At 38.2% G+C, this 288,358-nt stretch overlaps 3 protein-coding genes across 9 annotated transcripts; 1 reads left to right on the top strand and 2 right to left on the bottom strand.

Moving 5' to 3' along the window:
• Nucleotides 1-763: 763 nt before the first annotated feature.
• On the bottom strand, nucleotides 764-69,257 carry RARS2 (arginyl-tRNA synthetase 2, mitochondrial). 4 transcript variants are annotated; one of them, XM_024551694.4, is made up of 21 exons: nucleotides 69,152-69,257; nucleotides 62,599-62,672; nucleotides 58,213-58,312; nucleotides 56,802-56,885; nucleotides 47,751-47,848; nucleotides 42,614-42,669; nucleotides 40,755-40,838; nucleotides 37,291-37,367; nucleotides 18,191-18,349; nucleotides 17,061-17,167; nucleotides 14,345-14,440; nucleotides 10,943-11,003; nucleotides 9,585-9,661; nucleotides 8,960-9,084; nucleotides 8,349-8,416; nucleotides 8,154-8,263; nucleotides 6,738-6,833; nucleotides 5,106-5,180; nucleotides 3,501-3,564; nucleotides 2,949-3,020; nucleotides 764-2,453 (listed from the first exon to the last, which is right to left on the bottom strand). In XM_024551694.4, the coding sequence occupies exons 1-21, from the start codon at nucleotides 69,185-69,187 to the stop codon at nucleotides 2,436-2,438; spliced, it is 1,737 nt and encodes a 578-aa protein (XP_024407462.2). In that variant the 5' UTR covers nucleotides 69,188-69,257; the 3' UTR covers nucleotides 764-2,435. The 4 variants fall into 4 exon arrangements, with proteins under 4 accessions (XP_024407462.2, XP_053769505.1, XP_045044486.2 ...); XM_053913530.2 differs by lacking the exon at nucleotides 69,152-69,257 and adding an exon at nucleotides 65,377-66,288; XM_045188551.3 differs by lacking the exon at nucleotides 5,106-5,180.
• Nucleotides 69,258-69,319: 62 nt separating this feature from the next.
• Nucleotides 69,320-132,461, top strand: ORC3 (origin recognition complex subunit 3). 4 transcript variants are annotated; one of them, XM_045188548.3, is made up of 20 exons: nucleotides 69,320-69,418; nucleotides 72,529-72,583; nucleotides 75,312-75,409; nucleotides 76,261-76,405; nucleotides 78,742-78,846; nucleotides 81,698-81,843; nucleotides 83,234-83,364; nucleotides 85,076-85,235; nucleotides 86,641-86,754; nucleotides 90,312-90,445; nucleotides 90,925-90,988; nucleotides 101,053-101,169; nucleotides 102,033-102,112; nucleotides 118,740-118,873; nucleotides 121,834-121,913; nucleotides 122,837-122,937; nucleotides 127,088-127,229; nucleotides 127,955-128,071; nucleotides 128,949-129,028; nucleotides 129,568-132,461. In XM_045188548.3, the coding sequence occupies exons 1-20, from the start codon at nucleotides 69,395-69,397 to the stop codon at nucleotides 129,671-129,673; spliced, it is 2,133 nt and encodes a 710-aa protein (XP_045044483.1). In that variant the 5' UTR covers nucleotides 69,320-69,394; the 3' UTR covers nucleotides 129,674-132,461. The 4 variants fall into 4 exon arrangements, with proteins under 4 accessions (XP_045044483.1, XP_024407467.1, XP_045044484.1 ...); XM_024551699.4 differs by having other exon boundaries at nucleotides 69,321-69,418; nucleotides 83,231-83,364; XM_045188549.3 differs by lacking the exon at nucleotides 101,053-101,169 and having other exon boundaries at nucleotides 69,321-69,418; nucleotides 83,231-83,364.
• A 1,039-nt stretch (nucleotides 132,462-133,500) lies between these two features.
• Nucleotides 133,501-156,404, bottom strand: AKIRIN2 (akirin 2). The gene is made up of 5 exons (XM_024551702.3): nucleotides 155,610-156,404; nucleotides 137,893-138,036; nucleotides 135,509-135,658; nucleotides 134,300-134,371; nucleotides 133,501-133,850 (listed from the first exon to the last, which is right to left on the bottom strand). The coding sequence occupies exons 1-5, from the start codon at nucleotides 155,842-155,844 to the stop codon at nucleotides 133,840-133,842; spliced, it is 612 nt and encodes a 203-aa protein (XP_024407470.1). The 5' UTR covers nucleotides 155,845-156,404; the 3' UTR covers nucleotides 133,501-133,839.
• Between the last annotated feature and the right edge of the window lie 131,954 nt (nucleotides 156,405-288,358).

The following is a 288,358-nucleotide window of genomic DNA, read 5'->3' on the forward strand; positions in this document are numbered from 1 at the left end:
GATTCAACTACGTAGGGAGCTACTACACTGACCTGAGGAAGAGAACTCTTCCTCAAAGAAATGGAAAGGGATATTGGACATGAAAATCATGTCCCAACTGTACAGTTTATTCCATGGCTGGTTTGTGCTAAGTAAATCTTAACGATACTTTAAGTAGAAAAAATTAGCGCCTGGAAGCTAGCACACTTAAAATTGAAAGTGATGAGCCTTTTAGGACTAAGAAGGTATACCATACTTGCTAACATTCAACTAGAGAAGCTTGGTTCATGCAAATTTTCTTCTCTGTTTGTAAAGATAGATTGTTGGTATTCAGAAGACTTCTAGTAGCAACACTGAAAATAAATTACAGCAGACCTGAATGGAAATGCTGGCAGATGAGGACAGCCATACCAATGAAACAGATCACACACTACTTATATTAACCTACACAAGTCACACAAAATGTACTTTACCAATATGCAGACAGACACACGAAGGAATTGGTTTGGGAAATTCCATTTCAAAGTATGGTTTAATTAATTTTTACAAAAAGATCCTAATACAATACCGAACAAGTAATTTCTTTTTAAAAAAAATATATTTATTGATTATGCTATTACAGTTGTCCCATTCCCCCCCCACTCCATCCTGCCCACCCCCCTCCCTCCCACATTCCCCCCCTATAGTTCATGTCCATGGGTCATACTTATAAGTTCTTTGGCTTCTACATTTCCTACACTATTTTTACCCTCCCCCTGTCTATTTTCCACCTATCATCTATGCTACTTATTCTCTGTACCTTTACCCCCCTTTCCCCCTCCCACTCCCTTATTGACAACCCTCATGTTCTAGTTGTTTGCCTAGTTTGCTCTCGTTTTTGTTTTAGGTGTGGCCGTTAATAACTGTGAGTTTGCTGTCATTTTTACTGTTCCTATTTTTGATCTTCTTTTTCTTAGGTAACTCCCTTTAACATTTCATATAATAAGGGCTTGGTGATGATGAGCTTCTTTAACTTGACCTTATCTGAGAAGCACTTTATCTTCCCTTCCATTCTAAATGATAGCTTTGCTGGATACAGTAATCTTGGATGTAGGTCCTTGCGTTTAATCTTGGGTAATGTCATTATGATGTGCCTTGGTGTGTTCCTCCTTGGGTCCAGCTTCTTTGGGACTCTCTGAGCTTCCTGGACTTCCGGGAAGTCTATTTCCTTTGCCAGATCGGGGAAGTTCTCCATTATTTGTTCAAATAAGTTTTCAATTTTTCTTCCTCTTCTCCTTCTGGCACCCCTATAATTCGGATGTTGGAACGTTTCAAGGTGTCCTGGAGGTTCCTAAGCCTCTCCTCATTTTTCCAAGTTCTTGTTTCTTCATTCTTTTCTGGTTGGATGTTTCTTTCTTCCTTCTGGTCCACACCATTGATTTGAGTCCCAGTTTCCTTCTCATCACTATTGGTTCCCTGTACATTTTCCTTTGTTTCTCTTAGCATAGGCTTCATTTTTTCATCTGTTTTTCGAACAGATTCAACCAAGTCTGTGAGCATATTGATAACCAGTGCTTTGAACTGTGCATCTGATAGGTTAGCTATCTCTTCCTCGCTTAGTTGTATTTATTCTGGAGCTTTGAAGTGTTCTGTTATTTGGGCCATTTTTTTTTGTTTGTTTGTTTGTCTTGGCGCATGTTACTTTAAGGGGCGGAGCCTTAGGTGTTCACTGGGGCAGGGTAATGCTGGTGGCTGCGCTGTGACGCTGTACGTGGGGGAGAGGCCGAGTGGGAGCAATGGCGCCCGCCTCACTCTCCTCCGGCTTTCAATCTTTCACTCCGCTACCCACAATTAAACTGGGCCACTCTGGTGCTGGTTCCCAAGTAAGTGGGCCTGTGCACACTCTAGGCCCCTGTGGGTCTCTCCAACCACCTCTCCTGTGAGTCTCTCCTGCTGCTGCCCCAACCCCCACGGGCGTTTTCAATCAGAGGTTTGAGGCTTTATTTCCCCGAGCTAGAGCCCTGGGTTGCGCGGTCTGCTTCGCTGCCCGCCGTTCGTCCAGTTTATCTGTGGGCGAATGTGGTCTGTGGGCGAATGTGGTGCCGCAGGCTGCTACCCGCCACTCTGCCTGCCCCACTCTCCGCCACTCTGAGTCCGGCCCTCTGGGTTTATCTGTGCAAATGTGGGGCCGCAGGGTCTGCTAGTGCTGGGACTGCCTGCGCCATTTGTCCCACACTCTGCCAGTCTCAGTCCCGCCACAGCCACGGGAGTCCTCTCCACCCCGGTGCCCGTCTCCGCCCCTCCTACCAGTCTGGATGAATGTTTATCTTCTATTTCCTTGGTGTCGGTCCCCCTTGCTGTTCAATTCTCTGTCAGTTCTGGTTGTGCGAGGAGGCGCAGTGTGTCTACCTACGCCGCCATCTTGGTTCCTCCCCCGAACAAGTAATTTCTTGTTCAAATATATTCAGTTCCCAAGCTCACATAATAAGAGTTACCTGTATATATCAAAGAAAAGACAAGCACAAGATCTGTTCTCTGGGAGTTGTCACTTGTGTTGGCAAAAAGACTTAATATTGGTCTTCCTAAATGTTTTCAGAATTAGCTGTACTTAGAAGAAATTTTGAGATATTTTTCAGCATTAAATAATCTCAGTTACAAGAATAATTTCTGAAAGAATGACACTGTAAGAAACCTCAAAGTAGAGTTTAAACTCTGATCCTTTATTCCCATTAGACCACAATGAATTTAAAAGATTTAACTGCATTTTATAAACGTCTATTTAGTACGTATTGACCATGATGGAACTCAGATGATTTTTTTTTAAGGACCAAGATTTAATAAGTTGATAAATCACTTATAGACTTAATACATAGATTCTGATACAGAATAGCTTAAAATTCTCTTCTAATCAGCAAGGCATATAAGAATAGATAACTAGAATTAGTTAGTAGTTAAAAAGTCATTTTAATTAGAAATTACATCCTACATACAGGTGTTATTCCAAGAAGCTTCATTCCATTGGCTAGGACAGAACGGACAGCCCTGAAAAGATGAAGTCTGGCCTGCAAAATAAATGAAAGAATGATTAAATGTTCAAGTCAATGACTGGCTAACCACAAAGTGAAAATAAGAATGTTTTTAAGAGTCAATCTAACTTCTAATTTAAAGTAGAAATAATATCTCAGAGTGCCTTAGCACTTGCTATAGGCAAGGGAATACAAATTCCTAGAATCCCTCGTGTGTAATACTGGTAGCCAAGGGTTGGGGTGTGAGAGTGACAGTATCATCATTTGTACAGCTTCAGATAAGGGGAAACTCATCGCTGTAATACCTGATGTAGACAAATGTGCTTCATAGTTTGGTACGTTGGAAAGTACATAAACATTGATTATTACAACCCAAGTCTTACAATTATTACCTTAGACTATTAAGTAATTACTGTAGTTGAAAAATAGTATGCTGTTTTAGAAACACTTGCAAGACTGACTCAATAATATTAATCTGAGGATGTTATTACAAACAACACAGTCAATGTAACATACCCCAGCGACTTCAGGAGGACTCCCTTTTATTTGTAGTGTTTTGTGTGCCGCAGCTGCAAGATGGCTGAAATGAGAAGAGGAAAGTCTCGATTAGGACCTGCAACCATTTCCTGTTGTAACATATAAGCCTGATAGCTAATCTTACTCTCTCAATTTAAAGATTTAAAAAAAAAAAAAATCAAAGCCTAGATAGAGCCATTAAAATGTACTAAAAGTTAGAAAGTTGAGACCAGAATTCACATTAAACTCAAGTTTTAGATTTTGGCCCTGGTTCTGCTAATACCAACCAGGTGGCAAGTTCTAAAGATTATGATTTCATTGTTAGTTTTACAAGTATATGAGACCTTTCTAATAATGAGTTTTCTCCTCATTTAGGCTTCCTTTAAGATGGCCTGGCTTTCCTTCTCTGTATGGTAAGGTGAGGTAGAGACTAGTTATCAGTCCACTCTGTACACATACCGGCCAGTCATATATATTTTTTTAATTTATTGATTTTGGGGGGAGGAGACATCGATTTGTTGTTCCACATATTTATGCCATTCATTGGTTGATTCTTGTGTGTGCCCTGACCAGGGATCAGGATGACACTCTAACCAACTGAGCTACCCAGCTACTCATCTTTATTTTTTCCATGGACTCTTTTTTTCTTAAATCTCAGCCACTCATCTTTAAAGCATTTTTTCTATTTAGGTATAGCAGAAAGTATGACAATCTTCCAGAGAAATGATGCTTATGACATCTGTTTCAGGTACTAAGTGACATTTAATAAGACTTTCTGGCTCCTTCATGTCTATATATCTAAGTGGAATTTAAAGGAAAAAAATTACTTAAATCTGGGGAAGACAAGGTAAAAAGCATAATCAAGAGAACAGTCCCAATAAATCTCTGATTTCAGTAAATCTTGCATAAAAGCAAATATTTCTTAAATAGCTGTTTCTACAGAAGATAGAATCAACTTCTACACAAAATTTCTAAAATAACACCATGAAATTTCTATCAAAGTGTCACTGACTCACTTCCCAATTCATTTCTACCCTCTAGCTGACCAATTTTTCTGTGCCTCTGCTTAAAATCTTTTCGTGGACCCTGCTGCCCTGAAAAGAGGAAATGCCTTAGTATATGGCAAAGAGACATGTAAATGCTGCATTTCTGATCCCTCTCAAGGTTATGATTATAGTTCTTTTCATGTATCATGTTCTTGCTCAACTTTGGGCTTCTTCCTCCTCCTCTGCCACCTTGCTTCTCCTGATTAATATCTACTCCTTTCCTCCAAAGAGCCCTCTCTGGTCCCTCAACGTTGGGCTTAGTGCTTTAACATTTTTTCTTAGATCCACTCTATCCTAAGACATAGGCACTGCTCTGTAACCACCTATAAGGCTGTTTCCTGTTCACTTGACTGTACCTTCTATCACTGAGCAAATAAATGAATGAACATTAATTGCTAATTTGCAATGATGAAGCAAGAATTCCTGTAACTTAAAGCACATAATTTTTTTAGGCCTAAGGGTTTGTTTATAGGAAAACTTCCGATGAAAGAAAGGTCCTTTGTCAGATCAGGTCTTAGATGTCTTTTAACATCTGAGAATAGCAGGATTATAAAAGTACCTTAGAGTTAGGAGGTAACTGACAATGTGCCTGGGTTGAAGGTCCTGAGATGATCTGTAAAGCACTTCATCAAACCTGGAAAAAAAAGATGGCAGGAGCAGCCATCAGGGGAAGATTGCACATACTACCCTAAGCTAAGCTGTTAAGACAAAAACCTAGGATGTGAGGTTGACTTGGCATCACTAGGGTTAGAGGGTATCTGAAAAAAAGACCTTGGGTACAGTTGACAGTAAAGGCACATTTTTCTTTCTCACAAGTTTGTTGATGGCAGGTACTTTCTCAATCACCTTTTTATCCCTTAGGCTTAGCCCAGAGCAAGAACTTGAATCAGGGCTGTTTAACTGAATGTAAAAAGCCGCTTAGTGACGTTTAGGAACATAAGCTAGAAACTAGCAAACAGTCTACCCTCAATGCCAAGAAAATAAGCTGGCTTATTTTCCTCAAAAAATTAGTCAAAGTGAGTAAACTAAATCCTTCTGATCCCAGGAAAGAACAACTGACCATTGTGTGGCAGAGAAAACTGCCTTGTTAACCAGCCACATCCCTTCCAGAGACTGATCTCTGTCTTAAGTCTGACTTCCCCAGCAACGTGAGAGAGAGCTCAAAGGAGAGGTCTACCCAGTATGAGGGCCTCAGACAGATGTATATTTGAAACTGTGAATTGAAACCAAGAGGCAAATGAAAGACTTATGGTTTCAAGGAAGCTGCGCAAAGGCAGGGATTTTCTTTCACTTATCACAGAGGGTGAGAGGATGATCTTTAAAAAAACTGAAGAGTTATTCTTTCACCAGGGTTCACATTCTCATACCATGACCTAGAGGATGGTAGGCACCTGGGCTAGTTCAGTGGTAATAGTTTTAAGATCTAACAATTGACCATGAGCATGCCCTCTGTGCTCAAAGGGCAGACAGTCATTTGGTCTCCTTTAGAAAAATGCTGATGAGAGGCAGGTAGGAGCTAGCTACTGGTCTGTTCATTCCAGTGGTCAGCAAACCACCAATAGTCGTTTTGTCACTGTACCCCACAAGCCAGGCCCTCTACTCAGCTCTGCAAGTTAGATCCTTTGTGTTTCCCCTAACAAAGCTATATCAACCTACCCGTTCCCTTTGTAGCTATAGGTTGCTTAATGTTTAAACTGTGGGGCTTAGCAAGACTATGACAGTTCATGGATTAATTTGTGCCATACTGGTGAAACAATATTCAATAGATAACATCTAAGTTCAATATTTCTGCTGCTTCAGAGAAGGGAATGGCCACAAGACAATAAACAACAAGCTTACATTGCAGAGAATGAGGGAAACTCAATACCACCCCTGACACATGTGGCCCTCTGAGAGCATCTTAGAGCCTATGGTACTCCTTGAGACCTTATCAAGAGACCAAAGACCACAAGAATTTACCCTAACTCCCCTTCTTACTTCCCTTCTCTAGCTTAAAATTCCTTAAGCTAGTCCAGCTGTAAGTTGAATTGAAGGCACTATTTGGTCTCCCACCTTCTTGGTTGGCTTCTCAATCAGTGAGCTCCAAATGCCACTTTAAGTTTTGGCCTTTTGAAATAGCAGGCACAGGAACTCAGGTTCAGTAACAATTTCACTAAGCAGAAGCTGACTCAATAATACTAGAAAACCATACCTGAGAAGATGCTGGAGAATTGAAACAGACTGTGGCTCTTGTAAACAAACAGTATTGAAGTCATCTAGGTAACCACACCCAAAGATCTCTTCCAAACTGTTATAAAAATAACAAAGGATTAAACAAGTCATCCAAGGACACATAACTGCAAGTAATGAACACAATGTCATAGTACAGTCTTGCTCCCCTTAACACACAGTCATGCTACATCACGCTGGTCAACCATGGACCATGTATAGGATGATGCTCCCATAGATTATAATGGAGCTGAAAAATTCTTATAATTCCTATAACCTGGTGATGTTGTAGCTGTCAACATTACAGTACAACACTACACTAATACCATGTGTTAAAACTGCTTACAGTATTGAGTACACTAACATGCTGTACAGCCTAGGTGCTGTAGGAAAACAATTGTCACCCCAAAATATGTCTATTTGCATAAGGATTACTAAGGCTGGTTAATTTTAAGAGACCGCAGATATGGGAGAAGCTCTGAAAATCAAGTAGAAGTTACCCTTTGTAAAAGACATTTGTAAGAGAAATCTCCATTTGTCAGGGTGTCTCCCTGCTGTACCAGGAAGATGGAGATGACATCATTTATAGAAATTCTTTATCAAAGCAGAAGACCAGGACTTCAATCCACATGACCACCTCACCCTTCTTTACCAGTGCTTTTCCTGGCAACCTGCCATAACTGACTCTTCCCACCTGGACATCTTTTGTCTTCAGCTGTAGGTGGTATTTAAGGTGGTGGCTTCAGGCATTTTGGCAAGTAACTCAGTTTTTCTGGGTTTCTTCCATGTATACAGGAAGTACATGTGTTATTAAACTTTTGTTCTTCTTTTGCTAATCTGTCTTTTAGTACAGGAATATCTCAGTCACGAACTCATAAGGAAGGGTACAGGGAAAATTACTTTTGGTCCCCTAAAGAGCAATAGGCTGTATACTATATAGCCTAGGTATGTAGTAGGCTATACCATCTAGGTTTGTTAAGTGCACTCTATGATGTTTATATACACAACCACAAAATCACCTAACAACACATTTCTCAGAATATATCCCTGTCCCTAAGTGCAGGATGACCACAGTCCTGGTATTTGAAGCTAATGTTGTTCAACCTGATGTTTCCTAAATCTATTTCTTTATCTGAAAACAGAGTATATTCTTTGGTAGAATTATTGTTAGTAAAGTAATGTGCATAAAAGCATTTTCTACATAGGTTCTGAATAAGTATTTTAAAAACTCCACCAAAACCCAACATAAGAGGTAGTCAGTGCACTGTACTTCTATTAATTTTGAATTTGAGATATCACAGAAGTCCAGAAAACAGGGCCTTTGGCCTTAGGATCACAACAGCCACACCCAAACCTGGGAAGGGCAGTGGTCCAGTGTTTCCCTGCAGCTTCTTCTCACCTGTGGAGGCGGGCGTGTGTGTACTGTAGGAAGACACCTGTGTCCCCACGGCTCTGGAAAACACGATCCCAGCTGAACTGATAATCAGATAAGAGTAAACCTCTGAAGTCCTAAAATGACAAAGTAAACCTTCAATGCTGGGATTTGTTCTACTACCAGACTAAATGGGTCTCAGAGGAAGCAGTCTTAACACACCTGAATAATAAGTGCTGCTAGCCCGACCTTCTCTGCAGTCTCCTGTGGGTTCTCGAGCTCTTTTGTAGCTGAAACAGAAAAAGGTGGCTGTCTTTAACTTGCAGGAAACTATACAGAGTCAGGGACTGAAGTGGAGATAAAATCTGCCAAAAATGGATGCTGGCAATCTCAAGGACAGACATGTTCACAGTAGGCTAATTTACCTTTGAAAATGACAATTCCCTTGCCTTTCATTAAAAGAAGAAATACAGGAATTTAATTTTCTAATATATTTTCCAAGGGTGAAGGTTAAACAAAGCCATAGGACTTGTAACTTGTTTCTAATTATATAACACAGGAACTTCACAGAACTACTCCCTATGACGGAATGATAATCTGAAGCTGTCCATTCAGAAAAGCGGCCCAGGGTAATATCAATTCAGACTATTGAACTGAACAATACTTGAGCAGCAAGTCTGAAAATTCTGGCACCTCTAATCAGTGCAAGCTATTTTTGACAAGGTTAATGAATGTTTAATAGAGAAATGGTCATAATAACACTGCACAAAAGCCCAGCAAAATATAAAAGTGGCACACAAATTATGACTATAACAACAAAAAAGTGAATTCACTCTTAACAGAAGCCATGTTCTGTAACATCCTTAATCGAATCTCATTTAAGACATCTTCCAAAAAAGTAACATTGCCTCTTCGAGTCTTCATTCCCTGTACTACCCCAAAGGGCACATGTTGGCACCTGAAATAGAGTGGGCATTTAGTTAATGGAAAACTGAAAAAGAGCTAGTGATCAAAGTATAGAATAATACCATTTCAGAGAGTAGTCTGAACTTCACCTCTCCTAGTGGGATTTTTAAAAATTAATAGATAAAACATGATGTAGTTTGCCGTGTGCCACAGAAGATGGTAAACACACAGCATCATTTTATAGAGGTAATCATGAGCATGTGATTAAATTCCCAGTTGCCTTTTGAAAAAAAGGATATGGGGGTTAAGAATTTTGACCCCCATAAAGCCACTAAGAGCAGACATCTAATAAAAATGTTTATTAAATGTTTTAAGCTATGCATTAATAAAGGCAGGACATAAATTAGTACAAAAAAGCAAATCTGCTTTTCCACACTAACATCTTGAAACAAAGAAATTTCAGTAAAAAGTCTTTAACAACTTGGTACATTTTGGGACTTGGCTGACCTAACAATGATGCTGAGGCAGGTAATTAAGCACCACAGACATTACCTTTTTGCCCAGTCGTATCCCATGATCTGTAGCATTTGGAATACTTGCTGAAAATGCCTTTTTTGCCCTTTATCTGCCTTTGGGGAACAAAAGTATTTAAAATAAAAGAACAGTGATAAGTTAATCTACAGAAGTGGGATGGACATGAATCAAATTCAAATATTTGTGTTCTGACAGACTACAGCTATTGCCAATTGCTATGTTCTAAATAAGCACACACAGAGGATGCCACTAGAAGGTCTGAGTGCACTAGAAGAGAAAGAAGGAAGAGCTGTTGTACCCCATCGTAAGGAGGACATTCTAACTTCTGAGTATTCTATTTAAATTTCCTCTCTCAGCTGTTATGACCTTTATCTCAAAGAAGAACAATGCTAACCTCTAAAAAGATATTTAATGGCAACTTTTTTTCTTAGGGGAAAGGGAGGTTGCACTTGAAAGAGAAGGAAAGGGAAGAAGAGACTAAAATACTACTCAGCAACAAATGGAATTAACTACTGATACATGGAAGAGATTAGGACAATCTTAAGGGCATTCATGATGTGAGTGAAAAAAAGCCAATCTCAAAGGGTCACATACCATGAGTCCATTTATATAATACCCGCACAACGACAAAATCAGAATGGTGGGAACAGAACTGCAGTGATTGCCAAGGGTTAGTTTGGGGGTGGGGGGGAGGTATGATTATTAAGTGGTTGTTGCCATGAGGGAGTTTGTTTTGTGATGGAACAGTTCTGTACCCTGAATGTGGTTTGGAGATGGTTATATGAATGTACATATGTGATAAAATTTCATGCACACACACATGTGGGCCCATACACTAGTACATGTAAAAATTGGCAAAACTTAACTAAGGCCTCTTCCACTATCAACTTCCTGTATGGACAAAGTATTATGGTTACATTAAGATATTGTCTTTGGGGAAAGCAAGATGAATGGTCCTCTTCCACTATCAACTTCCTGTATGGACAAAGTATTATGGTTACATTAAGATATTGTCTTTGGGGAAAGCAAGATGAATGGTATATGAAAACTCTGCCGTATTTGGAAACTTCTTGTAAGTCTTAAAATATTTAAAATAGAAAGTTATTTTTTTTAAAAGTGCATTTTAGTGATCTGTACATGTTCATTTCACATAACTATTTTCCTAATTTGAATAATTTTGTTTTTACTATGAAGCAATATGAGCTCTTTAATATTTATGGTCTTTTTTGCCACCTTAAACACACTTAGTATTGAATTCTTTCTACAGTTAACAAAATTATTTTTCCATAGTTTTTCAACATGGCATCCAATTTCTATCTTTGCAGTTTTTATGAGGTAGGAATCATAATCTTTTGTTTTTTATTGTGATTACTTACCACATAAATCATTGTATCAAAATTATACTTGTTCATTCGATCTATAGCAGCCGCAAGATCTCTGAAAAAATGGCCATGAATTAAGAGTTACTAAGCAGGTCTGGGTGATAATTTATTTTACCTATTTAATAGTAAAGAGGCTTTTTTAATTAAGAACAACTATTATCCCACAGCCTAGGATACACTACCCATGTTTTTACAATCCCAATATCATACAAAAATAGCTTTGGGGAGGCAATAACATTAATAAGAGTGCTGTGAAAAGATAAAAACATAAATAAGAGCTCTGGGACAAGTAGTAATAACTAAAATAGCTCTAGGCAAAGTGTCTGTAGGTAAATGTTTTAGGATTTGTTAATAATAAAAATAAAAAGTCTACTGGAAGGAATCACCTATTGTCACTTGTTTACAATACATTCTTTTTTTAAAAAAATTTTTGTTATTCAATTACAGTTGTATGCCTTTTCTCCCCATCCCTCCACCCCACCCCAGTTGAACCCACCTCCCTCTCCCTCCTCCACCCTCCCCCTTGATTTTGTCCATGTGTCCTTTATAGTAGTTCCTGTAATCCCCTCTCCTCACTGTCCCCTCTCCACTCCCCCCTGGCTATTACTGGAAGCAACCTAAGTGCCCATTAGCAAATGAGTGGATCAAAAAACTATGGTATATTTACACAATGGAATTTTATGCAGCAGAGAGAAAGAAGGAGCTTATACCCTTTGCAACAGCATGGATGGAACTGGAGAGCATTATGCTAAGTGAAATAAGCCAGATGGTGAGGGACAAATACCATATGATCTCACCTTTAACTGGAACATAATCAACAGAAGAAAAAAGCAAATAAAATATAGCCAGAGACATTGAAGTTAAGAACAATACATTCTCTTAAAGAACATATATAAAACACAGGTGATGCAGTAGCTAAATAGTTATCTTCTAGCTCCTCTTCTGTTAGTATGATCAAGGAGTTTCAAAATTTTGGATCAGTCATAAGTAATACATTCTAAAACATTTTAAAAGATTATAAAGTACTTTGACAAAAATTCCATTTATCTCTTTTATCCCTGATTAAGTATAAAAGAGTTTGCATGTAATATAAAATAATGAAAAATAAACCACAAATTAAAAAATTTCAGGTCAAGATTATGAAAATACTGAAATTTAAAATTAAAGCTATTTTTGACAACATATAACCCTGGGAGGACTTAAAAAGTTCTTAGATCTTTTGGAATGTTGGGATTATCAAAATATCATTAGTACCCACCTCCTAATCTTGATATAACACAAAATATGCATTCTCAGTAGAGGCAGAAAGCAGGCTCTTGAAGGACAATAACATATCTTACTCTTTTTATGTATAAATTACATATTTGCATATAATACATATAGATATGTAGTATATCTGTGGTATTAAAATTCATGAGGGGTTATAAGGAAAAAAGAAGGTTATTAGTACAGAAGATGATTCCAAGAGTGAAGTCATATACATCCACCCCCATTATACTTTTTGGTTTGAGCAAAGGACAAAACAGAGAAAGCTTTTGATCCAATAAAAGAACAAAAAAGAATATAAGAAAAAGTTCTAAGTTGAGTTTGTAGAACTTGAATTTGAAAGCCAAAAAATAAACTAGGTCATTAGTTCAGGTGTCTCATTTCACAAAGTTTGGAACCATGGCCCAGAGAGATTAAGTGATGGTCATGGTCTCATAACAAACATTCGGTGTCTAGCCTCACCATGTGCTTGTGTCAGTATTCAGCACTTTTATTTGTCTGTTATAACAACTCCTGTAATTCACATCTACACACATAGGTGTATTCTATAAGGAACCCAATGAAGGGGCAGAAGCAACTAAAGACAGAGCAAGGTGAAAAATCAAACATTTCAACAAGTGTCAAAAAGATAATTATTCTCCCAAAGGAAAAAGAGAAAGTATGGGTATTATGGTAAATACAGTTGGCCCTCCGTATCCAGAGGTATCACAGATTCAATCAACCATGAGTAGAAAATTTGGGAACAAAAGGTTCTGTTGTTGTTGATATGTACTCTGTGGTCAGAACTACTTTATGATGGATGCATCTGTATTGACATGTAGAGACTTTTTCCTTGTCATAATTCCCTAACAGTATAGTATAACAACTATTTAAGTAGTATTAGATATTAAAAATAACTCTAAGGATGATTTAAAGCATATGAGAGGATGTGTGCAGTTTATATGCAAATACTACATTATATAAAGTACTTGAGTATCTGTGGATTTTGGTACCTGGGGCGGGAGGGGGGGTGGGGGGTGGGTCCTAGAACTAATCCCCTATGGACACCAAGGGATGACTGTACACAGAAAAATCTAGATCTAATAATAGCTACAAAAAGATACCAGATGAGGACAGCCATAGAGCAGACACATTTCTTACAACTACTGCTCATGGGTTTCTCTTGTAATCTGTCCAGCAATAATTAGCTGGCATAAAAATTCTTTTTACTATATATTTTTTGTATCCAGAAAAAGAAATGTACCTCTTAGATATATAGGTTCTTTTTACTTCCCACCCCCAATTGTATGGAATAGATAAAGGAAAATTTTAAAAAGTAATAGAAAGTAGATGAATTTTCTAAGGACAATAAAGGGAGTCAGATTGTTGTTTAAAGTTGTTTGGAACAAATGATAGTAGTTAAAAACTATAACAAAATATCATTACTTTGAATATACCACAAAAATGGTTTGTGATATAATATAAAACTAGCCTGGGAAACGAGAGATGTTAGCCAGTAGTGCTTGAGTATGGCCATGTCTGCTTGCGTGGCTTTTTATTGTCCTGTGTTTTCCTTTCTATTAGCTTTGTCTTCAAAATAAGTGTGCTTGACAAATCCAGACCTTACTGAGTAACAGAGGCTGCCCCTTTCCACAGGGGTCAGCCGTGGAGACAGAATTAAAAATAGAAGTGATAGGGCCTACCTTCCCTTGGCGTACTTCACCACAGTCAGAATGAGGACCGGTACATACATGCACACCACTGAGTGGAGACACCACTGAGTGCATACAGCTAGCTTCTAGTGTATGTTCCTTGCTAATGTGCAATTGTAAAATACTTGTAGTTCATTACGAGGTATCTCAGTTTTACAGTGTGTAGAAGAATGTATTCAGCTGTGGAATCCTATGATGTTAAACTAACTGTAAATAGTTTTCAGTCACTTTTCTGATGATATTAAACCTTTCCAGGAACTGTAACTGGCAACAAACAGAAACCCAATAAATATATTTTGATTAATGAGAACAAGAGATTTAGAAACTAGCATTTGGTAATAGATTTGAGGATAAAATAATTGTCTTAGCATTAATTCTAGAACAAATAACATGAAGTCATACACACATTGTAATGCTGACCTTTACATACGATACAAACCTGGTTGCATAGAGAGAAGTTCCATCACTTCGCATTACAGTACAAATTGCGGAGGGATTGCCATTCCCAGAAAGATGCACTACAGCTGATCCTTTCCTAGATATGAAAAAAAAGGTAACTCTGAAGCAATATAATAAAGTAAGACATTAAAAGTAAATATCTATAACATTATCGTTGGCAAACTAGAGCTATTTTTTTAAAATATATTTATTGATTATGCTATTACAGTTGTCCCATTTCCCCCGCCACCCCACTCCATCCTGCCCACCCCCCTCCCTCCCACATTCCCCCCCTATAGTTCATGTCCATGTGTCATACTTATAAGTTCTTTGGCTTCTACATTTCCTACACTATTTTTACCCTCCCCCTGTCTATTTTCCACCTATCATCTATGCTACTTATTCTCTGTACCTTTACCCCCCTCTCCCCCTCCCACTCCCTTATTGACAACCCTCATGTTCTAGTTGTTTGCCTAGTTTGCTCTCGTTTTTGTTTTAGGTGTGGCCGTTAATAACTGTGAGTTTGCTGTCATTTTTACTGTTCCTATTTTTGATCTTCTTTTTCTTAGGTAAGTCCCTTTAACATTTCATATAATAAGGTCTTGGTGATGATGAGCTTCTTTAACTTGACCTTATCTGAGAAGCACTTTATCTTCCCTTCCATTCTAAGTGATAGCTTTGCTGGATACAGTAATCTTGGATGTAGGTCCTTGCGTTTAATCTTGGGTAATGTAATTATGATGTGCCTTGGTGTGTTCCTCCTTGGGTCCAGCTTCCTTGGGACTCTCTGAGCTTCCTGGACTTCCTGGAAGTCTATTTCCTTTGCCAGATTAGGGAAGTTCTCCTTCATTATTTGTTCAAATAAGTTTTCAATTTTTTGTTCTTCCTCTTCTCCTTCTGGCACCCCAATAATTTGGATGTTGGAACGTTTCAAGGTGTCCTGGAGGTTCCTAAGCCTCTCCTCATTTTTCCAAGTTCTTGTTTCTTCATTCTTTTCTGATTGGATGTTTCTTTCTTCCTTCTGGTCCACACCACTGATTTGAGTCCCAGTTTCCTTCTCATCACTATTGGTTCCCTGTACATTTTCCTTTGTTTCTCTTAGCATAGGCTTCATTTTTTCATCTGTTTTTCGAACAGATTCAACCAAGTCTGTGAGCATATTGATAACCAGTGCTTTGAACTGTGCATCTGATAGGTTAGCTATCTCTTTGTCGCTTAGTTGTATTTTTTCTGGAGCTTTGAAGTGTTCTGTCATTTGGGCCATTTTTTTTTTTTGTCTTGGCTCGTCTGTTACTTTAAGGGGCGGAGCCTTAGGTGTTCACCGGGGTGGGGTTGCGCTGGTTGCAACCCTGTGACACTGTATGTGGGGGAGGGGCCGAGTGGGAGCAATGGCGCCCGCCTCACTCTCCTCCGGCTTTCAATCTTTCACTCCGCTACCCACAATCAAACTGGGCCACTCTGGTGCTGGTTCCCTAGTAAGAGGGGCTGTGCACACTCTAGGCCCCTGTGGGTCTCTCCAACAACCTCTCCTGTGAGGCTGGGAGTCTCTCCTGCTGCTGCCCCAACCCCCACAGGCGTTTTCAATCAGAGGTTTGAGGCTTTATTTCCCCAGTGCTGGAACCTTGGGTTACGCGGTCTGCTTCGCTCCCCGCTCCCCACCGTTTGTCCGGTTTATCTGTGGGCGAATGTGGTGCCGCGGGGTGCTACCCACTGACTAGAGCTATTTTTATTACTTAAGTAGCAATAAGTGGTATAACCAACAATGAAGATAAGATGGAATCTGACCATGATTCTAATAAGAGCAGGTATGATTAATATTTTGTTATCTTTTTAAAAAAATGTCTTTAATATACCTAACTGAAAAAAAATTAAACAGCATATTCATTGTTCAGTTCAGCAGTTCAACCATGAAACATCATATTTTTCTGCTAACTCCAGTTATTATAATATTAAATATTGGGTTAGTTTTAACATGTCATAAAGGAATAAAACCATGGAATTCTGTTATTGTCTTTACTGCCTGATCAAAGCTTAGGATCTGTATATGGCAATCTAAAAATTTTCCTTGAGGACATTGCTGAGGATATCATGAAATACATTCTCCATATCTTCCTTATGAAAATCACAAGAGAAATTGCTCATTGGTACTATGAAAAGCAGCACTTCTAAGCAACTAGTTTGCTTCTATATTATTCATGCCTGAGCTCCTATGACTGGTGCTATTTTTCTGTTTGGTTGACAGGAAGCTCAAAGCTAAATTAGAAATCTACCTTAAGGAAGGAAACAGCTCTGTGTGTGCTATATGATGTACTAATACCACCTGACTTCATATTATTTTCTGCCCCTACTTCCTGATTTTCTCATTTTACTCTTCCAAAAATGTGCTGTATTATACTTATTTTCATAAGAAGATGTGAGTTCTATTTCCTTTTTCCAGTTATACCATTATCAGCTTGTGTGACAGGCAGGTCATGTGTACTTTCTGATCTTCAGTTTGCTCCTGTGTAAAGAGCAGATAACATCCTTTCTCCCAACCTTACCAGAATTTTGTTACAGCAGCAAAATATAACATGTAGGGATGTACTCTGAACAGCAAAAAGCATTATTAAAAGTGTGCCAGAAGGCAGCACAGCACATTCTGTTGTTCTCACTGAGAGAATATATCAATACCAATTTCAAAAAAGAACAAATTACTAAAGAATAGTATCTGATCATACATTGTTTTCTGTAGGAGTCCTTTACTGTCCAGCATCTTTAAGACTTCTTGAGATTTTTCACGATAAAATGATTCTCCTGAGTATTCATCAAAGTGTACTCCTAGACGCTAAAAGGGTTGAGAAATAGGAAAAAAAGTTGTTTAAATGTGCTATTACCTTACCCTGAGACAAAATAGGATGCTCTACAATCTGTCACACAGATGGAGAAAGAAGAATTAGATCAAGTCACTCCTCTGTTCTAACCTTCTAAAGGCTCCTCCCATGCCAGTCAAATCCCTGCAATAGTATTATGCTGTCTAATATGGTAGTTCTAGGGATATGTACCTATTTAAATTAAAATAAAATGAAATTAAAACTTTAGTTTCTCAATCCCATTACTCACACTTCAAGTGCTCTGTAGCCACACAAGGCTAGTTAGTGGCTACCATATTGGACAGCACAGACAGACCATTTCTATCACCGCACGAAACTAGACTGGAGAGCCCTGAAAACTGTCCTACATCATGTCCCACCCTACAACCTCTGCAGCCTCCTCTCCTGCTGTTCCTCATCCTGCTTACCTACCCCAGCCACATGGGCTTCTAGACTGACACTCTCCTCATTAAACCCACAGACAGCACACCTGATCTCTTCTTCCCTGCTTAATTTTCTCTATAACATCATCACCACTTAACAAACTATATGTTCTTGTTTAATTCACTCTCTGTCCCCTTGCTAGAATGAAAGTCTATGAGAAAACTTATCTTTTTTATTCACTGTTATATTTTTCCCATGACATAAAATTTTTATTAAAAGAATAAATGTATGCCCGTCACATATAGGCCTAAGGCTGCAATCAAAGGAAAAATGATTACGAAAAAGTGAAGGAAAGATAGGAGAGAGAAAAGAAAAGCGAGATTGAAATGAAGTATCAGAATGTCACCAGATATTCAGTCTGTTCCGTTTATAGGCTTCAGGACTATTTCAGAGCTATAACTTTCAGCCCAAATAACAATATTTAAGTCCTAATTTCCAACCCAATGTCAAATCTATTCTTAAAACATGAGCTTAAGGACAAACTTTGCTACCTAGTGGTGGTACCAGTCAAGAGCTGCACCACATCACAGGGAAGTAGGACAGTGGGCAGGTACCTTGTAAATCCGAATATACTCTTCTACACTCAAATCCCGAAATTTCTGCCAGAGTCCAAGTGCTTGCACGTCACCCAGTTCCAATCGCTGGAAGAACTCATGTGCTGATTTTGCTATACTCTTATCGTCTGCTGCTTCTTTATTAACTTGTACATAAACCTAAAGCACAACAGTACATTAAATGAAGTATATTATTAGACACAGTTATCTTTAATAAAGGAAACAAAAACAATCCTGAAAATTCTCATTTAAAGGTTATCTAACTGCTCTCATTACAGAGTGTAACCTTTTTTTTTTTGTCATGAGTCTTTAATGAACCCTATAGAACCCTCCTCAAAATGCTTCTAAATATATAAATACATATATTTACAAACGAAGTAATAACATTGGAATAGTTATCCAAAAACTTTAACAAAAATTTGTGATATAGCAATGAAGGAAAACACAAACTTTCTGACAGAGGTTAGTGAAAATAACATGTAATTTTTTCTTCTCTTACATTAAGAAAGCCTGGCTTAACCTAGACTGGCATATCTTCTTCTTTTTAAAGTCAAATTATTATAGCTACAACTTGTCTGAGAAAAGGTTAAAGAAAGTAGATGGTTTAATCTGGCAAAGAAAAGGCCAAAGAATGATTTAGCAGCTGACATTGTAAACTGTTCTCTAAATCCACAAAAGATCAGTAAAATGGGTGATCTAGAAAAACTTTTTGGATAGTTAGCTTAATTATATGCCAACTTGGGCTCCTGAGAACTGTGTAGAGCACTCACTGCTCGAGTTTTTTTGTACCATTTTCCTTGGCTGGTTTCGCTCCATACCCACCAATGACAGGAGTGAAGTTGAATAGCTTACTAAGGACTCTTCTAGTTCTAGGATTCTGTGTTCACAACACAGTTGTTAATCATTTTCCAGTCTCCAAAATCCAAGGCTAAATATCAATATTATAGCTCAAGTAGTTTTGAAGTTATGCATATGGACTATAATGATTTTATTTACAAGTTGTAACTCCCAGAGAAAAACATGAATGATAAGTTTGCAATCCTCATATTTTTTCCAGAAAACTACTAGAGTAGCATGAAAGTAATAAAAGTTGGCAAGTAAACTACCAAGAAAAAAAAATTAGGTCTCTAAACTCTTAGTAATATCATCAAAATATCACTGCAGGAGTATTCAGGTAGCGAATGCTTTGATATCTGGAGAATACATTGGGACAACCAGAAAGAGGCTTATACCCTTGAGATATTACCAACAAAGGGCAGAGGGCATTAAACAACTGTCTCAAGGCAAAAATGTCTCTCCCTTCATAGATGGCTTGTGTCAATTACTGGAATGGATGAATTGAATCAGAATTGAATGAATACATATCTAAATAAAAATAAAACCTTCCTTAATATTTTTTTTCTCTTTAAAGCATATTGTTCAGAAACAAGTTAATATAGCAAGCCTGAGACTGGTATCCTTCGAATGTCCTGTTTGCAAGGTTAGCCCTTGACTGGCGTCTGGGAACTTGGATTTCGGGAATGTTTGCACCAACCTGGTAAGAAAGGCTCACTGTGCCTAAACTGTGCAAACTATATGGTTTATGCTAAATACCTGCTTTCCTTCTAGGAGTTTGGAATTTTAGTACATGCTACATAGAGGGTACCTACATGATCCTCCGGTAGAAATGTTACACACAGAGCACCTAATGAGCTTCTCTGGTAGACAACATTTCACACGCACTGTCACAATTTGTTTTGGGAGGAATTAAGCACATCCTATGTGACCCTACTAGGAAAGGACTCTTGGAAGCTTGGGACTAGTTTCCTCTGGACATCTCCCCATGTGCCTTTTCCCTTTCCTGATTTTGCTTTGCATCCTTTTGCTGTAATAAATAACAGCTATGAGTACAATTATATGCTGAGTCCTATAAGTACTCCTAGTGAGTCACCAAACCTGGGAGTGGGAGACCTGACACACATATCATTGAAATTAATTTCCATGTGGTTCTATGAATAAATCTAAAATAAGTCAGTTGGAAAACTAAGTAAATTGCAAACTTCCTGACTTCTGAATGATCTATCCATTGACAACTGCTCAATATAGACATACCTCAAGATATTGCAGGTTCAGTTCTAGACCACCGCAATAAAGAGAGTTGTAATATTTTTGATGGTGGAGGATATTATCTTCAATTTGTAAAAAAAAAAAAAATTACCTACAACTGTGAAGTGCAATAAAATGAAATGCAATACAATGAAGTATGCCCTTTAGTCCAGCCTACAGGAGTAAGGATATATACATGGTTTGTGATTCAAAATCAAACTAACTTTCTCTCTCTCTCTCACTCATACACACACACACACACACACACGCAAACACACATTTTATAAGCAGAAACACAAAATATCCTTATTTTAGAAGAGAAAAGATTTTAGTTTTTTTAAATCTAGGACTCTAAACTCAAATAAACAAACATTTAAAAATCTAATAAGCATTCAAACTACTGATAAGAATTAGAAAAAACTCAACCAAACTCTTTTCCCTTTCTTCAAGTTTAAAATAGAAGTAATTAAAACAAAATAAAACATAAAAACCCTTTCTAATAGTTCAAGGATTTTGGCATTTCAGCAATTTATAGTTACAAACCAAACAGTACTGAAAATCAACTGACACTATCAAACAGAACAATAAAAGAGCCTTAATTAGCACTTAATCTGCCTGTAAAGGCACAATATAAAACTATAATTATGAATATTCATCATTGTTTTAGAAAAGAAATGCTTTTTCTTTCACAAATAAGTTTAATACTATATACTTCTGAAATTATAGACAATTTTCAATTTATAACTACCACAAACCTTTTACCCTTAGAAAGTATGTATTTTGAAGATAGCTTTCTTTTGAGGCTAGATCTAGACACAAATGGAATAAGGAGGAAATTTTAAATTTGGATTTGATAATAAGAGGGTGTGGCTTAAGCAAAGTGTTTATGAAGACAGAAACACAATTTTCTCTTAGTTACTAGAATGTAAAAGCTGGTTGTTTTTCCACTGGGGAATAAACTAAATGTCTGAGACCTCTTTAAAGAAATATTAACCTTTTCTTTTCACTGTTTCTAGATGTTGGAGCTGCCAAAAAACATATGATATTTATTTCTAATTTAATTGATTATATCCAGCTCTTGGGATGACCTGATAAAATGTAAAGAAATAAGCATGAAAAATAGAAATAGTACATAAAGCCCTCTCATTCCTTCTTAAAAAAATTTTATCTTCACCCAAGGACATTTTTCTTTCATTGCTGTTAGAAACAGAGAAAAAGGGAGAGAGGAAGAGAGAGAAACATTAATGTGGAGAGAAACATTGATTGGTTGCTTCCCGTATGTGCCTGGACTGGGGATACGTGCCTAAACTGGGGATTGAACCCGAAACCTAGGTATGTGCTTTGACCAGAAATCGAACCTACAACCTTTCAGTAACAGGACAACACTCTAACCAACTGAGCCACACCGGCCAGAGCCCTCTTACTCCTTCTTAATCCCTTAAGTTTGATTCTACACAGGCACAGTCTATTTTCTTGGGGCAGGACCCTAAGCCCATTTCTGGTTATTTTTCCCTTAAAATTCAGAGTAATTTTAGCATATTACTTGGACACTAAAGACCCTTTTACCTGTCCTCTATCTTAAAATGCATTTAATTTTGATCTCATTTTTTTTTAGAAAAGTACGTGTTAATTCATGATTATAATTCAAACAAACTCACTGTTAGTTTCATTTTGATTAGAAATTTCTTAGAGGCACTGGTTGAGACAGCTTCCTTATATTCAATGAAATATTAAATAAATTCAAACAAATTACTATATTAATACATCAAATAGTTAACAAAGTCAAAGCTTGGCAGGTAAAAAAATATCTGACTTTAAGTAATTCATTGTCCAATTTCTCATTAGTATCGTACATTATAGCAGCATAGAAACAGCATTTTACCATTTATTTCTCTCCTTTTAATATTTAGAGTCTCCTATTTTTATAATTACTAACTCCTTGTAGATCATCTGACATTAGTGCTAATAAATACAACATTTCTCATGCTGAAGAAGGTGTTTTTGCACATTTCACTGGGGTGGGATAATTACTGAGCTATTAACATGTACTCTGGCCTTGCTTGGCATTTTATCCTTGTTTTAAAAACACTTAGAGGATGAGACCCTATAGTGCTGACCCAGAAGAGCATGGGTTAAGCAGAAATTTAAGTGGCATTAGAGAGGACTGTCAAGGGTGCCTGGAGAGAGGAAAGAATTGTCTAGGTTGAGGAGGGAATACGGGAACACTCCCAGGAATAGCAGAAGCTGGGCAGCCCCTGGGGTGGCAGTAGGCCGTTAGAGAAAAATGGTTCATGGTGTCCCTAACAGGGAGGCTGGTCTTTAGGCCTATGGAACTGGGCCACAGCAAGGACCTCCCAGGGGAAGCTTATTGCATAAGCAGAGCTGTGTGCCTGCAAGGAAATATGTAGGCTTGGATACAGGCGTATCAGTCAAGACCAGTGTGGAATGAGGACAAGAAGAGGCCTCCACTGCCTTCCTGGGATGCACATAAGAGCCTCGGGAACTCCGCATGATTTGGGAGGTGGGGAATCCCTAGCAATGACTTACTTGACTCTTACCACTCTCAAAAGAGATGTAAGTAGACTTTTTCAGATTTAAGTAGACTTTTAATATAAAAGCTATTTCTTGCATGTAAGTGTTATGACAAATAAAATTCATATCAACCATAACAATCATCCTGGAAAAGTAGGGTGAGCTAACCAACAAAAAACTTTGGAATTCATTTCTTTATACAATACAAATTCCTAACTGCATAAGTAATCCTGTATATATCTAGAATTGATTCAGTCTTGAATTATTTTCTTTACTTAAGTTTGAGAAATTGTTCTGAGACTAACACCAGGAAAAAATAGTCTCTTGAGAAAACAGATACCTCCTCCACATTTTTTAAACAAGAGCAAGTAAATATTCCCACTCATCAAATTGGTGCTTTGATCTTGCCCTATATTTTTCATTTACTATTTTTTTGTTTGCTACTGATATAGGGAAACTCAAGGTCAGATCTCTATTATAGACTATTACCTAGTAACACATTGTCCTATGACTTTCTGTCTTTTTAAAGTGCCCATCACTGTAATTACCCCAAATATTTTCAGAATGGGGTAAGGTAAAAATAATGAAATGCTATGGGATCCATTTTGAACTTACGAAAAAATGTGTACTATCTGTGTTAATATTTTATGTTACCTTTACAAATGCCAGAGCTAGGGTACAGGGCCAATGCATACTTTATTAGCAAAAAATTTCTCTCTTGTGAGAGGCTGCTCATATTTCAAATGAATTTCTAGTTATCAAACTCCATATTAATAAGCAACTTGTAATGAGCCAAATTTGAAAATTTGTAGAAAAAGAAAAAAAAAGAAAGAAAAAAAAACCCACACGGGTTTATCCATTCATAAAGACACAGCATTACATGTTATCAAGGTCCATTCAAGCAGCTTAAATCTAGGAGGAACCCTGAGAAATTTCTTCTAAAAATTATTATTATAACAAAATAATGATAATTTAACACTTGCTAACTCTACCATGAGAAATTACTTTTCAATATAAGTGGAAAGGCTTTTTGTAAGTGTTCCAAAACTTTTTACAACTGTTTTCCTTGACTTAACAGTGTCAATTCCAAATAGCAAATAGATTAGTTGTTCAACTCATTTCACTCATTTCAAATCCAATTCACCAAGGAGAAACTACAATATTATAAAACCACTTTCCTATTTTGTGGCAATAAATTAGAATAACTAAAGAAAAATTATCAAACACTGGCCTACAAAAGGCCCAGCTTTAAGTACAACACAGTCAGATGCCATTGCCAAAGAACGACTACAGGTATAGAGAAAAACTAGTAATGAAGCAAAGCACAAAAATGAAATGCAGTAGAGAAATGACCGTAGGCGTTAAATCACAGAAGAGAAAGGCTAAAACTATCATATAATATCATTTCTAACTTGGCCAAGACACTGAAATGGGGATACCGATCATGGTGCAATTTAAAGAGAGGTAGGCCACAAAACCTGTTATTGGACAACTTAAGCCAAATTCAAAACAAATATGCCAGAAGTTTGAAACTGCAAAACTAAATTACTAATTGCATCCCTGGTATAGCAATTCGAGGATGAAAGAGAGGAAAATGCTATGTAAGTAATTACAACCAATGGAAGTAAATGGCTCAAAAAGGCATTCTGTAGTGCCAGTGTGGGCAGAGTAGTGTAGTACAATATTTATGGCACTCGGGAGCCAAACTGCCTGTGTTGGAATCCTGGGTCTGGTCCTTGGGTTCATTAGCAAACTGCATAATAAAGTTGGAACCTTACAAATGGTAACTAGTGTGTCCTACCATAGTTATATCTTCCCTGGAGCTGTACAATAGGTTTTACATTTGCAAAACTTAAATAAAAGAGAAAGGGGCAAGACCAAATTCATTCAGACAAATTTCCTGCAAGTCACAATGTTTGGGGTTGGGGGTAAAAAATCAGAAATACAAGGTGCTTCCTCTCAAAGAGCTCACAACTACAATTTGACAAGGAAAAAACCAGGGGTTCAACCATGGTTCAGGTTGGTTTTTGTTTTTTTTGTTGAACGGGATAAAATCATTTATTGGTATTTGCTTAAAGCTTTACTTAAAAGAAAAAATTCCTCATTTATGCTGTAAGTTGTTGAAAATAATCTACAGCGACAACTATAATTTTAAAATAAAAACTAGGTCTGCAAGAATTAGCAAAAGATAAAATCATCTAGAGATTGTTACTTTAGGTTTTGCCTTTCCTGTCCTGCAAACAGGAGAAAGAGAACAGGTGAGTGCTCTAATGCATTTCTATCTTCTATGCAAATAGCAAGGTAGGTGTATTTGACTTGCACTCTTTTATCCATAGACGCTTCTCCCCTGTGAAGCTATTAGGCAAAAGAACACTTAATGAAAACAAAGTCATTGTTCCTTGAGTTTTTATTCTTAGGAGTACCCCACTCCCTGTTTCTTCCTTAAGTGTATCCATCAATTAGTCACCTCTAACAGAGATGCATGCTTTTGTAAGTCTTAAAAGACAGGAAGTTGTGTTAAACTACATAGAAAGAAACATATGGTTAGGTTTCTAACCAGTTTGAGAACAGATTTTACTAAAATATTTAAAACATTATAGGCAACAAAGTTTACTGTTTTCAGTAGTCAATAAAAACTTTTGTGCCAGGTGGGATAAGGGTGAGAACAGTTACTCTCATATATGAAGATATACTTTAATTTTTTTTTCCTTTTTAAATTATACTTTATTGACTAGTTTATTACAGTTGTCCTGATTCTTACCCCTTTGCCCTCCTCTACCCTGCTCCCTCAGCCAATCCCAACACCATTGTCCATGTCTATGGATCATATGTCCAAGTTCTTTGGCTACTCTATTTCCTATACTGTACTTTACGTCCCCATGGCTATTCTGTACCTACATATTTGTACTTATCCCCTCAGTTCTTCACCCATTCCCCCACACCCCTCTCCCACCTGGCAACCATCAAGGCTCTCTGAATCCATGATTCTGTCTCTGTTCTTCTTGTTTGCTTAGTTTGATTTCGATTCAATTGTAGATAAGTTATTTGTCATTTTATTGTTCCAAGTTTTGATCTTATTCTTTTTCTTAAATAATTCCCTTTAACATTTCATATAATAATGGTTTGGTGATGATGAAGTCCTTTAGTTTTTTCTTGTCTGGAAAGCTCTTTGTCCTTTAGTTCTAAAAGACACCTTTGCTGGGTAAAGTAATCTTGGCTCTAGGTTCTTGTTTTTCTTGACTTTGAATATTTCTTGCCAATCCCTTCTAGCCTGCAAAGTTACTTTTGAAAAATCAGCTGACAGTCTTATTGGAACTCCCTTGTAGGTAACTAACTGCTTTTAAGATTCTCTCTTTATCTTTAACCTTTGGCATTTTAGTTATGATGTACCTTGGAGAGGGCCTCTTTGCATCCATTATGTGTTCCTGGACTTGCTGCATGTCTATTTCCTTCACCAAATTAGGGAAGTTTTCTTTCATTTTTTAAATTGATTTCCAATTTCTTGCTCTTGCTCTTCTCCTTCTGGAATCTCTATGATGCAGATGTTGGAATGCTTTAAGTTGTCCCAGGGGCTGCTTATACTATCCTCATTTTTTAAAAATTTTTTTCTTCCTGTTGTTCTGATTGGTTGTTTTTTGTTTCCTTATGTTCCAAATCATCAATTTGATTCTCAGGTTCATCTACCCTACTGTTATTTCCCTGTAAATTGTTCATTTCAATTAGTGTATCCTTCATTTCTGACTGGGTCTTTTTTCCTTAACTTGCAAGAATTTTGTTAATTTTATTGAGGCATATTGACATACAATGAAATGCACATAGCTAACATAAAATTTAATGTTTTTATGTATTATATACCTATGAACCAATCCATGATCAACATAATGAAAATATCCATCACTTTCAGAAGGTTCCTCATGCTCCTTGGTAATAACACCTCTTTCCTGCTAACCTTTTTCCGCTCCATCCCTGAGTCTGCAAGTAACCTCTGCTTCATTCCTATCACTATATTAGTTAATGTCTTCTAAAATTTTGATGGAATGTAGTTTTTAAATATATTTTATTATGCTATTACAGTTGTCCCATTCCCCCACTTATTCCCCTCCACCCTGCACAACCCTCCCCCTCCTGCATTCCTCTCCTTTAGTTCATGTCCATGGATCATACATATAAGTTCTTTGGTTTCTACATTTCTTATACTGTTCTTAACCTTCCCCTGTCTATTTTCTACCTACCATTTATGCTACTTATTCTCTGTACCTTGTCCCCCGCCTCTTTCCCCTTCCCACTCCCCTACTGATAACCCTCCATGTGATATCCATTTCTGTAATTCTGTTCCGGTTCTAGTTGTTTGCTTACTTTGTTTTTGTTTAGGTTTGGTTGTTAATAACTGTTGTCATTTTACTGTTCATATTCTTTATCTTATTTTTCTTAGATAAGTCTCTTTAACATTTCACATAATAAGAGCTTGGTGATGATGAACTCTTTGAACGACCTTACCTAGGAAGCACTTTATCTGCCCTCTCATTCTAAATGATAGATTTGCTGGATAGAGTAATCTTGGATGTAGTTCCTTGCCTTTCATGACTTTGAATACTTCTTTCCAGCCCCTTGTTGTCTGTAAGGTTTCTTCTAACAAATCAGCTGACAGTCTTATGGGAACTCCTTTGTAAGTAACTATCTCCTTTTCTTTTGCCACAGGTCTTTTCAGTCAGATTTTTGAGGCTTTATTTCCCTGCACTGGAACCCTGGATTGTGTGGTCTGTCTCGCTCTCCAGTTGTCCCTCCTGGTTTATCTGCATTTGAATGTGGGACTGACTGGTCCGCCAGTCACCACCTTGCTGGCCCCAGTCCTCCAGCTCTGGCCTGCCATGACTCCTCTCTGCCTGGTTGCCCGTCTCCACTCCTCCTACCGGTCTGGATGAATGTTTCTTCTTTAACTCCTTGGTTGTCAGACTTCCATAGCATTCAATTTTCTGTCAGTTCTGGTGGTTTCTTATTTTTAAATTTGTTGCTCTCCTTTTGGTTGTGTGAGGAGGTACAGTGTGTCCACCTACACCTCCATCTTGGCCGGAAGTCCTGATTGGACCTTTTTTAATGCTGCTGAGGTCCTCACTAAGCTCCTTGAGCATCTCTTTAACCAGTGTTTTGAACCCTGCATCTGATGGATTGCTTATCTCCCATTTGTTTAGTTCTTTTTCTGGAGCTTGTCTATTCATTTTGGCAGCCTCCCTGTATTTGTTCCTATGTATTAGGTAGATTTGCTTTGACTCTGTGTCTTGATAGTGTGGCCTAACACAGTAGGTGTCCTGTAGGGTCCAGTGGCACAGCCTCCCCTATCACCCAAGCTGGGTACTCAAGGTGTGCTCTTTGTGTGGGCTGAGTACACCCTCCTCTTACAGTTGTGCTTTGGTTCCTGTTGGAAGATCAATGTGAGGGATTTACCCAGGCCAGTCAGCTGCAATGATTGGCCGTGACCACTTACCACCAACCTCCGACCTCCATGGAGGATCAGCTGTGTAGGGGCAAGGTAGTTATGCTCTGATGTGGTCTGTAGCTGGCTACTGGGTGCGCTGGCCCTGGGGTTTCCCGGGTGGTACAGATTAAGGTCAGCCCCTACCTGTGTTTCGCCCCAGGGCCACCCTGTCTGAGCTGTAAAGGAATCTGAGATGGCTGTTACTTATGCTTGGCTTGGAGATTCCCAGGTGAAGCCTAGCTGTGAATCTAGGTTGGCTGCTTCCAGTGCTGGGCCTGGGGCTCCCTGAGGCCAGCTGTTGCTAGTTTGAGAGGATTTAGGAAGTTGTGAAGCATAAGCCAAGACCAGTCATTCATGTGGAAAAGCCGCTTGGTTGGGCTAGTAAGTTGGGAGGGGCAGAGCCTCTGGGGGTCTTCAAGGCGGGGTCAATTGGTGTTAGCCAGGTTGACGGAGTCTCAGATATGGCACCAGCTTGCCAGCTCTGTGGGGAGAAGTTTCAGAAAAGGGATAATGGCCTCTCCTCAACTCGATACAAGACACTTCATTTCTTCCCTTAGCTGCTATCCCAGTGCTGGAGCTTAGAGGGAGTGAGTCTGAGTAGGTAATTCAGTGTGTGGGTGCTTTAAGAGGAATTGCTTGGGGCTCCAGAAGTTTCTCCCACTGATTCAATCCCTAGTGGTTTTTGCAGCTAGAAGTTCTGGGGACCTATCTTCCTAGCACTGGAACCCTGGGCTGGGGGCCCTGGCATGGGGCTGGGACTCCTTTGTCCCAAGTTATCACTCCAAAATTTATATCTACCACATGTGGGTAAGGGATCAGCCTGTTCTGAATTTGCACTCCTTCTACCAGTGTGGATGGATGTGGCTTCTTTAATTTCGTAGTTGTCAGACTTCCATTCAACTTGATTTCTGACGGTTCTGAGTGATGGTTGTTCTATATTTTAGTTGCAATTTTGATGTGGTTGTGCAAAGAGGCAAGCCATATCTGCCTATATTGCCATCTTGACCAGAAATCCCTATACTTTAAATTCTTAAAAATGTTCTCTCAATTACACAAGGTCTCCAAGCAGGTTTGTATATTCTGCATCATGGGTTATCTCTGTGGGCCTGGATCTGATGAAAAGGTTCGCAAAGCTTGCAGTAAATATACTTGACATTATTCAAAGTTTAACAAACGAAAACAGCAAAAATTCCAGGCACTAAGGTGGCATGCTTTACAGAAAACCATAAAAAACGATTAATTTTTAAACTCTTGCCTATCAAAACTCTTAATTGGAGAGAAAAATATGTGTGGTTAATATTATAAATCAAAATGTAGGTATTTAAATTGTATTGTAGGCAAGGATTCAGGAGGAAATGACAAACCTTTAAAGATCTTTAAGAATTAGGATTGAGGAAGATGGCGGCAACATAGGTGGGAGCGGAGTCCACTTCCCCTCAACGCCAGGGAAATACCTAGCTGATCTGAGGAGCAGAGCGAACAGCCAACAGTATTCCAGCATATACGAAGATCAGAGACCAAAGATAGAGGACACTGAAAGATCTGACGGTAAGAAGAGTGCTGAAGGACAATAAGGTCCACGGGACCCAGGACCGCGCGGTACAAGGGCGGCAGAAGCGCCAGCCCTGGCGCAGGGGCTGCGGCAGGAGTCTTGGGAGAGGGCCAGGCTGCGCTGTGAGCAGCCAGGTGCTTGATTAGACCAGGGGGGCTTGAAAAGGAGGAATTTCTCAAAAAGAAAAAGAAAATAGAGACACTCAGGGGCTAATTAGAGAACTCTCGGTAGTAGCCGAGGCCCCTGGCGCCCCTCCCCCTCCACCCCTGGACTGCTACGCTCACCTGAGGTCTGGTCACGCGCGCGAGCAGATTAGCGAACGGGACCCACACTTGAAACCCAGGAGGGGCGCCCACACCTGAAACCTCCGAGATAATTTGGACCAGAGTCTAGCTGCTCTACCCACAGGCCCAAAACCTCGGAACCGAGTGCCGCGTGATTCAGTCCCAGGGCGGCCCCGCCCGCCCGAGAGACTCAAGCCCAGGGCGGCGGGATCAGGCCCCCAAGCACAGAGCCTGTGGCTCAGCGGGCTGCGCGCGCTCACCAAGCACAGGGCCGGCTGGGTGCCTGTTTTCTAAATACAAAGCTGCTGGCGAGTGTCCTAACCCCAAGGCGGCTGAATCCGCCACCTGCGCGCCAGCGTTCCAAGCCCTGGCGGCTCTATTGGTCCGCCGGCTGCGCGCTCAGGGCACAAAATAACGTCACAGACCCAAAGCGGCTGGATTCCCCTGCTGCGCGCGCACGCGTCACAAGCCAAAGCAGCTGGATTGGCTGATCAACGGACTGATTGACTGCCAGGGACCACACTTACAAAACAGCGAAGAGTGTGACCCAGGAAGAGAGAAAAGTGAAACCAATCCTTCCAAACACCCCCTCCCGTTGCACAGACAGGACACCAGCAGAAATAACCTGACCGGTTTAAAGCCAACAGAAGGTTTTTTTGTTTTTGTTTTTTTTGTTTTTTTTTTTTTTATCCTTTTTCTTTTTTTTTCCTTTCCCCCTGAATTCCTTCTTTCTCTCTCTCTTTTTCTTTTTTTTCATTCCTTCTTCCTCCCATCCTTTACCATTTTTATGTCTTCTTCCTGCCTTCTTTTATCTATTTCTATGTTTTAATTTTTGCTAAAATTCCTTCTTATCTTGCCTCTGATCTTTCTTTAATCCTTCTTCCCTCCTTCCTTCCTTTCCTCCTTTCCTATTTCCTTTTTCCCTCCTTCCCATCTTTCTTTTGGTTTGTTTTGTGTGTGTGTGTGTTTTTGTTTTTTTTTTCTTTTCTTTCGCCCCCCCTTTCTCTTTTTCCCACAGGTGAGACAACAAAACCTGGAGTGCTGAAAAGACTAGAGTTAGACCGTGTTAAACACATAAACGTCAGCTCAAGACCAGTGAGCACAGGAGAGTAAGGAGACAGCACCACCGAATCCCATTGGCATTCTACCATAGAAGTTCATATCATAAATCCAGGGAGTCAGAACAAAGCAATTTAAGACACAGAGGCCAACAAGAAGAACCTCACAAACAATGGGAAGACAAAGAAACAATTCCCAAATGAAAGGAAAGGAGGAAGTCTCAGAAAGAATACTAACCGAAAAAGAGGCAAGTCAACTATCAGATACTGAGTTCAAAGCAATGGTCATCAGGAAACTCACTGAGCTCTCTGAGCTCAAAGAGAACTACCAGAAACTACAAGGAAACTACAATGAACTCACTGCAAACTATATCAACATGAAAAAGGAAATAGAAAATATCAACAAGAGCCAAGTGGAAATGAAGAATACAATTTCTGAATTGAAGAACACAGTAGAAGGAATTAAAAGCAGACTTGATGAAGCAGAGGATCGGATCAGCTAGCTGGAGGATAAAGTAGAAAAAAACACCCAGAAGGAGCAAGAAAAGGAAAAGAGGCTCAGAAAGAATGAAGAGGCAATAAGGGAAATGCAGGATAACATGAAACGTAACAATATCCGTATAATAGGAATACCAGAAGGAGAAGAAGAAGAGCAAGGGATAGAAAACCTGTTTGAAAAAGTAATGATGGAAAATTTCCCTAATCTGAGGAGAGAAAAAGTCACCCAAATCCAGGAAACACAGAGAGTCCCAAGCAAGAGGAACCCAAAGAGACCCACTGCAAGACACATCATAATTAAAATGGCAAATTTCCAAGACAAAGAGAGGATCTTAAAGGCAGCAAGGGAGAAAAAGGAAGTAACATACAAGGGAGCCCCAATAAGGTTAGCAACTGACTTCTCAATGGAAACGCTCCAAGCCAGAAGAGAATGGCAAAAAATATTCCAAGTAATGAGAACCAGAGGCCTCCAACCAAGACTACTTTACCCAGCAAGGCTCTCAATCAAGATAGAAGACCAAATAAAGAGCTTCCCAGACAAAAGAAGTCTAAAAGAATACAGCTCCACCAAACCAGCTCTGCAAGAGATGCTAAAGGGACTGCTTTAAGGAAAGGAAGGAAAAGAGAAAGACAGAGGAACACAGGTAGGAAATAATGGCAATGAATAACTACCTATCGATAATAACCTTAAATGTAAATGGATTAAATGCTCCAATCAAAAGACATAGAACAGCTGAATGGATAAGAAAACATGACCCACACATATGCTGCCTACAAGAAACCCATCTCAGGACAAAAGACTTACACAGACTGAAAGTGAAGGGCTGGAAACAAATTTTCCAAGCAAACGGACAGGGAAAAAAAGCAGGGGTAGCAATACTCATATCAGACAAAATAGACTTCCAAAGAAGGGCCATAAAGAGAGACCCAGAAGGTCACTTCATAATGCTCAAAGGAAGAATCCACCAAGAAGACATAAACATTGTAAATATATATGCACCCAACATAGGAGCACCCAAATACATAAAGAAAATCTTGGAGGATTTCAAGAAAGATATTGACAGCAACACAATTATAGTAGGGGATTTTAACACCCCACTATCAAAAATGGACAGGTCTTCCAAACAAAAGATCAACAAAGATATTGTGTCACTTAACAATACCTTAGAGGAAATGGACTTAACTGATATATACAGAGCTTTTCATCCCAAAGAAGCAAAATACACGTTCTTTTCAAGTGTCCATGGAACTTTTTCAAAGATAGACCACATGATAGGACACAAAGCAAGCCTCAACAAATTCAAGAAAATTGAAATCATATCAAGCATCTTCTCTGACCACAAGGGTCTGAAACTAGAAACCAACGCCAAGGGTAAAAACCCAAAACACTCAAAATCATGGAGACTGAATAGCATGCTATTAAACAATGAATGGGTCAAGAACGAGATTAGGGAAGAAATCAAAAACTTCCTGGAAACAAATGAAAACGAACTCACAACAACCCAAAACCTATGGGACACAGCAAAGGCAGTCCTGAGAGGGAAGTTCATAGCAATACAGGCCTACCTTAAGAAGTTAGAAACAGTTCACACAAACAACCTAACCCTACGCCTACAAGAACTGGAGGAACAACAACAAAGACAGCCCAGAGCAAGCAGAAGGAAGGAAATAACCAAGATCAGAGCAGAACTAAATGACATAGAGACTAAAAGCACAATTGTAAGGATCAATGAATCCAGGAGCTGGTTCTTTGAAAAGATAAACAAAATTGACAAGCCTTTAAGTAGGCTCATCAAAAAGAAAAGAGAGAGGATCCAAATAAACAGAATTAGAAATGAAAGTGGAGAGATTACAACTGATACCACAGAAATACAAAGGATCGTAAGAAATTACTATGAACACCTGTATGCTAAGAAATTTGAAAACCTAGATGAAATGGACACATTTCTAGAAAAATATAATCTTCCAAAACTGAATGAAGAAGAAGCAGAAAACCTGAACAGACCAATATCAGCAAAGGAAATTGAAGCAGTCATCAAGAAACTCCCATCACACAAAAGCCCTGGACCAGATGGTTTCACAGGAGATTTCTACAAAGCATTTAAGGAAGAACTAACCCCTATCCTTCACAGACTATTCGAAAAAATCCAAACTGATGGAAGACTCCCAAACTCTTTTTATGAAGCCAACATCATCCTAATCCCAAAACCAGATAAAGACACAACGAAGAAAGAAAACTTCAGGCCAATATCGCTGATGAACATAGACGCTAAAATTCTCAACAAAATATTAGCAAACCGCATCCAGCAATATATTAAAAAGATCATCCACCATGACCAAGTGGGATTCATCCCAGGGATGCAAGGATGGTACAATATTCGCAAATCAATAAACATAATACATCACATCAACAACAGCAAAGACAAAAATCACATGATCATATCAATAGATGCGGAAAAAGCATTTGATAAGATACAGCACCCATTTCTGATAAAAACACTCAGCAAAGTGGGAATAAAGGGAGCAGTCCTCAACATAATTAAGGCCATATATGAGAGACCTACAGCCAACATCACACTCAATGGACAAAAACTTAGAGCTTTCCCACTAAGATCAGGAACTAGACAAGGATGCCCTCTCTCACCACTCCTATTCAACATAGTATTGGAAGTCCTAGCCACAGCAATCAGACAAGAAAAAGCAATAAAAGGCATCCAAATTGGAAAGGAGGAAATGAAACTGTCACTGTTTGCAGACGACATGATAGTGTACATGGAAAACCCTATAGACTCCACTCAAAAACTACTCGACCTAATAAATGAATTTGGCAAAACAGCTGGATACAGAGTCAATACCCAGAAATCAAAGGCATTCCTGTACACCAGCAACGAAACTGCAGAAACAGAAATCAGGAAAAAAATCCCATTCGATATAGCAACAAGAAAAATAAAGTACCTAGGAATAAACCTAACCAAGGAGGTAAAAGACCTGTACTCAGAAAACTACACAACACTGAAGAAAGAAATTAAGGAAGATACAAACAAATGGAAGCATGTACCATGTTCATGGATTGGAAGAATCAACATTATCAAAATGGCCATACTACCCAAAGCAATTTATAGATTCAATGCAATCCTTATTAGAGTACCCATGACATATTTCACAGATATAGAACAAACATTGCAGAAATTCATATGGAACCATAAACGACCTCGAATAGCTGCAGCAATTTTGAGAAAGAAAAACAAAGCAGGAGGGATCACAATACCTGATATCAAACTGTATTACAAGGCCACTGTAATCAAAACAGCCTGGTACTGGCATAAAAACAGGCACATAGACCAATGGAACAGAATAGAGAGCCCAGAAATAAACTCAAGTCTATACGATCAATTAATATTTGACAAAGGAGGCAGGAGCATAAAATGGAGCAAAAACAGCCTCTTCAACAGATGGTGTTGGGAGATCTGGACAGCTACGTGCAAAAAAATGAAACTCGATCACCAACTTACGCCGTACACGAAAATAAACTCAAGATGGATAAAAGACTTAAATATAAGCCGTAACACCATAAAAGTCCTTGAGGAAAACATTGGCAGGAAAATCTCAGACATTCCACGCAGCAACATCCTCACAGACACATCCCCTAAAGCAAGGGACATAAAGGAAAGAATAAACAAATGGGACCTCATCAAAATAAAAAGCTTCTGCATGGCTAAAGAAAACAGCACCAAATTACAAAGAGTACCAACAGTATGGGAAAACATATTTGCCAACGATACCTCAGACAAGGGCCTGATCTCCAAAATATATAAAGAACTCACTCGACTCTACCCCAGGAAGACAAACAACCCAATTAAAAAATGGGCAAAGGACTTGAACAGACACTTCTCCAAGGAAGACATACAGAGGGCCCAGAGACATATGAAAAGATGCTCAGCATCACTAGCCATCAGAGAGATGCAAATTAAAACCACAATGAGGTATCATCTCACACCAGTCAGAATGGCCAACATAAACAAATCCACAAACAAATGTTGGAGAGGATGTGGAGAAAAGGGAACCCTTGTGCACTGTTGGTGGGAATGCAGACTGGTGAGGCCACTGTGGAAAACAATATGGAATTTCCTCAGAAAACTAAAAATGGAACTGCCCTTTGACCCAGTAATTCCGCTGCTGGGATTATACCCTAAGAACACTGAAACACCAATCCAAAAGAATCTGTGCACCCCAATGTTCATAGCAGCACAATTTACAATAGCCAAGTACTGGAAGCAACCGAAGTGCCCATCAGCAAACGAGTGGATCCAAAAACTATGGTATATTTACACAATGGAATTCTACGCAGCAGAGAGAAAGAAGGAGCTTATACCCTTTGCAACAGCATGGATGAAACTGGAGAGCATTATGCTAAGTGAAATAAGCCAGGAAGTGAGGGACAAGTACCATATGATCTCACCTTTAACTGGAACATAAGCAATAGAAGAAAAAAGCAAACAAATTATAACCAGAGACATTGAAGTTAAGAACAATCTAACAATAGCCAGGGCGGGGGTGGGGGGGTGGGGGCGGGGATAGTGGGAAGAGGGTATTACAGGAACTACTATAAAGGACACATGGACAAAACCAAGGGGGAGGGTGGAGAGGGGGGAGGGAGGTGGGTTCACCTGGGGTGGGGTAGAGGGATGGGGAGAAAAGGCATACAACTGTAATTGCATAACAATAAAAAAAATTAAAAAAAAAAAAAAAAAGAATTAGAATTTATTTCTTGAAATTTAATCACAAATCCAGCTGTGGGAGGAAAACCATTTATTAAGAAGAAAAACAATGAAGCACTCTCTGCGGCTTTGACTAGAGGAGAAAAGCATTATTTTGGCATACACTCTTCCTCATATACAGGCATAACATCTTTAGTCTAATTCCCCAGTATGTCACCAATATGGCTGAAGGTGTATCTGCACTTTTGTGAGGCCCAGAAATACCAGAGATAACAACTAAGGCAATGAAAAGGAAACACATCCCTGGAGATTAAGTAGACAGGAAGAATTTTATTAATAAACTCTGGGAAGGACTGATGACAGAGACACAAAAGGACTAAGTGAATTAGAATAGAAAGGAGTTCACATTGGACAAAAGCCAGGAAAAAAAGCCAAAAGCCAGGAAAAAAAGCCAAAAGCCAGAAATGAAAAAAGCACATACAAATTCAGAGAGAAACACACCTTCCTTTCTCCACACCAAAACAAGAGCAAAATAGTATATTCTCATATTTTGAAGTGCAAGTGAATTGTAGTTACTATCATGAAGAAAGCCGCAGCATATAGCAAATGACAAAAATTCCTCTGTGTTAAATTGTTATCCTATGTGTTTATTCTAAGATGATTCTATACCTGGAGAACTACTGTTTCAAGTCAACTAAAACAGTAATAAAAGAACATCTGCATTTGAAAATTAAAATAACTCCCTAGTTATATAAAAGCGGCATTTTCAAGTTCTTTGGTTCCTTGTTTTAAGGAACATTTGTTAAAACCTCTGAGACTACAAATGTGTTTGCAAGGTGCATAGTACTCTGGAAAAAAGAAAGTTGAAGTATTTTCTAATATTGTTTCTTGACAACTTACTTGGAAGAGATGTTGTAAAGGATTGGACTGGAGTTTTTCTTCATAGCCAAACAGTTGGAAGCCAGTTCCCAGAAGACCTACCGCAATAATCCATAAGTGAAAACATAAAATGGAACAGTAGAGAACAATGATGGCAGGGAACAGGTATAGTTGTATAAAAAGATCAATCTCCCATATCTTGAGAACATTGCAAACACGTATTATCACCTTCTGCTACCCCATAAACAGACACAAGTCAAATTCAAATATATTGAATCACACATTCAATAGTTTGAAATAGATCAGTTACTAAAATTAATTTCACAGAAACCAACAGGCTATGAACTCATCAAAGGCAGGGGCTAAAACTAATTTATCTTTGTACTAACAGTGTTCAACAGCTACCTAGCAGACAGAATAAAAGGATCATTTCTTGAGCAGTCACTCTGGGGAAAGCATGATGCTGGGCACTGGGCACTCAAAGTTTGTGAGGACAAACTGACGGCAAGTGATTTCAAAACTTTCTTTTAAACTTATAAATGTAGCCCTGGCTGGTGTGGCTCAGTGGATAGAGTGCTGGCCTGGGAACCAAAGGGTCACTGGTTCAATTCCCAGTCAGCGCACATTCGTGGGTTGTGGGCCAGGTCGGGCCCCCAGGAAGGGGTGTGTGAGAGGCAACCACGCATTGATGTTTCTCTCCCTCTCTTTCTCCCTCCTTTCCCCTCTCTCTAAAAATAAATAAATAAAATCTTAAAAAAAATAAACTTGTAAATGTTAAAATAAAACAAAGGTAGGAATTATCTTCGTATTATAACATTAGTTCTTAAGCAAATAATTTAATTAAAGCAATAAAAAGCAACACTTGAAACATCTCTGATGATTTCTCTCATTCAAGGTGACCAAGCAACAAAATTCTTTAATCTGGCCAACTTTTGTCAATAATTTTTTTTAAGTCTTTGATGATAAGTTCAGCATTCAGAAACAGTGTTAATTTGAATCCTTTTTAAAAAAAAATAGTAATTGAAGTTAATAATCCAGCAATGAAAACACCTAGTATGGACTGTGAATATTTATACTTTAGGATATTGTGCTAAAAGATTATCACAATTTCAGTTTGAAACGGTATCTGCAGCCTGGGGCCAACAGCAATAAAAGGTATTATAGTTTAATCATTTAAAAAATCACCCTTCTACAACTGTATCAATTACCAAGCTTCAGCTCTAAAGGAGCTATTGCCACTGGGCCTTGCAGATTGGTGTACATTTTTCTATACAGGCTCAGCAGAAAGTGGGATGCTGCTAAACACATGGATATACGAGTATAATACTTTGGAGCTTAGACAGGAGTAGAAGGATGACTAAAATATACAGCAACTCTATTCACTTTCAAGCAAAAGCACATGATTGTGATTCAGAGTATTGGGAGCAAGCAGGGTTTGGAAAGATGCTCAGTGTTCTAAAAAACAGAAATAGGAAAAGTAAACGCCAATTCTGTATTCTGTGCCTAGGAATGTCTGTTAACTTCCAATATGGGATAGCTGAAACAACCAAAATTAAAACTCTTCAACAATGATGGTTATAATTGAAATGTTGACAGATCATTAAGCATTGCAGTTCTTTAGAGAAAAAACAGCTATAATAAAATCCTGCAGCTAAAATTTTATGACTACCATAATCACATATTTGCTAATGTCTGTGAAATGCCTCAAGTTGGCCAAACTAATGCAAAGTGGACACCATCTATTAAATCTGACTACTGAGCCTAGAGCCTAAACCTCTGACTACCAGATGCTGTCAACTGCAGGTAGAGTTTTAAAATGCAGGGCATGTTTTCTCATTCCTCTACATAAAAGCACAGTGGATATAAGAGTAGATTCAAGTTCTACCCTTTTTAAGTTTAAAAAAAATATTTTTATTAACTCAAACAATAATATTCATAAGAGAAAGTCACGATAAGTCTGTCTTTTGAAAGCTTTGATTTCATTTCACTAGATATGGAACATAATATTGTCAGTGAACTTTAGAACTGGCAGCACACACTACACTTTATAGAAGCTTTAAAATATTACTTAGCCTTTCTTTTGGATTAGTATTATAAAATATCTCCCAGGACAGAGTCATTCATCATTCTAAGTGTCTCTTATGTGTCAAGCATTACAGACACAAAAATAATTAAGATACACACCATGCCCTGAAAAACCATATTATCTAGCAGGAAGAGAAGCACACAAATAAGACAGTAAGAGAGAAGCCTATTTGAATAGAGCTGGGTACTAGGAATGTGGTGATGTGAGAAGGTGGGCAAGGATGTGTCTGTGTGTCAGTGCTTTACAGAGGAGACACTGTAAGTGCTGGATCTTAAAAAAAAAAAAAACATAGTAGTCGTCAGAGATTTTTTAAAACTGCATTTGACAGGCTACCAGCCCTTCACCACCTTAGCAACTACATTTGTCTTGCCCTTCCATAGTCTGATTACTGGTATATATGAGCTAGGAATGATTCTGACTAAGTTCTTAATATTGGAGATAAGTTGTGGCACTCATCTGTCTGGGTCTTGTTCCTCTCTTCCTCTGTTTTTCCTCCAGATCACAGGCCCAGGATATAAAAACATGTAGGAAGGCCCAGGAAGGCTGGATTTCCCTTGTTTTAAAAATGGTGGGTGACACCTTGGCTGGTGTGGCTCAGTTGGTTGGGCATCATCCCGCAAAGTGAAAGGTTGCTGGTTTGATTTCTTATCAGGGCACATGCCTTGGTTGTAGGTTTGGTTTCTGGTTGGGGCACATGGAAGAGGCAACTAATCAATATTTTTCTCTCTCATATCAATGTTTCTCTCCCTTTCTTCCCCTCTCTCTCTAAAATAAATAAATAAATAAAGTCTTTTTAAAAAATGGTGGCTTGTGTGGCTCAGTGGTTTGGGCATCATCTCACAAAGTGAAAGATAGTAATCAGTTTGTGTGCACCATGAGGTCATCTCACAAAGTTTATTCCCGGTCAGGGCACAGGCCTGGGTTGCAGGCCAGGTCCCCAGTCAGGGCACGTGCAAAAGGTAATGGATCAATGTTTCTCTCCTTCCATTTCCCTCTCTCTAAGAGTGAATAAAATCTTTAAAAAAAGAGGTGGGCCTGTGGTTGAGAAGAGTGTATATAGCTATACTTAACTTCTTCCCTATATATTTACTTTTCCATTTAACTCACAAATATAAGATATTTTTCTTTAATAAAACCACAAAAGTCTCTATTTATTGGGTGTTTGTCTAAATATGTGAAGTTTCCTCCCTCAAAACTTACTTGTGTGGTGAGAATTAGTCTAATAAACAGAATACAAGATTTATGCAAAAGAACCACTAGGAAGAAAAAAAACAGGCAGGAAGCACTACTTGATCTAATGAGATTCTGCCTATATTCTGTCCAGATGATCAAGTGACCTGATATTAAAACATATTATATTTAACAGTGAAATGAAAAATAAAATCTCAAATTTACTTACCAAACTGCATGCCCCAATCTCCAAGGTAATTTATTCTGGTTACTTGATGTCCTAAAGCTTCTTTGAGATTTGCTATGAAATTTCCTAGTAATGAATAAAACATACAGTTTCTCATTTTTTTTTTAAATTTTTATTGTTATTCAATTACAGTTGTATGCCTTTTCTCCCCATCCCTCCACCCCACCCCAGGTGAACCCACCTCCCTCCCCCACCTCCACCCTCCCCCTTGGTTTTGTCCATGTGTCCTTTATAGTAGTTCCTGTAACAGTTTCTCATTCTTGTTATCCATTTTGGCATAAGAACCATGTGCTTCTCTATTATCAAAGTATAATATAGAAAGTTCCTTTGGTAAAATTTACCAATTCAGTTTTTTTAATGAAAACATTCAGTACTGTGTTTTCATCTAAGTTATGGAAAGTAAGAAATTATTGCGGGGGCAGTTATTACAAGGAATCTCCTAACTTCCACAAGAACAGAGTGTTTATTAACATTAATGGGAGTAGGGAACACGTCCAAGTCAATGCCAAGGACAGAAAATAACACTGTCTTGGTAATTAGTAAGAAATAATTTGGCTGTGCCGTAAAGTCCCTGAGCGATATTGGCTTTATTTCTAAATAGCTCACTCTGCCAAGTAAGTTCTCAATAAACATTCTCTCTTCCTTGTCCAAATAGTTCCCTTAACAACTATTAAACAACTTTATCATGAGCTAACCATCATTCCTTTTCATCACTACTTTTGACTTACTCATGTAGCTTTTCTTACACTGTATATTTGTTATACTCTTTTTTCATCAAGTCCTATCATTTCTTCTCTTAAAATACTGCTTGAGAACTTTGTAACAATGAAAACTGATTCCAGTTTAATAATAATGTATGCCACAACTGCTGATTTCTCCAATTCTTAGAAGTATTCAAGTATGGGTTAAATGACTTTCTCTTAAGCATGCAATAGACGGATTTTTATACTGGAAGACAGATTGGATGAGATAAACTTCAAAGTCAGTTCCAATTGTAACTGCAGCTTTTAAATTGGACTGCTGCATTATATCATGTTTTAAATATATAAAAAATCATAAACCTATACACTAAAGCAGTGATTTTCAACTGGTGTGCTTCAAGAGGCACACTGCTATGCTGCAAGGAATTTTAAAATATGCAATGCCCTACTATGTGTTTAGTCAGGGGCAGTGACCTCTTTCCTTAGATTGTCAAATAAAAGAATGACAATAGCTAACACAACAGTCATCTGGTGTGAATGAATCAAATTACACCCGTTTTTTTTTGGTCAGATTCTGTGCAGTGGAATTTTAGTAATCAGTTTACGTGTGCCATGAGATAAAAAAGGCTGAAATCGCTGAACTAAAACATTATAGCTATGAAGTACGATAGTAATCTCTATTAGAATAGTCTTTTTCAATTTCCAGTCTTGAACACTCCAGTTAGCACACCCATCACTAAGATTGAGTTTCTTTTTTTTTTAATTGAGATATAATTGACATACAACATTGTTTCTTTTTTAACACAAAATACGTAACAAAAATATTGGGAGAGATTATTACCATCTCCACATTAATTATTTTCACTTTCATATCTTTTAGATCTTCTCATATACATGCATATTTTTCAAATTTTTAAAAAGTTAAAATCGTAACAAATATACCAGTTAAAACTGGTTTCTGAATTAATTCTTGAACAAATTCCTTTTTTCCACTTCCAATTTTCCCCATTTCATGTAATATTTGATTAGCATCAAGCTCATATAAATTTAAACTTTTTTGTCCTATTATTATTTAAGCATTAAACCATTAGACTGAATTATCAAAGACACATTTAGTATTTTCTGTGAAATGACACTTACCTATGATGGTAGAACGCAAATGTCCAACGTGAAATTTTTTGGCAATATTAGGTGAACTGCAAATAATCACAAAAAATTATATTTCTGCTCTAAGACCAAGAGGTCTAAAATGAACTAGGTCATGCCTCCACAGTTTAACACATCTGGGGACTCAGGCCTTTGGTAATTTGGGGCAAAGATAAGTCAGAACTCAAAAAATCATCATTAGAGAAACTGACCCTGTGATTCATGAGGCTGTGCCATACACAGAAGTGGCACACTTAAGAAGAAGCAGATTCATTTAGGGACTGATTTAAAAAATGAAGACATTCAGAAATATTGTTCTGACACAAACAATGTTGACTATAGGGAATTAAACTTAGTGCACCTTTATCTTGTTAAAAATGATTGAGGACCCCAAAGAAATTTTGTTTGTATGAGTAGTATCTATCAATATTTACTGTATCAGAAATTAAGAGAGAAAAAACCAATATGAAGTATTCTTCCTAGAATAATCAGAAATCTGATTCACCACTCCAAATTCTTAATCAACACCTTTATCACTCCTCCATGTGCTTAAGAAGTTTTAATCAATAATTTAACAATACAAATTCTTCTAAGGCACTCACTACAAACAGGCAGTTTTATGCACTTAACATACATTAACTCACATCATACTCATAAGAAGTGTGAAGTGAGGTACTGTTATCTCTTATTTTACAGATGAGGGAATTGAGACAACAAGGAAAAGAAGTAATAAAGCCCATGTGGCAGTATCTTGATCACTTGAATCTGGGTGATGAGTATATGGGCCTTAATTTTACTTCTGTTTTGTGTATGTTTGAAATTTTTATAAGTTTTTCAATATTAAAAAGATGAATTAATCAGAAAGCCAGAAAAATATATAAAACACTGGTTTTATAAAACTGGGTAGTTAAGGTCTGTGATTCCTGAGAGAATGAGAACAAACAAGGAGTTCCTAGGACTGCCTTAACAGCAAATTTGTAAGCTAAAGAAGAAAAATTTATAGCATAAAATGTCCATATTGGAAAAGAAAAAAAGGCTTCAAATCAATAACCTAAGGTTTTCCTTTAATAAATTAGAAAAGGAGGACCAAAGTAAGCAGAATAAAAGAGAATAATATAGAGAAAAGCACAAATCAATAAATAGAAAACAAAGACAGAAAGGTTCTATTACTATACACAATTGTAGTGGTGGTTACACAGCCTGTACACTTTTGCCAAAACTCATCAAAGTATATGTTGAAATATGGTGAACTGTACTGTGTTGTATGTAATTATACCTCAATGAAGCTTATTTAAAAAGAAATCTACAAACAATACTACAAAACAATAAAATTACAAACCAGCCTTGGAAGTTGTGCTATTAAAAGAACATAAGATACATTGTTTAGTGAAAAAAGCAAGGAGTTGAACAACATATAATGTGTGAGATCTGCCTATCAAGGCACAGAATACCTCTAGGTGACTAAACAAAAAGCTAGTTTGGTGAATGCCCAAAGGAGAGAACCAGGAAACTGGGATGGGGAGGAGACTTTCACTGAATATACTTTTGCAATCTTTGATTTTTTTCAAAGGTATTTATATTATATTAGGTATTTATATTATTATTTTTTAAAGCTTTCACAGAGCTTTTATGTTTTTTCCTCTAGGAATAGAAGGATTGAGTCTATGTAGGTCTTCAGCCTTAACAAAAAGCCACTTGAAATCATCAACTTGCCATCCTCTGGCACCATGTTCCTATTGGGAAGAGAAACAGTAAGATGGAAAATACAAATTCAACTCCCTGGCAACCAAAGTAGTGGCAGTGAATGAATTATAGTTTGGACACTTTACTGGAACTTGTAAAAAATTATTTCATGTTAATTTCCTCAATCTTATAAAAGACAAATATTATTACTCTAATCTTCCAGGTAAGAGACCAGGGGGAAAAATCTGTCCCATCTGAGATCACCAAATCAGTTACTAGGAGTCAGAACTGAACTGGTACCCTCATCTTTTGGATTCTCATTTTTGTAATCAGAGGTCCTCAATCTGTTCTGTGAGGACACTTCACACTGGGCACAGCAGAGGGTAGGAGAAGACTATGTTGAGGAAAGAAGAGGAAAGGCTATCTCTGCTGACTGCTCCTGCATGCAGGTTTGATCTGAACAAAATAAGAAAGGCCGACTTTGCAGAGAGAGGCAACAGTAGTTATCTTCAAGCGTTACACCACCTATGATGGATGGTCTTCTAATCTGGTACTTCATCACACTGCTCCTAGATCTGACAAAACACGTATATGTATCAGGGAGGCAGTAAAGGTTAGGTATGCAGGCTCCAGAGTCAGAGTTAGATCTATGACCCTGAACAATTTACTAGACCTATTATCATCATCATCTCAATGTAGGGGGCAAGTTTTTGGAACACTGTGATTATATCTCTTGCTTTTAGAGGGAAAGTTGCTTGGTCTATATGAGATACTATATATTTAAAACATTCTCTTCTATCACCTCTCTCATTTTCATAAGAAATTCAATAATAATGTTTCTATCAATTTTGCCCCATCCCCCACCTGTTTGTCTCTACTTCGAAATCATAATGGTAAGCACCACAGCAGCTAGAAAACTTCCAAGGGAGGAGAGCAGCTGTGGTTGGGCCACAGCAATGCTAGATGGAAAATGACAGAGAGCAAAGATGACTACTGAGAAATGGACTCTGCCTTCATCAGCTCAAATGGTCATTGAAGTTCTAGCCATCCTTAACCACTTTAGAAAAAAGTAGAGGGGGTAAATCCATAGGCAAATAAACCACCATAGAAAAAGCCTGTAACTCAAATAGAACAGGTTATTTTAAGACGTTTCTTGAAGGCATAAACAAAAAAAGAGCACTGTATGGGAAACAAAAACTGAAGAGAAAAGCCAGAGAATAAATGAGTACGGAAAACTAAGGTTTTGGTATTTTGAGCTTGGCCGACAAGGAAAGATGGGGAAGTGAAAATGAGAAAGAAGGTGTTAGAAATGAGCACTGGTGACAACTTTTCAAATTTCAAGAAGCTTAAAATGGCATGATTTCAAGGAGGTATGCATCGGAACAGATACTATACCACCTTCCTACTGATTTCCCTTTGCTGCTGGTTAGATAAAAGCAAGGACTATGAGAGTAATAGGGTACTGAAGTGTCTATCCAGAGAAAGTGATGTGTCCTGCATCAGTGTAAAGACATGAAAAGAATTAAAGATGGCCACAAATCTCTGCCACTAAGAGAGATACAGTGTATTTTTCCTCCCGCTGGATATGGGCTGATGTTGTGACTTGCTTTGACCAGGAGAATGTGACAAAAATGAAGCTGTGCCTATTCCAAGATGAGATGTGTTTACCATCCTGGTGCCCTCATCACCTTTGTAAAGAGGTCTGGCTACTCTGTTGGGGAGACGATGTGGAAAGAGATGCCTGGCCAGCCCTCAGGTGAGATGCCATAGAAATAAATGAGCCACCTGTATTTCTAGCCCCAGTATAACCTCTAGATAAACAGAGCTGCGTAAGTGACCACAGGCAAGTAAAAGAATCATTGAGCTAAGCCATCCCTGATTTCTTGATCTGTGGAGTCATGAACATTAAAATGGTTGTTTTAAGACACTTATCAGGAGTTGGCAAACTTTTTCTTAAAGAGCCAGATAGTAAATATTTTAGGCTTGCAGGCCTCGCCACCTGATGTCAACTATTCAACTTAACTCTACTGAACTGTCACTGTAGTATAAAAGCAGCCACTACAGACAACATGTAACCAAATGTGCTGGCCTGTGTTCCAATAAAACTGTATTAAAACATGTGGCAGGCTGGATTTTGCCCATGAGCTGAAGGTTGCTAATCCCTGTATTAAGTTTTTTTTAAAAAGATTTTATTTATTTATTTTTAGAGAGAGGGGAGGGGAGGGAGAAAGAAAGGGAGAGAACATCAATGTGTGGTGGCCACTTGCATGACCCTAACTGGGGACCTGGCCCGCAACCCAGGCATGAGCCCTGACTGGGAATTGAACAAGTGACCCTTCGGTTTGCAGGTTCAACCCAATGAGCCACACCAGTTTTGAAATAATGCAAGAGGAGGTAACTGAAATGACAGGCAAATTGCTTTGGAAGGTGGCCTCAGGGGACCACATAAAGTCCCTCTCCTCTCTGTGATACAACAAATGTTTAAGCTTAACTTTTAAGTGTCATGATTGGGGTGCACTGCTGGTATAAGATTTATTCATATTCTCTGACTGCTCCATAGGATCATTAGTTTAGTCAGCAATCAGTCCTCATCATAAACAGACGAGTGTACGGAATCTTACAGGATGTCTTTTCTAAGAACAGAAATGAATGGCAGAGGCAGTACAAATGTGGAAACTGTAAAACCCACTTGCTTCTGCTTATGCAGGTGTTAATCATATTTCAGTTGAATTAAGTTATCCTCATGAATTATAATGAGTTAGAAAACCTCATGTTTCCCATATCAAATTTTAAAAAATCATCCACAGAAATATATACTTAAGGAAACAAAAGGCTCTAGCAAGTTCTAGCTTCCTATATCAGAAAAAAATTCATTAAGCCTTCTTCAGGTTTTAGGAAGGCAAATTCAATACCTGAAAATTTTCACAAGCTGTCAACCTGTCAGCTATACTCTGAAAGTGTTTCCTTTCCTTTTTTGGTTACTTAAAAACAGTTCAAATATTAGTTGTACTGACAGCATATCAAAGTTATTTTGAAGACTATTTAGAGATATGTTAAAACTTCAAGCTATTTTTCTGATAATTTGAAAATTATATATTACGAATACTATAAAGTTTTGTTCCCTGGAGTCAAATTATGTTAAAATTTTTAATATGGTAGTAACCATTACCTCTGCTTTAAAATTTTACTAAAATGAAGAGCTAGTTCTTCCAAAAAAGTAACTGTTGAATACTTAAATTCAAAAAGAAAGAGCCGATGATAATCACTAGACATTTTTTTTATTGGAGTACATAAATTTTTATTCAGTTCACTGTGATTTTAGGAAAATAATATAATCTCACTGGTTTTCAATTTTTCCACATGTAATTTTATGAGACCTCAGATGATTATAGTAAAATAGTCACCTACTCAGCCAACTGATTAACCAACACATAACAGTAGCACTCACCTGAATTCAACCACAATCTTCTTCTGGTGAAGACCGGAGAAAAGCTCACTTTTCAATCCATATTTTGAGCCATCTTCAATTACTTGCTTTAGCACTGTCTGAAAAGTAACGACTGGGATTTAATGGCAGAAAAAAACTGCAACTTTTAAAACTACTTTGTTACTGGGAACTAAATGTTGCTGATATGCTTATTCTGATTTGTGGAACTGAGAATTTTATAGCAATGCCAGCAGCACCACCTTCTTGAGTTCCTACCTACAGAGGCTCTGTGCTCTTTTATATAATACATCCTGTCTATTCCTCTGCACAGTGATTAATCATGTAGGCATTTTACAGGTGAAGAAATTGAAGTTTATAGGTGAAGTTTAACTGCCAGAAGTCCCACAGCAAACAGTACTGATAACAACAAAACCACGAGCAGCATCTAATATTTTATTGACTGTATACTATGTGTGAGGCACTCTTCTAATAAGCATTTTCTATGTATGTACTCATTTAATCCACACAATAACCTTAAGAGATAGACATCATTTTTACAAACGAGGAAGTAGGAGCAAGGAGAGGTTAAGTAACTTACCGAGGTCATATGGCTATTAAGTCATGTAATTATTTTTACTCCATAGCTTATGTGCTACTATTACATGCTGCTGCTACTTTTGTGATACTAATAATCACAAGCAATGGTAGAAAACAAATAAAAAATTAGAATTCAAATGCCTATTGGCTAGGTAAGTAAAAACCAGGAAATCTTACAGAAACAGCCAAAACATAGTCCAGGTTAATTTTTAGTTTATTAACACAGGTCTATTATCTAGTTCACAAAATTCATATTTTATTTTGCTAATGGTGATGATTTACTGTGATAGACTTTTATTTACTCTTATATTGGTTTTGCTTTTCAAACTGGATTCTGAGTCCTAAGTATGCAGTTTATGACATGAAGAATTTTATGATCATAAATGAGAGTTAGTTAAGATATTCACTTAATGGAAAAGGCAGAAAGGTAGCAGGAAGCAGCAAAGTAATACTTTTAAGATGCATCTACAGAGTGCGAGGTTCAAGTCTACATGCTTTTATGTTATCTTTAGGCCTCATAATCTTAGAGGTGGGCAACATTTCCCACCAAACAGCTGCAAAAACTAAGGTTCAGAAACAGTATGTATTTGCCCAAGGACACAGAGAAAATTACTTGCTTCACTCACATTGCACAGTGGGACACAGAGATAAAGGATTAATAAACACACGGACATTAAAGAGAAAAGTGCCTGTCATACACAAGGTGCCTATTGAATGTTAATTACTTCAAGAATATGTGTGACAAGAAGACTGACTGCAAGTGGGGAGGTAAACAGTGAGAAGAAATTCATACTCTGATTGTTCTAAAGTTAAAGTCTACCCATCTTTTTCACTTTCATCCCTTTTTATGTACTGGATTGCAGACTCTACAAGTGGTAACAGCAATAAGTTAGTATATTCTTTATAAATGATTCTCAGTTCATTGGTTTCTCTGGCACAAATACAAAAAAAATAACTTTAATGAAGAACTATCTTATATGCTTCACTTCCAAACATTCCTTTAACAATCTGACCCACCCTGCCACCTGGAGCTTTTTTCTCTACTATTTCACTGAAAGTGCTCTCCAATCAAAATTCTAAATGCCAAACCTAAATGAATGCTTAAATTTTAATATATTATTTTTTCTAAAATAATAAAAAAAAACAAACAAGGTAAAAAGCTCAAGTCTAGTGTCCCTTTTGATCCCTTTGTCCCTTCAAGCCTTCCCCAGGGACGTCCACTTTTCACACACTATCTTAACTGACGAGGACTCTCCTCTGGCAAAGACTCTCCCTCTTTGGTTGTAATGACACCACTCTCTACTGACTTTTGCCTCTTGGTTTCCTTTGCAGACTCCTCTTCCACTGCCTGTCCCTCTACTTCCCACCCTGCACTCCTTCCTTGTTTCTAGCTCCTTACATTACACATCTCCTAGGTATAAATTGCTAAGACTTCAACTACTACTTACCTAACAAAATATCTCCTGTGCCACAGAGTGATATATCCAGCTCAGGACTGGACAGCTCTCTCAAGCACTTCAAACAGAATATATTGGGTTGGCTGAAAAGTTTGTTTTTTCCATAAAATAAAAGGTACATTTTTCATTTTCATCAGTAACTTTACTGATTTGGACAGTCTGAGTATGTTGGCTATCTCCTGCATTCATTGTTCTCAATTAATGTCTTGATTGTATCACTGTCAACTTTAACTGGTCTACATGAAACTTTGTAAACCACCTTTAACGTGTTCAATAAGTCACAGCGCCTTCTCCATACACTGCACAATTATTATTTTTTTTAGTAAAGTTGCATTTTTACCTTTCTTGAAATAATAAAGCATAATATGCTGAAAATGTGTATTTTCTTCCATCTTCAATATTAAAATAGCTACACAAAAAGTCATTGGTTTGGTAAGGTTTTTTTAATGCATGCTGATAGGACAGCAGTTATAATACAATCTAACAAAATTGTTTCAAATGAAGTTAAAGACAACTAAGTGCTATTAGAGTGATCTTACAGCAATAACCAAACCAACTTTTTGGTCAACCTACATGTCTTCTCCTTCTGCATTCTCCACTTCCATGAACTTTACCCCCAACTAATAAAGTCTAAAACACAGGAGTTCCTAAGATTATCCCTTTCCCTCCCTCATATCCACAACCAATCAGATATTAATCACCAAGCTCAGCTCATGCTATCTCCTATATACCAGTGTAGTTGCACCCTCTGCCCATCATATGTCAGCTATACCACTAAAAACAACCCCACAACAACAAAGCAGTAACACTTATCTTCTTGTACTGTACATATAAATACACAGTTGGCCCTTGAAGAATGCAGGGGTTAGGAGCACTAAGACCCAGGGCAGTTGAAAATCCATGCATAACTTTTGACTCCCCCAAAACTACTAATAGCCTATTGCTAACAGGAAGCCTTACTGATAAAATAGTCTGTTAACACATTTTTGTATATTATATATACTATATACTGTATTCTTACAATAAAGTAATCTAGAGAAAAAATATTTAAAAAATCATAAGAGGAGATACATTTACAGTATTTATTGAAAAACTCCATGTATAAGTGGATCCATGCAGTTCAAACCTGTGTTGTTCAACAGTCAATTGTACGACTATTAAAATGAAATTTTATTAGTGTAATACCCCAAATTATCATATGTTCTAGCTGTGGTACCAGGCCCTTCACAGAGTATAATTTCATATCCTCCCCATACCATCCTATGTGCAAAGCATATTCAATCACTAGCTGATGAGACCATGGCATGTTTTTGACTGTCTGTACTCTGGCCCAAGCTGTCCTCTCTGCCTGCCCTTGTAACCCCCAGGTAAATTCTTCTTTACCTTTATCTCAATTCAAGGTTATTCTTCTCTCCTCCAGATAGACTTAAATGTACCTTTCTTTACACTGGACTGCAACTTTAAACATGCCTCCATTAGTCATCACATTATCATATCCATCACACTTTACATTATTTTTTATGTTTTTATTTTCGATCATAAGCTCCTTGAGGGCAGGAGCTATCTTTAGGTTTCAGTAATATAGTACCTGGTAAATAATAAGCAGAAGGTTTATTAAATTAACGGGCACATAGAAGAAAGCTATTAACTCTAGAATGGCAGTGAGCTAGTAAATTCCCTCATTCTAATAGATGAACAAGCTAAACACCCATCTATTCATCATTATGTCTAAATGTAAGATGTACTCAGTAATGTAAATGTAAGTGCATAATGAGTATATAATCAGAAATTAAATCTATCAAAGTTTTCACTTTTTGGAGTGCTTTAACAAATTAACAAATACTCTAATTGGCTAGTACTTGTTTATCTATCACCATTACTTTTCTGTGGATGACTTTTGTCATTTTACCTAACTCTTTGTTGGTTGCCATTTTTCTACAGCTCTCAACAGGACTTCTAAGTGAGCTACCACTACCTATTTGTCTAGTCAATTCTTTGGTGAATAGTGGAAAAGTGCTTAATTATTCATTCTTTCCTTGTGTTCAATCAACTGGTACTACACGTTACTTGAATGCATCCGGACTACCTACTGACATAAACTTAATTAGTAAAATAATGAGCAAAATTAGAACCATTTAAATCAGTACCTCTTTTTCTTAATCTTAGTAGAGCATGCAAAATTGAATTTGGCAAATAAAAAAATGCCTGTGTATATGTGCAATAAAAATGATATTATCCACTGGATATTTCTAAGGTATACCTAAAAAACAGGGTATTGTTAGTCTGTTTCCTAGCTAACCTCTTATTTTTTTCTTTCCCCAATCTGAAATTATTATTACTTGAAATTAGTTTCTCTTGAAAGTCATCCATAAGCTACTAACAGGTGGAAGTCTGGTACCAAAGTGACAGTTCTTCACAATGTATGAACTGATCATACCATCTTCTAGCTTTGAAAATTTATGATCTAGTCCCAGAGATCTGGCAGTTTCTATTGCATCTAATTCACATCTAGCCTCCTACCTTTGAAAATGATTTTATATGAAGAGATTGTAAGCCACTATTAGTGATCCACACTTAAGCTAACGTTTAATCATCCCTGGTGCTGGCAGAGCTAATAACACAACTGCAATTCACGAACAGATAATGTTTCATGCAGGCTAAGTTTGTACATATGTAAGCAATGACAAATTCATAATTCTCTGTTTAAGGAGTAAGTTTTGGACATAAATCACTGGCTACATGTCAATCTTAATAACTCTAAAATATAAAAACAAAAAGAAAAGAAGAAAAAAGATTTCTAATGGTCCTAACAGGGCTGAATGTTTTTTCTTGATATGATCTGAAAAATTCATTAGGCACACAAATGACCACTATTTAAGGCCAGAAATAACTGACCGAGATGTAGAAGAAATTAGACTTTAAGCAAAAAAGAATCATCATTAAAAAATTATAATTAATGATTTCCAGTCAAGATGGAGGTGTAGGTAGACATACTTCATCACCTTCATGCAACCACAGAGAGAATTACAAGTATTTCTCAAAACAAGTAACAACTCAAACTGTCAGAAATTCAAGCTGAATGGAAGTCCTACAATCAAGGATTTAAAGAAGCCACACTCATCCAGCTGAGACGGGTGGAGAGACAGTGTGGAGTGGAGAGGCAGCAGCAGTGGCAGATAGCGTGGTCCCACATTCACATGTGGTAGATAAAAATCGGGATGGATACCCTGGGAGTGAGTGATCCTAACCCCAGGCCAGACTGCAAGGCCCAGGGTTCCAGTGCTTAGAAGGTAAATCCCCATAACTTCTGGCTGTAAAAACAGTGGGGGCTGGAGCAAGGAAAGAATCTGCTGGATTTTTAGGAGAGTTCGTTTAAAGGGCCCGCACGGTCCTAGAGCGAACGCAAATCCACCCACTCTGAGATTCACCACCAGGGCATACAGGAAGTGGGTGAAATGACTGGAAAGGAGGAGAGTGCTGGTAAACCTCTAGAAGCCAGGCAGAGGCATTAACCTCTATTCCAGCCCTCCCCCTCCACAGAGCTACAGAGCAGTGAAGCAGGTTGCCCCGCCCTCATGATTACCTAAGGCTCCACCCCATACAATTTACAGGCGCCTTTTATAGGGAGTCAAAGCAGCTCTATCTAATGCACAGAAATAAACACAGCGAGGTTGCCAAATTGAGGAGACAAAGAAATATGGTCGACGTGAAAGAACAGAACAAAACACCAGAAAAAGAACTAAACAAAATGGAAATAACTAATCTGTCAGATGCAGAGTTCAAAACACTGGTGATCAGAATGCTCAAAGAACTCACTGAGTATGGCAAAAACATAAGGGAAGAAATGAAGGTTACAGTAAGTGAAATAAAGAAAAATCTACAGGGAACTAACAGTTGAGAGGATGAAGCCCAGAATCAAATCAATGATTTGGAACAAAAGGAAGGAAAAAGCATTCAATCAGAACAACAGGAAGAAAAAAGAATTAAAAAATATTATGGATAGGTTTAGGAATCTCTGGGACAACTTTAAACAAACCAACATCCAAATCATAGGGGTGCCAGAAGGAGAAGTGGAAGAGCAAGAAATTGAAAACTTACTTGAAAAAAATAATGAAAGAAAACTTCCTTAATTAGGCAAAGGAAATAGACACACAAACCCAGGAAGCACATAAAGTCCCAAACAAGTTAGACCCAAAGAGGAATGCACCAAGATGCATCATAATTAAAATGCCAAAGTTTAAAGATAAAGAGAGAATCTTAAAAGCAGCAAGAGAAAAGCAGAGTGATCTACAAACTAGTTCCCCTAAGACCATCAGCTGATTTCTCAAAAGAAACTTTGCAAGCTAGAAAGGACTGGCAAGATATATTTAAAGAGATGAAAAGCAAGGACCTACAACCTAGATTACTCTATCCAGCAAAGGTATCATTTAGAATTGAAGGGCAGATAAGGTGCTTCCCAGATAAGGTAAAGCTAAAGGAATTCATCATCACCAAACCATAATTACATGAAATATTAAAGAGACTTAAGAAAAAAGATCAAATCTATAAACATTAAAAGAATGACAAATTCTAAACTATCAACAATTGAATCTAAAAAAACAAACTAAGCAAACAACCAGAACAGGAACAGAATTATAGATATGGACATCATTTGGAGGTTTATCAGCTGGGAAGGGCAAGGGGGAGAATGTGGGAAAAGGTGCAGGGATTAAGAAGCATAATTTGGTGGGTACAAAATAGGGTGATGTCAAGAACAGTATAGGAAATGTAGAAGCCAATGAACTTATATGTACGACTCATGGACATGAACTAAGGGGGGTACTGCTGGAGGGAAGGGGGGTACTGGGTGGAGGGGGCAAAGGAGTAAAATATTGGGAAAACTATAATAGCATAATCAATAAAATATATTTTAAAAACATTGTAATTTATAGCACAGACACATTCAATACCCTCTTTTCAGACTACAGGTGTTCATTCACTGCTTAGCGACTGTGAGCAATGGGCTTGTTCCTTTAACAAAAATCACACTAAGATCCAGATCCTCAAGGCCGCAATGAAGGGAGAATTTCTATGTGAGGAAGAGTAGCTGGACTTCAAAGCCCTAACTGTTATTCTCTCTGTTGTCAATGGAGAAGGATTTGGGAATATTTTTAATAAGTGGGTTCCATAAACCAGCAAAAATCTCAGTTTGTTAATTGTAATAAAGCATGAAAATTCATGGCTATTAAATGTTGAAATCATTAAGTAAATATTGTATTTTCCTGTGTATAATGTGCACTCACATTTTTGGCCCAAACTATGAGGAAAAAATTCTTTTGTTTTAATTTTTAAATTCAATTATTTATTTATATTTAGATACTTGTTTCTTGTGTTATAAAGGAATTTCAGCATTGATTTTTGAACATATTATGGTACAAGAAATTTTATGTAAGAATTACCAAACATAAGAAACACATACAATGTATTTCAGGTACTACCCATGTATAATGGGTATCCTTATTTTTCCCTCTAAAAACTGGGTAAAACCGTGTGCATTATACAAGACAAAGTACGGTCTATACCTTGACTTAAAATAAAAACTACATCTCTTTCAGGTAAGCTGGCTATAAAGGCAAACTCTATCTACCACAGCACATATTCCCACCTTAGGAAAAACAAAAACAGTACAATATTGCTGCCTATTAAATGGCCTAAAGTTTGATGGGCACATCGGCGAGTTGCGTATCTACATCAATAAAATTAAGACAACAGCTGGAAGGTCACTTATTTAAAAATAGGAAATTAGACTCATGATTTGCTAATATATTTTTAAAGATGCTATTTGTTTTTTAGAGAGAAGGGAAGGGAGGGAGAAGAGAGGGAAACATCGATCGGTTGCCTCTTGCATGGCCCCAACCTGGTACCTGGCCATGTGTTTTGACTGGGAATCCAACTGGTGACCTTTTGGTTTGCAGGCTGGTGGTCAATCTATTGAGCTACACCAGCCAGGGCTGATTTTCTAAATTGACATAAATGTTATCAAGAGCCCAGTAGGCTCTTGTAGACCCTGTTTAAAAAGCTCAAAAAAATTTCCTTCTTTTCCTTGTAACTGATTTTTGGTTAACCACTTTGAAGTAAAAGTGAAAAAAGATAGAAGTTAAAAGAACTAGAGACAAGTAAGAGACAGTATCTGTCTTTCAGTGAAAAAATATATTATTAAGAGGCAGCATTTACAAAGTCTAACCAACTCAATACTGGTGTGTGTGTGTGTGTGTGTGTTTTAATAATACACCAAAGCATGCATTATGATAAATTTTAAAGTTTAATTGAGATGAAACTCTTAACAAAAGGCCTCATATCGCTGCCTATCCAGGATTATATGTCCTCCCATGGTCTCACTCATGTGAGACCCAATTCCTCAATGTGATTTCCCCAAATCCTCCAGGACATCCTGATTTTTCCACCTTTGATTTTTCTTATGCTTACTGTACCAATCATCTTTAGTATTGTTTTATTAAAAGAAGCTGTATTACAAATTTATAAGATATGTCTTATAAATCTTATGCTTCCAACAGATTGTAGGCTACCAGAGAGCAGAAACCAGCAGTACCTTTCTTACATTCAATACAGAGTCCATTATCTCACACCTACCACTTGCCAGGCATTGTGCTAGAACTGAAGATCCAATAGTGAGTTAGAAAAACAGAAACTATAAGCCCTAATGGAAATTAGAGTTTAAAGGAAAACAGGCATTAATCAAATAAAAAGAATGTAAAGTAGAAACTATGGCAAGTGTTTCAAGGATAGCTATACAATGCTATGACAGTGTATACATGAAGGGTCAGAAAGTCACTGCCAGGAAATGTTAAGATCTGAAAGATAAGCAGAAGTTAATGAGAGGTGGCACTCCAGGCACAGGCATTAGAATGTGCAAAAGCTTTGAGGCAAGAAGAGGCACAATAAGTTTAAGAACTGGAAGAAAACCGCTGTAGCTAAAGCAGTGAGTAAAGATGTAAGAGCTGTAATAACCCATTCTTACCTTTGTTAATAGTTCTCTATTTATTTTGAAATTTATAGTCCCTTGACCAGTGCTGATTTCACTCACCACTGTATCACATTTTAGCTGAAAAGACAACAAAGCAAGTAAAATAGGTATGTTATAAAATAAGCCTAATAAGAGTTGTTCTAAAACTATCAGATTTTCAACTGTCCAAAGGCAGCAGGTGGATCATCTCTCTCAGTCATTACATCTAAACCTGGGCTTTAGCCAGTCCTTTAAGTCAATCATTCTACTTGGGTAAACACATTTTCTTCTTTTCCTGACTAGAATAGTATTCTGTATTTTGAGTCTCTCCCTCTTTCTCATTCCCTCATGTCAAACAGTCTGTCTGACATGGAAGAATGAGAGCATCACTTTACCCCCACCTTATGTACCTGGACAGGCAATAAACTCTTTTTATCTCACCCACCTTTCGCAAGGGCCACAGAACATGACATTCTGTCAGGGCCTATCCTAAATCACTGCACCAACACATAAAACATAAATAATTTAAATACTTTGTATTCAATGACTATGCCTTAAAATTTTAACCAGCTATTCAAAGCATCTAATATACTCAATGAATTTGAAGGAATACCTGTTGGCAATGAAGAGCCATAGTTTTTAAGACTAAATATTGTAATTAGAATGGTTCTATTCCTGGTATAATTCCTGATAAAAATCTGGGGTGGTTCTTGATCAAATAAATATTTACTTAACTACCAAACTTCCTTTATCATTCTCATTCTTCAAACATCTTTTTCTGTGATAGTGACTTTCACTGTTCCAGTTCTACAGGGTGCCCAGACATCTCTTTTGTGTCACATATAATAACCTTATTAAAAAAAAAAATACCTTGTCCAACACCTGCCTTTTCTGATGATATTACACTAACAATTTGTCATTGTCTACAATTCTTTCAATTCCCCCTTTAGATACCAAACTTAACAGAGAAATTAGAAATTAAAGAGGTTTATTAAACTGTCTAACTGCTTTCTCTCTATAACCATGATTCTATTTCCATCTAATCATTTCTTCTCATATTTTAATGATCGCTTTCTCAGAAACTCATTTGAAAAAGTGCAACCCACTGCTCTAATTTATCAAGCTTGTTCTCCTAAATTCAGAAGTCCATCCAGCTTCAACCTGAATTTTAATTATCACTTCAGTCCTCCTGTAAGCAGTTAAACAAAAAATTGAACACTGTCAGCTCAAGAGGAATGGTCTGTAACTAAATTGAAAAATCACCCTAATCTGATAGTACACGGGTAAAATGAATTTAAGTGATATTTTCCAAGGCACCTTCAACATAGAAACATTATTAAATTCATTATTATTGCTGAGATAGCCTCCTGAGTATTTTTTTCCTTAAAATAGTAAGTGTATTACAAAGGTAATAGTGTTAAAGTACCTTCTCTGCCAGTCTTGTAGCTTGAACTTGAATATCTGGTCTTGAACAGTCATTATTCTCCAACAGAGAATCCACAGAAAGCTGAAAATCAGCTACTTCTCTAAAGATAGACATTGAAATAGGAAAACGTTGTTGTTACTCTACAAACATTACTAGTATGACCCAAGAAATAACTAATCAATATGGATTCTACACATTGACACGATTTTATAAGAAAAAGGTTATTACGCTTTCAATATATAAAGCAAAGAAATTAAAAATATCATAATCTTGTATATTTATTTAGAACTTTACCTTTTATCATTTTATAAAATTCTTCCTCTTCTATTATCTACTTGTATTGTACAATAGCTTCATATCTCTGTGAGATAAATAGAGCAGCCACTTTGAAAACAGTTCAGGCCTGACATGTTAGAAAGTAAGCATGTGAGTGTTCATTACATTATTCTCTATAAATTTTTCTGTAGGTTTGCAATAGTTCAAAGTGTCAAATAATTTTTAATTGATACAGAAACAGCTATATCACTACCCATATTGAACATCTGATATTTAATAAGGAACCAGAGAATGAGACTCTATGAGCAGAATAAGTGGGTTGAACCAGTGTCCATCAAGCCTAGTCGACATTGACACAAAAGGACACATTTTATAAAATAATGATCACAATAGAACCAGAGGCGTAGAATCATGGAGCAGACTGACAGCGGTAAGAGGGGACTGTTTAAAGAAGGTGAAAGGACTAGTCCAGGAACATATATGAAAGACTCATGCACATGGACAACGGGGGGAGGACTGACTATGAAAGTGGGGGGGCAGGCTGGGCAGAGGGAGCCAAAGGGGGAAATAATGGCAGCACCTGTAAAACATAAATAAAAAAAAGGAATAAAAGGACACATTTTAGAGGAGCACAAATGACTCCATTGTTATCACTGTTAAAATTTAGAAGCATGTCTAAAAAATTGTCTCTTCTTTTTAACAGCACATTAAAGAACCCAGTCAACAATGGCCATTAAGAATTTTCCTGAGCCTTATTCCCTTATCCAGCAGCCTAGTGTGAATTATACTTACCAACTCAAACTTACCTACTCATATTTAAGCTATAACTTAAAGAGACACATGTTCATCTATTAATCAGTGTCTGTGCGATCTTGGGCATGTTGCTTAAACCTCCCTTGTAACGTCAGTAAGATGGTAATAGTACCTACTTTATAGTGTTGTTGAGAAATTAAGTTCTTGTCAAATAATACTAATCCTAATTCTAATGTTAAATAAAAAATGTTTAATAATACCAGTATTTGAGCCCTGGGGGGATTATTCTGTCTGTAGTTCTTCTTATACTGGCTTGGCTGGCAAACTGTATTGTTTTTTTCCTAAGAGTATTCTCTAATGATTAAATGACTATCTGATTTTTCTAAAGATTAACTGTGGAAACTCATATACAGTCTGAATGTATTTATTTTATTTATTATTTCCAAAGGATTCTGATAGCTTAGTCAAGTATTTGTGCCAATAATGTGGGAAATTAAAGAAATTAGTTTAACAAAGTGGGAATAATAAAATAACAATTTTTTAAATGAAAAAATTTAAAAGTAATACGATCCATAACAATATTAATTGAAATTATACAGATTTGAATATGCCAAAGATTAAACCATGATTTTTAACACATAGCTAGAATACTTTATAAAAGGTTAAATATAACCATAAACCTACAGAATGACTCTCAGAACATTTAGAAAACACAAAGGGGTCATATGACTTTTTATAGTTTTTAAAAATTATGATTGGTAGGAGGCATCTACAGTTTTATTCTACACATAAATAATAAATTAGTTCAATTTAATTTAAAAGTTGATTATCTAAATGGAATCACAAATATCCCCAATTAGTTCACTAGATAGATTTTAAAAATCATTATTTAAGTCTATTAAAAATGATTAACAATAATTTATTAAAACATGAATTATGAAATGATGTAAAGGGTTACTCGGCAGTAAAAAAGACCAAAAAGAGAAATAAATGCTTTAAGGAGGTAGGCGGGTATCAACAAGACTTGACCTACTTCCCAGTTTCCCATTTCGGGAGCTTTCAATTTATATACCTACAAGGAACTTTTTGCTCTATTTAAAGATGTAATTCTTGAATGTGAATTATGTAAAAAGTCAGAACTGAAAACATTCTAAATGTCTATCAGCCGGGGAGCATTAGAGTATTATTTAGCCATTGTTAAAAGTGATACTTACAAAAAAAAGAATGATGTTAAGGGAAAGGATAAAAGACTCATACATACAGTAGTTTTATAACTATGTTTTCTTAAAGGCTGCAAGATATGTTCAAAGAGAAAACGTGAAAATATACCAACTTGCTAACATCAGATATCTTAACACAGTAAAACTAATGGGAATTTTTTTCTCTTCTTATTCTTCTATATTTTCCTAAATTTCTTTAAAATTATCTGTTTTGCTTTTGTGATAGAAAAACAAATTAATTTAAAAAACCTTTAAAAAGATATAACATAACACCTAGACTATGAAAAGCAGTAGCTGTCAAAATAAGCCATTGTGAAGAAGAGTGGGTAGGGGTGTCTATTGTCATTGGCACATTGCCAGTTTTGTTTCATTTTTTTTGGAGCTTTCAATTATATACCTACAAGGAACTTTTTGCTCTATTTAAAGATGTAATTCTTGAATGTGAATTATGTAAAAAGTCAGAACTGAAAACATTCTAAATGTTTTCACTTAGAAAACATTTACAAACAAAACTGGCCATGTACCAATGACAGTGATTGATGGGTACATAGGGATCATTAATCTATTTCTTCTAGTTTAATATTTAATAAATATTAAATCAGTATCAATAAGTTATTATTAAATATTAATAAATTGATGTTTAAGTTAAAAAATAGTTGAGAAAGCAATAGCTACTTTCCTACTACTTTTGAGGAGCTGCTGTTGTTATGCTAGAGTGAAATCCCCAGACTTGAGTACTACTAGCTTGTAACAATTACTAATCCTCTGTACTATGATCAGTACTAAATAGAAGTTCCATCATAGTTGAAAATACAATTGAATTGGGAGACCTAAGCAAATTGATTCATATCACATTAAATAAGCCACATTAACAAAAATAACATTCTTAATCTCTTGGCCCTCAAGAGCATTTTAGAATAAAGTTAGAAATAAAGAACAAGTTAGGCTTGGTTTTAGTACTGTAAAGGACATTTGGGTTTATGATGACAAAGCATTTGTTTTAAATAAATATAACATGTAGAATTTTAGACTTGTAGCCTAGAAAAATTGAGGTCCTCTTTAATATTTATTTTCTATTAACCACAGTCTTAGTATTTCAGATTGTTTAAGTGCAGGTACCAAAAGGAGCTCCAGGCAGATAAAGGAAATCTTATTCAAAAGATGGTCCGAGACTGTTCAGTTTATTAAAAGCCTTTGAAACATAAAAAAAAAGGAGACAATCCCATGATTATGCAGAATGTCATTTACAGATTTTATGAAATAGGTAACCAGTTTAGAATAGTACATCAATTTATATATAATCATAAGTTCTCCTTGGTCAGTGGTTGCCTCTGTTCTTAGAACTCAATACAGAGGAAGTTGCAGCAGGCCACTTTTATGATGCTCTCTTTTATAATGCCGTATGTAGCTTTCTTTCCCTTTTTCACTTATCTCTTTGTCCTATTCTCAGAGCAAGAATATTTATCCTACTCTTATTTAAAATCCTGACAAAGGGGACAAAACATAAGGACATAATGATAGTGATGACTATATCTTTATAACTTTCTAAAGCTTAGGGCTTAAATGCTTACTATGCAGTCAATTTCTTGTTATTATTAATTGACGGAGAGGGTATTTTATCCAAATGTTAAAGTTTTCTAGACAAATGATAAACAATTATAATTTAGAATAACCAAAGTCACAAAGACATAGATATTTCCCTGCATCCAACAAGACAACTATTGGTTGCATGTAGTCCTAACCAATAGTTCTCCATATCACTGAGAGTCCTCAAATAGAGACAAGAAAACAAAAACAAAAACAAATGAACAAAAACCAAACATCCCGCCCTGCAAAAACAAACCTAGCAGGTAAATATTGTACAATGGCATTCAAGCATCAGATGGATATATAATCTCTAAGAATCTTTCAACCACAAACTTAGTTCTTTTATTTGCTGTTACAGAATTAAATTTGAACCTCATTCTTCACTCTTCTTCAAGATTTTGCCATAATTATAGTTAACAGCATAAATAAATATCAAAACAACACAAACATACTACTATGGTTAATTCCAAGGACTACTCTGTAAATTGAAGAGTAATTTTTTGTATTTACAAAGTTAGCAACATTTTAAATTGTTACAAACATACTTAACTCTTTTTTGGAAATTGGAACAGCAGATATTGACTTGATCAAGTTTTCTGGTGGAAGATCCAATACTCTCGAAAGCTAAAAAATGAAGAAAAACAAAACAGACCATGACTATTAATATATCTGTTCCAGATTCAGTGGAATACTACTCAGCAATAAAAGGAATATTGAGACACTTAAGTAAATGAGCCTCAAATGCACTATACTAAGTGATAAGTCACCCAAAAGGTTACATAGTTTAAGATTTAATTTATTGAAATTCTGGAAAACCCCAAACTGTAAGGATGAAGAATAGATCAGTGGTTGCCAGAGATTGAGGGTGACAGGGTTTGACAATAAGAAACAAACATAATTGTTCTCTCTTCCCCAAAATGAATTTTATATATGTATATTTAAAAATAAATTATTTTTTAAAAAGGAGATGAACCACTGAGGAACCAAATGTAATTCATTTTATTCATTCATATAGTATTTGAGTACCAATTTTGTGCCAGACACTGTTCTAGGAATTGGGGATACAGCAATGAACAAAAGAGACAAAAATCTCATGGCACTTAAACATAAACAAGCAAGCAAACAAATATTGAGAGGAAAATCTGATCCCCATGCTCTATCAAAGGTTTAGCAGAATAGCAAGGGTAGGGATATTTGTATTTTTAAAAAGCTCTTTGAATGACTGTAATGCATGGATAGCCATAGTTGTAAACTAGTGCCCTAGTCAATCCCCTTTATTGAATTGCTCTTACATGACAGGCACATATTACACGCCTTAATTTTTCCTTGAAATAATCCCATGACTTTCACACTATTATACTTGATTTTATGAATGATGAGAGTGAAATATGATAATTTATGTAGCTGTCTTAATTGGAAAAGCTCGAATGTGAACACAAACAATCTAAAACATGAACCTACACTAAACCCCTGTGTCATACCTATATTCTTTCAAAGAGAAAAGTTTAAAAACAGTGCAATAGTTAGTACAGCCACAATGAAATTAAAACTGTTTTCATCTTTCTTCCCTGCCTCCTCAATTTTTATGAAGCCTTTGCAGTAGACAAACCATGGCTGTTGAGGCAGAAGACAAAGGAGAAATGGGGTAAACAGGAAAAGTAAAGAATGTAAAAAGAAATCTTCAGAGTTGTTTGTAACTATTCCCAATAGGAGTAAAACTAAAATCACTGTCTCCTGACCAGTAACAATACTCTGAAATTGTCAAAAAAAACCTTTGTTAAATTTCACAAACGTTAAAAGAAAAAGTCAAAATTTGCAGACTTAGAGCTGTCATATATTTTTAAGATGCTCTGTACATTTCTCCTTTGATCTAGTATACATTGATTTTTATGTACATAGAATGTCTGGTTCTCCAACAACAAATACACTGGATAGGCAGAGTCCAAAGACAGAAACTTCAGAAGTGATAGCCAAGGACGGATATAGCACATTCTGAAGAGGAATGGATGTAGCCTGTTTGGCTACACTCCTAACTTCAATTAACAACTCTCATTAATACCCAAATCCAGAGGTAGTCCTCTCTTTATGAATATGAGATGATATAGAGCTGCAGGAGAGAATGAGTAAAACAGAGAAGTGAATCCCAGCACCTTCCAGCAGAAGTGAAGATTCTAGGACAGCACACTGAGGATCTCCCCAGTGGAAACACAACACTTGTACATTCCCCAATTACAGGAAATAAATTTTGATTTGGTGTTGCATGTGCAGTAAGAATCAGAGGAGGAACTTTTATGCAAAGATGGAAAAATATCAGGGCTAGGTAGCAAAAATCTAACATGCCAAGTTAGAGTTCAGGAATATATATACAGGTCACCACCACCTACTGGAGAGACAAAAGAGAAATGCAGAGCTGCAGAGTTTATATTTTTATAGCCACAAAAGTGAGGTGAGCTGAAAACAAATGTGAAATGGAGACTGAGGAAATCACCTGCACAATGCAGGAAAAAATACAAAATTTGGGCAGAGCTGACAAGCCTGAGCAAGAGGAAAAAGAATAAACATCACAAATAGGCAAACAAACAGAGACAGAGAGAGAGAGAGAGAGAGAGAGAGAGAGAGAGAGCGCGCGCGAGCGCTTGCGAGCGCACTCTTACTTGAAGTGGGAAAGAAAAAGAGAAAGAATGTGGTATATAGGAGGCCAAAGAACTCTTATCTAGAAGAAAAATATAACCTAATGAAGACAAAGACATTCATTATAAGTGTTGTAAATAAAATAAACAAGAACTAAAAGACAAGACAAACAGAATGAGATAAAAAGGGAGTCTAAAACTTAAATAAATTGATAAAACATTTTTAATACAGAATGATTAAGAAACACAAAGGAAGAGAACAGTCATAATTAAAAATAAAAATATGACATAGACATTCTAAGATAATTAGAGAATACAGTTGTTATAAAAACATAAAGTAACCAGAGAAAGATAAAACAATTGCATAAAGATAATCCCACCTTAGAATACTTGGTGTCCCTAAAATATAAAAAGAGCAACAAATAAGCAAGAGGACAGGAAGATAGGTACATTGGTTTTCCAGCAGCAAATATATAAGGATAGAGACAAAGTCCAAAGCCACTCTTTAAAAAGTGATAGCCAAAGAAAGATATAAAACATTCTGAAGCAGAGTAGAGCAGCTTTATTTTTAACAGGGCATCCTAACTTGGTCTCATCTGAAGCCAGAGATAAATCATCTCCCCCCCCCACCCTAATTAAAAGTATTTGTAGATATATATCTTGGCTCCTTCAAAAGCAGGGACTGAGAAAAGGATTACATGCAGGTAGTTCATTTGGAAGGTGACTCCTCAGGGCAGAAGAGATGACTGGGGAGACTAAAAGGAAAGGAGAAAAAGTTAACACAAGATTGTGCTATCAAGGCCACTGCTATAGGCACTGGGGGCTTAATTTCCATTACTATCTCCTAAGAAGTACAATCCTAAGTACTATATACATATTAATTCATTAAATCCTAATGAGAAGCCTATAAAGTAGCTAAATAGTTTTCCAGATTTTATGAATGAGGGACAGAGAACTTACCCATCAGAGAAGCTGGATATAAGCCCACATGTCCTCATGATGTGTTCTTAATCACATACACCAATGGTTCCCATACTTTTACACATTGGAATGACCCAGAGATCTTGAGTAAACATTGATGCCTGGCTGATTTTATTAATTTATTAATAATTTACAATATTCTGATTTTATTAGTACAAGGTGTGACCTGAGCAACAGGATGTTAAAAAGTTCTTGGGTTGATTGTAATGTGCAACTGCACCATACCTTTCTGCTTCCTGGTTGTCCTTGGTTAGTGGTTATCAAGCCTGGGTGAACATCAAAATCATCTGATGATTTTTAGAGCATCAAGACCCACTCCAGGCCAATGGCCCTACATTTAGGTATTTTTTTAATGCTTCTAAGATGATCCAGTCTGCAGCCAAGCCTTGAGAAACACTGCTTAGGAAGATACCAGCTGCCCTCCATGTTAACAATCAGTGGCGAGGTTAATGTGTGCTTTTAATTAAAGAAATATGTTTCAAATAGGTGGGACACACACACGCAAAAAAGAACACTGTTAAGTGGTGAAATGTCAGAGCATGGTTTTTAATTTACCTACATTCTCACAGGTTCGTAATTATTCTGGAAATAATAACACTGTATTTAGTGCTTTTTCTGATGGGAATGTGGCTTATAGGTTTCCTTAGCTACAGGATTTCTTTTCTTTTTTCACCTTCAGGTAATGGTGCTACTCCTGGCACTGGGCTTCATCTAGGCTACCACAAGTGTAATGAGGGCCTATTCATAACTATCTACTTAAGGCCTCATATGATGACAGAAAAAAGTTTTACAGAATGAAATATACTATACTAAAAAATAAAATAAGACTGTAATAGTAAAGCTCAAAATGTAACAGAGAAAACCACAAAATATTAAGCACAGTCCTTGAGAAATAAACTACATAACACAACTGAATGAGGAAGAAATCTCAGGTTGAAGGCAGGGGGCACTTCTTCAAGAAGTATCAAAAGTAAAAAATCCACACACTCCATATCTGGTTTGGGAACCTAAGACCAGAGATTCCAATGTATAATATAATAATGGCTAGTATGTATTAAATGTTTACAATGTACCAGGTGCAATTCTAAGTCTTAGATTTGGCCATCTAAGGTCAGAGATTCTAATATAATAGAATCTTTGGCTCTCGGTATGAGAAAACTCATTAATTAATCAAATTTGGGGCAGCTCTCAACCACTCCTTTCCTAGGCACACATAATTCCTATCCCTCATAGACAGGTACTGAACAAAAAGCCAAAAAATATCCTATCACTCTGGCTCTAGAAAAAAATTCTAAATTCAGCTAGGAGCCAAGTTCAAGATCAAAATATCTGGTAATCACATAAAAACCCAAATTTTGATAATGCAAGAGAGATCCTTATGCTTTAGTAACCAGACATCTAGGTGGCAGAACAGACATCTTAATGAAAATTAGCTCTGTGTTTTTATCCGTACAACAACCTGCAAGGCCACGAGTCTTAAAATTCTTAAAAGGGTATCAGTTCTCTTCCAGATTTTAAATTACTTAAACTGTTAATAACCTCTGGAACTGTTAATTCCTCACTTCTGACTTCCTAATATAACCAGGTGAGGTGTGAACGTTTGCCACCAAGAGCCAATAAACAGTCCCACATTTGCAGAGACTCTCTTCAGGTGCAAGCCTGGATTTGCTCTGACTCAAATAGGCAGCAATTAAGGTAACAACTAAAACTTCAGGGTTCAGAAGAGACCTTCCCAAATGATTTGGAGGGCAAGGTTGTTGAAATATTCTATTCTCTTCTTCATTAAAGAAGTGTTGGAAGATGACTCTAAGTCAAGGAAAACAGGGTTTCATGTTATCTTTGGAGTTATCAAAACTAATGCTAAGGCAGGCAGCCAAAGTGACCATAACATAAATGAGCACTTTCCAAATTAAATACTTTAGAATAAAAATTCAAATCCATCACCAACTTCACCAAGTGTGAAGCACACTGAAGAATAAAGAAACATTGGGTCGGCCAAAAAGTTCCTGAAAATTAGTTCGGTATTCTTATCTGCTGAATTAGTCCTCGATGGTAATCCTCTCAGCGGTCCCCAACCTTTTAGGCACCAGGCACAGGTTTCATGGAAGACAATTTTTCCACAGCAGTGCAGGGGGTGGGAGGATGGCAGGGGGTGGTTTCAGGATGATTCAAGTGCATTACATTCAAGCTCACCTCCTGTTGTGCAGCCTGGTTACCAAAAGGCCTAAAGGTTGAGGACCCCTGATCTAGGTGATCAGTGGTCTGGACATATGAAAGTCGTTCTTTTCCTTCAGAGAGTAATTAGAGGATTACCTGGAGGTCTGGTGTATATCTAGACATTAATGAGGGACTGGGAAATAAAAAATTTTAAGTTTCCAGGCTAGTTAAAACAATAATTGAATTGTTTCCTCATACATAAACCTACTTGATTTTAGTAATTTAGCAGCTTGACTATAGTGATTCCATTTTATTGGGTAGAGCAAAGAACCCATTACGTTTTTTTCAATAAAATTAAAGACACATTTCTCATTTTCACCTGTGACTTTACTGATTTGGACATTTTGAGTATGTCGGCTTATCTCCCACTCTTGGCTTCCAGGGGGTAAAGGCCAGGGGTGCTGCTAAATATCTTCCAATGCATAAGGCAGCCCCACAGCAAAGAATTATTTGGCCAAAATGTCAATAGTACCAAGGAACTTTGCAAACCACTTTTGACACGTTCGGTTAGTCACAGTACCTTCTCCACACAGCACAAATCCTTTTGCGTTTCAGCTGCATTTTTACTTTTCTCGAAATAATAAAGCGTAATATGCCAAAAATGTATTTCATCTTCAATATTAAAATGGCTGCACAAAAATTCACCAATTTTGATACGATTTTTTGAATGCACACTGGCTGATATAACCTAACAAAATTGTTTTGTATGAAGTTAAGGACAACTAAGCACTATTAGAGCCATTGTTTGGGAAAAACAACCTACTTTTTGGCCAACCCAGTACTATAAGAACCCCGTTTTTCTTTCTGCAGAGCACTCTGAGTATTACATAGTTGTATTTCTGGTTTACAAACCTTAAGACCCTTGGGTAAATCTTTATCATTCATTTCTAGCTAAAGCCTCCTGATTTTCACTAGGTCAATAATAGTTCCTACGGGGTCTAATCGTAGCCCAATGACTTTCCACCCAGATAAAGCAGACAACATTTTAGGGTGGAAAGGACTGGGGGAAAAGCAACAAGTAGTTTTCAAAGTTTACTTTTCACCGTGAAAACTAATCTGAACCGCCGGGTCTACCCTCATCAGTGCAAACATCTCCAAAGAAGGGGGAGAAGGCGGCAGAAATAAACAGGGTTTTCTTAGAACTCGCCATTCCGCTGTTTGAAGATAAACAGGGTTTTCTCAGAACCCTCCAACCCGCTGTTTGAGGACTAGCCCAAAGCGGTGAGATGGCCTCGGGGTGTGGGTGCCCTCCTTCTGCCAGTTTCCAGTCTGTACCTGACAGGCGATGGACCTTCGGAAGCCACACGCCATGTTGGCCTATAACGACGAGAGTCCGAGAAGTCTTGTCTGGAGCCACACCCCGCCCTCTGCAGCCCAGCCTTTGCGCACCGGAAGCCCGCCCCGGAGGGTTATGCCAGCCAATCAGGAAGCCCAATAGTCAGCCTCTAACCTCTGCCCTGCTGCGCGGGGGAGCGCGGGAAATCCCGAGTTCCTGGATTCCCAGGAGCCGCAGGGACCATGGCCGCCTCCTCGGTGTCCAAGGTACGTAGGGGCGGGCCACCACTAAGACTCCGCGACAACCTCTTTTCCTTTTCTGGAAGGCGCGAGGCGGAGGTTACGTAGGCGTAGGTATGCCGACTTCAGGTTAAGGTGCGGCAGGCAGAGGTGACGCATCTTAGTTCCTTGACCAGTTGAGGCTAACTTTACTTGGGGAGCAAAGACGCTCGCATGCCCTAGTGTTTTGGCTAGGAGAATTTTTAAATTGTGTTTGTAGAGGTCGAATGCCCCAGTCTCCCGTACTTTTTCCTTCTTGTAAATGTTTACTGTGCGCCAAGCACTCCATTAGGTACCAGGATACAAAATAGACTCAGTCTTCGCACTCAAACACATTAAACAGAAACTGACCACAAATTGTGATAAATGTTAACAAGAAATAAAGTTCTAAGTAAGAGAGCAGAAGAACGTGAAGAACCTAATCTAGATTGCGGAGGGTCAGCGAAGGCCTTTGGAGAAACATTTTAGCTGAGACTTGAAAAATGAATCGAAATTAGGTAGCGGTTTGGGAAGAGTGGGGTGAGTTTTAGCAGAGAGAATGACGTGTTCTTTGGCCCAGAAGATGGAAATAAAATGGCTTATTCGTATAATTAGAGAGTAGTAGAGATAGAGAAGGGGGTCTTAAGGAAAAGTGCAGGGTGTGTGTATGTGAGATCATAGACCTTCTCATATTGGTTGCTTAGATGGCCAGGGATTGCAAGACATAGTGTAGTTGGTAACAAGATAAACTTTAGAGCTTTGTTGTTCAATGCTGTAGCCACTAGACACATGTGGATATTTAAATTAAAGTAAAATTTAAAAAAATTAAAAATTCAGTTTCTCAGGCTCACCGGCCACATTACTAGTGCTCATAACCACACGTGGCTGTGACTACATACTAGTGCAGATTATTTTACTTCTCTCCTTACTGAAAGTCCCATTGGATAGCAATGGTATAGACAAAGACCTTTAGTAATATTATGAGTGTAACTGGAAGCCCTTTTAGTTAAGCCGTCTGATAAAGCTGAGAATGCAGATGAAAAAGCTGCAAAGACATTTCTCTCTCTGTTAAACCAGATTATTGAAGAAGGCTGCACCATGGCTATAACTTTAATTTTGATTTAAATTTTGAGAAGCAGTGCCTTCCAAGACTACATACATATGAAGGAGGAACTACAAGCTTAGGGTTTAAGTTTTCAAAGGATTGCCTTTGATACTAGATGCAAATGCCAGAAGAGATTTAAGGGCTATTTAAAAAAAAAAAAATAGGATTGGTACTGGTTTTGTTTTGCCCTGCTAGTAAAGTTCCATAGGTTTTGAATGGCTTGTTCCCTAATCCTTTATGTTGCGTAAGACTCTGAAATTTGGTATCTGGCAAAATTGTGAGGTTTTTTGTTTGTTCGTTTTTTTCCCCCCCAGGGAAACACTTATGGCATAACAGAAATGGTTGTATTGAAATGATTATGAAGGAGATCTTACATGAATAAGAATCTGTAAAGACTATTTCTGGAGTTCATGGAACTGCTGGGTTTTTTTTTTTCCCCCAACCTACTAAACTTCTCTTTCCTTGTCATATTTTCTTGCCGTCAGCTGTCCTCCTAGATTCTTCCTCCATCTCAAATAGCATTCCTTGATCAGGAGTTCAAAGTGGCTAACCTTATTACTACCATTGCCATAACTTAGGCTTTATTCTTGGTAATCTTTGTATCTCATGCCTTCAAAGCTCCTTTTCCTTTTCTGTATTGCAGATGGACATAAAAGAGGTAGTGCCAAGCTTGTCATGGTACCACATGATTTTTCTAAATATGAATGTGTATTTTAAATAGTCCCACTAGTAGCAGATACGAAAGTATAAGGCACAGTTCTCACTTTGGATCCTGTAATCCAAATGACCACTTTATATTTGCACTACTGTCTTCAGCACTGTCCTGAGATGAGTTTTTCTAGATATATATTTTTTTCTTTCCTTTTTCTTAGAAATGGCAGTCTTAAGTAGCTGTCCGTGATGTGTGGCTTTAGGATTGGTAGAATAAACATAAGACCAGTAGCTTGTGGGCTATGTGTGTATCACTAGTCAAATAACAACGTGAAACTATGTGTAGCTAGGAAATTACCAGGAATATTACCTGGCAAGCATTCCTTCTGTATAATAATTAGGCCTAATGTACATGTTAACACTATCCTAAACATTGGGGAAATGATTATGAACTGAATGCAATCTACTCTGAAGGTGCTCACAAACTACTTTGGGAGACAGACCCTAAATAACTGTGATACAGTGTGAAAGCGATTTAAAATAAAGATACTTGGGTACTGTGAGATCTTAGGGGAAGGAATATTTTAACTAGAGTTTTGGAGATTTCCCAGAGTGGGTGAGTTTGAGTTGACCAATAGTGGATAAAAGACTAAGAGTTTTCTCAAATGAAAAAAGGTGACACAAAGTAACCCAAATTTTGTATTTCCCATCAAGGTTCTAGATAGTTGGAGTTTAATTAAATAATAAATACTTCTTTTGAGATAGGAGCATAACTATTTTATATCTTCTCTTTTTTAAGACTTTATTTATTTCTAGAGAGGAGGACGGGAGGGAGAAAGAGAGGGTGAGAAACATCAGTTGGTTGCCTCTTGTAGACACCCCGACTGGGGACGTAACGTCCAACCCAGACGCATGCCCTGACCGGGAATTGAGCCAGCAACCTTTCACTTTGTGGAATGATGCCCAACCATCATTCCAATGTAAAAAGTAGGTCAGGCCTATTTTATATATTCTTGATCTTCACTTTAATGTATACTAATGTTCTTTCTTCTCTAGGTTTTATAAAAATGGAACCTTTCTGAGTTAAATTTCATCAGCATTTATTTTCTTTGTCTACCTCTTAAACGAGGTCTCTAAGAGCAAAATCAAACATAAACATCCCATGGGAAGGAGGAGAAAGAAATGGATAGATCTTGTATTGCTTAAGAATTTTCCTTCTATAACTTGGATAGAAAAGGGATGATTTCTTAGCACTGTAAAGAAATACATTAAAAAAAATCTGCTTTTCCATAAAATACTTGGTTAGTAGATTTACTACTCCTTGGCTTCTTTGACTTTATGATTTTTCCCCCTTTTTTTATAGGGCTGCTTTGTGTTTAAGCCAAACTTAAAGAAAAGAAAGACCTTTGTGCCTATAGGTAAGATGTCTTAATAACAAATTTGTTAGTTTTCCCTCCCTGACTGAATTTAGTAATTCTCTTACGTTGACATAGCAGTTATCTTACAAGGCATAGGAAAAAGCAATAAGGGTATGACCCTAGGGTTCTAATCTAAAAGGAAATACAAATATACCTTCAAAAGGCAAATTGAAAAGTAAATGTCCTTCAAAGGATATGTCACCATTCTTTAAAAGAGATTGTCTTAAAAATCTTAGTGGCTAGGGTCAAGTATAGGAATTGACTGCAAAAGGGCAGGAGGGACTTTTATGGAGTGAGGGAAATGTTTTGTAGATTTGAGGGGGGTGGTCATGTGAGTGCACACTTTTGTTAGAACATATCAAATGAGGATACTTAGACATAAAGAACTTTCTCAGTGATGTTGGTAGGGGCAGAGCTGGGATTTGAAACCAAGCTGTCTGATTCTCAAATCTGTGTTCTAACCATTACTTAGTACTTCCTCTCAAAGTGATGAATTTTCACTTAGAACTTTTTGCATTAAATTTCTGCTATAATTTATTAAGATTTGTTTAAAGTTTTTAGCAATATTAGTAAACCTAATGTTTATAACTGTATAATGTGAACTTTGAAGTACATTAGGTTTATTCCCTTGTGCAGATCTAAGACCAACAGATATTCTTATAATATGAAAATCTTAGAGGAATTGACCCTAACTTTAAAACAGATGGAGCAGAAATGAGGAAAATATATCCAGATTTTAGCACTTGCCTTCAATGTCTTCAGTTCTCAAAACAAAATTGTCTGAACAAGTAGAAAGATGCTCTGCATTGTGCCCCCTCTCTGTCCCCTGACTTGAAGGCATTTCGACATGTGCCTAAAAAAAGGCTGATACCTCTCCCTCTCCTCAGTATTCTGTGGAGAGAGAGAGAGAGGGAGAATGAACCGTAAGGAGCAGGTAAACTGTCAGCAGTGAGAGCTGATAGTCATTGTTTAGCTCTTCTCAGTCCTTACTTATTTTTTATCTGCTTACTTGGTAAATGACTGACAGAAGTTGTGTTAACAGGTTAAAGGGTCCTACTGCTCTTGTTTTCCAATTTCTGATAGTTTAAGTATTTTGATGCAGCATTATTCAGCATAAAAGTATTCATGTCTTGATTTGCCACTTTAACATTTTATATGATTTTCCTCATTTCAAAGATGACTAGTTTTGTTTTAAGACAACCTTGTTATTCTGCTTTGTCTCTTATTAATAGTTTATCTCCTTGCTTTTTTAGTTTGTTTCATATTATAAACTTGTCTGTCATTTTATCATATAACTTCAATATATTCTAAGCCTTTTGATAAAATTAAAAAATCAATATTTGCCCAAAACCAAGTCAACTATGATTAGAAGGAAAGTTCCTTAACATGAAAGAGAATTTCTATTCCAAACTAACATTATAATGTTAACTAAGATGTTGGAATGCTAGCAGCATTTTAGTAAAGTCAGGAACAAAATATATACTTTCACAATTATGTGATACTATGAACATTCTTGCTATTACAATAAAATACCTAGAAGTAAATAGGAAATATAAAGCAAAGTAGAAAACTATAAGGCATGTAACATATTGATTAAAGGAAGAATCTTGGATGTGAATTTTTACCACATTAAAAATATCATTTCCCCCCAAAATATCATTTCTCCCCAAATCAAAGTACAGATTGTCTTTTATCCAGTCAAAACACCAGTGTGATCATTTTTCAGAAATGACAAAATTAGTTGGAAGGAATGGCTTAAAATTGTTTGAAAAAGGATGATGTTGTTTTGTGGTGATGGGAGGAAGACCTGGACCTATTCAGTATTAGAATGAACTATAAAGTTACAATAATTAACTTCCCTCAGGACTGGTCTGGTTGGATTCAGTAGAATGAAAAAAAAAGTTCAAAAATGGTTCCAAGTGTGTATATGAGTATTTAGATGATGAGGGCATCCCAAATCAGTAGAAAAAAGGAATGTTTTTTAAACTGCAGATTTTTATATATAACCCAAGTGTGAGTCAGAAAATCAATTTAGTGGGTCATGAAAATTTTAAAAAACAATGGAAAGAAAACATTTGGTATCACATGATAAGGGTAAGTACTGTTTTGTCGGATTTCCATATCTGTTATATGTATGTGTTTGGATTATGGTGTAAGATGTATTCCTTAATGTGGATCATGCTTTTCAAAAGTTTGAAAAACACTGCAGCAATTGGTATTTCGGTAAATGGCCAACCGTTTGGAGGAAAACATCCCAAAAGCACATAAAATAATACAGACAGAATAAATAAAAGTCTGGGCTAAAATTATGTCAGTTGAACAAATGAACTACAATAGTAGTGGTAAGAATCATTTAATAAAGGAGAGCCGAAAGCCAATATATGAAGCAAAGTATACAAGGCCTTAGAAGAAGAAATAATGAAAATATATTAACATTAAACCTCAAATCGAAATCATTAAATAAAAACAAATTGAGAAGTAAATAATAGAAATATATTCTAAAAATTAAAAAGCTATTTAATTTTATAGATACAATAATTATAGTAAGATATAAGATATAAATAAAATTAAATATCAAGGATATTGAATGTTACCTATCCCCAAATATATATATATTTGAGGCCTATAAAAAAATTTCAACCCCATCACTTACTGTGTGACTTTGCACAGAGATTTTCTAACTTTTATTATATAAGAAAGACGTTGACTTAATTCTTTCTGTTTTCAGAGGAGTATTTTAATAAAGGAAAAAAGGAGTCTGAGGACAGTAAGCTTCGATTTGAAACTTATCAGTTGATATGGCAGCAGATGAAATCTGAAACTGAGGTGAATACTTTTTTTAATAACAACATTTCTCTAATACTGTAAATCTCATATTTGTTGCTCTCCATCTTTTACACCAATTTAGAAGAGAATTGATGAAATGTTGGAATATTGTTTAAGTACAATCTGTATGTCCTTAAAAAAAAGACCCCTCACATTCCAAGTATTAATCATAGTTTCAGGTATTGGAATATATGTTTATAATGATAGTTGCTAAGGCAAGGGGCCATTTCATATCCTCACAGCTTTGAAATACTGGCATTCTTCAAATTATCCATTCAGTTACACAAGTAAGAAATCAGGCTATTTCTAAACTACTTCACGCTCTGTTACTATGCTCTTTATATTCCAGCGCTGAAAAATTTCTCCACTGTTAGCAGATTCATTGTTCTAGGGCCAGCATCTTAAGTGGGATTGTTTTGTTTGACCAACACAGTGTTGTATTGGGTTGGCCAAAAAGTCCATTACATGTTTTCTCTATAACAGCTCTAGTAGTGCTTAGTTGTCTTTAACTTCCTTTGAAACAATTTTGTTAGATTGTATTGTGACAGCTGTCATATCATTGTGTGTTTAAAAAAACTTACAAAAATTTGTGAATAGGGTAGAGGCTGTCTTTCATTTGTATGGTGGTTAGTCAGTGATTATTGAATGAATAAATGAGATTCTTTAATGAGGGAATCCAAAGCACTAGTCGCTGGAGATCTAAGGGAAAAACATTTTTTATTTCGTTATGATTGTAACTTTTACATGTAATCTTTGGAATTGAATTCATGACAGTTTTCTTTCCCAAATTTAGAAAGACACATCAGATTATTGCTAATAATAATCCATAAAGTTTTGTGTGTTCTGTGTAGCAACTGCAAGAGGAATTAAATAAAAACCTATTTGACAGTCTAATCAAATTTCTGCAAAAGTCTCATTCTGGATTCCAGAAGAATTCAAGAGACTGGGGCTGTCAAATAAAACTCAGAGAAATTCCAACTGCTGCTCTTATTCTAGGTATGTACATGTTTGTTTTCTTAAATTGGTGGTTTTGTTATTGAGAATAGTAGGGAATAATTTATAGAATTAAACCAATTATAGTTTGTTGGGCACACTTTCAAAACCAATAAAAGTTCCTTATACCTATTATACATTCGTTAATTAAAAAAAATTGATTTGGATTAGCTATTATCCTTCAACTTTTTGTCTGAAAAATGATGGGGAAATATATTTGTGTTACTCTTGGTTAGTTATTTTATGAAAATATATGAGATTTGAATTCAGTAATAAAGAAGCCAGCAGTATATTAATAGATTTTATTTTAATATCTTTTTATCATCTCTTCATTGCAATTATTCTGTGACCTTAATTTTATTTTCCCTATTCATAGTTTTTTAATCTTGGATTATTATATTAATTGCATTAATAGTGTTTGTTTTAAAAGGCAGTTTGGATGAATTATATATAAATTGCTTTCAGACTGCTGGTTTAAATTTCTTAGTTATTTAAATTTCTATCTTTAACATTCCATTTTAACCAAATATCTGGATTGCAGGTAATGGAAAATTTTTCTTTGGAATATTAGCAAATTTTCTTCATTCCTTCTGAAAAGAAAGTTGAATATATTTGGATTTCTAATGTACTCTTAAGTGCACTTTCAATATATTTATTCAGAGTTTGTTGTACTAGTAGGGTCTGAGACAAGAAATTCTTTAGTCTAATACTGCCTAGTATTGTTCATTATCTACTTGATATTCAGGACAGTATTTCTCAAATTTTAATGTACCTACAAATGACCTCTATGGGACGGGATCTTAGTAAATGAAAGCTTTCACTAATAGGTCTGGGGTAGGACCTGAAACTCTCCATTTCTAACAGGCCTGCAGCTAATGCCCATGCTACTGATCCTGGGACCACTCTGAATAAGACTCTGTGGAATGATTTATAAGGCTGTAGACCAGCTTTTCAGTGTAGCCTGCCACTTAATTTCAAAACCCGTTCCATTATGGGTGAGAAACTGATGGCTGGCTTGGACTGTTTCCTACTTTCTTTCTGTACTGCCATGTTACAGTAATTGCAGGTGGAATGGGAGAAACATAGTCAAGAGGCATGGCTGATAGATTGTTGTGAGAGCACTGTTTAAATCCCTTTTCTGCCTTCTGCCAAAAGTAGGAAGGAAACTAATGGAAATCATGTGTTTAAAAGTCGGTGGTTTGAGGAGAACATTTTTTCAGTTAAAGATGCTGATTATCTAGTTTCTGGTAGACAGTTCCATTGTCTCAAGGAACATAGTGTGAAATAGCTTATAAATTCAGTCAGACAAGATATGCCAGTGTTTAGTAAACTCCTAAATTTGTTCAGAGATGTAGTATCACAGTCACATATCATAATGCATGCTCAGAATATCATTTTGATACTTAAAAAAAAAATCTCAAAGGTACTTAAGTATAATTGCACATTTTCTGTTTTCTAAAATGTATATGGTCTATTTATTTATTTATTTATTTTAGTGTATGTCCATTTAAAAATAGCCTGCCAACATTTTTATGTGTTGGCTCTCCTGCAAAAAAAATGTTGATTATTGGTGGTGGCCTGGATGATTCTGAACCTTTTCTGAGAAGCAGTTGAAGTTTTATAGGTGTAAGTCTCAAGTAGTGTCAAGATGTCTGCTGCTGGCATCTGCCTAAGTGCCAAAGCACCTTCTAGAAATCACAGATTGTGATGTTAGGGAAGTTACCAGTTAATAGAATTTTTTCCAAAGTATGTGGGGAAATTTTCACTCAACTCTGATAACTATATACAGAGCTCTGAAATTCTGATTTGTGGAAATGGGAGTCAGGGTTTAATAAATACGTAAAGGACCTAAAATTATAATTTGTTTTTAGGCTCTTTTTCTCGGAAATCAGTTCAGTGTACACTTTACCTATTATGTTATTTACTATTGTGATCATAAATAATATTACTGATTGAATTCTCCCCAGTTGTTGAGGATCACAGTAAGGCTGGAATCTATAGTTCTTATTCTTGAATAATTATTTTAAGGAGTTCTTTGTGAATGTGACAAAGGAATAAAGTTATTCCTAAGATGTTCTCAAGGGTAAACTACACACCCCTAGTAATTTTTTTTAAAAGACAATTTGTGTGAAATACTTTTCCTGACAGATAAGTATAGTGTGTGCCTCTAACTAGCTATTATCACTGGAGATCTCTTCATTTATGCAGTATGTTTTTTTGGTTTCTGTTATTAATCATGTTATAAAATATTTTCAACTTAGTAATTCACTTAAATAGCTTTTGTTGTTAAATTATTAATAATAAAAATTATGGTGTTATATGGATGTATAATCCCACAGGTGTGAATGTAACCGATCATGATTTAACATTCAGAAGTCTAACAGAAGCTCTTCAGAATAATGTCACTCCATATGTAGTTTCACTGCAAGCCAGAGACTGTCCAGGTAAAGTATAAATGTTTTAATAACCTTGATGAGGTGTTACAGATCTTTTGGTCCTCTCTCTGTCTCTCTCTCTCAAGCTTTCTTTATCCCTTTTTATTTGGGAAGTGGGAAGAGTATGCCACTACATTTTGGCAGGGTGGAGTTTAGTGCCTCCCAGAACAGTCTTGACTATTGTAGGACTCTTGACACTTTATTGCAGCCCTACCCCTGCCATATCTGCTTCACTGCCATTAATTGTCCAGGCATTTTAAGTTTGGCACAGGAGCTGATAATTGAGGAATTTGGAGTTCTTATTTAGTCCAACAGAGAATAGACTACATAGGCTCATGTTTACAGCCTCAAGTCATCTTACTGTCCCACTTTGAAAGGCCACCATGAGTAAAAATAGTCCATTGCCAGAGCTTACCTTGGGTCTCTGAAGCCATTCAATAATAAAGGATGTGGAGACTAGTAGAGTAAAGTAAGCTTAAATTGGACTGATGTGTTTATGTGCTTCGTATTACTTTCATATTCATAAACTGATTGGAATTAAGTAAAAGCCCTTAGGACATCTTTCAAAATCACTTGTGTAAATAATACTTTTGATCTTTTTTAGAAGCCTTAAAAACCTTTTGATGTCCAGAAGTAAATTAAATATATATTACTCCTCATATAATTAATAGTTTTTACATTTATACATTTGTTTAGGTAACATTTTTATTATAGACAATACACATAAAGTTTGGCCTAGTGTTAGTATCAGTTAATGAAATTAAAATACTAAGGAGAAGATACTAATGAACATTAATAGTCAGTATGTTAAATGACATGTTAGTTAATCTTAAGCATAGAAAAAACACATTTTGCTCAAATAATATAATCTACTAATCAAGAAGTTTCAGTTGTGGACTTCCGGCCAAGATGGAGGCGTAGGTAGATACACTGTACCTCCACGCACACCCAAAAGAAGGACAACAACAAATTTAAAAACAAAAAACTAGTACTGATAGAAAATCATACTGTATGGAAGTCTGACAACCAAGGAGTTAAAGAAGAAACATGCATCTAGACCAGTAGGAGGGGCAGAAATGGGCAGCTGGGCAGAGAGGACTTGCAGCAAGGTGGTGGTTGGATGACGGGCAGGCAGGCAATGGCTGGTGGACTGCTGAGGTGGTGGCTGGCAGACAGGTCGATCCCACATTTGAGTGCAGATAAACCAGGATGAGCAACCCAGTGTTCAAGCATGGGGAAATAAAGCCTCAAACCTCTGATTGAAAACACCTGTAGGGGTTGAGGTGGCAGCAGGAGGAATTCCCAGCCTCACAGGACAGTTCGTTGGAGAGACCCACAGGGTCCTAGAATGTACACAAACCCACCCATCAGGGAATCAGCACCAGAAGGGCCCAATTTGATTATGGGTAGTGCAGGAAGTGACTGAAAACTGGCAGAGAGCTGAACAAGCGGCATTGTTCCCTCTTGGACCCCTCCCCCACATACAGCATCACAACATAGCAACGTGGGTTGCCCTGCCCTGGTGAACACCTAAGGCTCTGCTCCTTCCTTTGTAACAGGTGCACTGCAGAGAAAAAAAAAAAAAAAATTGGCCCAAATGAAAGAAAAGATCAAAACTCCAGAAAAAATGCAACTAAGTGATGAAGAGATAGCCAACCTATCAGATGCACAATTCAAAACACTGGTAATCAGGATGCTCACAGAATTGATTGAATATGGTCGCAAATTAGATGAAAAAATGAAGGCTATGCCAAGTGAAATAAAGGAAGATGTACAGGGGACCAACAATGATGTGAAGGAAACTGGGACTCAAATCAATGATTTGGAGAAGGAAGAAATAAACATTCAACTGGGAATACAATAAAGAAACAAGAATTCAAAAAAATGAGGAGATGCTTAGGAACCTCCAGGACAACTTTAAATGTTCCAACATCCGAATCAGGGGTGCCAGAAGGAGAATAGGAAGACCAAGAAATTGAAAACTTATTTGAAAAAATAAAACTTCCCCAATCTGGCAAAAGAAATAGACTTCCAGGAAGTTCAGAAAGCTCAGGGAGTCCCAAAGAAGCTGGACCCAAGGAGGAACACACCAAGGTACATCAAAATTACGTTAGCCAAAATTAAAGAGGAGAGAATCTTAAAAGCAGTAAGAGGAAAGGAGACAGTTACCTATAAAGGAGTTCCCATAAGACTGTCAGCTGATTTCTCAAAAGTGACCTTACAGGCAAGAAGGGGCTGGAAAGAAGTATTCCAAGTCATGAAAGGCAAGGACCTACATCCAAGATTACTCTATCCAGCAAAGCTATATCATTTAGAATGGAAGGGCAGATAAAGTGCTTTCCAGATAAGGTCAAGTTAAAGTTCATCATCAGCAAGCCCTTATTATATGAAATGTTAAAGGGACTTATCTAAGAAAAAGAAGATCAAAACTATGAAGAGTAAAGTGACAACAAACTCAGTTATTAACAGCCGAACCTAAAACAGAAGCAAACTAACCAATCAACTAGAACAGGAACAGAGTCACAGAAATGGAGATCACATGGGGGGTTATCAGTGGGGGAGTGGGAGAGTGAGAGAGGGGGAAAAGGTACAAAGAATAAGTAGCATAAATGGTAGGTAGAAAATAGGGGTAGGTTAAGAATAGTATAGGAAATGTAGAAGCCAGAGAACTTACACGTATGACCCATGGCAATGAACTGAAGGAGGGTAAATGCAGGTAGGAGGGGGTGCGCAGGGCGGAGGAGAATAAAGGGGGAAAATGGGACACTGTAATAGCATAATCAATAAATATTTTTTAAAAAGTTTCAGTTTTATAGTGGATTGCTGTAAGGGGAGATAAGATTTTTTTTATATTCTGCAGATATGAAACATTTTTTGCAAAAGCTGTTCTCACAGTTGATGGACTGCCATGTAGATGTGGAATCCAAAGAGCAGGAAAAAGATATACAGAAAAAGATACAGTGTTCAGTGGATTCTCTTTCCAGTTGGTATATGCATGTCACACAGGTAAATGTAAACTGACAAATTTCTCCCAGTAAATTGGCATGTGATTGGAGAGGCTTGGAATTATATTAAGTATAGTATTGTTTTGTTCTAATAAGGATGTGCTTATGCAGCACCAGCTATTAATTCAGTGGTAGCTCTTGTTTTTCCTAAGGCTACTAGAATTTAAAAGTATTCTTTTATCAGTATGCAGCCTACTTCCTGATAAAAGTTGAGGTTCCTACAATGCCATTTTATTTGTGGGAGAATGTCTTCTAATGACAAAAACAGCATCTGAAATTCGTTTTCTTGCACAGTTTCCCTCTATAACATTGGCTATAAGGTTAATGGAATCATGCTGTCAACTTAGTCTGATGAGAAATAGCTATATAAATATTTTTTAAGAATCTAATTTGTTCCATGTTTAGAATTCTTAGGAAGTAAATGCTCTCTAAGTAAAGTGTATTCAGTAAAAAGAAGTTCCATTCTACCATTTTAGTCTCTGGTGAAAATTAATAACTGAGTGATTCATGGGTTGCTGTACCATAAAACCACAGCCTTAGTTTCTGATGCTGTGTAGCCCGATAGTATGGGACAAAATACTGTAGAGATATTTTTATTTTATTTAACGTATTTATTTTTTTAGAGAGAGGCGGAGGGAGGGAGAAAGAGAACATCAATGTGTGGTTGCCTCTCATGCATCCTCTACTGGGGACCTGGCCTGCAACCCAGGCATGTGCCCTGACTGGGAATCAAACCGGTGACCCTTTGGTTCACAGGCCGGCTTTCAATCCACTGAGCTATACCAGCCATGGCTGTAGTGATATTTTTTGATTAATATATTTGCTGAAGTCATCACAAGTGAGGTTACCTTTTACAATATGTAGGTATTAAACTGGGTCTAATGCTTGCTGTAGTATCTTAATTTGATCCAGAATTTTAGATCTTGTAGAAATCAAATGCTACATGCAATTTAAAAATTGGGATTCGACTACATGATATTTAAGATGCTTTTCAATTTGGAGTTTCACAGTAGCAGAGCAGTCTTATTCGTTGTACTTTTTAATTAAAAATACTAATTCTTACTCTAAAGCAAATTAGGATATTCCAACAACAGAAAATTCAGTTTTATAGAGAATGTTCTCATGCTTTTTTGTCATTTTTTTCAGATAGCAGAAAATACAAATATTTCATATGAGTTACAGATTTTACTGAACCTTTTTCTTCCTGGTTATTCTTATGTTAGACAGAAAGTTATGCTAATAACTATAAGAATGAGTTTCTATTCATTACGTGGGAGAAATAAAAAACCAGTTACTGTGAAATGTAAAGGGAGCTAGATCTACATGTATAGCATTATTTGGTTGGTAAGGCTTACTTTTAACTCCTTCTTTCCACAATGGCTTAAAAGAAGATGGACCCAGGAAAGCCAGGGAAAAAAAGGACTTCTTCTAGCCAGTGGCAGTCTCCTCCTGTTGTGCTTATCTTAAAGGATATGGAAAGCTTCACCACAAAAGTATTACAAGACTTCATAATTATCAGCAGGTAGATGACATCCCACCTGTCTTTCATGCAAAATTTCTTTTATTAAGAAAACATACAATGTTTAACTTGAAAAAACAACCTTTTTTCAAAGAAAACAAATGGCAATTTGTATCCTTAATTTAATACCAAATGGGTGGAAACCAGGATGATTTCAAATTCCTTATAATTGAATTTTCAAAGACCTCCTATCAGATTTTCATTTGCTTTTTGACCAAAGAATGAGAATCAAAAGACAAAAATTAGCCAATTTTTAATTAGCATGATAAGGCAGTATTGAATATAATTTCTTTCACCAAGATTGTCTGTCTCTTACTTGCCCTTTAAATATATAAACTACTGCAGATTGAGAAACTTTTGTCAGATCTTTCTTTCTGTTAACTATCCACCCTTAGAAGTTTTGAGTGAGCTCTACTGAGCAAGAATGTTTTCTAAAAAACATTATTTTATATAATGAGAATCTACTTTCATGATCTCATTGGATCTTTAAGTGATCCTGTGAGACTCAGAATTGGAGTAACTTATTTTAAAATCCAGTAACAAGCATTACCCATGGTACATTTTTGTTTTTCTTTAAGATTTTATTTATTTATATTTTTCAGAGGGGAAGGGAGGGAGAAAGAAAGGGACAGAAACATCGATGGGTTGCCTCTTGCACGTCCCCAACCAAGGACCTGGCCTGCAACCCAGGCTTGTGCCCTGACTGAGAATTGAACTGGCGACCTTTCAGTTTACAGGCCTGCGCTCAGTCCACTGAGCCACATCAGCCAGGGCTTGTAGCCATAACTATTAAGCAAGTTAACATAGTGAAAAAAAACAAAATAAATTATATCTTTAAAATGTACCATGGGATACCCTGGCTGGTGTGGCTCAGTGGATTGAGCGTCATCCTGTGAATCGAAAGGTTGCCACTTTGATTCTTGGTCAGAGCACATGCCTGGGTTGTGGGCCAGGTCCTTGGTTGGGAGTGTGCAAGAGGCAACCTGTTGATGTTTATTTCCCTCTCTCTAAAAAATAACAATAAATAAAATCTTTAAAAAAATAGTTATGCCTGCATTTGCCTTAAATCTATAATTTACTAATATGCTTACTATTCCTATTTTTATAGTGTCTTTTCCCTCCATTTTTAAACTTAAGATTTCTAGATCCTAACACTTTTCTTAGTGCTAATACTGAACTGCTTAACATGCTAGAAAAATGTACACAGTACAGAATAGTGACAGGGAAGCTCTACTTTTATGGAGCTCAGTCTTGTGACTACTTTTACCATCAAAAGTAAGGAAAAAACTTAAAACTGTAACGGAGTCCTTTACTCTATAGGAGTAACTGTGTAAAGCTAGGATGTGAAAGCAATAGTTAATAGGAGGGAGCTAGCAAAATCAATAGCCAGGATACACAGGACTGACCTGCAGTAGCTCTCAAAAGGAGTATTTTACTCTGTGGAAGTCATTTGTGTTCCTACTGGTAATGCTAAGAACCAATTATGTTCAGCCCTTCCCATGTGGCTCAGTTAGTTGAGTGTCATCCCATGCACCAACTATTCCTATGTTACTTTAACAGGAAAATCAGTGACCTAGCAAATTCTGGTATCTAGAATGATACTCATTACCAATGTCTTATAAGCAGACATAAAAATAAAGGTCTTATTGTGGAATGATATATTGAAATATATTTGTTGAAGAAATCCCACTCTTGTATTTTTTTTTTAAACTAGTCAACATCTACATGAATTTCCACTAAGACTCATTTTTGGAATTGCCACATCTCCTATTATCATCCATCGGTTGCTTCCTCATGCAGTATCATCTCTGTTGTGTATAGAAATATTCCAATCTTTGTCTTGCAAGGAGCACCTGACTACAGTACTTGATAAGGTAAAAAGAAAAAAATTTACCAGTGAAATAGGATGAAAAGAAAACTGCCAAAAATAGATTATAAATATAAATGTTAATGATAAATTTCTACATTTCTTCAAAGTATGATATTGAACTAGATATTCCTTCACATTTAATAATTTTATTTAATGGTTTTATAGTGGTATAGTATTGCCATCAATATTTATGAAAATGTAAGATACAAGATTTATAAAAACTATCAATCTATAGCTATCAATTGGTTATTACTGAATGGAATTTTTTTTTTTTTTAAGAGAGAGGGGAAGGGAGGGAGAGAGCAAGGAAGTAAAACATCAGTCGGTTGGTTGCCTGTTGTACACAACCCGACCAGGGACGGAACCTGCAACTTAGGCATGTACCCTGACTGGGAATGAAACCGGCAACGTTTTGCTTTGCTGGATGATGCCCAACTAACTGAGCACACTAGTCAGGGCATTAAAATTTTTTTACAGAATTTCATGACTTCCTGGTAGCAATAACAATAACAATGTTTTGACTACATTTAATATTAAATGATTTGAAGCTTCTAGTCAACTCTTTCCTGTCATGCTGATGATGTTTTCCCAGACCATAGATTCTCTTTCTACCTAAATAGAATACAGTCTTTAGTATTGACCTTTCACAAATTGTTGCTAGACTCAGATTCTTTAAGATATGCTTTATGTTGCTTGTGTCAGGTAATGACAACCCTCCCTTTATTTACTAACCACTTCTACATTTTTTCCCCATAAAGGTAATATCCACTGGTATACTGACATTTTAGGGACATTTTTTCCTCCTATAATATTTAATATTGCTTGGTTGTACCCAAGTTCAGTTGGTGTTCTATAACCATGCTTCCGTTTAAAGAGCCTAGTATGACTTCATTTCCAAATGTAAAATCTTCACTATAGGCCATTGAAAATTAGCTGAACAATACAAATTCACCTATTTTATATTTTTTAAATAGACATTTGCTAATTTTGGGTTGTTCAAATAGTAGTACATAATGTGTACTGTTCATATTGTGTATCAGTAGGGGTGAAAGAAATCAGATAACACAAATTGCCAAAGCCTGCAGCTTCTTCAGTGGCTACTGATGGGAGGATGGGAGTTACATGGTTGATAGGCAGTACTTTTTAAAGTTAGGAATTAGATAGAGGATGATGAACATCTTTGATTCTGAACATGTAGTATGAACATGAATAGCTTCTTTGTTATTTTTACTGTTGTGTAAATTAACTTAAAATTTTAGTTGATGTTTGATCTGAAAAACCTAGCTATTGTTATAGTTTTCATAGTTAGTGTCATAGTCTCATTCTTTGCCTAATTATTTATACTTCATGTTTATGAAGAGTAAAGACTAAGAAGGAGTGTGTCCTGCCCCCCATTTATCTCTTTTCAGCTACTTCTTACAACTCAGTTTCCCTTTAAGCTGAGTGAAAAAGTGTTACAGATTTTGATCAGCATCTTTTTGTATTATGATTTCTCAATTCAGAACTTTATAAAAGGACTTCAGGTAAGAAGACAATAATGGGTTTGCAAATTCACAAGCTGATTCTAAATAATTTGCATGTTATTTCAAACTGACTGGTGTGATATTTAAGGCATTTTAAATGGCAAACTCTAGAATAAGTAAATTCAAGTTATATTATTCTAAGTTCTACCATTACTTTGTTACCTTGCAGCAAAAATATAGAGAATACATTAATAGGATATTAAAATGAAAAAAGGCCTCCCTCTATTCCAGTGATTCTTAACCATGTTAGGGGAGGTGGGAGGGAAAAGGGACCTTTTTTTAAAGAATCTGATAAAAGCTTATGGACTTTTTACCTAGGAAATATTACATATAAAGGGTCAACAAACTTTTTTTGTAAAGGACTAGATACTAAATATTTTTGGCTTTACATGCTACATATGGTTTCTGTTGCATATTCTTTGTTTTCTGTTTTTTTTTAAATAACCCTTTAAAGATGTAAAAAACATTCCTGGGTCATGTAAATATAGGCTGTGAGTTATAGCTTGCTGTCCCCTGCACATATGTGTGTGTTCATTTATACTTATTCTTATATATTGAGAATGTATTTTCACTAAGTTTTCATGAATTGACAAAAAATTCATGAACCTAACCTTATAACATCTGTTATAAACTAACAATGGACCCCATTATTCTGTTGTTTAAAACCTATTATTTCCCTCTCTTGGCAACTATCTAAAATACCTTAGCAAAGTGTAGTCATTGTGAACACATGTCAGTTGTCAAGTTGATTACAACCTGTATATTAGTAATCTTCAGTACAAAAGTGCAACATATGTTTATGTACTTCCTAGATGATTATAAATTACTTTCCATGGGTACCCTTCTTCCACATAAAACACTGTAGTGGTCTGTTATGGCTAATATTTCTTTTTTTTACAATTTAGATTTTTTTGAAAATCCTCACTCAAGGATATGTTTACTGATTTTAGAGAGAGAAACATCGATGTGAGAAAGAAATATCGATTGGTGTACAGGAAGACACTCTGACCAACTGAGCAACCTGGCCAGGGCTCAATTTAGATTTTTTTAAAAAGTATTTTAAAGCAAGAAAATATTTACCTTAGTAGTATGTGAAATTAAATGATATTATGCTATAACAACTTCTAATTTACTTCTTACTCATTTTTTACTTACTCATAAGTATTTATCAAGAGTCTACTGAAAACTAAAACACTATGTTGAGCCCTGGATGTACAGAGGACAAAGAAATGTCTGCCTTCAAATTCCTCATAGTTTCATGAAGGAGGCAGAAGAGTGAACATGCATTTATAGTTTTGAGTCAGTGCTATGAAAGAAACATCCCTGGAGATTCTATGGGAGAACAGGAGTGTATCCTAAGGCAGTTGAGTTGGCCAGGTCAGAATTGGAAGAGCATTCCAAGCAAAGGCAGTAATAGAGGGAGACAGAGCGATCGGAGGGCTGTTGCAGTGATCTAGACAAGATATGACAAGGGCTAAACTAAGGTAGTGATAGTGGGACTAGAGAGGAGGAACCAAGTTTGAGGATGAGTTAGAAACAACAGAAGTTGGTGACTAAGTGGATGCATAGGATGTGTAGGAGAGGAGCATAAGTGACAGATAACACAGGTTCTAGTTTGGCAGATGAATTGGAAGTTGGTACCATTTATTAAGTGTACATGTTAACATGTATCAAAGCCAGTTTGTTAGAAAAGGGTGAGTTTCTTTTTGAATAGGTAAATTTAGGGTGTGATGGATATAAAGATTTGGCACTGAGGAGAAAGATCTGAACTGGAAATATTTAGGATTTATCATGAAAAGATAGTGGAAGTGATGTAATGAGGATAGGGCATCAAGCAGTGAGGTAAGCAGTAGGAGTAGAACCCTCAGGCATATAAGAGTGAGCAATAGAAAAGGAGACTAAACACAAAAAGAAAAGCCAATAGAAAGCAGAATGTCACGGAAGTCAAGGGAAGAAAGAGTTTTAGTAGATACTAACTAGTCCCAAATACCTTTGAAAAAGTGAGGGAAGAAAAGGATGTTAACCAAGTACTTAATCTCTCTGGGTCCCATTTTTCTCATCTGTAAAATAAGGCGAGTAAGATTGAATGACTTTATAGGTTCCTGATAATTTACTAAGCACCCCATTTGTGCTAGGCACTTAGTAAGTATTTCCTTTGTTTCATTAATATGTATTATTACCTGTAGTGTTGCACATGAAAGAGCAGGCTTAGGTTAAGTAGCTTGGCCAAGTGCACATAGGTAATAAGTGGCAGAACATTTAGACCCCGTTTGTCCAGTTTTCCAAATCGGTATAAATGTAAGTCCTGATTTCTGTAGCAGGTACAATAGGGTACATGATCATTCCACATTTGTTTAAGTCCTTCCCACTTTAGGTGGAAATGTTAATCAACTTATTAATCGACCCGGATATTGAGAATGTACTTGAACAGAATAGTTAAGTGGTACTGGGTCCTTACTGCATTTATAGTTCTACTATAGCTCATGTGACTTGCTTCCATTCTTCCTTCCCAGGAAGTTCCTTATCATGTTTGATTTTTATTTTTCTCAGGTTTAAAAAGTGGTGTTATCCTTAGAATAAGTATTATCACATTAATGTAATTGGAAAATATAAGTAAGAAATAAGATTATGTTAATATATGCAAAGATAATTTAGCACTTGGCATGAACAGTTGCTTTCTAATTTGTGGTTGTTTATAAGTTAGGCTGGCCCTTTGCCTTACAGCCTTATATTTCCTCCACCATGGACTATTTTGGAGGATTTCTTCTAGCCTTGGGTTTCTGATCCTTAGCTCTGTAGGCTCAGAAATTATCAGTTTACCCAGGAAGGATCAAGCTCAAATACCTTACGGATGATCTATAAATTAGCATGTTAATTTATTAATTTGTGATGGGGAATGATATTTTCCAGTGATCAGAATGTGTTTTATCTACTATGTAGGGAACTGTCTCTTCTGTATCAAGGTATCTGGAAAAACCAAACTGGTCATGAGAAGGTTGCTTATAGTCAAAGTTTTTAACATTTGGAGAGTTAGGAGATATATCTTACCAGTTATAGTAGAATCTGGAAAATCATTTCCCCTTATACTATGGAGACTATAGCATTCTAGTTACTAGAATACTCATATCTATCAGATACTATACTGTGTGTTCTACCATTGTAACATTTTAATTTATTTAGCAGACCAGTTTTTACACTGACTTTAGATTGGTATTTTCTTAAGAATTTTTGGGCATCAGTTAGAACCTTAGGTCACACCCCAGTCCCATCACCACTACATTTATTGTTCTGTTAATGTAAGTGAGATTCTTCTAAAATTAGCTAATTTATCCATTTATATTAATTTCTTTTAGTTTATACTTCAGATTATAATATTCTGACCTTGTCCAAAAAATGGGGCCTTAGATACAGCCATTTATGTATCATTTGCAGTTATTGTGACATTAAGTATATTAGTGTCATAAATACTTCTGCTGTTTTTTTTAAACTGCAAAATTGAGCAGAAGATTTTACTGCCAAAATATAATGAATATATTTAATCTTTACATTTTTTTCAGCTTTCTCTATTAGAACATTTCTATTCCCAGCCCCTTAGTGTTCTGTGCTGTAATCTCCCAGAAGCCAAGGGAAGAATAAATTTTTTATCTGATAATCAATGTGAGAACATCCGACGTCTTCCATCATTTAGGAGGTAAGAAGAAGAAGTACCTATTTAGCGTATTTTGTAATAAGAGTTTGGGGCAAAACAAATGATCTCAGATCCAGCTATTGAAGAGAAGAAAGGAAAAATAATTTCAATTTTTTGGATCATATTAAAACCCTTCTATTTTTAATTGTGAAATTTCTTTGTTGGATTTGAAAATCTGGCTAAAGAAAAATATTTTTATAAGAGGACATAATTTATAGTTTTCCAGAGTTGCTTTTTATAAATAACATTTTTTGTTTCTGGAGTTTCTGTTCTTTGTTTATGTAGACCCTCCAGACTGTGAACTGTGGCTGACTTATGGAGTTAAAAATTACCGTAAACCCTGACTGTCATCTTGAATTATTGTTGAAAAGAAATGGAAGAATGTGACCCCCAATCTGGGTATTTCTTTTTCCCCATATGCTAGTCAGGTATTTAGAATATTTAATTATCTCTTTTTGTGTATGGTTTGGTAAATATTTTAGGTACGTGGAAAAGCAAGCTGCAGAAAAACAAGTTGCACTGTTGACCAATGAGAGATTTTTGAAGGTAGGAGTGTGGATGTATTTATTCTGTTTTATTCTCTTTGTTGTCTTCATTAAAAAGAATCTGCATGTAGTATTTATTGAGTTAATTTTATAAAACATATCTGTACATCCTAACATCCTTTGCAGAAAAGAAGTAGTAGGTCTTGGTAAAGATAACCAAGATATTGGCTATTAAAGATAACACAAAACCTCATCTGAGAGAGAAGACTTTTTTTATAGAGGAAAATATTAACTAGAATGTTAGATTTCTCCTATGGTATATTTTGAAAACACTTTTAGATCTCAGCTTTCTTCCCACATGACAGTTTTGGAATCTGCAGGCAATTTCATTTTAATGTACTTTTAAAGGTTGTCGTAAATAAAAGCACATAGAAGCTATGTAGCTTTGGGACCCACTACTAAGGTGGTATTGATTTGATAAAATGTTATATATTGATAATATAATGCCATAAAAGAAGTAATGAGCTTAAAATATTATGAATTAGTCACACAACTTAGGGATAATCAAAAGAAGGAGTTTATTTTCTTCTCTTGAAAAAAATAACCCTTGAACATGGTACCTAATTCAAAAGGCTAAGGTAATATCTGCCCTCTTTCCCTCCCTGGTTATAGCCAGGTTACTAGTTTCTTATATATCATTCTAGAGATATTCTTCACATATACAGGTAGTTGTATATATTATGGGGGTTTCTTCCCCAGTCTTACAGAAATAAGTGTATTATATACAGTATTCTGCACCATGTTTTGTTTTGCACCTGATCTAGGAAATCGTTACATAGCAGTAATAAAAATTGGCATAATATTTTATTGAATGAATGCACCTTTATTTTATTTAATGAGTCTCTTACAGATGGACAATTAGAAATTCATAATGTTACACTTATTTTTATACTCTTCATGCCCTTTTTAGGGAAAAGTTGTTAGAAAATTATGATAAAATTAAGATGACGTGGAAGTTAAGCCCTGGTGCTGTGTGTTTTACTTATACATATTTTCATATTTTGAATAAAAGAATGTAAGTTCTCAGAGGGCATGCATTCTGAATAGTTCTAAATACTGATTTACCTACCTTTTGTAAATTCTCAAAAAATCTTAAGAATGGGTTTTATTTTGAGATACAATTGACATATACATTACAGTGGAGAATAGTTTCTATTAAACATTATTTCTAATGCAGAATCCACACTGGGCCTTAATATAAAATTACCTCTAGATTGAGTTTTAATAATTGTTTTAATAATCTTTGTAACCTTTTCAGAGCAGTGTAGGAAGCCCTCAAACCCTTATGCAGGTTATTTTGGTAGAGAGGACATTTAAGAACCACTGGAAAAGGATGTGTGGGTATTTACTGAAGTCTTTTAAGATTAGATAGAATAACTCTCTGCTGAGTGAGCCAGTTGGCAAGTGCATTTCTTGCTAGGATTTTCTATCAAGAGTATATTTTCAGAAGGCAGGAATAGATTTTTTTAAAGAGTACCTTTAACTATTGAGATGATAAAGGGAGAGAATGTCTAGGCTGGTCTGTTGTAGAAATAATCCGACACTAATCTCTGCTTCTCAGTAACTTTTTGTGTATTTTTGAAGTGTTTATTTCTACTGTGCTTGTTCTTGTTGCACTTATCAGCCTGTTTGTTTTCTTTGTCGTATTCATTTTAAGGCTTTATGTGTTGTCAGGTAAAGGCATATTTTCTTGAGACTTACATAGTAGAATCACAAAGATGAGTACCTTACCCTGAAAAAGTTATCTGCAGGCACCTGATGAATTCAAAGGACAGAAGATGTCTTTGAAAAAAATGAATATGTCTGTTGATTTTTCTTTTGTAGAGTTAAAGTGTCTGAATATTTTATTCTTATAATGTTTCATTTTTTATAATTTTGTTTTAATATACGTGATAATCAGCTTTATGTATATTTTACCACAATTTCAAAAATTGGAAAAATCTTCACATTATAATATGGTGCTGAATGATATAGGGAAAAATCCGTATCTTGAACTCAGAAATTTGCATTTGTACTGCAGCTACTCAAGAGCCATGTGTACTTACCCTGTTTAAGCCTCTATTTCCTTATCTATAAAATTGGATAATTAATTCCTGGTACAATTTTCTCATAGGTTTAGTGATTAAATCTGCTCAGCAAGTGAGAGTGAGTTAAAAACTAATATAACTAAAACTTTTATAAATGTAAATCATATAGCTACTATTTATTTTTCACTATAATAAAAATTAAGATATCATTATGAATAGTTTTATTATATATTCTGTTTTATATACTATGTTAATATATAAATATTCTGTTATATAGTCATAGATTATATAGTTAAATAGACATGCCTACTATTAGAGTTTTATTATTTTTACCTAGTTTCTATACTTAGACTTCTGACATAGAGCTCAAAGTGTATTCCAGAGAAATATATATACTCTTTATGTCTGGACTGTTTCTGCCCTATTTAAATCTACTTTCCTCTCTACTCTGATGAACTAAATCAGTGATTCACAAATCAAAATCACTTGGAGGGCTTGTTAAAACAGATATCTGGGCTCCATTCCCAGAGTTTCTGGGTTTATGGCTCTTCATTTCTAGCAGGGTTCCAGGTAATGCTGATATTGGTCTAGAGACCAGTTTTTGAGAACCACTGAACTAGATTGACTCCCCAGAAGGGAATGTTGTTTATCTTTCCCTTACCTTATTTTCTTAAGTGTACAACTAATCTATGAAATCCCAGCCTAAACAAATGATTCATCTTAATTATCCTCTGGACTCAAGATGTTTAAAAAAACTTTTGACTCCCTTAAAACTGGACCTTTATCAAATACTGGCTTAAAACTTTATGTCAACTTTGCATTTTATAACTCAAGGACTGGGCTTTTTGAGAGTGTACTTTCAAATTTAAAAATTCAGCTGACTGCCCTGACCAGTATGGCTTAAATGGTTGGGCATAGTACCACAAAGCAAAAGGTCACTGGTTCGATTCCCAGTCAGGGAACATGCCTGCGTTGTGGGTTCAGTCCCCAGTCCGGTATGTACAAGAGGCAATGCATGGATGTTTCTCTTGCTCTCTTTCCTCCTCCCTTCTCCTCTCTCTAAAAATAAATAAAATCTTTAAAAAAATTTTAAGCTGACTAAACCATGTATGTTTGTAGAAAATTCACTAGGAAGTTTTAATTAAGATTGGGTGTTAGAGGGCCATTTACAGCTGATGATGATGAAAAATTCTGCGCATTTTCTCATTTCTGACTAGTCGGTGCCTTGAACAACTGTACAGTGCAACTGTGTACATACAGTGGCAATTGTTTATTGTTAATTGACAATTAACAATCAAGTCTACTAAGTTTAAGCAGAAAAAGCTTACACAACTCCCATTAATTTGAAACTTCTGATGACTCGGTAGCTTTCAGACCCTTAAAAGTTTAACCAAATAATCTTTAGAGTTTCTTTTGGCTCTAGAAAGCTGTGATTTTTATGTACTTGTTCATTAAACAGGTTGATAGTAATTTTTTTTTCTGACTGTTTAATTCATTTAGATTCCTCATTAAATTTTATTTTAATGCATAGGTTTAATTGAAGATAAATAAATAATTATGTTAAACAACTATAGGTTTTAGGTGAAACAGCAGGAACAGTGACTGGGTATGTTTTTACCGTGCTTTTGCCATATAGTGTTGCTTTAGTAATTAAGCTTTCTATTTTTTTTAACTTAAACCTCTAATTTAGGAAACTATATTTCATGAGAAATTGAGCAGTCAAAAGAGCCTGAAATAACTTTCAAATTCACTATAATTACAATGATACAATTTTTGTTATCGCTTATGCCTGAAATTGTGTTTTAAGAAGATTGTGGTCTCGTTTTAATTGCATAATTGTCATCATTATCTGATAATATAATAAAAAAAACACTTGGCCTTGAAATACTGGAAAGGCTTTTTAAATAATGAAAAATTATTTTCTTTCCCATGAGCAAATGTTTTGGGGAAATGGGGGAATATTAACAGCTTTTCCCAATTAGTTGTTTTTATGCATTGCCTGTTGTGAATCACAGCCACCACATAAGACAGATGTTTTTACATCCCTTAGTATTGATGGGGGAGTCACAAAATGATTAAGTAACTTGCCTATCTAAAGTGTCACAATTAGCAAATAGAAGATCTGTATTAATATCCAGGCCTGATGTCAAAGCCCACACACTTTCTGTGACACTTCATTGAAGAATTAATATAAGCTGAGGAGAAGGTGCCTAAGGTTCTTTATTGGTGTTTGAGAAATCTGAAATTGGGTTTTCAAATACTGTGGCAAGTTATTAGTGAAGGTCATTTGTAGAATGCTTGGAAAACTACTTGGAATGAGGCAGCTTCAGTCTTATATTCAGGTAGCCAGGTATGCAGCACTACATGCTGCTGCTCTAATTAAAGAAAGAGAAGGAAACAACCCCCTTTTCCCCACCAAATATACAAGGTCTGTCCAGAAAAAGTCCAGCCATTGTTAATATAATGAGAATGGTTTGCCTGACATCAATGTGACCTGGCAGCTAAAGATAGTAGACTGGAAGGTGCATGTGTGAACAATGACGACTTTACTGTACTAGTCAGTGGGGGCAGTCGAAGCCTTGGAGTAAGCATGTGTACTGTGTGGCCATTCCATTCAAAATGACTAAGCGAGTTAGAGCAATGAATCTGCATCAAAATTTGCATTAAGCTTGAGCATTCCTCCATGGCAACTATTTGGATGAATCAGAAGGCCACAGCTATGGGCAACTGATGATTGACAGCTTTATCACAACAACGAGTTTTTTTGTGAAACATCAAATCACCCCGGTGACTCAGCCCTGCTGCAGACCAGTTTTGGTACCCTGCAACTTTTGGCTTTTCCCAAAACCAAAATCACCTTTGAAAGGGAAGAGATGTCAGACCTTTAGTGAGATTCAGGAAAATATGATGGGGCAGCTGATAGCAGTTGGGAGAACTGTGTGAGGTCCCAAAGTGCTTACATTGAAGGGGACTGAGATGTCATTGTCCTCTGTACAATGTTTCTTGTACCTTCTTGTACCTTTCTTGTCTCTATGTTTCATATTACATGGCTGGATACCTTCTCAACAGACCTTGTATATAGTTATGTCATTGCATAGTTATGTACTATATATATGCATTGTCATTTACATAGACACACACACATATACACATGCTTCATTTAAAAAAAAAATTTTTTTTAAAGCAAGTCCCAACACCATAACTTCGATTAGGTCCATGTTAATCCAGGGATCTCTACACCAACCACATTATCTATATTAGCAGTAATTGATTTGCTATTCATGTTGATCTGGTCTTGTCAATAAGAAGTTACATTATACTCAGTATATTTAATGAATTACTAATTCCATATTCTTCATTTAAGAAAATCAAGGTATGTGTTTTTATTTAAATCTTTTTTAAAGCTGTTTGGCGTGTTCAATTATTTAAAGGCTTAAACTTCATGCTATATAGAAAACTTAGATTCCCTCCATTGCAGGTGACAGTTGAAGTTTTATTACTCTGACTTGTTAATGTTTTGTTTCTACGCCTATATGCTCAACTAGATTTAAAATCCATTGAGAGCGGGAAGTAAATCTTGAACTCCTTAGAATTGTAGTAGAGCATTGCTATTAGAAAGATAACCTGATTCAGCAAGCTCATTTTACAAATGAAGTACTGCAGCCAAGAGAAAGGAAATGAAATATCTTAAGTCACAGAGCAAGGACTTCTCTTCACCATTTAGTATGCTTTTGGTGCTTCATGAAAAAAGGCACAAAACTAGTTCATTGGTTTGGTAGAGACCTGCCTTTCACCTCTGCCCCCAACTCTTTTTTTCTGGTTGGTTGTTTTTTGTTTTTGTTTTTTTTTTTGACAAATCTGAAGGGCAAGAGGAGGGGGGAATCTATTAGGAAAAAAAATAAAAGAAAAATGGAAAAAAGAAAACAAGGGCAAAACAAACTACCAAGTGTAATTAAACAAACGAGGCTTTAGCCTAGTAGTGTGTTAGAAATTGGCAGTTTAACTCCAAACCTTTCATCGAGTTCTTCTGATCTGAACTGTTGGGGAAGGAATATGGAGAACAAAAGGCTGAGACAGATGGTAGGCTAGTACTTGTGCCACCCAAGACCTGGGAGAAAGCTGTGGTTTGGCACACTGTTAGGTAGCTGTAATATGATGTCAAGTGTAGGAAACATTATCAGCCTTTTCTCATTTTTCCTCAAATAAGACAGAAAAATCCTTTATCAAGACGATAAGTGAAAGAATATTCTGTGTTCTTCGACAGCTATCTCTTAATCCTAAAATTCAGGATAACTGTCCAATCAACTTTTACTCAGTAAATTCATTAAAAGGAACAAATTACAAAAATTTACAGTAATTTTTACATTTTAAAAATCTTTTTGAGGTCACTCTTTATCCCTATACGTATAATGTAGACACGAAAGTGGTAAGTACTGTGGAAATTAGTAAAGAAATACATGCAAAAACTCAGCAGCATGACAAATGTAATTCGACCTGATTGTATTTTCTCTACCTGGATTTAAGTTTTACATAGCCGTTGGCTACTCCTCCAAAGGAAGTAACTAGCTTGGGAAAGATAGAGGCCTTGTCATATAAGTAAACAGGACATGAATGATTTTTGAATAAATGACAGGATTGCTGTGATTGGAAACAGTGGATTTTAAAGTGTATGTTACACATTGACTGGCAACCCACAGACCAGTATAAGTGTTTTTTTAAGTTCCATATTACTTTTTTGAAAATCTGAATCAACATTTACAAATTGAGAAAATTTACATTACACATTTAAACTTTTGTCGTCTTTTGAAAAATTAGTAGATTTGGCTCACATCCAGCAAGACAAAAAGCAATTGCTCTTATTTAGGAGAATGACTGAGTATTGGCCTTCATTATTAATGTACTTCCTTATTCAATAAGTATTTTTTGAGTGCCTTCTTTGTGTGCAAGGCATTAATCTGGATGCTGAGAATACGGAGGTGAACAAAACACAAAAACCCTTACCTTCATGGAGCTTACATGCTGTCAAGTTAAATAGTTAAAATATCGGTGATAATTGTTGAGGAGTAAACAATGAGGGAGAAAAAGGGAATATGAAGTTTGGTGTATATGGGAGAGGGATTGAAATTTTAAATAAGGTAAATTTTGAGTAAAGACCTAAAGTTACAGAACTTGACATGCAGAAACCTGGAGGAAAAGAATTCCAGATGGAGTGACAGCAAGTGAAAAGGACCTGAGGTTGGAGCATGTCTGGCATGTTTGAGGAAGAGTAAGGAGGCTGCTATGTATTTGCTCTGTTTTTCTTAGAGTAGAGAAATATTTCTGCTCCCATATCTATATCAAAGATTAGCAAAGGCCAAGAGATGTTCATGTTTCAGTAACAGAAGAAAGCTTATTTCTTTGGGAAATAAATAGTATTCCTAGGCAAAGTGTATCTCTCTTGAAAAGAATTATCCTAAATACAATTATGGAATAAAACAGTGGCAGCTACAATTAATGCACAGAAAAGATGCTGGAGGAAAAATTTAAATATAGGAAAACAGGATTACTACTTCAACAGTCTTTGTGCATGTTTTGTGCATACTGTATTAAGTGGGAAATTTTCTCATACATTAGAACCTTTTATAGGCTTGAATATATAAAAAGGGTGTTCATAAGGTGCATTAGGAATTGTTGGCCTGGATCAGTAAAGGCATTTCCAGATATGTATCTCTGTAAGACAAAGGACTTTAAAAAAAAAAAGAACTTATGGAACAGATTACATGAAAAAAGTGAAGTTAGTCATTTGTGATATTTTCTGCTGCAACTGAAAACACAGATACAAATAAAGTGGAATCTTATGTGGTGATTAGGTTCTAAAGTCAACACATAAGGCAAAGATCTGGAAAGGTCAAAATTACTCTTGTAATTCCCTCAGAAATGTGTAACAGATATCCTCTCATTAAGTCCAACATAGCCAATTTTACTTCCAGTGTTGGAACCAGAAATCCACTTCCTCAGTTGAGCACCTGGTGAAAATAGTCAGCCATTTTATATGAACAAAACAAAATGTTTTCTTAAATGTTAGAATTCTACCCAACATAGGTATGTAATCACACAAAGTGAGAAGTATGAAGGGACTGAAACCATCTGGGAAAAAAACAGGTAGGGTAATTACCTGTTGCTAATTTCCTATCTCTCTTCTCACACTCAAAGACACAGTTCCTTGAGTGTGCAACGTTGCCTATACTTTGTGAAATATTTCTTTTCTCTCATCCAAGTATATTCAGGGAAGATGTTATTCAGTTCTACTGTATCACTCAGTTATTTGTGCATATAGTTACTCTACTGTATAAAATAACTTGCACTTGTAATAACTAGTGCAAGTATCATCAAGTATGATTATCATTCAGTAATAGATTCCTTTTTCTCCAGAATGTTCCTCCTGTTTAAAAGCACTCATCAAGGGAAGCAATTACTGGCTTTCTTGCTGTCTCTATGTCATAGCTTATAGGTATGAAATATAGCGATTTTCAATCTTGTTCACCTCATGGCACACATAAACTAATTAATAAAATTCTATGACACCTCAAAAATATATTTGTTGTCAACCTGAGGAAAAAATAGGTATAATTTTGATTCATTCACACTGGACAGCTATTGTGTTATCATTTTTTATTCGACAATCTAAGGGAAAAGAGATTAGTGCCCATGACTACAGTCAGGTACTGTGTGTTTTAAAAATTCTTGTGGCATACCAGTTGAAATTCCCTGGCTTGTAGTCAGTGTAGAATTAAAGTATGCTCTCCCTGTGGTGCTTAAAGTACTGTGTGTACTGATGATAGGAGGCCTAGATTTTTGAAATTACCAACTAACTAAATACTGGGAGGAAAAACATTTTGATATTAAAAGCTTTTCTTTGATTTGCCCCAGCCTTTCAGGTAATGACCCATAGATTGCTGAACAAGGAATTGATTTCCCAGTGATTTAGCGTTTAGGAAAATATCTTGGATTTATTGTTTTATATGGATTAGACTTGCTTGAATTTATTGATACTTGAGGTTATTTTCTTCATTATTGACTGCTAAAATTAATGAGTATCTGCTAGATATTACTGGAAAAAAAAAAAGCCCCAGTAAAGTCTTTTATTTGACTTTTTAGAAGAAAAAAAAGACCTGAAGACCATGCCACAGATTATAATCCTCTTAAGAAAACATTGTAGAAGTAAGCAGTTAGGAAAATATTTTGAGGCCTGAAAAGTACTTGCTAGGATGCACTTAAAAATCATTTCTAAACTATTTCAAAAGGTTCTAGAAAACAATGCTTCTTCCCTTCAACTTTCCTTCTCCCCAAAAAACCTTTTGGAATTGATTTGTAAGATTGGTCATGGCGTAGGTTTCTTAAGACACTATCTCTTAACACTATACTTTCTGGATTCTAAATTATAAAGCTTGTTGGTTTTAGATATCTCTTTTTCACTATTTATTTCTTAATTGGTAAGGTAAATAAATAAAAGCTGTACATATTGGGCATTCTCAACAAAAGGCAGAATCACCTGTGGTGTTGCTTCTACAGTGTTTTCTTCCCTTTCAAACACAATGCTAGCAGTACTTTAAGAAAAGCGTACATCACAAGTGGAACCTCAGCAACTGTTAATGATGTTGGTATTGATTGTCTCCTCACCCTTCTGATGCCAGTGAGGTAGAGGGTGATGGGCCTGTTTTGCTGAGGCAGACATGACAGGCACAGGCAAGCATCCAACAAAGTGCTGTTTTGCGTGTATATTTTAGGGGGCCAAGTTATTGTGGCAGTACTGTAGATAGGATATGAAATTGCAGTATTAATTTTGGTATGTGTAAACTATGAGCAGACTTGATAGTAAATCAAAAATATCTACCCTTTATTCTGGATTTGTGTACATTATAAATTCTGAGGATTAAGGAGGATAATTTGTAATTCTGAATCATTTCTTGTTGATTTTTCAAAAATGATATATACCCATGAAGTGGATTTATTATTTTTAAAAATTATTGGCTTACATATGTATTCTGTGATTGTTTAGGAGGAAACACAATCATTACTAGAAAACCTGCAAGTTTACCATACAAATTACTTTCTGATTTTGAGATGTCTTCATCAGTTCACTTCCTCTCTTCCTAAGTACCCACTGGGTCGACAGGTAACCCAAATTTCCTCATTTGGAATCTGTGAAGTCAGAATATTGGTAGTTTCTTATTTTGATTTTCTGTAGCATTCAGGCATCAGAATTTGAAATAGATTTAAATCTTGCAGTGAGTGCTAATCTAAATCCATTCAACTGTACACATTACTGGTAATTGAAACAGTATTTTTTGTTCTGATGACCACAGCTAGAGACAACTACATGAAACCCAGTGGTGGTGCTTCTACTATGATGTACTTGTGCTAAGGCATTTTACCTTTCTCTCTTTAATACTTTTCATCACTTAAAACTAAGAGCTGATTCTCCACCTTAGTGAAATGGAAAAATTCTGTTTGAGAACGCTTTATGGTTAACCTTGTGTTGTACCAAGAACTAAAAGAGAAGCAGTACTTCTGCTCCTTGCAGAATTACTCTCTGCCAACCTTTGTGTCATACCTACCATAAGCCATCTGTATAGTGGATGTTAATGGAAGAATTTTGTATCCCTAAGTTTTTGCATCCTTATCTCAAAAGTTTGGAGAATAAATATCTAAAAATGAATTGTTCATAAGATGATTTCTTGCCATTAAGCCTTCTTTTTAATAACTGCATTTATTGTTTTTCTGATTTCCATATTGCAAAGTGACCAGTGATAATAGCCAATCCCAATCCCAATAGTTTCATTTTGCTTATATGTAAATGAGGTTTTTATAAAGTCTGATCCGTGTGATTTCTGATCCACGCCAGTTCTTTTCTTATCTAAAGAAAATGGTTTTTAATAACATTAATTTTTTGTCTTGACCATTTATGTGGATTTTGTCAAACTAGTAGTGTACAAACTATCACTTTTGGTTTCTCACAAGTGTGCTGTTCACTTGCAGATCAGAGAGCTGTACTGCACGTGTTTAGAAAAGAACATATGGGATTCAGAGGAATATGCATCGGCCTTGCAGTTGCTGAGGTAGTTTTTTTTTTTTTTCTTTTTAGTCTACTTTAAGCCTGCCAGTAACTAACACCTTCCTCCAGACCTTTGTCTGCTAAGGAGTTTTATAAGTAGCCATGTTGTCTGTAATTCTTATATGTACCTTGAATTTCTGTGTGTAGCTTACAGTCTTTTAATGTGGCAACCATCCATTTCTTTGCTGGTTTTAGCTTGTATTTGAACTTGTGATTTTTAAAGTAAAACAAGTGTTTGTTTAGTCAAATATTAACACTACACCAGGAGAACTGAGGTGTGGATAATTTTAATCTAGCCAGCCTGACATCATGGCCGGGAAAGGAGTCATGGAAAGCGAGCTCACCATGGCCCCTACCTACTTGAGTGGAGGAGCAGCATTACTAGGTGAAATGCATCCTGTGAAGAAGGTCATTGCTGACCTTGATGAGCAACTATGAGTAGGCAGTGGCCTTGATGCTTCCCCCTACCTGAGCTGGCCCTATCCACAACAACATTGGATAATTCATAAATTATGTTTCTAATGTTATATGAATAAATGAGATATCTTAGAGTTACCAGTTACTGTCCCTGACAAGTATACCTTTTAGAGTTATAATTTGTTTTTCTTGGTTTCTTATATGTGTGGTAACTTTTTAGTCTTCCGTAAAAATAGTGACCACTTGGACAGTGAGAAAGGAAAATCAAGTGAGTTAGGTTTCTGCATATAGTCTTATAATTTTCCTCAGTGGATATAAATGCTTATATGAAAATATAAAGAAATTTGAGAACTGAGTATTTATTAAGTTTTGGCTTCCTTTGGACACACAAAAAAAGAACAGATGGCCACAGTAGGAGGAAAATTCACATTGAAAGCACTTTAAGTCCAGAGACTTAATAATACAAATGTTCTGTGATCTAGCAGGTGCACCTTAAGATAGGAAACTAATTGTAATGCTATCTGGAAAAATAACTCCTCATGGAAACTAGGTTGCCACTGAAAAGCTGTGTTGTATTTGATTTTTTAAAATGCCAATAAGAGATTTCTGTGCATTTATTACTTCAACTGGAATATTTCTGAGCCTTCTATTGCTTTCTATTTAAGTTAACATACCTATCTCATACACCTAGTTGATTCTTGTTGCTGGGTTTCCTCTTAAAACTTCGTGACTGGTGATTCTCTTTCTTTAGTTTGGTATTACCAAATTCATAGGTTCCTTTGTCAGGAACGGACTTGTTCTTTTCCTTCTGTATCTCCCTTGGCCTGGTAGTCTTGGGATACAAGTCAAGGATCGAAAATACCAATTCCAAACTAGGATAAGGAAACATGAGCAATAAAAATAATGTAACCATTGTACCCATTGTGTATGAAGGCTTGTAGTGTGCCAGGCACTGCATTATGCACTTTCAGTGCATTTTTTAGTCTAATACTCGAGCATATTAGATACTATTAGCCACACTTTACATCTGAGAAAACAGAAGCACAGAGAGTGTTTCAGTGATTTGCCTGATTCTCTTAACTGTTGATGGAACCAGGATTCTAACCCAGGCCTGACTTCAAAGCTATTGTACCTGTGGATTTGGGGATCTCATAAAGCAGAAACAACAGAAAACAAAGTTTTAGTCATTCTTCTAAGCTAAGGTCAGAAATATAGGAATATGAAAAATATGAAACATCAAATATGGCAGCCTACAGCAAGCACAGGCAAGAGTGGGCACTACTAAAGAAAAGGAATCTGGGAACCTCTAGACTGGATTTATTTTTCCCTTTGTACAGATTAGTTGTAGACAGGAAGTAAGGGGTACTTGTCAGTTTGGCACTCTAAGTAAGAATCATCTGAATTTAGGAGACCAGAATTCTCATTACCTGTCTTTAAACAATTCAAGTCATGAGAGAAATTGAGAATAAAATGATTATTGAATGTTACTTTGGAAAGAAAAACTAAAATACTGTTAGAACCATAGTCTAGTAACATTACTGATTTGAATTTTTTAAAAATAAAGTACCTTAAAGGCAACATCTCCCTTGAAATGTCCCTTTTTCCTGGAAAGTAATGTGGTTAAGTAACCATAGATTTACTTGATGGAATATTTTCTGACCATTAAAAAGCACTTAATTCCTAACATTTGTGTGGAACCACAAAAGACCCCAAATAGTAGGCAAAACAATCTTAAGAAAGAAGAATATAGGTGGAGGCATCATGCTTTCTGATTTCAAACTATATTATGAAGTATAGGAATCAAGAGAGTGTGGTGTTGGCATAAACAGACACATAGATCAGTGAAACACAACAGAGAGCCCAGAAATAAATCCACACATATTTGGGCAATTAATTATTGAAGAAGGAGCCAAGAATATACAGTGAGTATAGTGAGGAAAGGAGAGTCTCTTCAATAAATGGTATTGGGAAACAGGACAGATACATGCAAAAGAATGAGACTGGATCACTATATTACACCATTCCCAAAATCAACTCAAAATGGATTAAAGACTTGAATGTAAGACTTGAAACCATAAAACAAGAAGAAATTGTAAGTGGTAAACTCCTTAACCTTGGTCTTGGCAATGATTTTTTGTCTTCGACACTAAAAGAAAATGAAACAAAGACAAAAATAAATAAGTGGGACTAGATCAAACTAAAAAGCTTCTGCACAGAAAAGGAAACTATCAACAAAATGAGAAGGCAGTTTACAGAATGGGAAAAAATATTTGTAAATCATGTATCTAATAAGGGGTTAATATCCAAAATATATAAAGAACTCATACAACACAATTGAAAAACCCTAAACAATTTGATTATAAATGGGCAGATGGTCTGAATAGACACTTTTTCAAAGAACAGGTATATGAAAAGGTGCTCAACATCACTGATTAACAGGAAAATACAAATTAAAACCACAGTGAGATATCATCTTGCACTGTTCATATGGTTCTTATCAAAAAAGACAAAAAAAATTCTAGTGATGATGGCAGCGTAGAAAAACAAGGCTTGCCTCTTCATGCAACCACATCAAAATTACACCTAAAATATAGAACCACCATTACTCAGAACAGTCAGAAATCAATTGAATGGAAGTCTGACAACAACAGAATTAAAGAAACCACAATCATCCAGACCAGTAGGAGGGGCGGAGACATGGAATGGGTTGGTCCGAATTCCATGTGTGGTGGATAAAAATTCAGGAGGAATATCTCAGGAGCAAGAAGTCCCAGCCCTACACCAGACCCCCCAGCCAAGGGTTCCAGTGCCAGGAAGATAAGTCCTCATAAGTTCTGGCTGCAAAAACCAGTGGGGATTGAGTCAGTGGAAGAAACTTCTGGAATCCCAAGCAGTTACCCCTCAAAGAACCCACAAATGAAATTACTGAGACTAACTTCCTCTGAGCTGCAGCATCAGGGTAGTAAGCTTGAACGATACCAGGGGCATACAGGGAGGAACTGAAATGGTTGTCATGAAGGTGGGAGCTGGAGGACTGCTTTTTCCCAGACAGAAAGGCAGACAGAAGCCATTGTCCCGTTTTAGAGCCCTTCCCCACAAAAAGCCATGGAGCCAGCAAGAAGGTGCCATATCTGAGACTCCCAGTGTATCCAGCCATTAACCTTACTAACACTGTTTACCCTGCCTGAAGATCCCCTGATAACTCCATCCCACTCAATTTATGGATCCACCCAAATTGTTAACCATGACTTTTCCATGTGAGTGGCTGGTCTTGGCTCATGTTTCACAACTTCCCAAATTCTATCAAACAAGCAACAGCCAGCCTCAGTAAGCCACCAGTCTTCATACCTCTTGTTAAGTGGCCCAGCACTAGTAGCAGTCACCCTAGATTCATGGCTTGGCTATGCCTGGGGATCTTTAATACCAGCATAAGGAGGAGCCATCTCAGATTGCTTTACAGTTCATGCAGGGTGGCCTCAGGTGGAACACAGATGGGGGGAGACATTGGCCTGCACCCTCTGGGAAACCTCAGAGCCTGAGCACCCAGTGGACAGCTACAGACCACAGTGGAACACCACCATCCTGCACCTGCACAGCAGATTCTCCAAGGGGAGTGGAGGTCGGTGGTCAGTGGTCACAGCCAGTCTTTGAAGCTGACTTGCCTGGGTAAATTCTTTCCATTGACCTGCCAACAGCAATCAAGGGTCAACTACAGGAGAAAGGGGTACTCAACCCAAACATAAGGCACATCTCGAGTACCCAGCTTGGGTGAGGGGAGGCTGTGACACTGGACCCTATAGCACACTACTACATTAGGATACATTACCAAGTCAGGGAGTCAGAGCAGCTCTACCCCATACATAGAAATAAACACAGGAAGGCTGCCAAAATGACGAGATAAACATGGCCCAACTGGAAGAACAGATCAAAACTCCAGAAAAAAAAAAAACTAAACAAAACAGAGATAAACAGTCTATCAGATGCAGAGTTTAAAACACTGGTTATTAGGATGCATAAAGTGTTACATTTTTAAAAAAAGGATGCTGAAGGAACTTGGTGAGAACCTCAACAGCATTAAAAAAGATCCAGTCAGAAACCAAGGATACACTAATTGAAATTAAGAACAATATACAGGGAAACAACACTACTGTGAATAAATCTGAGAATCAAACCAATGATTTGGAACATAGGAAAACAAAAAACAACTGATAAGAACAAGTAGAAAAAAGAATCCAAAAAACGAGGATAGTGTAAGCAGCCTCTGGGACAACTTTAAGCATTCCAACATTTGCATCATAGAGATGCCGGAAGGAGAAGGGAAAGAGCCAGAAATTGGGAATCTATCTGAAAAAATAATGAAAGAAAATTTCCCTGATTTGGTGAAGGAAATAAACATGCAAGTCAAGGTAGCACAGAGTCCCAAACAGGGTGGATGCAAAGAGGCCCACTCTGAGACACATCCTAATTAAAAAGCCAAAGGTTAAAGATAGAGAATCCTAAAAGCAGCAAGAGAAAAGCAGTTAGTTACCTACAGGGGAGTTCCCATAAGACTGTCAACTGATTTCTCAAAAGAAACTTTGCAGGCTGGAAGGGACTGGCAAGACATATTCAAAGTGTTGAAAAGCAAGGACCTACAACCTAGAGTACTCTATCCAGCAAAGATATCATTTAGAATCTAAGGGCAGATAAAGAGCTGCTCAGAAAAGAAAAAACAATAAAAGAGTTCATCATCACCAAGCCATTATTGTATGAAATGTTAAAGGGACTTACTTAAGAAAAAGATCAAAACTATGAACAAAAAGATGGCAATAACTATATATCTATCAATAAGTGAATCTTAAAAACAAACTAAGCAAGAAGAACAGAGACAGAATTATGGATACAGAGAGCATTTTGATGGTTGTCAGATGGGAGGGAGGAGGTAGCATTGGTTGAAAAAGGTGAAGGGATTAAGGAAGTACAGATAGGTAGTTATATAATAGACATGGGTATGTAAAGTACAGTATAGTTAATGCAGTAGCCAAAGAACTTGTACACATGATCCACGGACATGAACAATGGTGTGGGGATTGCCTGAGGGAGTGGGTGGTGCTGGGTGGAGGGTGGCAAAGGTGGAACTATTGTGACAATTGTAAAGGCAATTGTACAGTCCTATTCTATTTATTTGTATCAGTAAAATACAATAAAAAAAGAAAAAGACAAATAGCAAATGTTGGTAAGGATGTGGAGAAAAGGAAACCCTTGTCCCCTGTTGGTGCAAATGTAAATTGGTGTGGCCACTATGTAAAACAGTATGGAGGTTCTTCAAAAAATTAAAAATAAAACTATATGATCCAGCAATTCCATTTCTTGGTATTTTTGTGAAGGAAATGAAAACACTAACTCAAAAACATATCTGCACTCCCATGTTCATTGCTGTATTATTTACAATAGCCAAGATATTGGCTATTGTAAATAATACAATTATTTACAATAATTGATGGATCTGCTGGACCTGAAGAGCACTATACCCTCACATGAGGAGCAGTGGATTACTTTGGCTATGATTCTTAAATTGGGGATAATGAAATGTATGGCCCTCTTTTTAGGTGAATTTATTCTGCCCCCTACCCCATCACTGGAGAGTTACTCATCCATATTTACCCCATTTTCTTCCAAATAAGGAAACCAAAGCCAGAAATATTGAGTGACTTTTCTGCAATTGGCAGAGCTGGAATTTAATTCTGAATTTTCAAAGTACGGTCTGTTTTTCAGTCCTATTCTAATTATTTGAAAAGTGGTGTAAAAGGAAAATTACATGGATTTGTGGCCAATAGTCCATGTTCCGAACATACCCAATTTTTAAAAATGAGCCTACAGACTCAATGACCCCATAACCCCATCTTTTTAAAAAATATTTTTTATTGATTATGCTATTACAGTTGTCCCATTTCCTCCCCTTCACTCCATCCTGCACACCCCCTCCCTCTCACATTCCCCCCCTATAGCTCATGTCTGTGGGTCATACATATAAGTTCTTTGGCTTCTACATTTCCTGTACTATTCTTACCTTCACCCTGTCTATTTTCTAATTACCATTTATGCTACTTTTTCTCTGTACCTTTCACCCCTGTCTCCCCCTCCCATTCCGCTGTTGATAACCCTTCATGTGATCTCCATTTCTGTGGTTCTGTTCCTGTTCTAGTTGTTTACTTAGTTTGCTTTTGTTTTTGTTTAGGTGTTTTACTGTTCATATTTTTTATCCTCTTTTTCTTAGATAAATCCCTTTAACATTTCATATAATAAGGGCTTGGTGATGATGAACTCCTTGAACTTGACCTTATCTGAGAAGCACTTTATCTGCCCTTCCATTCTAAATGGAAGCTTTGCCGGATACAGTAATCTTGGATGTAGGTCCTTGGCTTTCATGACTTGAATACTTCTTCCCAGCCCCTTCTTGCCTGTAAGGTCTCTTTTGAAACATCAGCTGATAGTCTTATGGGAACCCCTTTGTAGGTAACTGTGCCCTTTTCTGTTGCTTCTTCTAAGATTCTCTCCCTATCTTTAATCTTGGGTAATATAATTATGATGTGCCTTGGTGTGTTCCTCCTTGGGTCCAGCTTCTTTGGGACTCTCTGAGCTTCCTGGACTTCCTAGAAGTCTATTTCCTTTGCCAGACCAGGGAAGTTCTCCTTCATTATTTGTTCAAATAAGTTTTCAATTTTTTGGTCTTCCTCTTCTCCTTCTGGCACCCCTATAATTCGGATGTTGGAACGTTTCAAGATGTCCTGGAGGTTCCTAAGCCTCTCCTGATTTTTTTGAGTTCTTGTTTCTTCATTCTTTTCTGGTTGGATGTTTCTTTCTTCCTTCTGGTCGACACTGTTGATTTAAGTTCCAGTTTCCTTCCAATCACTATTGGTTCCCTGTACATTTTCCTTTGTTTCTCTTAGCATAGCCTTCATTTTTTTATCCAATTTGGGACCAAATTCAACCAATTCTGTGAGCATCCTGATTACCAGTGTTTTCAACTGTGCATCTGACCAGTTGGCTATCTCTTTGTTGCTTAGTTGTATTTTTTCTGGGGCTTTGATCTGTTCTTTCATTTGGGCCTTTTTTTTTTTGTCTTGGCGTGCCTGTTACGTAAAGGGGCGGAGCCTTAGGTATTCACCAGGGCGGGGTAACACTGTCACTGCACTGTGACCCTGTATGTGGGGGAGGGGCCGAGAGGAGCAATAGTGCTTGCTCCACTCTCTGCCGGATTTTAGTCACGCCCTCTGCTACCCACAATCAAATTGGGCCCTTCTGGTGGTGCTTCCCTCCTGTGTGGGTTTGTGTACCTTCTAGGGCCCTGTGGGTCTCTCCAATGAACTCTCATGTGAGGCTGGGAGTTTCTCCTGCTACCGCCTCAACCCCCACAGGTGTTTTCAGTCAGTGGTTTGAGGCTTTATTTCCCCACGCTGGAGCCCTGGGTTGTGCGGTCTGTCACCCAATCCACCAGCTGCAGCCTTGCCGGCCACCTGCAGCCTTGCCGGCCAGCTGCAGCCTTACCCGCCCTGCTCCACAATCCACCACCTTGCTGGGTCCGCCAGCCGCTGCCTTGCTGCGAGTCCACTCTGCCAGACTGCCCGTCTCTGCCCCTCCTGCCGGTTTGGATGAATGTGTCTTCTTTATCTCCTTGGTTGTCGGACTTTCATACAGTTCGATTTTCTGTCAGTTCTGGTTTTTTGTTTTTAAATTGTTGTTGTCCTTATTTTGGTTGTGCGAGGAGGTACAGTGTCTGCCTAGGCCTCCATCTTGGCCGAAAGTCCCATAACCCCATGATACTAGTCATCTTGGCACAGGCTGCCAACATACCGTATTTTTCGTACCATAAGACGCACCTAGGTTTTAGAGGTGGAAAATAGGGGAAAAAATTTCCAAGCAAAAAATGTGGTCCTGCTCCTGCCTCCTGTGACCCCACTCCACTGCTGCTTCCCCCCCCTGGCCCAGCAAGCCAGGTAAGCTACATTTGGACTATAGCACACACCCCCATTTTCCTCCCAAATTTGTGGGGAAAAGTGTGTCTTATAGTCTGAGAAATATGGTAAATGAAAGGAGCCACAGTGTCTGGTCTGCTTATCCCAAGTGTAACATTATGAACTGGCTACAGAAACAGATTTGTAAATGGAAGTTGACTGATAGCTGAAGGAATTTATAACGAAAGGAATTTTTCTAATTTCCAAGGAAGACTTTTGAATTAAACAATATACTAGTGGGTTGGCTCAGCTTTTATTGGGTTGAAAAAACATGACCCAAGTCATAATACTAACATTTGATCATTTTAGCTTACTTCAAAGAGACTAGAGATTTGGAATCTAAATAATGTGTTATTTCCAGACTTTATGGATCATCTTTAGATGATATTTAAAGATTCAGTTAGGAAAAGTGACACAGTCCCACAGTCTGATATGCCTCCTAAATAGCAATAATGTAATTACTTTTGATTATCTAGATCTATCCATGCAGAAGATATATGAGATTGCACTGTTAAAATATAATTTCTTTGTTTTAGAACAGGGATTGCCAGTTCAGAATTTGCAGCACATTAGGTCCTCCACATTCATCTGTAGCCATGGTAAAATCAGATAAAGTAGCTGGATTGTTGAAGCTCGTTTTAAAGCAATCAATGTTTAGAGTAATGTTTTTAGAGTAATGGTTTCCAGGTTTTAGTATGCCACAAGAAGCAGCTAAAGTGTACTAAACGTGTAAATTTCTGCCTTTTCCCCCTAAATTCTAAGTCTGATTATTGGGAACTTTGGTGTGGTGATCAGCAGTAATCTGTATTTAACAAGCACTCCACAGCGTTTGCACATACGGTCCAGGAACCACACTTTGAGGAACACTATTGTAGAAAATGAGGTAATATGAAAGGGCTACAAAAAAATCAAGAAAGAAATGAAGCCTTTAAAGGAAAAGTCTTAATTGTGGAGAAGTTGAGTGACTTTGGGCCATTGATTTCAAATTGATCTTAGTCCAAAACTGATTTTTTTATATCAATAAAGAAAAAAATATGAATCTGCATTTTAAGGTTTTTTTCTTAAAAAGAAAAAAAGCAGTGCCCAGTACTAATTTTCTGCTAGTAAAATGAACAGGTAGCTAAGAAATACTAATTTTAAAAACAGAAATAGCTGATCAGTTTGATGACTTACTTTCTGTGAATTCAGTGTTATAGTTTTATAGTGCATCAATAAAATATGTATATATTTCTCATACTAAAGTTGTTTCTAATCATATGATAGGATTAAATTTATTCATTTTGACATACAAAAAAGAGCATGCTGTCCCACAGAGAGCACCATGACTTCTGGACGCTCCCCAACACGAACCATTTTGAGAACATACTGTCCTTCACTAAGCCCTGAGGTCATGAAATTCTTTATCAATACATAACCTTTGCCTTGTTCATCCATCCACTGTGTGTGTGTGTGCACTTGATATGTTGATCCACTGATGGCAAAGATGACCATGGTTCTTACCTACACTGAATTTTGACCAAGTGAGAGATTAAGGAAGACAGGCAATTGAATACAGAGTAGTAAGTGCTGCGATGGGTGAGGTTTCGTCTGGGATTAACCTTCGTTTGGAAAGTTGAGTAGTTTCTTGTAGGAGGTGGGGCATCTAAGATGAAATATTGAGGTTTAGGAGAAATTATGCATGTTTTTGGTTTCTATTTCACTTGTTATATATGATTGCTTTTCTATGTTCTCCTTGAATAAGATAATCTCTGAATTTTTTTGTAAGCACTTTTGTGTTTTTTCATCTAGTCTCATTGATATATTTGCAGTTTTATGTTTTTGAATATTTTTCAAAGCTGTTTTGTAATGGTCTGTTGAGAACTTGAGAACTCACTATTCAGATCTTTACATTAGCCGTGGATTGACCAGTTTCTCCTTATATATAGCCTGGTCTCAATAGATATTTATATAATGAGTAATTAGCCAGAAATTACATCAGGCTTTCTGCATGGTGAAGCAGAACACTCCATTGCTCTGCCAGATGATTACTTTTAATAATTGCTAAATGATTGTTTCTGCCTTAGTTAAGTAAACATTTTTTAAGACAGCCTATAAAGTTTTAACACATGAAGCATCACAAGATTTTGAACCATATACCTGATAGTGATATCATTACTTAATCAAGTTGGTTAAAGATAAATAGCTGTTTTCCTGCATTAATGTGTTTTTTCCTTTCTCTTCCACTAATCTAGTGTGATGGCTTTCAAAGTTTTTAAAGATTTTATTTATCTTTAGAGAGAGGGGATGGGAGGGAGAGAGTAAGAGAAACATCCTAGTGTGAGAGAAACATTGATTGGTTGCCTCTTGTGTGTGTGTGTGTGTGTGTATTTAATTGATAATGCTAGTACAGTTGTCTGGATTTTTCCCCTTTTGTCCCCCTCAACCCAGCACCCTGCCAATCCCTCAGGCAATCTCCACACCATTGTCCATGTTCATGAGTCATTCATAGAAGTTTTTTGGCCACTCCATTTCATATACTGTACTTTACATTCCCACAGCTATTCTGTAACTACCTATTTGCATTTCTTAATCCTCTCACCTCTTCACCCATTCCCCTACACCCCCTCCCATCTGGCAACCATCAAAACACTCTTTGTATCCATGCTTCTGTATCTGTTCTTATTGTCTACTTTGTTTTTTAGATTCATATGTTGGCAGATGTGAATTTATTGCCATTTTATTGTTCATAGTTTTGATCATCATCTTTACATTTCTGATATTGCCCCTTGTGTTACATAACTTTTAAAGCCAGTTATCCACTGATAGCAATTTGTACTTCCAGACTTTTTTCAGGCACAAACATACTAAATCATATTTACACAGTGTTTCACAACTTGGATTTTTTTTGTTTCTTACATTTGTTTGGCACCTAATATGCTATTGTGGACACTGTGTCTTGAGATGCAGTGTAGCATGCATGGTCAGTAAAAGCATGGATACCAAGCCAGACTGGATTCAGATGCCATCATCTTTGCCGGTTACCACACTTTGGACAAGTTACTTAAGTTTTCTCTGCCTCTGTTTTGTTATCTCTTAACATGGGAATAATAATCGTAGCTACCTCATAATCTCTGTTGTGAAGATTAATAATGCCTGGACATATGTGTGCATATGAATGTTAGCTGTTATGACTAGTGTTAACTTCATTGTTTGTCACCACTATATAATCCCCATGTTTTGAAAGTGCAACATTATATTTAGTGAGTCCCTTATCTGATACATATTTAGGTTGTTTCTAATCCTTCACTGTTACAAACAGTAATAGCCTAGGGTTGAGTGTGTGTTTGCACATTTGTGTAATTGTTTCACAAAATAAATACATATATACAGATTTTCTGAATCTAAAATATAAACTTGCACCAAGGTACACTTGTACCAATGGTATCAGTAATTGTTTCCTCACACTCTTGCTAATGCTGGATATTGCCAGGCTTAAGTATCTTTTCTTCTAGTATTTTATGGTTGATGGAGTAGTTCCTTCCCCTGCCCCTATACCATACTCACATTTTTATTCTATCTGCAATATATTAAGGTAGTGATCTATTTTTTTCAAACAAGTTTATTTCCATTACCTCCCATCTCTTCCCCACTGATTTGAAATGCTACTTTTGTTATGTACCAAATCCTCATATATACCTTGATCTCTTTATAGACTTTTAATTTCTTATGTTGGCCTGTCTATTTTTATTAAAAGTGCCATTTGCTTTCACTCATTGTAGGTTATACCTTTTGATATGTTAATAAGCCCACTACGCACACAAGTGTACACACGTTGTTCATCTTTATTAGGAACAATTATTTTTTCATACAAACTACAGAATAAGTTTATTGGGTTTTAAAAATACCATTGGGATGTATCAAAATTAAAAGTATGGATTATTTTGGAATGAATTTATATTTTTACAATAATGAGGTTTAGAACTTAAAATGTCTACTTTTTAATATATTTTACTGATTATGCTATTTCAGTTGCCCAGTCTCCCCCCCTCCCCCTTATTCCTCTCTGCCCTGCACCCTCCTCCCAACCACATTCTCTCCCCTTAGTTCATGTCCATGAGGCATGCATATAGGTCCTTTGGCTTCTCAATTTCCTATACTACTCTTAACCTCACCTTATTTTGTACCTACCATTTATGCTTCTTAGTCCTTGTACCTTTTCCCCATTCTCCCCTATTCCCATCCCCCCCCCCCCACTGATAACCCTCCATGTGATCTCCATTTCTGTGATTCTGTTCCTGTTCTAGTTGTTTGCTTAGTTGTTTTTTTTTTTTAGGTTTCAGACGTTGATAGTTGTAAGCTTGTTGTCATTTTACTGTTCATGTATTTTATCATCTTTTTCTTAGATCAGTCTCTTTAACATTTCATATAATAAGGGCTTAGTGATGATGAACTTCTTTAACATTACCTTATCTGGGAAGTACTGTATTTGCCCTTCCATTCTAAGTGATAGCTTTGCTGGATAGAGTAATCTTGGATGTCGGTCCTTGCCTTTCATGACTTGGAATACTTCTTTCCAGCCCCTTCTTGCCTTCAAGGTTTCTTTTGAGAAATCAGCTGATACTCCTTTGTACGTAACTGTCTCCTTTTGTCTTGCTGCTTTTAAGATTCTCTCCTTCCGTTTAATCTTGGGTAGTGTAATTATGATGTGCCTTACTTAGTGTGTGCTCCTTGGGTCCAAGTTCTTTGGGACTCTGAGCTTCCTGGACTTCCTGGAAGTCTATTTCCTTTGCCAGATTGGGGAATTTCTCCTTCATTATGTTTTTGAGTAGGTTTTCAATTTCTTGTACTTCCTATTCTCCTTCTGGTGCCCCTATGATTCGGATGTTGGAACATCTGAATTTGTCCTGGAGGTTCCTAAGCATCTCCTCATTTTTTTGAATTCTTGTTTCTTTATTGTATTCCCAGTTGAATGTTTATTTCTTCTTTCTGTTCCAAATCGTTGATTTGAGTCCCAGTTTCCTTCCTTTCACTGTTGGTTCCCTGTACATTTTCCTTTATTTCACTTTGCATAGTCTTCACTTTTTCCTCCATTTGGTGACAATAATCAGCCATTTCTGTGAGTATCCTCACAGTGTTTTGAACTCTGCATTGATAGGTTGGCTACCTCTTCATTGCCTAGTTCTATTTTAGGAGCCTTGACCTGTTCTTTCACCATAGTTTTTTTTGTCTCGGTGCAGCTGTTACATTGTAAGAGGTAGAGCCTTAGGTATTCACCAGGGCAGGGCAACCTACTTCTCTTGGTTGTGGCTCTGTTTGTCTGGGATGGATCCGAGAGGGAACAGTGCTGCTTGCTCTGCTCTCAGCTGGCTCTCAGTCACTTCCCCTGCTGCCCACAAGCAAATTGGGCCCTTCTGGTGCTGATTCCCAGGTGGGTGGGTCTCTCCAATGAATTCTTCTGTGAGGCTGGGAGTTTCTCATGCCATGGCAACCCCCACAGGTTTTTATAGCCAGAAGTTTTGAAGCTTTATTTCCCCAGGCCAGAACCCTGGGTTGTGAGGTCTGTCTTTACTCCCCTGTTGTTCTTCCTGATTGTCACACCCAAATGTGGGACCTCCCGGTCCACAAGCTGCCCCCTTGCTCTGTGGAGTTCACCAGCCACTTTTTTGCCTGCTCAGTCCTCCAGCCGTGCTCTCCTTGCTCTCCAGCATGCCTTGCTCTCCACCCCTCCTACCAGTCTCAGTGAATGTTTCTTCTTCAACTCCTTGGTTGTCGGACTTCCATACAGTTCAATTTCTGTCAGTTCTGGTTATTTTTTGTTTTTAAATTTGTTGTCCTGCTTTTGGTTGTATGAGGAGGCTTCCATTCTTGGCTGGAAGTCCCAAAATGTCTATTTGCTCAGGGTTTTCATTTTTTAATATCTTACACATTTGTTATAAAGTATATTCTTGTGTATTCTGTATGGTTTTTTGGTGGGTTTTCTTTTTTTTGCCATTTTGAATGTGTTCTTTTTTCCATTACCAGGTTTAATAATGTGTAAGTTACTAACACGTGTGCGTGCACATGCACACACTCAGCCTTTTGTACTCTTTAATACTTCTGAAGTTCTCTTAAATTTTTAACCTTACAGTCACATCATATGCAAATAGTAAATTTCATGTTTCTAATGTTTATGCTATTTGCTTTTTATTAATTTATCATAGTGACTGGACTGTAAATGATGTTCGATGATCATGATGATAGCGGGCATCTTTGTTGATTCTTTCTATGTATTTATAATTCAATTAAAATGTTAATGACTTTTGTGTTGATCACATTATTAGCTCTAATCAGCCTTACCTCAAGGCTTGTTTTATATTAAGACAGAGAATACTTCGGAAAGTGTAAGATCTTTTCCTACTCTGGGAACAGTAAGAGCATAGTCTTTAGCTAAGAATAAAAAGTGTAATAACTATTTCAGTCATTGCCAATTTAGATGAAGGGTGAAAGATCTACCCTCTCCCTCCGAATCCAATGCCACATTAACAGTTATAAATTGTGGTTGCAAAATATGATATATGCCACTTTTATGCACCCTGAAAATGAATAATAGGCTGGCTTCACCTTCTTAGATATTCAGCTTTGTCAACTGCAAATAGGTGTAGCTGCCTGTATATTGGAAAGCTAGACATCAGAGTGCTCCTGATGTGGGTTAGACCTCTGCCAGAATTCCTTCTTTGCCCCTCAGAGCAAGCCAGTGTCAGTGTTTCCTTGGACCCCAGAAATGCTGATTTTATCTATTCGAGTAGTGCTAAAGGTTAAATATAACAGATTGTTCAAGTGTATCTGACTTCAAGTTAACTCTGTTCTCTTAACAGTTTAACTCTATCTGGGCAATAGAAAGCCAGAAATTTTAAATAATCTCAAATGTAATCAAGAATTAAATATGTTGGCTTAGTTTTCTTTGACCTGTTAGCTGTTCTTCATTCACAGATAAAAATCATACTATGGATTATTATTTCATCGCTGTGAAAGAAGAGAAGATCTTACGTATTTTCTTAATACTAGGGAAAAGTTTGCCTTTTGTCCACCCCTACCAGTTCCTGTATTTATTGGTTGTATGACATTTTTTAATTTTTCAGTTTGCATTTAAATTTTAGTTGAAATAATCAGGTTAAGTTTTTCAGTAGTTATAATCTAGTTAGATTTATGTCTCTTTTTTCCTAACTTAGTAATATTAATATTTTCCCTAGTTTTTTTAATTATGAAAAATATCAAACATAAGAGAGCTACATTGCTGACTGTTACACATCCTGGATATATCTGATTGTTTCTTCATGATTCACATAAGAACTTTTAATTATCATAGTCTTCATGATTTAGATCTGTTTCCCAAGAATAATCTGTATACTTAGTCACGGCCTGTAATGTTAATATTGACCTGATTCTATTTCATTCTGTTTAGAATGTGATCTTAGTAGAGATCCTATAAGTAATGGCTCTGTGATCGTATAGAGATCCTATAAGTAATGGCTCTGAGAACAGGATCCTAATTTGAGAACATCTGTTTTCTCTCTCCATTCCTAACAAAGATTTTCTCTGTGGCCTTAAGTGAGTTACGCAACTCTTCTGCTTATGTTATAAAACAAGCAGAATTGCCTACCTTGTTCTGATTGATGGTTATGAAACCCATAAAAGATGTAAAGCATAGCTAAAATGGTATTATAGAAATGATTGTGATACTTGTTTGGTTCTTCCAAGCAAGCTTCCATTTAGCATAAGTGTTAAATCCTCAGCAAGCATTTCTTGTCTCATACTTACATTTACATCTGAAAGGAAGGAAACCTTAAATGCCTTCTGTGTGGTAGGCACTGTGTTAGATTCTTCAAATTGTCTTCTCCTTTAGTTTTGAAGCCTCCATTCTAACTTGTGAAATAGGTGACTTCCTATTTCCATTTTATGGACAAGGAAACTAAAGATCAGGCATGTTCAGTAATTTGTTCTATATTATAAACATAGTAAGCCAGAGCCAGACTGCGAACCCAGATATTTGTAAGTTTTCTAACCTGAGCTTTTTCATGGGAACTCTTCTGAATATCTCTGAATGTCACATATATTGAGGAAAATCTCTCCAACAAAAGTTGGTAGCTACTAATGAAGAATTTACACCAACTTCTGACCAAAATCATTTAATATGTAGACAATGTTTTTAACTTCATTAATTTTCCAGTTATATTACATCTTCTGTCACTGATTCTGTTTTAGAATGTTGGCGAAGGATGAACTGATGACCATACTTCAGAAATGTTTCAACGTTTTAAAGTCCTCTTCTGATAAGCAGCTTGGCAGCTCAGCAAAGAGGGTAGAGGAGCTCCTGGCCCAGTTTCAGAGCCTTGATGGTAAGAAGATAATATCTTGCCAATTATACTAGCCATGACAGTCATATAACTGAAATGACATAGAAAACCCACATTCTGATGTATTGAGAGATACAGGGATAAAGTAGTTCATGATCAGTAGTATACCAAGCCTCAGAACATCATACTTTGACAGTCACAAACAGGCCAAATGGTTCTTTTCCAGCTTTGGTTAAACAATAAAAAGCATCAAGTGGGCCTTAAAAACAAACAAACAAACACATTCTTTCTCCAAATGACAGTTTGGAGGACTTACCTTTAAATAGCGGGGTTGGAAAAAATATTAAAAATTAAAAAAGGGGGTGAGGGGAACAAAAAAATATATCCAGATTGATGAGGGTAGCAGGGGCATCATAATTAAGGACTCCTTTTAGTCCTTTTAGATTTTTTCCTTAAGCATTTCATCCAATTCTTTATAGATTTCAAAAACACTGCACAAATCATTTGTAAGCCTGAAAAACAATAGCCCTGAACTGCTTTCACAGCCCTGAGGCTCATTGTTATGCTGATTACTAAAATATGCAAGAGCCTTGCTTTAATTGGATTTATAGGAGCCTGGATCTTCAATGTAAATGAATCAAGGCAGCCTGGCATTTCTCTATGTTGAAGGGTTGCCAATTCCCTTTATTTTCATGACCCCCACGTTTTTAGCACCGAAGTATGGTATTCCTTTGCTAAAACAAGCAAACAAAATAAGCGTGCACTTTTTACTTTCCCGTTTAGGAAAAAATTCAATGGAGTTTGGGGGGAAAGAGGAAGCATGGTGTACGTATAATGCGCACATGTCTGTGTGCTTGTTGGGCAGGGCATAGTGAAAATATTTTACTTGGAATGCCCATATCAATCTTTCTTATGTTTGGCAAGAGTTCTTTTGCCATGAAAAGCCTTTGAATTTAGGAAACCACTTTTTGCTGAAGTCCCTCCCTTCTCTCCCTAGCTGTGGTATTAGGTACCTGATGGGTTCTCAGTTAATGGAAGGTGAAAGAGAAAGTTTGAAGTGGCATGAACAGGCAGAATGAGGAAGTATTCCAAGGACTAAGGGGATTGGTCCCCTCCAAGTTGTGTGTGGGCATTTCTCTTTTGTACTACAATGTGAGCCTAACCATTTTTTAGAAGTCTGTAAATTGGTAATCATAGAGATCATTGTTCAGCTACATACATAATCTAAAGCCCAGGAAGAGAAAATAACTTGCTCAAGATCCCACAGCTAGCTACCACTCAGAACCCACCCACCTCTCTATCACCAGCTCATTGGTTTTTTTTCCTCCAAGATTCACAATTGAGGGTCCGACTTTAAGGACATAAATAGGGTAGAAGACTTAGGAGAATTTAAGATAAATTAGGTAGATTTCAGTCTTACATAAAATTACTCAGATTTTTGTAAAACGAGACTGCAGATATTACAATTTTAATTAGAGTTCATGTAACATAATCTAGGGAATGGATTCTGTATGTCCTAATACTAAATGAAGGAATGTAACTTAATGCGAAGGCTGGAGATTAAGATGATTCATAGTGTAAAGAATAAAGGATTTTACAAGAAGAAGGAAAACCAGTGTTTTGAAGAAATGTTTGTATTTCTCCATTTCCAAGAGTGACACATTGTTAATAATAAAGTAAAATGAAAACCTCCTACATTGGACAAGTCGAAATATTTGACTATATGCTATCTCTGGCTCCTTAACACTTACTACATATTATTAGAGTCTGGTTTTAAAGTTACATTTGAGGGTTAAGTAGGTCAGATTTATTTTTAAGGCTCTGCTACATGTTAATGTAGTGGGATAAAGAATTTATTAGATATTTTAACCTTAAATTATATCTTTCTTTAACCAAGAATTATCCAGAGTTAAAAAGAAATCTGTTATGTGAGAACAACATAGATTTCTCCAGCCGCATCCTGTGAGAGTGAAGTTTCCAGAACCTGCCCTGCATGAGCAGAGGTTATTAAGAGAACCTCATTCTCTCCAGAAGCACACCTTTTACCAGATATGGTTTACTGTTGCCTTTGCTAAAGAACAAAGATGCACTTGGTGATTTAGATTTTAAAACTTTTATGTTCCTTCTTTAATAACATTTTTTTCAAAAAAGTTCATTGGGACATCAAGGCCAAACTTGCCAGGGTGTATGTAGGTTTATGTTGTTTATTAACTTGGCATAATCAGAGGAACACAATTTGAATTTATTTTTTAGAAGCTGTGTATAACAGCACAAAGATTTAGTGCTTTTTGCTGTTGGTTTTGGGGAGGAGGGTGTTTGTATTTTGTTTTCACTGTGGTCACATTTTTAAAATCGAGTACCTGGTTTTTTCAAGACCCTTCTGCAGCATAACTTATGTAGTATTTATTGACCTTCAGCTTCAAGAGCAAATCGTTTATCTGAGGGCCCTTGATCCCCTGCCACATTAAAACAAAAAAAAAAAGAAAGAAAGAAAAAGAAACTATTTCTCTTGGAGTAGAAATGTTGGTGTTAGGGTGGTCACTGACCTGCTGTGAAAGAATTCACAAAGAGAAGAAAGTGAAGAGAATAAAGGTTTTTATATTTACTTTTCCAAGGAAGGGAAGGGGCTAGGTGTGGAGGTATGAATGCACCGGCACTGAGGGGTAGGGGCTGTGAGTTTTTATCCGGTAATAGGGTGGTTGTAGAGCAGGATGTTTCAGTTAGTCTGCAACTTGTTTCGCTGTTATCTTTGGGTACAGGGTCAGGTCCCGTGGTAGTCGTGGTCTGGTATGTGTTTTGTGGGTTGTGGAGCCTCTCAGGTGCTTCCAGTAATTTTCTAGCCCTGAAAATAAAGGCTAATAAAACTATTAGGGTCAGCTGTGCTTTGTGGGGTCCAGCCAGCTCTGAGAAAGAGGGCCTGAGAAAGTGGCTTTTGTCCTCTTAGTTGGTTCTGACTTGATTGAATTAAACCTAGTTGCTGTGTATTGGTTTTGTATTTAAAGCCGAAGCCAAAGAGGAAGAAGATACTTCTGGGTCACAGTCAAAGGGGCTTCAGAAGACGGACCTCTATCATCTTCAGAAGGTCAGGTCATACTTTCTTTTCCTTCCAACTACATCCTGTAATACTCCCTTTTTTTGGTGTATACTCTAGATTAACTCTGCCTGGATGTTTTTATTTTCCTTTTAAAACCACAACCAGAAACAAAGCAGACTTTGTAACTCACTTAGAAATCAAACATCCTGTTTATCCCACTTCCATCCTCATCTCCATGGACACAGTCCTCAATTTGCTAGGGAAGGCAGGTGGAAACTGTTCCTGCAGCCTCAGAGAGAGAAAGAAAACTAACTAGCAGTAAGGTAAAAATGGGAACATAGTTGCACAAAAGAATTGTTTTTATGTTGAGCCCTCCCTCATTAGTTTTAGATCCTTTCCTTTTTTTAATGTATACTCAGCATAGCATGAGGAGAAATTGAGCCACAGTCTACCCAATGTAGTCTTGTTCAGACAGTTCTAACTTTAGAATCTTGGTTGTTGAAGTAGAGAGCCTTCTTTGTATAGCATGATGCCGAGTTACAATACATGTAGAGTAAAATTTCAATCTGAGAAAAACAAAACACATGGATCCTATTCTGTTAGCATGGCAAAAGGGCAAGTTTTTTCGTCCTTCTTCCCCTTCTGGCAAGTCCTTTACTTAAATGAAGTAATGAGTTGTGGTTAGTGAGCACTCTGCCATTTAACTTAGTAATGAAGTGAACTAACTGCCCTTATCCTCTTTCCCTAAAAATTCACTTGATATTTATAACAAAACACCTAGGAAAAGAGATTCTTCCCAGACCTTAAAAATAAGAAACAACTCATTTTTTGATCTTTGTCATTTGGTTCTTTCTTGCACATTCTGTTTTGTGGAAAGGGCATCACCTGTCTCTGCTTGAACCACAGAGTTCCCCTCTGAGGGGTTTTCTCTCTCAGAATCACCAGAAAAGATATGTTCTTTCCATTCACAGTCCTTATTGGAAATGAAGGAGTTAAGAAGAACAGGTAAGAAGCAGACCAAGTTTGAACTACTGCGAGAAAAAGTTGTGAACTTCATTGATGGTCTGGTGAGGTGAGTCTGTTGCTCTTAAGAGCTAAAAGTCAGGCTATTTTCCCAAATAACACTGGCGTGATAGCTGTCCATAGCCATTCTGGGACTCTTTTGCTTTATGCTTTATGCTTTTCAGGTTCCTCCTTCCATCTAAGAATTGTAATTTTGATTGTCTTTCCATTCTTAGGAAGATGTGTAATCAAAACGATTTAGTGCATTCTTTTACTACCAGTTAAAGAATACAGGTTTAAATATGATCTTGCTCATTAGGTTCTGGCAGAGAGGGGTAGGGGTGGAAACAGTGTTTTTCCCCCTTTCCAGTAACAAACTGCATGGCACTTCATCCATCATCTTTGCTAGGAGTATGCTGGACCTGGGCCAAGCCTCGAAGATAGCTGTAATGTCCTGTTTTATCCTGGGTAAAGAACATAATGCTAAAGAATAGCAGAGTGCAACTCATTATCAGCACTAAATTCATGTTGAGAAATGTACTGATAGTAAATTTAGAAGTCTGCCAGTCCTGCCTATATTTTAAGGTGATTCTTTTTTTGGAAACTCAGGTCATTGCTATAGGAAAACATGAGAAGTGTGGAAAAGAAAATGATTTAATAGTTAAAAAGTAGGAAAAAAATCATTATTTATCATTGCTTATTTTTTTTTTCATGGCAATTCAAACTCAACAGCAGGCTAGGCACTGAATAGAATCACGTACTAAAAAAAAATAACTGAGTTACAAGATAGAGAGTGGTTTTCTGATAAATTACTTGACCTTCTTGGAAGTGAAAACTTCAATTTTCCAGGACATTGTAGGGGCAGAGTCATTGTTCCTAGTCACTGGGGAGAAATTACTAATGTCATGAAAGAGGTCCAAATGATCAACCAAGTGTGACAGAGGAAGGAGAAGTGTGTCATACAGAAGTGATGCAATGCAATGTTGAACTGACCTACTAGCTAGAAATAACCTTATAGAACTCATAGAGTTAATCTTGCCCTAATGGCTTTCCTGTTGTTGTAGTTTCTAGCCCCAAATTCCTGGCTCTTCCGTTTTACCAGGTAGGTTGTGACCATTGTAGTTGCTAAAAAATAATTTTGCAATGTTATATAGCCTAATTTCTAGGCCAAATGTCAGGTTCCTTTTCGAGTTCTCACCAATCCTAAATGGTAGGCACTGAAACCAAACAAACATTTCCCTTTTGTGATCTTTGACATAATATGTCTGACTTTTTACCTTCTGAGTAGTTACTGAAATAAAGCTGAGCATGATTGAAATATTATTAAATCACAAAATTTTCCATATTAAGATTGACTTTCTTTACCAAGGTTGACTATTGCAGGGGGGGGGAAGAGATTAGGATTTGTAGCAAATCAGAGTAAAAGGGACCTGAGGAATCATGTGGCAACTAAAGCCCAGAGAGAGAAGGCTATGACTGCAAAGTCACAGCCCCAGTATGCAGACATTTTCAGAAGGCCCTCTATTTCTTCATACTGTCCCCAAGGAGCAATCACATAACATGTTTGAACTGAGCTTGAAGTTCTAGAGAAATGTGGAGGATGATCCAGAGCTGTTCAAACAAGCAATACATACAAACAGACCATGAAACTCTTTGCTGAGCTGGAGATGAAAAGGACAGAGAGAAGCCAGAGATGCATGAAAGGAAGCGGCAAAGGGAAGAGGAGACTGATCTCAAAAAGCCAAATGATGGAGTAGCAGAAGAATACTGAGGAACAGTGGAGAGGACCATGTGGACAGCTAGTGAAACTTCCAAACAAATACAAAGGGGAAGAAAGAGAAGAAAACTGGACCTTCCTGAAACCCCCAAAAGTAAAAATTGAGCAGTGTTGAGTGACTCCCTGGGGTCACAGCCACAGACCTTTCCCCCAGCTGTCTCCCCTCCTACTTTGAAGGACTCGGTCTTTCCTCCCATTTCTACCCCAGCGTAGGGTATTATTTGCTTTTTAGTCCATTGTTGTTTTCAATGCAATTTAATATCAATCATGGCAATTCTTTTGTACACTAAAATAAGAGGCTCAGTTTAAAAAGAAACGTTCTCCCACCCTCTACCCCCAGGCAAACCAAGATTGGAAGGTGCCACTGTTGGTACTGCCTTGTTTCCACAACCTGTAACGTAATGTTTTGTACTTCACTGAATTGTGCTAGTTGGAAACGTCATGTAGTCTGTGGAAATCACCCAATTAAACATACTGCTTTAAAACAAAAAAAAACAAAAAAAAAAAAGAAAGGTAAACATAAGCAATAGACTCTGGGAGGCAGGGTTTCCAGTATACCATGAGCAGCTCTTGCTGAAACAGTGGAGACTAAGGTGCTGCTTTCTAAGTTACCAGCTTCAGTTTTGTAGCCCTTGTTGATACTTAGTGGTTCTACCACTTGAAACTGTCTCTCTGATCTGAGTCCAAAATGAGCAGCATCGTGTGTGCAGTACTCTAGTGTCAGACCTTATTGCTTATTCTCACAGCAAATAAGTTGCAGAAATATATTTCTGTGCCATCCTCCAGGTTTTTAGTTGGATAAAACATCTAGTGTATGATACTTTGTTACTGTTGTGCATCTAATTTGGCCCAGTGGAAACAAAATACAGGCAAATACATTGCCTCTGATGGATATCCTTTGAGGATATCCAAAAAAACCACTACCTGTTCCATTGGAAATTACCTGAATTTCTAAACAATGAAAACAAAAATGTTAAAAAGGGAGAGGAGTATAAATGTGAGACAATAATTTTTTTCTGAAATTGACTATCTGGTTGCCTTGTTAGACTTCGAGTCCTTATCACATAGCAGGGAATTCAATTCAACAGGGTCTTTAATGATTGGGAAGAAATAACCTGATGTTCATACAGGAAGAATTTATGGTCAGAAATTATAAATTAGTAGCCTGCCCTCCAGGGAAGCACAGCATCACAGAAACCATTCCTGAGGCTACAGCTAAATTAACTTATTCAAGATTAAGATGTTAGCAGTACTTGAGATATGGAATTCTGGTCCTTAGGGCCAAGATGAAAATCATACTCTTTGTAAATGGGCTACATTCTGATAAACTCCGCAGAAGTCTACAGAAGTGGACTGAACAGGGGGCCAGGAGGAGCAATGTGCATCGTTAATACCTTCTTCACTTTCTCTTCCTCCACTGACCACAGGGGTGGAGCAGGTTTAGTGGGATTTTCTAGGCAATAGTATCTTCTCCAGGACGGAGTAAGCCAGGAGAGGGTAATTTCCCTGGTGACTGGGCTAAGGTAAATGCTTTGCTCTGCTTGCACTAGTGGAAAAAGGATCTGACACAAATCTGTCATGTGGCCAAAATATTTTAAGGCTAGGAATGGACTGAGCCTCAGGAAGCTTTTTGAAGGCATGTGAGTTAAACTGAGTGACTTCATACTGTCTTTGGGTAGTGTGGAACAATTTGCTACCCTCCAGACCATCCAAGAGCAATGTCACTGTCATGGTTGAGACCAGCTGATGGACTCATTATACAAAGTGAAATTTTTAATGCTTTATTTTTAAAATTCAGATTTCATTACCATCAGTTTGTCATCTAGCTCATAATTAAAAATTCTAGTTAACTTTGTTTCAGTAACTGGACTGTTAATGATAAACAATTTGCTTGTTTTTCAGTATTCAGAAACAAAAATGTAGCCTTTTGGCATTCTGCAGTAAAAAGTAATTCTAACAAACAACTTTCCAGGTGTCAATTAAATAAAGTATTTTCTGTGATCCAAAAGAATTTCCTAAATTCTTTAATTCCAGGCCTGAGGCCTGTTTAATATAGCCAAAAGTTAAATGTTTGCTCTGGTAAGGAATGTGAACATCACAGTTTTCTAAACAATTTAAGAATTAATACTTTGAGAAATTCTACTTAAAAACTTTTGAGCAGTAGGTAATTTTATGTACGTTTGTTTCTAAAGGTTTAAATCAGAACGAGTATAGTTTATTGCACTCTAAAGAGTTCTGGAAGCTTCTAAAAATATATGGAAAAGGTACAATTCTGAGTGAACCCGCCCTGGATTTGGTATTTGGGTGTTACATTTTTGGTTTTGGTTGTTGTTGATTTTCCTCTTTAAGTAAATTGCTTAGTCGTCCACCAAGGATTGACAAAAATGTTATATTGAAATTAAACCTGTGCTTATTTAAAAGCTTATAACTTCGGCTGTTTCAGAGAACACCTTTTGCCTCCTGAGACACAGCCTCTGCACGAGGTGGTATACTTCACTGCCGCCCACACCCTTCATGAGCACCTGAATGCTGCTCCACGAATTGCCCTCCACACTGCACTGAACAATCCTTATTATTATCTCAAGGTAAGAAGCAGTTCCATTTCTCTGACGGTTTACTTTCAGACCCCAGGTATTTTTTTCACAAAATATTGTATATTTACAATTTACACTGTTAGTTGGCAGCTCAGGGTTGCACCCTCTTTCAGGTATTTTCTCCTTTTGACTAATAGAGGGAGTTTTCTAAGCCAGTGAAAATAACAATCAGTAGTCAACTAATGCTGCCAACTTTGAATCATGTGTAAAAATGCCTTCCCTTTCATGTGATAATGGATTTCAAATAAATTGAAAAGCGCTGATGGTTTTTGTAGGTATTAGGATCTGCAGTGTTGACGTCTTTTTTTGAGATTATAGCCTTGATAGTGGTGTGTTACAGTTAATTCCGAGAATTCAAGTTAATTTCAAGTGTTGGAAGTGGTTATTGAAAATCCACAAATTCCATAAACTTTTTATGGAAACCAAAAATTCATTAGTCTCAAAAATTAGCAGTGTATTAAAATGAAAAAAGGAAACTTATGAATAAGTAAAAATATGCTTGTCTTCTATTCCTGGGAACTAGGAGATTATGACCAAGACCTAATCCTAAACACGCAGCTAACTCTTGGAGAGTATAATGCAACTCACTATGTAAGGGAAACTAGAGTCCATTTTATTACTGGCTTACTAATTTTAGGTGTGGAGGCTTATTAATGTCTGGTCTTGCTCCTAGTCATTTTAAAAAGGTAGTCATCTTAGTTTACTGTTATTTTTAGAATGAAGCACTGAAAAGTGAAGAAGGCTGCATTCCAAATGTTGCCCCAGACATCTGCATAGCATATAAACTGCACCTAGAGTGCAGCAGGCTAATCAACCTTGTGGACTGGTCAGAGGTAGGTGGGGAAAAAAGAGCAAGCAGTGTATTTGGCAACCTTCCTGGGTGTCTTTATATTTTTGGTACTTTGAAACTCATGTTTTTTTAATGTATCACCTCATAGTTCAAAAAATTCCTCCAGAATAGCAGCCAACTGCTCAACAGTCCCACTCCCAATCCCCTGCACTCTGACCTCACACACCTCATCCAAGCCAATGGTGCATTCACGCCAGGTCAGAATATGGGATCAAATCCCATAGTTAAGCAAAAGCTGAGCAATATAGGTGAGTTTTGTTACTCTGCAAAGTAAGTATATTAACCAGCACTTCCCTTATTGCACAAAAGAAAAAAAAACATATTCAAATAACCACAGTAGCAATCAGGAAGTACAAGGAATACTTGGCAAGAGCATGACACATTGTCATTCTTATTTTAAATTAACTAAAGTAAGACTTTAACTTTCCCTTCTCAAAATATGCATATTACAAAGTTAATTCTGTTGAAGGCTCTATTTTACAGATGTCTTATCACTATTTAAAAATGTTCATGTTTGGCTTCTTCCAAGAAAAACGGGCATTTTTATGGGGTAATGGAGTTTGGGGAATACAGAATACATGGTATCCTTTGCTTTTCAATTTCAACTGTTTTTTTTCCTCTGTACCTTCTTTGAAACATATGATTATTCAGGAACTGCTCTATTATCTTTTAATGTGTACTTGATTTAAAGTCGTCATCAGTATGGTTTTGATAATTTGAAGGTTGTTGTAATTTAAAAAAAAATGTGCTAGTTAGCAGCAGAGGCGCTTGATCTGGCTTCATACAGAGTCATCAAGTACAATTAAAGATGTTTGGCAACAGTAAGGATTTTTATTTTCTTCTGTCTTGTCTCTCAAAAGGCTTTTGCAACAGTTGTGACAGCTGCTGAAAAAATGGATGCCAGTTCTGTAACCTCAGAAGAAAGGAACAAAATTATCCAGTATCCTCTTAAAACCATTTCTACAATGTCCAAGTCTATGTATAGAATCGTTTATAGTTTTCCCTGGTCTACATTAGAGATTTATAAAGACATGGTGCAACCAATCTTATAATTAGTAACCATACCATGACTCATTTCTAGATATTTAATCCAAATTTAATAAAAAATGAGACCAAATCTAAAATATTTGGTTTAAAACATATCAAGGTCATACTCCACAATTCACCAAAAATACCCAAAATTGTCATTTTTGAATTTTCTATTTTTATAAGGTTATTAGTGTACTTTTAAAAGTGGAGGGGGCACAATTTCCATACTATGGGAAAAATGAGAATTAGGTAAGCAACAAGCACTTTTCCATTCATGTCATACTGATGGGATTCTAATTACATTCCATGTTTTCTGTAAGAGTTATAGTTTATTTTAGGAGTACATATTTGAACTACATTTCAGTTTACCAACTTAGGTTTTAACATTGAGATTTTAACCTCTTTTTGTCAAACTACAACATGGCCAGTTTCCTTATCTATACCCTTCAGTGCTCGGTTTATTAGAGCTGTTTCTGAACTAGAACTTCTAGGATTTGTAAAACCTACCAAACGGAAGACTGACCATGTGGCAAGGCTAACATGGGGAGGCTGCTAGAAAGCAAGTGAATGGAGCCAGAAGGATCACATTTAGCTTAAGAGAAGATGAAGCCCTGTCATTATATACAACTAGATGAAGACAAATACATAATCCCCATGTGATGTTTAACCATAAAGTAGATTGCTAATCCCAAACAGGAATATATCAAAACACCTTTGAAGTACTTTAGAATCCAATAGCATGCTTACATTGTAACTAAAACCTCTCACATTATCACTGTAATTTTCACATTAATAAATTATTCTTGAACATAGTATATGAATGTAATAAATTCCCTTACCCAGGAGTATAAATCAGTTGCAGATGATTTAACAGTACTCATCCTTGCTTCAAGACATTTTGGGGACAAATGGGAAAATCTGAATATGGACTGGATGTTAAATTAGGGAAGTATTAAGTGGGATAAAGGTATCAAGAACTACATATATTATTATTTGGAGCTGCAGCATGTATGTTCTTTGAAACATAGCTATACACACACAGCAAGTATGGTACAGTAACTCTTAAGTGTATTTGACTGTTCTTTTACCTTTTCTATATCTGGATGTTTTCCTAATACAAATGGAAAAAAGAATTCTTGACTTTTGCTTTAAAGGTTATAGAGCAGAAAAATAGGGTAATAGAGCTAGAGGGGGATTACAGGATCAAAAGATTTTTAATAACATGTTTACTATGCTTATGGGAATGCTCTAGGAAACAAAATGGATACAGGAGAGAGGATGCTGGGAACTGTCTTTGAGATGAGAATCTGGATCTAATTTTTACCTAAGGCAAACATAGGAACAGAATTGTTGGATCTGAATAAACAGGGACAAATTATTAGGTGCTTAACACCAACTACTGTAAAATTTTGAATGGAGTAGATAACCCACGTAAGGCAATCACTTCCAACCCTAACAGCTTGAGATCACCTAGGGAGCATAGTAAATTCCAATAGTCCTCCCCTCCCCCAAATTTAAAGCAGTCTAGGGGTGGAACATAGGATCTTTCCTACAAGTTTTCCAGTTAATATTGCTGATTCAATAAATGTCTCATTTGGAAGCCATTTTCTTAAGTGATATAAGTTCTTACCAAAAACCAAATTAGCTTTGATATTCTAAATCTCCAGTACATTTTTCTCATTGCCTATGCTTGCCTTTCTTCAAAAATACAAAGCATTATATTTGGCAGTGTGCCCTTGTTAATTGGAGATTTACTGAATATATCACAGTAACCTAAGTACAGCACCACACCAGCACTGCTTTTAACTGAAATGGTAAGACCGTTAGCACACTAAATTCTGTAGATATTTACCTATTAGAAGCATTCCAAGGATATTTGGGAATTCAGAATCCCTAGGTAGCTTATATTGTATAATCTATTGATATATAAAGTGTGGCTGGTATTTGGACTTTTCTACTGGGTCCATCTAATTATAAAGCTGCCCTTTTTTTTTTCCTGGAAATACCTCACATAATACTTTTAGTAAGTCAGTAAGGAGCCCATAAACCAGGGCTTTCTGGTAAAATGATAAAGTAGAAATTTGGCTGTGGAAGAAAATTTATTCTTGATCGAAGTTGAATCTAGAAACCATATTATAGGCATACCTGGTTTTATTGCACTTCACACATACTGTTTTCATCAACATTGCTGGTGGTGGGGCAATAACACCAGCAAAGTGAGTATGACTCACTCAAGGTGATGATGGTTAGCATTTTTAGCAACAAAATATTTTTTTAATTAAGGTATATACACTAGGTTTTTGATTTGCAGACTGGAACTCAATCCACTGAGCCACACCAGCCAATGCTACACTAGGTTTTTAAAAAACATAATGCTACTGTATATTGAATAGATTACAGCGTAGTGTAAATATAACTAATTTTTAAAAATTATTTTTTAAACTTTACCAAATAAGAATGTGAGGGGTTTTTTAAAATTTTATTGATTTGCTTTTTATAGAGAGGGAAAGAGAGGGAGAAAGGGAGAGAAACGTCATGTGCAAAAGATACACTGACTGCCTCTCACATGCCCTCAACTGGGGACCTGGACCGCGACTCAGGCATGTGTCATGACTGGGAATCAAACCAGCAACCTTTTGGTTCCCAAGCTGGCACTAAATCCACTGAGCCACATCAACCAGGGCTAGTGTGAATATAACTTAATATGTACTGGAAAATAAAATAAAATTGTGTAACTCACTTTGCAATGTCTGCTTTGTTACAGTGGTCTGGGACCACACCCACAATGTCTCCAAGGTATGCCTTTCCCTTTTAGTCTATCTTGCCCTACAAGTGTAAATCCAGTTCTTTTATAAATTTAATTCTATGCGAAAATTTGCACAAGCCTACTTAAATGAATTTGTCCATTATTTTGCAATTACGGGGGTTTAAGGGGTAAAATGTATTCCCATCCCACTCTACTCCCAGTCCTTCAGATTTTACCTCACTACTTGCTTTCTCCTAAAAATGCTATCCCACTGTACCATTGGTTTCCTCCCTCTAACCCAACATTTTGGCAGCATCTGGAGGTACATTTTAGTTGTCACAACTGGCATCTAGCGGTAAAGGCCAGAGATGCTACTAAACATCCTACACTGTACAGGACAACCCCACAAAGTATGATCTCACTCAGCCCTGACTAGTGTGGCTCAGTTGGGAGTTATTCCACAAAGTGAAAGCTCACTGGTTTGATGCCAGGTCCAGGGCACATGCCTGGGTTGCATAATGGAGCCAACCGATTGAGTTTCTTCCCCTCCCTTCCCCTCTTAGAATCGTAAAAAAAAAAAAAAAAAAAAAAAAAAGAACCTGACTCAAATTATCAAGTGTTGAGGGTGAGAATCTCTCTGCATTATGATGTCCATTAAAACCAGGTAGAATTGCCCACCTTATTGATGGCCACTCTATCGTACCAATGTTTTTCAAATATTAAACGAGCATATGAATTATCTGAAAATCTTTTGAAAGCCCTATACCTCTTTTGGCCTTGTTTTAAAGAAAGAATTGGTGAAGTAAAATGACCAAAAGTTTTTGCTTTATAATCCTTTTTCTCCCACAAATTATGTAAATTATAAACATGTATGTCCTGGGACATTTATCATGGGAATACGCTAATAGAATTCATAAATGAATTCAATGAAACATTTCCATTCACTTCATTATTAGGAAAGCTGTTTGAAAAGCATGTATTAAAACTGAGTTAAATATGCTTTCATACCTCATTAAAAAAAAACACTTGCATCCTACTGGTATCTTTGAAGTAAAAATTCCACAGCTGTTAAAACTGATGAATTATATAATATTGTATCATGCAGTCAGCTATAAGCAAGTTGGAATCAAGACTCAGTTTTTGAAAATAGCACTCATCTTAGATCTGATAATGAAAAGATTAATTTTTAAATCTTAGAAAAATTCACTGATTCCTAGAAAATGCTTACATTTAAAACATTGGCTTTATTCCAATACTACCCACCTGTACATTAAAAAACAAGCAGATTAGAAGTAAATGTTTTATTCTTCCAACTAAATTCCAGTACTACAAGGGCAGTAAAACAGTGATACACGGGGGGGGGGGGGGGGGGGGGGGGATGCAGCAATAAACATTTGTTAAAAAGACTGATAGAATAAATAAAAACTACCAAAAAAAGGGGTGGGGGTATTATATAAACCCATTCTGAAACCCCAAGAAGTCCTAAAATACAGAAATGCCCTCCTCCTCCACTATTTCACAGGAAGCACTGTAGGCTATTTGCTTAATAATGTCCTGGGATTACATTCTAAAGTATTAATAACTGGTTACAACTTGGTTGTAGTGCACAATTAAAATCACACTAACTTCATCTGAAGTGTCATTCTACAATTTTATTTACACAACCAGTGAAGGGCATATTCTTAGAATACCAGCTTTAATCCTTTTCAAACATATTAATATAAGAAGCCAAATTGTAATGATACAGCAAATGAGGCCACTGGTATTAATACAGGTAGCAAAAGTCCACATCCAGGTGGTACTGACATCAGGGAAATTTCCAAAACCAGTTGCTGCCTAAGAGTGGTTGCCACAGACGAAAGCCTGAAATAACCTGTATTCACAGGGGGATATTGGCATTGCTGCATGTCATAATTGGGACCTCTCGCAACAATTCAACAAGGAACAAGGCAGCCCACAAATGAAGAAAATGTGATTCATGAAACATCTAAAGGGGGAGAAAAGGAAAATTAGTGCAAAGTCCAATTTAAAATTCAAAACACACACCAGATTTTTATCCCCAATATTGCCCTAGGTAGGCAATTTTCACTCTCTTTGACTTCATTGCACACAAACTACTTACTAAAATTCTGCAACACACCAAAATATATATTTTGCCAATCTGACCAAAAAAAAAAAAGGCATAATTTTGGCACTGACACCATATGGCTACTATTGTGTTGGCTGTTGTCATTTTTTTTTATGACAATCGAAGGGAAAAGAGGTCAGTGCCCCTGACTAGTCAAGTACTGCATGTTTTAAAAATTCTTGTGGCACACAAGTTAAAAAATCACCACCCCAGGTATTTAAATAACTAAATATAAGCCTTAGTAAAATACGTTGTCTATTTCCTTCAGGCTACAAGAATTGTTTTTTGTTCATATATGCAATACTTACAACTAGCAGGCTGTTCTCCATATCGTCGCATTATTTGATCATGCGTAAACTTCACAAATGCATCATACTGTTCTATAAATAAAGGTATACATGAATTACATGACTTGCAAAATGTCCTCTAATAAATTAGAGCAAGATAAACTGAAAAATCCAATGTGTACAGTGAAACAATTCTAAGTTGGCACTTAATCAGACACATAATCATCTCAGTAATGATGATAGTATATTATATAAAAAATGACATTTTAGTCCAAATCACATGACCTCATTTATGAGCTGGGTAAGGCATAGTTCTTAACCTATTAAGAAATAAAAGGCTTGAATACACTGGCCAGGTAGCCCAGTTGGCTAGAGCACTGTCCTGATAATGCCAAGGCTGCAGGTTTGATTTGTAATTAGGGCACACACAATGGTCAACCAATGAACGCATAGACTAGTGGAATAACAGATTGATGTTTCTCCCTCTCACACACACATCATTACATTAAAAAAAAATTTTAAAAATAAAAAATGTCTTTGTACTCAAAGTTTATTGTAAGTAGTCTATAAATGCCAAATTTACTGCAATGAGAAGAAATGATGACAAAAGCTTAAAAAATATAGAATATATTAAAAAAAACCCCACCTGTAAACTAATCAGGTTATCACACAAAAAGATGTTATATAATAAAGCAAACGCTCTTGCCTATACTAAGTTAGCACCTTGATTTACCTCCTTAAGAATCGAAAAGCTTTTAATATTGATCTACAGTAAAATCTGTGGCATAAAAAACTGGGTGGAGAAATCTAATTAAGTTATTATATATAACAAATTTTATTCACTTCACTTAGTGCTATCAAATTTTACTAATTTTTTTTTTTGATAATTAAGACTGTAGCAGCTTGATACGTTAAAATGATGTACACGGTACCAGGTAGATTATTTCAAGTTTCTAGACAAAGTTTATGGCAAAGTTACCATGAAAGATATAAAGTCCAAAAATGCAATCAAATTTTTATCAAAAGAAAAATCTAGTTCACTAACACTGCTGCTGATCTACATGACTAAAACTACCATTTCTTGAAGTCACTAAGGAGGGCCATGAGCTACAGAAAGACTCCTTTGAAAACATACTGTACCACTGTACAGAACAGTAAATTAACTGACATGAAGTGTATGTGGGAAATAATGCATTTTTTATGGTGCGTTCTGGGAGACAAAACTCCTACCTGCAAGTTTTATGTTCAGTATTTCTTCATACTCTTCTCGAACTTTCTCTTCACGTTCTTTCAACAAACGTTCACAGATCATCCCAACCTGCCGTAGAGTGAATAAGGGCTGTTCTTTCTTTAATGGTGAAGATGTTGCAGATGAAGTCCCTATGTATTTAACATGAACAATAACAAAAAACGCCTGATTTAGAGCCATCATAGAAAGTGTCCTCTAACTGAAGAACTATCATTTGAATCTTTTGGTTTGACTGGAAATACACAGCAAGATGCATGCAATCAAATATCAGAGAAAAAGTCTGAAGATGAGTAGAGAAAACTCCAAAATACAAACAAAACTTTAATAAAGTTTTTGTTTTTTAATTAGTGATATTATTAGCTAGACCACTTCATAAAAATAAATACTGAGAATATATTCCTAATATCCAATATTAAATTTAATGCTTCAGAGTCCTTAAAGATTATTAATCTAAAAGCCACTTGTGGCATAATCAAATAATGATACTTGATATAAAACTCTTAGGAATGCATTTTTCTTAAGGTGATTTGATTTTCCAAAAACATCATTCCTTATTTCTTTTTGAGAACTCAGGATTGATAGTCATCCATTGTAACACTGCTGCAAGTATTTTATGCACATACAAATACATGATTTTGCTACGAATAATTTGTCCTGTTCTGTGTATCTGTCCCTGGTGTAGCCTTCACTTCCCTTTTCACTTGTTCCTTATAACCTGCATGGTTGGGACCAGTTAACTAACTTTGTTTCTTAGTGTTGTGTCTATAGTAACAATAAAGTATCCCAGAGCTTTATTTATATCACCTAAAAGTAGTTCATAATTACACTAAGGCTATCTTTATTTACTTTCAAATTCCCAGCTTTGTTAGCTAAACCTGCCAGTTAATCTACAAGATAAACTGACTACTGAATGATGATGATCTTCATTTCCTGTGGATAGTCTAGTCTCTACCCTCACCTCCCCATACCACATTTTACTCACTTATACCTGGCCTTCCAAATTGGCAGGAGTACTACAGAACTTAGTTTTAAACAAGTTCATGTTTCCCAGTATAATTTTATTTCACTGTTTCATAGCCTTTTACTATTTGTTTTTTTATTCTGCCACATGTTCCTATGCCTGCTGGGAGGGAAGAGAAGAAAACGGGCAGGCAACTACTGTCGGAAGAAAAACTATTTTGCCGAGAACTTTACTAAAGGTAGGAGCAACTTTTGATGGCTTTTCCAGTAAGAAACTTTACTTGCCCTTCACTTCAAATAGTCCTTATTTTATCCCCTTGTAAAAAAGTGTTATTTGCAAACCACTCCCTCCAACAAAAGGTAGGTAAAGAACAACACTGGGTCAAAATAATCCACTTTTAAGAATCTATCTAAACAAGACAACTGAATGAGGGTACATGTACAAAACCAACTTTGTAATATTGTAACAGCAGAAATTCAGAGTCTAATTCATTAGTGGTAGAATAATTACTGGAAATCCATAAAATGGCATAGTGTTCATCTATAAGAAGCACATGGTATATTGTCATTTATTCTTTAACTGAGGCTGCAAATCATAGCACTCATGGTGGGGAAGTACAGGGAACCGTTCCAAGTGTGGGAAATGTGGCCCAGCCCCCCACTCGGAAAAACTAGTGGGGAGTGAGGTTCCGCAGGCAGGACCCACACCCACGGTTCTCCCGTGGGGAATCAGGCCTGCATTGTACCTAGACTTCTATGAGCCTTGCTCTTGCTAAAACTCCCTCACCCTGGATTGAGGCAGCAAATGTTTACTGAGTATCTTTAACTTCCTAAAGTCTATGCTAAACCACCCAAGTATGGAGTGTAACCAGTTCAACAACTTTCCCTGTTGAGCTGTAACATTCTTCTCTTTGAAGTAATTAGCAGTAGCCTATCCTCTGTTGTATGTAAAAGGTAATCACCTACAGTGAACCTGTGCATAGTAAATGAGGACCATCCTGGATGTAATGTGTCCAGAAAAGCAATAAAAGCCTGTCTAGGCGGGGTGGGCTCTCTCTAGCTCTCTCGCCCTCTCTCTGACTTAGAGAGCGGCCATGCAGTCCCTTTCTCTCCACAGGATTTCTGTAGTCTGCGTGTATTTGTCTATTGCTGCACAACACAGGATCCTGCTGGCCAGGATTCGTATCAGGAAAGTCCACTTGGGGTTATTACATACAGGTGGTTGTCTTTGGGTAATGGGAATCCTGGTGGCAATTACTTACTTTTTACCATATTTTTAAGAGATCGTGCATTTCTTGTATAAATGTTTTTTAAAAATCAAAGGGAGAAATATGAGCCTAAATGATTAAAGGATTACTTTTTCCTCATACTAAATAATGTTTCCTTTCATTTAGTTTATTATTACCTGGTGAAGCTGGTCCACTGAGGAGAAATGCATGTGGCTGTGCATCAGAAGTACAACATGGGTCTGTCTGCTGGAAACTAGTTTCTAAATGTCTTCTCTTCTGCATGCGTTTATACTCTTGTTTTATGTTGTACAGAATTTGCTCTAAAAGAAAGAAATATGGCAGGATAAACTTTCAGGTTTAAAAAAAAAGGGTTGTTTATAGAAATTAGGTTATGTTAAAAGGGGTTTTGTCAAACGTCATTTCACTTAATGTCACAGAACCTGTCAATGATGTGAAGTGAGCACTTACTGTACATTTCAAGGAGTTAATTCCAATCCAAAGCAAAATTACACAAAAAGTAAAAGACGTGACAGTAGGTCAGCAAAATGACAGAACACATGGAAACTAAAAAACTATCAAACATTAAATGGCACAGCCATTAATATTAAGCTCAACAGAAACTATGAGTATTAGAGCATTAACAGCAAACTTTTGTTCTGAACCTTGGGGGTAGAAACCCATGTAAAGTACCTGCCTGGTACATTACAGGCACTATACCACTGTGCCATTACCTTCAACCACAACCATGGAAATGGGTAAAATTATATCAAGCATATCTTTTAGGCCAAAATGAATAATTTTAGAACGATTTCTAATTCAAAACAGTTACCATTTAGCCTCTCTAGAAAATCCCTGAGGTTTCCATGACCCTCCAAACAGACTTTCTCAAAACCACCACAGCTTCTAATTAACACAGGCTATCCATTTGAAACTACAACAGGTTCTTGAATAACATCATTTCATTTGATGTCTGTTTCTTTTTATAACATTGATAAAATGTCATAGAAACTTAAGTCCTGTTTTTATCAATTAGTCTATGGTAAAACTGGTTTTGTTTTACGCCAAAGATGTTAAGTGAGGATCTACGGTACATCCTAAACCAAAAAGTTAATAATCCCAATCCAAAACAAAATTAAACAAGAATTAAAAGTTATGGTGGTAATATAACAGGCAATATGATTCATAAATATAATAGGCTATAACTTTAACAATCAATTCTACAATGATGCACTGATTTAAACATGAACTAAAAACTCAACTGAAGACTAAAGATTTTTGTAAAAAGAGAACAATCCTTAAAGTATTTCATAGTGGTGGTTTTCTTAGGCATATACTTAATTCCTTTTCTCACCTTATATTGCTTCCCTGGTAAGACCTTTTTGGGCTTTTGAGAAATAAGTTGAGGGTTGATCAATCAGTCCCATGAACATTTTAGATTAAGCCATTACATTATTTTAATTGAAGAAAATAAACTTCAAAAGATATACTCAATGAAGATTCCATTTATGTAAAAAAATTTTTTTATCCTCACCTGAGACCATGCTTTTACAGAGAGGTGAAGGGAGAGAGAAGAAACGTGGATCGGTTGTCTCTTGTACGTGCCCTAACCAGAGACCAAACCTGCAACCTAGACATGTGCCCTGACCAAGAACAAAACACATGACCTGTCAGTTTACAGGACAATGCTCCAACTGAGTCACACTGGCCAGAACTGTTCATGTAAATTTTGTGTGTAAACAAACCTGTTTACATATATATGAATGTGCAGTGTAAGTACAAAATCACATTTTGGAACAATTAACCTTTAGGGTGGTTGCATGAGGGATGCTTCAGCTACCTTTAACGTTTTTCAGAATATTAACAGTTGCTTATTTGAAAGTTTTCAGTCTTTTTCCATTTAACTGAAATAGTTTGTAACTTAAACTTACCACTGTAAAATAAAATGGCTATTTGAACAATCATGCACCTTGATACAAATGGATTTCCTAAGGTTCATGGAGGTGCCCAATAAAAATGGGCAACATTCTATACCAATCAGGACAAGTTCACATATCCTTATTTTTTAGTTAACTCTTTCAGTAGCAATATCTAAAAAGTTTCAAAGTTATGATGGTTTGTTCTCATTCATCACTCCCTGCTGAAAGCTACCATCATCCTGATCAAAAGTGCCATTCAAAGTATCCTAACGTTTATGCACACCTAAGGTTTCAAATGTACTACAATACAGAGTAACTTCACCTTTAACATCTTTTGTATAACTTATTCTTTGATCACCACACAGCTGTTCTCAGTTTAGTCTTCTTTTCACTTCACAGAAATCAATCAAAGCACAACTAAGATGTAGCAAAAGAATAGTTGTAGCAAACAATTCATTCAACAGCCTCAGAAAAGATCTAAAGTAGGATTAAGATATGGTCAAACTTTTAAAATTTTAGCTTTTTAAACCTCCATACATCTTAAGAAGCATCAACAAGCTAAGAAACTTTAAAGTGTAATTTACAAATGAATTCACCAACTTAAGTGTGTAATTTGATAAGTTTTGACAAGTGCATACAGTCTTGGAACCACCACAATCTTAAGAACTTCGTATCACCCACAGTGCTTCTATATTCCCCACCTTCATCACAGCCACTACTAAGCTACAGTTTTGCCTTTTCTAAAATGTCATAAATGGAAGATTATTTGTGTCTTCTTTCATTCAGCAATGATACTGTATGAATCAGTAATTCCTTTTTTTATTAGCAAGCAGTACTACAGTTGAGTGTGTGTGTATGTGTGTACCATAACTTATCCATTTTCCTTTTAATGGGCATTTGAATTGTTTCCAGTTTGGGGCTATTATCAACAAGGCTATCGTGGATATTCAGGTACAAGACTATGGGTGGGCAAATACCTAGGAGTGGGACTGAATGGCCTGAATTATATGGTAAGTGCATGGCTTTACTTTATGAGAAACTGCCAAACCATTTTCCAGAGTACTTACACCAGTTTGCATTCCCACCAGCAACAAAAGTTCAGCTGCTCCACATCTTTGGCAACACTTGATATTGTCAGGTATAGAACTGACAAATTCTGAATACCATCGTCTGCACTGCTTTCTACATCTAACAGGATGCAACTATGCCACCTAAGCCTCACTGTGCCCTCAAATGTTCTAATACTGGTAACACATAATTAACATGCAGTGAATGGTCCAATTTAACTTGACCAGGACCTCAGCAACACAAGTAGCAAAGTAGCTAATAGCTAACTGTAAGCCTCAAGCTCAACTTATCTCAGTTCAAAAGTATAAGCAGTTTTCAAGCTGATTAACTCAAGAAATTTCCCCAGATTCAAATCACACAATAAGCTCAACCTAGGTATTTGCCCAAGTTAAGATGCTTCCCATACCAGCTGGATAAAGGCTTTCCATACATCAATAAAGTACCTACATCTACTTAGTCATAAGCTACTTAAATCTAGCCATCTCTTATCAAACTAGGAAGTAACATTTTATTCTAAGTACATGTAATATCGGACACTGTGCTGGCAACACAATTTGTAGTCATTAAAGAAAAAGCCAAAATTTCCCTTACATAATCAGTTGCACATTTGAACTTTAATCAAGCAGCTTTTATACCTGACCATGAAGCATAGATTGGATTTGCACCAAATCACTTAAAGCAAAGTATGTAGTTACCTTCATGTTGATCTACACAATTGGTTGTACATCCCCTTTTCAAGGTCCTAAAAACTACATCAGTCTTTTATAATAGGGTACCACTAAGACTTTTCTTCCACTGTACTAGATTAAGTCAAAAATCAGTATTACTAAATTCTATGACTTGTAATAGCATTTTCATACCCAAATATAGTAAATGCCATTGAAAATGCAAGTAAAATTCTCCTTTAACAGGTAGTAGAAGATTATCAATGAGCCATACTTCTTCAGAATAAAAAATGATGACGACAACAACAAAACCCAAATAACCAAAAACCTAAGTAAATGTGAAAAGAAAAAGCCTGGCTTCAAAGAATATAACCTACTTTCAAATTGTTTAACTTTTCTTAGTTGCCACTGATTACTTGAGAAAGCCTGTACACAATGAATAAGATCAGAAATATAAACAGGAGAAAGCTGATGGGATTAAAAAAATAACTTAGTTGATAAAGAGAGTGGCATTAAGATGAGACTGAGAGCAAAAGGAGAAATACTGAATTAGAAATAACTAAAAATGTGTTTAAAGGAGAACAAAATGTGGGGAGGGGGAGGAATCAAGTATCTTTTTTCCTAGAGTACATAAAATGTCTAAAAATCTGACACTAGACTTTTGGTCCCAACTTAAATAAGTGTTTCCTTCTGACATCATTAATAGATCAAACATTAAATTTTATTAACAGTTTTAAGTTTAGGTGTATTATAAAACCCTTTTATTTCACTTTATATGCTAATTTCTCTATGGCATATCTTCAAAAAAAAAACAAAGTTAAAGTTCATTTAGACAGATAACTCAAACAGTGGGATTAACATAAATAAAATAAATCTTGAAAGTCTGTCAGCACTAGGCAGGAACACAAATGTAATAATGGAAAACCTGTACAAACCGGCAGTAGCCATTAAGGCCTAAAACTAAGAAAATGTTCCAAAGAAAATAACAGACCAAATCTAAAATTCCAAACTACATACTAGACATTGTCATGCCTACTTTATACATTAAAACACTCAATTGCTGTGGAGACCCATCTTTGTAAATCAACTATTTCCCCATGACCATCTGTTGAGAAACAGCTCTTATGTTCACCTCAAAGGAACCTTATGGACAATGTTCTTAACCAGCCAAGAGTTATCTAATACAAAGAATGTGCTGATGCCATTTTGAATTCACTTAAAAATAATCGCTATGTCAAAGGGGCCTGGAACCAAATCTTAACACAAAACTTTGAAGTTACATCTACAGTTTTAACTTCTATTTGCATTAGCATGAATCCCAACAACATAATATAGTTGCACACAATTATATAAACATTAGAGTAATATTACCTACAGTATTTTAAAATTTACGTTATATATTTTACTGGGTTAAGAAGCATTCATTGATCTCCAAGAGGAAGAAAAACTTTAATCACTACAGGTCAAGTTCTATTACTTCATTGGTACCATAATAACCAATGATTATTTATTTGAAATGACTCAATCTGTTAAAACCATGCAGGTGTTAAGTATAATTTTACAAAATGCACAGTGGGCGTCACAAACGCGAAGAGCCCAACAATGCTCAATCAGCAGATGTCTCCTCCCACACTTCTATTTTATATTAAACTAGATTCTAAAGGGATATGTTACCGTTGTTGCTTTTGCTGGTTAGCTCTTTAATATCTTTAAGTATGTCTTCAAATAGCTTACAAGCTAGAAAAATAAAGAGTAATAAGAACAGGAGAACCAAGACGGCAGCGTAGGTAGACACACTGCGCCTCCTCGCACAACCAGAACTGACAGAGAATCGAACGGCAAGGGGGTCCGACACCAAGGAAATAAAAAACAAACATTCCTCCAGACTGGTAGGAGGGGTGGAGACGACTTGCGTGGCCGTGGCGGGACTGAGACTGGCGGGGTGTGGGACAAACGGGGCAGGCAGTCTGACCACTGGCAGATCCTGCGGCCCTACATTCCCGCTCAGATAAACCGAGAGGGTCAGACTCAGAGTGGCGGAGAGCAGGGCAGGCAGAGCTGCGGGTAACACCCCGCGGCCCCACATTTGCGCACAGATAAACCGGAACAACGGTGGGGAGTAAAGCAGACCACGCAACCCAGGGCTCCAGCGCAGGGAAATAAAGCCTCAAACCTCTGATAGAAAATGCCCGTGGGGGTTGGGGCAGCAGCAGGAGAAACTCCCAGCCTCACAGGAGAGGTCGTTGGAGAGACCCACAGGGGCCTAGAGTGTGCACAGGCCCACCCACTTGGGAACCAGCACCAGAGGGGCCCAGTTTGATTGTGGGTAGCGGAGTGAAGGATTGGGGTCCGGTGGAGAGTGGAGCAGGCACCATTGCTCCCTTGGCCCCTCCCCCACGTACAGCTTCACAGCATGGCAACCAGTGTTACCCCACCCCAGTGAACACCTAAGGCCCCGCCCCTGAAAATAACAGACGCGCCAAGACAAAAAAAGAAAATGGCCCAAATGATAGAACACTTCAAAGCTCCAGAAAAAATAGAACTAAGCGAGGAAGAGATAGCCAACCTATCGGATGCACAGTTCAAAACGCTGGTTATCAAGATGCTCACAGAATTGGTTGAATTTGTTCGAAAACTAGACGAAAAAATGAAGCCTATGCCAAGAAAAACAAAGGAAAATGTACAGGGAACCAATAGTGATGAGAAGGAACCTGGGACTCAAATCAATGGTGTGGACCAGAAGGAAGAAAGAAACATCCAACCAGAAAAGAATGAAGAAACAAGAACTCGGAAAAATGAGGAGAGGCTTAGGAACCTCCAGGACATCTTGAAATGTTCCAACATCCGAATTATAGGGGTGCCAGAAGGAGAAGAGGAAGAATAAAAAATTGAAAACTTATTTGAACAAATAATGAAGGAGAACTTCCCTACTCTGGCAAAGGAAATAGACTTCCAGGAAGTCCGGGAAGCTCAGAGAGTCCCAAAGAAGCTGGACCCAAGGAGGAACACACCAAGGCACGTCATAATGACATTACCCAAGATTAAAGGCAAGGACCTACATCCAAGATTACTGTATCCAGCAAAGCATCATTTAGAATGGAAGGGAAGATCAAGTGCTTCTCAGATAAGGTCAAGTTAAAGAAGTTCATCATCACCAAGCCCTTATTATATGAAATGTTAAAGGAAGTTACCTAAGAAAAAGAAGATCAAAATTAGGAACAGTAAAAATGACAGCAAACTCACAATTAACGACCACACCTAAAACAAAAACAAGAGCAAACTAGGCAAACAATTAGAACAGGAACAGAACCATAGACATGGCGATCACATGGAGGGTTGTCAATAGGGGAGGGGGAGGGGGGGAAGGTACAGAGAATAAGCAGCATAGATGATAGGTGGAAAATAGACAGGGGGAGGGTAAGAATAGTGTAGGAAATGTAGAAGCTAAAGAACTTATAAGTATGACCTATGGACATGAACTATAGGGGGGGAATGTGGGAGGGAGGGGGTGGGCAGGATGGAGTGGAGTGGGGGGGAATGGGACAACTGTAATAGCATAATCAATGAATATATTTTTTTAAAAAAAGAGTAATAAGAACAAAAAAGCATTAAATAGGGAAGAGCGGAAATTGAACCATCCAAATCCAAACCCCAAAGCATGCGTGTTACAAAGCACATTTACTGCTGAGGGACGCAAAGTCCAGCTTTGATTCTAATTAACCATGGCCATGAAGGTAAGACTTGGAAAAAAAGTGAGCAAGACTCCCTGAGGAGGACTCCAGGACATCACAGTCAAGCTAAAGAACAAACCAGCCTTCTACACGACAAGTTATAAGGGCACTCAAAATACACACACACACACACATTAACCAATTAGATGGCACACTGATGATTCACAGGCTAAAGACATACTTTTTGACAAGTGTGAATCTGTAGCCAACATTTAAAAAGTTGGGCATTTTACATTAAAAGTCAGGTTTTTAGCCACTGTTGGGTGGAGAAGGAATTGGACGTGGTAAAATTCAGGTGAAGAGTGGCCTTTTGGTCTTAAGTTCTCAAGTGCTTTTAACCTTCAAATGCACACATAAATCACCTGGGGATTTTCTTTTTTCCTTTTAATGGAAACTGAGGAATGGAGCCTCAGACTCTGTGTTTTTAATGAGTTTCCAGGTGATGCTGCTGGTCAGTAGCAAGATTGAATTCACTGGTTCCCAACTACTTTACTTCAGTCATTTATATTCCTTGCCTGGAACTTTGGGCATTTAAGTTTCTATCCACTGCTTAAAATAGTAACTCCACTACTGTGGCAATTAGAAAGAAAAGTGGTTGGTTTATTAATTATTGGCCATACCAGGAAATGGAAGGGAAAAGCAGTGACAGCAGAGATTACTGCAAGTATTCAATGTAAACATACTTAAGGTGTATGAAATCATTGCCACTCTCACACAGCTATTCTAGTTCTATGGTAGACATATCCCTCCCCAGCAAGAAAATACTCTGTAAATCAATTTGAACTCGCAGACTCACTACATGACACAACATACACGTATTAATTTTTCCTAATATACCTTTAAAATCCAGATTCATTGCATAATTGATAGTGCACAAATGTATCTACTTTATACTGTCTGCCTTTAAAATTTTTTTACTTTTAATCCTCACCTGAGGATATGCTCTTTATTGGTTTTAAAGGAAGGGGAGAGAGAGAAACATCATTGTGAGAGAGAAATATGGATTATTGTCTCCTCCATATGCCCCAACCAGGCCTCGAACCTGCAACCTAGGTTACGTGCACTGACTGGTAATCAGTCTCTCAAACTTTTGGTGTGCGGGATAGTGTTACAATCAACCAAGCCACTGGGCCAGAGCAATATTATGTCTGCCTTTAAAAACCAATTAAGAGAGAGAACCAAGATGGCGGCGTGGGTAGACACACTGCGCGTCCTCGCACAACCAGAACTGACAGAGAATCGAACGGCAAGGGGTTCCGACACCAAGGAAATAAAAAATAAACATTCATCCAGACCGGTAGGAGGGGCGGAGATGGGCACCGGGGTGGAGAGGACTTGCTTGGCTGTGGCGGGACTGAGACTGGCGGAGTGTGGGACAAACGGCCCAGGAAGTCCCAGCACTAGCAGACCCTGCGGCCCCACATTCCCGCAGATAAACCAAGAGGGCCGGACTCAGAGTGGCGGAGAGCGGGGCAGGCAGAGCAGTGGGTAGCACCCTGCGGCCCCACATTCATACACAGATAAACCGGACAAACGGAGGGAGCAAAGCAGACCGCTGCGCAACCCAGGGCTCCAGCACAGGGAAATAAAGCCTCAAACCTCTGACTGAAAACGCCCGTGGGGGTTGGGGCAGCAGCAGGAGAGACTCCCAGCCTCACAGGAGAGGTTGTTGGAGAGACCCACGGGGGCCTAGAGTGTGCACAGGCCCACCCACTTGGGAACCAGCACCAGAGGGGCCCAGTTTGGTTGTGGGTATCACGGTGAAGGATTGAAAGTCTGGAGGAGAGTGAAGCGCCCTGATTGCTCCCTCCCAGTCCATCCCCCACGTACAGCATCACAGCGCAGCAACCAGCCTCACCCCCGCCCCGGTGAACACCTAAGGCTCCGCCCCTTAAAGTAACAGACGCGCCAAGACAAAAAAAAGGCCCAAATGACAGAACACTACAAAGCTCCAGAAAAAATACAACTAAGCGACGAAGAGATAGCCAACCTATCAGATGGCACAGTTCAAAACACTGGTTATCAAGATGCTCACAGAATTGGTTGAATCTGTTCGAAAACCAGATGAAAAAATGAAGCTTATGCTAAGAGAAACAAAGGAAGACGCACAGGAAACCAATAGTGATGCAAAGGAAACTGGGACTCAAATCAATGGTGTGGATCAGAAGGAAGAAAGAAAACGTCCAACCAGAAAAGAATGAAGAAACAAGAATTCGGAAAAATGAGGAGAGGTTTAGGAACCTCCAGGACATCTTGAAACGTTCCAACATCCAAATTATAGGGGTGCCAGAAAAAGAGGAAGAACAAAAAAATTGAAAACTTATTTGAACAAATAATGAAGGAGAACTTCCCCAGTCTGGCAAAGGAAAGAGACTTCCAGGAAGTCCGGGAAGCTCAGAGAGTCCCAAAGAAGCTGGACCCAAGGAGGAACACACAAAGGCACATCATAATTACATTACCCAAGATTAAACGCAAGGACCTACATCCAAGATTACTGTATCCAGCAAAGCTATCATTTAGAATGGAAGGGAAGATCAAGTGCTTCTCAGATAAGGTCAAGTTAAAGAAGTTCATCATCACCAAGCCCTTATTATATGAAAGGTTAAAGGGAGTTACCTAAGAAAAAGAAGATCAAAAATAGGAACAATAAAAATGACAGCAAACTCACAGTTATTAACGACCACACTTAAAACAAAAACAAGAGCAAACTAGGCAAACAACTAGAACAGGAACAGAACCATAGAGATGGAGATCACATGGAGGGTTGTCAATAGGGGAGTGGGAGGGGGAGGGGGGGGAAGGTACAGAGAACAAGTAGCATAGATGATAGGTGGAAAATAGACAGGGGGAGGGTAAGAATAGTGTAGGAAAAGTAGAAGCCAAAGAACTTATAACTATGACCCATGGACATGAACTGTAGGGGGGGGAATGTGGGAGGGAGGTGGTGGGTAGGATGGAGTGGAGTGTGGGGGGGAAATGGGACAACTGTAATAGCATAATCAATAAATATATTAAAAAATTAAAAAACCAATTAAGACCACCCCACACCAGAAGGCACTGATTGGAAGCCCACAGATATCTTTTACTTATCCCATACATTTTGTAAATTAGTCATGAATATTTAAAGATCAATAGATTTCACAAAAAGTATGACTTCTGGAAGTGGGGAAGGCCACTGAGAAGGTCCAAATTCTCGATGGCCCAATCTGAGAGGAATGGTCTGAACTAAACATATTCGAGTCCCCTGTGAGAGCAAACTGAGGCCAGAAGCTTGTGTGATTGCATAGGGACTATTAAGCTGGACAGAAGTGGAACTGAACACAGAACTAAGGAATTCTTAAGTTTAACTTTGGCTGGTGTGGCTTAGTGGACTGAGCACTGGCCTTCGAACTAAAGGGTCACTGGTTTAATTCCCAGTCAGGGCACATGCCTGGGTTGCAGGCTAGGTCCCCAACAAGGGGACCATGAGAGGCAATTGCACATTGGTATTTCCCTCCCTCTTTCCCTCCTTTCCCTTTTCTAAAATAAATAAAATCTTAAAAAAAAAAAAAAAAAGTTGAATTTCATGTTACATTCAGGTATTTACTTAAGGGATGCTGCAAGAGCCTCTAAATTGCCTCCTTTCAGGACAGGCATCAACATCTGACCAGAATGTTTTATCAGTGTTCTGAAAGTGACAAAGTATTCTAAATTGGTAGATCAGCATTGACATGCAGTACTGACTACAATGCCAGCCTCTGATAATGTACATATTTTCACCTTGGGCCATGGACGGGGCTGTTACAGTGAGCACGAGCTGTCACAGCAACCTGAAACTGCCTATACTTTAAACCAATAATATACTTAGAAAAGTTTTTGTTCCAGAGAATATTTCAGCATTAGGAACAAGGTAATCCTCTATAACAAAAGGCAAACTTCAGGAACACTAATGTTTTAAAAATTGGCTTTCTACAATCTTTCAAAGTCCACTCTATATTCTGTTCTTCAATTGCCAGATCAGTGCAACAATACTTAAAAAAAAAAAAAAAAAAAAAGATTTTACTTATTTATTTATATGTAGAGAAAGGGGAAGGGAAGGAGAAAGAGAGGGAGAGAAACATCAATGTGTGGTTACCCATCATGTAACCAACTGGGGACCTGGCCCCCAACCCAGGCAATGTGCCCTGACTAGGAATCGAACCAGTGACCCTTTGGTTCACAGCTCATGCTCAATCTACTGAGCTACACCAGCCAGGGCCAACAATACTTTTTTTTTTAAAAAAAAGGAAGCAAAAGGGGAAAAATAAATAAATAAATAAATCAACTCTCCCAGATCACTCCTTCGAACCTTTAATTTCAGATTGATTTTTGGAGTTTTCTAAGAATTAACATTAATGAAAATGAATGCTAAACCAAAGTCAGACTACACATCATAGACTGAGACAATTTCAGAAACAGCCAATAAACAAGGCTCAACACTCACTTAAAAAGAATAACTTTTTTTTTAAGGTTTCAAAAGTCATAAATACACATGTAATTTAATCCAGTAATCCAATTTCAATTCTTGAACTGCCAAAGGTGAAAATAATGCTAATGTGTATAAACGTGCACATGGAATTAAAATAGGTATATTGATAAATCACAAATATTACAGTATTTTTATTCAAGTTTAGCTAGCTAATCAAGTATTAGCAGGGGTGGCTTTACCAGTAATCCCTCCAAAGACTTTGTCTTTTCTTTCCCTATACAGCACAGTACCTGAAACTCAAATGAGGTTTGTAAAAAGCTAGAGCAAGTGACTTCTAAAATCAGTATTTAGATTTTTTAATAATGTTGAGAAAAATCATATATATACATATGATTTATATCATATGTATATATATGATATAAATCATATGTATATATATGTATGATTAAATACATATGTATATACAAAATATATATTTTTTGTGATTAAATCATACAAAATATATATATACAGATATATAAATTAAAAATTAGGTTAGATCCAAAAATTATATTACTGGAAAGATTACAATTTTAATTAAATCGAAATGTAAAGCACTAGTACATGTCAGGATGATCTGGCATGTGACAACTGTGGCCGACAAAATCTTATGACTTAAGATTTTTAAAGGAAGGAAGAAATTAAGTTATACTTCAAGACAAACTACAAGTGTATTTATTGTGAGCTGTTTTTCTAGTACTAGAATGTTAAAAATTACTACTACTACCCCTAAAACAGCTTATCACAAGGAAGACTACATAATCTGGCATATTGCAAAACTCTTATCAAAACAAATATCAAACCTGACAGCTCATCATACACTGTAATTTTAATTTACATTCAAGGATAATCTCCCTGCAATATATAGATTACATCTTATCATGTGAGATATTTGCTGTAACTTAAAATAATTTAATTCTTTTAGAAATAAAAGATCAGAACTTCATAATACAAAGTATCTTCTCCTAAAAAAAAGCATGTAAAATCTTTACAGATGTGTTTCTTCAAGTGAGCCAATCTGTGAAAATGATAATCTTTGTGAATGGGGCTATTTTAAATATTATTAATACACATAATCCATGTATACCATCACTGTCCAGAAAGATGAGGGAATAAGTAGTATACTTTGAATGCCTAAGAAAAAGTATTGTTCAAAATCTTTAACTGCCGTATTTATTATCACTACATTTTTTGCATCACAATTTAAAATATGTATTATCACATATTATAGCTATATTGTCACAAAAGTCTTTAAAAATTGGACAGGAGGAGGGGTAGAAATGAAACTACATTTTTTAAAAAAACTTCAGCATCTCCAAGTACCTCAGAAAATGCCAAGGCTTGATTAACTCACAATTTTAAACTTTGTGGTAAGACATTAATTAAGAAGGGTAGTTTGGCAGAGAAGAATGACTTTGAAGTTATTTTCAAATTATGTAAGACCCATGTGACCCACTTCAAAATTCAGGGGGCATTCCTGTTAACAAGTATTATTGCTACAGAATGCTGCCAATGGATCACATTTCTCAGGTACATTTAGAAGTTGAAAAATGTTGGTAAGCTGAGTTCTAGAATCCCTACACTCTTGTAAAATTAAAGATAAATCTCTTTAACTAAATTCATTTGTGAATACCTCTTTACCATCTGCAGATGCCAAACTGGTTCATATAGGCTTGAACAAGTATTTCACCATTCATACTTCTTTGAAAGTAGGTAGTCTTCTCAAAGGAAAGAAACTCACCAATTTCATATATTCAGAGAACATACTTTGGGTCAACAATACTTGCAGTGTTAACACCAAGACTGCAGGGATCATAAGTTGCTAGTTAATTCAGTTATAGGTACCTGAAAAGACCCACCCCTAAAACATTATCTACTTTCACGAACTAACTATTCAAAAGGTCCAAACTTAACCCATGCTAGTATTCTGAAGGAAAATCAGAAGTTTCTTTTCAAAGAAAGAGTAAGAACACACAAAACCGAGCACTTCCACCATCTCTTATTCTCAACCTTTCAAACAAAAGTACTGCTATCGTGTCTTTCCTAAACACTAAGGAAAGACCTACTTGAGTAATACACAGTATACTATGTTTCCCATAAAGCCATTTAAGGACTGAAGAAACTATTCTCCTTTACATCCCAGATTATAGTTCTGTGGCAAGTATGGTAACTGGTAGTATCTATACCAAAAGGGCTAACTTCTCTCTGATCTAGCCATGTTTATCCAACGTGTTTTATGTTCAAGTTAAGCTTTATTTTTCTACATTCAAAAGAAAATAGTTCAATAATGAATACAATTACACTCTGCTTTTAATGGCCATAAACTTACAGAATTGGTAGATGTGTAATTCACAGAACTATGAAATAACTGAAGCTACATACACAGTCCTAAATAAAATATCGAGTTTAAAATTCCAAGTACACAGATCATAAAAACACTATTTGCCAAATCCACTGAGAAAGTAGAAGCAACGTAACAGCTGTCTAAATAACCACAAAATATTAAAAACACTTCTGCTTCAATATAAATGACATCTGATGTGAAATGCTGCCCCATGCAACAGAATCTCATTTGTTTGCCTAGAACCATTTATACTTCATTTAAGCCAGCTGGTGTCTCTGCAGGCATGCATCAATGCAAACCCTTCCCCATTCATAAGTTGCAATTTCCATTTTTAATGGCAAGTTTCCAGAAATACAATGAGTTCTTACAGTGGAATTTAACTCTTCATTCAACTCAATTCCTAAAGCAGACTAGCGCAATGGTAACAAGACAATGTGTACAAAAGTGCCCAACAAACTCACAAATAGGTTCACATTCACAAAAGGAACTCTTCACCAGACCGTTCATTCATTCATTACATAATTTATGAAAAACAATGTGTTGCATTTGACTGACAAGTCTCTTGTAATATTGCATAATATTTTGTTTTTTTATTAAAATAATTTTGCTTTGGGGGATGTCATGGCTAATTCTGAGATGTTTCAAAAACAATGTCATTATAGAAACTTTTCAATGTTTTCAACTAACTTACCAGGATGAGCGCTGATACAGCTAGCTACTAGAGGCATTCATTTCCCCCCTTATTGTCAATGCTTCACACCTCACCCCCTCCATTCCTCATTCAATTTTCCTTTTTCACATCCCTGGCACTATACACTGCCAACACTCTAGATCAGGAATATGCAAACTTTTTCTGTAAAGGATCAGACAGTAAATACTTGAACTTTGAGGAAAAAACAGTCTCTGTCACAACTACTCAAACTCTATTATAGCCTGCGAGAAACAACGCTAGAAAAAAAAGGAGGGGGTTCCTGTGTTCCAATAAAACTTTATTTTCCAGCCCCTTTCCTTTTTCCTGGTATGTGGTGCAACAGTCTGAAAAATATTGATTTAAATAATAATCAAGTGAAACTTTAGAATCACCTTCCAGGATGACTAAAATAAACTGGGGTTTAAAACAGTTGTCCACTTTCCTGAAACTACTAGTAAAGCTGCAATATGAATTCAGCTACACATCAGGAGATGCTAATGATAAATTATATATACATGCTCTGAAAAAAAAAAATAGAACTTCAGTACTCTAGCTCTAAATTGTTTAAATTACATTTGAATTCTCAGAAATGAAAGGAAAGCAGTTTCCACAGAGTCGCAACATCAATTTGGTAAGTTACTTTCAATTTCCAATCCTAGCTACTTACTTCAGCTAAGGATATATGGGTATTCACTTTTGTAAAGTTTAAGAATCGCCACTGTTTAAAATAGGAACCTAAAATTTAGGTGCTCTTGGAAAAACCATTTCCAAGTTTGGTGACAAGAAAACTGGGAAGCTCTTTCATACCTGCACAACACTGCAGCTCCCATTATGACAACATTATTACAAAGACCACACAGGAGCATGCCCCAAACTGGCCAGGAAAACATAAAGCCAAACTACATGTAAAACGTCATTTAAAATTAGTTAGAAAAAGCAAATTTTAGCAATTCAAAACTAGTAGTTTTAGCTGCTTTTCTCAAATCAGCTAAATCACCTTTTATGTTAATATTCAAAGTAGTCGTAACAGCTAAATAACTACTAGCAAACAATAAAATTCAATTACAGTGTGATTTTACAATTCAGGATATAATGAACCCTCAGGAGTAGAGGTCAAAAAGATCCTGAAGAACATAAGACAACAATAGTTTGGAAAATGTGAATTTGAATCAGCAGGCTTAACAATTCCAATTGTTTTACTAGTATCTACTTAATTGAAATTTGAGATAATGTGAAGCCAAATGTATTAGCCTATGCTACAAATATATCAATGAAATGACAAATTTACCAAGGATCACAATTCTTTCTCAGTTAAGTTCCTTTAAAAGTGAGGACAAATGTTGTAACCCCTGGCAGATCTACCATATATGTGCTCAAGACTATTTTAGCATTGAGCTATATTTTAACTCCCAAACCTAACACTGTATTAACTCACCCTGTGGACTCAAACTTATTGCTGGTTAGCTAGAGCTATTTTTAAGTGGCCTAATTAGTTAAGTACAGATTCCATGGTATCATTTCAATGTTCAATGATTTCACTAAAAAGACAAACTCTAAAAATAATGTTCATCAGTAGGAGCTCATTTTTCTTTTATTGTAAAGCCTAACAATAAACCAATAAATACCTTTATATAGAAGACAGTTTAGGTATAGTCACTAAATAAAAGTGGAAATTCCTCAGAAAACTCACTACAACTCTACAATAGTATATACTTAAGTTAAATGAAATATTTAATGGGGAAAAAAAGGAAGTCCCGTATTATTTGGGGAAGGATATTTTAAAATCTGACCTAAAGAAAAAACAAAACCAAAAACTAAACTAATTCCAAATGGAAGTTACTAAACATGCCCACAGATATATATATATATATATATATATATATATATATATATATATATATATGTATCTTTTTAAGCTATAGATAACGAAACATCTAAATCAAGCTATTAAAAGGCTTTGTCTACAGGTCATATTATTAAAACACAAAGGGAACAGATTTATACCACCGGTCCACAAAAGCCTATCCTAGGACTGTGCCAGGGGCACACAAGGGTTTTCAAAGTACATAAAAATGGCATACACATGCTACTATACAAAGCAGCCAAAAGGCCTTTCCCTAGTCACTGTCAGGAAATGTTTCAAGATGAAAAAGCAGTAATAGTTTGAAATCCCTTGGAATCTTAGGTTAATTTATTATTCTCAAGGCCTAGGCTTTCTCCCAACATACTCTGTTGGGCAGAAATAAAGCACTTCCAACTAAAAGCAACTACTCGGCCCCAATTTTCGATACAATTTACTTTTCGTCAAAAGTTCAAGTTTCCCAATTCTTAAGGTCTAGAGTGTAGTGTGATCATATTACAGGACTAGGGAAGAGCATTTTCTTTGTTGTTGACCCTGCTAGGAAAACAGGTCTTGACTCAGCCAAAGTGGCGTTCTTGTGGGTGATTAATGACAGGCCTAGATCTCACCCCAATGACATCCATCCCCCCCACCCCCCGACCTCTGTACTAAAATCAGCCATGTCTGAAAAGGAGGACGGGCCGCCGCCTCGCCTGAAACCACCCAGCCCCACAGTTAAAAGCTGCAACCAATCGATTCGAGGAGATAGACATCGAGATTCATGTGAAATGTGACCCTTCTCTCGCTTAAATTTATGAGTAATATTGCCCTCTACGATCATTTCCGCTGGAGCTCTCCCGACTACGGAAACACTCATCTCCAGTTATTCGATCCAAAGAAAAGGATCTTCCTCTTCTCCACAATACCCGGCAAGGCACAGTCCCTACCCACCCCACTTCCCGACCCCCCTCTCAGGCCCCTTCATACCAAGCCATTTCTATTGTGTATCGGAAACTGAATGAGTTAAAAAAATGTGGTCGCCCGACCACTTTGCAAACAACTAAGGCCAGTTCTACACCCCCACCACTGCGGCCGCAACCCGCGCCCCGGAACACCACTTGCCCACCCCGCAGCCGCGGGGCCGAGTCCCACCTGTGGTGAGGCGGGTCGAAACGTCGCCGAACGGGGACGGCTCCATTCGGAGATACTTCTGGGGCGAGGCGGCGGCGGCCGAGAAGGAGGCGGCGGTGGCCGCGGCCGCGGACGACGGGGAGGCTGTGGCCGAGGTGGGCGCCGACAATGGCGCACATCGCCTCCTTTTCGGGGACGCCGGGCTCAGCAGCGGGTCGAAATCCAGAGTCCTTTTCAGAGTGGCTCCGCACGCCATAGTCGGAGGTGCCGAGGTGCCGGGCTCGGTAAGGTCGACCAGGGGTGACGGGAGGGGAGGGCGAGGACTCGAGGAGAGGCTAACCAACGGGCTCAAGAGCAGAAAGGCGGGTGTCGAAGAGTCTATGAGGTGAGGGGAGGCGCCGCTGCCTCAGTGGCAAGGGCAGTGGCCGAGGCAGGCACAGGAGAGAGCAGGAGGGGCGGTGTCGACAGCTCACGCCAGCCGCGTCAGGGGGACTCTTGCGCCTTCTCAGGAGAGGATCCCCCGGGAGAAGCTCCGGGCGCCCCCGCCGTCCGTTCGGGCTTTGCGCCGTGCCGGAGGCGCTCCCGCGCTGAAACCGGTTTCCTTCGGCAGTCGATACCAGCCCCGTGAGACGTAAGGCTGGAATGCGGCTCCTAAAACACCCGAGTAGAGTCAGAAACTTGAGACCGGGGGTCGATGAGGAGAGATTGCAAGGCAGTAGCAGCGTCAGGAGCTCAAACAAACACCTCTGGCCACTTCCCTCTCCACCGTCAGACTCTTCCACCCGCCTCCGGCCCCAATATGGCGTCAATAACAACGCCGCCGATTCAAATCCTGCGGCGTCAGGGCGCGTGCGTGCGTCCAGGAGTAGACAGCCCAAGGATGCATTCTGGGAATTGTAGGTTTTCAGTGCTGGGAGGAATCTGCCTGAAAAGCGGTTAGGAAGGAGTCGCGGAAACTACGGCTCCCGTCATTCAAGGCGCGTGATTCCGAGTTCCGGGTTGGAATTTAAACCCCACCACACAGCTTGAGTGTAAAAGGAACTAAGCAAGAGGGAAAAGAAAAGGCTCTGAGAAACTGGGAGAGGGGGACGCTGTGGAAAGCAGACTTGGAAGACCTTCAAAATCTAGGACATACTTGTCCTGATACCGCTTCCACAGTGACTTAAAAACCAGGAAATAGGAAACTAACAGCCCAAGAAAGATTAATTTCGGTAATACCAGTGCCAAAAACAAAACCTGCCTCATCGAGGGGCTAGGAAGTAAGATTATGGAACCTTTTTAGGACTGCAAGTGATTGTATCAGCTTATAGGATCCTTGGTTGAACTCGATACGTTGCCCTTTCCAGGTAGCTGTTTGCATCCATTCAGTAATTCTGCAAAGCCAGTTTCACTCTGTAACTGAATAGGATTTGAACATCATACACGAACGAAACTGCTTTGTTTTGGATAAAAAGCGAATGTCATAAAAAATTCTATTACCTTTGTCGAATATTGGTGTGTATCTTGTGAACGGAAAAAATAAAGACATAATGTACGGAATCGATGTTGGATCCATTTTGTGAGCAGAGAAAACTTTATTCCCTAAAAGTTGTGCTTTTAATCAGGTACCTAGGATAAGAATCAAATATATCATTAATAAAAAAATGATTTATGTAAAAAACTGTCACCAGTCCTTTGCCTATGTAAGTTTTCACCAGTCCAATACAAAACTAATTATCTGTGTGAATGCCTTATTATCAAATGATCATAGATAGATATCAAATACTGGCTTACAATGCTTATTTGTTCCTGTCATTTATTCGGTAACTAAAAGATGTTTTGTACCGTTTTGTCTTATTTTTTTACACTATTTTGAGACAATAGGTCAATATAGTTATTACTTTATAAAATTGTTCAGCATCTGAAAGATAAGCAGTCCTCATCACAATGTTTGCACCAACAACTGTGTTAATTTTAAGATATTACACTATTTGGGAAATATCTTTTGAAAAAGATTAGCATTTAATGAAACAGCAACTTAACATAAATTTACCTTTACTAAATTCTAAACACTCAGTGAAATCAATGATAAGGTGAAATTAACAGAATATACATATTTTATGTAAATGAGTAGGAAGAATAGGACAACCCATGGAAAACAAGTCACAAAACATTTATGTTCCTGGTAAATATTTTCTGAAATTAAGATTTGAGCTTAAATTATAGAATTTGCATCGGAAAGGGAGTGTTATGACCTGAACTATCCCCTCAAAATCCAAATGCTGAAGTCCTAACCCCAGGTATCTCAGAATGTGGCCATATTGGAAATAAGGTCATTTCAGATGATATTAGTTAAGATGAGGAATTACTGGAAAACCAACATAACTGGTATTCTTATAAAAAGGGGAAATTTGGACACAGGCAGAACACAGTGTGAATATGAAGACAGGCAGAAATCTAGGTGATGTGTCCACAAGCCAAGGAAAGCCAGAGTGCCAGCAAACCACCAGAAGCTAGGGGAGAGATATGGAACAGATTCTCCCTCACAGTCCACAGAAGGAACCAACCCTGCTGACACCTTGATCTCAGAGTTCTAGTCTCCAGAACTGAGAGACAATAAATTTCTGTTTTTTAAGCCACCTACTTTATGGTACTTAACCTGGCAGCTCTAGGAAACTAATGCAGGGGTTGTGGTTATTCGAGCTACACTGGACTGCCTGGAAAATTAGGAAAGAGTTGTATTGGGTTGGCCAAAAAGTCCATTTAGCTTTTTCTGTAAAATAAAAGACATTTTTCATTTTCACTGGTAACTTTATTGATTTAGATACTTTGAGTATGTCAGCTATCTCCCGCTATTGGCTTCTAGTGGGTAGGGGCTGGAGTGCTGCTAAACATCTTCCAATGCATAAGACAGCTCCATAGCAAAGAATTATTTGCCCAAAATGTCAACAGTACCAAAAAACTTCACAAACCACTTTTGACATGTTTGATCAGTCACAGCACCTTCTCCATACACTGCACAAATCTTTTTTTGTGTTTCAGTTGCGTTTTTACCTTTCTTGAAATAATAAAGCATAATATGCCAAAAATATTGTTTCTTCTTCCATCTTCAATATTAAAATGGCTGCACAAAAATTCACCATTTTTGATAAGTTTTTTTTAATGCATGCTGATATGACAGCTGTCACAATACTATCTAACAAAATTGTTTCAAATGAAGTTAAAGACTAAGCACTACTAATGTCATCATATGCAAAAAACTAAACAAACTTTTTGGCCAAACCAATACGTAAAAGTGGTGGGGGTAACTGGTAAACTTGACATTTTAGTCATAAGAGCTGCCCATGAGATCATCACTGCACAGACAGATCTGCATAAGGCTCTCTGTTATGATAAAACAGTGACAAGCCTGAGATAGCCTTCCCTTTTACCAATGAGTAAGAAGCTGAGAGGAACAAGAGGTACATTTTTCTATTCACCTTTGTGTCTTTGCTCAGGCTCTCTGCTCCAACCTTTTGCCTGAATACTTACCTCTAAGATCTCACCTTTAACTGGAACATAATCAACAGAAGAAAAAAAGCAAACAAAATATAACCAGAGACATTGAAGTTAAGAACAATCTAACAATATCCAGGGGGGAGTGGGGAGGGGACAGTGAGGAGAGGGGATTACAGGAACTACTATAAAAGTCACATGGACAAAATCAAGGGGGAGGGTGGAGGTGGGGGAGGGAGGTGGGTTTGGCTGGGGTGGGGTAGAGGGATGGGGAGAAAAGGCATACAACTGTAATCGAATAACAATAAAAATTAAAAAAAAAAAAAAGATTCAACCGGGCTAACTCCTATAGGAAGCCTTTCTCCAATATTTCGAGAATGAATTTATTTTATAGATTCACAGAGACACCTATCTGCTTATCTTCATTATTACCCTCACCACATTGTAATATAACTCTCTGGTTACGAATCTCCCTCTCCCACTGCTGTATTTAACTCCTAACCAATAGTATAGTACCTTGCACATTTCACCAAACACCCACTGAATGTTTCTTAAACATTTTTTAATGACCTTATCCTCCCAGTAGCTCACATTATCCTTTTTCCTTAAGGATATTTTAACTATCTACGAAAATATTATAGCAACCCCTTTAGGGTAGAAGAAAGCTGTTGAAGGGAAAAAAACCTAAGAAAATACTTCTTAGACAAAAATTAAAAATCAAAAATAATACTTGAAAGCCCATAAGTCTCAACATTGTTTAGAAGTGAATTTTTATTTTGTTGATCAAGAGGAAAATAAACTATATTTAGTATATTAATAAGTTGATTCAGATCACATGAATCTAAATACTAAATACATAGTACTGCTAATGGCTTCAGAGTCCTACACAGATCAGAATTGCTCTTGTGACTAAAAGGCGTATAACAAGTTTTAAAGGCTTGAAAATATTTATAATAGTTTCACGATGATCGAGCAAGTATTTTCTGATTTGTACAATCTCAGAAGCCTCTGAAAAGAACCAAACCATTATACCAAGATGCTGGTCTTTGCTTGGCCCTAGACTTTTCTGACACCTCCCAAAATATTCCCCAGGATCTGATTTAGATGAGTCACTCTTTGACCAAAGCCTTTAAAAGTAGACGTAGCTGGATGACACAAAATGTCATCATCCTCAACCTGAAATTCCTCTTCATACCATAAATCATTGTCAAACAATTGTTCTGCTATCAAACAAAGATAAATGCAAGTATGTAAAGTGTGGAGAGGTGTTTGCTGACTTTGCATGCTGAGTTTGAGTAATGATAGGCTCAACATTAGGAACAGCAGTTCTAATTCAGGAGTCATTTCAAATCTATATTCAGAACAAGCATTGCCGTGGGGCCAAAAAAAATTGCTTAATCACTGTATAAATGAGTTCAGTAGGGGGGACTAGACATTGTAATTCCTTCCACATAAGATTTTGCAGACTGACCAGAACCTCTTCTAAGCACCATATTTGTAATACATACTATATTCCACTGTAGATATGATGTTGGCTAATTTTACTTTGATTTCATTATTTTGGATTTGGTCATTATTCTGAATTGATTGGATAGATCATAAACTAATCAAAACTATATATCTGTGAATGATTTCAAGAGGTCACTTAGTCCCCATGATTACTCAAGTGAAATTAATATATATCTGACTCTTCCTAAAGATTTTCAGGAACAACATCCAAAATCCTGTTGTGAAAATGCAACTGCAAATTCACTTATATCTAGCTTTAACCTCTTCTCCAATAGAGGTTGATATCTGCTTGTACAGGCATACCTCCGAGTTGTTGCGGGTTTGTTCAAACACCGTAATAAAGAGAGTTGCAATCTTTTTTATGGTGGAGGGTTTTGCTTTCCATTTGTAAAAAACACAGCACCTGTGAAGCACAATAAAGTGAAGTGCAATAAAACTATATGCCTGTGTAGTGCGATATAAAGAACAATGCACTCCAGGAAATAAGCCATGATTCATCTATCCAGAGGGACTTTGAAAGAAACTACAAGATGATCTCTGGGCAGTCAAAATAAGTTTTCATGAACTTCTTATTTTAAAATCTGCATATTCCTCTCAAATATGTATTCTCAAGTATCTGTATCCTTACTCAAAAACTATTTATTCTTACTTCACAGAAAAATCAGACGTTGTTTGGATCTTATTTCCCAGCCCAAACCAATTAGAACAATCAAGTAGAAGGAGAGAGAAAGGGGAACTGAAGATGCAATACACTGAGTACAATAAGCAATACAATCATTGGATAACAAAGAAAGAGACTGTTAAAAAGTAACTACAAAATTCAAAAAGCACAAGAGCCTTGAGCTACCAAAGTATCAGGACTATTAGCCTAATTGCACTTGAGGCATTACTGCATTATTACAGCATCATATAATAATGGTAGAGTTGCCAGATTTAACAAAAGTGTAAGACACCCAATTACAATTTGAATTTCAGGTAAACAAGCAATAATGTGTTAGTATACTATGTCCCAAATATTGCCTGTGTTTATCTGAAATCCAAATTTTACTAGGTGTCCTGTATTTTATCTGGCAATTCTAAATAAGATGGTGACCCCAAATCATCAGTAAAGTGCAACCTATATTTAGCATGCAATTCAAAACTTTGTAACAAATATAATATTAGAAAATGTTCCATTGATAGTATTTAAGAAAAATCAAAATTTTCAATTGTCTGGAAAGTTAATTTATGTGAAGTACCTTGAGCTATATATGTTCCATTGACTTCAGAGTGCCATGAATAAAATAAACACTTAATAAACAGTGGATGAATAATGAAAAGCTTAACACACCACTCCCCATTGGCGGGGCGCCTCAAGTCCCTGAATTTTGTCTCTAGCCTTCCTGATCATTTAGTTTTAGAATTGCTTCACACCTTCTACTACAGGCGCGAGTTCTGTTGTTCTGCTTAAGTCTAAGCCTGACTCAGAGTTGGTGTCACTGTCTGTGTCGAGCTGCCGTTCTCGTTTGTGCCTCTTGTCCTGGGTTTTCATGATGCCACAGTCAACCTTCTCTGAGGCTTTTTAAAAGAATAAGATGGTGCCTACACTTCCCCAATATTTTGGGCTTTCTCTGCAAACCCATTGTTATAAGGGTCAGTCAGGTGTGTGGTGTGAAGGAAGTGAAGAAACAGGTCCAACTCCTCCTTCAGGAGCTGCTTTTCCAACCCTGCCCACTGATAACAAGCATTGACCTAAACCAATTAATTATTGGTCACTTATAGTCGTGGGGGCCTGTATTAAGGCTAGGGCTTCACTAGCTGCCCAATAAACTGCTAGGTTTCATCTGGAACTGGTGTCCCACAGTTATTCTTTGTGATTCTGTTAGTCCAAAAAGGTGCCCGTATCTTAAAGGAGACAGTCTGCACTCTTAACAGGGGTTGCCTCTGAACAGTGGGACATAGAGTATGGCTGTGGGAACAAGATGAACAGGACACGGTTCCCACCCTCAAAGAAGCTTCCTATCTTATATGATTGTCTGAAGATTCTTTTTTAAAAAAAAAAAAGATTTTATTTTTATTTTTAGAGAAAGGAGAAGGGAGGGAGAAAGAGAGGGAAGAAACATCAATGTGTGGTTGCCTCCTGTGCACCCCTGACTGGGGACCTGGCCCACAACCTGGGCATGTGCCCTGACTGGGAATCAAACCATGACCCTTTGGCTCACAGACCTGCACTCAATCCACTGAGCCACACCAGCCAGGGCTGAAGATTCTTTTACAACAACCCCATTTATCATAATTGTTTATAAAATAAAATACAATTTTCTGGAAAAAATAAGTAATTTCAAATTCCATCAATTGGAAAACTAAGTCAGTACATCTCGCCCTGACCAGTGTGGCTCAGTTGGTTAGGCATCTTACTGCAAAGTGAAAGGTCGCAGGTTCAGGAGGCAACTGACAGATATTTTTCTCACATTGATGTTTCTCTCCCTCTCTATCTCCATCCCTTCCTCTCTCTCTAAAAATAAATAAACAAAATCATTTTTTTAAAAAGCCAGCACACTTAAAAACAGTGCTTAGCCGCAGTTAAACAATAGTAAGTGATAGCTATGATTATCACGCTAAAAAAACTCCAAAATCTCACCAAGCTGAAGCAGTCGGAGAAATTTAAGAGTATCTTCTTCCTACCCTGCCCAGAGGCCAATCACAGCCACTGGGGGCCAGTTTCTTAGCCCCCCTCCACCCCCTACTACTAGGAGGGAACTCAGACAATATCTAGGTTCCAAATCAGTGTAGTTGGGTTACAGGGAGTGCCTCACTTTAATCCCACGTAGGTAGGTGAATTAGAGCCTAGGTTGGGATTATTTAGAGGGAACAGAAGTATTATTTATAGGGATCCCACCATGGCCCCAGTGCTTCCTCAGTTTATCCTAATAGAACTCCAAGGTAGGAGTGGTAATCTTATTTTACTGTTGAACCTGTGGTTCACGCCTACAGCTACACAGTCTTAACTGGGTCAGAATTGGGACTATTACCCAAGTTTGTGAGAGCCCAAAGTAGTGTTTTATACTCTGCAATGTTTAGTTGGGCAACAAAGAAACCTGGAAAGAAATGGATTCATTTAAATTTTACAAAGCATCGTAATGGTAATAAGTAGTAAGTGATCAATAAAAAATTTTTAAGGACCGTGTCAGGATGTAATCCAGAAGACACAAAAGAATGTATCCTATGACTGCTTCACTGTGTTTTGTTTCCCCATGGAACCTGATACTTGAGCGTGAAGCTTTAAAAGATGACTGATTGTTGTAGCATCATTTTTCTGTCCTAAGGCAATTGTGAGTTCCCAGGGAGTATTGTGGAATCTTGTGGCCCTTGTGCCTTACTTTCCTTTCCTAAAAAGGTCTTTCATGGTGTCTCCAAAGCAGCTCATTATAGATCACTGAAAATAATTCCTAAATCACACATTTTTACTTCATTTGCTAACAAGCAGCTACATCAAAGTTCAGGTTCCTTTTATTTCTCTTGGTTACTTACTACTCAAAATGTGGCCCATGGACCAGAAGCATTGGCATCGCCTGAGAGTACACCTGGGAGCACACCTGGAGCAATTGCATCAAAAGCTGCATTTTAACAAGATCCCCCATGTGATTCACATGCACATTAAATTTGAGAAGCTCTGCTCTAGTTCACTTAGCCTCTTCCTGGCAGATGTGCTGATAACACTATGCCACAGTCCTCATGTGTGCACCAGGCCCTCTGTGAGGCCACAGTGATACTAAGATAACTAAGACATGGCCTCTGAGACAGAAAGTAGAATAAAAAAGGGATCTAGGCAATCTAAAAATGCTCACCCAGTTCAATCGAATTCCTGTATCTAAATAACTTCCTGCTCTGCACAAGAGTGTAGTTCAGAATGTCTCTCAATGAAGACAACATACCTGATTTTGTGTTTGCTGTTCAAGAGATGTTAACTTAGGAATGTGGTTAAGAAGAAAAAGGAAAGATGCATTTCCTGTACTGCTAAACTTTTCCTTCTTTCCCCAGGAACTGTCCCTCCACTGCACTCCAACAAAGATGTAAAACAACTAATTTGTTAGAATCCACTCACTTAACAAATTTTTGAGTGATTGCCATAGTGCTAATAAAACTATTAGCACACTGTGCTAAGTGCTCCAGTTAGAGATAAAAAAAACAAAACAAAACAAAAAAACATGGTCTCTGCTCTCATGAAGCTCATAGGTGCGTGAAAAATTACTAGCTAAGTGTATAAACAGAAAGCTATGGTTTGCAGTTTGAGAGGGGAGAACAAATTCTGCCCCAGTTTTCTTTCTTCTGTAAAGTTTGTAACATTACTTTAATAGCTTTGGAGTTCCTCTCAAGATTTTCCAAGCACCTGAGATGCAAGTGTGTGAATAGATGTTTTCTTTCTTCAAAAATGGAAAGTCTTGATAAAGAACTAAAGCATCATCTGCTACCCAACAATATTTCTCCTAAAATTTTGCAACTCATCATTCTAGCACTGTGCTCCATATGACTGCTACTCAAAGTATGGTCTGTGGGTTTGTTTCCAGCCACAACAAGGTACGTGTAAAAATCAGCAATGATGGTTTAGAAACTTTAACAGTAATTTGACATTATCACAACATGTCAGGACATCACCAAAGGACCAATCTCATTGGTTAGGGTGTTATAAATTGAATGTCTGTGCCCCGCCCCCAAATTCATATGATGAAACCTAAATCCTCAAAAGGGTGGGTTTTGGAGGTAGGGCCTTTGAGAGGTGATTGGGTGGTGTGGATGAAGACCTCATGAATGGAATTAATGTCTTTATAAAGGAGGCCTCAGAGAGTTCCCTAGGCCTTTCCACCACATGAGGACTCAGAGAGAAGGTACTGTCTATGAACCAGAAGCAAGCTCTCTACCTTGATCTTGGATTTCCCAGCCTCCAGAGATATGAGAAATGAATGTTTTTAAGCCACCCAGCTTATGGTATTTTGTTATGGCATTTTATTAACCTGAACAAACTAAAATGCAGGGTATAGTTCAGGTATTGACCTGGAATGGGTGAGTCACATGTGTCCCCAGTCTAGCTGTCCCATGTAGAACCACATGGGATATTTTAAGGTTAATTTGTCAACTGTAGCCCAAAAGTGTATAAAATCCAGAATTCATCTTGTTCATTTGTGTATCAAAGATAATTTAAATTTAACTATAACTTTAAAGGATCAATTTTGGAACTGACTACTGATGTGTGAAAATGAATATTGAATATACAACATCAAGTGCTTTATTTTTGATCAAAGTGAAATGCGAATTTCCAAGGCTTGCAGGAATTGCTTTACATTCTCTCTTCTCTTTCTCATCAACCTGCCTCAGTGAGACTGGTTTCTTTACTGTGAATGTTTTTAAAGCAAACCTAGAAACTGTTCAGATATACATGATTACATGATCCCCTCTTCATTGTGCTATCATCTATCCAAACTTGATAAGATAAATTAACAAGCAAAAAACAAGCTCACCACCTGAAACTAATACAAAACAATATTGAATATAAACTAATTGAAAAATAAAATTAAAAAAGCAAACTCACCTACCACATGAAAACTTTAAATACTAACATACAAAGTGTTTGTATATTAATGCATATCAGCATTTAATATGGATAATTGGTATTTCCTTCATAACTTTTTGTTTCGTCACAGAAATGGAATGACAAAAAAGTACTGAAGACTGTTAATTGCCTGTACTCAGACTGTCAATGAACAATGTACACATTTTTGTAATTTTTTTCCTGTTTGTTTCCTCTGATTATCTTTATTGAAAGATGTCTATTGAATCTAATTTAAAAAGTGGGCTTGTATTTCATAGGAGAGGCTATGAAATAGTCTCTCTTTTTTGTTCATTTTTCTAATAATTTAGTTTTGTTCTACTTACAAAAGTATTGGTCCACTTGCATTAGGGGAAAAAAACTGGTCCATCACCTCAAATAGTTTGAGAAAAATGTCTCTATAATAAACTGCCTGTTAATGACTACTACTGTAAAATCCAGCTGGTATAAAAGAAAGAACACTATTAGCCAATATGTATATCATGTTAAATACTTGTCAAGCATGTTCTGTGTGCTTTAACATGTATTAACTCATTTGCTCTTACCTTTTGCATTAGGTGTCATTGTATCACTGTATTACTGTTGAGAAAACTGAGGCACAGAGAGACTGAGTCCCTTGTTAAAGGTCACACAGCTCTAAAGTGGCAGAGCTCAGTTCCAGAGTCCATGCTCTTTTTTAAAAAAATTAATTTAGAGAGAGGGAAAGGGGATGAAAAAGATAGGGAGAGAAACATGCCATAGATACATCAATAGGGTGCCTCTAATGTGGCCCCAACTGGAGACCTGGCCTGCAACCCAAGCATGTGCCCTGACTGGGAATAGAACCACTGACCTTTCAATTCATAGGCCAGTACTCAATCCACTGAGCCACACCAGCCAGGGCCAGAGTCCATGCTCTTATCTGCAGGGGGACAGAAGACAGGCATTGTAGTCATAGTCTTCTACCAAATAACTATGGACTTACATGAGTAATTTAATCTGTATGGGAAAAGAAAGGAAGAATTAGAAAAGATAACAAAAACTGCAATGCAGAGTCCCTCCCTTGTGCCAGAAATTGAGCTAAGTGTTTTACATGTATGATCTCAGTGTATCCTAAGTGTGGGGTAATACAGGAAATGGTTTCAGGTAATAAGGGAGATGATTAAGTGGTGCATGGGCCAGGAAGAAGTCAAATTGCATCACATAATGAGAAAGCTATTTTTTCTTTGAGTCTCAGACTCCTTCTGATCATATCTGGTAGAGTCCCTGTGGTGGAGGCCTTGAATGACTTCCTAATATTGACTTATTTCCTTTTATTACAAAATGAGAACAGGCCTTAGACTTAACATTTGTCTGAAAACAAGGTCTTTTTATTTTTATTGCACCTTCAATTTAGGGCAAGTTGGTTTCCATTTATAATAAGAATGTAAATTTTAAAAAAATGTATTTAAATTTAAAAAGTGAGCTATAGGAAAATATAAAGAGGATAATAGTACAGATCTTACATGGACTTGACAAAAGATATGACTAATGAAGTTTAAAAAAGACATTATCTTTCAACAGCCCAGGAAGGTAGGTACACTGTTGTTTTCTATTTATAGGTAGGAGAGCTGAGGTATAGAAAAATTCAGAAACCTTCCCAAGGTCACTTACTGTATAGGAAAGTGAGGAGCTGGGGTTCAAGCTTAGAAGTGTATGTCTCCGAAATTAGTGTCCTTACCCATTACATATGCTGCCTCCCTTTGATGACAACCATGTCTGTTCCCTCCCAGGGTTAGCACTCTTTGTATTTCATGATCTAAAACAGCAGTTCTCGAAGTGTGGTCCTTTGTGGTGGTCCTCCAGAAAGGCCCTCCCCTAGGTATTTTCATCATAACACTAAGATGTTGTTTGTCTCTTTTACTCTTGTTCACTTACCAGTGTTCAGGGAAACTTTCCAGAGGCTACATGACATGTGACATCACACGCATTGAATGCAGAAGCAGATATGAGAATCCAGCTGCCTTCCATTAAGCCAGACACTTAAGAGAGTTACAAAAATTTAAGCAATGCTATTCTTCTCATTAAATCATTTTTGTTTGCTTATTTAGAAAATTATTTTAAATAAAAATATATGATTTATGTGACCATGTAATGGGTTTATTGCTATTTTTAAAAGAATAAATAAATATCCTATGCATTTATTCATCTTAATTTCTTTTTTTTCAGTTTTTTTAATTGATTATGCTATTACAGTTGTCCCATTTCCCACCCCCCTCACTCCATTCCATCCTGCCCACCCCCTCCCTCCCACATTCCCCCCCTATAGTTCATGTCCATGGGTCATACTTATAAGTTCTTTGGCTTCTACATTTCCTACACTATTCTTACCCTCCCCCTCTCTATTTTCCACCTATCATCTATGCTACTTATTCTCTGTACCTTCCCCCCCCTCCCCCTCCCACTCCCCTACTGACAACCCTCCATGTGATCTCCATCTCTATGGTTCTGTTCCTGTTCTAGTTGTTTGCCTAGTTTGCTCTTGTTTTTGTTTTAGGTGTGGTTGTTAATAACTGTGAGTTTGCTGTCATTTTTACTGTTCATATTTTTTATCTTCTTTTTCTTAGGTAAGTCCCTTTAACATTTCATATAATAAGGGCTTGGTGATGATGAACTTCTTTAACTTGACCTTATCTGAGAAGCACTTTATCTTCCCTTCCATTCTAAATGATAGCTTTGCTGGATACAGTAATCTTGGATGTAGGTCCTTGCCTTTCATGACTTGGAATACTTCTTGCCAGTCCCTTCTTGCCTGTAAGGTCTCTTTGGAGAAATCAGCTGACAGTCTTATGGGAAGTCCTTTGTAGGTAACTGTGTCCTTTTCTCTGGCTGCTTCTAAGATTCTCTCCTGTTTAATCTTAGGTAATGTAATTATGATGTGCCTTGGTGTGTTCCTCCTTGGGTCCAGCTTCTTTGGGACTCTCTGAGCTTCCTGGACTTCCTGGAAGTCTATTTCCTTTGCCAGAGTAGGGAAGCTCTCCTTCATTATTTGTTCAAATAAGTTTTCAATTTTTGGTTCTTCCTCTTCTTCTTCTGGCACCCCTATAATTCGGATGTTGGAACGTTTCAAGATGTCCTAGAGGTTCCTAAGCCTCTCCTCATTTTTCTGAATTCTTGTTTCTTCATTCTTTTCTGGTTGGATATTTCTTTCTTCCTTCTGGTCCACACCATTGATTTGAGTCCCAGTTTCTTTCACATCACTATTGGTTCCCTGTACGTTTTCCTTTGTTTCTCTTAGTATAGGCTTCATTTTTTCATCTGGTTTTCGAACAAATTCAACCAATTCTGTGAGCATCTTGATAACCAGTGTTTTGAACGGTGCATCTGATAGGTTGGCTATCTCTTCCTCGCTTAGTTGTATTTTTTCTGGAGCTTTGAAGTGTTCTGTCATTTGGGTCTTTTTTTTTTTTTTTTTTTTTTTTTTTTGTCTTGGCGTGTCTGTTACTTAAAGGGGTGGAGCCTTAGGTGTTCCCGGGGCGGGGCGGGGTAGCGCTGGTTGATGCGTTGTGACGTTGTATGTGGGGGAGGGGCCGAGAGGAGGCAATGGTGCCCGCTCCACTCTCCACGGGATCTCAATCTTTCACTCTGCTACCCACAATCAAACTGGGCCCCTCTGGTGCTGGTTCCCGAGTGGGTGGGCTTGTGCACACTCTAGGCCCCTGTGGGTCTCTCCAACGACCTCTCCTGTGAGGCTGTGAGTCTTTCCTGCTGCCGCCTCAACCTCTGATTTTCAATCAGAGGTTTGAGGCTTTATTTCCCCACGCTGGAGCCCTGGGTTGCGAGGTCTGCTTTGCTCCCCGCTGTTTGTCCGGTTTATCTGCGTGAATGTGGGACTGCAGGGTCTGCCAGTGGTCAGACTGCCTGCCCTGTTCGTCCCACACTCCGCCAGTCTGGGTCCCGCCAGGGCCACGTGAGTCCTCTCCACCCCTCCTACCGGTCTGGATGAATGTTTATTTTTTATTTCCTTGGTGTCGGACTTCCTTGCTGTTCAATTTTCTGTCAGTTCTGGTTGTGCGAGGAGGCGCAGTGTGTCTACCTACGCTGCCACCTTAGTTCTCCTACCTTAATTTCTAATACATTAAACATTAATACATACAACCCACAGAAACAAGTTCTTTGGGGTTGTCATGAGTATAAAGGGAGTCTTAAGATGAAAAATATGTAGTGAGATTATATGTTTTTATATTCATGGAAACTTGTTTCTCCCAGTATTTCCACCCCTCCTGTTACCTGACCCTCCTCCATTTAAGCAAGTAACCCCTATAATTCATTGCTTCAGTGAAGGAACATTACCAAAGCAGAAATGGTGTTTGGCTTTTGTGTTTCCAAAAAGCCGAAACCCATTAAAGAAGTTATGCTAGGTTCTTTGAAGCAGTAATAACAAAATACAGCAAATGCCACTGAGGAAAAAAATAGCAGTGTTGAAAGAAAGCAGCTTTCCCAGGACTAAAAGACTATTTCTCATTTTTTGAGGGTGTGGGGAAGAACAAAGGTGCAAGAAGGATTAGGTGAACAGAAAGGACTGGACTGAGCTGAAGGAGCCAGTAAGAGAGAAAGTAGGCAGTTTTCAGCTACAGTGGGGAAACTTTCATTGTCCAGGAGCCATGTGGTGGCTATGAACTGAAATTGCCTAAATCCAGGGTCTCTGAGAGCCCACTCTTCCTCGCTATCCCCATGACCATCTGCAGTAGTGACACCATCTGATTCATTCAACCTGGACAACTGCACCCTCAAAACATCTTCAGCCCATTGGAAGCCCAGGGAGGGTGGCTGGGGGAGCCCTGTGTAAAATGGGAATATTAATAATATTTAACTCTAAGGGCTACTTTGAGCAATAAATGAGCTAAATTGCGCTGAGCTCTTTGAATGACAAACTCTTGTAAGTGTTGACTTTCACTATTATAAAGGAGGCAGAATGTGGGGGAGAGGGGTTAGGGGGCTGTGGAAAGCCTGTGTCAGAGGGGCTCGCCTAGGGTAGAGAGGTGAGGGTACCTTTGGTGACTGCGACCCATCTTCAGGTTATAGCCTGCACAGCCCTCAGAGCTCACTTGTTCAGCAACAGCTTTCAGCGCATTGGAAAAGAATAGTAAGGCTTCTCCGCACATGGCCAAAAGGGCTGTCAGCAGCTAGGATATGTGTGCCTCTTGTTCTAAGAAAGGCAAGCATTTGAAGGTGGCGGTCTGAGGTGGCCTGGAGACGTGTTCTTAGAAACCACAATGCTACTCCAGTCACCAATGCCACCTAGATTCTAGGCTTTAGGCATCTAGGTGGGCCAGCCCAAGAACAGAAGATATAGTGCAATCAGACAGCAGAAGCTGGAATCTGTCTCCACCACTTTCTAAATGAGCAACTTACTAAATCTCCCTAAGTCATAGTTTCTTCTTTTATAAAATTGAGTAATAATATACCTATTTCACCAGTTAAATAAGATAATACAGCATATAAAACACTTAGCAAGTATGTAGTCAGTGCTCAACAAATGGAACCTTTGCCATGATAAAGTGTGTAGTCCTGATACAGGGCACACAAGTTGCTGAGTGGCAGCAGGGTCTATGTGTCTAATTGGATGGGAATACTGGAAGAATAAAAAAGCAAACATGACCATGAAGACACATTTGGCCCATTGTGCAATTTTTGCTTCAGGTTCTCTTCAAGCTTGGGAATCAGATTTCTTAGGGCTCCTTTAGGCTTCTAGGAACCATGAAAGGGAAAAATAATTAAGGTCAAAATATTCTTTCAGATCATCTCCCCCACCCAATATTTTCATGGTGAAGAATCTGTGATACCATTTGTCTTAACAGAAATCCATTCAAACTAGCTTAAGGAGACAGAGTTTTCTCATAGGCTAGAGGACAGGAAGTATTCAAGGCCATAGGTCCCGATCTCTGCTTCTAAGGTATGTTTAATTCTGCTTTTTCTCTCTGCAAATCTATTTTCTCTTCTTTATGATGCATGCAACCAAAAATGGCTGACCCAGCCCAGCTTTGCATCATTTTCTGGTTAAAATACAGCAGCCTAGAAGTCCCCTGTTCGCAAATCCAAATTCCCAGGAGAGGAAATTTATTGGCCACCTAGCTCCTGTAACATATCTAGACCTGCTACTGTCAAACAAAAGTGTGTATATAGGGGGTGGGAGAGGGAGGCAATAGAAGTGAGTAGTGCAGACACACAGTTTCAAACAATTCATAGAAGAAAATCAAATGACTAAGGAACACCTAAGATGACACACATCTTCACTGACATTCAAAGAAATGCAGACTAGCACAAGTATGTGAGGTGCTCATTTTTTCTTTTGGGGTCATCAGATTGGCAATAATGAAACAAAGGTAATTGTAGGAAACTTGTTAAGAGTATGGGGTGCTATGACTTATCTGATGTGCTATTGGGCATTTTGTGGTAATATTTTAAATATGCATAATCTTTAACCCAGTGATTTTAGTTGTAAGAATTATCCTAAGGAAATAAAACATGCACAGGCACATGCATTGCATATATGTACATAGATGTTTATTAAAACATTTTTAAGAAAAACTTAGACCATCATAAATACCTATCAGTGAAGGATAGAGATTATGTACAAAGGAATGCTGAGAGGCCATTATAAAGGATGAGTAAGATTCATATGTAAGATGTACAGAAGCTGTTTAAAGTAAAAAAAAAAAAAAAAGAAAAGAGTAAATAATGACCCCATTTTTGTTAAACATATATAATATATAACAGATACTCTACATATTATATTTGACATATTATCCATAGACATGTATATGTGTGTGTATATGATATATAATAATTTATATATGTACATATATATCTGTAAGAATAGATATAAAACTAATAATTGTGGCCATCTACGGGAATAAACAGATTTCTGAAAGTTTTTACTTCCTACTTTACCCATTTCCATATTGTTCAACTTTTTTAAAAAAGTATGAGTTATGTTTATAATTGGATAAGAAAACCAATAAGTTGTTCCATTTTGGGGGTACAAGAGAATACATATATTATACATAAAAGAAACATTTGGTATTTTAAAAGTAAATAAGGTCAACAAAAATCCATTTTCCAGTGGCAAACAGGCATAGTAGGTGGCAACAAAGGCTGCCCTGCTCAGGTCCTAGGATTATTGGGCAAGAGCTTTCTAGGGGGGAAAGGAGAAAAGTTGGCTTCTCCCCGTGCCACAGGGTACATTAGGGCTATATTCTATTAAAGAATGTGGTTTACCCACAATCCAAAGGGTCTTTACCTGCTACTATAGATAAATAATGAACTTAATTGAGTTGAACCCTTCTGCTCAAATTTATAGATAATATATTTATATATCAATATCTATAAAGAGGAGGCAGGTAATGATGAGAGTTAAGGTGAGCAGCTAAGTGAGGGCTTGGATATAAGAAGAACTGGAGGCCCAACTAAGAAAATTGGAGATGTGTTAGGTGTTCTATTCCCAAGACACATTTACCTGCTGTCTATAATGGGTTCGTGTGGATACTTAGGACTCTTTTAAAGGAACTTAAATAGATTGGAAAATTGAAAATCTTGCTGGGATTATTATTATTATTTTAAAATGTTTCCCTTGGGGTTTTTCCTTTTTTGATAGGAATATGCTAAATATTTAAAAATCCAGTTGTAATTTCTTTCAATACCACAGTGGACTTCAGTGGTGGAAAAGTTAATTTTGCTGTATAGGCACCTTGACAAGAATGCCTCAATTTCACATACTACAGGATAGCTACATTAATTTGCCATAGATAGAAAACAATTTCAGTTAAACAGTCTTTTGTCTTTATTTGCAGGAGATATTTTACCAATAATGCATTGTAGAACATTGTTCACCAACAGCATTAGAATTGACTGACATTTACCATATTACTTTTTTTTTAAGTCTCTAATACTTCGACAGGCAACTTTTTAAGAACAAGTTCTGTTTCTTCTCTTCTTTTAGAATTCCACTCTAAGCAAGAAACATTTGCCGAATGCCTACCTAGGGATTTCAACATTGCTAGCTTATATAATGGCCTTCCAAAAAATGTTTATAGTAGTGGTAATGTTGGAGATAATACACCACTGAACTTACTACAAAGACAGCTTTTTGAATGATTGTTCATATAAAACCTGCCAAATCGTCGATATTAGGGTTGGTCATTCCTTACATGATGAGATTCTGAAGATGAAAATAATAATCATAGACAGCAAGAGCTGGAAGGTCATCTTGTCCAGTTCCTTCAGTTTACATGTAAGGAAATGAATCTCTGAGAGATTAGAAGTGTCTGGTTTCATGACCAAGAAGTAGCAGAGATTTCTTTTTTTGCTTCAAAACTGATGCTCTTTTTATTACAACTTGGCATGCCTCTCTCAGACAAGTCTGCCTCATAAATGCCAAACATTCCCTTCTCCCTACCCACATTCCACCTTGGAGACTCTGCCCCACTCATAACCCTGGGAGGGACAACTCAGCATACCATGTGACTGTGTCCCACCAATCTCTGTGGCTGACCCAGGGATAGACAGCTGACCTAAGCTGGGCCATTGGATACTCTCCCAAGAATTTGGAAAAGGGACAAAGAGGCTGAGTCATTTAGCTATGCAGAGTCAAGTTGCAAGGTCATGCCCAGCTGGCCTGCCACAGCAGACTGAAGCTTCATGTGAGGGGAAGCTGAGAAATCACGAGTCAGCAGAAAAAGCTGGTTTGCAAACAGAGGGGCAGAAAGATGGAGCAGATGCCCAGACACAAATAGAGAGACCATTTACCTCAAATGGCAGAAGAGAAACAGAGAAAGAGAAAAATCTGCATAATTGCCTTCTTGGTCTCGTAATGCCAACTTTATCTCATGCGCTGGTTTATCCTGACCCCATAATAAACTCTGCCTTTCAATCAACCCTCTCTTTTTTTTGAGCTAAGTGGAATACTGTTTTTTTTGCATCTAAATTCTTCCTGTTTAATCTAAGACACTCTATAATTCATAGTGAATATATTTTAGGTGGAAAGATTGCTCTGACTTTTATGAAGATTATGGAAATTAAGTTTTATCTCAAAACCCACAATAGGATAAGTGGTTTTCCCCATTCTCCTCACTAACTATTCAGACTCTAGAGACCAAGCTTTCCAGGTGACTGGTTTCCAGAACTTCAAATGGGAGCTAGCCTCACTTTGGATCTTTCCCAAAGTATTCTAGAGATATTTTGTCCAGAAATAGAGATCTTATTGGGGTATATAGCTGCCACCTTGGGAATATATGTCAACACTTCCTACCTAGAGTCTTTCCACTTAAAGTTAATTTCCAAGGATTAAGACTGTTTTTCTCATAAAGCTTCTGTTCCTGTAGTTGTACTTGTAGAATCTCCATAGGCCCAACATTGACCCAGCTGAGAGGTGGCCATATTTGTGAAAAGTACAGGTACTATTCCTGTGATCTCTTTTGAATAACGAGAAGCGCTTTTTGAGGAAGTCCACTTACCCTTTTAAAATCCTTAGAACTAAGTAAGTATAAATAATGGAGAAATGATTGAGTAAATTAGAAATCATCAGATGCAATACTTTTAATGGATAGCTACTGAGATTAAATAACATGGAAAAATACTTATGATTCAATGAATAAGGAAAAAAGCAAAATATAAAATTATAAGTACCAACCATGTGAAAACAGGTTCACATAAGGACGTTTTCCTTGCTAGTTCTCAGCAAGGTGATTGAGGGACCCACAATCAATTCACAGATCTTGATTTGTAGGATAAAATCTATTGGCATTTCTGCTTTAGATGATCTTGGCTAGGGGAAGGTTGTTGACTCGGTTCAGGCCCTGAACTTTTTTTTCATAGGCCTGATTCTCTGCATTGTGCTGATTGATCTACTTCCATGCCTGTCCTTAGCACTCCCAACTGCTACTGATAACCTACTGATAATGGAGAGATTCTCAGTCTCTCTGTCTGCAATTACTTAAGTTTTATACAGAAACTTTTTGCTTTGCATCACACAGATTTCAACAACTGTATTTAGATTGTTTTCATTAGTGTTTTCTTATCTACTATTTCTCAAATCTGTGACTCATCAGTGTGCTAATAGCTTCTGCAAAATTTCTGGGAACACCTTCTAAGCTGAGGTGAGAAGGGGAGACAAAGTATATCTTCTTGCATTTGGTAGGAAAAATCCAGTTTATAGCCTGAATACCATCTGAAAGTCTTTCTTTCATTTACAGAAGAATCCTTCTATGGTTGTTTTCTGAACCAGTCAAGACAAGTCCTTGAAAAGCAGAAGGAGTTAAACACTGGCCTCTTGCTGCTTACCAATGGTTTGGTTGCATAATGATCTCATGTAGACTTTTGTTATGTATGTGGCCACACAGCATCTCTTAAAAGCCTCTTCTATACTGAGGAAACTTATACTTTATGAATCTTGCCTTCTTAAGATAAAACAAGAACTCACTATTCCAGCCTGCTCTGCAACCAGGGTGTAAGCATGTGACCTTGTTTCTGCAAACAGACGCATCTGTGCAAGACTGCAATGTGGAAGAGGAAACCATGAGAAAGCAGGTGTCAGGCAGAATCAGTTTCCTGGTGAGGGCTGTGGAGCTTGGCAGAGGCACCAAGGCCAAACCAGCAGGAGCCCTAGTGTTGGCATCCCCTGTGGGGGTTATCAGTGCAGCTCAGTGCCTGTGCCTGTGGCAGTGTAACTGGAATATGACATTTTGCAAAGTAGCCTTAGGGAATGATTCTCTGGCCCTTCCAGAAGTCTATGTGCTAATAACCCTTTAAGCAATTTTTTAAAAAAAATTTTAAACTGGCAAGAGTAGATTCTGTTGTCTGCAACTGAAAATCTTCAATAAGTACCAACTTTCAGGATTTAATATTAAGTTGAAGGACTTAGAAATGATGTATTTTTCTTATTAATCATGCTCTACCAGCTGGGAGATACAAATAAGTTTACATGAATGACAAATCTTAAGTTTTACCAGGTCTGCTTTCCACTTGCATAAATGTAGATTTTCTGGCCCCACCCATCGTGTCCTTCAGATCCTTGAGGTTGGGGCCTATGTGCTCATGGTTCTCTCATGTTCTTGCAGCTGGTCTCCTGTGTTTTTGGCTGTCGCCTAAGAAGCCATTTACTGGTGCTTGCTCAATACCTACGTCAGTATCAAGCATGATGAGACTGATACCCATGTCAAATGTGTGATACTTCTAAATGCTTTCACTCTGTGTCATCCCTGGACCAAAAGCATCACAGCCTATACCTACTGACTTTACAAGTGTCCTTTAAAAATACTTCCTTTAATGACTGCATACAGCCAGCCCTTCTCTCTAAGGCTCAGATATAAGTACCTGGGACTAAGCCGAAGGAGTAAATAGGGTGCTGTTTATCTTTTCCATTTCCTCATTCTTTCTCCCATGCAAATCAGCTCATGCAAATAGACATCTGCAAATAGACATCACTGAGTGTAACATTACAATTCATCATTCAAGCCTTCTCTGATCTGCGTCCTCAAAATGGGAGCAAATTAGGACCAAGCTGGTGGACTTCTGAGGCATTAGTTTTATTTTTCAACATTTCACAGTTGTCATAATGCTATTTTTCAACAAGTAGAAAAGTATGACCTGAAACAGTCAATTAGCCCTATGAAATTTATGCTGACACAGCCTGCCTTTGCCAGGATACTTTCTTACAGATGTCTTCTTCCCCTACACCCTTGGGTACTTGTCTGTTAACAAAATACAGGCAACTTCTTGGCAAGCGTATTCCGAATGTCAGCACAAGTGATAAGTCTTAAGAAAATGAAATAATTAGGAGATTTCTCAGGAGTTCCACTGCCAATTTTCTTTGGGCACTTGTATCAGTGCTTATTTTAATGACTTCACTCAGGATATTTTACTTACCCTACCTAACTCAGAGGCTCCAGGATTTAGAGATCAACAGAGGATTCAATGTATTATATTTTTGCTCTGCAGAAATTATTGGGTGGAGTTTTTGTGAGTAAATGGAGCAATAAAAATCCCTTCTTACCACTACTTTCCACCCCAGCTTTGCCATTTGGCATCTGTCCACCCATAGTTATTTTAACAATTCCAGCTTATGGTTCATAAAAAATCATAAAACAATATTATGCCCACAGACGAGTTCTGCAAATAGCATTAAAAAACTTTGCTTTAGAAAATATTACAAAAAATGACTCAGAATTCTATAGGTCCAAGATTTCCATCTCTTTTTTGATCTGTGTTATGATTCTTATGGGAAACACAGTTTGCTCCTGTATAGTGAACTCCTATAACCTTTTCCAAATTAATCAAATGGCAAAGAAAGAGAAAAACTGGTGAATGTAAGGAGTATTTTCCAGCCATGTTCTGAGGGAGAGATTTTATGAACTGCCAAAGTGGCCTGAAAGGATTTAAAGGGAAGAAACATTCCAAGGAAGGTGTAAGCCTTCAAGGTGATTTCAAGCCAAAGTGGCACTCTGGGGAACTGGAGAACTCCCATTGTTGAAAAAGTATCTCAAGATCTCAGTTCACTCCTCCCATCTCTAGCTGAATCCTAGAGGAGAAAGGAGACATATTTTTAATATGTGGTAGGAAGAAAGGCAAGCTACATGAGAAAGAATAGCAGGAGATATAGAGAAGAAATGTGAGTTAAAGATGTATGTGGGGATAGTTTGAGAAGTGATTCTTTTTAAGCCTGTTTCGACACCCACAATGCAGTACCCTCTCTTACATTTCCTGATAATCAATTTTTCAAAACATCCACAAAGATATAGCTATATCTATATGTACATATATATGTATACTAATTTAAAATAGCTCACCATGCATAAACTAAGCATCACATTTTTATGTATATAAAATAGATAATCACATCATTTTAGCAGTGTTTCTATTGAAAGTATAGAGTAAAAACAAAAAAGATAATGACAGAAAAATATACTGAATATATCTAATTATTTTCATAGGATATAAAAATCTCATGGTACATATATGGTCAATTTGAAATCTTAAAATGCATTAATTATAAAGCTCAAGTAGTTCTGAGATAAGATATGATTTTGGTTTATGACCATAAAATGAACTTTGTATCTGGGGCAAATGAAGAATTTTCTCAGATATTGTGCTCTCTCCTTCATCTTTTACAGAAAAGTGTAAGGTTGAAGTACAAAACATATAGAAAGACTATAGCTTTCTTGCATCTTTCTGATGACAAAAAGGTGAGTGAGTCATCTGCTCAAACACCAGCCCACAAATTTTATCTCATGCAATGCTGAATAAGAAGCCTCAGCCGGGCAGCCCTCCAGTTGGATAAGAGTATCTCAGAGTCATGTGATGAAAAGGGGAGGCTGAGTCTGCAGCCCTCCCTTTCTACTCTCTCTGGCTTCTCACAGCCTTTCTACACACGGATCACCCTCTACTGTGATTCTGTATGCAAGTTTCCTGTGCTATTCTCCCTTGGCCATGCCATTTGGATCAGAAGCCTGAGCCTCTATGGAGATATAAAGTCAGTCAAGTCTGGCTCAGTTTCACTTTATTAACACAAAGGAATGTGACCTTTAGGTTCCCTGGGAGTAGTTTGGGCAGTTGGCTGGGCTCCCAGATCAAGGTCATCTGTGTGATTCCTGGAAAGAGATGTAGAGTGGGCATCCTTAGTCTGGGCCAGGTGCCTCCAATCATCATGTATTAGAATAGGTTCTTGAGAAGGACTAGGCAAGTGAAGAAGATTGCAGTGATGCATGCAAACACTTCCACTAGGGAGACATGTGAAGGTGTGGATCATCTAACTCAGCTGAGTCACCTGCATAAAAGAACTCCTCAGCAGGAGTTTTGGAAACCAGACAAGCCTCAGTTATGTGATGGTGCAGGCACCTCACCTGGAGTGCAAATCCCAGTAACTTTCCCTTGCAGAGGGGGCAGGGAAGTACTTTCTACTTTGAATTTCCATTGTGATTGTTACACAATTGGAAAGAAACTAAGATGAAGGAACTCTGTGGCTTTCTTGATGAAGCAAAGCAGTTTTGGCCAGAAAAAGGTGAGGAGCCATGTCAGAGTAGAAACAATACTTCCTGTATCCCTTCCTGAATCATCATACAATAGGCTTCTGAATGTGTAAAAAGCCCTAAAGAAATGTAGCAGAGAAGGAAGTGAATGAGCCAATGCAGTTGGCTTGGTGCCCCAGGAACACCCTGCTTTGAGAATAAAATTGCATCTCTCATGCCAACAGTTCAGACAAGGGAACCCACACAAATAATGCTTGGAATTCAATGAAAGAACACACCAAAGAGCTCTTGTAGGCATTTTTTTTTTTTTTTTTTTTGTAGATAGCCTCTAAGCTATCTGTAGCTTGGTTTGGTTTCTTGTTTGCTTTGGCACAGGTGATGAGATAAGGGAATAAATAACCCACCTTCTTGTTCTGAGAAGCATGTTTAGATGACACAGGAGGACATCATCCGGGTGAAAAAGGGTGTGGAATCCTACCACCTCATACCTCCCTCCTGCATAAGTGAAAAGCCGAGGGCTACTATAAAAAGTAATTTGTGTTCAGCTCTTTTGGGAGGGAAGTATTTTCACACTGAGAATGTCACACTCCAAATTTTAACCTACTGCTGTTTCTTGCTCTTACTCATGATGTGATTCACATGACTTTTAGTAGCTTTAGCTTCTTTAGGATGGAGGAACCAGCAAGCCAGTGGCCGCCCGGTAGAGTTACACAATGTGGCTTATTTTGGAGGAAAGGGAAGTCAGGTTGAGGATCATTTATTTCATCAGCCTCATGATCACCAAACTTACCCAGGCTGAAAATGGTCTTTAGTCATTCAGCCATTTATACCCACCCCCCAGCTTCCAAATTCTCATGCTTAAATTCCCCTTTTGGGGAAGCTACTTTTAACTTAAAAGTTCTTCCTCTGTCCTTCTTTTCTGTCACTCTTCTCCTTGTTTAATCCTTTCCATTACCCAATAATAGATATCGCATAGCATAAGGACTTGAGGTTTCCTACTCAACCCAAAGTCAGGGAGTAAGCAGAGAAATGCAAGGCACTCATACCCCAGTTTCTTGGGTGTAGTCAAGAAACCAACATGTGGCCAAATCCAACCTCATTAAATGAAGAACGCTGTAGATTAATCATGTGCATTATAACCAGACTGAGGTAACTAAGGACACTAATATGGTGGCTTGCCAAAAGGATACCCAAATATCAACAATTTCAGGATCTGACAGTAAACATTAGGAAAATACTTGACCTGGCCACGGAGCTAACACTTCAGAGCTTACTGTGTGCTGGAAACTGTTCTAATCACATTGCATGTATTGTAACTCATTTAATCCTCACAAGAAAGCTACCAGGTATCTACCATTGTTATCTCCACTTTGCAAATGAAGGAAACTGAGGGACAAAGTGATGTCTGTGGTAGACATGGAGACTCACTGTCCTTTAAAAGACTTTTTGCACAGCTGCCCTCACCTGTCAACACCTTCAGGGTTAGTCTCAGCTATTTGGCTAGAGGTCAGGGCCTCCCCAGGGCAGCCTGCCTTGGGTGACAAAGAGAAAAGGTATAAAGGTCCTGCCAACTTGGCTCAACATGGAACAATTCTGATAGGAACAGTCACAACAAAACTCTCTGCCTGAGTAGCAGAACCTTTGATGAGCCTACATAGCATTTCAGCTTCTGCCTCTGCTGGGGTGACCAGCTATCCCAGTTTTTCCAGGACTGTCCTGGCTGTAGCACCGACAGTTCTATGTCTCAAGAATCCCTCATCCCAGGCAAACCAGAATGGTTTGTCACTTCAGCCCAATCTTACCTCCTTTCCCTTCCTTCCACAAGTATCGATTCCTAATCATCATCTTGTATCTCAAACTCCATCTCAGTGTCTGCTTCCTGAGAACCCCACATGTGACAGAGCCCTGATTATATCGAAGACAATGGGCTTTTCAGTATCAGACTGTGTGTTCTTAATCTCCAGGTTTCATTTTTCTGGTCACTAGAAAGAAGTACTCAACAGAGGTGCAGACAGATTCTCCAGGCTTTATACTGTCCAGATGAAATATTTCTCGATAAGAATGAAAGTAGTTTGTGTTTATTAAATGTGCCAGGTGATAAGCTAAGTGCTTTGGCTAGGAGGGAGGTTCTATGAATATCCTTATTTTACAAATGAGGAAACTGAAGCTTAGAGAATTTACCTGCCCTAGGATTTTAACCTGGGCACTCTGTTCCTCAGAAGTCTAGATAAATCTGAGTAGTTTAGCATTATAAATTGGAAAAATTTCTTGGGGGATAGGGAGAGTAGAGTTGTAGAGTAGGTTCAGGATAAGTTGGTGAAGATTTTGTATTAAAAAGCAAGCCCAAGAAAGTGGCAGGAGGCTATAGTCCAAGTTGTCAAAAAAGGTAAAACAGTTTAAGAACAGGGATGTTAAATATTCAATTGTAAGTTGTTTCTATTACAGTGAAGTAAACCTCTATCACTCTCTCCATCTTCTCAAATCTTCCTGAAACTTCACTAAAGTTTGGCCCAGGAGGACCTCATATTTAGGGTGTGCAATCCATCAAGGGGCTGCGTAAACAGAGAATAGGAATTGGTCGGGGCAAGCAATCAGAGCTGTTGGGACGATGGGACAGACTTCTCTAAATTCCCTTACCCCCACCTCCACCAGGCCGAGAGGAATTTGCAGAGATATTCAGGAGGTTATTGGACTCTCCACAGGCCTGGAAAGGGATTTGAGCCTAATTTCCTTATATCTTTGGGGACAGAGAGATGCCAAATGACAGCTGAGATGGACATGCATGACAAGAAATTTATTAAGATAAGTCAAAATGATAAAGATAACTACCTAGATCAGGGAAGTGGGAAATTGGGTATTTTATATATTTTTTGGTGCTTTTACTATGTTGTCCTAGATTTGTATGACAAATATGTGTTATCTCTATAATCTGAGAAAAGAACAATAAATGGCCAGTGCCTATTCCTCCTATATGTATATTTTCAAAAATTCTATTTATTTATGTTACAGAGAGGGAGAGAAACATCAATGTATGGTTGACTCTCACACGCCCCCTACTGGGGACCTGGCCTGAAACACAGGCATGTGCCCTAACTGGGAATTGAACCAGTGATCCTTTGGTTCACAGGCTGGTGCTCAATCCACTGAGCCACACCAGCCAGGGCTCTCCTGTATTCTTGATTATATAGACTCTTTTGTCTCTTGGTTGGGCCTACTCATTAAAAAGAAACAGACAAAACAAATACACATGTAAACCATGCTACTGAATCATACATAATTGTTTCATATACAGCTGACCCTTGAATGACATGGGTTTGAACTGCTCAGGTCCACTTATATGTGGGTTTTTTAAAAAAATTATGCAGTCAGACCTCCATATGCCTGGGGTTTTGCATCCACAGATTCAACCAACTGCAAATCAAAACTTTGGTGGGGAATCTTCAGATGTGGAGGACTGAAAGTATACATTATTATACATCAGTTTATGTAAAGGACTTGAGCATCTGCAGATTTTGGTATCTGCAAGGGGTCCTGGAACTAATGTCCCGCAGTACAAGGGGATGATTGTAGTTACGATCTTGGGGAATCAAACATTATATGTACATTTCTGACTATGCAGGGATCAGTGCCCTAAGCCCCAGCATTGTTCAAGGGTCAACTGTAATTATAGAAACATGGTCTCTTTATTGAGGACTTATTCTCTTAATGTTAGAGCAAACAAAATGTTTCAAGTCAGCATCATTGGTCTAGGCAGAGCAAAGGGGTCTTTAAGATTTTATGTCACTCCTTGAGACTTGGATCAAACCAAATTGACACTGATCAAGCCAAGGTTTAATCCTCGAGTGTGCAGGTAATTTTCTCTCCTTAACTTTCTTATTCTAAAAATGACCAATATTATTTGCAAACAGGTAATACAAAAAATGTTCAGGTCTTTGGATTAAAGATTCTATATAAAAGAAGGTTACAATTCTGACATATTTCTATGTTACTGATCAAGCAAGTGATGAACATTCAGGCCAAAACACAGAAACCAAAAATTATAAACAACTTTCTTTGCTTCTTTTGAATAACATGGGTCCTAGTACTTCATAAAGAGGCTAATTTCAAAGATAAATGTTTCCCCCTATTTTCAAAAGTATTTAATAGAAAAATAAAGGCATGGTTTATTATTTCAAATAGTTCAAATACTCTGGGGTGCAGAGGGATGAAAGATCCATGATTTCATGTCTTGGATATATCATCTTTGACTTACTAATTTCCACGTTTTTGTCAAGAGAGTGGTTGAAAAATGAGTACTCTTTGTTCTGTTAGAAAATGAACAGATCCTGAGAGAAGGCATGGAAAGTTCAAAGTGTCATTTTAAAGAGAAAGGAAGGGAAAAAAAGAGAAAGGAGATTCTGTGAGACTTCAGATCCATATCCTCTTGACTGTCAAATCAAAATGTACTGTTTCATCTCTGAAGTCTTAGTCTGAACCTGGCCATCAAGCTTTGCTTTCTTCTGCTAAGACAGTACTTCCTGCCGAGAGCTGCTTTCTGCTTCTGAGTCACTGGGGCAAGATTTATTTTGGGGCCCAACGTATAAACAAATATATTTAAATCTCATAGTGATTTTAAGGTTTCTTTATTCCTAGTAAGGACTTCAGAATCAAGAGGATATAAATGTTATCAGCAACAGTAAGTTTTAGAATTAAAAAAATTTGCAAATATCCCAGCCACATGCATGTAATGTTCATTTAGTGCAATGATAGCAAAAAAATATTTCTAAATTAGTGGGTAAAGTATGAAATTAAATGGAAAAGTCTGTATCTAAAGGATATACATTAAAAAATTTTTTGGTATGATCATCTAAAAATTGTCTGCTTTAGATAGCAGTTTGGAAGCTTGATATAAAAGATATTTTAGTGGATGACTGGGGGAAAATTTTGAAGATGGACTGGACTGCCTATTAGGTGATACTCAGGAGTTAAAATTAATTTTGTTCAGTGAATAGCCTTATTTTAGCTGTGAAGGAAAATGTTCTTACTTTTTAATGATATGTGCTGAAGTATTTATAGGTTGGATGTTACTATGTCTCTAATTTGCCTTAATAACTTCCAACATAAAAAGTAAAGTGAGTTAAAAAATTAAAATTTGTTTCATTGTGTCATGTTCCCTGTTCATATATTTATTCATGATTTTCCTTCTCAAAACATCTTACTTCCCTGTATTCTTATTTATTTATATATTTATTATTTTTATTATGAAGGTGACATAGGAATATTACAAAAAATTGAAAAATTCATGATTCCACTTCCCAATGCCAAATATTATTGACATGTATTTTCTTTCAATTTTTAAAAACCATATATATACACATATATAATATGTATATATACATATATACATATATAATATGTATATATGTATAATATACATATATACATATATACACACATATATATACATATATATAGGTATATTATGCATAATATACCTATATATATGTATATATATTAACTTGAAGCACAGTATATGTAGTTTGATCTCCTGTGTTATTGCCTTAATATTGTCTTGAGTCTTACTACCCCTTAATTTTCCTAATATATTATATTGTGCCATGTATAATGCACACTCACATTTTTGTGCACATTATACATGAGATTATTATACCCATGGTATAATAATCTTGTGTAATCATACCCATGTATAATGCACATTCTTATTTTTCTCTAAAAAATTTGGGCAAAAATGTGCACATTATAACTGGCAAAATACAGCACATACTTTTAGTGCTAAAGGGCAGGCAATTTTTAACTTGCCTACTGTTTGTTTCATGGCCAGCCAAGCCTAGTGACCATTTGCTGAACACATATGCATTGCCTCATGGCCAGTGCAACACAGATGGAATGGACAAAGAAGTAAATCATAGCACACAGAAGCTTGGGTTCTCCCATCCTACCCTACACAGAGTATAGATACAACCTTTAGGTCTTCTGTAAGTGGGGAAAAAAACTCCATTGTGCCCACTGTGTATTGCATAATGCAAAAGGATTACTCCACATATTCCACATCATTGCCAATTATAAGGGGAAAAAACTTTACAAGTGAAATCTGGAGGTCACCACTTAAACCCAGTGGTCAATTTGAGCATCCTCAATAATGAGGCACCTGATATATGTACCTCTTGATATGATGCAATATGAAATATAGGTCTAAAGACTTCCGTGAAGTATTACTGCCAAAATGTTTAATCTACATCTAATCAAGACTTCTGTATCTATATTTCCACTTATAGGGGATTAAGGAACATGTTAAGTGGTGCTATAAGGAAACAGTCACATAAATCTAGAAGTTGGGACATTCTACAAACCAATTGACCCACATTTCTCAACAAGCCGAAATTGTGTAAAGAAAGGAGGCTGGGAGGAAAGGGCTGTTTAGATTAAAAAAGACTTGATATCCATAACAGCAAACTGTAGTGTGTGGTTCTTGTTTGGATCCTCGTTTGAACAGACCAGATATAAAATAAACTTTTGGGAAAACTGGGTATTAGATGGTGAGAGAATTTATTAAAATTTTGTTAGGTTTGCTACATAAGAGAATGTTTTTGTTCATTGGAGATGAATATTCATTATACTATTCTTTCTACTTTTCAATATATTTCAAACATTTCATCATTGAAAAGGTCTTTTGGGAATGGAGTGGAGACAGGGAGGGGATGCTTTCACCAGGAGTAGGATGGGATGCTTTTATTGTTTTCTGTTATCACAATAAAGGAATTACTGTTCAAGACATGAGAGATGAGATAATCAAATAATAGAAATACAAAATTACACAAGGTTAAACACACTTTATTTTACAGTTTGTTGTAGAATTTAATTTCATCTGCTTGTCTCTGAGATGAGGATAACACAGGCAAACAGTCTTAAAATGGAAATCTGTAATACAAAAGTTTTACTACACAGGAGGAAAGAGAAGATAACCACATTATGTATTTATTGAGCACCTACTGCATGTCAGGCACATGCCAAGTAGTGGAGATAGTACAACAAAGTCTACTGTGGTCTTTCCATAGTGGATGTATTCTCTGCAGAGGAAGACAGACAAAAACATGATGCAACAGACATATAACACACATGGGGCAATTACTCTTGTGGGAGAAAAAAACAAGAGCTATGAAAGAGAATAAGTGTGATGGTCAGGAAAGGAGTCTTCTTGGAGACACAATGAGGTTGAGTGCAGTAAGAGAAGGAGGACTTAGCCACAGGAAAGGTGAAAAACATTTTAGGCAGAGGAAACTGTGTGCAAAAGTTTTAATGGTACGAGACTGAGTAATCTGGCAGCATGAGTAAACACAGATCACCTCCTTGCATAACCATATCAAAATTACAACTAAATTAAAGAACAACCATCACTCAGAACTGTCAGAGATCAAGTTGAATGGAAGTCTGACAACTATAAAATTAAAGGAAACAGATCCATCCAAACTGGTAGGAGGGGTGGAGATGTGGAGTGGGCTGGTCCTACATCCATGTGTGGTGGATAAAAATTCAGGAGGGATACCTTGGGCATGGAGAAGTCCCAGCCCCAGGCCAGAACCCCCAGCCCAACGTTCCAGTGCTAGGAAGATTAAGTCCCCATAACTCTGGCTGCAAAACCCAGTGGGGACTGAATTGGAGGAAGAAACTACTGGAGTCCCAAGCAGTTCTTAAGAACCCCCACATGGACTTACTCAGACTAACTTCCTCTGAGCTCCAGCACAGGGGTAGTGGCTTGAAAGGCACCAGTGGCATACAGGGGGAAACTTAAGTGTCTGGCATCAGGCAAGAACTGGGACAGCTTTCTCCCAGACAGAGAGGTGGGCAGAGGCCATTTTCTCTTTTCTGAACCCTCTCCCCAGAGAGCCACAGAGCCAGCGGGCGGGTGTCATAGCCTAGACTCCATCAACCTGACTAACACTGTTTGACCTGCCCTGAAGATGCTCTGAGACTCCATTCCACCCAACTTAGTGGCCCACCCAAGTACCTTTTCCATAGGAATGGCTGGTCTTGGCTAATGCTTCACAACTTCCTAAGTCCTCTCAAACAAGCAACAGTCAGTCTCAGTGAGCCTCCAGCTTCTGTACCTCTTGCTCAGCACTAGCAGCAGCCAGACTAGATTCACAGCTTGGATACTCCTGGGAATCTCCAAGCCCAGCACAAGTAGCAGCCATCTCAGTTTGCTTTATAGCTGATGCAAGGTGGCCAAGGGCAGAACATAGGTGGGGACTGGTCTTGACCCACACTACCCAGGAAACCCCAGGGCTAATGTACCCAGTGGACAGCTACAGACCATGTTGAAGCACCACTACCTTGCATCTGTACAGTTGATCCTCCATGGAGGGCAGAAGTTGGTGGTCAGTGGTCACAGCCAATCCTTGCAGCTGAATAGCCTGTGTAAATCCCTCCCATTGACCTGCCAAGAGCAATCAAGGCTCAACTATAAGAGATGGATGTACCTAGTTCACATGAAGGGTGCACCTTGAGTACTCAGCTTGGGTGATAGGGGAGGCTATGCCACTAGACCCTACAGGACACTTACTATATTAGGTCATGCTACCAAGACACAGAGTCAAAGCAAATCTACCTAATACATAGAAACAAACACAGGGAGGCTACAAAAATGATGCGATAAGGAAAGATGGACCAAATGAAAGAACAGATCAAAACTTCAGAAAAAGGAAGGACTAAACAAAAGGGAGATAAGCAATCTATTAGATGCAGAGTTCAAAAAACTGGTTATAAGGATGCTCAAAGACCTTAGTGAGGACCTCAACAGCATAAAAAAGATCCAGTCAGAAACCAAGGATACACTAGTTGAAATGAAGAACAATTTACAGGGAAACAATAGTAGAGTGGATGAAGCCAAGAATGAAATCAATTATTTGGAACATAAGGAAACATAGAACAACTAATCAGAAAAACAAGAAGAAAAAAGAATCCAAAAATATGAGGGTAGTGTAGGCAGCCTCTGGGACTTCAAGTGTTGCAACATTAGCATCATAGGGGTGCCAGAAGGAGAAGAGAAAGAGCAAGAAATTAGAAATCTATTTGAAAAAATAATGAAAGAAAACTTCTATGATTTGGTGAAGGAAATAGACATGTAAGTCCAGGAATCACAGAGAATCCCAAACAAGATAGATGCAAAGAGGCCCACTCCAAGACACATCATAATTAAAATGCCAAAGATTAAAGATAGAATCTAAAAGTAGCAAGAGAAAAGCAGTTAGTTACCTAGAGGGGATTTCCCATAAGACTGTCAGCTGATTTCTCAAAAGAAACTTTGAAGGCTAGAAGGGATTGGCAAGAAATATTCAAAGTCATGAGAAACAGGTACCTACAGCTAACATTGCTCTACCCAGCAAAGCTATCATTTAGAATGGAATGGCAGATAAAGAGCTCCCCAGACAAGAAAAAACTGAAGGAGTTCATCATCACCAAACCATTATTATATGAAATGTTAAAGGGACTTTTTTACAAAAAAGAAGATGAAATGTATGAACAATAAAATGGCAATAAATATATATATATCTATCAACAATTGAATCTAAGAAACAAACTAAGCAATCAAGAACAGAGATAGAATCATGAATACAGGGAGCATTTTTTATGGTTGCCAGATGGGAGAGGTGTGCAAGGGAATGGGTGAAGAGGTGAGGGGATTAAGAAGTACAAATAGGTAGTTACAGAACAACCGTGGGGTTGTAAAGTACAGTATAGGAAAGGGAGAAACCAAAGAACTTGTATGCATGACCCACAGACATGAACAATCATGTGGGGATTTCCTGAGGGAGTGGGGGTGCTGGGTGGAGGGGGACAAATGGGGAAAAATCAGGACAACTGTAATAGGATAATTAATAAAATATAATTAAAAAAGGAAAAAAAAACTTAAGTTGGTTGGAAAAAAAAGTTTTAGTGGGAAAGTAACTGAATAAAACCAGTGTGACAGGTGTGAGTAAGTGGCACTGTGGCATAAGTTGATCCAGAGAAATAGCTTTTAGGCCATGGCAAGGAATTTAAATTTTTTCTTAGGTGCAATGGGAAGCCATATTGAATAATGTCCATTTATTTTAAAATAGTCAATTTTAAAAGAAGACTTAGGTAAATTTCTAAGATGCTAAAAGCTTAGGAAATACAACCATGTGTCCTATACCCTGACCACACTCAACCACTCAGTATAACCTTTCAGTTCTAATTGGGTGCCTCCTAGCTGCCAGCATGGCCAACTGATTCTTACTGGGTATATTAGGACTGTAGTGCTGGATGACAAATGATCACAAAATGTAGTGACTTAAACAGTAAGGAACAGTTATTATTTCACAGTTTCTGGGAGTCTGAAATTCAGATGTAACTTAGCTATATGGTTTGGTTTGGGAGTTTCTCATGCTGTTGCAGTCCAAATGTTGGCTAAGGCTTCAGTCCTCAGAAGGCTTAACTGGGACTGGAGGAGCCACTTCCAAGATGGCTCACTCCCATGGCTGATAGCAGAAGGCCTTACTTTCTTACCATGTGATCCTTCTCACAGACCTACATAGACCTACATAGACCTCATGACATGACAGTTGACCTTCATGTGAATGATCCAAGTAAGAGAGGAAGGAGAAAACCACGGTACTGTTGATGACCTGGTCTTGGAAGTAACACACTGTCACTTCAGCCATGTTTTATTAATGTCACAAAGAGATAAGCCACTAAGTTCAGCCCACATAAAAGGACAGAGATTTAAGTTCCATCTCTTAAAAAGAGGGGTTCCAAAACTTTATGGACATATTTTAAAACCACAACATTTAGCCCTGGCTGGTGTGGCTCAGTGGATTGAGCAACAGCCTGTGAACCAAAGGGTTGCTGGTTTGATTCCCAGTCAGGGCACACGCCTGGATTGCAGGCCAGGTCTGCAGTAGGGGGCGTGTGAGAGGCAACCACACATTGATGTTTCTTTCCCTCTCTTTCTCCCTCCCTTCCCCTCTCTGTAAAATAAATAAATAAAATCTTTAACCCCCCCACAACATTTAGTGACTCAGCTCAAATCTCATCTTCTATGTGAAGCCTTCCTTGATTTTCCTGAGCAGAACTAGTCATTCTATTCTCTCAATTTTTATATTTTAGTTCTATCTCTTACAGTTCTTGACTTGTTTACTGTAAACTATTTACATGCCTATCATTCTTACGAGACTAGAAACTCCTTCAGGCCAAGGGAACATGCCTTATTAATCATTTACCTCCCAGTTTGCTCACTAATAAAATTCTCAGGTCACAGGACACTGCCATCCACCACTCTTGAGTCAGGATTTTTAAAAAATCCCTTCATACTTAGTTCTTTTCTTGCCTTTATTTTTTTTTCTTGATTTACTGTTTGTATTATATATAGACCTGTTTTCTCAACTAGATGATAAACTCCAAAATCTGTCTGTCTGTATTTTAATCATCTGTCTTTTTAAATCCCTCATAGCACAAAAGGCATTGCTCTGCATTATAATAATAAATACCTTTTAAAAAGAATTAAACAAGAGTGCCCTACAAAATTCAAAAATCTATCTGTATTCTTGGTATTCAGAATATCTGCTGGTGACCCCACATCTATCTAAACTCTAATAAAGAAAAATGACCTCAGTTCATAAGTCACGAAACATCAGCCTTACGAAAGAGCTCTGAAGGACAAGGGGCCTTCTGTTCGCTTCCTTTTCCCCCCTCCATTTTTGATGTTTTATTGTTTATGCTGTTACAGATGACTTCCTTATTGTTTGAGAGAATCATGATCTAGCACTGTGAGGCTCTCTTTAAAATTTAGTAAATTTCGTATTCTATGGAAAGACTTTGAGGAGATCTTGTTTTTACTCTCTCTCTAAAAGTGAGAAGCCATATTCCCTCCCATAGTTACGAAGTATCGTCTTGTCCTTGGTCTTAGTTTACAGAATGTTATCAAGTCTGGTAGTTTTATCTAGATAAGTTGGAGGCCTGGGTGGTCTTGGTTCTCATGACTAGAAATCTTATGACATTGCAAGAAATCTTCCAACATTCCAAGAAATCTTCTGAGGTAGAATTCTTTGGATTTGAGAGAAATAGTTTGACCAGCACTGAGCTTAAGACATGCCTAAGCTGGGGACAGGAGAAGAAGAGATGAGCAGAGGATGGAATATGGCCTGTACCTCTGCCCTACTTCACCTTGACAAGGATGCCCTTTCTCAGGGCACCTCATGAAAGAATCAAGATTACCATACATTAAAATTAAAGAAAGTAATGGGAGAGCTTCTTGCAAAAAGCCAGTGAAGCTTAGTATTAAGGGGTCACTTTCTTCTCAAAATGAAAAAGTGAATGCGTATCATCCTTTACTTTCTATCTCTGACCTGTAAAGACAGAATTGCCTTGATAGAACAAAAAACAAAAATGCCTGCTTTTACTTGATTCTCCCATTTCTAAGAAGGTAATCCATTCATGCTAAATCAGATAACATGGTAATCCCAGAGCATGGTACCCACACACAGTAGGCTCTCAAACATTGGCAGTTGCTCTGATGGTTATATTGCTAATGCTGGCTGGGTTCTTTAGTACTGTAACAACTAAGCTGTAATAAAATCCTGATGACTTCTCCAGCAGGAGAGCAAATAGGTCCTGAAGCAAAAGTCAGAGAATCTGGATTTCACTAGGTGGTATTTATTTGGCCTAGACACATTCACATTTTACATGTCTCAATTAAATAGCAGAATGAACTGGAAAGGGAGAACTAAGCTTTTAAAGATGTTTGAAAGAGGTGCATCTTGGGAAACCTCTTCTCCCAGGAGAGCGAGGCGGGAAGAGAAAGACACCTCCACCGGTCTAAGGAGAGATAGAAGACAGAAGGGTGCTTGTTTCATACTGGAGTTGATGGTACAAATCACGGTTTTCTTTGTTAAACAGCTTTCTGAGACATGTTAGCACCCTGTCCGACTGTTGCCTGAAAGGGTGGAGGGCACAGACTAAAACTGCAAATTGCTGGTTAGTTACCAAATATTTGAGTTTTGCCAAATCTGGAATTCATACCGATGTTATATTTAATTTCAAATTTACATTACATCTGGAAAATCTGAAATCTCGTTGACAACCAATTAAATGATTAATGAGTTTAAAAATAAACACAGAAGATCAAGAGTTTAAAAAGAAAATTATTTCAGTTAATACCTTCTCTCCCCTGAGGTTTTCTTTTCTAAGTCAACTGCAAAATGCTTAATCACATTCCTCTGATTGAAGGTCTTCACCCGTGGAAAAGCACAAAAGGGAGTTTATTTCACTTAGACAAGAGTGTCCAGTGGTTTAGTTGCTAGAAAATTGATATTTAATAACATACATTTCTAATAGAGACTCCCGTTTTGTTTCAAGTTGTGGAAAACTAAAACCTCGCTGAGGGAGGAAACAGACTTGAACATCTATTTTTCTTTTTGGGTTTTTTTTCCAGTTTTTATCTCATTCACAGTGTTTATTACATGTGTATTAACTTAGCCTGAACATAAATATTAAACACATTGAGTTGGCCAAAAAGTCTGTTTAGTTTTTTTCATAAAATAAAAGACACTATTTTCATTTTCACCAATAATTTTATTGGTTTGGATATTTTTGAGTATGTCAGCTATCTCTCAAATGGTATAACATTGATTGTTCTCAGTTTGATTACTATCAATTTCAACTGGTCTACCCCACCATGGAACATCGTCCAGTGAGAAATCTCCAGCATGATACTTTGCAAATTACTTTTGACACATTTGACCAGTCACAGCACCTTTTCCATACACTGCACAAATCTTTTTTGCATTTCAGTAGCATTTTTACCTTTTTTGAAATAATAAAGCATAATATGCTGAAAATGTTGCAGATTTTCTTCCATTTTCAATATTAAAATGGATACATAAAAATTCACCAATTTTGATAATTTTTTCGAATGCACGCTGATATGACAGCTGTCACAATACAATCTAACAAAATTATTTCGAATGAAGTTAAAGACAACTAAGTGCTACTAGAGCCATCATATGGGAAAAAAATGAACGTTTTGGCCAACCCAATAATTATTGGGATAGGACAAGTACCCTGAGATTCATTTCCTAAGAAATACTGACTGATCTCATCAACTACTCCTAACCAACCAGGAGAATTCATATGGTAAGCACTTAGCAGATGCTGCACTATGAGAAGATGCGAGGAGAGGCACTGTGCCATGGGTGAAGGCACATTGGGCTGGGCACCAGGGCCCTCAGTTGTAGCCCGGCTCTGCTGGGAGCAATCTCTCTAAGTCAGGATAAGCCATTCACCCCTAAGGTCTCCACTTCCTTCTTTAGACATTGCCTAGATGGCTTATAGTATAGGTTAATTAATGAGTCTTGTACATCTGTACATGGCAAGGTACTGTGATGTGAGATGTAGTGTAGAGCATAGGCTCAGGAGCAAGGCTATCTTGGTTCAGAGTGACTCTTAAGTGAGTGAGCTCAATGCCTCATTCATCACCTACAAAATGAGAATAGTAATGGGCCCCCGGTTACAGGGCTGTTGCAAGGTCTAGATATGATAATACACCTAAATTCCTGAGAATAGAGTCTGGTATAAGTGTTAGCTGGCATTTAATTTTTTAAAAAATGTTTTCCTGTAAGGAGAACCAAGATGGCGGCATAGGTAGACACACTGCGCCTCCTCCCACAACCAGAACTGACAGAAAATCCAACGGCAAGGAAGTCCCACACCAAGGAAATAAAACATAAACATTCATCCAGACCGGTAGGAGGGGCGGAGATGGGCAGCTGGGGCAGAGAGGATTCGGACCGAGACTGGCGGAGTGTGGGACGAACAGGGCAGGCAGTCTGACCACTAGCAGACCCTGCGGCCCCACATTCACGCACAGATAAACCGAGAGGGCCGGACTCAGAGTGGCGGGGAACGGGGCAGGCAGAGTGGCGGGAGGCACCCCACGGCCCCACATTCGCGCATACATCAACCAGACAAAGACAAACTGCAAGGAGCGAAGCGGACCGTGCAACCCAGGGCTTCAGCTCGGGGAAATAAAGCCTCAAATCTCTGATTGAAAACGCCTGTGGGGGTTGGGGCGGCAGCAAGAGAGACTCCCAGCTTCACAGGAGAGGTCGTTGGAGAGACCCACAGGGGCCTAGAGTGTGCACAAGCCCACCCACTTGGGAACCAGCACCAGAGGCGCCTAGTTTGATTGTGGGTAGCAGAGTGAAAGATTGAGATCTGGTGGAGAGTGGAGCAGGTGCCATTGCTCCCTCTCGGCCCCTCCCCCACATACAGTCTCACAGCACAGCAATCAGCATTACCCCGCCCAGGGGAACACCTAAGGCTCTGCCCCTTTAAGTAACAGACATGCCAAGACAAAAAAAAAAAGAAGGCCCAAATGACAGAACACTTCAAAGCTCCAGAAAAAATAGAACTAAGCGAGGAAGAGATAGCCAACCTATCGGATGCACAGTTCAAAACACTGGTTATTAAGACGCTCACAGAATTGGTTGAATTTGTTCGAAAACTAGACGAAAAAATGAAGCCTATGCCAAGAGAAACAAAGGAAAATGTACAGGGAACCAATAGTGATTCGAAGGAAACTGGGACTAAAATCAACGGTGTGGACCAGAAGGAAGAAAGAAACATCCAACCAGAAAAGAATGAAGAAACAAGAATTCGGAAAAATGAGGAGAGGCTCAGGAACCTCCAGGACATCTTGAAATGTTCCAACATCCGAATTATAGGGGTGTCAGAAGGAGAAGAGGAAGAACAAACAATTGGAAACTTATTTGAACAAATAATGAAGGAGAACTTCCCCCGTCTGGCAAAGGAAAGAGACTTCCAGGAAGTCCAGGAAGCTCAGAGAGTCCCAAGGAAGCTGGACCCAAGGAGGAACACACCAAGGCACATCATAATGACATTACCCAAGATTAAACGCAAGGACCTACATCCAAGATTACTGTATCCAGCAAAGCTATCATTGAGAATGGAAGAGAAGATAAAGTGCTTCTCAAGTTAAAGAAGTTCATCATCACCAAGCCCTTATTATATGAAATGTTAAAGGGACTTACCTAAGAAAAAGAAGATAAAAAATAGGAACAGTAAAAATGACAGCAAACTCACAGTTATTAACGACCACACCTAAAACAAAAACAAGAGCAAATTAGGCAAACAACTAAGACAGGAACAGAACCATAGAGATGGAGATCACATGGAGGGCTGTCAGTAGGGAAGTGGGAGGGGGGGGGAAGGTACAGAGAATAAGTAGCATAGATGATAGGTGGAAAATAGAGAGGGGGAGGGTAAGAATAGTGTATGAAATGTAGAATCCAAAGAACTTATAAGTATGACCCATGGACATGAACTATAGGGGGGGAATGTGGGAGGGAGGGGGGTGGGCAGGATGGAGTGGAGTGGGGGGGGAATGGGACAACTGTAATAGCATAATGATCAAGAAATATATTTTTAAAAAATGTTTTCCTTTCCAGATGGATTTTTCTGAGTTCAGTGCTTCTGATTGATTGGTCACCACCCCCAATTGTCTGAAGTGTCCATATGTCCCCTGTAACTATTTTGTGACTTTTATTATCTCATGGAAGTATTCAGTGGATGTTCTGCATAGCTATTAGAACTCTAATTTTCAAGCTGTGAAAAAAAAGTGAAACTTGTTAAGGAGAAATGCCTTAAGCTTTCAATATCTCTAATGTTCTTCGGTTTTAATCTCACGTGCAGTGGCTGCTGTTTTATGCCTCTGTGTGACATTAAGGATCAGGATCTGAAGGGTGGTATTAGAAATGCTGCTGATGGCTCCCATGCTTTTACAAATCATTAGACCTTGCCTAGGCTCCAACTCAAAGGCATTTATTAATGCACTCATTCATTCTTTCACTCACAAGCTTATATTGTATACTTGCTATACATGTCGGTTGCTCTACAGGGTAAATAATACGTGGTTCTTCCTTTTGAAGAGCTCAGAGCATATGGGAAAGACAGATCAATGAATTTATAAATTACCAAAGTTGTAAGTATAAGGACATGAACAAAATGCTGTGGGAGCCTAGAGAAAAGAGCAACTAATCGTGCCTGGACGATTCAGGAAGTAACACAGAACTCGGCCCTGAATGGCAAATGAGAGCTTTCTGTGGGATTGTGAAAGTGTTTATTCATCTGGGCGTCACAGGGAGGGGAAAGCAAAGGCGCCTTGAAAGGGGCTGAAGCCTGTTGAGAGGCACAATCTACGTCCCTGGGGAATGACAATATATTTTTTTAAGTGGTGGGAGAGAGGTGGGGAACAAATTCCTCTAATATCCTACTTTCTTCCAGGGGTGAGAGAATTTAAATTAGATGTCCTGAGGAGAAAGTGAATGTCTCTATAGGATATTTAAATGTTAAGTCTTGAACTTAAAAGCAGGTGCATAATGATTTTGAATTCTCCAGAAGAAACTGGTATAGCCACAAAGCTGCCCAATTCATCCTAAAATGTACATAGTGCGGGATGCCATCCACAATCCCCAAAAAGTTTCTTGAGGTTGGCTTGTGAGTAAGGTGAAGAGAACGGGTGTTAGAATATGGAAGATGAGCTAACTGAATGCTTTTAGAAGCCCACAAAATCAGTACATTGCACACTCATAAACCTACTGCCTAGATTCAACAATAGTTAACATTTTTCCATTCCACCATATTTGATTCACATATAAATATGTATATGTGTGCAGATATATATGAATCATTTTAATGAAAATTACCAACATCATAATATTTTATACCAAAGTATCACATGACCCCAAATTGAGGTCATTTTCCTTGTGTAATGAAACACCAGTATCACACCTAACAGAATAAATAAGAATTCCCTAACTTCTAGTACTGAATCCATATTTATTTCTCCCAGGTTTTCCCAAATTATCTTTCATATCTCTTTTTTTAAATAAGGCAAATATATTTTTTTAATGGGTAGAATAAGATTTTTGGACTTCTTGGACATAGAAAAATCAATTTTTTACTTTAAACTGTATTTTGCACCTTGACAGATTTCTTTGAAGCTTGAAATATCACTAAGGCTTGTCTAAGTACACACAAATGCTCAAGAGAAATGGGATTAATCTGCTAAGGAAAGCTAAAGAAAAGAAGAGCTGGGATTTGGAAAACCATGACCTTCTAAGAACCTCCTTGTCCCTTCAGATCAAGGTTCTCAGAAAGGTTGGTCTGCTTTTTTTTCTAAGAGAGCTCTGGAGAGAATATACTGATGACAGAAATGCTAACAGATGATATTCAACTTTTCTTCTTCACACTCCACTGTGAACTTGGGTATTTTATCAGATGTTAGGAAATAAAATAAAAAAGTGAAACAAGAATATTCTGCCTGCTTTTCAAAATTGTTTTTTCACACCTGTCCACACCATCTCACACCACCCAGGATCCAATCAGCGTTGTTACAGGCCCTGCTGGACTCCATGGCCCAGACCCAAGGCATTCTCCATTAAGATATATGCCTGAAGATGCTCTTACTCCTGAGAAAATGAGAACTATCATTTCTACCAGGAGAACAGAAGCAACAGTTGGTGGGGGAAGATTTAATTCAGTACAGTACAAGAAATGGATCTGGAAACAAATGATACATAATAAAATTTTTTGAATGATCACCAATTTGCTACAAGGTTATAAACATAGTACCAAGAATTTTGTTCCAGGACCATAGGAGAATGATTTGCCTAACTGATGTCCCACAATTCCTAATACTTTACTCTCCTACATAACCACAATATAACCATCAAATTTAGGAAATTAATACTGATACTTGAGTACTATCACCTAACACTCAGATCCCATTCAAGTTTCGCCAAATTCCTCTATAGCCAAAAGATTCAGTTTGCTTTAATTCTCAGATCTCTTTAATATTCTCCAATCTGGAAGAATTCTCCCATCTTTACTTAACTTTTATGATCTAAAAAGTTTGCAGCATCTGAACCAGTTGTTTTGTAGAACGCCCCTCAGTTTGGTTTTGTCAGATGTGTCCTCGTGATTAAATTCAGATTGTGAATCTTTGGCAGGAATAACAGAGAGGTGATGCTTTGTCCCTCTCATTACATCCTATCAGGTGGGTATTTTAGTTTTATTTTAATTTGTCCCATTACTGATCATATCCACTCTGATCATTTGATTAAGTTCTTACCTGCCAAGCTGCTTTGATATACAGCTACTTTTTTTTTTTTTTGTAATGAATAGTATTTTGTGGGAAGGTATTTTGAAATGGTATAAATGTACCATTTCTAATCAAAGTTTTAATTAATTAATTATTTTTAATCCTCTCTGAGGATATTTTCTATTATTGATTTTTTTTAAGAGAAAGAGGAAGGGAGAGAGAGACACACACATTGATGTGAGAGAGAAACATCAATCGGTAACCTTCAGTATGTGCCCTGGCCTGGGATCAACCCTGCAACTGAAGTGTGTGCCCTGACCAGAGATTGAAGCCGCAGTCTTTCAGTGTATGGTACGATGTTCCAACCAACTGAGCCTTCCAACCAGGGTTATTCATTTATTAATTCATTTCATTTGGGGCTCATATTTCTAAATTATTCAGTGGTTTATAATCTGTTACTATTATTCTTTATTTTGATGATCATATTGTCCTGGATTTGTCCCACAGCAGTCCCCTTCAAGCTGACTCCTTGTATCCTTTTGACAAGGTCCCACCATTCTTTGAGTGCTTCCTTGCTCTCTGATACAAAATAGATTCCAGATTTATCTTGCACGTTACAAGTCCCAGCCTTGAATTGGCCATTTCTCCCAGGAGCCTTGGTTCCTTTCAGTGCAGGCTGGTATTTATTTCCTAGGTGTGCTCATTGCTCTTGGGGTAGTGCTTCTCCCAGGAGCTCTTGTTGGATACAACTAGCCAATATATGTGTATTACTTTCCAATTGCTGCTGTAAAAATGACCACAAATGTAGTAGTTTAAAACAACACAAATTTATTATCTTACCATTCTGGAGGTCAGAAGTCTAAAATCAAGATGTGAGCAGGGCTATGTTCCTCCTGAAGGCTATGAAGAGAATTCATTTCTTTGCCTTTTTTAGAAGATGCCTACTTTTCTTAGCTTGGGAACCCTTCTACCATTTTCGGAGCCTGCAACATAACATCTTCAAATCTCTCTTTCCTTCCTCTCATCTCTGCTCTGTTGTCACATCTCCATCTCTGACTGTGACCCTCCTGCCTTCCAATATAGTCACAAGGGCCCACCCAGATAATCCATGATAGTCTTCCCATCCTAAAATACGTAATCACAGTTGCAAAGTCCTTTATGCCATATAGGTAACATCCACAGGTTTGCTGCATTAGGATGTGAACATTTTGGAGGTGGGGAGTCTATTACTCTACATTCAACAATATGTATGTACATACATACCTATTTACTTCTACATCTACATAAATATATTGAAAAACATGAGTTTGCCTGGATACCTCCAATTCTAATCCAACAACTACAGTGTTCATTCCAGGTTTCTCTGTTCTAATATTTGCATTTTCCTTCACCAACAGTGAGAAACCTAGCTCCTATTATCCTGAATAAGGTACTTATTCAATTTATCACCTCTATGTAAGCAGTCTCCTGTTCCACTTCTGGCCTCTTACCCATGGAAGAATGTCCTCCTGCTCTGCCTGGACTCTCGTACTTCACACTCGGCTGCCCTTCCACAGGGACTCCCTCCTTACCAACCCAGACTCTGCCACCCACACCAGGCTGCCCCCTGCAGGAACACCACCCTCACCCTGCTCAGGGTTGGTCAACTTGCCCTGAGCAGCACTACTAACTAGTTAACACCCTCCTAACCCTGCTGGTGTCCCAACAGCCAGTTCTGACCATCAGGGCTTCCCCTTGTCAGTGTTCTGTCCCACCGAAAGGTTTTAGGAGCAAATTGTTGAGAGATGGAAGAGAAGAGAAAGAAAAGCCCAAATGACATATTTTTAGGAAGGACAAAGGGTACTGACACCCTGATGCAAACAAGAGTGAAGGGTGGGAGGGACATGTGGAATACTGCAGGGGCAGAGGTGGGGAACCAGGTAGAAGTACACAACAGGGGACCTGAGGCTTGAAAAATGCTGGTTCCTGGAATTGGCCCTTGCTTTTGGACCTGTTTGCATATTTGAGGAGTTGACTCATTTTTCTGGGCTGACAAGGCTGCCACCAGCCTGGAGCCTTATCAAACCACTTTTTTTATTAAAAACAAAAACAAAAAAAAATACACCCTTTGGCTCCTGATGTTTTTTATGCTGATTAAGAACACTGACTTGGCTAAAGGAACAAGAGGGCTGATTGTTGCTCTGTCCCTTGAAGCAGAAGGAGCTCTTAATCAAGTTAAGCAGGAGTTTAAGTTTAAGGTACTTTAAAAAATGAAGAAATTGGGAGATAAGCTGATGAACTGAATTGAACTTCATTCCAAACTCACTGGGCAGAAATTTTTCAGATCCTTATCTGGGAAAAGCCCATTGAAATGGTCCTTTTAATCCCTTATTTTTCTTTAAGATAGAGTTTCTTCTCAAATTGCTTATCATTCATCTACATACTGCAAAGGGTGCTTCAAAAATAAACTCTGAAGCTTGAAAGTGTTTGAATTTCTTATTTTCTGAGATGATGGACACCTTGGCTCAAGTGCCTTCTCCCTTCACCCTGGCATCCAGACCAAGGATGTTGTCTGGGAGTGGCTAGGAAGGACCAGCTTCTCAGTGGCATATGATCCGGGCATGATCTGGGCCTGATATAGCACGATCTGGGATCATGTTCCCCTTCACTATGTGGGTCTGTGGGTTTGTTGTACAGAAAGCAGAAGATTGTGGGTTCTAATCTCAGTTCCTCCACTAGCTTCTGAGTGAATTGAGGTGAGTCATTTATTTCCACTTGTTTGGTCTGCCTCATTCACCATGTGGAGCTAATGATACCCCTCATCCATTTATCTCAGAGGGATGTCATAAGGGCTGATTACTGCACTGGGAGGTCAAACATTACATATGTGCGATGAGCTAAGCAAAGTGAGGCTGTGAGCCCAGAGACCTCTCCAAATTAGGGTGATCTTTCCCTTCAGGAATGAGCCATGCTTATGGTGCTGGTACTTTTTTGCCATTTCTCTGTTTGTCTTACTAATTCAGCTCATGCTATTATTTATTACATATATGATAATAGGCTTGGCTCAACAGAGATGAAGTCACCCACTTTAACATTTTTGTGTGTGTACTTCCTATGTGCCTGGCATTCTCTGTATTAGAATTAAAAACCTAAGGAAAAACCAAATCATGAGACAGTCAGAAAATGTGAAGTATTTATGAGCAAATCCATGTTTATGTTTCTACTGTTAACTCGGGTGATTTCTTTGTTTGTACAGAAGCTTCTCTTTTATCATAAAACTTATCTGAAGGAAGTTGAGCTTCAGTTTCCTGAGTATTTGTGAGAGACACAGCTTAGTTTCAAAAAGGTAGGACTCCCCATTAGCCAATTTCTCACCAGTATATCCTCAACAAAGAGATGTTAAGTGAGACTATACATGAACTGAAAACCAAACTGAAAATGATTATTTCATACTTCTGAAAAATCCTCGTTTATGCACGTGTGGAAGGAATTTCTTTTCACAGCACATCCCCTGCCCCATGTGGGTGATTACTGCCTTCACTGACTTTATCTTTGAACTTGCAGCAGAAGGAAAGCTTTGGGCTTTTGTATCAACCAGAGCTGACATTGCAGTTCAAAATGCCAAGGGAAACACACACACACACACACACACACAAAATAATACGACACTGAGTGGGAAATATTAAGGGTTTGGCAACTGTGTTTCCAGTTGTTGGCTTTGGCTGAGAGTAGGGCTTCTGGTTGGCTGATGTAGGAAAATTTTTGGACTATTTTTGACAGACAGAACAGGCCACATGAAATTTCTATTATTTCAAGCTTACTTGGCTCTAGTGCATTGAACTGGCTGCCCTCTGTCCCTTGTTCTGCGGTGTGTCATTACTGAGTGTAGCTCCGATACACAGGGACCTTGACTACAGAGCCTGTTTCAGAAGCATTCCCCCTTAGGGGTGAGACCATCCCTGTTAAGGGCTTAATGCTGCGGCTGCTAATGTTCTGGAGGAGAATCAAAGCAAATAGGATATTTTTTTTCTAAAACTATGTGATAATTATGTGTCAAAATCCAAGGCACCACTAAGCTTTTAAACTAGAAACTAGATAACATCTTATAGGACTGCAACATTTAATATTCGTGTGTATTTCTAACCTGTATTCCAGTAGAGAACTAGGGAGAATGTTACCAGTTCTCTAGGCACAATAGGGAGCTTGGTTTTGCTCTCCAAACTCTATTTTCTCCTCCTCAGTTAAGGAAGAAGGATGTAGCAATTTAAAGGACTTCCTTGGGATTTAAACGGAGCCCTTGAAGCTTCAAGTGTTTAATATACTAATTCTTATATATTTATACGTTGTAACCTTAGGCACTGAGAACCCCAGAGGTGGTCTCGTCCATTGGTATTCACATTCCTTGGCCTCCTAAGCAAGGAGAAAGACTTTGGATCATGTGATGTTCACCCTGTGGTGTGCCAGAAGGTTGGGGGTGACTGATTTCTATTTTTTTTTAGGAGCCCTGAGCTTTAGGAAAATGGAATTTTAGCCGAAGGATATCTTTGCTTTTTATTTATTTATTTATTTTAAAATATTGTTAACTTTAAGCTTTGCCTCTGAAATGGATTTTTGTTTCTTCATGATCTAGTCCCATTGCCTTGGGAACCATTAAAAATGGAAGAATGATGACAAGAGGGGAAATGTCTTTACGCAGATTGGTTGATGAAAAAATTGGGCCAAAAGAGAACCAGGATGGTAGAATGTTCTGAATTTTTCACTGATTCACTTGTTCAGTGACCCAAGGTGATTCTCTTCCTCATTTCACAACTCAGTTTCTCTTTGTAAAATCAGGATGCTGACATTTGCCACCCAGGTGGTATGGTAAGAGGGGTGACAGAGTGGGGTCTGGAGGCAAATTGCCATGTTTGAATTCTCACTTTGCCACTTCCAACTGTGTGGCTTTGGGAAAGTTATTTGACATGCCTGTGTGCCTCAGTTTCCTCATCTATAAAATGAGGATAATAATAGTACCTATGTCTTAGGATTTCTGTAAGAAATATGTGTTATGATATAAGTGAAATGCCTGGCACATATTACTCAATCAGGATTAGTGTTAGTGATATTTAACTTATCTGGAGGTATACTGGTATTATTATCATGCCCTAACCAGAGATACTGAGGTCCAAAGAAGTAGAGAAATAAGCACAAATAGAAGTTTTCCTTGAGTCTACTTAAAGACAAAACAAAAACAAGTACAAAAATCCCAGCTATTTTGTATAACAGCTAAGATTTCAAGAACTTTTGCAAATCTGGAATCATTGGAAATATTTCACAACTATGGCCACGTGATGTCAGTAAACTGTATAAGTAACAAGCTGAGTGATGCAAGGTTGAGGAGCAGAGAGGGAGGTGCCTGCCTCTGTCGCTGCATCGGGGTGATGCCAAGGCAGTTGCAGGATCTCCAGCAACATCCTTATAACAATTATTTTAGGTAAGGTTAATTAGTTGCTTGAGTGAGGTGTACACTATGTCACTTCCTGGGTTGGGTTAATTGAGTTGCAAATAAACAAATGCTTAGAAATGATGCATCCCAAAGTGGTCACTTACAGAGAAAGGCAAACCCAAAGCAATAACCTGGGGCTCAATTTGATCTCATCTTTCCTGAGCTGGCCCTTCTCCACCTGTTTGGGCTTATTTTCTGCTTTTCCTCAGAGTGCCCCTCTAGCTCCCTTCAGCTTTGCCTCCCATGGCTCAGGACTAGGAGGCACTCAGGCTTTTACTTCTGTTGGCCATCTTGGAAAGCTTTCCTTTCTCATTCTCTTATCTATATGTTACATATTCTTTAAGCACAGGCTTTCTCTCCATACATCTCTCCTTTGTTATGCTGCTCTTATGATTTCTCTCAGCATCTAGAAGACTTACTGTATATAGCCAAAATAAGGCTTCCATTTCTTTGCTATAACTCTAGCACCATGTTCCTGCAAGTAATTAATGAATTCTTTCTTTATGTCCCTTGCTGCACATTTATTGAATGCCTACCATGTGACGTGACTGTGCAAGCAGCCAATTGTTATAAGTGGGTATTATTTTCATTTCATAGGTTTAAAAAAATGAGACTTTAAGATATTCTTGTTTTCTCAAGGTCCTACAGCTGGTAAGTGACAAGGATGGAATTTAAATCTGGATTTGTCCTTTTTAGAGAATCTCACCTGCTGATTGTGAACAAGTGAGTAGATAGGAGGGGTAGAAAGGGCTTCTTGGAGGATCTGGAGGTGAACTTCACAGCAGAATTAGAATTGGTTGCCGAAGTTAGTGGTTGGTTGGGGGGGGGCGGTGGTAGGCAGAATGTTCAGAACTGAGGACACAAAGACAGGGCATACAGAATGTTCATGGAAGACCAGAGGGAAATGGGGCCTCAGAGGTCAGTGAGGGCCACATCTCGCTGACCTTCAGTCTTGTGGGGAGGCTTGTCTAAGCTTAGCCTGAGTGCTGGCCAGAGGCCTGGGGCCAGGGTGAGAGTTTCCTTATAAAACAGATGGAGAGATCTAAAGGTGGACTACAAGCTTTGACCCTAGGGCAGGAGAAGGCCAAAGTGAATGGGTTGCTTCTTCTATCACTGAACCCAAGCACTAAGAGTGGGGCCCAACTGAGAGACAAAGCAGAGTTTCAGAAGCTAGGTGGACACAGAGTGGAGGAGAGAGTCAAGAGGAAGTGTTGTGGCAGAGCTTGGGTCTAAGACACGTTTGATGACTAGAGCTGGAGGCCTGAGGCTTGTCTGAAATAACTTCATGGGGTGAGGGTAGACCTGTGAGGCTTATAGGCACAGGATCTGGAAAGAGGAGATAATGAAGAGCCTTAGATGATTATACTATCATGGTCTTCATAACAACTTTCCGACCAAGGACAGACCACATGTATGAAAGTGGTACCATAAGATTACAATGGAGCTGAAAAATTGCTATCACCTAAGCGATGCTGCAGCCGTCTTGATGTTATGGTGCAATGCATTACTCATGTGTTTGTAGTGACACTGGTGGAAACAAACCTACTGTGCTGCCAGTTGTATAAAAGTATAGCATATATAATTTTGTACAGTACATAATACTTGATAGTGATAATAAATGACTATGTTATGGTTTACATATTTACTATACAGTATTAATGGGTAGAGTCTTTAAAAAGGTCTCTCATTGCTCTGACCTCACAGTAAATTGTTAGGGGTTGGGGGTGGAGGTGGAGAGCAGGACTGTTGGTGCAAGAATCAGTGAAGAGCCTCTGTAGAGTTGATTCATTGGGAGTTTCTATAGTTGATTTACTGAGAGCTGCAAAGGTGTGGGTAGAATACTCTATCCCCAAAAGCCCAGTGACTTTGGAGTAACATGTGTCTAGGGGGAGCTCCACCGAGTTCTCTAGAAGTCCTCATGTTGTATGTGGGAGGGCTTCTGCCTGGATGCTGACAGATGTTTTGGGGGTTTGTGATTCCCTTCCTTCCACAAATATTCATCTGTTCCTTCATTTACTAATTATCTGTTGAGCACATAATGGTATGCTAGCTACTGCTCTGGGCATGAGAACAGTGGGGCCCAAAGCATCAAGGCCCCTGTATGCATGGAGATTTATCACAGGGGAGGAGACAGGCTTGCAACAAATTAACACATAAATTAAGGTATAAACATAGAAAGTGAGTGCTGTGAGAGAGATGATAGAAGGGTCTGATTTAGACTGGGATGAATAAGGAGGTCTCCCTGAGGAACTGATATTTAAGCTGAGCTCTGATGGATCAGCAGGAGTTAATAAGGCAAATCATGAGGGAAGAATATTCCAGGACAATAGAATAGTGTGTGCTAAATCTTTAAGGTGGTAAATAATTTGTAGTTTCCAGAGAAATCAAGGACAATATGTTGTTGGAATTCTGTGAACAAAGAAGATGGAACTGGAGAGTAGGCAGGGGCCCAGTTCTTGCAGGGCTTCAGAGTCCAGGTTGGGGATTTCAAATTTTATCTTCTATTCATAGGGAAGCCTTTAGAGAGAGTTAAACAGGGGAATGACTTAAAGAATGGGTGTTTTAGCTCTGACTGCTATGTGGAGAATAGATGGGAGAGGTGAAAGTGGGAAGACCATTTCAGAGGCTATTGCAGAGTCCAGGCAGGATATAACCACATTCAGAAGGAGAAGTGGCAGTGATGGTGAAGAGATGACAGTAGACGTGTAGTGTAGTTTTCCCTCATTCATGGGGATTATGTTTCAAGACCCCCAGTGGATACCTGAAACCGTGGATAGCACCAAACCCAATTACACTGTGATTTTTTCCTATACATACATATATACCTATGATAAAGTTTAATTCATAAATTAGGCACAGTGAGATATTAACAATAATAACTATGATAAAATAGGACAATGATAACAACACAGTAGTGTAATGAAAATGTATGTGGGTTTGGTCTCTGATAATTGACCTGATAACTGAGCTGGCTACTTAGTGACTAACAGGTGGGCAGCCTATGCTGGGATAATTCATGTTTTGGGTGGGACAGGGTGGGCCTGCATCAGACTTCATCACACCAGTGGGAATGACACAAAACTTAAAATGTGTGAATTATTTTTTCTGGAGTTTTTCATTTAATATTTTCATACTGCAGTTGCTTGTGGGTAACTGAAACCATGGAACATAAAATAGCGAATAAGAGTGTGGGGGTTACTGTACAGGTAGAATCAACCCATAGGAATTAATGGTATACTCTAACCTCTGAATACGAAACTTTTCTTCTCTATATTTTTAAAACATTTTATTTATTTTTAGAGGGAACAGAAGATAAGGAGAAAGAGATGGACAGAAACCAGAGTGTGAGAGATACATTGGTCCATTTCCTTTGGCATGCCCCCCAACTGGGGACCCACCCACAACCCAGGCATGCACCCTGACCAGGAATCAAACCAGCGACCCTTGAGTCCACAGGCTGGCTCTCAATCCATAGAGCCACACCAGCCAGGGCTGAAAATGAAACTTTTCAAAATTACCTGGAATGTGGAACACCTATAACTACAGATCTGCTTTCATGCCAAAGCTTCAATGAAGATGCTGAAGATGCTAAAGATGCTCTTATTTTTCCCCCCATCTACTAAGGAAGAAAGCACATTATGTGTCTTCTCTTGATCCCAGCCAATTGGCACATTAGGTGATGAGCAGTAAAATCTGAAGTGGTTGTATGCTTTACTAATAATGTCCTCGTAGACAGTCATTCATCTCTTGTCTGCTTTAGTTATGTTTATCTATACAAGACTGCAAGCTGGATGAATTTCACTAGATGTGTTTCTAGTGAGAGGATCACAAAGGGACAGTGGGGTTGTTATGTGAGCTGATATCAAGACAATACACACAGCACAGAGCAGACAGAGGCTGTACCCCTGCAGGGTTAGCCTGATGCTGTGTGAATCTACTTATGTTTTTAGAAGAGCATCCTTTTTAAAAAAGTCTCTTTTTCTCTGGCAAATTAGCTTATTGTTATTTATTTAAAATTTTAACTAATAATAATATGATACTACAAATATATAGATGGGCTAAAATTTCAAAGCGTCTGAAAGGTAAGGATATAAAAGAGATCTCTAAAGAATATCAACTTGTTATCAGATAGAAGAGGGTGGGCAGTAGTGGGGGGTGGATGGGGGTTAATATACGGTGATGGAAGATGGTTTGACTTTTGGTGGTGGGCACACAGTGCAATATATAGATCTCGTATCATAGAAATGTACACTTGAAACTTATATGATCCTATTAACCAATGTCACCCTAATAAATTTAATAAAAAAACAATAAAGATAGTCTAAAAAGTAAAAAAAGAATTTCAACTTATTAAATATGGACAGGGAGGTCTTGTGGTGAAATCTTCTGTTATAAATGTGTAATATTGAGGCTCTACTTCAAATTATTTTTTATTGAGGTAAAATTGATATACAACATTGTATTAATTTCAGGTGTGCAACATAACAATTTAATATTTGTATACATTGCAAAATAATCACCACAATAAGTCCTGTTAACATCCAGCACTATACACAGTTACAGAATTTTTTTGAGGCTATATTTTTTTAGAATGTAGAAAAAGTAAGAAGCAACAAAAATACTGTTTACTTTTTCTTGTCACCTCTCCCCTACCCATGTACAATCCAGGAAAATATTTCAAGAGGAAGAATCAGAGGTCAACCCTACCTTCTCTTTCTCCTCCTGATGTCTTCTTCCCTTTCACAGACTCAAAGAATCAACATCTTCAAAAGAAACACACTGCCAGAGGAGCAGTTCTATGGGAGTGTCTGTGGAGAGGTGATGTGCAATAACATGTCACACCTTCCTAATTCATAGTGTTGGGATGGCAGCAGAAGGAAAGTGAGAGGAATTTTAAAAACTAAGAAAGATAAATATCTTTGTCTTGTCCCTTGGAGACTGGAAGCAAGGATCTGGAATTAGGAAACCAAAATGTACATATCAAAATGATGAACAGGGTCCTGGGGATCTTTAATGTCTGTACAAGACAGACAGGTCCTGGGTTTTGAGGTGTCTTTAAGAAGGCTCCAAAAAGGAGAGGAGATGAAAGAGATTGAAAGAGGGGAATGGGAGGTGGAGCCAAGCAGAAGCAAGCAGCATCAACTCACAACTTGGACCTATCTATATTTCTCAGTCTTCGTGGGTCTGAATGGTTCTACCTACCTGACAAAGGGTGTAAACTAACATTTCATTAGATATCATTTTCTACAGGTAAAAATTGAGGTGCCTGTTGTAATTACCAGCAAATAATACAAAGTTTAGTGGAACCTACTTTGAATGACAAGGGGCCACATACTAAACCTGACAAGCTCAGGGGAGGCCAGCACGGCAGCCTTACAAACTCAGAGACCAAAGTAATCACATAAAAGCAGTTCTGACTAAAAGCAGTTCATGGAGGGTAGTTATGTCCTAGGTCAGTATTTTTTCCTAACAAGGGTCAATCTTCTCTTTAACTGAACTTGTTGTCTTTTTAATCTAAGATAACATGCCTTTGGAATATCAAAGTAATTAAGTAATTTCCTTTTTTTTGACTCCTACAACCACTATTGCAAAGCAGAGACCATAAATCCCCTCATTATTATTTTCATGTTAATTGTTTAATTGTTGACTATTAACTATCCTATACCCACAAATGTAAAAGAAGTATGTGTCTATTTGGTTTTACTTTTTTTCTTCTTTTATTATTTCCGGAGAGAGGGGAAGGGAGGGAGAAAGAGAGGGAGAAAAACATCGTGTCAGAGAGAAACACCAACCTGTTGCCTCTTGCATGGGTCCTGACTGGGGATCAAATCCAGGCCAGTGCTTGTTTTACGTTTATCCAACCCCAGAGATTTCCCCACCTTTCTTCCCCCCCACAAATCTGTCACCAATGGATTTCATGTTGCCCCTTACTTCGCTGATTGTGAAGTATAAAACAAGGTGCATAACCACCATTCTCTGGAGCATTTTCTCAATCCGTGGAGATTTTGCTACCTGGCAGTTGTCGTCAGTTTGGCTCAAATAAACTCATAAAAATTCTTACAGATTTGGGCATTTCTTAAGTTGATACTACATCAACATATAGTTTATTGTTAGTGAATCCTTGAGGAACTTCTAGATAATTTTTAAGAAAAAAAATTAGCCCATTCTTCATTAGTGTGGTGCAATAGAAGTAGAGTCTAGTCTTTCTAGTTAAAAAAAAATCTTTGTTTAGGTTTATCAGTTCTGTGAACTTGAACAAGTTCCTGCTAGAATATAAATTTCATTAGCTTGGGTTCACTGATAAATTAGCACATAGGCAGCACTCAGTAAGTACTTGACAACTGAAGTTATTTATATTTCTGAACCTCAGTTTGCTCCTATTAAAGAGGGAAATGCAATACCTCAAAGGGTTGTCATGAAGATAATGAATGACATATTATAAAACACCTGAGCAGAGAAGAGAGTCTGTTTAGAGAGAACCTTGGTTAACTCAGTGGTATTTGTGTCACCAGGTGAGGTATGTTCTGGTCTCTTTCTCTTCCAAGCTTTATATTTTGGCTTGCTTTTACCAAATTGTTCATGAATCGTTTGTCATTGTTTCTTAGCGCTGTTTTCAGATAGATTTTTAGCTTTATTGGAGAATGTAGGCAAGTCTTCATTAAAAATCAACCATAGCAGGATCCTGTCACGTACACAGCCATTGGGCAACCTCTTAATGATGTGCTAAAAGAATATTTACATATAAATATAGTGTGTTCTTCTTTGGGGACTTTTAGCCCAACTAAACAAGTGCTTTTGAACAAACAAAATCCTTCAGCCAAGTCCTTTTATCTCCATTACTTCCTCTCCTCACATTTCTATTTTCTGGCCACCCTTAGTTGCTCTTGGTTCTTGAATAAACCACATTCTTTTAGGACCTCTAGACTTCTCATGTCTATTTCCTCTGCCTAGACTTCCCATCATTCCACCCAGTTCTTTAGGTCTCATTTTAAATGTCATACTTCAAAGCTGCCATTTTCTAATTTTGCAGAGTAGCTCTGGTCTTTCATTGTAATCCTGTAATATCTGTGCAACCTTTTTCCTAATACTAATGACACCTGTTACTACTTCCTCTTTCCCATTACACTATGATCCTCACGATGGCAGAATATTCTTTGCTAACCATCACGTTCTTGGTGTCTGGTGCACAGTAAACACTTCAAAATTTTGGTTGAGGTCCTGGCTGGGTAGCTCAGTTGGTTAGAGCATTCTCCTGATATGCCAAGGTTGTGGGTTCAATCTCCAGTCAGGGAACATTAAAGAATCAATCAAGGAATGAATGAATAAGTGGAACAACAGATTGATCTCTCTCTCTCTCTCTCCCTCCCTCTCTCTCTCTCTCTCCCTAGCTCCCTTCCTCTCTCTCTCTTAAATCAATAAATACAAAATTTAAAAAGTGCTGTGGCTGGTGTGGCTCAGTGGATTGAGTGCTGAACTTAAAGGTTGCTAGTTTGATTTCCAGTCTGGGCACATGCTTGGCTTGCAGGCCAGGTCCCCAGTTGGAGACGTGCGAGAGGCAACCAATCAGTTTCTCTCACACATAGGTGTTTCTCTCCCTCTCTTTTTCCATCCCTTCCCTCTCTAAAATTAAATAAATGAAATCTTAAAATTTTTTTTTTGGTTGGATTGAGAGTGAACTAAAACAAAGCCTCAAAAAGATTTCAGCACTAGAACAGATCTCAAAGGTATAGTGATTATATTTTCTCAAAGGGTACACAAAAAGTTGTCTGATAAAGGATTTTAGTTTTGATTTTTTAAATTACTTATATGAAAATTCTCATAAATCTGAAAATTAAATAATCTTTAGTTGTGTACTTAATAACTTGCCTTTATCAAAATATTAAAATTACCTGAAATTATAATGATCAAGAAACATCTTACACCTAAAGTAATCCACAGTTCAATAAAATAAAAGCCTATGCAGTGGGTTAATGTTTTTGAAATACCAATTGAGGTATTTTTTATTCTGGTAATTCCTAGTTGTTCCATGTTACCTCACAGCTCTGATTGTAGAGCCAGAGAGCCTGGACTCAAATCCAATTTACACCACTTAGTTCTTACTGAGTTTAGGCATGTCACCTAAACTCTCTATGCCACATTTTCTTTGTCTGTTAACTGAGATACTAATAGTACCTGTAAATAGAACTGTATTTGATAGGGGAACTCAAGAGTTAAAGATTTTAACTTCAGTCATAGTTGATAAGCTTAAGTGATTAATGCATGTGGAAAACTATTGATCCAGGAACTGGACTACATGACCTGTGTGGCAATTCAACCTTTGCACCCCCGGATGTCTGCAAACAATGGAGATGGTCCCTGAGCCCTTGTGTTCCAAAGACAGAATGTCTGTAAGGCAGATAAAGAATTGATCAACAGATGAAAAAGTACTAGGAAAATGGATGCGGGACTGTAACTCCTATATAATTAACCTTTTTTTTTCCTTACCCACCCTTTCTTCTCCTTACAAAAGGTCAGCTTGAGCTGAGTTATTAAGATGGTTTTTGAGGGTATGTAACCCACACCATCTTATCAGATCTCTGGCAACTGAATAAAGCACCCATAAAGATTCAATCCTTGTCTCTACTTATTGGTTCTGGTAGTGACAGGCAGCATTAACACTAACTTTTCTGGTTTCGTTTTGAAGATTAACTGAGATAATACATGTGGAATTATTAGAGTGGTACTTGGCACATGCTCCTCAATAAATATTATATTATTATCATAATCATCATCCAGAGAGAGAAAGCAGGCACAGCTGAAAATAGTCATTGCTTAGTTTGCATTTTAAAATGCTTTTAAAAGTCTGTAATACAGTGACATCAGCAAAAATGGCAGAGCAAAACCATTCAAAAATTCCATGAAAGCTACAAAAAAACTGGCAAAAGAATCAACTTTTTTTTTTGTTTGTTTAGGAATGCTGGAAATTAATCAAAAGCTGTAGCACTCCAGGGAGCATTTATTCAAGAAAACAGCTGAATCTCAATAACAATGAACTATGTGGCATTTTAACTTGCTCTATTCCCATGCCCCACTCTAACTCTATGGTAGCCTGGAAACCAATAGCCTGAAAAAAAGTAAAAACCAGCAGGGTGGTGCCCACTGGAGAGGTAAGAATGGGATTGTAGTTCCTTCAAAGCTTCATTCCAAAAGAATTGTCATTATTTGACCTGTATGATGGTTCTCTAGAAGAGAGTCATTTCAAGAGGGTCCCCACCAAGGCAGCCCCATCTAGGCTCTCCCATTTCTGCCAATATCCTAAGCCCTTCCTGTTTCTCTGTCCTCAGCTTTAAAAAACATTCTCTGAAAATCACCTGGTCGTGTTGTGAAATCTTTCCTATACACTATTGGCTGGCCCTAGGCAAACCCGCTCAGGGCCAGGTCCCCTTTCCGGTAACAATGGGAGAACAGTCCAACAAGGGTGGGGATGAGAGATGTGGCTAAGCAGCAGAGGATTTGCAGTAAGATGAGAGCTTCAAAAGTGGGAGAGACCATCATGCCCCCAGGCTTTTCTCGAGCAGCAAATTGGCAGAGAGGATTTATTATTTCAGCTGACTTTGGCAACAGTCACAGTGGAAACTGCCCAAGACTTGGTGAGACAAACCACACCTCAGGAAGGACAGGGAGGACAGAAATGACACATGGACCAATGACCTTCCTTTGATGCTAGGATAACATGTAATCCCTCATGGAACTTCAATAATTCTTGGAAAAAGAGAAAGAAAAGGTGAAAGGAAGAGAAACTTAGGAGACTACATGTTAAGATGGAAGTGACTTAAGTATCTAGAATTGGCACAACTAAGTGTTCTGTTAGCTGAAGAGATGGGATCTTGAGAGCTAAATTTAATTTCATCTATAGACAAGAAAAGTATATTCTTGCACATCTGGACCCTTGTACTGTGAAAATGTATCCCCAATGTACCTATTTAGATTACTCTTCATTTAATTCCAAATTACATGTATTTTGTACTATATATACATTTAATCGTATAAATTAAATACTCTGAAAAAGATAACAAGAAATATTCTTTGACTAGTATGGGAGAGTCCACCTATCATTCTACTTAGTGAGCATACGTCCCTGAGTGAATGTAGGCTGAGATGTGGATAAGCCATTCCCTAACTCTGCTCAATACCTAAGGGCTTCTCAGAGAGTGAAAATCTCACCAAACTGAGCATGATTCTATTGCCAAAGATACTTAACTTTTACAACCCTAAATGCATGTCAGTTATTTCATCTGGTGCTCAGCTCAAGCAACAACAATGTGTTCTAGCAATGGAACAAAAACGGACTCTGTGGGATTTACTGAGTATAATGGTATCTAACATAGAGGCCTCCTAGGGGATTGTCAAGGGGATTTGCTGACATGCTCATTTCTCTGTTTGTGAACCTAACCAAGGTAAGGTAAGACTTCATTGTAAATTTAAGTTTTTAGAAGAATATCCAGAGGACAGCTCTAGACACACTGCCTTTAAAGAGCTTACAGTGGCTTTATATTTGTAGGTTAATTTTTCTTTAATAACTTCCCCAATCAAGTTAAATTACTGTTTACCTTTCTCAAAATGTTGAGATGATCACCCTAATTAAATCCAAATGTGGTAGTTTAATATCTTCTTATAACAAGGTACTAATGTTTGAAGGAAAAGATTGCCTTATGGATTTAGTTTCATATATGCTGGGTCTCTGAAACATTTGGAGGCAACTGGAATTCAACGCTGAGTTAAAGCATTCAGCTAGCTGAACACAGTTGCCAAGGCCTTGGGCAATGATCCTGAAATGGGGCCATTGCAACAGGGCCCTGTTTCTAAGTTGCAACAGATTTTAGAGTATATTTGGGCATTTTCCCCTCTTCTATTGGTCAAAAAATCAAAAGGAGAATTCAGCATTGACTTTTTATTTTCTGGCTAGTTAGGTAGTCTTTGTTAAAATGGAAATTCTTTTTTTTTGGAAAGTAAATACAGTCCTGGCTGGTGTGGCTCAGTGGATTGAGTGTCAGCCTACGAACCGAAAGTTAGCCAGTTTGTTTCCCAGTCAGAGCACATGTCTGGGTTGCGGGCCAGGTCCCTAACTGGGGGCCTATGGAAGTTTCTCTCACACATTGATGTTTCTCTCTCTTTCTTTCTCTCTTCCTTGCCTTCTCTCTAACATAAGTAAATAAAATCTTTAGGAAAAACAAAAGTAAATACATATACATAGTTTTAAAAGTATAATAATATTACTGGGTTCCATCTCTCTACATGACCTAATTCTTTTTTCTAAGAGGTTACAACTTTCAACCACTTTCAAAAATAGTTATAAGAAGCTAGCAATTTTGTGGTATTTAATTCTGTATTTCTAAATAAAATATTGCTTTTTTTTTGTATTAGATCATATGTATAAACTTCCTACTATGGATGATATAAATTCAGCTTTCTTAATACCCACTCTACCCAATACACATGTGGGACCTTTAGAGAGCCACAGTTATGGAGACATCATCAGGCAGGAGCTGTGGCCAAAGGTTAAGGAACAAGGTTGTTGCCAAAATTCTATGGACTGGGGCAGAATGAGGGGTAAAGCGGAATCAATATCTCAACCTCTCCTGCCCTTTGATCTAGTGTTGTAGGACCTTGATAGCAGAGGGGTGACCTCTCACTGACTGAACCAATCGAGAAACCAGAAGATAAAGAGACTTGGGTCAGGCATTCTACCGGAGGTCAGCTGCCTGAAGCCAAGATGGAGATAGAGCAGAGATAAATTAGTACATACAACTTTTTGTTTTTCCTTAAGTAACAATTGTCCCACTTTTGTTGTTGTCGTTTGTTTGCTTGTTAAGTTTTTTTTTGTGCTGTAGAAACAAAAACTCATTTTGCCCTGATTCCAATATGACTAAGCACTTTTCACCCCGAGACAGTCCAAAAATAATAGGGCCCATCTGGTTTTGGTCCCTCAAATAAAAACTTGAATATTTCTTTTAGACCTGAAACCCATAACAAAAATAATGTTACCCATGATTTTTACTATGCAGATGTCTAAATATAAATCATGACTTTGTGAATGAGATAACTGTGAAAAACTTGTTTTTTCCATCATGAACAAAGTAATGTAAACTTGGTAGCTTGGTGATTCTTTTTCCTTAAAAACTTGTGTTTTTACCAGCCCAGAGTCAGGTGATCAGCTCTTATGATGTGTTCTAGGGACAAAGATGAAAGAGAGCCCTAGAAAGTTTTATAGTTTAACTTGGGAAAGATTTAAAGCAGTGTTTCTGAAGATTTAATGTGCACCTAAATCCCTGGTATCTTGTTAAAATTTAAATTCATCCCTGGCCAGGTAGCTCAGTTGGTTAGAGCATTGTCTCCATATGCCAAGGTTGTGTGTCAATCCCCCGTCAGGGCACATACAAGAATCAACCAATGAATGCATAAATAAGTGGAACAACAAATGGATATTTCTCTCTCTATCTCTTTCAAATCAATAAATAAACAAAATCTAGATTCTGATTCTGTAGTTCTAGGGTGGGGTTTAGATTCTGCATTAATAACAAGATTCTAAGTAATGTTGGTGCTGATGATCGAAGGACAAGATGAGTTGAGGAAATTTGAATTGTAGTACAATAATAAAAGTGTTGTATCTGAAGTAAAACAGAATGCTGTAGGAGAAGAGAGGTGATAACTAACTGCTGATGAGAATGTTTCACAGTGACATCTCAGGCCTAAGGCTAATTTTACTTGGCACTAGGAGAGGAGTGCATGGCATTCCATGGACAGGGCAGAGCCTAAACAAAGCTTGCTGTGTGCCAGGAATTGTGCTTGTTGCTTTATACAAAATTCAAAGGGTATAAGAACATATTCATTGAAAAGTCCTTCCTCAGTTACTCAGTTCCCTTTCCTGGAGGCAATGAATGTTTAATGTTTCTGGCGTATCCTTTCAAAAATATTCTTTGCCTATATAAGTGCAGTGCTGGGTAACTTCTAAGATAGCCCACGATAATCCCCAATGATCTCACATCCGTGTACATCTCTTCCTCTTCACTGTGGGCTGGACTTACAGATTTGCTTCTATGGAATAGAATGCTGCAGAAGTTGTGGGATGTGACTTCTGAAACTTGGTTATGCAAGAGACTGCAGCTTCCATCTTGGGTGTTATTGATCACTCTCTTGGATCACTCACTCTGGGGGAAGTCAGCTGAGATTCTGGGGGGCAGCCCTGTGGAGAGCTCATGAGGGACAGATGCCTGCCAGCAACCACCCGAGTGAGCTTGGAAGCAGATCCTCTCTCCCTGAGTTGAGACTTCAGGTGAGATCACAGCCCCAGCTAACAGCTTGACTGCAACCTCATGAGGACCTATGCCACAGGCAACCAGCTAAGCTGTGCCTGGATTCCTGACCCGTGGAAACAGATAATAAATGTTTTAAGTCATTCAGTTTTGGGGTAATTTGTTCCACAGCAACTGATAAATAATACAACAAGCAAATATGTTTTTGTGCATTCTCTATAATTTTATACAAATAGTAGAATACTATATCCCCAGTTTCGTACCTGTTTTTTCTACTTACTATATCTTGGAGTTCATTCCATGTGAATACATAAAGAACTTCTTTAATTTTTTCTAAGGAAACAAAAAACTTGTGTTTTTAATTTTGTGGCCAGTCTTTATGGGTCTGAGTTTCTTGTAGTCTTTGCAAGTAACATTTTTCTTTCCTTTTCTAAATGCTTCTGTTTCCAAGTCTTCTTTTGATCCTACCTAGCAGTAACTCATCCAGAAACTTGCTGATAGAAATGAAAGTTTCCCCTCAATGTTTAGCACATTGGGCATTCAATCAATTTCTAACTGTGGAATATGTCTGGTTCAACCTCTTCAGAAAGTAAACAGCAGCCTTTTGCTTGACTAGGGAAAGAATGATTTTCCGCTGCTCAGGGAGGAGGAAATTAAAAGGAGAGAGGGGATCAGGCATTCTAAATGTTCCTTATACAGACATGCAATGATTACGCTGTCTGCACAACTTCTTTGCTTGCTTCCAGCATTTTCTGGTGTCTTCAGTTTGTAAGGCTATCAGAGATGTTTATCCTCAACTCCTTCTCTGCACTCTTAGAGGTTTAGATATTCAGTTTTTTTTCCACTTTGCTAAATTAGTTACTACCTGTCCATCAGTATTCTGGCTTCCAGCATTTGTGTTGATCTCTTTTATCTGCTTTTATTTTCTCTGTTTCTGGAGCCTTTTCTATTCTTTTACTCTCATTTGGTGAGATTTTGGCAGGGAGAGGAATAAAATAAAATTTAAGTAGATATCAGAACTTCTTCTTTGGGACTCAAAAATACCAAATTCCAAGATTCAGCATTCTTCCCCATAGAAATATTTCTGATCTGAATCAACTTGTCTTGGATTTATCAAATATAAGAGTTTTGAGCACTTTTTTTGTGCACACCTTACATCCTTTTGGCCCCACCTCTTACTCTGGCCATTGCTGTGGTAACTAGTTCCCTGCAGGTTTGGACTAGCTGCATGCAATTTTATTCTGGCAGTGCCTTATCTCAGCCTCTGGTTCCTGTCATAGAGCTTCCTGATGCTGAAGGGGGACACCCACAGAACTTCTGAACACTCATGCATGGGAAAACAGGAAGTCCAGTGGAGTCAATATGCATGGAGTCATCTTTTACTACTGGGGGATGGGAGTCAATGAAGAAATACTTCCTTTTTTTGTACTTGGCAAACAATTTTGAGAAGACCTTCAGGAGGTGATTTCACTCCTCCTGTTCAGCAATCCTGCTCATTGGGATCCCTTCCCAAATAACTCTTTGAACAAGGACTTTGTTTTGGGTTCAACTCTTGGGAGAATCTAGGAAAAGACACTTGGTATCAGAAATGACACTAGGAGACTTCCAAGATGGAGGTGTAGGTAGACACACTGTGCCTCCTTGCACAACCAAAAGAAGGACAACAACAATTTAAAAACAAAAACCAACCAGAACTGACAGAAAAATTGAACTGTATGGAAGTCCGACAACCAAGGAGATAAAGAAGGAACATTCATCCAGAACGGTAGAAGGGGCAGAGACGGGCAGCAGAGCAGAGAGGACTCTTGGCAAGGTGGCAGCTGGTGGACCCAGTGAGGTGGTGGATGTGGAGTGGGGCAGGCAAAGCTGCAGCTGGCCGGTGAGGCAGTAGCTGGTAGACTGGGTGACAGACTGAGCAATCCAGAGTTCCAGCACGGGGAAATAAAGCCTTAAACCACTGATTGAAAACACCTGTGGGGGAGCTTCCGGCCAAGATGGAGGCATAGGTAGACACACTGTACCTCCTCGCACAACCAAAGAAGGACAACAATTTAGAAACAAAAAACAACCAGAACTGACAGAAAATCTAACTGTATGGAAGTCCAACAACCAAGGAGATAAAGAAGAAACATTCATCCAGAACGGTAGAAGGGGCAGAGACGGGCAGCTGGGGTGTAGAGGACTTGTGGCAAGGTGGCAGCTGGCAGACCCAGTGAGGTGGCAGATTGTGGAGTGGGGCAGGCCAGACTGCAGCTAGCAGACCCCACAAGGTGGTGGCTGGCAGACCCCTCAACCCCACATTCACGCATACATAAACCGGGAGGAACGGTGGGGGAGCGAAACAGACTGTGCAACCCAGGGCTCCAGCGCAGGGAAATAAAGCCTCAAACCTCTGATTGAAAACACCCGTGGGGGTTGAGGCGGCAGCAGGAGAGACTCCCAGCCTCACAGGAGGGTTCATTGGAGAGACCCACAGGGGCATGCACAAGCTCACCCACTCGGGAATCAGCACCAGAGGGGCCCAACTTGATTGTGGGTAGCAGAGGGAGTGACTGAAAACTGGCATAGAGCAGAGCAAGCACCATTGCTCCCTCTCGGACCCCTCCCCCACATACAGAGTCACAGCACAGTGACCAGCATTACCCCACCCTGGTGAACACCTAAGGCTCTCCCGTTTTATGTAACAGGTGTGCAAAGACCAAAAAAAAAAAAAAAAAAAAAAAAGGCCCAAATGAAAGAACAGATCAAAGCTCCAGAAAAAATACAACTAAGCAATGAAGAGATAGCCAGCCTATCAGACACACAGTTCAAAACACTGCTCATCAGGAAGCTCACAGAATTGGTTGAATTTGGTCACAAATTAGATGAAAAAACGAAGGCTATGCTAAGAGAAATAAAGGAAAATGTACAGGGAACCAATAGTTATGCAAAGGAAACTGGGACTCAAATCAATAGTGTGGACCAGAAGGAAGAAAGAAACATCCAACCAGAAAAGAATGAAGCAACAAGAATTCAGAAAAATGATGAGAGGCTTAGGAACCTCCAGGACATCTTTAAATGTTCCAACATCCGAATTATAGGGGTACCATAAGGAGAAGAGGAAGAACAAAATATTGAAAACTTATTTGAACAAATAATGAAGGAGAACTTCACTAATCTGGCAAAGGAAATAGACTTCCAGGAAGTCCAGGAAGCTCAGAGAGTCCCAAAGAAGCTGGACCCAAGGAGGAACACACCAAGGCACATCATAATTACATTAGCCAAGATTAAAAATAAGGAGAGAATCTTAGAAGCAGCAAGGGATAAGGACACAGTTACCTACAAAGGAGTTCCCATAAGACTGTCAGCTGATTTCTCCAAAGAGACCTTACAGGCAAGAAGGGGCTGGCAAAAAGTATTCCAAGTCATGAAAGGCAAGGACCTACACCCAAGATTGCTCTATCCAGCAAAGCTATCATTTAGAATGGAAGGGCAGATAAAGTGCTTCTCAGATAAGGTCAAGTTAAAGGAGTTCATCATCACCAAGCCCTTATTATATGAAATGTTAAAGGGATTTATCTAAGAAAAGATAAAAAAATATGAACAGTAAAAGTGACAGCAAACTCACAGTTATTAACAGGCACACCTAAAACAAAAACAAAAGCAAACTAAGCAAACAACTAGAACAGGAACAGAACCACAGAAATGGGGATCACAGGGAGGGTTATCAACAAGGGAGTGGGAGGGGAGAGAGGGGGGAAAGGTACAGAGAAAAAGTAGCATAAATGGTAGGTAGAAAATAGACAGGGGGAGGGTAAGAATAGTGTAGGAAATGTAGAAGCCAAAGAACTTACATGTATGACCCATGGACATGAACTATAAGGGGGGGGAATATGGGAGGGAGGGGGTGTGCAGGATGGAGTGGAATGAAGGGGGAGGAAATGGGACAACTGTAATAGCATAATCAATAAAATATATTTAAAAAAAAAGAAATGACTAGAAACCAGGCCCTCATGGGACTTTAGAGCTTGGTCACTCATCAGTCAGATGGCAATAAAAACTCCATTGCTCATTCTAGCACTCAAAAAACTACTATAGTACCTTACCCAGTTTCCAAATTTAAGTCAATTCACAGATTCAGATCCCTTTGTTTGAAGCCAGGTCCTTTTGAGAAAGGATGTTATAATGCAACACAAATGCATAGGTAAATATTTTCTACTCTCTTTCCCTGGAGGGCCCTGTAGCCATTTGTCATGGTAAGTCTACTGGGGAAAAAAAATGAAATATTCAGATTCAGAGAATTTGTGATATGGCATCCAAGTTAATACTGATATCAGGGAACACAAAAACACTTCCATGGATCTCCAGATATAGTGGGTGCATTTGGGGGCCATGTATTAAACAGAATTCTTTACCAACTCTATCTCATAATGGGTCCAATGGGTCTGTGAACCCATCTCCCAGTCCCCTAGGGTCTAGTACTGAAAGAATCCTCATGGTGTTTTCCTAATCAATATAGTGAAAGCAATTAGAGTAGGAAAGGCCAAGTGGAAACTCCTCAAACTACTCCTCCCCACTGTTCTGTCCCTTCACCAGGTTAATCAATCAGAAGCATACAGCATGCCAGGAGGAATTTTAGAGATTGGCTCCATCATGGAAGATTTAAAAGATATAGTTGTTATGGTTACCATCACTTCCTCTTTCATTTTGCCTGTATACTTCCTGAAAAATCTGGATAGATTGTAGAAGACTGTGGACTCTCAGAGACTGAACTAGGTATTAATTTCAATTGTATCCTATTGTCCTGGATGTGGTATCTTTCCTGGTTCAGGTCAACATAGCCTCTCACACTTGGTAAGCAGCTACTGATCAGACAGATGCATACTTCTCAATCCCCATTAAGAAGGATAATCAAAAATAGTTCACCTTCGCATGGGCAAGACAACAGTATGACTCTCAGATTATCACATGGCATCTTGCTAAATGATGTGCAGGAAGTAGCAGGAACCATATATGCCTTAGAAGAATCATATTTCCTCAAAAAATGGAGATAAATTCCATGAAGATTTAGAGATTCACCACATTGGTGGTGTTTTTAGGGATCCAGTGGACTGGAGAATGCCAGGACATGGTTTCTAAGATAAAAAATGAAAAGCTGCACCTCATACCTTGTACCATTAAGAATGAGGCACAGTGCTTGCCTCCCTAGAAACTGCACATGGAGGACAGGAGATCAGAATATTTTTTTAAACTTACTTCATAGGCTTTCTCGATTTCAAAGCAGGTTTTGTATTGGCAGTTGGTTAACCTCAATCTATTTTCTTTTTTCAAAGCTTCCAGTTCTGCTAATAACATTAAGGCCAATCCGCAATTTTTATGGTCATAATCGCTCCCATAACTGCCCATTTTTCAAACACCACAGCAATTGTACAACCCATTGCCTTGCCTTCCACCTAATATGAAATTCAAGTGAAAGCCTTAGTACTTGTGATGCCATGGCATGCCAGGAATTTTCATCCCACTTACTACCAATAACTTGAACCCCATTGCTTTCATGTTAGTGAGTAATAGAGCACCAAAATTTCAGGCCTTGAGGGTCTGCTTCCTAGGTTCACTCTTGTTGCCACTGTTTGTGCGATATGCAGAATTCTATGATCCCCAATGACTCTTGTCTTTGTATAATCTTTATTGCTTAGAGGGTGGCTGAAATTTGTGAAAATGTTACAATACATGGCCAAAGGATTTTTTAAAAACTATGTGATGTGAATTCCCTGTTTTTCTGTTGTTGTTTTTTTTAATCTTTATCCAGGGACATTGTTTTCATTTCTTGGAGAGAGAGAGGAGAAACAAACATCAATTGGTTGCCTCCCGTATGTGCCCCAACCATGGATCAAACCTGGAACCTAGGTATGTGCTCTGACCAGGGAACAAACTGACAACATTTTGGTTTATGGGATGATGCTCCAATCAACTGAACCACACTGGCCAGGGCTGCAGATGTACTTAAGTACAAGATCAGTTGACCTTAAGATAGGGAGATTAGACCTTGAGAACGAAGATGGCGGCGTAGGTAGACACACTGCACCTCCCTGCACAACCAGAACTGACAGAAAATCGAACAGCAAGGAAGTCCGACACCAAGGAAATAAAACATAAACATTCATCCAGACCGGTAGGAGGGGCGGAGACGGGAAGCTGGGGCGGAGAGGACTCACGTTGCTGTGGCGGGACCGAGATTGGCAGAGTGTGGGACGAACGGGGCAGGCAGTCTGACCACTAGCAGACCCTGCGACCCCATATTAGCGCACAGATAAACCGAGAGGGCCGGACTCAGAGTGGAGGAGAACGGGGCAGGCAGAGGGGCGGGTGGCATCCTGCGGCCCCACATTTGCGCACAGATAAACCGGACAAACAGCAGGGAGTGAAGCAGACCGCGTAACCCAGGGCTCCAGCGCCGGGGGGGGGGGGGGGGGGTGTGTGAAATAAAGCCTCAAACCTCTGATTGAAAACGCCCGTGGAGGTTGGGGCGGCAGCAGGAGAGACTCCCAGCCTCACAGGAGAGGTCGTTGGAGAGACCCACAGGGGCCTAGGGCATGCACAAGCCCACTCACTCAGGAACCAGCAGCAGAGGGGCCCAGTTTGATTGTGGGTAGCAGAGTGAAAGATTGAGATCTGGTGGAGAGTGGAGCAGGTGCCATTGCTCCCTCTCGGCCCCTCCCCCACATACAGCCTCACAGCGCAGCAATCAGCGTTACCCCGCCCAAGGGAACACCTAAGGCTTTGCCCCTTTAAGTAACAGATGCACCAAGACAAAAAAAAAAAAAAAAAAAAAAAAAAAAAAGACCCAAATGACAGAACACTTCAAAGCTCCAGAAAAAATACAACTAAGCGACGAAGAGATAGCCAACCTATCAGATGCACCGTTCAAAACACTGGTTATCAAGACGCTCACAGAATTGGTTCAATTTGTTCCAAAACCAGATGAAAAAATGAAGGCTATGCTAAGAGAAATAAAGGAAAATGTACAGGGAACCAATAGTGATGCGAAGGAAACTGGGACTCAAATCAATGGTGTGAACCAGAAGGAAGAAAGAAACATCCAACCAGAAAAGAATGAAGAAACAAGAATTCGGAAAAATGAGGAGAGGCTTAGGAGCCTCCAGGACATCTTAAAACGTTCCAACATCCGAATTATAGGGGTGCCAGAAGGAGAAGAGGAAGAACAAACAATTGAAAACTTATTTGAACAAATAATGAAGGAGAACTTCCCTCATCTGGCAAAGGAAAGAGACTTCCAGGAAGTCCAGGAAGCTCAGAGAGTCCCAAAGAAGCTGGACCCAAGGAGGAACACACCAAGGCACATCATCATTACATTACGCAAGATTAAAGAGAAGGAGAGAATCTTAGAAGCAGCCAGAGAAAAGGAGACAGTTACCTACAAAGGACTTCCCATAAGACTGTCAGCTGATTTGCCAAAGAGACCTTATTTCTCCAAAGAGGCAAGAAGGGGCTGGCAAAAAGTATTCCAAGTCATGAAAGGCAAGGACCTACACCCAAGATTGCTCTATCCAGCAAAGCTATCATTTAGAATGGAAGGGCAGATAAAGTGCTTCTCAGATAAGGTCAAGTTAAAGGAGTTCATCATCACCAAGCCCTTATTGTAGGAAATGTTAAAGGGACTTATCTAAGAAAAAGCAGATAAAAAATAGGAACAGTAAAAATGACAGCAAACCTACAGTTATTAACAGGCACACCTAAAACAAAAACAAAAGCAAACTAAGCAAACAACTAGAACAGAAACAGAACCACAGAAATGGGGATCACGTGGAGGGTTATCAATAGGGGATTGGGAGGGGGAGAGAGTGGGAAAGGTACAGAGAATAAGTAGCATAGATGATAGGTGGAAAATAGACAGGGGGAGGGTAAGAATAGTGTATGAAATATAGAAGCCAAAGAACTTATAAGTATGACCCACGGACATGAACTATAGGGGGGAAATGTGGGAGGGAGGGGATGGGCAGGATGGAGTTGAGTGAAGTGGGGGAAATGGGACAACTGTAATAGCATAATCAATAAATATATTTTTTAAAAAAAGATAGGGAGATTATCTGGGTAGGCCTGACCCAATCACATGAGCCATTCAAATCTGGATCTAGAGATCAGAAATATAGAAGTCAGTGAGATTTGAAGCACAGGAATTATTTGTTGTGTGTTGCCGGCTTTGAAGATGAAGGGAGCCACATGGAAAGGACGAAAGGTGGCCTTAGGTTGCTGAGAACACTCAGACACCAGGAAGCAAAGAAATTGGAACCTCAGTCTTACAACTATGAGGAATTGAATTCTGTCACAACCAGGTAAGCCTGGATGAGGGCTCCTGGTGGATTTCTGACCTACAGAGTTATGACCTGGTAAATAGGTGTTGTTTTTAGCCACTAAATTTGTGGTAATTTGTTATATAGCAACAGGGAAAAAAATACAGTCTGAATATTTGTTGCTTAGACAGCAGAGCCTGAGGCCATGGCTTATGTGCTCCTACTTTATTAGGGAGCACAATCCCAAATAGGGAGCAGGAATAAGGGAGAAGTAGAAGGAGGCAGGGAAGGAGGAAAATGCAGGGCAGGAGTGTTTATTAAGAGTCAATGATTCCTTAATTTGGGGGAACTATTTATTGAGAGACATAACTAATTGCTTCTCAGGGCAGTATTCCCAGGGCAGAAAGGGAGAAGAATTATTTTTGGCTTCCATCTCCCTTTTGTCAAAGATTCTCCCTGCTGAGTGTTCATTTCCTTGAACTCCAGAGTGCATGTGTAGGCACTGAGTGTGTTCTGTGGGGTCTCACACAGCCATATCAACAGGAAAGCCACAGGACATAAGGTGAGAGATATGCATGAAGTGAGTTGCTATTGATCTGCCCAAGTGGAGCTGGTTGAATTTACATAGAGTTGGCTTCCTCAGTGTTGGCTGAGGTGGAACAAGATGCCAGAGACCACAGAGAAAGATAAGTCTGAGAGGATCTGAAGTGGTACAAAAGAGGTGACTGATGTAGTAGGAATGTTGTCTTGGTGTCCTCTTTTATGTGAAGAAAGCTGAAGAAGTAGTTAAATTTTTATTATGTTTTGATTTATTACTTTCTTTGACAGAGATCAATGAAACTAACTGCAGTTTCAAAATCTATCATAATATTTGTTGTAAACAGGATATCTAATCCTGCTGGAGCACCTCCATAAAAATTGTTCTAAGTCTCTCAGGGGCACTTTGATATCCCAGAGAAAACTAATCATTGTCAACTCTTTTCTGAGTGAACATGACAGTTTTCTCTCAAAATTTTATTTTTTTCCAAACATCGTTTCTTATTTAGTACAGAGCTTGATTTGGAGAGTGTGTAAAGAGATCAATACAACCCCTTGATCCATACGGCATTCTCTAAGAGTAAACATAGATTTATAATATCAACCCTTCTGAAATTCAAATTACATTGACTTTTGCCTCCACCTACTTTGAAGTCTCTGGTTTCTCCTTACTCTCTGGGCCTAGGGTAGGGGTAAGCTTTCTTTGGGTGGTTTTAATTATTATTACAGAGAAAATAGCCCTGGCTGGTGTGGCTCAGTGGATGAGTGCCGGCCTGTGAACCAAAGGGTTGCTGGCTCAATTCCCAGTCTAGGGCACATGCCTGGGTTGCAGGCTAGGTCCCCAGTAGGGGGGGTGTGGGAGGCAACCACACATTGATGTTTCTCTCTCTCTTTCTCTCCCTCCCTTCCCATCTCTAAAATATAAATAAAATCTAAAAAAAAAAAATATCCCAGTAGTCTCTCAGAAGTCCCTATCCCAGAAGATTGTCCCTCATGTTTTTTGGCTAGAATAGTATTACCTTTTCACCCCTAGCTGCAAGAGAGGCTGGGAAAAGCAGGCTCTGGCATTTTTATAGGCAATTATGGGAGGTAGGTTCTGACACTGATGAAGATAGGGAAAGAAGTGGCTGTTGGAAATGCAAACCAGAAATTATGTTTCCTTAATTTCCATCAGTCCTGTCTCTTTGACACGTATTCTAGAAAACTTGACTAAAACTGGAGGTAGGGTATCTTCTCAGCCATATATTTACAGACCAATTTTAGGACAGGTAATTTCCACTAATGGCTTATTTCATCCATTATGTGATGATTCTTACCAGGTTCACTCTCAGAGAGTGACCTTACTTTTAAGTTCAAGGGGTACCTTTCTCTCCCCTAGACATTAATTACATTAGAGGTCACAATTTTCAAACAGTTTTGAGTTTAAATCTCTATTGTGTTTTGAGTTTTAATGCCTACATCTACTTTATATATATGTTGACTTGTTTGATTCTTGAAGCAATGTGAGCTTGCAACTGCTTGGCTCACACTGCTTGAAAGAAATACATTTCAAAAGGAATTTATTCATTTTCACTGGGTAAATTGCATGTAAGGATAAACAGGGTAGTTTTCCAGAATAGAGACATTTATTTCTTAAAGTACCAATCATTTTTAATCTTAATTCTTTCGAATGGAAATCTTTCTAATATATATCCTAGAGCCTTCTGAACATAATTTAAACATACTTCTGGAGTATGGGGGAGGAGCAAAACTACCTTTAGTCTCTTGTCTATTATGGGAGGCTTTCAGTAACACTAAAGTAAGGCAGAGCCACTGCGTTTTGGCACTTCCTCCTGCTGCACCTGCATCTATGATCTTTTCCAATTAGCTTCTTCATACCTGCATTGGCCTTAGAAAAGGATCACTGAACTCAAAAGAATTTTGTCTAAAATAGAAGTAAATGATATTTGACTTGTTGATTCTTTTAAGTTTCCCATCGGTTTCTGCCTAACACAGCTGCCAAGTGACATGCCTGCATTTGATGTCACTGCCATCCAGGAGAGGATCGCCTTGGGAAGACCCAAGGAGGAGGGAAACCTTTGAGAACTTCAATCAACATTCTATAGTTCTAACACTATTATCTCATTTGATAGAGGCCTGGAGAAATTTCATCACACAGTCAGCTAGGGGAAGAGCCCAGGCAAGAACTCAGAACTTGAGTGTTTTACTCTTATGTGTGCAGAGATGGACCTCTTTGGGTAGCTTGTCCTGTGTCTCCCACATCCAATGACATTCCATGGGAGAGAGCTGGGAGTTTGTCTTATTCATGATGATATTCACAGCACCCTGAAGATACATATTGGGTGATCAATGATGAAGGAATGATTGAATATTATATTCTTCTCTGTTTCTGGTCTTTTTGGTAAATTCTTACTCTTATTATAGCTCAAACTTAGAGAACGTACTGTGGAGAAGCGAAAAAGGAGAACTCTAATGTGGAGAAATCTTAGAGGAAGAAGGGAGAACCCTGAGAGGAAGAGGGAACTGCTGGAGGGAGAGGGGAGTTGAAGTATTTTGTAGAACAACCCCAGTAAGAAAACTCTTTCTTGTTGGGGATAGGGTACAGTGAGAACATTCTCTCTACTCTGTGTGTCTGTGTGGAAGAACTTCAGGCTTCTGGCTTCTCCTTACCCTTGAGTTATCTTCTGGCTTCTCCTTACCCCTGAGATGAAAAACTGAACAGCTCAATACAGTTTCTTCCTTTCTTTTTGAAAGACTTTCCTGTCTATTCTGCTCTCTGCCACATTTTAGGGACCTGCCCTTGCAGAGGAGGCCTGTGGCGGTCCAGTTGTGCCTGTCAAGTCAGAGGTCCAGTTGTGCCTGTCAAGTCAGAGGTAAAGTCAGTTGTGCCTGTGGCCACACAGCAAAGCCATGTCCTGCTATCCATGGTTTTATCAGTAATCAAACAGATGTCCTACTCTTCCTCTGTCTGAGCTCTGTGTCCATTTCTCAGTTAAGCTGTTATAGGTTGACCCTTAGAAATCTCTCAGTAGTATGGCTTCTGACATTGATTTTGTTGAGAAGTTGGAATTTCTTGCTTTAAAACTGAATTATAGCCCCAGCTGGTGTGGCTCAGTGGATTGAGTGCTGGCCTATGAATGAAAGGGTTGCAGGTTTGATCCCCAGTCAGAGCATATGCCTGGGCGGCAGGCCAGATCTCCAGTAGGGGGCATGTGAGAGGCAACCACACATTGATGTTTCTTTCACTCTATTTCTCCCTTCCTTCCCCTCTTTCTCAAAATAAATAAGTACAATCTTTAAAAAAAAAGACAAACCTCCCCCTGAATTATAGTAATTTTTACCATTTATGTAGTGTCAGGTACCATGCTAAACAATTTAAAAGTATAATGTTGCCGAATACTCCCAGCAATCCTGAGAGATAGGTATCATTATCATTTTATTTCATAGGTGAAGAAGCAGTTTTAGAAAGTTAAAAATTTTCCCATGTTCAACATGGCTAATAAGCAGTGGAACCAGCTTTTGAACTCACTTTTATCCTGTTCTTAGTCTTGCTCTTAGCTACCAGGTTATTTCTCCCACAGCTATTCAAGTAAAATACTGTAAGGAGAAGGAGAGCAAGAAAGTTTTGGAAGAAGTAAAGGAAATCCTGTGAAAAGTCAGTATGGGCTAATCTAGGGTATTCCCAAGCAAGAAAGGTTGTCTTCTAGAAAACGCTGGTTCGATTTGGTCCATTTGTATGAATACATTATCTGCAATTATTTTAAGGAAGAATATTCCATGAGAAAAACTGGTCCTATATTCACATTCGGAGAGTAGTTTAGATTTCAGAAAGAGTTTTTTCTCCCCATGTTACTCCATGTCTTTTTTCCTGCTCTCTCCTTTGTCTAGTATTTGCCTTCAAACACAAGCAACACCTGCTAATTCATGGTGGTTCTCAGTGTTTTTGGACAATTTTTAAAGCCTTAGTATGCCTAAGTTTCTCCATTTGACAATATAAAGGAATTATTAACACTGACTTCTCTATCTGGGTGTTGGGTTAAGGTTAATTTCATAAAGTTTGTAGTACATTTTGAAAGTACATGAATAAATGCTAAGCTTTTGTGTCTGTACACACTTAAGTATTTTTATACCATATACACATTTATTGTATTTATTTATCTTTTGGCCATATCTATTCAGATTATTTTTTAAAATTTTACTTTTCAATTACAGCTTATATTCAATATTATTTTGCATTAGTTTCAGGTGTGCAGACTAGTGGTTAGATAATCATATACTTTACAAAGTGGTCCCCCCCGCCCCAGCACCACTCATAGTTACTACAATATTCTTGACTATATTCCCTATGCTGTGCTGTACTTTATATGCATGTACTATATGCACATTTAAATTTAGGGAGCATTTTCCATTTTTCTTTGAAGAATGGCCTCTCCAAGTGGGATCTTCTAAAGTAATCCCCATTCAAATTTTCCTTTCTCACGTTTATAAGACTTGAAGCATTCGTAATGATTTTTGCTGAGTCAGTCTCTTTTGGGGAGGAATCCGGTGTCATCACTTCAAAATATCCTAACAAAATCCAGCCCATTCACAGGTGGTAACTTGCAAAGTAGGGTTGTTCCCAGGCAGCTGGGAGAGTAACACAGGCAGAGGCAGGAGAAGGGTCAGGACATTGGGAAATGCTAACTGGAGGCTGTCAAAGACTGATAAAGTGGGAATACCTCACAGCAAGCAGTTTGCATACCTTGATCAAATACAGCAGGCACGAGGAAGAATAAAAAAGGAGGAAACCCATCCAGGTATAAGATGAAGGATGAATAGAAACAAGGGTGGGAGGATTGGTTTTTAAAGATTTGTACTCCTGCCTGGATTCTTGTTTTCCTACATAGTACAGCTTTATTCAGTAATGTATTTCAATAATTAAGCCAGGCCTCCTGGGAATTACTCAGGAGAGCACAAATCAGTGGGAGGGGAGGCTGAGGTGGAGAAGTCACACCTCACTGCTGGGTTTGATGGGCTACCTGCAGGCTTGTTTAACAAGTCTCTGATTAGTGTAGAGCTGTCCAGTGGAAGGCAAATGAATCACTCTGGGAGCTGTGGTGAAGGTCATCTATGTGACAGTGGGGACCCTGAGAAATGCAATATAATTATCCTCTAGAAAATGACAGCAAGTGTCGCCATTCCTCACCCCAAACCTTTCTCCTGTACTGTTTTATATTCCAGATAATGCCACCAAACTATTGCCTTGTCCTTTGTTAACCTTTATCCTAACCTTCAAGGCTGCTTGGGTTCTGCTGAAGTAAAGGTTTATCCACAGCCTAGAGGCAAAGACACAAAATTCCTGTGGACAGCACAAATATCCTTAACTTTCTAAAATATCAAAGTGTGACTGAGGAGTCATGCAGTAGTTTTCTACTGAGAAATTTCCACAGCAACTCTACCTCCCCTCCTCACCACCCAGCAGTTTAATGCTCTGGGTCAGAATTTATTTAGATTTGTTTACACAAAATAATAGCATTTAACTGATAATTTATTCCAGCTTTTTGAGCATTTGGTGTATGTGGTGGGAGACTTCAAATTTAACGGACTCATTTTTAGTGAATATGAAATAGAAACTAATCTGTCATTATTACATTATTTATTCTTTCTTCTCTAGGAGGGACATCAATTTGTCATGTAGAATACACCCTCTGTTTAGCAAGAAAGGGAAATAGATGATCAGAATAGTTTTTTTTTCTTTTTTACCTTGTCAGTAAACCAGGACACGATCCTTTCCTCTCCCTCTCCTAATTTTTTATTATCACAACTTGCCCAAACTAAATTAGAATGGCTTGCCCTTCAAGATTCCTTTTTATCATTAGAATGTGAAAGGGAATTAAAAAATAAAGACAGAACCAACTGATATGGTTCAGAATAAAAATGAGGAGGAGCTGAGAGCAGAGAGGTTGGATTGGTCCTTCTAGGCAAGCGTTGTCAACAGAAACATAATGTGAGCCATATGCACAGTTTTAAATTATGTAGTAGCCAGCCCCATTAAAAAATTAGAAAAAACACAGGTAAAATTGATCTGAAGAATACATTTTCTTTAACTCAGTATATCCAAAATATTATATTTCATCATGTAATCATATAAAAACTATTAGTGAGATATTTTGCATCATTTTGTACTAAGTCTTTAAAACTTGATGTATATCCTCAATGCAGTATAAATTGAATTAGCCACATATCAAGTATCGACACTCACAGTTGTTGGAGACCACCATTTCAGACATCGTAAATCTAGGCTGTTATCAGTTCTCTTCCGTGATGGCGTCTCACTGGCTCTGTTTCAGAACTCAGAGCCCAGATCTTACGAAAAGCCAGGCTTCGCTTGTGGATTTTTAAAAGAATGCTATTGGTTTCGTTGTTAGCTTTAAATTTCATTTCCTCTTGGCTCTGCCCACTTGGAATAATATCCTAAAAATTGTTTCTGGGTAAAAGGGGTTAGAGGAAACTGGATTGTGTCAGGGGAAAGGATCAAAGTCAGGCTTTCTAAATGGGTGGCTATCTGTTTAGACCTGATGTTTCTTTCTCATGTGGGAGATCCCCCATCTGGCTTACAGTAGAAAAAAATGTTTATAATGTAACAAAGTCTATACTTTAACTTCTAGTCAGAAAGCACGAATTCATATCAACTAGTCAATAGATAATATGTACTTTCATACTTTATTTTTCATGAGCATAAAGAAGCACTTCACTGGGAGCAACCAGTGTAGAAGGCAGGCTCATCCCCATGAGATTACGGAGTGGCCAACAGCATAGAATGGGAGAGTTGGCCCACCGGGTCTCTGCTGCACCTGACTGTGCAGAATTCAGGAATGTTAGGAATTCTTTCTGACTCTGGTTTCATTTCCTTCACTTCACTTTAAGGTTTAGGCAGGGAGTGCTAAGTCTTTCTGTTTCACCCATCTTCTCACCAGGTACAAAATGCAATTAAAAATATTTAACCACACTCTGGAGCACATCTTGCTCTTCACCTGGAGTATAATTACTGAGGCAGAAAGCTGTGCTGTAGGTGAATGAGCCCTTCACTTAAAGTCAGAAGAAGATCCAGGTTCTGTCAACTCTTTATTACATGACTGCAAAGGGACTTGACCTCTCTAAGCTATTGTGCCTTCATTAATAAAGTGTCAGTAATAATGTTTACCTCACAAAGCTGTTGAAAGGATGAAATGAGGTAAGTGTATAAAAGCACTTAGGAATCTGTAATATACAGTACACATTTCAGTTGTTAATGGTGTTCTAGTGAGGTTCCAAGATGTATTCCTGCTGAGCTTCCAGGCCATTCCAATTCTTCCTCAAGTTCCTGGGGCTCTTAACCCCACCATATTCAGTCTCAGTTCTGCCAGTTTTGTGTACCTCTTTTCAGACTCTGGTCTCACAACCCTTGTGAAGTGGTCAATAGGTCACATGATCACATGCCTGCCACACCGAGGGCTAGGGTAGACACCTAACTCAAATTTTCTCTCCTTGGAATTGGAAATTGGAAGCCAGGGAGTTTATTAATTGCTTGAATTTGAGTAGTTTAGAATATCTATTCACAAATTGTGGTTCAAAGATCCCTGGGGATCCCTGAGACTGTTTTATGGAATCTACAATATCAAAACTACTTTCATAATAATGCTAAGAGATTATTTGCCTTTTTTAGTGTGCTTTTTTGCAGATGACATAAAAACAAAAAGTTAGCATCTTAGTATGAATTCAGGCAGTGGCACTAAACTATAGTCATCATATTTTTCACTTTCACACACTCACAGTGAAAGAAAAAGAAATGCAAATGGCTAGTTGTGCTTAAGAGGGTTTTTGATGTAGTGTTAAAATTATTAATTTCATTAAATCTTGACCTTTGAGTACACATCTTTTGATGTACTCACATCTTGAGTAACATCACACATCAACATTCTGTGTGATGAAATGGGAGGTTTGCATGTTTTACCTTCTACTGAACACCAAAGTAAGCAACTTTTTTGAGGAAACTACTTATGTGGTTGTTTGAGCTGGGAACTAAACAAGTGGCTTTTTGAAAGGAACGCCATTCTCACTTGAAAGAACAAACTAGGATTTCTCAGACAGGGAGACATTTTCTTGAAAAATGAATGTTTTCCTGTCACTTCAAGGAAAATACTGAATAGAATGTTTTTTTCTTGCCAAGAATGAAGTGTGAGTTTCCAAATGAAAACTAGAATTTTGAAAAACTTATAACTGCCACCATGAGCTTCACAGGTTTTTGATACTTAAAGATTTTTCTGATGGGATTAGTAGTGATATTAACAAATGTGATTTAAAAAATATATTTATATGAAGTGTGTCAATATTTGGAAGGTATGCATACTTGGTGAACCCATATTTTCCAAATAACAAATACATGGGTAAGAGATCTATTCAAAGTGAATCGACTAAGATTTTAATGTAGCGGTATTATGATTTTAGATTCCATATTTTATCTAAACTCTGAGAAACTACTAATTGTTGAGTTTTGGTTTAGTTATCAAAGATTATCCATAATCATTTGAAAATTTATTAAAATATTCTATTCATTTTTTCATATACTTCAACCAAAACAACATATTACAAATTGAATGCAAAAGCAGAAGCAAGAATTCATCTATCTTCCATTAGGCAAGCAATTAAAAGAATGTGTAAAAATGTCAAACAATATTATTATCACTAAAATTTCTTATTTATTTGTTTTTGGAAAACAAAAAGAAACCATGGGCAGCTATGTTTTGCCCACATATGTGCAAATGAATAGAGGAAGCTACTATTTAGAGAACAAGAGAGAGATAAAGGTGCGGAAAGAAGCAGAGATAAGAGAGACCATGAGAACATGGAGGTGAGGTGTTGGTGAGGGGAGAGGGGGAGAGGCAGAGGGAGGGAAAAGATGCTTTGATTCCTGATGGTGTTACTCTCTCTTAAGGTCATGAGGCTCCAATTCTAGATTTCCATGTATTCTAACATAAAACTTCTTTCTATTTAAGCTAACTTGAAAAGGATATCTTCCTTATGTGGTTGTCCTAAATCTCAGTCCATAGACTCAGGTGTGTACAAGTATGACCTTTTAAAATTTTCTCTAAATCAACTTAATTTTATCTTTGGGCCTACATCCTGTTGGGTTGTTGAGTCATTTTTGGCTTTTTTTTCTGACCATTTTTGGGTTGTATCAAAGCACTGGGGAGCTTAGTCTGGGAAATCTGCTCTCTTGAAGCCTCTAAAGATAGGCCAGAATTATCACTAAGTGACAGTCACCTGGAGTGTCTTCTTTCAGCCACGAGGAAGAGCAGGCTAGTGGCCCCTTCTCAGTCCTGGTGAAGCTTGCCCTGATCATGTAGATAAAACCAAAGGCATATTCAGATGGATCTTTCCATGTGAGTTTCTTGAAATTATTTATAGAGGGGCATGGAAGTTTTGGGATTCTGATACCACCCTAGCCAGGGTAGGGAGGGAGAGTACAATTGTTCAGGAACAATGTGATGCATTTTTACCCCATCTTCCCACTCTCTGTCACATCTTTCATTTGCAAGAATTAATGTTTTTTTGGTCTGTGAACACGTGTTTCCTTCTGCCCTCCCTTCACTATGCTCCTGGAAATGATGATGGAAGAATCCTTGTGAGCTTTGATGGCCTGGGAAGAATTTTGGGAACACCATTATTCTGGTCCACAGCACATATTTCCTTATAGTGAGATCAGTTCTTTCACATCCACCCTTTTCTTCCTTTATTTTCCTATGGCCCCCATCCCTGATGGCTCCCATCCTTGCTTGGCTGGATCCAACTGACTTCCCTACCTCACTGAGCCATTCTGCACACAAATTAGAAGAGTCCTCCAGAGCTGCAATGTTCAGCATGTCATACCATTCACACCAGTACTTAGCCCATTTAGCTTCTTTTGAAAATCAGTTTCTTTTGTGTGAATGGCTTGTTTTCCCTTGAAAGTGGAGACTTTTTTTTTTTCTGTGTATCCTCCATGGCCGTCACAGCATAAGGAGTCTGCTGCTGCTGCTGTTTTAATGGGAACATGAAAGGAGTCTTTGGGTAGTTATAGTTAATTCATTCAATAGCTTGTATTTAGCACCTGTTGTTTGCCTTGCTCTGCTGAGTGCTGGGGTCTCAAAGATGAATTGGCTCCATCCCTTGTGTGCCCATAATCATGCAGCATGATAAATGCAAGAACAGCTCAATAGTTGAGCTCCTGTCTTCTCTGTGCAGCTGTTCTCAATCACCTCAGGCTAGTTTAGCACCCTTCCTCCCTGCTCCCAAGTCTCCTCAGCATGCATCCATTAGTGCATTTAGCATGCAATCTGCTATATTTGAAAAATATATAACATTTCATTATGGAAAATTTCAAACTGCATACATGAAGAGGAGTGTACAGGTCCCTGCCTGCTTCAATAATTTTCAACATGTTGCTACTCTGGCTTCACCTATCCCCTCAATTATTTTTCCTGGGAGAGAAATTTAAGGCAAATACTGGACATTATTTCATTCACTAATACTTCAGAATATATCTCTAACAGATAGGGACTTTTTGAAAACTGTAACTGCAAAACAATGACCAGACCTAACAAAATTAACAATAATTCTTCAATGTCATCTAATATTCATTTTTTCCTAAATGTTATTTTATTTATAGTTTCTGCTTTCAAAATTAGGTTCATAGTTGCATTTGGTTGATATGTTTAAGTTTCTTTTAACCTGTAACAATTCCCATCACTGCTGCCCCTCCCCAGTCCCATGTATTTGTTGAAAAAATCAGCTCAATTGTTCTGTTTCATGGTCCGGTTTTGGCTGGTTCCAGCCTTGTGGTGTTTTTACCATGTTCTTCTATTCCCTGTATTCCTATCAATTGTTAAATCTAGAGACTTGATTACAGTCAGATTCTATTTTTCTGACAAGGATATGCCATAGGTGTGTATCTATAAGTATACTACACCCAGAGGCACACAATGTCCTGTTATGTTGTATTCTTATGGTCTGTTTTCTTGTCTTCCCTTTTTGACTTGCTGTTTGTTGAGGAGAGGGATTCTTGATTATCTTGGACCCCATCATGTGTAGCCCTTCCTTGGTCCAGCAACTGAAGAGCTCTTGAGTAGCTCTGCCAAAGTAGCTGGGAAGGGCTTCCTGCAGGACATGGGTCTTGAAGGATGAGCAATTGTTTGTCAGGCAGATGATGGGGCAGACATTCCAAGGAACAAACCTGGGTGAGTTCAGTAGTCTGCTTGATCCTTGTGGGTGTGGTCATGCTAAGAACAGAGGAGACGCAAGTAGGTAATGCAGTGAAACTCACTTTAGCCCTGGCAGTTATGTGGGCAGAGAGTATCTCACAAAATAGTGCCAAGACTACTTCTCCATTGTCTTTGGGTTAATTCCAGCCCCACTAAGGACTAGCCAAAGAGTTAAAAAAAAAAGCCCCATGAACCTTAAGCAAGAGTTGGTGGGAGGCAGTGTTACTAACACTTGAGGAATTGGGATGAGTCATCTCATACATCATCAACTTCATTCATCCACTCATTCATGGAGAGAAAAGAGGAGGGACCATGCAGAGGGGCAGTTCTAGAATCAAGTCTAGCTCTGACTCTAACTGGCTAAGTGACCTTAGGCAAGTCCTCTGACATTTGAGCCTTAACTTTTTACCTATAAAATGGTGGTAATAACACCTCAAGGGCTTGTTGTGAGGAGTATGTAGGATCACATACCTTAAGCATTTAATATGGTAATTGATACAGCTTAGAGATGAATGCATGGTAATTCTCTTTCTTTTGTTTTACAAGCATTTAGAGGGACTAGTGACTACAAAGCACTGTGCCAGGCAGGGGGAAACAAAGATGAACCCATTATATACAGGCTGTGCCCCCTGGGAGCCTGCGACCCAGTAATAGAGGAGATAGGTAAGTGGTAAGTACACAAATCATTGTGATACCCAGTAGAGAGTGTGAGGTGCTGTGTGAGAGGTAGAGCTAACAGTGCAACAGGATAGGATAGCCATGTTTTTGCCATGTGTGTCTGTGATGAACTGATTTCATCCATGGCAGGGGGTGCCCTCACTAGATTAAAGCAAGTTTTGCTTCTCTCTTTTTTTTATAATTTTAATTTTTTATTGTTATTCAATTACAGTTGTGTGCCTTTTCTCCCCATCCCTCCACCCCACCCCAGCCAAACCCCCCTCCCTCCCCTACCTCCACCTTACCCCTTGATTTTGTCCATGTGTCCTTTATAGTAGTTCCTGTAATCCCCTCTCCTCACTGTCCCCTCCCCACTCCCCCCTGACCATTGTTAGATTGTTCTTAACTTCAATGTCTCTGGTTATATTTTGTTTCCTTTTTTCTTCTATTTATTATGTTTCTTCTCTTGTTACACCACATTTAAATCTCTAATTTGGATGTTGAAAAGGGGTGGGGAAACCCAGAAAGAACTTTTCTGTTTCTGTAAGAAATGGGTCTGTCTATCAAAATGACCCAACATCCCCCCTGACATAGGGGTGAGGACACAGCTGGCTCCCCATCTTTGCCATAAAGTCAAAGCCTCTTGGGCGATGGTTGGTTCAGCTGCAGTAGAATCCAGCAATTTGGATCAGTGACCTTAATCTGATTTGTTTCATCTGGGATGCTACAAAGCTCAGCTGGTTGATCCAGTAGGAAGTATAAAAGACAGCCTGAGCCTGAGGATAATTGGGAAGAATCCCCTGCTGTCACACAATGTGAAGTCAGAGGGGCACATACTACCTGCAGGGATGGAGACTCTGAAAGCAATACTTTCTTTTCTGAAGAGAAGGGTAGACTCTGCAAGGATTTGTCTCCAGGCAGCACTACAGTCTCCTCTTTTGGCACCAGGGTGACTGATGCTTCTGTCAGAATTTCTGGCACCATCAGGTGAGAGGGGGCAGGGCTAACCACACCTCCAGTGAAGGTGAAAGTTTCCCCAGAACCTCTGTGAGAACACATGCCATGAGCACCGGGCTGGTGTTGAGTCTGTGAAGTGTGGGAGGCCTGAAGGACTGACTGTCTGTGTGTGTGAAATCTCAGTGATCCATCTTCACTGCCTACATGCACACACTTTGTGAGTCTGATAGCCTGCAGGTTTGGGCCGGAGTCACAACTTTATTAGGCATTGCAACAGCTGAAGGGGCTTTTCTTTTCCTTTTATTTTCGAAACCTGAGTTCCCCTCGCTAGTCTTAAAACTCTCAGGCTTTCCTTTTCTTTCTAAAACCGTTTTGTTAAAACTGTGAAGTGTGATACACTTATTGAAAAGACCAGAGAAAAAAAAATAGCATCATGAAGGGAACACCCAGGTAACGATCACCCAGGTAAAGAGGTAAACCATTTCCAGCTCCCAGAACCACGGCCCTCCTCTATATGTCCCTTCCCAGTCATGCTCCTCCCTCCTCCCTGATTTTTATGCTGTTTCCTTGCTCCTCTTTATGCTTTTGCCACTAAACTATTCATCTAGAAACACTATAATTTAGTCTTACATGCTTTTAATTTTACATAAATGGGATCATGCAGTGCACATTATTTCATTGCTGGTTTCTTTTACCCAGTATTATGTCTGAGAAGTACATCTATGTGGTTACATGGAGCTTGTTCATTTTCATGGATATATAGTATTCCATTGTTAGGACACACAGTATATTCATTCTGTTGTTTCTGAACAACTAAACTGTTTCTCATTTTTGGCTTAGATCAATAATGCTGCTGAGAACATTCTTGTATAAGTTATCCTGGTTCAGAAGCTCTTCTCGAAAGGAAAGATGTGATGTGATTTTATGCACTGGAGACAGGGACCTTTGGCAACATTGAGATGCAGGGAGCTAACTGTGTATTCAGGATGGTGCTCCAGTCCCTCTCCTGCTCACCACTGGGTGGGTGGATGGGGCTGGAATTCACTCTTATTAGGATTCTCCCTAGAAGTCAAGGGGAAAAGAAGCCAGAACTTTCTGGGCAGGATAAAGGGAAAAACTTGAAAGGGAACTGTACTGGAGATCAAAGAACCCTTCATGCTGCTGGCTTTGATGTTAGTGTAACTGCACACACTGTGGTAATTAACTAACTTATCGGAGAGCTTGCTGCATTCCCACCTACCACTTTCTAATCAGCCACCTTCCAGTCAGGGCTAACACATGGTCATTAACAAATTCTGGGACTTAGAGGGAGGGTGGCCTTGGCTGCTGCAGGCACTCAGCACTGTTGAAATAGCTCTTGGGAAGAGCTTTGAAGGCCACTTGCAGAGGCTGTAAAATTAGAGAAAGTTGGAACCGAAACTCCTTAGAGATCATCACAGGTAGACTCTGGGAGTGTTTATAGACTTGTTGGGGGAAGTGAAGTTTTCATGGAAAAGAAGTGGTGTTTATTTGCATTCCATGGCATTGGTAGCAGGGCAGGTTCAAAGAAGAATCCCCACTTTTCTCCTCTTTCCAGTCCTTTTGTCTTTTTCAGCCCCATGTCTTCTGTTTTAGAAATTGATTTGCTTATTCTTCCAGCTTTGAGGAATTGATATACATATCCCTCCAATGAGCCTTTGACAATCAATACAACCTTAAAGGTAACAAGAGGAGAATAGAGAAATGAAAGGTAGAAAAAATAAACATGGGAAAAAAAACCCAGTTGTTGGAACAGGCAAAACTAAGCTGTGGTGAGAGAGTGAGAAGAGTGGCATCAAATGGGAGGGGGCATTAGGGAATCTCCCAGGGAACATGGATTTTTAAAAAAATGTTTTAATCCTCACTTGAAGACATTTTTTTCTTTTGTTGCCTTTAGAGAGAGAGGAAGAGCGAGAAGAAGGGTGAGAGAGAAACATTGATTAGTTGCTTCCCATATGTGTCCAGACTGGGGATCCTTCACCCTGGACCAGGGACCGAAACTGCCACCATGGGATCTAACCCGAAACCTAGGTATGTGCCCTGACCAGATTTCAACCTGCAACCTTTCAGTTACGGGAGGATGCTCCAACCAACTGAGGCACATCAGCCAGGGCAGAACCTGGAATGTTTTAAATCTTGATCTTAATGTTGGTTATGTGGGTAAAGGCATTTGTTAAAAATCCATCCAGCTGTGCACATTGAAAAAATAAAAGGGCTGCCAGGAAGCTTCTGTTTGCACTGGTCACCTGCACTTTTACCTCCAACATCCTCTGTTATGCTACTGTTATCACATGTATCACAGGCACATGTGAAATGAACCACACAATACAATGCTATAATTTTGACTTTAAATAGCCATATACATTTTAAAGAAAATCAGAAAAGAAAGAATATTTTCATATCTACCCACATATTTGTTATCTCTGAAATTTCTTTTGGGAGATCCAATTCTCTACCTTCTATCATTTCCCTCGAGCCCGAAGAACTTCTTTAGGTATTTTTTGTGTTGCTGACAACAACCATTCTTGATTTTCATTTGTGTGAAAATGTCTTTTTTCTTCAGTGTGGAAGGATACTTTCACAGGATAAAGAATCCTAGTTTTTTCCCTTCCTTCCTCTCCCTCCCTCTTTTCCTCCTTCTTTCCTTTTTGTACTTTAAACATACTACTCCATTCTCTTCTGTCTTTCTTTTTCTTTTTTCCCTGGCGAGGAATCAGCTATCACTTGTATCATTGTTTTCCTGTGTATAATATGTTGCTTTTCTCTGATGCTTTAAAGGTTTTTCATCTTTGGGTTTCAGCATTTTGACTAAGATGTACATAGGTATAGTTTTCTTTTTATTTATCCTGCTTGGGGTTCATTGAGATTCTTGAGTTCATAAATGTATGTCCTTTACAAAATTTAGGATTTTTTTTTGGTAGTTATTTTTTCTAAAGCTTTTTCTTCATTCTTCTATTTTCTTTTCCTCTGGGACTATAATTACATGTATGTTATACCTATTATTCTCTGTTTTCTCACAAGTCTCTGAAGTTCTTTTTACTGTTTTCAATTTTTTTCTCTTCAGTTTTAGATTGGATAATTCTCTTCATCTATCTTCACATTTACTGACTCTTCTGTCATGTTTGATCTATTGCAGTCAGTCACTTACATTTTTATTTCAAATATATTTTTAATTCTAGTATTTCCTTTATATTCTTTTATAATCTCAATCTGTTGTGATTTTCTATCTTCTCAGTCATATTTTGTTTATTTAAGCATAATTATAATCACTTATTTAAAACCCTTATTTATTAATTCCAACATCTAAGCCATCTTGGGTTGGTCTCCATTTGTTACAGAACAGACTCAGCGCGGGGGGGGGGGGAGCTGAACGATATAAAAGACCCCCCCTTTTTCTCCTGGGGTTCCTCCCTTATACTAGGTTTGCTTTGCCTTCCCCCAGAGAAAAGATGTCTCTCAATGCCAGAGATTGGTGAAAAGGAAAGGAATTATTATTTATTTGAAATAATAAAGACTAAAGTTCTTTAGAATACCCACAAACACACACAGTCCTTCCTCCTCCCCTTTGCCCAGTCCCAGGTACTGGGTACCATATCTCAGGAAAGAAGTAGAAGTCCCTGACTCAGGCTCCCAGCACCATCCACAAGGCTAAGAGGGAGCACTTCCAAAGCTGTGTGGTCCTAACTCTCACCCAAGCTCAGTGGTGTCAACAAGACGCCCAAGCTGCCTGGTCCCTGAAAGGATGCATGGTCCCAAAAAGAGACACCAAATGGCTGCCGCGTCTGGGTTAAAATCCCAGCTCCAATGTTCCTCTGCAGCCCCATTTCCGGCTCCTCCCATAATTGGCCACAGTTGCCAGCATTCCAGGCAGGAGTGGCCCTGTGGTGTGGAGCCAATTATCTCCAAGCTCTTCTGGACCCCATTACAAATCCCTGTTTGGGGCCTCTCTCTTGGCTGCATGCACCCTGTTATACATTGATTGTTATTTCTCCGGTATGGAGTTGTATTTTCTTGTTTCTTCTTATGCCTACTAATTTTGGATTGTATCATGCATATTTTGGGTACTACATTGTAGGGATTCTGGATTCTGTTATGTAACTGAAGAATATTGCTTTTTTGTTTTAGCGGGCAATTAACTTGACTGATCTCCATTTCTAAATTCCCCTGTGGTGTATAGCAAGTGAAATTTCTGTTTAGTTCTTTTAGCCTTAGATGGATTTCTTGGTATCTGCCCAACATATGCTTAGTTTAGGGTTGGCCAGAGATTTGAGCAGAGTTTGTACATAGAATTTGGGGCTTCTTTTTGTGGCTCTTTTCTTTCCATTGTTTCTCCCGTCTCTTGCTAGCTGCTGTTGTCCTGAATTTTGTCTTTGAATTTATCAGCCAGTAAGCTGTCTATTCAAGTTTTAGCCACCTTCTTGATGCATCACTTGTGAACTACCCTCAGACAAAGGGACATAAAAAATGATAAGTTATCTAGGGTCATACTTTTCCTCTAGTTTGTGCCTGCTTTTGGCGACTCTCAGATAGATGGCTTAAGATATTGTTTCTTGTGCTTTTTCCAGAGTTAATAACTGTTACTTTGGGAGGATTGATCTAATATGAGCTACTGTGTCATTACTAAAAATAGAAACTTGTAATCAATTCCTGCCTAATGATGTTATGGCTTAATTTCTTATTCAACTTTTGAAAATAATATGACAAAGCCACTGATAAGAAAATTTTTCTTCATCATTAGAAATACTTTGTGTTAAGAGATAGTTAATAGCAATAAAAGTACAGTAGTTTTTAAATTCTGACTTAATAAATATGTTCTAGTTATGAAGATATGATAGTGTTTCTTTGAAAATTGGAATTTCCTTAAAGAAGATCTAGAATAACCAAAAAATTTCAAGAATCATTTATCTAGTGATTTTCCCCCTCTCCATGGAAACTCTTCTTATTTTGCTCACTTCTAAAACTTCATCTTCCAAAATCCTCTTTATATTAATTTGTGCAAATGTGGGTGCTGAAATAGATTTTAAATTTTGAGGGGAACTCTGGTAAAAGAAGAGTAGGGTCTAAAATTAGAGCATTTTTATTACTCTAGGGTATGATCTTGAAAGGATTCTCCTTGTCTTTATTTTTGGTGTAGACCAGAAATAAATGTTTGCGTGTTTTAAAAAAATCCCACTCTGGCTTTCTGCCCATTATGTAACATCATCCTGTTAAAAACTCTAATGTTTTCTTTGGTCTATATGTCATTCCATTTAATTTATGAGTCTGTAGGTCCTCATGGCACAATAGAATTGATACTGTTGTTGGGACACAGGGACAGAAATTGCTGAAATACATCATGACTCTGCTTAGCAAAGAATTCTGAGGTGCTAAGGCTCCCAAATTTTCCTGTATTTCATAAGATATAAAATGAAGAGAACCCTGACATTTTAACCATGGGAGACTTTCCTGGGAGACAAAGATTTGTAGGCAACTCTAGATCCCTCGCTCTCAGGGATTACACTGTCTGATTCGCCTCTCCTCCAAGACATTCTCTATTAATATAAGATTTATTTATGTTGTATTTTATCAAAGCTTGAACAATAATTTCAATTTTTTAAAATAATTAACATTTTAGCAAATAATGAAATAACAAATGTTACTATATATGACAAATAAAATTTATTAATAAAAAATTATTATAAAGTAATATTTTTGAGAGCTCAAGTACATGCTATTTAATTTTATTTACCCAATACCAGTATTTTCTTACACAATAAAGCACTAAAGTATTTTCTTGAAGCACATCTGGGTGACTGAAGGCAACAATAGTTTTTTTACGTAAGGTGATACATTCACATAAGTAGGAAGAGAAGAGTTTTTTTATTATTAATATATTTATTGATTATGCTATTACAGTTGTCCCATTTCCCCCCCCCCCTTACTCCACTCCATCCTGCCCACCCCCTCCCTCCCACATTCCCCTCCTATAGTTCATGTCCATGGGTCATACTTATAAGTTCTTTGGCTTCTACATTTCCTACACTATTCTTACCCTCCCCCTCTCTATTTTCCACCTATCATCTATGCTACTTATTCTCTGTACCTTTCCCCCCCTCCCCCTCCCACTCCCCTACTGACAACCCTCCATGTGATCTCCATCTCTATGGTTCTGTTCCTGTTCTAGTTGTTTGCCTAGTTTGCTCTTGTTTTTGTTTTAGGTGTGGTCGTTAATAACTGTGAGTTTGCTGTCATTTTTACTGTTCCTATTTTTTATCTTCTTTTTCTTAGGTAACTTCCTTTAACATTTCATAGAATAAGGGCTTGGTGATGATGAACTTCTTTAACTTGACCTTATCTGAGAAGCACTTGATCTTCCCTTCCATTCTCAATGATAGCTTTGCTGGATACAGTAATCTTGGATGTAGGTCCTTGCGTTTAATCTTGGGTAATTATGATGTGCCTTGTTGTGTTCCTCCTTGGGTCCAGCTTCTTTGGGACTCTCTGAGCTTCCTGGACTTCCTGGAAGTCTCTTTCCTTTGCCAGATGAGGGAAGTTCTCCTTCATTATTTGTTCAAATAAGTTTTCAATTGTTTGTTCTTCCTCTTCTCCTTCTGGCACCCCTATAATTCGGAGGTTGGAATGTTTCAAGATGTCCTGGAGGTTCCTAAGCCTCTCCTTATTTTTCTGAATTCTTGTTTCTTCATTCTTTTCTGGTTGGATGTTTCTTTCTTCCTTCTGGGCCACACCACCATGGATTTGAGTCCCAGTTTCCTTCACATCACTATTGGTTCCCTGTACATTTTCCTTTGTTTCTCTTAGCATAGCCTTCATTTTTTCATCTAGTTTTCGACCAAATTCAACCAATTCTGTGAGCGTCTTGATAACCAGTGTTTTGAACTGTGCATATGATAGGTTGGCTATCTCTTCCTCGCTTAGTTGTATTTTTTCTGGAGCTTTAAAGTGTTCTGTCATTTGGGTCATTTTTTTTTTTTTTTGTCTTGGCATGTCTGTTACTTAAAGGGGCAGAGCCTTAGGTGTTCCCCTGGGCGGGGTAATGCTGATTGCTGTGCTGTGAGGCTGTATGTGGGGGAGGGGCCGAGAGGGAGCAATGGCACTTGCTCCACTCTCCACCAGATTTCAGCCACTCCCTCCACTGCTCACAATCAAATTTGGCCCCTCTGGTGCTGGTTCCCAAGTGGGTGGGCTTGTGCACACTCTAGGCCCCTGTGGAGTGGGTGGGCTTGTGCACACTCTAGGCCCCTGTGGGTCTCTCCAACGACCTCTCCTGTGAGGCTGGGAGTCTCTCCTGCTGCTGCCCCAGCCCCCACGGGCGCTTTCAATCAGAGGTCTGAGGCTTTATTTCCCTGCGCTGGAGCCCTGGGTTGCACAGTCTGCTTTGCTCCCTGCTGTTTGTCCAGTTTATCTGTGCGCGAATGTGGGGCCAAGGAGTGCTATCCGCAGCTCTGCCTGCCCTGTTCTCCGCCACTCTGAGTCCGGCCCTCTGGGTTTATCTGCGCGAATGTGGGGCCACAGGGTCTGCTAGTGGTCAGACTGCCTGCCCCGTTTATCCCACACTCCTCCAGTCTCGGTCCTGCCATGGCCACGCGAGTCCTCTCTACCCTGGCTGCCCATCTCTGCCCCTCCTACCGGTCTGGATGAATGTTTATGTTTTATTTCCTTGGTGTCAGACTTCCTTGCTGTTCGATTTTCTGTCAGTTCTGGTTGTGCGAGGAGGCTCAGTGTGTCTACCTACGCCACCATCTTGGTTCTCCCCCTCAAGAGAAGCGTTTTTTGTGGCTGTTAACAATTTTTATCCAGGTCCTACTTTCACTATATCTGGACAAACCACTGACCCTGGAGAAGATGGAAAAAGTTATATACTCCAAATCATGAAAGCATTCAACAAAAATGTGAGTCTTTTGGTTTTATGAAAAGTTAAAAAATATTATATAAACAAACATTTTATTATTTAATCTAAACATGAAAGTTTGTATTAGTTATCAGCTGTGCTTTGTTATGCTGCCAACTGAAATTTTTTTTCAAATGTTGTTCTGGTTTATGTAATTCTGGATTGATGTTTTGTTGCATTCCCTCATTAAAATTAAGCCAAAGGTACTGAATTTTAGTTGTTTGTCTTTGGAGATTATAGAGTGACAAGGAATGTAAATGTTTCCTTATGAAGCTTATGGAAAAGAACTTTAGAGTTAAGATTGACAGAAGAAAAGGATATTCTTCAAATCAAGTAATTCCAACTTGCCAAATAACTGAGTTATTTCCTGGCTCTTTATCATGGCCTGTTAGGTCTCGGACCCTGGGTCAAGGTGTGGCAGGAGACAGTGGGAGGAGGACCTGCGTAGAACTGATTAGTGGCCACATAAGGTAAAGTCTTATCCTCTTCCTTTCTCACTTCTGTCTCTTGTAAAAGACAGTTGTCTTTGGCCACACAGCATATACTGCAATGAAATACTTTCCTGTTTCATTTTAGGAGAATATCCTGGTTTTGGATAAAGAAAATTAAATGACTTGTATATTTTGTTTCCTTACTAAAAGTTATGAAATGAAGGTAAGGGAAGCTTAGGATAAGCCAGATGTCAGTGATCAGTCTCCCACTTTTTTAACTAGTTATTTCATGTGAGCCCCACATAGAACCAGTATAATTATAAGTACATCCAAATATAATTTAGTTTTGCTGGCCTACTTGAAGGCATTTCCATAATGTCTCAGTGAGACCAATCACTTTGTAAGCCAGCCATGTGGATGGAAGGACTTCATTTCCTCCAGAATCACTATGTGCCCAGTAGCTATCTTAGTATTTCCAGTGATCTAGTGACATCTAAGATACAAGATGTAAGTTATCATTTCTAGGATTCATTCTGTAAGTATAAAGAGAGATTTCATCTACAGTGGCTGTGAGCATAGATTTGACAAGTAACGAAATGTAATAAAAACAGCTAATATGTTGAACACGCATGATATGTCTGTCGTGCGTTTTGCTAAGCACTTTACTATGTCACTCCCTCCGTACACCCCATGAGTAACTGTCAGTATTATGCCTATTTAAAAATGGGGGCACTGGGGCTTATAGGATTTGCTTGATGTCAGACAGCTAATATGTAGAGGACCCAGCTTTTAACTTTAGGTTTGCCCTTCTCCAAAGCTCTTTTTAGTAATTTTCATAACCTACTGTTTATTTATCTATGAAATTTGTCAAATTCAGTGGACTCATGGGTTCGTAAAATTAATCAAAATAATATGATTAATGTAGGGAGCAGAATCAGATGGGCTAGTTTATACGGAGACAGAGGGAAGTTACTCCCACAAATCAAGCTTCTTTGTTTAATTTAAATGTCTACTCATATGCATATGGTAGCTTAATATGTGGTGCAGCAGTTCTCACCTGGAGGCTCTTGAGACCATTTCACGGCCATGCGTGAACAAACCTGTTTTCATAATAAGATTAGGACATTATTTGTTTCTTTTTTTTTTTTTTCAGTCTCTCAAGAGTGTACAGTGGAGTTTTCCAGAGGGCACATGATATGTGATACCACAGAAGACTGAAAGCAGAAGGAAATGTGACTATATTAAAAATCTATAAAGCTAGATGTTAAGGAGGATTTACAAAAAGATAAAAAATGTCTTTCCACTGAGTAATTTTTATTTTGGAAAATATAATTATTTTGCATATATATTTATTTTAACACTTAATGAGTTTATATTTATTTTAAAATAAATATTTGAAAAATTTGTTTTAACATTTAATATGGTAAATATCTATTATATGCAGATGCAATCCATATAAACAAAAGTTCATTGGCATTGTTGATAATTTTTAAGAGGATGAAAGGACCTTGAGACCAAAATGTTGGAGTGCTATCCAGGTGGCTCAGTTGGTTGAACCCATATACCAACAGGTTGTGTGTTTGATCCCTGGTCAGGGCACATGCCTAGGTTGTAGGTTTGATCCATGGCTGGGGCACATACAGGAGGCAACCAGTCGGTTTCTCTGTCACATCAATGTTTCTCTCTCTCTGTCTCTGTCTCCCATCTTTCTCTCTCTCTCTAAAAATCAATAAACCTATCCTCAGGTGAGGATTAAAAAATTTTTTAAAAAATGTTGGAAAACTCCTTCTTAGTGTAACTTAAAATTTAGATGGAAAGGGATATTGGGTTTATTTATTAAACATATTATTTTTCCCTGTCTTTCTATTGCTTTCTAGCCAAGTAACTTGTAACCTACCGAATCTGAAAAGAAATTTCTCAGTGTAAGGTGGCTGCGGAATCTCTGTATACATTTCATTATAGCAGACACCTTTTTGCTGACCTTCCCAGCTCATGATGCCTCTCCTACTGACATCCATATTTGAGTTATGGACTCCAACCCCGTGTGGCTCTTGGTTGGAACAGGGTAAACTGAAGATGAGCCAGTTAGATTCTCACCCCTAGGAATTTGGTGTTGGGATTCAGACACAGCCAGTTACTTTCTTTATGGCTGGAATGCAGGTGGTGAAAACTAAAAGAGTGGGGAAGCAACCACAGGACGATCTGAAGAGAGAGAGAGGAAACAGGTGTACTGAGAGAAAGAAGGAGGAAATATGGAGAGGGAATACTGTCTGTATTTCCAATGGCTTTCTAGGTCTTTGTTCTAGTCTTTCTGAAGCTTGGCTGCCTTCAAGCCCCTGGGCTTTGTGAATTACTCCTGTAAATTTAGAATAAAATTTCCCTTTCAAATAAGCTAGCTCAAGTTGGCTTCTGTTATTGTCAACCAAAGAGATCTTAATTAAGGCACTCAGTTTGTGTAAAGTTGAAATTCTTGTGGAGGCTCGACCCCTTCCTCTTGTTTAAAGGTGCAACTGATAAGATCTCAGACATTGAAAATAATTTGTTATAGGAAATAATAAGAACACTAATAAGGAAATAGATCAAGTCACCCTTGTTTGGAATTTAGTAATATTTATAGATGTTACTGACTTCAGAAGGGCAAGCAAAATATGGTAGATGGGCAATCTTCAGAGAAATCAAGAAGCATCTTTTATTGCCTTATCTAGTTACCTAAAGGTCCCCCCAGTCACTGCTCTGCTGACTTGGAGTGTGGTGTGTGAGTGCACATCACAGACAGATTATCTGGACTATTCACTTCATCTTAGTATTATTATTTTAGGTCCACTTTGTCGTGTTTATCATTCTATCTCCAAGGACTTAGAATTGTACCTGGCACAGTGTGGACGTTCAGTCACTATTTGCTGAACAAATAAATAAGTGATAATTTTGAAGAGTCATGGATAATGTTCACTAGACCAAAATTATGAGTTAACATCTTATTAAAATTTGATATTTTACTTTTAAAGTTCAAAAATGAAATGCAATTTTCACTCAGATAAAAAAAAATTATTTTCTCTCCTCAGAAACTTTTTTTAGCAAGTCTCAACCCTTCAGCCTCTCTGTTACTCTTGTCTCTTTGTCTCTCTGCCTCTCCCTTTTTCTGATTCACTGTCCAGAGTCCTATCACTCCCTTCCTTGCCTCTGATCGATCCTAGCAGTTTTCTTTCTTTCCTTTTTTAAATTCCTGAGCTCTATGTAGTCACTTAGTGATAAGGTGCCATCATGGCTCATATGATGGGGAGTAGCCTAAGATTCAGACAGAATGAGGAATTGAAACCAGATCAAGGAGAGATTTGAGGTCTAGGGCAAGGATGTTTTATCTTGTGAACATTCGGTTACTCTAGAAGAATATCATATGTTCTTCTTATCCCTGACTTCTTCTTACCTAAAGAAGTGCATCTTTTAGGAAGGTTAATAAGACCTCAGTGTGCAGGATGGATTGGAAATAGAGAACCAATGGCCTGGAAATCAATTAGGGGATATTAGCAAGGTCTGCGTATAGAGAAAGATACAGTTTAGTTTCTTCTATAACTGTGGTAAAAGGTGCTTGAGGATAATTCGTGTACAGAAGGAGAGGCAGTATCATACTTCTTTTTTCCCAAGACCTTGTGCTCTGAGCATTGTGTAGGCAGGACGTACAAGTGGGATTTAGGAGTTGATGTAACTACATAGTTTCTGCATTGGTAAGGGTTTCATGCTTCTATAACATTGTTATTGTTAGTTTATCTTTTTGCAGTGTCCTTATTCTCATTGTTCCCTAATTGGAATCCTTTTATCCTTTAAGTCCACTTTCTCTCTACCTGATTTACTAATCAGATTTAAAGTCTCCTTCCTCCCGCCTTCTACAGAAATAATTTCTTTAGGAGGCACTTACTCCATCAGGCCTTGTATAATGTCCAGCTTGCACTAGGATGTGGACTCCTAGAGGGAAGGGACCATGATGGACCCAACTTTGTGTGTCTTGCAGTGCTCAGTTCATGGCCTTGTACTTAGATGAGGATGAATTTTGTATACTATACACTTTGAGGCAAGTTTTCAAAATTAAATCAGAGTTTTGCCTTTGTTCTTGGTAGCTGAGAAGCCATTAGATAAGGCATTTTATTTATGCACAGTGATCACAACATTGCAAAAGTGTCAATTATTTCAGTTAAAGTTGTGAAAATCATATAGTCTATGTTCATTCATACCTACTAGTTTCCAACCTACGGACCTTCCTGAATGACTTGCACGGCTATTCTTTTCCCTGAATGTTAACTACACACCAAGATTATAGGGTAAACCTTTAAGTAATTGCCTCAGAGCTAAACCCCACCTATACAATCTCCCTCATTATTTTGGAGATTAAATGACATGCCATTTAACTGTGTGTTGTTCTAGCATGGCTTACAGTAAATGGTGTGCATGGTTTGGAAAGGTTCATTAGTCAGATCTAACAACTTGACTGCACCCTTCAAAACATGGGTGATTAGGACTCATTCAGTGAAATGAATTGGTACACAGGAGTAGGTTCATGACTCAGATGGCATAAAGGCCTTTTACAAATTTTTAGCAGAGGAAAAGGCGCCAACAGAGATAATGACTCTGGACTTCGGTTAATATGGCCTTTTATACAAGCACTGTGCCTTAAAGGACTTTGTTCTTCCAATACAATCACCTAGCCTTTAAATACTCGCTCCTGCTCCTGCACATAATGGGTGGAGTGGAAGTGAAAGCAGACTCCAATAAGAAGTTGGGCATGCAGCAGGGGCCCATTGTTATTCTTATTTGCTTTTTGGGTTCAGAGATCCTAACTCTTCTATACAAGATTGAGGAAAATTACATTGTGCAACATTATTCAGCTATATTCAAACTCATTTCTTAGGGCTTGACAAATATGAAACAAACAAACTCTTAAATTGCAAGGCTGAGATGTGGAACATCCTGGTGATTGAAGGCAGAGACCATCTTCTCCCTGAAGTTCAAAAATTTCTCCCATCCAAAGGGAAGGAAGAGAGGGAAAAGAAGTCCTATTATCTTTATCTCTAGCCTTCTGTGGGAAACATGGACTCCTTCCTTTGTTCTCAAATCTGGGATGTTTGGGGAATAGGCAACATATGAACAAATACAAAAAACCCAATGTGGGTTGTCTTTTAAAAGCAGTTAATATCTTGTGATCCTCACCTTCACGGTTATAATCACCATACCATGAATAGGTTGTGGACAGTTGGGTCTTCTATAGAAACAGAGCAGGTCGAGGGAACAGGCAGAACACCTCGTTCCTGCAATTTGGCAAAGGCAATGGTGTCCATTACGGAGGAGACCCTCAACTTTCTATTTTGGGGGGAAGATCTATTATTATGAGAATTCTTTTTTTTTAAAGATTTTATTTATTTATTTTTAGACACAGGGGAAGGGAGGGAGAAAGAGAAGGAGAGAAACATCAATGTGTGGTTGTTTTTCACCTGCCTTCAACTGGGGACCTGGCCTGCAACCCAGGCATGTGCCCTGACTCGGAATCGAGCCATTGACCCTTTGGTTCTCAGGCTGGTACTCAATCCACTGAGCCACACCAGCTAGGGCTATGAAAATTCTTATATAAAGTATATGCAGCAAATTATTTATTCCAGAGTGGCATAAATTAATTTATGGAAGACATTGAAAAATATGTTCATTATCTTATTTTAAGTATTATTACTTCATCCACTCATGCATGTATTCATTCAAGCAATATTTATTGAGAGTTTACTATATGGCTGAGTTGTAGGCTTTTGGAGATACAACAGAGACCACATAAGGATTTAGCCCATAGGAACCTTCACGTGTACAAATCATAAATCAAAGGCAGATGAATGATAGTCTAGTTTGACTCCCTATTTTACAAATTAGGAATCTGAGGCTGCTCATCCTGTTGGAGTTATAGTTACAGATAAGAAACATCAAGGTGAGCAGCAAGTGGGGTAGATTGGGGATCCAAGCTCATAACAAAGTGCAGGAATCAGTGTTTGAAGAATCATTTCCTTTAGACTGAGTCAAGTGTAGATTAAGAAGGAAGCATCTTCTCTTACCTGAGATACTATAAATCCTTTTTCAAAGCAAAAAGGATAAATTGTATATCTTTGTTAATGCTAATGCTCAAATAGCATTTAAATCACATCTTCTAAATGGTTGCTAGAAAACGAGCAAAGTCTTTTTACCTATAGCATCTTATTTAAATCATTCAAGCATCCTGTGAAATAGAGGTTATAATTCTTGTTTTACAGCTGGGGCAACTGAGTTTAAGAGCCTATCAGCAATCTGGTAAATAAGTAATAAGGGAGCCAGGCCTTGGAGGTGGATTCTCTGATGCTAAGCCCAGAGCTCTTTGCATAGTGCCATGCCACACAGTATGCCTAACACCTGGGCATTGGTTAATTCATTTCTTTGACAGTTTTTGAAGGCCTATTACTGGCCTGTAACTGTGCTTGGCATTATGACAACACAGATAAAAATCATAACCTGGCTTCAAATAACCCAAGAATTACAATACAGTGTGATAAATGTTGTGGCATTGGTGTGCCCAGGGTGTTAGGCATAACACCCTGGGTTGGAGGGTGGTTGAAGAAAGCATTGCTTTGCTTCGGAGGTGGTTGAAGAAAGCATTCTGAAGGAAGTGACACCTGACTCAGGACAATTAGCCAACTGGAAAGTAGTCAGGTAAAGAATGGACGAGTCTAGGTTGCCACAGGCAAAAGGACCAGTGTGGGCAAAGGCACAAGGTTTTGAGCAAGCACAGTGCAATTAGGGAACCAAGCAGGTGGGCAGGAAGCTCAGGGCATGAAGATTGATGAAGAATCTCTTATTTTCAGTGAGGGGACTGTGGAAGACTGTGCTTTCAAATTAGTTCATTGGCACAAAATATTTTGTTCTCCAAAATATATATATATTTTAAATGGAAACATAGCTGCCTTCAATTCAGAGTTATGGGTCAGACATATTCTGACTCCCCTGAAGAATGTACCAACAGTCTGAATGACATGATTTCCCAGTAGGATCAGAAAGCGTGATGCCAGAATCATCAACAATCAGTTGAGCCTCAGATACCTTCTTGGTGCATCTCTGATCTTCTTGAGGAAGGTTTTGCTTTGAAGTTGTAGGAAAGGTGACTGAACCTCTGTGAAACTGGGCAGCAACCTGGTTTCTAACAGGAAGTTTATGATCAAATGAGTTGTTGATACATATATCTTGAAAGCAACATTTGTTTGTTTGATGTTTTCTATTATTCACCAAAGCCTGTTCCTTTAATATTCACAATGTCCAAATGTATTCTAAAATATGCCCAACTGAACATTTCAAATCTAAAGCAGCAGGGGATGTTGAATCCTTGTATCTACCCATGTGGATGAGCCAAACTATAAAAACTGACTTTACCTGCATCTGAAAAATGCATTTAGTCTTAGTCTGAAATATTATCAGTGGAAACATCTATCCAACTTTGGTTTTCTGATTTCAATTTATAATCCTTCAGTTTTTTCTAGTTATATTTATCATTAATTTGTAAGGCAAATTCCTTTCTTCTCTCTTTTCCTTTTAACCAGATATTGGCATTATGCTTCTAATACAAAACTTGTATAATGATCCTTGCCTTAGCCAGACATTGGGCAAATGAGTAAAAAACTCCGTTAGGAAAGATTTGAACCCTGCAGTAGAGTTGATCTACACTTTCTGTCTCAAACTCTTTTGGTTGAGTTGAGATTCAGAATATGTGTTGAACAGAAGTGCTTCCAGAGCTTCTCAGGAAGAAGGTCAGAAGAAGACTAAAATGACTTCAGGGCCATCTACTTCTTTCTTTTTATGACCCATAGAGGGAGGGACTTGCCTGACCAATGTTCACAAAAAATAGCTTATCCAACAGAGGCCAGGTGGTAAATCATCTAAACCACTCTTAGTCTCATAGGAGGGAAGGTTTAGCTGTTCCTGTTATGGCCTTCCTCTTGTATTTTTGGTGATTTTACTTAAGTGACTATTGGGACTATGCAAATAGGCAAAATGTACTTCCAGTCTGGTTATCTTTCTGTTACATAGTCCCATAATCCTTGAAGTGATCCTTTAAACTTTCATGGCCTAGATTATCTCAACTGAAAGATGAGGATAATATAATTGAATCACTTCATAGTGTTATTGAAAAAGATTGCAATAAAAGCCGTTCTTTAGATAAGGGACATTTTGGGGTCGGAATAGTTCTGCTGTTATTCTTGCACACTTTTATTACCAAAGCTCTATCTTCTTAGTTTTTTTTCCTTCATACATTTATTGAATATATCAGCTTGAATAAGGTTAGGCTGCATGTAACAGTAAAACTTCAAATAACAGAAGATAAAATAACAGAGGATGTTAGTTCTCTGTCATGTAAATAAAATCTGGAAGTAGGCAGTAGGCTCCGCAGACATCAGAATCACAGACACCTTTTATTTTTCTGTCCCACTCTATTAGTCCATGATTTTTATTCTTAAGCTCACCTCATAATCCAATTTGGTTGCTAAGGCCAAGGCATCATATTTGAAATGCAGGCCAGAAACAAGAGGAAAGGCAAGAAGGGCAAAATGATCTGCCTTGCTAAGACAGTTCCCTTGAAGCAGAATTCTTGGAAGTCCCAAATAGTTCTACTTACGTCTCATTGGCCAGAATTCAGACATACCCAGCTACTAGAGATTTTGGGAAATGTGACTTTTTAGCGGGCAATCTCACCATTCCAAATCAAACCAGAAGTGGAAGGGGAGAAATGGATGTAGGGATAAGGCATTAGCACATTTTGCCTTAGTCTGCTTCTTTACTGTCCAATCATTCATGCACACCATTCCCATATATCAAACACACTCACTCTAAACAGATCCTCAAACAAATGGGAATATAGGCTAGGATATATGGCTGAGTTGGAATTTTAAAACAATAAAAATCCAGTTATAACTAAAGATGGGACATTGGCAGTTCTTGTTACCTGTGGTGGAAAAGTTACTTAAATGGTTACCTATGCAAGTCTTGGGAGAGAGTGGCTATTGCAAGACACCATTATGGAGGGCACAGGAAGACTATGAGACCTGTGGGCTTTGCTTACTTTTTCAATGCACCCTGGAGAAGTAAAAGAAAGAACATAACAGGTTCACATTTTAAATGCTCAGCTCAATAAATGATCAAAAGTCTAAGAAATTTCTAAGGTTTTTTTTTTTGAAGATTTAAAAAAAAATTTCGTTGCAAAGGAATTTATGTGATTTAAGTGATATCCAGAGTTTAATCCTGTGAGTTGCTGAATTGTAATACAGTTTGAATTTGTAGTCTTGTCAGTTCTCTCAAGTAAAGATTAGGGCATTGATGGGAAAGAGTAGGACCCCTAAAATTGGAATGAGGACACTTGGGATGAGCTGCATAACTGAGAACCCTAAACTCACAAACTTTCATTTTGGTACCAATTACTATATTGCTTAGTGTTTTTTAGCTGTAAACCACAGAATCCACACTGGCTACTAAGGGTGTGACCAGCAGTTTGCACTATTTATGCTCACATTCCATTTGCCATGGTGATGTGACTTCTCTTAGCTGCAAAGGAGACTGGGAATAGTAGTCTGTAGCTAAATCACCATGTGCCCAAATAAACCTATCATTATAAAAGGAAAGAATGAATATTGGGGAGACAATCAATGGTATTTCTAGCTAAAACAAAGAATGAAGAAGAAGGAGCTAGTTGGGTAAGAAAACCATGGGAAGGAAGAAAATAAGTTTGGTCTGGAAAGTATTGAGTTTAAAAGCCTGTGGGACATCTAGTATTAGATGTTCAACAAGATGGGTAGGGGAAGAAAATCTTGCCCAGGGAGAGTTTAGATGAAAAACGATGACCAACATTTAAAGAGAAAGTGGAGGAAGGGGAGTCTCCAGAAGGAACTAGAAAAGAGAAGATAGAGACGTAAGAGGAGAATCAGGAGGAAAAGGTACTGTCTCAGAAGTCAAGAAAAGAGATTAAGGAAGGAGGCAGTTATCAAGAGTGACAAATGCTACTAAGAGGACAAGTAGAAAAGGGTGAAGAAAAAGTCTTTTGGCTTGTCTATTGGTGACTCAGTGGAGTGATGAGGACTGAAGACAAACTTCAGAGAGTTGAGTTATGTATAGGAGGTGAAGAATGGAGGTGTGAAGGTAGCTAAGCAGAAAAGGGCAGCAGGTGGACTTCTAGAAAGTTTATTTTGGGGATAAGGACTTTTGATCATGACTGTAGGCCAAGGGCACAGATCCAAGGGAAGAGAAAGAAGAGAAGAAGGAGAATACTAATGATATGATGTTTGTATGGTAGATGGGGTGAGGTAAAGACTCCATGAGATAGATCTGCCCATGAAAAAGAGAAGGGCTGCCCCTTTCCCTGGGACATAAAGGAAGATGATAACAATTGATAAAGGAGATAAAGTACATTGAGAACTTGCAAAGGAATCTGACAAGACTTTTCAAATAATTTCTAGTAATAGTTGAATTATGGAGTTTGGTGCTGGTACATTTCCAGTGTCTACTATCACTCAAATATATACAGAGACCTAGGTTTAAGCAGCTCAATTCTCCAGCATGAGCTCTACCTTTGAGATCAAAATGATCTCCTTTCCTGAAGATCTGCAAGCAGGAGATTTGGAAAAAGAGAGGCAAGGGACATCACAGAACAAATTCCAGAATGTAAGAAAGGACAGAAACAGCAGCAGAGCATTAATTTCAGGAGTCACCTTGGTTTATCAGACTGTGGCAGCTGGGTCCTGCAGGGCTTTGAGTGCCAGGGACTCACTGACCCTGAGGTTCCTTCTGGAAAAAGAGAAAACAACTGGGGCCCTCCCAAGAAGAAACTTTTTAAATGGAACTTTAAAAAATTCTTGGTGTGGATGGTAAAATAATTATTGGAAGCCATCAGAGAGCTCCCATGACTCACTGCCTAATGATTTCCAGCAAGATTACAAAGGATTTAAAAGTAAGCTTGAAGCTATTGAGGAGAATATGAGAGTGGTATGGGTTATGGACTCTATGAAAACTGTATTGTTAATTTAGAAAAAAATGAACTGGATTCCTAATGCTCAGGAAGTCTGTTATTTTCCTAATGTTATTTGTCTTGTTTCAGCGAGACATTTAAAAAATATATATTTATTGATTATGCTATTACAGTTGTCCCATTTCCCCCACTTCACTCAACTCCATCCTGCCCATCCCCTCCCTCCCACATTTCCCCCCTATAGTTCATGTCCATGAGTCATACTTACAAGTTCTTTGGCTTCGACATTTCCTACACTATTCTTATCCTCCCCCTGTCTATTTTCCACTTGTCATTTATGCTATTTATTCTCTGTACCTTTCCCCCTCTCTCCCCCTCCCAATCCCCTATTGATAACCCTCCACGTGATCCCCATTTCTGTGGTTCTGTTTCTGTTCTAGTTGTTTGCTTAGTTTTCTTTTGTTTTTGTTTTAGGTGTGGTTGTTAATAACTGTGAGTTTGCTGTCATTTTTACTGTTCCTATTTTTTATCTGCTTTTTCTTAGATAAGTCCCTTTAACATTTCATATAATAAGGGCTTGGTGATGATGAACTCCTTTAACTTGACCTTATCTGAGAAGCACTTTATCTTCTCTTCCATTCTAAATGATAGCTTTGCTGGATAGAGCAATCCTGGGTGTAGGTCCTTGCCTTTCATGACTTGGAATACTTCTTGCCAGCCCCTTCTTGCCTCTTTGGAGAAATAAGGTCTCTTTGGAGAAATCAGCTGACAGTCTTATGGGGAGTCCTTTGTAGGTAACTGTGTCCTTTTCTCTGGCTGCTTCTAAGATTCTCTCCTTCTCTTTAATCTTAGGTAATGTAGTTATGATGTGCCTTGGTGTGTTCCTCCTTGGGTCCAGCTTCTTTGGGACTCTCTGAGCTTCCTGGACTTCCTGGAAGTCTCTTTCCTTTGCCAGATGAGGGAAGTTCTCCTTCATTATTTGTTCAAATAAGTTTTCAATTGTTTGTTCTTCCTCTTCTCCTTCTGGCACCCCTATAATTCGGAGGTTGGAACGTTTCAAGATGTCCTGGAGGCTCCTAAGCCTCTCCTCATTTTTCCGAATTCTTGTTTCTTCATTCTTTTCTGGTTGGATGTTTCTTTCTTCCTTCTGGTCCACACCATTGATTTGAGTCCCAGTTTCCTTCGCATCACTATTGGTTCCCTGTACATTTTCCTTTGTTTCTCTTAGCATAGCCTTCATTTTTTCATCTAGTTTTCGACCAAATTCAACCAATTCTGTGAGCGTCTTGATAACCAGTGTTTTGAACTGTGCATATGATAGGTTGGCTATCTCTTCCTCGCTTAGTTGTATTTTTTCTGGAGCTTTAAAGTGTTCTGTCATTTGGGTCATTTTTTTTTTTTTTGTCTTGGCATGTCTGTTACTTAAAGGGGCAGAGCCTTAGGTGTTCCCCTGGACGGGGTAATGCTGATTGCTGTGCTGTGAGGCTGTATGTGGGGGAGGGGCCAAGAGGGAGCAATGGCATCTGCTCCACTCTCCTCCAGATCTCAATCTTTCACTCTGCTACCCACAATCAAACTGGGCCCCTTTGGTTCTGGTTCCTGAGTGGGTGGGCTTGTGTACACTCTAAGCCCCTGTGGGTCTCTCCAACGAGCTTTCCTGTGAGGCTGGGAGTTTCTCCTGCTGCCGCCTCAACCCCCACGGGCGTTTTCAATCAGAGGTTAGAGGCTTTATATCCCTGCGCTGGAGCCCTGGGTTGCTTGGTCTGCTTTGCTCCCTGCCGTTCATCCCGGTTTATCTGTGCGCAAGTGTGGGGCCGCAGGATGCCACCCGCCCCTCTGCCTGTCCTGTTCTCCTCCACTCTGAGTCCGGCCCTCTCGGTTTATCTGTGCGCTAATGTGGGGCCGCAGGGTCTGCTAGTGGTCAGACTGCCTGCCCCGTTCGTCCCACACTCTGCCAGTCTCGGTCCCGCCACGGCCATGCAAGTCCTCTCTGCCCCGATGCCCGTCTCTGCCCCTCCTACTGGTCTAGATGTATGTTTCTTTTTTATCTACTTGGTGTCGGACTTCCTTGCTGTTCGATTTTCTGTCAGTTCTGGTTGTGCGAGGAGGTGCAGTGTGTCTACCTACGCCGCCATATTGGTTCTCTCAATCTCACTCTTCATGTGAGATCCTGGTGGGCTTTGCCTCAAAGCCAAAAAAAAAAAAAAAAAAAAAAGGAAAAAAAAAAAGATGGAAAAAGGCTGCTGTCTCTGCTTTTCCTGTCATAAGCAATATTTTTTTTCTGAGGTTTGTGGTCAGGTATGACTGTAAGAAGCTTGTGGCCCAGAGGTTTAGGCAGTAGTAGGTGCTTTAATTATTCATCAATATTTATTTGGGAGATTTCACTTTCTTATTTTCAGCTTTCCATCAGAGACTCAATTTCTGGCACTCAAAACCTTCTGAGGCAATTCATGTTTCTTCCAAATAAACAGGCTTTCTCTTACCCCATTTTTCTGCTCAGCATGTTATATAAAAATTTGTTGAGATACTTCTGGTAGCTTAAGCTCTCTTTCTCTCTTTTTGCTAACCAGGAGCTTTCATAGAAGACAGTTTTTTTTGTGAAGAGTCTTCCTACTACCTCATTAGCCCAGTGTTCTGAAATCTCCTCCTAAGAGAGGGACTCCCTGCTCTTCTTTGAAATTCTTACTATTGGCTTTTGTACAACAAAGAAGCTGTAGAGCCTTTTATCTCAGGGTCTTAGAGCCCCAACAAAGTGCATGGTGTTCAAGATACTGCACTGGCATTTTCAAAGCACTGTGCCAACATTAATTGGTTGAGCTATAATAGGGCTTTGGGAGTTAGGTGACTCTTTTCCCCACTTTTTCTCACTGGAAGGTGTTTGCTAAGAAATATGAAGAGAAACATCTGCCTCTCAGATGGAGGTAAGGTGGATTGAGGCAGCAAGGCATGGTGGGAAAGGTGTGAGATTTCTGTCAGATGATCTGGGTTTGAGTCCTGGCTACTCCTTCCTTACTGGCTGTAAAACATTGAGCAAGTTACTCACCCTATCCTAGCTTTAAGTTCCTGATGTATAAGTGGGGACAATAATATATATACACTTTGGAGAATTGTGTGATTTTTAAATAACAAGATTATATATGTATGTAAAATGCCTGGCATGTAATACATACACAATAAATGACAACTATTGTTATTACAAAGAATGATAAAGAGGATTGTATCTTCTCTTAAGATACATCTTAGTTTTCTATGCTACTCAGGCAAAAAGGATCTGTGTCCTAGTGTTAGGGAGCTCATATTAGCTGCCCCGACCCCTTACTCCCATCTCTCTCAGTGCCAGCCACAGCTCTGATCCAATGATCCAATATGTTATTTTCTCCTTCTTTGTTTTTGAGCAACAAAATTTTAAAAATTGATTTTAGAGAGAGGAAGTGGGTGGGGGAGAGAGAGATAAAGAAACATTGATGTGAGAGAAATACATATTGATTGCTTCTTGCATGCCCCCCGACTGGGCATCAAACCCACAACCTGGGCATGTGTCCTGACTAAGAATCAAACCAGCAACCTTTTTGGTGCATGGGATGGCACTCCAACCAACTGATTCTGGCAGCTCATTGTCATGGTATCCATTTGGTCTCTTGGTTTCCACTCCACCATGGCCAGGCTTTGACTTTTAAACTTTGTGACTTCCTTTCTTCCCAGCCTAGAAATCATTCTTACTGTGATGAGCACATAATTTGCCTTTACTTGCATTAAGTTATGCAATGCTTCTCAACCTTTCCCACAGCATAACACACAGATAAAATAATAATGTTTGTAGACAAACTAGGGTAACAGATGAAGCTGCTTATGGATGGAGCCCTGTCCAACTCTCCTGAGGAACAAATATTGTCCAGGGCACATTTCTAATGACTGTTGGGAAAATTGCATGTTGTTGAATATGAATTGCTTCATTTAGTATGTTTTTATTCATCATTGTGCTGGCACTAGCAATACAATGATGGACAGAACTTATTCCCTGACCTTGAGGAGCTGTATTACTATAGTATATGTGTTGATACAGACATGTTGAGGTGGCAAGATATATAGTAGAAAGAAATTGGTCTCCATGAAACCTGTCAGTCTGGGGTTAAATTCTAGCTTATTCACTTGCTAGCTATGTGAATTTGAGCAAATCAAACTTAACTTTTCTGGTTTTTAGTTCTTTATTTAGTAAAATGGAGGTCATGTATCTATCTTTAGTCTTCTTGGTAGGGGAGAGAATGAGTTTAGTGAGAAAATGTTAGTTTTCATCCTTATTTGTAAATAGGGCCATTTATCTGCAAGTGGCCAGTTGGGTTCTTTCCAAAATGCCTGAATTCACTCTGAGTTCCTATTGCAAATTTCATACTGACTATCACTTATAAGTACTAGAGTATAAATGGAATTTCACCTCTGAGTCCAATTTGGGGAAGTATTTGTGATTACCAACTAGAATTATAGATCGTTCTTTTCATTTACTTGTGAATAGTTACTGTGTCCTCACTTTATGTCAAGATGAAGTACTCAGCTTTGAGGAGGTCATTGTCTATGTTAGAGCAGGGGCTCAGAGACCATCTAGTCAGCTGGCGAATGACAACTGGAACTCAGGTATTCCATTTCCCAGTTTCATGATTCTCCCATCAAGTCATGATGTTACACTATGAATTACAGCAGACACAAGGATCACTAAGATGCATTCTTGCACTTCTGCAACTTGAGAACCTGACTAAAGTGAGCTATTTAAGCAACTCTACTCTGATGAATTAAGTCAGCAGCACTAACTTCTCTAATAATAGGGTATTTGTGGGGGGCATATCAAGTTAAAACTAATAATATTATGAATTTAAGATTATCCTAAATATTTCTCTGAATTTAAAAAATGATCTGACAGTTAACAAATGGTCAGATGTCTCTCCTAGGGCTTGATATTCTAGTTGTCCATCTGTTTCTCCACCTTTCTGTACACACAGACATAAACACAGATGCACTTGAACCATAGCTAAAGGTCTCATACAGAAAGTTTGCAGTAAGAAAAGAAAAAGTAGATAATATACATGCATATTGTTTTTTAGCCTTCTATTCTGAAGGTGAATTCTTTACGGGAAGGTTACTGCTTTGCTTATAGTCTAAGATTTCCAAAAGTTTTGTATTTTACTCCAGATCTATGTTTAAAATCTTTCTTCTGTTCTGCTTAAGCCTGAGATTTTATTTACAGTAACACTTTGCCTAAAGTCATATAGGACTAATAGAAAAATGTCTTTAACTTGCAAGTTGTTCATTACTTATTACATATATTAATTGGCTGTATTTTTATACCCAAATAAATAAGCTGAATATGTAATAACTTCTCTGAAGGAGAATAAACTCTGAAGTGAGTTTTGGTTTCCTATACTCAGAGGTAAATTATAGTACAGAGACCAGAAGCTGAAGATCTAATCTTTCTTACAAATTAATGAAAGCTCAAGTGAAGTAATTCCTGATTTATAGTAGAGGAACTAAAGTTTACATAGGAAACAACATCTTGGTTTTATTTTTTAAATGTGGATGAGATAATGGAAGGTATTAGTATGTAAAATATTTAAAACAATGTCTGCAGATAGTAAGTGTTCAATAAAATGTTAGCTATTATTATTGTAAGAAAGTAGATGTATTTACACAAATAAAGGACACTGGCCCTGGCCCGTGTGGCTTAGTTGGTTGGAGTGTCATACCATAAACCAGAGGGTCAGGGGTTCAATTCCAGGTCAGGGCTCTGATTCCAGTCCAGGACACATGCCTAGGTTGTGGGTTCAGTGGGAGTGTATATGAGAGGCAATAGACTGATGTCTTTCTCTTATATCACTGTTCCTCTCCCTCTCTCTCTCCCTCCTTTCCCCTCTCTCTAAAATCAATAAACATGTCCTTGAGTGAGAATAAAAAAGAAATAGACATTATTGTATGGAAAACTGCTCGTAAGGAAAGGTCTTATATTTTCTATCACACATCTTCCAATGATTTTATAATGTGAAACAACAGTCATTCTGACCATGTCTGAAAAAAACGGTATCTATTTTCTCAGTTGATTTCTAAGTACCAGCATCAAGTTTTTCACTGTAGGATTACAAATTTTATAAGAAATAAAATTGAAACAAATAGTTAATGATATCATGGGTGGTACCTAGTCTCAAAGGCATTGAAATGGAAAACTAAAAGAATTGAAAGTCAGCTTGGTTTGCTAAGACTTCTCTTGTTTTTATTTTGTCACCTGGTATGTTCGTCTTGCATTAGCCAGAAGTCAAGTGTGCTTATTAAAGGAAGCAATCTATTTATTCTTTTTTTGCAAAAGCTATCAAATGCATTTTATTTATTTATTTATTTTTCTCATTTTTTAATTGTTGTTCAAGTACAGTTCTCTCCATTTTCTCCCCACCACTCCCCGCAAGCCCAGCCATCCCCACTTCCTACCCTTGATCCTACCCTCTTTGGTTTTGTCCATGTGTCTAAAGGAAGCAATACTATCAGCCCATATTCAGACTTGTAATCATAAAGAGAAAAAAAACTAACCCAGAAAAATTTTGATTACATTTATTTGTAAGTGCTTGAGTTTTTATTGTATGCCATAGAGCAAAATTCTTGGATTTTTAAAAAAAGTTCCAGAAGGTTGAAGTAAAACACTATCTCATGGTATGTGTGTGTATGTATGTGTTTATGTGTTTATCGGTGGGGTGGATGGATGACTAAGAGTATGGACCAGGATAGAACTAATGATTTCAGACAACACACCAATAAGACTGCATTCCTAGGATTGATAGACATTTGACAGACTGATAAATATTGTGCTGAAATATTTTCAATGAAGACATTTGTGAAAAAGAAAATGCAGTAATTTAATGAGAAATATGTTTTTAATGTTTGGTGGCTTCTAATTAAATTCAGGTAATATAAGAGATTTCTTGTCAGGGGAAAAAGGGTTAGATAACTATAGTTGGAGTTAGTTGTTTAGAATGACTTTGATTTTTAGTAATGGAAAGCCAAATTGGTATAAAATTCTTCTTTACCATCATTATTGCTAATCATGTACTACATCAAAGTCTGGGTTCTTCTCTTGGTTGACTCTAGGTTGCTCCTAGTCCCTTCTCTTATTTTTCTCCCCTTTGGAGAACATCTTTTTGGATATTAATGTAGCCAACAATAGCACAATGAGAGGGAACTGGAAAGAGAAGGGGAAGAGAAAAAGTGTCAGTTAAATAGTTTCTAAAAATGTGAGAAAAGCTTTGTGAGCATGATTCCACCAGCCTTAAAGCACTCTTCAGAGTTCAACAAGTATTGTGTTTACACATATCCCACTGAGATTTGAACTACTCTTATCCCAAGGCACAGTGACCTCTGAATGTAGATATTTACTGATGAATTAAGCATGAAGTCATGATTGCCCAAGCCCATAGAATGAATAAAAAATGAAACTTTCTGGGAATTTCTCTAGTGCAAGGCAAGTAGAATTTGAAAGACACAAAGAGTCAGCTCACTCTAAGATTTCAGCCATCAGGCAATACTCCCTGAATTTCTGTTCCTGTGTTAGGGTCCGAAAATGACTTCTTGTTTCATGAATTTCTCCATGAAGCATCCATGTGGTGGCAAAGTCTCTACTTCTTCATCTTTAAATGAGGAGTTTAGATTATTCTAAACTGTCATATTCTGTATGATTTTATGAAGTATGTGTTTGAACATTCTTCTCTGTAGGAGGCAGAGCCATAGAAATAAGAGACACCTCTATTCTGGTGCTCAAGGGCATTAAGTCTAGCTTGGATTGGACAGTAAATACTAAAAATAGAGCGGAAGTTTTTTCCCTGGTAAGTGCACCATGTTCCCTAACTCTTGGGACAATGTTATTAATCTTTTCCCAATTATTTTAAGCTTTGAGTGTCCTTGAATATGTGTTATTGGGCTCTTGTCCTAGTGTTTTTAAATGTGATATTATGCGCTTTGTGAGAATAACAAAGGGGGAAATATATGTGCAGTGTATGGATAGGTAATGGTTTCCTCAGCAACAACTGCAGTAAGAAAAATATATCAAAGATTGTGGGTTTTCCCCTACTTTTATTACCCCCAAGTCTAGTCCCTGCCTATACTTAATCTTCTCTTTTTAATTGCAAAATGAAATAAAGAATCATGCACTCCTATAAGAATCTATTATAATTTGGGGGTGAACCTCGATTACATATATGTGCATAGCACAGGGGGACCTTTGCTGCTGTGCAGCGTGCACAGGTATACATGTGGCTTTTTTTCTCCTTTGAACTGTTCAGAAACCTAAGCAACCTATCAAAACTGTTGTCCTTTACCCTTTCCAGATTTCCATACACTTATGCTCTACTATCATTTTGAAATGCAAACACCCAAAACCATAGCAATCACCATGTGTAAATGAGGAGGCAAATTAGATGTTTCCTTGAAGCCATAAGAACAAGGAGAGGATATGAGCACTATTGTCATTCTATAAAATGATATTTAGCCCTGTGTTGGGCTGCCCTCTTTATTTTATTTATTTATTTATTTTAGATAAAGCCTTTGAGCTACTTATTGGAAGCCTCTTGAAGTTTCTTCTGTTTTAACTATTTACTTTTCTGTGATGAAGAGGAGACTTACCTAGACTCACCAGAATTACTCGCAAAGTCTCAATAAAGATCCAAAAAGATAACTTCCTGGTAAGACATGGCATTGCCTAAGCTTGGAGCCTTCTTAAAATTAATTTAGTAAGGAACCAGAAGAGTTCTCAGGAACATTCTGGTTGAAGTTTGATTCTGGAGATGAAGACTTGGGGACAGTCTCTCCTGTCTAGGTGCTTCAGAAATGGGCACGCAGCAGACTACAAAGGCAATATTTCTGGTCCATTCTAGACAGTTGGTCTACAAATCAATATTAATCCTTTTCTTTTCTTTTCTTTTTTTTACTTTTATTTGTATTTATTTTATGCTGAATTTACTCCCGAGCCATAAGTTTTGTTTCTTCAGTTTCTTCTGGGATATCTTTTTCTTCTGTGCAACTTCCTCCGCTGGTTTAGGAACAATCTGCTCTTTCTCAGTGAGGATCATCCCAATGTGGCAGGGAGAGCTCATGTACAGGTTAATCCTGCCATGGGCTCTGTAAGTTCGGACCCCCATCTTGGGAGCTTTGTTCACATGGATGTGCTCAGTGACCAGAGAATACACATCTAAACCCTTAAGTTCAGCATTACTCTCTGCATTTTTAAGCATGTGCAGCAAAAACTCAGCACTCTTTTTGGGCCACCAACCCTGTGTCCAGCCCTACTGTTTGGCCTGGGCGCACCTACCAACTCCACCATTGTACTGATGGAATGGGACACACTGCTCTTTTTTTTTAAATATATTTATTGATTATGATATTAGAGTTGTCCCATTTCCCCCTCACACTCCACTCCATCCTGCCCACCCCCTCCCTCCCACATTCCCCCCCTATAGTTCATGTCCATAGGTCATACTTATAAATTCTTTGGCTTCTACATTTCCTACACTATTTTTACCCTCCCCCTGTCTATTTTCCACCTATCATCTATGCTACTTATTCTCTGTACCTTTACCCCCCTCTCCCCTCCCACTCCCTTATTGATGACCCTCCATGTGATCCCCATTTCTGTGGTTCTGTTCCTGTTCTAGTTGTTTGCTTAGTTTGCTTTTGTTTTTGTATTAGGTGTGGTTGTTAATAACTGTGAGTTTGCTGTCATTTCTACTGTTCATATTTTTCTTATTCTTTTTCTTGGATAAGTCCCTTTAACATTTCATATAATAATGGCTTGGTGATGATGAACTCCTTTAACTTGACCTTATCTGAGAAGCACTTTATCTTCCCTTCCATTCTAAATGATAGCTTTGCTGGATACAGTAATCTTGGCTGTAGTTCCTTGCCTTTCATGACTTGGAATACTTCTTTCCAGTCCCTTCTTGCCTGTAAGGTCTCTTTGGAGAAATCAGCTGACAGTCTTATGGGAACTCTTTTGTAGGTAACTGTGTCTTTTCTCTTGCTGCTTCTAAGATTCTCTCCTTCTCTTTAATCTTAGGTAATGTAGTTATGATGTGCCTTGGTGTGTTCCTCCTTGGGTCCACCTTCTTTGGGACTCTCTGAGCTTCCTGGACTTCCTGGAAGTCTATTTCCTTTGCCAGATGAGGGAAGTTCTCCTTCATTATTTGTTCAAATAAGTTTTCAATTGTTTGTTCTTCCTCTTCTCCTTCTGGCACCCCTATAATTCGGAGGTTGGAACGTTTCAAGATGTCCTGGAGGCTCCTAAGCCTGTCCTCATTTTTCCGAATTCTTGTTTCTTCATTCTTTTCTGGTTGGATGTTTCTTTCTTCCTTCTGGGCCACACCATTGATTTGAGTCCCAGTTTCCTTCACATCACTATTGGTTTCCTGTACATTTTCCTTTGTTTCTCTTAGCATAGCCTTCATTTTTTCATCTAGTTTTCGACCAAATTCAACCAGTTCTGTGAGCATCCTAATTACCAGTGTTTTGAACTGTGCATCTGATAGGTTGGCTATCTCTTCCTCACTTAGTTGTATTTTTTCTGGAGCTTTGAAGTGTTCTGTCATTTGGGCCATTTTTTTTTTGTCTTGGCGTGTCTGTTACTTATAGGGGTAGAGTCTTAGGTGTTCCCCAGGGCGGAGTAACGCTGATTGCTGTGCTGTGAGGCTGTACGTGGCGGAGGGGCCGAGAGGGAGCAATGGCACTTGCTCCAGTCTCCACCGGTTTTCAGTCACTCCTTCCGGTACCCACAATCAAATTGGGCCCCTCTGGTTCTGGTTCCCGAGTGGGTGGGCTTGTGCATGCTCTAGGCCCCTGTGGGTCTTTCCAATGACCACTCCTGTGAGGCTGGGAGTTTCTCCTGCTGCTGCCCCAACCCCCACGGGTGTTTTCAATCAGAGGTCTGAGGCTTTATTTCCCTGTGCTGGAGCCCTGGGTTGCTCTGTCTGCTTCCCTCTCCCGCCTTTCTTCCCAGCTTAGGGGCCGCGGGGTGCTACCCACCGCTCTGCCTGCCCCGTTCTCCGCCACTCTGAGTCTGGCCCTCTTGGTTTATCTGTGTGCAAATGTAGGGCCGCATGCCTGCCCTGTTCTCCTCCACTCTGAATCTGGCCCTCTTGGTTTATCTGTGTGCCGCAGGGCCTGCTAGTGGTCAGACTGCCTGCCCCATTCATCCCACACTCCGCCAGTCTCGGTCCTGCCATGGCAACGCCAGTCCTCTCTGCCCCAGCTGCCCGTCTCTGCACCTTCTACTGGTCTGGGGAATATTTCTTCTTTATCTCCTTGGTGCGGGACTTCCTTGATGTTAGATTTTCTGACAGTTCTGGTTGTGCGAGGAGGTGCAGTGTGTCTACCTACGCCGCCATCTTGGTTCTCCATACTGCTTCTTTAAAGTGACATCTTTCAGTTACTTGGTGGCTTTTCGAATATGCATACCCATGATGGCCTGGGCAGTTTCACGGTGTTCTTAAAGTGAACACGAACATTTGAACCTCTTGGTTTGCATGATTTTGTGGGGTTCTCTGGGTCAAGTGAATAGCAAACCATCTTCAGAGGTCACCTCTGGTCGCTTTCGGGGAGAGCTATTGATCCTTTTCTTGATTTTTCCCTTTTGAACTTCAGGAGAGGCAGAAGTCATGAAGTAATTTTTTTTTCTCACTCAGAACATTTATAATTCACATTACATACTTCCTGTTTTTCACTTTACAATACAGGCTATCAATGCAGGCTATCGCCTAAATCATTTTTTTTTAATGTTGTTCAATTACAGTCATCTGCATTTTCTCCCCACCTCTCCAACCCACCCCAGCCAAACCCACCTCCCTCCCCAGACTCCACCCTCCCCCTTGGTTTTGTCCATGTGTCCTTTATAGTAGTTCCTGAAAATCCCCTCTCCACTAGCCCCTCCCCACTCCCCTCTGGCTATTGTTACATTGTTCTTAACTTCAATGTCTCTGGTTATATTTGTTTGCTTTTTTCTCTTGTTGATTATGTTCCAGTTAAAGGTGAGGTCATATAGGATTTGTCCCTCACTTATTTCTGGCTTATTTCACTTAGCATAATGCTCTCAGTTCTATCCATACTGTTGCAAAGGGTATAAGCTCCTTCTTTCTCTCTGCTGCATAGAATTCCATTGTGTAAATGTGTCATAGTTTTTGGATCCACTCATTTGCTGATGGGCACGTAGGTTGCTTCCAGTACTTGGCTATTGTAAATTGTGCTGCTATGAACATTGGGGTGCATAGGTTCTTTTGGACTGGTGTTTCAGGGTTCTTAGGGTATAATGCCAGCAGTGGAATTGCTGGGTCAAAGGGCAGTTCCGTTTTTAGTTTTCTGAGGAAATTCCATACTGTTTTCCACAGTGGCTGCACCAGTCTGCATTCCCACCATCAATGTACTAGGGTTCCCTTTTCTCTGCATCCTCTCCAACATTTGTCTGTTGATTTGTTTATGCTGGCCATTCTGACTGGTGTGAAATGGTACCTCATTGTGGTTTTAATTTGCATCTCTGTGATGGCTAGTGATTCTGAGCATGTTTTCATATGTCTCTGGGCCCTCTGTATGTCTTTCTTGGAGACGTGTCTGTACAACTCCTTTGCCCATTTTTTAATTGGGTTGTGTGTCTTCCTGGAGTGGAGTCGTGTGATTTCTTTCTGTATTTTGGAGATCAGGCCCTTGTCTGAGGTATCATTGGCAAATATGTTCTCCCATACTTTTGGTGCTCTTTTCATGTTAATGCAGTTTTCTTTAGCCATGCAGAAGCTTTTTATTTTGATGAGGTCCCATTTGTTTATTCTTTCCTTTATGTCCCTTGCTTTAGGGGACATGTCTGTGAGGATGTTGCTGTGTGGAATGTCTGAGATTTTCCTGCCGGTGTTTTCCTCTAGGACTTTTATGGTGTTATGAAATATTTAAGTCTTTTACCCACCTTGAATTTATTTTTGTGTATGGTGTAAGTTGGTAATCAAGTTCCATTTTTTGCACGTAGTTGTCCAAATCTCCCAACACCATTTGTTGAAGAGGCTATCTTTGCTCCATTTTATGCTCCTCTCCCCTTTGTCAAATATTAATTGAAAGTAAAGACTTGGGTTTATTTCTGGGCTCTCTGTTCTGTTCCATTGGTCTATGTGCCTGTTTTTATGCCAGTACCAGGCTGTTTTGATTACAGTGGCCTTGTAGGACAGTTTGATATCAGGTATTGTGATCCCTCCTGCTTTGTCCTTCTTTCTCACAATTGCTGAGGCTATTCGCAGTCGTTCAGGGTTCCATATGAATTTCTGAACTGTTTCTTCTATATCTGTGAAATGTGTCATGGGTTCTTTAATAGGGATTGCATTGAGTCTATAAACCGCTTTGGGTAGTATGGCCATTTTGATGATGTTAATTCTTCCAATCCATGACCATAGTACATGCTTCCATTTTTTTGTGCCTTCCTTAATTTCTTTCTTCAGTGTTGTGTAGTTTTCTGGGTACAGGTCTTTTACCTCCTTGGTTAGGTTTATTCCTAGGTACTTTATTTTTCTTGTTGCTACATCAAATGGGATTTTTTTCCTGATTTCTGTTTCTGCAGTTTCATTGTTGGTATACAGGAATGCCTTTGATTTCTGAGTATTGACTTTGTATTCAGGTGTTTTGCCAAATTCATTTATTAGGTCGACTAGTTTTTTGTGGAATCTATAGGATTTTCCATGTACACTATCGTGTCATCTGCAAACAGTGACAATTTCATTTCCTCCTTTCCAATTTGGATGCCTTTTATTTCTTTTTCTTGTCTGATCACTGTGGCTAGGGCTTCCAGTATTATGTTGAATAGGAGTGATGAGAGAGGGCATCCTTGTCTTGTTCCTGATCTTAGTGGGAAAGCTCTAAGTTTTTGTCCATTGATTATGATGTTGGTTGTATGTCTCTTGTATATGGCCTTTATTATGTTGAGAAGTGCTCCCTCTATTCCCACTTTGCTGAGTGTTTTTATCATAAATGGGTGCTGTATCTTATCAAATGCTTTTTCCACATCTATTGATATAATGATGTGGTTTTCGTCTTTGCTTTTGTGTATGTGGTGTATTCTGTTTATTGATTTGCGAATATTGTACCATCCTTGCATCCCTGTGATGAATCCCACTTGGTCATGGTGTATGATCTTTTTGATGTATTGCTGGATGCGGTTTGCCAATATTTTGTTGAGGATTTTAGCATCTATGTTCATCAGTGATATTAGCCTGAAGTTTTCTTTCTTCGTTGTGTCTCTATCTGATTTTGGGATAAGGGTGATGGTGGCTTTGTAAAATGAGTTTGGGAGTCTTCCATCTTTTAAATTTTTTGAAGTAATCTGTGGAGGATGGGGGTTAACTCTCCCTTAAATGCTGTGTAGAATTCTCCTGTGAAACCATCTGGTCCAGGGTTTTTGTGTGTCGGAAGCTTTTTGATTACTGTTTCAATTTCATCAGGCATTACTGGTCTGTTCAGGCTTTCTACTTCTTCTTCATTGAGTTTTGGAAGGTTATATTTTTCTAGAAATTTGTCCATTTCATCTAGGTTTTCAATTTTTTTGGCATACAGTTCTTCATAGTAATTTCTTACAATCCTTTGTATTTCTGTGGTATCAGTTGTAATCTCTCCTCTTTCATTTCTGGTTGTGTTTAGTTGGGTCCTCTCTTTTTTTCTTCATGAGCCTGCTTAAGGGCTTGTCGATTTTGTTTATCTTTTCAAAGAAGCAGCTCCTGATTTCATTGATCCTTAGAGTTGTGCTTTTAGTCTCTATGTCATTTAACTCTGCTCTGATCTTGGTTATTTCCTTCCTTGTAGTTGCTCTGGGTTATCTTTGTTGTTGTTCCTCAAGTTCTTGCAGGTGTAGGGTCAGGTTGTTTATTTGAAATATTTCTATTCTTTTTAGGCAGGCCTGTAGTGCTATGAACTTCCCTCTCAGGACTGTCTTTGCTGTGTCCCACAGGTCTTGAAATGTTGCGAGTTAATTTTTCTTTGTTTCTGGAAACTTTTTGATTTCTTCCCTAATCTCATTCTTGACCCATTCATTGTTTAATAGCATGCTATTCAATCTCCATATTTTTGAGTGTTTTGGAGTTTTTCCGTTGAGATTTGTTTCTAGTTTCAGTCCCTTGTGGTCAGAGAAAATGCTTGATATGATTTCAATTTTCTTGAACTTGTTATGGCTTTTTTTGTGTCCTATCATGTGGTTTATCTTTGAAAATATTCCATGTGCATTTGAGAACAATGTGTATTTTGCTTCTTTGGGATGAAAGGCTCTCTATATATCAGTTAAGTCCATTTCATCTAGAGCGTTGTTCAATGCCACAATATCTTTGTTGATATTTTGTTTGGAAGATCTGTCTGTCTTTGACAGTGGGGTATTAAAATCCCCTACTATAATTGTGTTGCTGTCAATATCTTTCTTGAAGTATTCCAAGATTTTCTTCATGTATTTGGGTGCTCCTATGTTGGGAGCATATATATTTACAATGTTTATGTCTTCTTGGTGGATTCTTCCTTGGAGTATTATGAAGTGACTTTCTGGGTCTCTCTTTATGGCCCCGTTTTTGCAGTCTATTTCATCTGATATGAGTATTGCTACCCCTGCCTTTTTTTCTGTCCATTTGCTTGGAAAATTTGTTTCCAGCCCTTCACTTTCAGTCTGTGTAGGTCTTTTGTCCTGAGGTGGGTGTCTTGTAGGCAGCATGTGTGTGGGTCATGCTTTCTCATCCATTCAGGTATTGTATGTCTTTTGATTGGAGCATTTAATCCATTTACATTTAAGATTATTATAGATAGGTACTTATTCATTGCTGACTTTTTGTACCTGTGTTCTTCTCTCTCTCTCTCTCTTTTTCTTCCTTTCCTTACAGCAGCCCTTTTAGCATCGGTTGCAGAGCTGGTTGGTGGAGGCATATTCTTTTAGACTTCTTTTGTCTGGGAAACTCCTTAATTGGCCTTCTATCTTGATTGAGAGCCATGCTGGGTAAAGTAGTCTTGGTTGCAGGCCTCTGGTTCTCATTACTTGGAATATTTTTTGCCATTGTCTTCTGGCTTGGAGCATTTCCATTGAGAAGTCAGTTGCTAATTTTATTGGGGCTGCCTTGTATGTTACTTCCTGTTTCTCCCTTCCTGCCTTTAAGATCCTCTCTTTGCCTTGGAATTTTGCCATTTTAATTATGATGTGTCTTGCAGTGGGCCTCTTTGGGTTCCTCTTGCTTGGGATTCTCTGTGATTCCTGGATTTGTGTGACTTTTTCTTTCATGAAATTAGGGAAATTTTCCATCATTAGTTTTTCAAACAGGTTTTCTATCCCTTGCTCTTCCTCTTCTACTTCTTGTATGCCTATTATATGGGTGTGTTGGGAACCGCCCTGCCTGGTTTCAGAGGCTGTAACCCCCCATGGTTAAGGCTGAGTGAGAATTGGGACCATAAGCCACTAAGGAGACAAAGCTTATCTCCCTTGCAGGTGTGCCACCTCTGCCCACTTCACCCTGCTTGGCCCTGAGCTTGGCCAGTTAGCCAATGACGGGTAAGAATCCTCAAGGGAGGATCAACCTAAGACAGGCTCTGGTCACCAGGAATAAACTCGCAGGGAAGGACTCAGGGGGCTGTGGCAAAAGGGGTGATGGACCCTTGCCCCTCGGCTTTGAAATAGCCTGAGTCCTCATTCTGTCTGCAAGAAGTCTCCCAATCTCTTGGCTGCCTTACTTCCCTTGCCTGACTTAAGCCTGAAGCAATAACAGAGGGCAGTGCAGTCCTGTGCTGGGAGGGGCAGATTCCCTGGGGAATCAGGCCTAAGAAAAATACATACATTCCTGTGAAACCTACTTAATTTGTACCCTCAGTTTAAGAGATAAGGGTCCAGACCTGAGATGAGTCTGGCACCTAAAGTTTTATGGCCCTCTAACTAATTGGCTGTAAGTCAGAATAAGCCCTCAAAGTTCTCTGTAAATCATGTATTGTTTAACCCTTATTGGCTAACAATGATTGACGAGCTTTATCTGTATTCCTGTGAGAATGAACCTAATAAAAGCCCATGGAGAGAAAGGCTCTGGGCCCTTCTCCTTTGAGAGAACTGGCCACCTTTCCTCCCCAAGCAGATCATGTCTTGGTAGTCTTTTTCTTCATCCGTGGCAGACCGGGGGGCTGTGTTAAATCCCCCCAACACGGGTGTTATTACATTTTATGTTGTCCTGCATTTCCCTTAACCCCTCTTCATTCTTTCTGAGTCTCTTTTCCTTTTCTTGGTCATTCTGGGTGTTTTTTCCACCTTGTCCTCCAGCTGGCTGTACCAATCCTCTGCTTCATCAAACCTGCTTTTGATTCCTTCTACTGTGTTCTTCAGTTCAGAAATTGTATTCTTCATTTCCTGTTGGCCCTTGTTGATATTTCTATTTTCTTTTTCATGTTGATATAGTTTGCAGTGAGATTCATTGTAGTTTCCCTGTAGTTTTTGGTAATTCTGTGTGAGTTCATTAAATTCCCTTATAACCAATTCTTTGAACTCAGTATCTGATAGTTGACTTGCCTCTTTTTCATTCAGCATTGTTTCTGAGACTTCCTCCTTTCCTTTCATTTGGGGATTGTTTTTTTGTCTTCCCATTGGTTGTGAGACTCTTCCTGCTAGCTTCTTCTTCTTAAATTGATCTGTTCTGACTGCTTGGATTTGTGGTGCAAACATCTATGGTAGAATACCTGTGAGATTCAGCGGTACAGTCTCCTTGATCTCCCAAGCTTATCGATCTTGGGCTGTGGTTTATGTTGGCTCTGTGTATGTTTTTCATTTTTGGTTGTTGTTGTGTCTTTCTTTGGTGGGTCTTTCCCACCAGCTGGTTATTTGAGGGTCAGTCTGTTCCCCACCTCTTTTTTTCTGTTGTGCAGGTGTGGGCAGGTTGTGTTGGAGCTGGTTCTTCCATGCGTACCAAGGTTTTGAGGCTTTTCTTTTGCTCTTGTTCAGTTGTTTGTTCTGAGTAATTTCTTCACTATTTATTTGTATTTTCAGATAGGTCCTGGGTTGAGTTAGTGTGACTTCTATTCCCTCTTTCACCTTCTTCTGTTCTTCTGGTGGTGTTTCCTTTGTTGGTGGGTTTCCTCTTCCAGGCAGTATCCTGGTGTTCCCAGCTTCTACCTACTCTTTTTTATGGTATGTTGTAGGGGGAAGGCGAAATGGCTTAAGAGAGCAGGAGTGTATTGTATGATATTTAAGGTACCAGCCCTTAGAGAAGAGATAGGAGATCCTTTGGATACATATAGTGTTATCCGTGATAATTCACCCACCTAGTCACTTTTTAGAAAGGGTGGAAAGAAGATAAGAATCTTGTTGAGGGGGGAAAGGATTGTGACTTGGATCTAGAAAGCTGTGAGCTTGTGGGAGGTCAGATTATGAGTTAAAGTGTGAGTAAAGAGTAGAAAATAGGTGTAATGTGTGAGAGAATAGATTTAACCACACCAGTAATAAAGTCCCGGAAACAGTGACGTGGGCTGAGATCTTGAAGGGGTTCTGTGTAGTATTTACAAATGTATGAAACAGCTATTATTTATAATAGTAATGGAGCAACAATCATATCACAGAATCTATGTGATCTCAATAACTAAATAGGGAGTATAGGTCCTAGAGTAGTGTGCTAATGGAACACAAGTGAAGTGAAACACAGTTAATTAACAATACACTGTGATAGAGAGAAGAGGAGAAACTAGTCAAACAATGCAAATTAACCAGTCAAGCGAAGACTAAACAGAAAGAAGAGAAATACAAAAATAGTAATAAAATGAGTGATGTAAGAATAATGAAAAATAATAATAATACAAATATATAATATCCTGCAAATTCTCTGGAGTAGCAAAGTGAAATTTGTTTCACTGTCTCAACTGTTGGGATTCCCCCTCTTTGGATTCAAATTTGGTCTTTTCACAGTTTCAGGTTTTATTGTCTCACTTGTGGGGATTAAAAAAAAAAAAAGAAGGAAGGAAGAAGAGATATAAAGGGAGAGCAAGAAGGAGATAGAACAAGAAAGAAGGAAAAAGAGGAGGAAGGTGTTAAAAGGACAAAATAATAAAAAAAAATAATAAGGAATTACTTTAAGAAAAATTAGAACACACACACACACACACACACACACACACAACAAGCCTGCTCACTTCAAACTGGCCAAGCCAGTTTTGTTGGTCTTTTTGTCTGCAGCCAACTCAGGGGGCCTAGCCCAGCTCTTCTCTGTCCCCACGAGCACTAGGGCAGCTTCTGGCCCAGCTCTCTAGGAGCCCCCCTGACCCACAGGTTCAGGCACTCACCTTCCTCTGAGCTATGGGTGTGCACATGGGGCCTTCCTTGATTTGCATTCTCCGTGGTGCCTGTGGTCTCAGGTCCCCCTGAGGTGAGGAGCACCCACTCCCCTGTTGGTGCCCGTGGTGTCAGTTCCCTCAGAGGTGAGGTACCTACACTCGCGGTGGGTGCCTGTGGTCTCAGGGCCCCCCCCACCAGGTGTGCACTGCCCCCTCCCCATGCTTCGGATTTAGGCTCAATACCCCCCACACCTCCTTGGGAGCACCTGGCGGTGTCTGGGTGGAGAAGGGACTAGAGCTGTTGCTGCAGGGGAATTCCCCAAAGTATCCCTGAGGGTCTTTTTCTTTTTGGGAAAATCCTCCTGCTCAATCCTGCCGCTCCATACAAGGAAGGGCCTGTCCTCTCGCACAGCCCACCTCTCCAGCTAGACTGGGGACTGTCCGGTCAGGGCGCCACACGGCCCAACTCTCAACTCTCCCCACCCTGTGCCCACAGTCTCAGTGGGTTTACCACTTCATTCTTATTCTCCTCTCTGAGACTTCAAGCAACCAGGTCTCTCTCAGTGCTGCTCAAGCCTTGTTTGGCAGGGGAGGAAGCTGTTAGCTCGGCTATCTCCCCCAGGAGTCCTGCGGCAGGCCCAGCGGGTGCGGGCCTGGGGCTGCAGTCGCCCTGTTCCCTATGCTGGTCCCAGGGACATTTTGTCTTGAAGCAATCCCCTTACTGTCTGTTTTTTCAGTGTCTTCTATACTTTTTGGTCTTTTATCTTCATAAAGAGTGGAGTACTGTTGGCTGTTCACTTTGTTCCCCAGTAGATCGGGTAGGTTTTTTATCCATGTGCAGGGGGAAGTGGACTCTGCTCCCACCTATCTTGCTGCCATCTTTCCCCCATGAAATAATTTTAATGTCATTTCATCAACCATTATTTTTTCTCCAGATATGATTGCCAGTGAACCACCCTATGACCTCCTATCTTTTAAGGAAGAAGACTTCCCGCATCACCCTCCTGCTTCTGTGCAGGAGAATGGAAACACACTTGGACTCGACTGACCATTTGTGTGTTCTTTGGTTCAGGGAGTTGAGTCGTATGATCTCCTTCCCTACTTCTATTGAGTGCTCTATTTTTTAAAATAACAATGAAAAAACTGATGGCCCCAAATTAGAAAAAGAGAAACAACTTAGAACCTGAACAGTGACATTTCTGATGTGGCAAAGAAATGGGTTAAGTGAACAAGCAACTCAATCCCATTCAGAAACCATGTGAAGAGAGGCTTCTAACTTGGACCTCGAGCACAGTCACTGCTGGGGCCCCTGGTAAGAAGAGGTTGGGGTGGTAGAGATTGGGGTTGACTGGTGATTGTTGGCCATGATTGGAAATTAGAAGTGTGATCCCAAGCCTGGCATGAGGGTTGTCGTCAGTCCTGAAAGTTACTCCCACTTGACCATGGCTTATGGATGTTTCTGAGAGCCTGTAAAGTTGTGCAATTAGCACAAACAAGCATTTTCAGTGAAGCCTAGTAGTCTTCATTCAGCATCACATCATTAGTGAGGCATTAAATTGCTTATACTATAACATGAATTGAACAGAGACATCCCAGAATGAAAAAGCAGAATCAACTGGTTTTTGTTCCTTTAGTTATTATTTAAATTTTTACATTTTAAAAATGTGTTTATTCTAAGCTTTAAAAAGTATCAACACATCGAGTTAAAAAGGGGAGGAAGGGAACTCTAGTGGCCACAATTCTTCGGTTCTGTCTCCCACTTGAGTTCTCCTAAGGCCTCCCCACAGCCTAACAAGCGATATGGTTATGTAGAAACTAGTCAGTAATGAGGTTTGGGTGTATATTTTAAATAGCTATGTGAACTTTAAAAAGGCTCTCAGGAAATAAGCAACTTCTGTAGTCCACCTGTTCACATTATAATTTGTTTCTCCTGTGTAATGTGTTACTCTCTGTCCTTGTTCCCCAACCCTTGGCACGTATTCTGAAGTAAAAATGCTTTCCATATTTAGTCTGTCTGGTTCTGTTTCCTCTGAGACTGGCAGGTAGTTCAAATTTCATTTTGGGCTATGATTTATGGAAAAAGTCCATCCCTAGTTCTTTTTTCCCCTATTTATATCTTCTTTCTTCCCCATGGTACTCCTTTCCTAGTTCTGCTTCCTACTTCCTTGTATCTTCTTGCATTTCTAGGTCAAATTTATCCTTTCCTTGTTATTTTCTCCTTTATTCAGCTTCTCTCTACTTTACCACCTAATCTGTGGGGAACATGAGTTACTTTGTGATATGGAACTTGACTCCATTTCTGACATCCAACATCCCTTTCCCCTGCACATTTGACTCTAAAATAATTTAAGGAAAATGATTCCAGATCCAAGATGGAGTATAAATTAACTATCTATCAACAGGAAAATTTCCCAAACACTATGTACCAATGACTAATGTGTTGCATATTTGCACTGAGAAAAAAATTTTGCCCTATATTGGGAGGTGCAAGAACAAGAGGAGCTTCTGTCCTTACCATTCCACTGAAAGGTGTCTTGTCAAGGCCACCTGTGAGTGGTGCTGCCAAATTTGATGGCCACTTCTGTGTCCTCATCTTGCCTGACCTCTCAGCAGAGTTGCCTCACTTATCTTTGACTTTTCTTCCCATTCCTGACCCTTTCTGCTCAGTCTTCCTGGCTGACCCTGCCTTCTCTATTTCAAATGTTTACACCCCATGGTCAGGCCCAGGTCTTTTCTCTTCTCCATCTAAACTCTCTCCCTGGGGATTTCATCTTTAAATATCATTTATATCCTGGGGACTTCTAAGTCTTATAAATTACCAGTCCCTACCTCTCTCCAAAGCTCCAGACTTCTAACAAGAGATCCACTTGTGCAGACATCTCCTGACATTTTCTCTTTGTATCTCCAAAAGATGACCTGATATCTCCTCTTCTCCAGTTGAAACACGACCAACCAAAGCAGAACTCTTTATTCCCACTGCCACTCACCTCCCTAACACGCTTCTTTCTCAGCCTTTCCAATTGCATTCAGTGTCATCACCATCCATGCCGTTGCTCAATCCAAAGTCACACCCCACCCCCAGCTCTAATCCACTACCATCTAGCTCTACCTCCAGAATACCTCAGAAATCTATTTGCTTTTCACAACTTCACTGCTATTGCCCTTGCCCCTGCTATTATTGTGCTCATGACAGCAATAATTTCCAAAGAGGTTTCCTTGTTTCTATTCTTGTTCTTGTTGTGGGACTTTCCCCGTATAGCAGCCACAATAATTTTCAAAACTGTAAATCAGATTACATCATTTCTTTTCTCACCACCCCTCCTCACACTATTCCTTCATGACTGCTCCCCAGCCCCACATAAAATGCTCTTCTTTGCATTGTCTAATATTTTACTTCCACTGTAGTCCTGACCAGCTGAGAAGTTTAAGCCTCTTTATGCAATCAGACTCCTTTCTCATAGGTAAAAAGAGGCCAGAAATATTTACAGATCTGAAAATCCTTTTAAGTATTTATTGCTATGCAGGTGGAGAGCTTCCTAGGCAACCCTCTCCTTTGAAGCTCAGACAGTGGGAAATTCAGGGACAATTGGTGGTGTTTCTTTCCTATTATGTGATGGTGGTACTGGAGAGAGTTGGGAAAAATAATGTGGACTTGGGGAGACAGAGGTAGATTAGTGGAAGAATAAAATGAGGAAGTAAAACATAGCAGGTAGATTTAAAAGAGGGGCACATAATAATTTTTTTCCTTTATAATTCATGTCACAGTAAAATTTTATAAATTGGGTTATAGTAAAAAGAGTAATAAAATGATACTAATTAACATTATATTAATTACACTATTTCTCTGAAAAGAACTAAAAATTATTTTAAAAAGCTCTGATGGTATTATATTATTGGGCAACATGTCTATAATAGACATTAATTATATGGTATTACACAGATCCACAGAGCTTTTTAAAGGTACATTAGGCTAATAAAACACCAGAAACCTAATTGCTATTCCAAGAACTTAGAATTAAAATTAGCTTAATGATATGAAAAACTTTAATAAGACAAGTACCCACAGAACATTTGCCATGGTATAGTTTTTCACTCTAAGGAAAATTTAAAAAATCAATAAAAACAAAATAATTACTCAGACCTTGTTACACAAATATTGCTGTTAATTTTTCTGTTTTTCTTCCATATCTTATTGTGTAGTTTTCAGAGCCTTTTATAAGTCAGCCACTAGAGAGCAAACTTCTTCTTTTTATCAGGTTGTGGTTTTATTTAAAATATATATATATACTGCATATATATTGGCACTCACAATACCACATTATCTCAGACTGTAAAATCTGATGATATAGCTTCTGAATGCCTGGGGTGGTGGGCATGGGGGTGGAAGTGGGGGAATTTTAAGGTCCTTTATGTTAAATACATAAGAAAGAAGAAGATAAAATGTCATAATGTTGAACTACCTTCCTAGAGTGAAAATGAAACCTTCTGTTAATGGAGCATAAAGCCATGTTTCATCCCATGTAATAAAATATGATACGTATTGTTTGGTCTGACCTTTTTCCCAGGCAAGTGTTTCTTGGGAGCTCAAAGAAATAATATTGTTTTCAGGTGAAATGTGGACAAATTACACTGTCAGCTAGTTCCAGAGGCTTGAGCCAGGCAAAATAAATAAATATATAATAAATAAAACAAAACAAAATAAAAAGGGCTGCCAGTTAAGGAATATTCTCATCTATTGGACAGAATCCCCACTATTGGCATCCCTTCTAAACAGGTGCTAGTCCCCAAGTGCCAATACGCAGGCAGATCGATCTGCTAAAGGGTGTTGGGAACAGAAGAGGTGGTTCATGGAACAGTGGGGGATTTAGTTCACCTAGAAACTCCAACTTACCAGGCACCAGAAGGTCTTTCTCAACTGGCTTTTTGGCCAAGATTTACTAAATAAATAAAACTACCTTCTCTTTTGGTGGATTGTTAACAATTGGCCTTGTGCATATGACCCTAGGGACCCATGGCTGAACAAAGTTGTTGGTATCAAATTTCATCTCTGTTGTCTGGGCTTTGGATATTTGAGGAGCTATAATGTAGAATTTGGAATTTTGGAGTATTTTACAAAATAATGTTTAACAGCTATAAGTAGATTATAAAAGATATATAAGAAGGGAGATTTCAAAACTTTGCAAGGAAACATTTTCCAGGGCTCTTCTGTTAGAATATTTTTCTTATGTTGAATGGACTCGTGAAATTGTCCATATTTGAACAATTTGGCTGATAAATGACAATTTCACAGGGTTTGACCTAATACTTCATTCTGTAGGACCTCCTGTCGAGAAGCCTCAATGAACATTGCTCATCATTTAATCAGTAATCAGCAATCACGGCACCCACCAAGGCCAGTGCAACTTAACAAAGATGTTCATTGAACACTTCCTTGTGCCAGCCCAGTGATAAGCACTGTAGCAAACATTAGGGTCGACCAGATGAGTCCTTTCTTTGCAAAGCTCATGTTCTAGTGTGAGTCGCTAACACGAATCACTCACTGTAAAGGGAATCAGGCTGGTGATACATTCTCTAGATTTGAAGAGCTGTGGGAGTAAGAGAGAGGATGAGATTCAGTCCTCACTGGGGGACCCCAGGGGCACTTCACTGAGGAGGTGGCCCTTGCCTTTGGGAACGGATCCTTACATGGAGGAGATGGTAATTTAGCTGGGACTTGAAGGATGCATAAGGTTATTCTTACAATTTCTGTCATATCTGCAGCTGGGGTTATCACTTTATCACTAGGTGGTAAGGTCCCTGAGGGCAGTGGTCTCTCTGTAACCACAGGGAACCTGGCATGGAGAGGAGGCTTCATTCAGGCTCTCACACCTGTGCAGTTCAGGGGGTGAGAACACTTATTCTGCAGACATGCTGCCACTTAGTAGCTGTGTGAACCTGAATGATTTATTCAACTTCTTGGTGCCTCTGTCCTCGTCTGTAAAACATGAGTAAATAATGGCTCCTATCTATTCTCTCCTTTGGAAATCAGACACAACTAGACATTTCCACAGGTCTGTGGGTGGGCTCAACAAAACTCTTTTTACTGACATACTAACGGAGCCCCCATGGAAAGAACAAGAGAGAACTGGAGTAATGGAAGAGGGAGTCAGGCTGGCAGGTCTGGCTCATCTGAAGCCCTAGTTAATTAGGGGAGTCAGGCAGAACACCATCCAATGTAATGTTTTCCACTGGCCCAGTTCTGTGCACTGATTCTTGCAGTGTGTGTGCAAGCTAGGTTTACAAGTAAGTAAGTGAAATCCTAGAAAAGCTATTTTTACCTAAGTCTGTCTAAAATCCTGGGTGCTTGGTGGAGTTTCTTTCCTAGCCCTTAAACAAATTGTAACTCAGGGTGGCCGGTGCTGTCTCCTTTAGGGCCCCAGAACTTCTGCTGGGTGGCAGAGGTACCTTGGCAGATCCTCATTCAACAGAAGCTGCAGCCTCATCTGATACCAGGTGACATGTCCCTGAGCACATCCAAGACACCCCCTGGGAATGTACAGACATTTGGGTGAGTGGGAGCTCTTGGCATAAGGGCCCTTCTGTTGAAATATATATCAGGGAGGGTGAAAATCAGCAAAAGAAAGGTTATCACCCAGTGGTACCCAATTTGTATCCTTCAGGTTGCTATGGTCTGGGGCACATCATTTGCATGAATCCTGCAATTCAACAATTTCCATTGTAAATGAAGGTCAGAAAAGTTTTTAAAAATTTCTCCTCCTACTTAAAGAAGTAATATATCTCATTTTGGATAGTTAAAAAAATATATAGAAAGACACAAAATTAGATTAAAATTACCATTAGCTTATTATGCAGTGATAACTACTTTTTATATATTTTTAAAAATGTGTTTTGATATACAGTATTTCCATCCAAATTTTATACCAACAAAAGACATGTATACTTGGAATTAGATAACTTTTGAAAATTTATCCAAATAGCTATGTATTGCTATAAAAGTTTTACCAATTCTTATTCTCTTTTTCACTTAACATTATATTTTGAATATTTTCCTATATTAGCTATTATTTAAAATATCATTTAATATGCATATTTCCTTATATAGATTACTAATAATTTTAAGTCATTTAAATTTTTATTAAAGTATAATATGCAAATGTTATATGCAAGTATTCTACAAAATGAAATAGTGCTAAAGGTCATTAAAATAAGAACAATTCCTTCTCCACTCACTCTTACCTACTTTTCCTTGCCTCAAGAGGAACTAAGTTCTTAAGATTTATGTATGTATGTATGTATGTATGTATGTATGTATTTATTTATTTATGTATTTCCTCTTCTAAGGATATGGTCTCCTTGATTTTAGAAAGAGAGAAAGAGGAGAGGGTGGGGAGAGAGATAGAGAGACATCGATGTAAGATAGAACATTGATTGGTTGCTTTCCATACCCACCCTAACCAGGGGAATCAAACCCACAACCTTGAGTGCACAATCTTTTGGTGCAAGGAACAATGTTCCAACCAAATGAGCTATCCGGACAGCTGGCTTTATCTCCATATTTTAAATAATGTTAATATTTTATTATTTCTTCATTTTAGTGCATATAGTGAAGACTTTTGCTTCCTTTTACCCTCTCTTTCTTGAATCTTAATGTAATTATATTTTATTTTATGAAATATATATTTATTGTTTTCAATAATTAATATGCGTATATTATTTATCACCAATGTAAGTTATATGCCATGATTATGTTTTCTTTCTCATGTATTTTTGTTTTTTCTTGTAATTAATAATTGTAATGTTCACTTACATAAATTTCTTTGACATGTGTTAAGTCTTCCTACCTCCCAATAGCTCTGTAAAATGGCTGTCTATACAATTTTCCACATCGTCAAACCTGTCATGTAATTTATCACTTCTATTTTATTCTGTGAAATTCCTTTAAAGGCCTCTGACCTCCTGCTCCATTCTAGACTGCTTCTCCCTAGGCTAGGTGCCTATAGATTTTTTAAATGATGGACTGCTATTAACTTTTTTTTTAAGTACATACCTACAATATTTGTATTATTTATTTGTTTATAAATGTGTTTTAATATAATGAAGTAGTGTGCATATTATGAATTATAATCAAAAATAGAAATTTGAACAGGCTAAGGTAAACATAAATTTTAAAAAAGGTTATTTCCTTCTTGTGCCCCTACTAATTGTCTTTCACTCACCAGGCTATGAGACCACTGCTCTAGGCTTACTCACAATGATTGTCCAGGGAATCTTCCTTGCCATCAATCCAGGAATTCCTTTTGGTTAGACTAACATTCATTTGAAGGGAGTACATTGTATAGTAGCTTCCTAAGAAAAGGCGCAATGGAGATTAATTTCATAAGATTTTGGTTGTCTAAAAATGTCTTTACATAAGAAAGTAAAAACACAAATGAAGAGAAAAGACTTGTAAAACACTTATCTGATGAAGGATTGTGTCCAAAATATACAAAGAACTCTCAAAGAACATATATGCATGAACCATGGACAGGGACAATGGTATGGGGATGGCCTGCAGGTGGGAGTATAGGGGCTGGTTGGAATTGGGCAAAGGGGGAAAAAGTGGGGACAACTGTATTTGTGAAAACAATAAAAAATGAAGAAAAAAGTAAAGCAAATAGTTCAATTAAAAAATGGGCTAAAGATCTGAATAGATACCTAACCAAAGAAGATATACAGATATCAAATAAACAAATGAAAAGCTACTCAAGATCATATGTCATTAAGGAATTGCAAATTAAAATAATAATAAGATAGTACTACCTCTGAGAATGACCAAAATCCAAAATATGAAAACACCAAATTCTGCAAGGTTGTGGAGCAATAGGAACTCTCATTCATTGCTGGTGGAAGTACAAAATGGCATAGCCATTTTGGAAGATGATTAGTATATGATCCAGCCATCACACTAGCTGGTTTTTACCAAATAAGTTGAAGATTTATGTCCATACAAAAACCCGTATGTAAATATTCACAGCAGTTTTATTCATAATTGCCCAAACTTGGAAGGAACAAAGATGTCCTTCAATAGGTGAATGGATAAATAAACTGTAGAATATCCATACCAGAAAAAATTATTTACCAATTAAAAAAATCTATAAAGCCATGAAACACATGGAGAAGACTTAAATGCATATTGCTAAATGAGAAAAGTTAGTCTGAAAAGGCTAGGTACCATATGATTTCAACTATATGACATTCTGTAAAAGGCAAAATTGTAGAGACAGTAAAAACATCAGTGATTGACATGAGTTGGTGGGGAGGGAGGAAATGACTAGGTGAAACGGGGAATTTTTAGGCATTCAAACTACTTCATATATATACATGACACATACCTTTGTCTAAACCTAAAGAATGTACAACATAAAGAGTGAACATAAAATGTAAACTATGAGCTTTAGTTAATAATAATCTATTAATATTCATTCATCTATTATAACAAAAGTGCCACATTAATGTAAGACGTAGTCTATGGCCATACCACCCTGAAAGCACCCGATCTCATGTAATGTAACATGTAACTGATAGGGGAAACTGTGTGGTTGTGGGGGGGGAGGTAGGGAAATGTGGGGGATAGGGATATATGAGGACCATATATAATTTCTGCTCACTTTTTCTGTAAACATAAAACTGCTATAAAAATAAAGTCTATTAAGTTTAAAAGTCTTTATGCTCACATATGATTAATAATTTTGGTTGAGAATTTTAGACTAAAGATCATTTTCATTCAGAATTTTTGAGACATTGCTCCATTGTCCTCTACATTCAGTGTTGTTCTTGGAAATCTCATGCCATTTCATGTTGTGATCCATGGTATAATCTCTTCTCCCCCTCATTCCATTCCCCAGACTCTTCAACATCTGTATTTTTAGTGCTTTGAAATTTCATAATGCAGGTCTTTCTTTTATTAATTTCATTGGCTTTTTAACGTGGAGACTCATCCCAGTAGT

Source organism: Desmodus rotundus, chromosome 11 (genome assembly GCF_022682495.2).
Source record: "Desmodus rotundus isolate HL8 chromosome 11, HLdesRot8A.1, whole genome shotgun sequence".
NCBI classification, from domain to species: Eukaryota; Metazoa; Chordata; class Mammalia; order Chiroptera; family Phyllostomidae; genus Desmodus; species Desmodus rotundus.

What these genes read in the sequence shown, in the direction of transcription:
- AKIRIN2 (XM_024551702.3), bottom strand. Translation starts at nt 155,844, where the DNA reads ATGGCGTGCGGAGCCACTCTGAAAAGGACTCTGGATTTCGACCCGCTG. An exon ending in TTCGACCCGCCTCACCACAG is followed by an intron (nt 138,037 to 155,609) that starts GTGGGACTCGGC and finishes TCTTTCTTTTAG; the next exon opens with AGCAAATTCTGTACAACATA. An exon ending in CAGTGGACCAGCTTCACCAG is followed by an intron (nt 135,659 to 137,892) that starts GTAATAATAAAC and finishes TTAAATACATAG; the next exon opens with GGACTTCATCTGCAACATCT.
- RARS2 (XM_024551694.4), bottom strand. Translation starts at nt 69,187, where the DNA reads ATGGCGTGTGGCTTCCGAAGGTCCATCGCCTGTCAG. An exon ending in GAAGGTCCATCGCCTGTCAG is followed by an intron (nt 62,673 to 69,151) that starts GTACAGACTGGA and finishes TTCATTTTTTAG; the next exon opens with CTTTCGAGAGTATTGGATCT. An exon ending in CTACAAGACTGGCAGAGAAG is followed by an intron (nt 56,886 to 58,212) that starts GTACTTTAACAC and finishes TTGTCTTTTCAG; the next exon opens with CTAAAATGTGATACAGTGGT.
- ORC3 (XM_024551699.4), top strand. Translation starts at nt 69,395, where the DNA reads ATGGCCGCCTCCTCGGTGTCCAAG. An exon ending in AGATGAAATCTGAAACTGAG is followed by an intron (nt 75,410 to 76,260) that starts GTGAATACTTTT and finishes TGTTCTGTGTAG; the next exon opens with CAACTGCAAGAGGAATTAAA. An exon ending in TGACTACAGTACTTGATAAG is followed by an intron (nt 85,236 to 86,640) that starts GTAAAAAGAAAA and finishes ATCTCTTTTCAG; the next exon opens with CTACTTCTTACAACTCAGTT.